Here is a 284,743-nt window from a genome sequence, read left to right as displayed (position 1 = left end):
TCTTCCGAAAGCAGCCCATCCTCACTCCCCTAAATTTGTTCTCTCTCAGCCTGAAGAAATTAAACTAGCCCCAATTCCTCCAACCAATTCTCAAGGGACCGGAACTGGAAATCCTCACTAGCCTGGCTGCTCTTCAGGGGACCGTCCCCAGCTCATCAATACCCTATCAATATCCTAAACTCGCACTCGGAACCGAATACAATCTCTAATGTGATTTGGGGGCATTTTAGGGAATAAAGTGCGTGTGATGGGGTGGAATTTGACAGATGAAACTGAGATCCAGAGACCTCTATTTTCTTTAGTTGTGGGGGAGGAGGGGTACTCTTCGGGTACACTACACGAGAATGGACTCAGCCTAGGCTGTGCAAGGTTGGGCAGTTTGGCTCGACGTTTGACTGGTAATGTCTGGGCCGCACCCCTCCCTCCTCGGGCGGGGGGCATCTCAGACCGCGGAAGTGGTGATTGGAAAGGAAAAAAGAGCGGGTAAGATTGACTAGTGCGCATGCGTCATGGATCCCTCCACCCTTCTCAGTCGCACCATAGGGCGCAAGCGCTTAGAGAGGTTGGGGGGGAGGGAAACGTGCAGGAAACCTCCCCGACCCAAGAGAACGCCCTCCCCCGCAGTGGCCTGTGACTGCGCAGCCGCCTTCCCACCTTCCCCTCTCCTCGACCAATCGGGAGTGGCACAGCCCCGGGAGCTCTGGGCAAGGCTCTGTGGGTGGGGCTAGGACGTGAGGGCAGCGCGCTGGCGTCACAGGGGCGGCTATATAAGTGAGTGCCGGCGCCGCCCCCCTGCCCCAGTCACTGAGCCGCCGCCGAGGACTCAGCAGCCTCCCCCTCGAGCCCCCTCGCTTCCCGACGCTCCGTCCCCCCCGCCCGCCTTCTCCCGCCACCGCCTTCCGCAGGCCGTTTCCACCGAGGAAAAGGAATCGTATCGTATGTCCGCTATTCAGAACCTCCACTCTTTCGGTAAGCACTGGGCGGGGCCGCGGCCTGGGGCGGGCAGAGAAGGGAAGGAAGGGATCCAGGCCTACTGAAGGCCTAAGCCTCTCAACACTTTTAAAGTGGGAAAACGGGTGGGTGATGAAAGATCCCAACCTGCGTTTTTGACCAGATCTGAGGCGTTAGGTCATGTTTTTTTTAGCGCGGTTCGAAGCCGTGGGTACGAGGCCAAGTCTTGGGCGGACCCCTCCAAGAATCGAAGGTGGCGCATTTACTAATGGCTTCTCTCGCCTGCCTTGGCCACACCCGCCGCCGTGCGTCACGTCCCTCTCACGTCACCGGCCGTTGCCATGGAGGGTGTGGCCTGAGGAGAGGCGGAGCCAGCTTTGAATGACTGGGGGGGGGCGCGCAAGCCTGTAAGCTGCCCGATTGCGTCAGTGGGGTGGAACCACTTTTATGCTCTGGTTCCTCTTGCTCGCGATAGTCCAAAGGGCTGGTTAGCGAAGAGAGGGCGGGGCTTCTGACGTGACTTGGGCTCCTGTTGGGAACCCTAACTAATTTTTGTGTAAATTCTGGCCTTTGAAATTTTATCTGAGATCTAAAATATCTCTTCGAGTTCTACTAAGGAACCTACAGGAAAAAACAGCTAAAAGGGGCCTTCAGTAAAAACTTGTCTTTTCTTCTCTCAGACCCCTTTGCTGATGCAAGTAAGGGTGATGACCTGCTTCCTGCTGGGACTGAGGATTATATCCATATAAGAATTCAACAGAGAAACGGCAGGAAGACCCTCACTACTGTCCAGGGGATCGCTGATGATTACGATAAAAAGAAACTAGTGAAGGCATTCAAGAAGGTAGATGGTGGTGTTTCAAGTTTGTCGATAATATATTATCTGTGTTATTATAAGTCCCTTCTTTTGTCTCCCCCAATTTATTCACCTAATTGAAGTTACTTGAATTTACTTCTACAGAAATTTGCCTGCAATGGTACTGTAATTGAGCATCCAGAATATGGAGAAGTAATTCAGCTACAGGGTGACCAGCGCAAGAACATATGCCAGTTCCTCGTCGAGGTAAAAACTGTTCGGACTTGATCGTGAATATATGTAGAGAAGTACACTGTTAGGGTTGAATCCAGCATCTTCATAAAAGCATTGCCAGTGAGGATCTAGAATCAGAAAGCAATCTCTTACCATTTCTGCAAACATTTGTGTTTTATAAATGGTCCAAAGAGTTTGTGTCTTTATCGAGGTTTCATGGGTGTATCAAGTTAACAGAGCTAAGATTTGATTCTGTTCTGTGCTTTACATCTTAGAATTGTTTAATGATAATAGCAAGTTTTAATCCCACTTCTAGATTATCGAGCCTGCCAATGTTAACGTACTTGATTAAAGCGGCAGGAACAAATCATTTTAATTTGGAAAACCAGCTCTATTAATTTCCAATTTTAAATGGAAATTAAATCATGGTACAGGCATTGTTACCATTCTATTAAAATTAGTGTTGGTGTTCCTTCTGTGTGCTTTGTGGGTTCTGTGTAGTGCCAAACAACTATAAGGTATATGTGAAAAATCTTGTAAGGAGGCTATTTTTGCCCTAAAAACATGCTTTTCTTTTTTTTTTTTTTTAATTGCAGATTGGACTGGCTAAGGACGACCAGCTGAAGGTTCATGGGTTTTAAGTGCTTGTGGCTCACTGAAGCTTAAGTGAGGATTTCCTTGCAATGAGTAGAAAAATTCCCTTCTGTCCCTTGTCACAAGTTTAAAAACCTCACAGCTTGTATAATGTAACCATTTGGGGTCCGCTGTTTAACTTGGACTAGTGTAACTCATTCATGTAATAAACTGAAAAGAGCCATGCCGTCTAGTCTTGCAGTCCCTCATTTAAACAGAGGTAAAACCTGGCAGTGCCCAGCCTGAAACACAAATAATCTAATGTTTCAGTCAAGTCCGAAGCCCTAGTAGCCTCTGAGACCATGTCTGTCCAGAAGCTCCTTGGTGCTCCCTCTGCAGAGCTCCCTGTCCATTTAAGAGAACATTTCTGCCCTCTGAGCTGTCCTTGGTGATGCTCAGAAGGGTAAGTTAAGGCCATCAAACACCCAGTCCAGTTATACCACCAAGATAGAGTTAACCTTTGGTAGCGGAACAGGGAGTCCCCTGGTGACTCGCACCACCTGACCAGAGAGGAGTTTCATTTTGGGGCAATGGCAGGACATATTCTTTCTTACATCACACCAAGGTCCAATGTCTGACCAGACCTTCATAGTAATAGTGCCCTACCTCTGGGGGATGCACAAGTGGAGAGAACACCATACTGTGAGGCCAACTTTACCTGGATTAAACTTTTGACAAGGGAACAAATTTTGAACTAATGTATCAAAACAGTCAATGTAGTAACTGCGGAGCTTGCAATTTACTAGCGACAGCTGCCCAATGCCATGTGAAGTAACCAGACTGGTTTGGTTTTGGTTTCTTTTTTTTTTTTCCTTTTTTTTTTTAGTTTAAATGTTATGTAATGTATTTAAACTCTTATTTAAATAAAACTGGTTTTCAGAAATGTGACTTTGTATATATTCCCTTTTTTGTAATAGCTTTTGCAAACTTAGGTGTTATAAGGGGAATAGAAACTGGTATGATCCTTAAAATACTATTCCTATAGGATACATTTAGAGTGCTTTTAGATAGGATTCTTCATTACCTCCCAAACTGGTTTTAGTGCCCAGTAAACTCAGCTTGTTCTGCCTAAGGGCAGGTTTGTGGATTGAGCAAGCAGTTGGATAAGATTGCTAACATGTTACCTCACCATTTTAAATAGGTGCAAAAGGGCAGTGGTTGGAATAAATAGCATATGACAACTTTTGGCAGCTGACTCACTGAATAGCCTCTGAATAGTCTGGGCCTACTGCTGGATCTCTCCCATAGGAGCTCTTGTTACAGTGTAAATCTGTTTAGCAAAAATTACCTTCTAATCTCAAAAAATCTTAGCCTCAGAAATGAGGTCACTGAGGAAAAAAGGTTTGAGTTTGAAGGAAGTGGAATTAAGAGAGGTGGTGCAGTGGATAAAGCACCAGCTCTGGATTCAGGAGAACCTGAGTTCAAATCCAGCCTCAGACACTTGACACTAGCTGTGTGACTTTGGGCAAGTCATTTAACCCCCTCGTTGCCCTGCAAAAAAAAAAGTCAATAATTAGCATGTGTTTTTGTAGATTTTTATAAGAAGGATACAAAGGGACTTATAGTGGTTAGAGGAAAGCACTGATACGTTTGGCTGGAGGTACCCTGAAAACATCCCAAATGGCTCACCTCATAAGTTAGTACCTTATCTAGTACCTAGCTTTTTTTTTTTAGTGAGGCAATTGGGGTTAAGGGACTTGCCCAGGGTCACACAGCTAGTAAGTGTTAAGTGTCTGAGGCCAAAATTGAACTCAGGTACCCTGACTCCAGAGCCGGTGCTTTATCCACTGTGCCACCTAGCTGCCCCAACTAGTACCTAGCTTCTTAAACTGTGGGTTAAGACCCAGAGACCGGTAGTGACCACTGTTGTGGGAGCTGTCTGTGCTGTTGCGATTCATGGCAGCCATCAGAATCTACCTGGGCTGCACATCTGCCTGTGTGCCATCTATAAGGATGGCAGGGCACATATGGTTGCTAATGATGCAGGTGACAGTCATACCGGCTGTGGTTGCTTATTCAGAAAACGAAGAGGTGGTTGGTTTGGCAGCAAAACAAAGTAGAATAAGACCCCATATGGGGTCGTGTACCTAAATGTGAGGGTCTCAAAAAATAGGGCAACAGTGAAAGGTTACATATACCTATTTTATATACCTATATACCCCAAGTCAATTGGGAAAAAGAGGGTCGCAAGCCCTTTATGATATATGGTAGCAAAAGTTTTCATGTATAAAGTTGGAACAGGGTCTACAAAAATAATATGCATTCCCCTCAAATAGTTTGCTCCATTAACATACTCGTATTAATTTTACAAGTGAGTAAAATTGGCTTTCTTCAATTCTTACTTCGAACACCCAGGGCATTTGAACCCTCTAATTTCTAGTGCTTAGTGTACCTTCTGCCTCAAGTGGAAGAATCAAACGCTTATTGGGGAGCTCTTGTTATCACTAGTACAACTAGTTCAAGGTAGATTTGCAAAGGCTATTTTCTAAATATTTAAGGATCCTTCAGAGCCACTTTGAGACATCCATCCTATTTTAGAATTGGACCTTGAGCTTTACTCACTGGGAGGCCTACCAGTATACAGCATTCTCAGTGGATAAAATACAAAATTCGGGGGTTGGTGTTAGTCTTAATACCCCTTGTAGGGTTGTGTATGTAGTAAGTTGAAAATAAGTTTATTACACTCACAATATACGTTATTTTCTAGGGACCAACTTCATTCTGAAAATGTGTGTTCACTGTCAAAGGGTTAGTGAGAATTTCTACAGTTGGCTTGTGTAGCCCTTCTTATAGGTGATAGTACTAATCGTTGTCAATTTTATAGACTGAGATTCTCCCTGGCTTGCTTTGTGCTCAGTAGCTGTAACTGAGTCTGACCTTGAGAAGTCTTTACCTGGGCTGAAGGAAGTTCATGACACCCAGAGTATTTGGCAGTGCACGTTTTTAGCATGATTACAAAAAGAATCTTATGGAAAAGGAATGAAAATTGTTCATTTTGGTCCAAGAGGGAAGATTAAGGAGCATGGGTGGAAATAGCAAAGAGGCAAATTTAGATTTGATCTTTAAAAATTCTTAATTAGAGCTATCCAAAAGTAGAAGAATGTTCCTGGTGTGGGTTGCTTCTCTCTGGAAGTCTTCAGGCCCAAAACGGGAGTAGGTACTTTGGTTGGATATGTTGAAAAGTGCATTCAAGTTGGAATACCTCCATAAAATTGGTGCAATTAGTGGTTGCATGTATTCAAATTTGCACTATTTGAAGTTATAATTATGTGTAACGATTGGAATAACGCCACCTGCTGGATACTTACTGTAGAAGAGTTCTGCCCATGAAGGGAAGGTCTTTGAGGGCAAGACCAGGAGTCAGGAAGTGACGCGGGCTAGTGGGAGGAGGAAGGAAGAGACTGGCGCTCAGTCTCGCTCTTTTTCCTGAGGACGCTGGCGGAGAAGGGAGCTAGAAATGTGCTCTCCCTTTAATAGATAGGAATCTAGGCCTTTCTCTCTCTCTTTACCAAATTCTTATTCTCCTTAATAAATGCTTAAAAGTCTAACTCTTGCTAAAGCTTATAATTTATTGGCGACCACTCATTAGATATTTTAGACAGTTTAGCTAGAATTTTAACCCTTAACATATGTAAAATATAGTCTTGTTTACAGTGTAAGGGAAAAGGCACTGCAAATGAGAAATAATGTGATCAGTCAATTGACATTTTTTAAATGCCTGATATGTACAAGGGACCACACTAAGCACTGGGGATATAAATTTAAAAAGACAGTCCCCTGCCCTCAAATTTCTTAGTATCTAATGGGGGAAGACAACACAAGAAGTTGAAAAGCGGGGAGAGAGAAGCTAAGGGAAAGGGAGAGAATAAATGTGCTGTGCCCCTTCTTTAAATAGAGGCCCTGGAACCCAGCCCTGCCTTCCAGTTACAGGGTCCAATTAGAGAGACAGTGGGTACTGAAGAAATGTGCCAGGCAGATTCAGTCTTGCAACATGAGATTTCTCAGTGATGTTTCCTAGGAAAGGAAATTCTGGAGAGTTCCTGAGAAGTCCAAAAGCAATGTAGCTGTGGACTAATAATATACTAATTGGGATCTGGCTGCAGATGGCTTCTGGGGTCCCTGCCAATTGAAATTCTGTGATGAAGGCAAAGTTTGAATTTCAAAGGAAGGTGACCCTTGACAAATAGATGATGGACTCAATATGCAGAATGAGATACATTTTTGGCCGTAGCAAATTTGTTTTGGGTATATTCGTTACAAGAGTTTGGGATTTTTTGAGTTGTGTAGATGAAAAAGTGGTAGAGAAGGGGGAAAAAATGCTTGTTAATTGTGGAGGGGGCGGGGAAGGAATTTCTTTTAAAGCTTGAGTAGTTGGACAGATGGATATAAGAAGCCAAAGGGAAATCTACCACATTACCGAGTCTGAAACCTAAGCCAGGTGGCACAGTGCCAGAAGTCAAGAAGACCTAAGTTCAAATCAGCCAGGTGGCCCCAGACAAAGCACTCTGCCTCAGTTTCCTCAAATGTAAAATGGGGATAATGATACACCTACCTCCCAAGGTTGTTAGGAGGATCAAATAAGATATTTATAAAATGCTTAGCCACAGTGCCTGACACATAATAAGCACTTAATAAATACTTCCTTTCCCTCTACAGCAGGTTGAATTTATCACTGCACAGGTAGCTCCTGCTGATTTCCCATCCCTTTATCAGCAGGTGATACCGCAGAACATGTGAATTCAACTTCCTCTCCTGGGAGGAAAATTGGTAATAGTGTTGACACAAACACTTCCAATAACGTAAATAACTAATCATACTATCCCAAAAGCTAAGGTTGCCAAGGGCTAGATGATTGGTCAAGCGATAGATTCTAGTCATCATTTTGTTATCAGTTACCAATTAGGAAGTAGCAGGACTGGTCAGAGATGACAGCCATCATGCCCAGGGAGGGAGCAGTTTGCCACTCATTGATCCCAGCCTGTTTCTAGGAATGCCCCACTCTGTTGTTGCAGGGGTTGGTCTGCCCTGGGAGGTGGGGGGGGGAGGGAATGACCCATTTCTTCTGCTAAGATTCTCACTAGGAGAGAAACTGCAGGGGGGGAGGGGGCTGGACCTAGGATTTTACAGTTGGGGGACTCAAATGAGATAAAATATGTATAAAGCATTTTGTAAACCCTATAGCTAATATTACACATAATATATATCTTTAATAAATCTGCCTTACTCTTCACATAATGGTTAACTGATGCATCCACTTTAAAATCTTGTACTGGAAACACAAAGACATAGAAATAGAAAATCCAGTGGGATCCAGTGGAAATAGAGAATCCATTTCTAAGCCAGGTCTCATAGAACAAAAAGAAATGAACAAATGTGACTTTAGTAGTTTTCTCCAATCATCATCCATGCTTTGTGAGGATTCACCTGGAAGGAAACTTCAGGGATATTTTTGTATGGAGAGGAAAAGACTCAGAGGCATGGCATATGATGATGACCAAATATCTAAAGGGCTATTATTACATGAAAGAGGAATAAGCTTAATAATATCATCCCAGCTGGCAGGACCTGTGTCGGCACAAATTGCAGGGGAAACCACTTGTCAGGGAGGTAAGTAATTCATGTTTCCAGAAAGATTCAGAAGCTAAAGAGAATTCATACCTCCAAAAAGGGTTGGACTTGTTTCTTTCTGAGGCTGAGATTCCATAAATATAGGATCCAAAAACAAAAAAACAAGACATAAATATAGGAGAAGGTAGCTTTCACATGGCCAGGATGCTACAACTCTATGGGAACCTGAACCTAAATGGAACTCAAGAAAACAGCAGAGTCATTGCCCAGGTATCCGCTAACAATCCAGCCGAGTGAACTGCCCCACTGTGGAAAAGATACTACTCTGCACCACATGGAAACATCACTCCAATACAACCAATGCTGCTAGACATGTTCCCCCGTGCATCCTTTTCACACAGGAGTATCTCTAGAATAGAGCACATAGTCCAAGAATTCACACATGGCCATATCATAAAACCTTCCCACACACACACATACACACAAGAAGGCAACCCTAAGCAGAAGTTCCAGATCCCCATGGATTGGAATCCTTTAGTGACTGACCAGTCTTTGAAAAAAATCAATTGTGTCCTTTCTCTCATAATCATACTAATAATTAGATGTGATTATAGACATTGGGAATACAAAGACCGGAGTTAAAACAAGTCCCCCCAAGAAGCTCACATTCTATTTGGGGAAAACAACATTTATACAGATAAGTAAATAACAAAATATGTAATTGGCGGTGGAGGGTGGGGGTGGATTATTTTTTTGTTTTTGTTAAGGATCATACAGAGATGAGTGAGATCAGAAGAAGCCTGTGATAAGAGTTACTATTAATATAATAACCATATTCATACTTAGTTCCAATCTACCTTTTTAGGTTTATTACACACTACTTTCATGCACTGTATGGTCCAGCCAAACTCATCCTTTATGCTTCTCATTTTACAACATTCCATCTTCCACAGGATGTCCTCACTAGTTGAAAAAGTACACTCCCTCTTCACCTCTACCTCTTTAAAAAAAATTCCTAGTTTCCTTCAAATCTCAGTACAAAGGCAATCTTCCTAATTACCTGGTTCTCAGCTTCCCCTGAAATTACCTTGCATATTGTATATATTTTGCTTTTACTTATCTTTATATTTCTTATCACCCTGGAATGGAAGCTGCCTAGAATGGGAGGGACTGTTTGACTTTATATTCCTAGAGCACCTAGCATAGTGCTTGGCACGTAATATAGAGGCATTTTAATAAATGCCCATTTCTCATTGTATCATTTTATAAACAGAACCCTGAATGAGCTAAGGAAAGTATCATAAGTACCACTTACATGGGGAGTATAGAGAGTGTTTTCAGAGATCCCAGAATCACAAAATCTCAGAGTTGGAACTGAGATCATCAAGTTTGACTTACATGTGATCATGTCCACAATGTCTCCCAAAAATGGTCCTCCAGATTCAGGAGGACCTGAATTCAAATCCTACCTCACACACTTGACACTTAATAGCTGTGTGATGCTGGGCAAGCCATTTAATCCTCACTGCCCCACAAAAAAAAATTTTTTTAAATAAAAAAATGGTCTTCCAGCTACCACTTTAAGACACCGAATGAGTGATGAAATCATTACCTCATTTAGTTGCCACTCATTCCATTTGTGGCCAAATCTATTGGGATTTTCTTTTTACATGAATCCAAAAGTTGCCTTTTTACAACCATTATTCCTAGTTCTATTCTCTGTGACCAAACAGAATAAAACTAAATCCTCTTCCACATGACAGCCCTTCACATACTTGAAGAAAAATGGAGTGAACTTACCCATATAACAGAAGGTAGCAGGATGGACTTTTAAAAAATATATACAGTATTTCCATTTACAATCACATTTGAAACAAAGATTTACAAGGTGTTAAAATTAAATGTTGAGGGGGCAGATAGGTGGCGCAGTGGATAAAGCACCAGCCCTGGATTCAGGAGGACCTGAGTTCAAATCTAGCCTCAAACACTTGACACTAGCTGTGTGACCCTAGGCAAGTCACTTAACTCTCACTGCCCCACCACCACCCCAGAAAAATTAAATGCTAAAGCAGACATTACTGTGCTTTAGGCTTACCTTTTAAAAATAAGGCAAGAGTAGCTAGCAACCATGATCTCAAGGCAACAGTGAAAAATAAACATAGCTAAAAGAGATGAACAAGGAAATCATGTTATGCTTGAAGTCATTATAGGTAATCAAATAATATCAATATACATATATGGAAAAATTCATAAAATTATTCAGAGAAATAGAAAAACAAAATAGTTGGGGGGTTTTGTGTTCTGCTTTCAGAGCTAAAGAAATCTAACAGATAAACAAGGAAAAAGTTAAGGATGTAAAATAAAAGTTAGATATGATAGATTTCATCTGATTAATAAAAATGAAAAGAAAGAAATATACATGTTCCTCAACTATACATGGCACCTTTGCAAAAATTGACCATGTTAAAATTATCCCAGTGCATAAAAACCTCATAAACAAATGCAAAAGAGCAGAAATATTTTTAAATCCTTTAATGATCTCACCACAATAAAAATTATAATCAATAAAGTACCTTTGAAGAAAAGATTCCAACTTAAATGAAGACTACATAATTATTAAATTATTTAAAATTTGTTGGGCCAGAGAAAACTGTAAACAATAGATCATTTAAAGAAAATTACAATAATAATAAAACAATATAACAAACCTGTTGAGTTAGAGATAAGACACTCCCTTAGGAGAAGATGTGTTTCTCTAAACATTTTCATCAACAAAGGAAAGAAAGAATAAATCAATAATTTGAAATGTGCACCCCCAAATTTTTTGGGGGGTGGGATAATGAGGGTTAAGTGACTTGCCCAGGGTCACATAGCTAGTAAGTGTCAAGTGTCTGAAGCTGGATTTGAACTCAGGTCCTCCTAAATCCAGGGCTGGTGCTTTACTCAGTATACTACCTAGCTGCCACCCCCCAAAAAAATTTTAAAAGCAAATTTTAAGCCCCCCCCAAAAATAGAAATTCTGAAGATAAAAGTTAAAACAAAATTAAAAATAAAAACACTGAGTCGATAAGTTATACTAAGCACTATTTTTTAAAAATAAAATACATGAGCCACTAACAAATCTTAACAGAAGAAGAAAATCAAATTGCAAATGTCAAAAATGAAAAAAGAAAATTCATAACAAATGAAAATAAAGTAAATTAGTAGACGTTATTTTTCCTAATTATGTCAGCAAAACTGATAACAATTGAAATAGGATGAATATTTACAAAAACATGAAACATTCAGATTCACAGAAAAAAAGAAAATAGATTTTAAATAAGTCTCCAAAAGGGAAATTATGCATGTCATAAAGGAGCTCTCAAGGGGTTTTTTTGTTTTGTTTTGTTTTGTTTTGTTTTGTTTTGTTTTGTTTTGTTTTATTGCACTTCTCAAAGGGTTTTTTTAAAAAAAGAACCAGAAGAATTTTCAAGTGAATTCCATGAAAAATTCAGAGTTAATTCCAACATATAATTATTTATATGTGTGTGTATACATGTACATAAGCTTATTTTCAAAAAAGAAGAAAAGACAGGATCCTTTGAATTCCTTTTATGAAATAATGATGATGACAGGTGCCAGGCAGAGGTAACTTGGAAAAGCAAGCTAAGGTTGATAATGGAAGTATTTTCAACCTGAGTTAGTGACTCAGGAAAGGCTTACCCATTTATACAGTTGTGGGAAGACTTTGTGGCTTGTAGCATAAACTTGGCTCTTCTCTGAATGAATTGAAGTTTTTGCCCACAAAGATACAGTCCAGAAGGCCCTTGGTTCAGATTCTTAAACCTGGCTTCTGCCAGCAGTGTCTATTACACAGCAAGGCCAAATGTTGCACACATATATAGTGGGGACTGAATGCTATTATTGACCAGTTACTCTGCTAGGCCTTCCATCTGCTAATTTGTCCTGGGCAAGCCACAGTGAAGTCCACATGCCGTTGTTGTAGGAAAGATAGGAATAGAGTCAGGTTAGCAAGATTGAAGTGTGGGGTAGGGCTTCTCAGTAATCTCTGACAGGCTGTTTAGAAGGGTATAGCAGAAGAGGCCTAGATCTGGTGAAGCTATCAATACCATTATACTCAGCATCTACATAGAGAAAATGGTATAGTGAAATTGTCATGCCAAAAGCTATCCACTGATTTTCTGTCCCTGCCATCATTCACCTGTAAATTCATCTGTCACTAGAAATGGGAAACAAACAAATAAAAATGACCCCCAGCAAACTGCCTAATAATTTATAATTTTGTGGTGTATTTTTGTCAGTAGGTAGCAAAGACTGAAGTATTTTTTGGTGTAATTCTTGAACTCTTCTGAGAAGAAAAAAAAATAAAAATAGATGTATCTGAGAGTCCTCAAAAAAAGAAAGAATGATGATCACGCCTAAACCAGGGAGAGACAAATCAGAGAAAGAAAACTGTAGACTAAGGATAATTGATAATGAATTTCATGCAAAAATATTGAATAAAGAGATTACAGGGGCAGCTAGGTGGCACAGTGGATAGAGCACTGGCCCTGGATTCAGGAGGACCTGAGTTCAAATCCAGCCTCAGACACTTGACACTTACTAGCTGTGTGACCCTGGGCAAGTCACTTAACCCCAATTGCCTCACAAAAAAAAAAAGAGAGAGAGAGAGAGAGAGAGAGATTACAGCATGTTGAAAAGACCAGGTTGGATTTATACCAGGAATGTAGGGTTGGTTCAAGATTAGAAAAACCATAAACATAATAGACCACATCAATAATAAAACAATTTAATCACATGATTATATCAATAGATGTACTTTTGACAAAATACGATTCAATTTAATGTAAGAATCATTAAAAAGCATAGTAATAAATGGACCTTTCCTTGATATGGTAAATAGCATCTAGCTAAAACTATCAACTACGGCAGGAAGATGGCATAGTGGATAGAATGCCAGGCCTGGAATCAAGGAAGACTCATCTTCCTGAGTTCAAATCCAACCTCAGACACTTGCTGGCTGTGTGAGCTTGGGCAAGTCACTTAACCCTGTTGGTCTCAGTTTCCTTATCTATAAAATGAGCTAGAAAAGGAAATGGCAAATCACTCCAGTATCTTTGCCAAGAAAACCCCAAATGGGCTCATGAGTCAGACGTGATTGAAACAACTGAACAACAATAATGACAAAACTAAAAACTACCATTAGCTGTAATGGAGAAATGTGAGAGGACTTTCCAATAATATCAAAGGTAAATCAAGGATTTCCATCATCACCACTAGCAATAAGACAAGAAAAAGAAATTGAAGGAGTAAGCATAGGCAAAGGGAAAACAAAATTATTGATTTTTGTAAATCATAAGATGTTTTATTTGTAGATCCTAAAGATTTAACTAAAAGAAGTTGAAGCCATTAATAATTTAAGTGAAGAAGCAGGATATAAAATAAACCTCAAAAATATTAGCCTTGCTATAAATCATCAACATAAACCACCAAGAAGAAATAGAAATTCCATACCAAAAAAACCCTTCAGAATGTATAAAATAGGGGCAGCTAGGTGGCGCAGTGGATAGAGCACCAGCCCTGGATTCAGGAGGACCTGAGTTCAAATCCGGCCTTAGACACTTAACACTTACTAAGCTGTGTGACCCTGGGCAAGTCACTTAACCCCAATTGCCCCTCAAAAAAAGAAAACAAAAACCAAAAATTAACAACAACAAAAAAAGAATGTATAAAATATATGCTATTAAGGTATAAAGAGGAATCCTATGAATACACATACAAAATACTTTTCAGAAATAGACAGCCTTAAATAATGGTGAGATATTAATTGCCCATGGTTGGGCCCTTCAAATATAATAAAAATGGCATTTGGGAGTGGAGCCAAGATGGCAGAAGAAAGACATTAAACGCACAGAGCTCCTGATACAATCACCCCAAAATGGCATTTGAAGATATAATTATTACAGATCCAGTAACTTACTAACCAAACTACCAAAGGGTTATGGGTCAGCACTAGAAAACATAATAACAAAATACATTTTTGTTTGTTTGGGTTTTTTTTGGCAGGGCAATGAGGGTTAAGTGACTTGCCCAGGGTCACACAGCTAGTTAAGTATCAAGTGTCTAAGGCCATATTTGAACTCAGGTCCTCCTGAATCCAAGGCCAGTGCTTTATCTACTGCACCACCTAGCTGCCCCTCAAAATACATTTTGAGAAGGGAAAAGGTCAAAAATCTCAAGGGCAATAAAAAAGTGAAGGATCCTCATCATTATCACATCTTAAACTATACTACCAAACAATAATCATCAAAACTGTTTGGTATTGGTTAAAAAAATAGAAAAGCTAATCAGTTCAACAGATTAGGAAAACAATGCCCAGAAGCAAGCAAATATGATGTTCAAAAATTTCAGTTGCTGGATAAAGGGCTTATTATTTGACAAAACCATTGGGAAAAGTAGAAAGCAATCTGGAAAAAAAGTATGGAACAATATCTCACAGTATGTATCATAATAAGTTCCAATGAGAGTTATGACCAAGATATATAAAAGCTATATCATAAACAAATTAGAGGTGTTTTCACAACTATGGATAGGAAAAGAATTCTTGATCTATCAAGGGAGAGAGAACATCCCTGAAGATAAAATGAACAAGTTTTGATTACATAAAATTGAAAAATGTTTACATGTACAAAATTGATGTAGTTAAAATTTTAAAGGAAATACAGGGTACAGCTAGGTGGCACAGTGGATAAAGCATTGGTCCTGGATTCAGGAGGACCCGAGTTCAAATCCAGCTTCAGACACTTGACATTTACTAGCTGTGTGACCCTGGGCAAGTCACTTAACCCTCATTGCCCTGCCCCGCCCCCACAAAAAGGAAATACAATTGGGGGAAAACTATTTGGGACAAATTTCTCTAGTAAAGATCTGATATCCATGATAAATAAGGAATTGATATAAATATTTAAGAACAAAAACCATTCCTCAATAGATAAATGGTCAAAGGACATTGGTAGGTAGTTCTCAAAAGAAAAAAAGCAAACAAACAACCATCATATGAGGGATAAAGAGAATAAAGAGAAATACAAATTGAAACAAACATCTTGTACCCATTGTATTGACAAAGATAATAAAAACCAAAATGGCTACTGTTGCTAAGTGATGTGTGAAGACAGGTAGAGTTAGGGAGCCATCTAATTAGTCTAGAAAAAACTTCTGAACTATACCCAAAAAAAGTATTTACATTGTTCATATCATTTGATCCAGGGACAACACTAGCCTCATACCTTTAAGAGATCAAAGAAAGAGGGAAAGGATCTATATGTATCAGAATACTTATAACATAACTTTTTTCTTGTAGCAAAACAAAGTGGGTGTCCATCAGCTTGGGAATGGGTAGTTGAAAGAAATTATGGTATATGAAAATAAAGGAATGTTTATGCCATAAGAAACAATGATTCAGAAAAACCTGGGAAGACTTGTATGAACTGTTATAAAGTGAAATGAGTAGAGCCAGAAGAACAATTTAAACAATGGCTACAACATTGTGAGGAAAAGTTGCTGTGAAAAAATCAAGAATTCTCCTCAATGCAATGACCAATAAAATCTCCAGGAGACTAATGATGGAAACCTGAGGGTTTCCCTTTTTTTTTTTTTGAGGCAATTGGGGTTAAGTGACTTGCCCAGGGTCACACAGCTAGTAAGTGTTTAGTGTCTGAGGCCAGATTTGAACCCAGGTCCTCCTGACTCCAGGGCTGGCGCTCTATCCACTGCACTACCTAGCTGCCCCTGAATTTTCCATTTCTTAACAGTGATGAGTCCTACATTTTCACACACAGCCAATGTGTGGGTTTGTATTCTATGATTATATTTAATCACTTACAAGGGAGAGCTTTTTTGGGAGGAGGGATAAGAGGATACTGAAACATACTAAATTAAAAGATGAAAAAAAGTACCAGTGAGTCATTTTAAAAATACACAGAAAAGGGCAAAAGGAAGCCCCAAAGTGGGTGCAGAGAATGAGGACAGTTTGGGAACTGCAATGTTAAAATTGAAACATACTTTTAAAACAACTAGATATAGCACAGAGTTGTGTTTCATGTGTGTATTTATCAAGTGCAAAATAGAAAGGGGAAAAAATACTTGAAGACAGGTATCTATTTCCCTCTATAGAATGTAAATTCTTTAAAGACAGGATCGATTTTCCTTTGTCATTGTATCTCCATACCCCTGCATATAGCAGACACTTAATAAATGATCATTGATTTGATTGATCTCTTTCATTCAACTCCAGGTATTCTTTCCAGGATAAGCATCCCCATTTCCTTCTGTGAGAGTTGGAATAACACCCCCTGCTGGGAGGAACATTTTGTGAGCTCTGGCCTGAGGACATAGCCATGTGGCCTTGGTGTTCAGGAAGTGAAATTTGTTCGTGGGTACTGTTGATCAAAGCTACCAGCCAATTAGCTTGGAGCTGTGTGTGGAAGGGCAACCCTGTATCCTGTTGGAGAGGAGGCTTCTGGGAGGAGGAAGGAGCAAGCTCAGCTCTTTCACCTGGGACCTCGGTTTGAGTGGAGCTAAGATGCTGGCTCCCTGAGACAAATAGATGAAGGAATCTTGGCCTCTTTCTCTCTCCTCACCAAATTCTTATGCTCCTTAATAAATACTAAATCTAAACTCTTGCTAAAGCTTATAATTTATGGCGACCACTCATTAGATTTTTAGACAATCTAGCTAGAATTTTAGCCCCCTTACAGATAGCAACTTTACACTTCCATCAATCCTTATGCAGCATAGACTCCAGGCTTTTCATCATTCTGGTTGCTCTGCTTCCCAGGACTAAACCCAATACCCAAGAAGTAATCTGACCAGGGCAGGATGTACAGCAAGGCTACCCCTTTGCTCAATCTAGACCCCAGGGCAAGATCACATGGCTGGAAAGTGGACAAGCCAAGAACTCTAATCCAGGCTTTTTGTTCTTAAATTCAGTGATCTTTGCACTATGCTCCACTGAAGTCACCAGCCATAAAGAAGACCAGGTAGGGATGGAGGAAGGGAGAAAGAGAGAAAGAGAAAGAGAGAGAGAGAGAGGATGGGACAGATGTGTCATGTGACCCAACATCATGCCAAGTTAACCAACTGAAGCAACAGTCACAGAGTGACCACATGCCAGGGCAGGAACATAGATTAGAAAGAATAAAACAAATAAAGGATAAAAGCAAAGGACAGGGGCAGCTAGGTGGCACAGAGGATAAAGCACCGGCCCTGGATTTAGAAAGACCTGAGTTTAAATCCATCCTCAGACACTTGACACTTACTAGCTGTGTGACCCTGAGCAAGTCACTTAACCCTCATTGCCCCCATAAATAAATAAACTTGGGGCAGCTAAGTGGCGCAGGGGATAGAGCACCGGCCCTGGAGTCAGGAGTACCTGAGTTCAAATTCGGCCTCACTTAACACTTACTAGCTGTGTGACCCTGGGCAAGTCACTTAACCCCAATTGCCTCACTAAAAAAGAAAAAACCAATAAATAAACTCCACAAACGAATGAATATATAAACAAATAAATGAATAAATAAATAAGTAAATAAGTGGATGAATAAATGAATGGATGAATGAATAGATAAACAAATGAATGAATGAAGGGATAGATGGATGAATGACTGAATGAATAAATGAATGAATGAATGAACAAATGAATAAATAAATAAATAGAAGCAAAGGATAAAGCAAAACTAATCTAAAGAACTGAAGATTGTTTAATGATAAATGGAAAATGAAAGCCAGGCGAGAACAGAAGAGTACCTTGTACAGTATTTGCATTTGACAATTGCCATCAGGCACTTTACCTGACCACCCCAACTACATATGTATTTTGCTTTTTTTAATGTACATCATGGTATAGAAGAAATTGTATATCATTTGGAATCAGAAGACCTGGGTTCAAATACAGTCTGCTACTTAAACTGTGTGACCTTAACCAAGTTACTTCCCCTTCTAGACTTTCACTTCTTTTGTTGGTGTTTAGATGTTTTCATTTCTGCTGCCTTCATTTCTACCTTTTTCAAATGAAGAGGTATCTCTAAGATGCCCTCTAGCTCTCAATATTATACTAAAGATAGCTGATGTTTACACAGCACTATAATGTTTATAGGGCAGCTAAATGGTGCAGTAGAGACATTTGCCTCAGTTTCCTCATCTGTAAAATGAGTTGGAGAAGGAAATGGCAAACCACTCCAGTATCTTGGTCAAGAAAACCCCAAATGGGGTCAGGAAGTCAGACACAACTGAAAATGACTTAACAACAACAAATAATAATATTTCCAAAGCATTTTATAGACATTTCATTTGATTTTCACAACAGCCCTACAAAGTCAGTGGCATTAGTAATTGTTATCAACATTTTTCAGATTAGGAAATTGAGACTCAGAGATTAAGTGATTTGTCTAGGATCACCCAGCTAGGAACTGGTGAAGCTGGGATTCCAAGTCAGGCCATCTGATTCCAAATTCATTTGTTTTTCCCTCTATACCAGGTTAAATTTTAATAATGGGTAGATGATGAATGAATTAATGAACAGATGGATGGATGGATAAATTAGATAAATTATGAATGAATAAAATGAAATAAATTATGAATGAAATACTTTCAAGTCATAGAATCATAAAACATTACAGTTATAAAGAAATCATAGAGACTCTTTAGTTCAACCCTATCAATTTATAGATGAGGAAATGAAACCTTGAGAAGGCTGGTAAAGAAGTATTTTGACTAAGGTTGTACAACAAGTTAGTAGCAAATTAGAAACCTCAACTTTATTCATTTGGAATATGAGGATGAGGAGGAATATAGAAGAAGGGGAGCGATAGGGCTAGTCTAGATTAATATGTAATTAAACTAAGGATGTGCTCAACTATTGGGGGAAATTATGGTCTATGAATATAATGGAATATTATGATGAATCAAATAAATGACAAAGTGGACAATTTTGGAGGAACCTGGGAAGACCTCTGTGAACTGAGGTTCTACAGAGTGAAGGGAGAAGAACAAGGAGTACAATTTATACAACGTAAATACCCTTATAAAGGAAAAACAGCTTTGGAACACTTTAGATCTTTGATCAATGCAATAACCACAAGTCTATAGAACAGAAGATGAATCATCCTACCCACCTCTAGCTGGAAAAGTGATGAACTTAAATGCAGAAAGAGAACCATTTTTGGAGATGGAAATGTGGGATTTGTTTTTCTGAACTATGCATGTTTGTTATATAGGTTTAAGGTTTCCTTTTTAATTGTTCGATTCAGGGGGAAAAGTAGAAGGGATATATAGTCTATGATCATAAAAATAAATAAATATTAAAAGGTCTCTTTTCTGGGATCTTGTTGTGGGAATTCATACTTTAGGTGGGGTTGGACTAGATGACTTCTAAGGTCCCCTCCATTGCTGAGATTTTATCCAATACAAAACAGGTTATCAGTGGTTGGTGTATCAGAACCATATCTAAGTGCCTTAGTTCTTCATTCTTAGTTCTAGCATTTCCTGGCTCTATTCTGATTGATAGCCAACCCATTCTTTTTTTTTTTTTTTTTTTTGGTGAGGCAATTGAGGTTAAGTGATTTGCCCAGGGTCACACAGCTAGTAAGTGTTAAGTGTTTGAGGTCACATTTGAACTCAGGTCCTCTTGAATCCAAAGCCAGTGCTCTATCCACTGCCCCACTGCCCAACCCATTCTTAATTCCCACTTACCTTCTCTCTTCTTTTTCCTCCCCACTGCCCCACCCTAGTTCCTATACTTAGTGATTCATTCTGCAAAGTGGCTGATAACCTTGAGTCATGTGAGATTGGGAACAGGAAAAAAGATGACAATACATTCAACACTCATTCAGCAAATATTTTAATAAGAGCCTACCATGGGGTGCATGGCACAGTGCATAGAGAGGTGGCCTTAGAGCCAGGAAGACCTAGGTTCTAGCCTCACTTCTGCCATATAATAGCTGTGTCAGCTAGAGCAAGTCACTTAACCTTTCAATGTCCCCAGACATCTCTGTAAGACTACAAGTCACAGAACAGCATTGGTACAAGAAGTTACCTCATTAGGAGTTCCATATTCTAATGAAATCACAGATCTTACCCCTCCCCACCAAAAAAGATAAGTGGGGTGACATGCTGGAGATACAAAGACAAAAACAGTCCCTACCCACCAGGAGCCAAGGGTTAGGCTTGGGGAGGTCACTCTATTCTGGGACCTTCAAGGAATAGGAGTAGGAATCAGAAGAGGAAGAGAAAGAAGAAGAAGAAGAGGAGGAGGAGGAGGAGGAAGAGGAAGAAGAAGAAGAGGAAGAGGAAGAGGAAGAAGAAGAAGAATGGAAAATTCATGGGGAACTCTGTTCCAAATAGGCCTTATTTTCATAGTAATTTCTCATTCACATGGCATTTCTTTCAAAGACAATATTTCATTGTTCAATTTGATTCAACAGACATCTATTAGGCACCTACCAGGTTTGAGGCTCGGGGAAATATGCCAAATCTAGGTAAGATTTGAATTCTTCACTCAGGAAGCTTATAATCTACTAGGGAGCTAACAAACAAACACAGATATCTAATACTAATCACACATGATAAGTGCATTAGAGAAGGTCCAAGTGCTGTTTGAATTGTGAGGGAATTTGAAAGGTTCTTATAAAAATGGGCATGAGAAAGTCTTCCTGAAAGAGATAGTAGGAAAAAATAATAAAATAAATAGACAGATAGATAGATGAATGAATGAATGAATGAAAAAACAAATGAATAGATGAATAGATAAACAAACAAATAAATAAATAGACAGACAAATAAATAAATGGATGAATGGATAGATAAATAAATAAATGAAGGGATTAATTAATTGAATTTTAAAGAGAGGTGATAGGGCAGCTAGGTAGCCCCAGTGGATGAAGCATCAGCTCTGGAGTCAGGAGGACCTGAGTTTTCAAATCAGACACTTGACACTGTAACAATTGGAATGATGCCACCTGCTGGAGATTTACTGTAGGAAAGCTCTGCCATGAGGAGAAGGCGTCTGAGGGTAAGCCATGTGGCTTTTCTTTGACATCAGGAAGTGACCTTTGCTTGTGGGAGAAAGAAGAGGAGAGGCTGGCTCTCTCTTTCTCTTTCGCAAGGACTCTTGTGGAGAGCGGAGCAGGAGAACTGTAGCTCCCCGAGATAAATAGCTAAATCTAGGCTTTTCTCTCTCTCTTCACCAAATTCTTATTCTCCTTAATAAATGCTTAAAGGTCTAAACTCTTGCTAAAGCTTATAATTTATTGGCGACCACTCATTAGATATTTTAGACAGACTAGCTAGAATTTTAGCACCTTACAACACTTACTAGCTCTGTGACCCTGGGCAAGTCACTTAACCCTCATTGCCCTGAAAAGAGAAAGAAAGAAAGAGAGGGAGGGAGGGAAGGAGGAAGGAAGGAAGGAAGGAAGGAAGGAAGGAAGGAAGGAAGGAAGGAAGGAAGGAAGGAAGGAAGGAAGGAAGGAAGGAAGGAAGGAAGGAAGGAAAGAAGGAAGGAAGAGAGGGAGGGAAGGAAGGAAGAAAGAAAGAAAGAAAGAAAGAAAGAAAGAAAGAAAGAAAGAAAGAAAGAAAGAAAGAAAGAAAGAAAGAAAGAAAGAAAGAAAGAAAGAAAGAAAGAAAGAAAGAAAGAAAGAAAGAAAGAAAGAAAGAAAGAAAGGAAGGAAGGAAGGAAGGAAGAAAGGAAGAAAGAAAGGAAGGAAGAAAGGAAGGAAGAAAGGAAGGAAGGAAGGAAGGAAGGAAGGAAGGAAGGAAGGAAGGAAGGAAGGAAGGAAAGAAGGAAGGAAAGAAGGAAGGAAGAGAGGGAGGGAGGGAGGGAAGGAAGGAAGAAAGAAAGAAGGAAAGAAAGAAAGAAAGAAAGAGAGAAAGAAAGAGAGAAAGAAAGAAAGAAAGAAAGAAAGAAAGAAAGAAAGAAAGAAAGAAAGGAAGGAAGGAAGGAAGGAAGGAAGGAAGGAAGGAAGGAAGGAAGGAAGGAAGGAAGGAAGGAAGGAAGGAAGGAAGGAAGGAAGGAAGGAAGGAAGGAAGGAAGGAAGGAAGGAAGGAAGATATGGTATTTGATAGGAGCTTTAAAAAGAAAGGAACAAGGGGCTGCTAGATAGCACAGTGGATAGATCATTCGCCCTGGAATCAGGAGGACCTGATTTCAAATCTGGACTCAGACACTTGACACTTACTAGTTGTGTGACTCTGGGTAAGTCACTTAACCCCCCCACCTCCATTGTTGGGGGCGGGGGGGGGGGGAGAAAAAGATTGGAGCAGGCTATGAAGCAAGTGAATGGCAATCCAAGCATCAGGAACAACATAAGCATAAGAGAAAGGAAAGCAATGTCAGGAAGTAGAATAAAAGAGAGGGGAGGAGAGAGCAGCAGCTGGGTGGCAGCTGCGTGGCACAGTGGATAAAGCACTGGCCCTGGATTCAGGAGGACCTGAATTCAAATCCAGCCTCAGACACAACAAATACAAATAGCTTAATTTTGGTTTTGTTTCATGGAGGTCAAGTAACTCTGAAACCAAATATTTTGAGACTTTTTTTCAAAACACAATTTATAAATATGGTCACTAGCAATAATCAGTTTTCATGATTATTCTACATCCTCTATATCTTCAAGTGTAGTTAATGTTTGAAAAGTGGCTCTAGATAGTTCATATACAAGTAAATCATACTTGCCTTGATGTGTGTGACTGTGTGACTCTGGGCAAATCACTTAACCCTCATTGCCCTTCAAAAACCAAAAACAAAATAAGGGGAGGGGAGACGCATGGAGAAAGACTGGAAGGATAGTGAAATTCCAGTTTGTAGAAGGGCTTGAATGTCAGGCTAAATAAGGCGTCTGAACTATTCCAGAAGGCATTCGGGGGCCAGTAAAGCTTTTTGATCCGAGAAAGTGACATTGATCAGATGAAGGGTGAATCCATCACTACCAAGAACGATGGTAAGGAAAGAATTTAGACAGGAAGACCTAGTAGAAAGTTACTGAAGCAGTCCATGTGAGAGGTAACAAGAACCTAACCCACTCAGGTTGGTAATGCAAATAAAAGGAGTAGATGGTTGAGAAAAAAGATATTTCAGAGATAGGATCATACCCTTCATCCAAGGCACACTGAAGGAATCCTTAACTTCTTGAGTTTTGCCTGGAATAATTTATTAATCAGATTCAAAAGGACTAAGAGGGAAACCAGGAGAGAGCAGTAGAGCAGGTAAAGGAGAAAAGTGCCTAGAACGTTGTTGTTGGTCCTTCTTTCTAGAAGAGGTAAAGTCATAACTTGCAGTGAATTGGATTTAAGTGAGGTAGATCTCTGGACTCTGCAGTCACCAATTTCACTGTCTCCACCAAAGCCATTTGGGTCCAGTGGCAAGATATGCATCAGGATGACTGGAGAAGGCCCCGGATGTTTGAGGCAATTGGGGTTAAGTGACTTGCCCAGGGTCACACAGCTAGTAAGTGTCAAGTGTCTGAGGCCGGGTTTGAACTCAGGTCCTTCTGACTCCAGGGACAGTGCTCTATCCACTGCAACACCTAGCTGCCCCTGTCCAGAATAGCACAATCATGTAAGAAAACAAGGCCTACAGGGGCAGCTAGGTAGCATAGTGGATAAAGCAAGGGCCCTGGATTCAGGAGGACCTGAGTTCAAACCTGGCCTCAGACACTTGACACTTACTAGCTTTGTGACCCTGGGCAAGTCACTTAAACCTCATTGCCCTGCCAAAAAAAAAAAAAAAAAGAAAGAAAAGAAAGAAAGAGAACAAGGCCTACAGTGCAGGGAGGTCAAGAACAAAGAGTAAGGAAAATCCATTGTATTTGCTCTGCCCTGTGAAAATTCTCCTCCCAAGCACCAGAAGAAATGATCAGAAGGAATTATTCTAAACCAATGTCCCAATAAGAATTAAAGCAGTCTAAGTCATCACAAATCCCTAAATTGCCAACTAATTTCGAACTAATAAATTAGTTCAAAACTAGTGATACACTTAAGACAATGACAACCAGGAAAAGTATATAAGACAATAAGAGATCATAGAATCACAAATTGTTAGATCTCGGGGCCGCTAGATGGCGCAGTGGATAGAGCACCGGCCCTGGAGTCAGGAGTACCTGAGTTCAAATCCGACCTCAGACACTTAACACTTACTAGCTGTGTGACCCTGGGCAAGTCACTTAACCCCAATTGCCTCACTAAAAAAAAAAAAAATTGTTAGATCTCATAGCCAACTAGTACAGCTCCCTCAGAGATGAATAGGGGAGAAACTCAAGCACATCACATTCAGAAGTAACCCTATGGACTGGTGATAAGAGGGAACACACCAAGCAGGAAAAATGGTGGTGGGTATTGCCAACAGAATCAGAACTAATTCAAAAGAGCAAGAAGGAAAGAAGCTTCAAACGGGAAAGACGAGCATTTAAGAATCCAGTGCAGAGGGACAGCTGGCAGAGAGATGTCCTGCCTGGGGGTTGGGGTTTGAACAGGAGTGCTAAGCAGCTGACCAGCTAATAAACAGGACTGGTAAGGAAGTGCGTTATCATTGTATGGCCCATTACCCCCTGATAATTGTGCATATTCTGTTTGCCAAACCTAAGAGCTGGGAAAGATCGATACATTTCTGCTCTCTCCATCACCACCAGCTCCACCACTGGGGGCTTTGGAAACTTTCTTTTTCTGTTTCCAAGGTCATCTGGTCCATCCCTCTGCCTTCAGGGAGGTGGGGAGGTCTGGCCTAGAGAAGAGGAACCCCCCCCCACACACATTCTGACCAGCTTATTCTAAGTAAAGGTGAGAAGCAGAGACCACCTCCTCTGGTCCCTAAGGAATCTCCTTTCCAACAGATGAGATCCCCTTGTCCCCCTAACCCTTGGGTACTCGGAAATAGAATGTCTGAGCTATGGTCAGATAAAGCGTTACGTTCTCTAACGGTAAAGACTCTCATTCTTGTCTTTGCATCTATAGCGCCATCTCCTAGTGCCAGGCATGTAATACATGCTTGTTGAGTGATGGTCTAGCCCTGATGTCCACAGCAGCCCTTGGCTATAAGCTGTAGCCACAATTGTCAAAGGAAGGAGCTGGCTGCTTTCCATCTGTGCCTCCACCTCCCTCCCTTTTGCCTCCACCTCCCTCCCTTCCGCCTCCACGGAGGGAGGGGCCTCAGGATTATAAAGGGAGACGGTTCTCCCGCAGAGCAGAACATACGCAGAGCACACTCTGAAGAACTGCCACCACCATCCAAGACCCTCCTCAGGAGCTCAAAAGGTGAGAAACACCGGGAAGACAGAGAGTTAGGGGTGAGAGAGGAACCCCCTCCCTTTAGATAGCTTGGCACACAGCCGTGATGACAAGCCAAGGGCCTGGGCTCCTCAGCATAGCTCAGGAGCTCAGGATGCCTCTGCTTGCTCCCCTCTAAAGAGGGACAAATGGGGAAGGATCCCACCACCACCACCACCACCATTCTGCACCTCTTTATATCAGAGTAGTGGCTCCAGCCAGATTCCCAGAGGTGGGGATGAACTGGAGCCTCAGTCAGTGCTTCAAGACTTTTTATGGCTCCATCAGCCCTCTCAGAGGCCTTGTCCTGCCTTGTACATTTCCACAAATCCTGGCAGATAGGGAGGAGGATTACTGTAATCTCCTTCCACTAAAAGTAAAGAAACTGAGGCAATTAGTGGTAAGGCTGGGAGTGCTCTAGAATCCACAACTTCCAAGGCAAAGAGCTCAAGGACTGGGGGCAGCTAGGTGGCACAGTGGATAGAGCACCGGCCCTGGAGTCAGGAGGACCTGAGTTCAAATCTGGCCTCAGATACTTGACACTTACTAGCTGTGTGACCCTAGGTAAGTCACTTAACCCCAATTGCCTCACCAAAAAAAAAAAAAAAGAAAAGAGCGGGGAGGCTGCCTGGTACAGCAAAGGGAGGGTGATGGCACATACTGGAGGAATTGGGGTATGAGAATGTCATCTAGTTTTCTAGGAAAATTGAAGTTGTTCCCACTAATCCATGTCCCCCTTGGGGAAAATCCCTGAATTGGGGAATTCCTGGGTTTCAAATGCTAGCTAGATCTGCTGCTTATTATCTTAAGTTCACCCCCTCCCATAAGAGTCCTCAGTTTCCCCTCTGAAATGTGGGGATTGAATTGGTTGGTATCTAAGCCCTATGATGAGGATGAGCAGTAGAAGAGGATCCCCACTGGTGGGGAGTCAAGGAGGTATCAGGTGGGCCTGCCTTTTCCATTGAGTCATACCCTTTACAGACAGGATGCGGCAGCTGTGGATGTTCGTGCTGATCTCTGCCCTGGCTCTGGCCACCTTCTCTGAAGCCTCTCCAAAGCCCAGTGCCCTGTTCCAGGACCCTCCTCCAGGCCCTGAAGCCAGTAGGAGCCTGGGACTGAGGTGGCCAGTTGCTCTGGGCTCTCCTTCCCACCACCGGAGACAGCTCCGTCCTCAGGACCTCCCTCACCTCACGGCAGGTAGGAATTGCCAATAACTCCCCAGCAGCCGGGTGAAGGATGGGGAAACCAACACCAGGTCTTAGAATCATAAATTTAGAACTGAAAGAGGCCAAGTCCAACCCTTCATTCTACACATGAGGAAACTGAGGAAACTAGAGAGAAAAATGATTATTTGACTTTTCATTCAACTCAAGAGATTGATTTGCCCAGGATTCCACAGATAGTAAGCCCAGGTCTTTCTTACCTCAAGTCCAGGCCTAAAAACACAGACTGCCTCCTCTCCTATACTCCCTCACTTCAACCCCTCCACCCTTGACTCTCTTGTTCTCAACATATCCCTTCTGTCTCACCAACAGATCTATCCAAGAAGCAAGGGCCATGGCTGGAAGAAGATGAGGCCTATGGCTGGATGGACTTTGGTCGCCGAAGTGCTGAGGAAAGGGACCAACTCCCCTAGCATGCACCACCCCCATCCTACCCCCGTCAATAAACATTTCCTGGGGCAGCTAGGTGGCGCAGTGGATAGAGAACTGGCCCTGGAGTCAGGAGAACCTGAGTTCAAATCCAACCTCAGACACTTGACACTTACTAGCTGTGTGACCCTGGGCAAGTCACTTAACTCCAATTGCCTCACTAAAAAAACAAAAACAAAAAAAACAGAATAAACATTTCCTTATCTTACAGCATTTTCAGCCTCTTGATTTCTGTGGTGGTTGTGGGGTAGGGGCAGGAGTATGTGTGAAAGAATGAAGATGGGGCAGCTAGGTGGTGCAGTGGATAGAGCACCGGCCCTGGAGTCAGGAGTACCTGAGTTCAAATCCATACTCAGACACTTAACACTTACTACTAGCTGTGTGATCCTGGGCAAGTCACTTAACCCTAATTGCCTCACTAGAAAAAAGAAAAAAAAAAGAATGAATGAAGAATAGAGAACAAGAAAGCCAGCCAGAGAGAACCACCTTCTCCTACTCAGGCCAAGAGCACAGCTGCTAAATGGACTTTTGCTCCATGATGGAGATGAGGAGAAATAACTTGACATTTCTATAAGGTTTTTTTCAGCCCAAGTCAGGGAAGCAGCTATCAAAGGTACTATTCCCATCTTACAGATGAGACAATAGAGGTTTAGAGAGTTGAAGCAATTCCCCAAAAGGTCACACATAGAGTGACAAAACCAGGATCTCATCTGAGGCCTTCTGACTCCAACTCCAGTATTCATTACACTACACCATGCTAAGTAAAAGACAATCAACGGGGGCAGCTAAGTGGCACAGTGGATAGAGCACTGACCCTGGAGTCAGGAGGACCTGAGTTCAAATCCAGCCTCAGACACTTGACACTTACTAGCTGTGTGACCCTAGGCAAGTCACTTAACCCCAATTGCCTCACCAAAAAAAAAAAAAAAAAAGACAATCAACACTCCCCCAACCCTTTTCCCTCTTTCCCTCCCCACCCCACCCCCCAAAAAAACATACTTACTTCTCTAAAGGAGCAGAAATCTATGGAGAGGTAAGGTAGCAAAAACCCTTTAGATAGGGGCCCTGGCACAGCAATTCCACCAACTCTCTGTTTCCTCCTCTGGCTAGTGTTAGAACAGGTGATCTCTTCTACCTAAGGGCCCTCCTAGCTTCAAGGTTCTATTGCTCTAGAAAGAATTCCTTCCCTCCCCCTCCACACCTCCCCATACCACTCACTCTCCAGAGAAACAGAACTCAGGCAGTCACCGAGATCATATCGTTTATTGCATGACCCTGAGTCACCTCCACAGAGGAGGGAAAACTCAGATGAATTTCTTGAGCATCCATATGGTGATTATAAGGGGCAGGGGTCTTAGCTACCTCTCCCCAACAGTGCACATGTAAAAAGTGGCAGCTTTTAGAGCAGAAAGCTTTAAAAAAAAATAGGGTGGGGGCAGCTAGGTGGCACAGTGGATAGAGCACTAGCCCTGGAGTCAGGAGTACCTGAGTTCAAATCCGGCCTCAGACACTTGACATTTACTAGCTGTGTGACCCTGGGCAAGTCACTTAACCCCAATTGCCTCACAAAAAAAAAAAAAATAGGGTAGTAGGTAGGGAATCCAGGGACATGAGCTCAGGCTCTTACTATCTTACATTATTCACAGGTAAGAAGACTCAGGACAGAGAACTCCTCACCACAGTAATATATTATCCTCTATTTACAACCAAGACTAAGCTGGTAGGGGGAAGGAGTAAAGGGGTTCAGGGAAACTAAGTGCCAGGTCCTAGAAAGTGCATGTGGTAAGTGGAGATGTGAGGTGGAACTCAGGGTGTATGTGTGGGGGGTCTAGGAATGGTTAGGGAGAGGAAGGAAGGGGGTCCCAACTCAACTTCAGCTGCCTCTCAGCAATAGGATGAGGGTGATGGCAAAGGGTGAGGGAAGAGACGTACCCTGCCTCCCCAGAAAAAACACACTCAGGGGTCCTTTCTACCCTCAGCACCAGTCAACCTGTCCCCTGTCTGGGAGCTGGGCCAGGATCAGGGGGCTCTCGAGCCCCAACTTGCCAACCCTTTGAAGCCCCTCTGGCTACCACACAGTCCAACCCCAGCTGCCGAAGCTTCTGTACCAAATTGATGCTGAAGCCATTGGTCCTCTCCTGACCAACCCAGCCCCCACCCCATCTTGATCCCCCACCCCATCTTGAGGCCCCCCACCCATCGTGATGCAGTTCTCTGGCAAGACCAAAGCTTCCCAGAGGCCAGCCTCTCCAGCTTGGAACCAAGGTTGGAAGCAATGTGGGCTCAGTGATGGCAGAGATGCCCTGTTCCTTCAGAAGAGAAAGCAGGGCCTGGGGAGGCCGTGGATGGAAGGGGCTTATGCCCTCTGCGGGACTGCAGCAGGGGGTGGCAGAATAGCAAAGGCTGGAGAATAAAGAGAAAGAACTCATTAGTTGAAATAACAAAGAAAGCCAACTGAGGTGGGGGTAGGGATAAGAGACACTGGTGGGAGAGCCCCCATCAGTAGTGTCTGGAAGGGGTTGGTCTCTGGGATGGAGAAATGAGACTTTAGAGGCACCAGTTGCCTTACCTGGGGGTGACGGAGGTGACATCAGAGGAGGGGCAGGCCAGGCGGCAGGTAGTGATTGTATAGGTGGCTGGGGTCTGGGGGAGATTGTTAACAGAGTGCAACACTGGAAGGGGACAGGAAATGTGGGATTAACACACACAGGGGGGTGGGGGGTTGAAGGAAGGAAGAAGGACACACCAGGTGGGGAGGGGTGACATTCATACTCCTTTTCCCATGAGCGAAGATATCCGTATTCCCCCAAATCCTCACTGAGCCAGCCCACTGATGAAAAGATGAGAGGATGGGGCAGCTAGGTGGCGCAGTGGATAGAGCACCGGCCCTGGAGTCAGAAGTACCTGAGTTCAAATCTGGCCTCAGACACTTAACACTTACTAGCTGTGTGACCCTGGGCAAGTCACTTAACCCCAATTGCCTCACTAAAAAAAAAAAAAGATGAGAGGATGAGAGGAAATGAAAGGGTAGAAGACAGCCATAGCCAAAGGTCAGACAGGACTGAACCCAAATGAGGCTTCTTTCTTCAAGATCTGGCTTAATTTATCCTCACCCCTGACCAACCATCTCCGGGGCACCACCTCAGCATCAGTATACTCAGTCTCTTGTGCTCTCAATTATTAGCTTTGCCCTGATTCCCTTGGTCATGTTGCCCATGCTCTGCCTCCCCAGCTAGACTCTATAAGATGTGCGTGAACAGGGCTTTCTAACCAGTTCTCCATCCCCCACCCCCCACCCCCAGCATCCAGCACAGGGAGATGCTTATAGAATGAAAGAACTCAGCAGATGCTTATAGAATGAAAGAACAAGCCATGCCAGGATTGATTTCACGGGAGAGATGGTACATGAAGTAGAATCACACAGACATAGGATCAAGCAGACAATAAGACAGACAGGACAGTGCGTGTCAGAAAGGAGAGGCATTGTAGTGTATTGGGCCAGGGTGGGGATGGGGGCGGGAGAGCCCTGGACCAGGCATCAGAGGATGCTACATTTTCAGACATTGGCACTCAGCAATTGGGTGACTTTAAGCACTCAACCTTCAAATGCTCAGTTTCTTCAGCTGTAAATTGGGCATAATATCTAAGATGCCTACCTCACAGGGGTGCTGTCAGAATCAAACAAGGTCATCAACATGAAAAGTCCTTTCTACATAAATGTCAATTGTTATCCTTTCATAAGGCATTATAGGAAAGAGCTCTAAACCCCCGGCCAGATGTAGAAAAGTAGCTCCAGTGATGGTTTTGCTTTCCCTCCCTCTAACATCTTTCTTTCACCTCCCCCCCCCCACCCTTTCAGTTGTTCCTGGTTTGGATCTTATTTGGGAAAGAACTAAAAGAGAGAGAGGAGGTCTGACTCACATAGGGGATGGTCCTTGTCCTTGGTCAACGGTGCCTTGGATGCCGCCACCTTCTCCTCTTCCTCCTCATCTTCTTCAGGATCCTGAAGACTATATACCTTCTCCACATCCACCTCCAGTTGACGGAAATCCTTGGTGAGCACACCAGGTCTAGGATCCAGGATCCCTGCCAGGTGGGGCTGAGCCAGCTGCTGCCAGTGGTGCAGAGTCACCGAGCCTTGGAAGGGGACAGGGAATAAGCACATATAGACAGGTTACCTGACTCTGCCTCTCCCACCCTGCCCCTGCCCTCCTCCCCCAACTCCACAGGACAAAAGGCCACCCAAATGACATCGAAGTCACACACAGGTTAGTGCTCCGGATCCTAGGTTAGGCTCAGGAGGCACAATAATGCACGAGGCAACAAATAGCATGCAAACATACACACCAATAAGCACTAGGTTGTGTGTGTGTGTGGGGGGAGAGCCACTGGGGCTGGTGTGGGGACTCCAGGGCACTGGTAGTGGGGTAGGTTTTGCTGTCCCAGATTAGAGTTGGATTCCTTCCTCTTCCTGTCTTCTCCAGCCTCCCCAACCCCCTACCTTCTCCACCTCCTCTTACCTTCCAGGGGCTTGACAATCTGCAGTTTGTCAGGCAGGTAGGCGAGGGAGCCCATGGAGAAGATAGAGCCCCCAGGGGGGTCCGAGCTGACCGACAGAAGGCTCTCACTGGGAGTCAGGACCCCACTAGAACTCTCAGCATCCCGACCCAGCTTCTCCAGGCCTGGCTCTGCCTCCTGGGCCTCCTGCCAAGCTGCCAGCCGCTGCAGAGCCAAAGCCAGGTCCCGGCTCCCAGGGGTGCCCGGGCAACCCGCCTTCTTCTCTTCTTCCTCCCCAGAGGCCTCCTCCAACCTAAAAGAACCCAGAGCCCGGTGAGTTCACCTGCACCTCTTCCCATGCCAGGTTCTGAGGGAACTCCCACACCAAGAGTCACTAATGTTGACCAGGAAGGAAGGCAGACATCAGTCAGTGAGCCCCCATCATTTCTTCAAGGCTCCTTCTAGGCATTTCTTATACTGGCAATGAGACCACTCCAACCACTGCTCCACCATTTTCCCCCCACACTTTCTACCCACTCCTCAGCCCACTCGCACCATCACTACTCTCCTTCTACCCTGGTTCCAGGGTCCTCAAGCCCATTTGATTTTCCCCCGTCAGTCTCTCCCTTAAGCACCTCCTTTCAGGTACTTACAGGAGACCATCATGGGAACGGATCGGGCGGTGGCGGTTTGTAGGGGGCGTGCCAGATGGACTGCCAGCCAGAGAGGGTGGGGGCGACCCGGGGAGGGCATGGAGAGAGCCACTGCCCGACCGGGACCTGTTGCCCTGGTTCACAGCCTTCACCGTCTCAAACACACGGCGCAGGTTCCTGGGGGGAAGAGGATGCAAAGTTAGAAGATCATCTTAGTAAACTGGTCCAGGGCTCTGCAAGGCCAGGCAGGGCAAGGCAGAGTGTTGGGAATGGCAAGGAAAGGAATGGTCCAGCAACCCCTTTTTCTGCTGACCCGGAAGAGAAAGGGCTGAAAACTACCTTTGTACTGGCCAGATGCTCCCAGGCCTGGAATATTTAGGCCCCTCACCTCTGCCTCTTAACTTCCTGGCTCCCTTTAAGACTCAATTCAGGAGGCAGCTAGGTGGTGCAGTAGATAAAGCACCAGCCCTGGATTCAGGAGGATCTGAGTTCAAATCCAGCCTCAGACACTTGACACTTACTAGCTGTGTGACCCTGGGCAAGTTACTTAACCCTCATTGCCTCAATTCAAATCCTGCCTTCTACAGGAGACCTGTCCAGAGCCCTGCCCCTACTTGTGCCTTCCCTCTGAGATCACCTTCTACCTGCTCTGTTTATATCTCGGATGTAATTCTTTGCATGCTGCCTTGTCTCCCCCATTAAACTGTGAGCTCCTTGTAAGCAGAGACCAATGGGGGAAGGGGGTCTTTGCTGCTTGTTGACTTGAATTTCTTTTTATCTCCAGCACTAAGCCCTGAGCCTGGAATATAGTAAGCATTTAATAAATACTGGTTGGAAGCCTGTGATATAGGGAAAAGAGCCCTGAATTTAAGAGTTAGGAGAACTGAGTTAAAATCTAATCTCAGACACTTAGTCACTGTGTGATCTTCGGCAAGTCACTTAACCTCTTCCAGTTTCTGTTTTCTCAACTGCTATAATAATAGTACTTATCTTTCAGGGTTGGTGTGAGGACCGAGATAATATTTGTAAAAAGCACTTAGTATAGTGCCTAGCACATAGTAGGTATTATATAAATGCTTATTGCCCTTCCTACCAGCTGTGTGACCACAGGCAAGTGACAAACCTCTTTGATCCTCAGTTTCCTCAGTGGTAAAATCAGGATATTACTACTTGTACAGAGACAAGTAATTGGCTCAGTGGATAGAGCGCTGGGCCTGGAGACAGGAAGGCCTATGTTGAAATCTGGCCTCAGAGACTTACCAATTGTTTGAAACTGGGCAAGTCACTTAACCCTATGTGCCTTAGTTTCTTCATCTGTAAAATGAGCTGGAGAAGGAAATGGCAAACCACTCTGGCATGTTTGCCCAGAAAACCCCAAATGGGGTCACAAAGAATTGAACATGACTCGAAGACTGAACAACAACAAAATAAAGACCTTCTGCCACAGCTAGACTGAGCTAGCTGGGGTGAGAAGGCATGGATGATTTGCCACTTACAAGGGTGGAGTGAATAATAATATCTCAGAATGGAGCAGCTAGGTGGCACAATGGATAAAGCACTGGCCCTGGAATCAGGAGGACCTGAGTTCAAATCCGACCTCAGATACTTGACCCTTACTAGCTGTGTGACCCTGGGCAAGTCACTTAAACCCTAACCCCACAAAAATAAAAAACAAACAAACAATAGACTGAGCTCTCTGTCAGCAGAGGAAGCACCTTGTTAGTCAACAAACAGTAAGTTAAATGCTTACTGTGAGCCAGGAACTGTATGAAGTAGTGGATAAAGGCCAGAGCTTTAAAAAGCTGTCTCTTCAAATGCATGGAAGGATCTCAAATCATTGCCCAGGTGTTGAAGCAAAGGGAGAAAGAATAGAGTGTGGCCAGAAGGTTAGGGAGGAAAGGGGAGAGATGTGTTGGGGGAGGGGGAGCATAATTGGAAGGCAGACAAACTTCAGTGTGGTCACAGGAACCCGAAGCACCCCCTCAGCTCACCTGTAATCAGAAGATGAGGGACTCTCACTTCCCTTTCTCATTGTCCCTTTAATCTCTGCAGCCAGGGAATCCTGAAGATGTGAGAAAGACCCCCCCCCTCAGAGATCAGAGGAAAAGCAAGCATATGGTAATTTATCTTTCTTAAGTGTGTATGTTTGTTTCTGTTTTCAGTGGGGGGGGGTGAGGGGAGAAAAAGAAATGCTTGATCATTGAACAAATTAATTGTATTAAAATTTATCATTATTATTAAAAGTTTTTAACATTAATTTTTTAAAAAAATATTGAGTGGGGGTATTCTCCCTACTACCTGTGATCCTGGGAGTGGGAGGAAGAGGAGGAGGGAGAAGAAGATGCATTTACTGTGTGCTCACCAGGGGCAGGCTATACACACTGTTGTAGTGGCTGATGGTACCACTGGGCAGGCTTTGGAGACGGAGTTTTTTAAGTTCTTCCTGGGCTTCATTCAGCAACCCATCACACTCAGCATATTTCTCTTGTAGGTCTTGCACCTATGGACACCACAGACACTGTCAGGACTGGCGGGAGGGGATCCCTACCCTGCCTCATCCCACTCCACCCATCCTCCCCCAAAACGTCCGAGTAAGCTGGTATTATTTGTATACTCCACTGTAGAAGACATTTCCACTCTATGGGGCTTGGCTTTCAAGGCTTGGGAAGAGACTACGAGAAGCAGAGGAATGGAACGCAAGAAACCGAAGGCTGGACTGAAAAGCACTAGGTTCTAAATTGCTATGACTCTGGCAAGTCATCCTGTCTGGGTCTCAGGTTTCATCTGTAATGTGAAGGGGCTGATCCACACCACAACTAAATTTTTGAAAGCCAAAGTTAGAACCACAAAGACCAACAGAGATGAAGAATTCAGAAAAATATAGGCAGTCTTACATGAACTGACACCTTCATTCAACAATAGTGCTAAAAGGACCTACTATGTGCCAGAGTGAAGAAAATAGAATGAACCACCATAACAATAATGAGGAAAACACTAAAAGGCAATAGGATTCAGGTCAGATACCAGGGACAAAGATGGTTCCAAATTAAATCAACTCATCGGCATATAATTTATATTCTGAGACTAGTCTAAGGCTCAGAGAGTTATGGTCATAGGGGAGATTTGAACCTCGGTCCTCCTGACTCCAAGCCCAGCACCTTCTCTATGGTGCTACATTATTTCTCCAGTTCCAAATACTAAACTAGTTAGAGCATATCCTTTCTATCAAAAGAACCACAAAAATGGAAATTTACATGTGCTGTCTGTTGCACATATTTAATTGTTTGGCTTAACCATCTTTTTGTAGGAAGATATTTTAGGGCGGGTGGGGCAAGTGAGAAATCTGAGAAGTAATATATCAAAACAAAGAATAAAAAACTTTTAAGAAATTGAAAAACCAGGGTTATATATTCAATCAATCATAATCCATTTGGTTTCAGCATTCTTTACTTTTAACTCTTCTTGTTCATATTTAAATACTTATTTAAATACCCCTTGTTGGGGGGTGGGAGTGGGAAGTAGTTGCAGCAAAATGGTGGCACCAGATCTAGGATTTCATCAGTATGGGGGGAATTCCTGGTGAGGAAACTCCCTGGGTCAATGCAGACTAGACACTCAGCTGTAACTTAGTCTTGGACAGTCACCTGAGAAGGTCAAGACTCAAGGTCAAACACATTCTATTATATGTCAGAGACAAGGCTTTCTGACTCCAAGTCTAGTCTTTGACATGGCTTCCTTTATTTGTTGATAACAGATAAAACAAAGTTTATTGCTTTTTTTTTAATGGGGACAAAATGCAAGAGAAATGCCCAGAAGAAAAAGATCAGAGGGTGACACTGAAGTAAACAGGACAGTAAACAAAGTGGGTATTAATTTGTTAAATCAGCTTAGAGCTGTTTTTTTTTTATGTTTGTTTGAATGTTTTTGTTGAAAGCTGCTAAATGGGGGGGGTGTTAATAAAATGAGATTTGGAATCTGAGGGGTCAGAAATAAGAGGCAGATGAGATGAAGGGAGCCTCACCTCTGTCCGAAGTTTCCTCTGGACCTCTTTGGCTGATGCCAAGTGTTGTTGCAGCTCTTCCATCTCTGTCCCATACTAGAAAGCAACTCTGAGTTGTCACCACCTGGGGCCAACAGGTGCCACCCTCCTCACCACCACCACCACCACCACTAAGGTCTCCAGGATCACCACAATCCCTGTGTGTGAGAACCATCACCCCATCCCCAAGATCCCCGAGTCTCTGGTACCAATTGTTCTATCTAAACAAGATTGCAAAGCTGCCTGCCTGGACTATAATCTTCTCCTGAAAGGCTCTCTGAAGCAGTAGTAAGGGCTAGCCCCCAGAGGAGAGAGAGGGAGCATCACTCACCGCCCGGCACCGTTGCTGAAGCCCCACAATCTGGGACAGGAGCGTACTGATCTCCTCCTGCTGACGGGCCTGGTCCTCTGTCTTTCGGGCCAGTTCCTCTGTCAACAGAGCTACCTGCTGGCTCACCTCCGCTGAGGGTAGGGGGGGAAAAGGAACGAGATATCTCTCCCATCTTCCACTTAAATAAAGCCCTAACCCCCAACTGACATAAGTGGTGTTGGTGTATTTAAGCTTTCCAAGTATTTTATGCATATATCAGCTTATTCAAACATTACAAGCCTGGGAGATAGGCAGCTAGGTGGCACAATAGGTAGAGCATCAAGCCCCGAATTCAAATCTAGCCTCAGATACTTAGTAGCTTTGTGACCCTGGGTAAATCACTTAACCCTGTGTTCCCTACTTTCCTCATTTGTAAAATGAGCTGGAGAAGTAAATAGCAACATTCCAGTACTTTTGCCAAGAAAACCCCAAATGGGGTCATAAATAGTCAGATACAACTAAACAACAGCAACAAACTAAGGCTCAAAAGTGAAGCATTAGGGGCAGCTAGGTGGCACAGTGGATGGAGCACCGGCCCTGGAGTCAGGAGGACCTGAGTTCAAATCCAAACTCAGACACTTAACACTTACTAGCTGTATGACCCTGGGCAAGTCACTTAACTCCAATTGCCTCACAAAAAAAAAAAAAAAGCGAACCATTAGAAAATGTCAGAAGCAAGATTTAGACACAGGTTTCTAGAACTCTCCCCTTGGCCCCATACAATTTTCCTCCGTTTTCCTAGTCTCCCCTTTGTCCCCACTGTTCCCTACTTCATGTTCTGTTTATCTATGTTCATACCATAATCTGTTTGGTAGAATGAAAGATCCTTGAGATCAAGGATTTTTTTTCATTTTTATCTTTGTGTCATCAGCACCTAAAACCTTACATGATGTATATGTGTGTGTGTATTTTTTTTAATCAAAGTTGGGGGGTTTGTGGAAGGAGCAGGGGGTTGTCTTTCCACTTTTTCTTTCTAACCCAAGCCCTGGCTCCTCCATGAAATACACCAGTCCCTGCTGTCAGTCAGTCATCAGTCAACAAACATTTATTGGGCCTGGCCTACTACCTGCCAGGCACTAGCTGAGTGCAGAAGATACAAAGAAAGTTCAAAATCCACCAGTCCCTACCCTCAGGGAGTTCACAGTGGAATGGAGGTGTCCACATACTGAGTATAAACAGGAGATATGCAGGGTCAACTGGAGATAATCTCAGTGGGAAGATTCTAAGCTTAAGGACTGGGAACAGTTTCTTATGGAAGGTGAGACTTTAGCTGAGACCTGTAAGAAGCCAGGAGACAGATCTTTTCCCAAACTCTCACTGAAACTCTCAACAAAGAATCGTTTGGTATTGAGCTTCTCTCTGTTCCGTGTATGGTGGTTTTGTTTCCTCAGCTAAAAAAACAGAAAGGACTTATGGATCTAGGGTTATAGTTTGTTTTCAAAACATCCATGCTGTCTGATTAGATCTCACTGCCACTGTGCTGGCGGAGCCCAGCTCCACCCTCAAAAAAAGATTCAAAGGGAACTAGACCATTCAAAAGAGAGAGCAGGCAAAAAGCTACTCAGCTGCATACCACAGCTAGGCCTCTACCCTAAAGAGATCAAAGAAAGAGGAAAAAAGACCCATATGTAAAAAAATATTCATAGCAACTTTTTTGTGGGTGCAAAAAATTGGAAACAAAAGGGGTGTCCATTAGTTGGAAGATGGCTGCACAAAGTATGATATATGAATGTAAAGGTATGATTAATAAAATAATGAAGGGGATGGTTTCAGAGAAACCTGGAAAGACTCATGCTATGAACAGAGGAAGTATGAGGTGAGCAGAACCCAGAGGAAAATGTATACAACCACAATAACCACATTGTCGAGACAAACAAGTCAAAAAGGCTTGAGAACTCTGCTCAATACAATCACTAATCACTCTTCCTGAGGAGCTGCAAGGAAGCATACTGCCCTCCTCCTGAGAGAGAGGTGATGGGCTCGAGGTGTCAAATGGAAGACAGATTTTTTTGGACATGGCCAATACAGGAATTTGCTTTTGCTTGACTTGCGTTCATTTGTTATAAGAGATTTATTTTTCTTTCTTTTCTTTTCCCATCTTGGATTTGGGGAGATAAAGAAGGAAGAGGTGGAAAAGAAAGAAAAGAGATTTTTGTTAATAGAAAAAATTTAAATTTAAAAAAATTTTAAGAGAGAGAAAGTTTGGGAGCTGAGATAAAGGTCTTCCCCTGATTCCTGGGAGAAAATAGAAGAGGATACATAACCCAATAGAAAGAGAACTGGGCCTAGAGTCAGAGAAACTGATTGCAGTCTGATATTGCCACTTACCAACTGCCTAATTTGGGATAAGGCCTTTAAACCCTGAGCTTCAATGTTCTCACCTGTAAAAGGGGCATAATGATACTTTCACAACCTACCCTGAAGGGTAGTTTCAAAGATCAAATGAGAGGAGGTCTGTGAAAGCCTTTTGTAAACTATCAAGCCCTCTATAAATGGGAACTATCATCAATAATAAGAAGGATGATGATAATGATGAGAGATATAATATAATACAGAGCAGCTAGGTAGCACAGTGCTGTGTCTGGAGTCAGCAAAACTTGAGTTCAAATCTGATCTCAGGTACTTACTAGCTGTGTATTCCTGGGCAAGTCACTTAACCCCATTTGCCTCAGTTTCCTCCTCTGTCAAATGAGCTGGAGAAGGAAATGGCAAACCACTCCAGTATCTTTGCCAAGAAAAACCCAAATGAGGTCACAAAGGATCATACATGACTGAAAACAGCTAAACAACAATAACAAATAATAATATAATAACTAGTATTTATACAGCACTACTCAATTGGCACAGTACTTTATGTGTGCTATCTCATTTGATCTTTACAACCACCCTATGAGGTAAGTCCTCTTATTATCTTCATTTTACAAATGGGGAAACTGAGGCTGAAAGAGGTGAAGTGATTTGTCTAAGGTCACACAGCTAAATAAGTATCTGAGGCAAGACTGGAACTCAGGTTTTCCCGACTCCAAGTCCAACATTCTACCTAGCTGCCAAAAAATGGTCAAGAGGATGGTACTAATCCAGGGGTAGCTTAGTCACCTCCCAAGTAGAGCCACCCAGCTCCCACGCCCAGCTTCCGTGCCACCTACAGAACTGCTCCACACAATCCAGCATCAGCTGCTGCTCCTGGTCCTCATACTGGCAGGTCTCCGTGACGATGCTGGTGGCCTGGAAGAAGGAGGTAGAAGAGCATGAACACTCCATCACTACCCCCATCACTTGACACCAGGGTGCCCCCTAGCATCCTCAGCTGAGTGTCTCCTCTATCTAGTCCCTGTCCCTATGACGTTCGTGTTTAGGGAAGTCTGAGCAACAACAACAGAAAAGAAGAAGAAGAAGAAAAAAAGCTAGTCAGCTATTCTCCACCCATCCCCAGCATAAGCAAAGCAATCCTTTCTCCCTGGCAAGCCCCAAGCCCCATTTCCCACCTCCAGCCTGAGCTGCTGATTCTCTTCCTCCAAGCCCTTCAGCTTCTGCTGCAGGGTGTCCAACTGGATACAGTGCTGAAGAGAAACTGAGGAATCACAATGGCGAAGTCTGGTTGGTAGGGAGAGGTAGAGAAGAAGAGAGGGGAGGAAGATCAGGGAGGGGAAAGTCACAGGGAGAAGTCCTCTCTACCTGCCCCCACCCCACCCCCACACACATTCCAGCTCAGAAGATAGAGATCCGAGTCTTTTAATGGTGGCAAACCTTGAGGTTAGAGACATACTACTAGCTGATAGTAGATAGGGCTGGCCTCAAAGCCGGAAAGACCTAGCTGGGTTCAAGTCCCACATCTGACACATTCTATCTGTGTGACCATAAGAAAGTCATTTAACCATTTAAGGATCTGAGCAACTCTCTAAGACAAGTTGTGGAGAAGAGCTGCATTGAAGGGAGTTTCATCAGCTTTTGTTGTTGTTGTTCAGTCATGTCCAATTCTGTGACCCTATTTAGGGTTTTCTTGGCAAATATACTGGACTGATTTGCTATTTCCTTCTTTTACAGGTGAGGAAACTGAGGCAAACAGGGTTAAGTGACTCGCCCAGGGTCACACAGCTAACAAGCATTTGAGGACAGATTTGAACTCAGATGCTCCTGATTCCAGGCCCAGCACTCTCTTATCTACTGTACCACCTAGCTTCCTCATCTGAGAGTCTCCTATTTCAAGTGCCTGTCCCTATAGCATGCATGTTTAGGGAAGTCTGAGTAACAACAAGGGGGGTGGGGGGAAGCTAACTAGTCCAGCCTCTTCATTTATCAGATAAGGGAATCGAAAACCAGGATCCGTAAGTGACCTGCCCAGAGTCACAGAGGTAGTATGCATCAGAGCTGTGATTTGAAGCAATTTTCTCTGATCCCAGACCAAATGTTGGAAGGCATAAGATCTGGCACCAATTCTGCCATTAACACACAGTGAGACCTTGAACAAATCACTTCCCTCTATAGGCCTTTATCTTCTCATTGGTAAAATGAGAATTAGTTATTAGCTGAGTGATCCCTACCAAGTCACTTAACTCCTATTTGCCCCTGTTCCTCACCTGTAAAATGGGGGCACACTGGGGCAGCTAGGTGGAGCAGTGGATAAAGCACGGGCCCTGGAGTCAGGAGTACCTGAGTTCAAATCTGGCCTCAGACACTTAACACTTACTAGCTGTGTGACCCTGGGCAAGTCACTTAACCCCAATTGCCTCACTAAAAAAAAAAAAAAATGGGGGCACACTGGAGAGGAAATGGTGAACCACTCTAGTATCTTTGCCAAGAAAACCCCATGGACAAATCTATAGGGTTACAAAGAGTCTAACGTGACTGAATGACTGAACAACAACAAAATGAGAATTAGACCAAATTGGTCTCTAAGGTCCCTGCCAGATCTGATATTTTCTGCTCCATGATTCTAGTCTGGGGTAGAAAGGAAAGAAGGGATCCCACTGACTCCAGCTCTCAGACTTCCCATCAGCCCCTCCTGGATCATCTGAAGCTGATGTGGTATGGACAGCACACGGACAGAAGAGAAGGGACCAGAGCCAAGGAACTCACGGTGTGGGGGCGGCGCTGGATGGCTCGCTTTCCTCAACAGTGTCCGTATAGAGGTGGAGGAGATTGTCACGCATAGCAACTTCATGCCGAAGCTGAGCAATCTGAGGTGGGTGGAAGAGGAGAAGTAGGAGGATAAGATGAGGATAACCTATAACTTTGCATTGGGGGGAAAGAGTGGAGCCCCAACACTTTGGGGATAGATTACAAGCCAGGGAGAAAAAGATAGTGAGGGAGATTGGTAGACCTCTCTTCCGGAAAGGTCTGCTGCCCCAAGGGGTGAGGGAAAAAGGATATCCTTATAAGATGGAGGCACAGAGAACCTGCTGGGAAGGACCCAGCCCCGGGGCATTTTACCTCCTCCCTGGCTAACTCCAGCTGTTCCTCCAGTAATTCATTCTGCTTAGACAAGGAGCAATTCTGTTTCAGCAGAGATTGGCCGATCCGGGCTGCCAGCTCCAAGTCCCGTTCTTTCTGTAGGCCAAGGAAAGGGAGAGAGGGAGAAAAAAGTCTTTATGGGTTTAACTAGCCATTAGGGTAGTCCAGAAGAGTTAGTATTGCCCATGATACCAAGTATCACCTAAGCAAGTGCCTATGGGGGCCTTTCTGGTTCAGACACAGACTGACGGGGAAAGGCAGTAGGGTCTAATACAAAGCTCCAGTTATTTGAGGTGCTCTACAAGACCCATTCGTCATGCCGAGGTGAAAAGTGTTTTCATAATAATACTACGATGTTATATGTCTATTAAAATATCCCTTCTTTTTCCAAATACCTATCTCTGTGAGACCATATTTTCTTCATATACTTCAATCAAAACAACATTTGGAGACAAAGTAAATGCAGCAGGAGGTAAAGAAGTACAATTGTCTTCTTCACTGGATATTAAAAAGATTTGACTATGTAAAACAATGCCACTCTTCTCAACAACTATTTTTGCTGGGAAAAATATAATTATTTTTCATAAAGTGTTATGTCAACATTAAATGGTTTTTATCATTTTAATGAATAAATATGGAACATTTTAAGTTTTAATTTTTAATATAGTAAATACTGAAGATATAAGCCACATAAACAAAAACTCTTTGGAGTCCTTAATAATTTTTTTTTCGGGGCAATGGGGGTTAAGTGACTTGCCCAGGGTCACACAGCTAGTAAGTGTCAAGTGTCTGAGGCCGGATTTGATCTCAGGTACTCCTGAATCCAGGGCCAGTGCTTTATCCACTGTGCCACCTAGCCACCCCTCCTTAATAATTTTTTAAAGTGTAAAGGGAGTCCTGAGACCAAAAAGTTTGAGAACCACAGGTCTAACAGAAAGAGCCCTAGGTTAGAAAACAAGACACCTACCTGACCCACCTAGCTCTGGCCAAACTTGCTATGGGTCCTTAGGGCAAACTGCTTCTCTGGTCCTGTTTTCTTCTCACTTATCTCTGATAAGTGAGGTTAGATTTAAGGATTGCTAAGGTTCTTTACAAGTCCAACATACCATCATTCTTCTGTTCCCTCCACTGCCCTTTGCCAGGCCCCACCACCTGGTCCGACAGATAGCCAGGGCCCCAGAAAGGTAACGTACCAGAGGGAAGACAGTAAGAACAAGACCCCTCTTTCCCCAGCAAGCTTTTAGAGTTAATGAGGTCTGGTCCCTTACCTGAAGGACTGGGGCGTGGGAGGGTGGTGGGAAAAAAATAAAGGTAGAGCAAAGTCATTACCCACCCTGAATCTAGGGGATATTCACCTCTTCCAGTAGGCTGGTCACGGCATCAATATCATGATAGGTCTTGGTAACTTGGCTGACTCTCTCGGAGCAGAGCACTGCAGGGGTTAGGAAGAGAAGACATGGGGAGGGAGAAAGAGGGGAGATCCCAGGGGACACTTATCCTGTTTCACCTTTACTATCCCATTCCCACCTCCCCTTAAAGGAGTTCGGGCGAAGAGACATCAGATATGCACCTTCACACTACGCACTACTGTTCATAAAACCCCCAAATCCCCAGCTGCAAACAAGCATTCTACATCTGTGCATCAGAGATGACACCCCCCCACACCTCCAAGGGAGATCTGATTTGACCTAGTTTCTCTGGTGGGAAGGGGGGGATAAAAGAGAGTGTTGATCTGCTAGAAGATCAAGGCAATTGCTAGCCCTTCTCCCCCAGAAGTATAAGCAAGTAACCCTCTCCCCCTTATCCTTTATTGCTTTTCTGGGCTTAAACATTTTTGGAAAAGGAGGAATGTGCCAAGATGCTTCTGTCTGCCTGGGTCTCCAGTTGGCCAAAAGAATAGATGAGTCAGGAGATTAGACTAGGGCTGGGGGATGTGTAGCCCTGCACGTCCACTTGGGTGAAACAACCTTCCTTCCTAGCCTCCAAGAATTAGAGCCTTCCAGGTCCCCTGTCAAGCTCATCAGCCTCTAATTGTTACTAATTGCCACATAAGCCTCATTAAATAGGAGCCCCCTGACCTGAGCACGGCCTTTCTTCTCATCCCCCTTCCTAAAATTGGGGGGGAGGATGTCCACTGGAATAGTGAGGAAAAGAAGGTTCTGGGACATCTCTATTGGGACCTCTGTTGGGAGCTACTTCTTCTCCCCTCTCGCCCCTTTTCAGTTTTCCCCTCCCCAACTACATGGAGAAGGGAAGAAGACAGGGATTCTCAACCCCAACCAGGGCCCAGGCTCAAGGCAAAGGTCCCCTTCCCAACTATACTATGAAAGGGGGAGGGGTAGTGAGAAGAAAAGCCAACCTGACCTAGATAGAAGACCCTCTCCTCCCTCCCTCCCTCCCTCCCTCTCCAGTGCTTATAAAGGAAACAGCATGCAGTGAAAATGGCTAAGCAGCAGATTTTGGCTAAGTGTCCAGATCAGAAGGACCCACACTGAACGCACGTTCTCCTGCCTAGACACTGCGGCTACTTTACTCAGAATTTTGGGGTGGGGGAGGGGGGAGGAGAAGGAAGGGAAGGAAGAGAAATGAAGCAAGAGAGAGAAATGAATGGATCTGTTGCTGGGGGGTGGGGGGTAGGGAGAGCCAAATAGTCCCGACAGAAGACAAAAAGGGGCAGATGGGCCCAGGGAGAGGGTTAATACAACTAGAAGAACCCCAGTAAGAGGCAGGGGACAAATGCCTAGAGGTCACAGAGAAGAGATAGATGCTAGAGGGAAAGAAATAAGCACGTAGTAAGCGCCTACTATGTGCCAGACACTTGTATTAAGCGTGTTACAAATATCTCATTCGATCCTCCCAACAACTCTAACCTTAAAGGACTCAAGATGCTCGAGACTGCGTACTTCTAATGGGCAGGGACAGATGCCAGTCAAAGATGCCCATTCCTTGGGTATCCTTACTCTACCCCACCCTGGTCTCCCTGCTGGAGACTCCTGGGCCCCCGTTACCTTCCTCCAGTTCTCGGATGAGCAGCTCCGAGGCTCTCTCAGGGCCGGTCCCCCCGGCACAGTACGCAGCCGGGCTGCTCCAGATTTCTACTGTCACCGGACCCTCCATGTCCACGGCCACGCGGGCCAAAGGGAACTGGAGTCACGTCCCCGAGAAGAATCTGGGGTGGGGTGGTCAGGGCGGGGGGCTGGGCAAAGGCTGTACTTAGAGACAGATGCGTTGAGCGGGGACCCCCTAGCTATCCGGACGCCCACCCGCCAGTCCGCCAGTCCCCCAGCCCGGGGATCTGCAGCCCGCAGCCTTGCGCACTCTATTTATAACCTGCGTCTTGTTTATAGCACCTGGTTGAGCCATACCACGTGACGGGGAGGGGATTGGGCTAAGGGGGATGTGCAAAGAGAGGCAGACCAGGCTTCAGCAGAGAGTTAGCATTGCTCCAGACTGGACCAAGCTGGGAACCCCTGTGGTGGGGAGATGAGACGGGTAGGGGCTAGGCAGTACGGGCGGGGGGAAGGGCTTGAGAAGATTTCTTCAGGATTTAAAGCAGATGCTGCCGTTCCTCTCCCTCCCTCCAATTGGTCTCCCTTCAACTCTCTGGCCAGAGTGGTTTAGCCCAAAGCTGCCCAGTCTGGGAGTGCAGGTGCAGGGGACGCCTGAGTCCTGTCCTTACTCGTCTCCCCCCCAAACACACAGACACGTACATGGGACCAACCATCCGATCACAGCTCTATAGCTGGAAAGGACCAATGCCCTCGGGTTACAGATGAGGAAACCAAGGCCCCCAAGGAGGTTGTGACCTGTCCAAGGAAGCATCAGAGGCACGATTTGAACTCATGGTCTCTGATTCAGAGTCAGCACTCTCTCCATTGTACCATGATGCCTCCTACAAGCCTTTCCTTTCCTTAAGTCACCTCTAAACACATCTGAAATACAGGGCCAGGGTTGGGGACCCAGAGTTGGGTGGTGAAAAGAATCCTGGAATCAGAATGAGAGGACTCAGTGGCTCTGAAATACAGGTTTACTCCTAAGTGGTGTAGTGAATGTAACTGGGCCTGGAGTAAAGAAGATCTGAGTTCAAATGTGGCTTAGACGCTGTGTGACCTTGGGCAAGTCACTTAACCTCTGACTTGCTTCATTTTCCTCATCTGCAAAATGAGTATAATAACAATACCTACCTCTCAAGGTCGTTTTTGGCTCAAATGAGATAATTGTAAAGCACTTAGTGCCTGGCACATAGTAAACAATATATAGATGTTGTTGTTGTTGTTTGTTATTATTATTATTACTACTCCAACCTCTCTGGATCTCACTTTTCTTCTCTGTAAAATGAGGAAGCTCCTTTCATCTACAATCATGAAATTGGTCTGGGAAGGAGAAAATAATCTAGGCATTTTGGTGTTAAGTGGTCAAAGATATACAGCTAACATTGCTTCTTTTTGTAAGACCAACTGGGTTGGAAGGAGAATAGAGGTAAAGGGTGGGAGAGAAGAGAAGAGGAGCAGGAGGTATCATCAGCAAATAGCAAATCAAGACCCTGGGGTACTCAACTTACACAGAAAAAACCCCTAGGCTCATATACCCATTTTCAGCCTACAAACTTCTCTATCATCAAGGGAATTGGGGAATGTCCCTCCCCAGCATGTCATCATTTCTCCTTCAAGACTGCCCTTGTTGTTTACTGTATTTAACCTGATCTGGCCTATATTAAAATGTTGGGGAGGGGATAGTGTTGACAGCATTTTTCCTTGGCCCCAGGCCCTGCCAGAGATAGGAGGGCACTGGGGCCAAGGACAAGCAGGCCTCTCTCTAGCTCTAATTCTCCCAAATGGGATTTGTGGCTCCACTTGACTTTTTGCAATCAGCTTAAAGGATGGAAAACTTTTCAGCTCACTTGGGGTAACTGGAGCAGCTGAATAGCATCTCCCAGGCTCCCCTCTGGAGTCCCTCTGCAACACCCCAAAAAACTTCGGGGCCTATGCCTAGGGCCTTGAGTCACTGTAAGGGAATCCCAAGCATTAAACAGCTTGAGTATCTGGGCAGGGGTCAGGCAAAGCACCAGGGAAACAAAGAAAGACAAAAACATGGTCTCTGTCCTTAAGGACTTTAGTTCTTGGGGAAAGGCATGTAAACAACGAAGTAGGCAAACATAATGCGCATGCGGAGTAAACAGAAGGGACTCACAGAGGGGACAGTATTAGCTGCTGGAGGAAGCAGGAAAGGCTACCTGGAGTAGGTGGGATTTGATCTGTCTTAAAGGAAGCTAATGAAACTCAAAAAAGTTTAAGAATTCCTCAGCTGACTTTTGGGGATTTCTCTAACTGACTTCTCCACCTTCTTCCCCCAGCCCCATACACTTTCTTTCTTTTCTGTATTATCCTTCACCCCCGCCCCATTAGATTGCAAGCTCCTTGAGAATAGGGTCTTTTTTTTCTTTTTCTTTCTCTTTCCTTCCTTCCTTCCTTCCTTTTCTTTTCTTTCTTTCTTTTTCTTTCTTTCTTTCTCTCTCTTTCTTTCTTTCTTTTTCCTTCCTTCCTTCCTTCCTTCCTTCCTTCCTTCCTTCCTTCCTTCCTTCCTTCCTTCCTTCCTTCCTTCCTTCCTTCCTTCCTTCCTTCCTTCCTTCCTTCCTTCCTTCCTTCCTTCCTTTCTTTCTTTCTTTCTTTCTTTCTTTCTTTCTTTCTTTCTTTCTTTCTTTCTTTCTTTCTTTCTTTCTTTTTCTGTATTCTTAGCACTGAGCACAGTGCCTGACACATAGTAGCTGCTTAATTCATCTTGATTGATTGATTGAAAGCCAGTAAGGAAAATGAATAGGCATAAGTGCAGGGAGAAGGATGGGTGAGGACTGCACTGACAGACAGATGCGCTGGCCTGAGACCCTCCAGCTACTTTTGTGCCCATCGTTCAGTCCCCTAGCAGGGGCTCTGCAGCCTGAAGCCTTGCATACTCTATTTATAACGTACATCTTGTTTATACCCCTTCCTGGCTTGGGGGACAACTAGTACAAAGCCTCAGAGGTTTGAGATGGAGTGCTATGTACAGGTGGGCCAATGTTGCTTCAATGTATAGTGTGTGGAAAAGAACAATAGAGGGGCAGCTAGGTGGTGCAGTGGATAGAGCACCAGCCCTGGAGTCAGGAATACCTGAGTTCAAATCCAGCCTCAGACATTTAACACTTACTAGCTGTGTGACCCTGGGCAAGTCACTCAACCCCAATTGCCTCACTAAAAAATTAAAAAAGAAAAAGAACAATAGAAAGAGGACAGGTTATGCAGATCTTTAGATGCCAAATAAAGGAGCTTCTACTTCATCCTGAAGCTAATGAGGCAGGAGGGCCTGACATAGTCCCAACTACAAATCTAGAACATTGGCAATAAAGAGATGGGGGTGTCCAGCTGTAGTCATAAGAATAACTGCCCTTGGGGGCAGCTAGGTGGCGCAGTGGATAGACACCGGCCCTGGAGTCAGGAGTACCTGAGTTCAAATCTGGCCTCAGACACTTAACACTTACTAGCTGTGTGACCCTGGCAAGTCACTTAACTCCAATTGTCTCACTAAAAAAAAAAAAAAAAAAAAGAATAACTGCCCTTAAGGAAAGAAAAGTTTGCTTTGGATATCATTGGAGTTTTAGGCTTCGGAACTTTTCCCTTCTTTTCATACCTTCCAAGTCTGAAGGGTTCTGGAATAGACTGGGGAGTCCTGGACTTAATGTACATGGCAGAAGTCCTGGTGGCCTCAAGTGGGAAGGGATGGGGGTCAGACAATCCCCAGGCTATTACTAAGAGCCTTAATCTTCTTCTCAGGACATGGGAGGGGGAAGAGAGACATAAAGGGGATCCAGTTAGGCCTGCTCCCCTGACCTGAAGGAAGCCTCAGCAAAGGAGATTAACCCCTCTCTCCTTCTGTTCAGCCTAACCATCAGGTCAGCCTCTCTCTGTCTTCCCTTAATGTTGGTCTCAACCACAAGCCCCCTTTAACTCTCTACTCTATGTTCCCCAGAATCCAGCCTGCTTCTCTTCCCAAGGAACTCATAAAATCAGACATAAAACCAAGATTTGTAAAGCCGACTTGCAAATAGCTTCCCAGGCTCTTTCAGCCCAAAACCAAGTCTCATTAGCCCAAGGAATGAAAAGAACAGACAGAGATTTACACAATGATACAGTCCTATAAAATGGATAATCTCTGGGGAGAGGGACTGTTTCATTTTTTTTGTATCCCCAGCATCTAACACAGTGTCTGACACACAGTAGGTGCTTAATAAATGCCGATCGATTGATTGATTGTTAATTTGAATCAATACAAATATCTGGGTCCAAGTCTGGCCAATGGGTACTCACAGAAATATTGCAGTGTTTCCTGGATCTGAGTGGGTGTCAGGTGTTTGGGGACATCAGGGGGTACCATCGGAGTCTGAATCCAGTCATGATGTTCATAGCCAAAGACAGAGTCAGCTCGAAGTTTGTAATGGGGCAGCTGCTCCCCAAGGAGGGTAATGATCTCCACCTCAGGCACATCATTACAGAGTTCTGCCAGGAAGGGAAAAGGGACTCAGGAAGGTGGGGTGCGGGTTGGCAGGGAGAAGAGCACTTAGGGAGCCCCATATTCTTACCCAGCAGATTGCTGCTGCCTCTCTTCCCTCTCCCCCACCTCTCTCTAGTAATTACTAATTACAAACAAATGCTATTCACGTTTCCAAAGTACTTTTTACATCTGTTGTTGCATTTAATCTTCACAGCAAACTCTAGGGAGTAGGTAGTGCGTTTGCCAAGTATAAGCCCCATTTTGCAGATGAGGAAACTGAGGCACAGAGACAATTAAATGACTTGCCTAAGGCGATACAATGAATTTAATGGCAGAGTTGTAACTAGAACCTTTATGTCCTGGCTCCTAGTCAAGAAATGTAAATTCCGATTTTCATCCAACAATATCCATTGCCTTTGACACTGTTGACTACCTCCTGGACACTACCCTCTTGGCTTCTATCATCCTATTCTCTCCTGGTTCTCCTCCTACCTGTCTAAAGTTTCCTTCTCAATTTCCTTTCCTGGATTTTCATCCATCTCCCACCCTGAAGCATAAATAGCCCACAAGGTTCTGTCCTGAGCCCTCTTCTCTCTCAATACTTTCTCATCTGCTCCCACTGAGTCTTTTTTGGGGGGGCAATGAGGGTTAAGTGACTTACCCAGTGTCACACAGCTAGTAAGTGTCAAGTGTTTGAGGTCAAATTTGAACTCAGATCCTTCTGAATCCAGAGCTGGTGCTTTATCCACTGCACCACCTAGCTGCCCCTATTGATTCAATTATTGCCTCTCTGCAGATGACTCCTAAATCCCAGATCTGTTTCTCCAGCCCTCATCTGTCTCCTAAGCCTTATTCCCTTCCCATCCAAGATATCCAACTGGATGTCTCATCAGCCTTTCAAACTCAAAATATCCAAAATGGAACTCATCATCTCTGCCCCTCTCCACTCCTACCTGCCTCTCACCTAAACCTTCCTATGTAAAATATTTTTTAATTGTATTCTTTTTTTTAAGTGAGGCAATTGGGGTTAAGTGATTTGCCCAGGGTCACACAGCTAGTAAGTGTTAAGCATCTGAGGCCAGATTTGAACTCAGGTCCTCCTGACTCCAGGGCTAGTGTTCTATCCACTGTACCACCCAGCTGCCCCATTCCTATGTCTATTAAAGGTGCTTAATAAGTATTCCTTTCTTTACCAATCTGAGTCTCAGTTTATTCATCTGTAAAACATCTTTTTCATAGGTTTGTTCTGAGGAAAGCACTTTGTAAATCTTAAAACGTTACAGAAATATTATTATTATTATTATTATTATTATTACAGACACCTATTCTCCAATATACCTGAGAAAAGCAGTTTACCCTCTATTGCTCCCCACCAGGGCCCCCAAAAGATATTCCCCAAGGACATTCACTGTCCTCCCTGTACCTCTGTCATAGTACCTCATAATGGGGAAATAACAGACTCCAGAATCCAGTGTTGATCTCCTCCCACCTTTGAAATCTCTCCAATAAACCACCCCCAGCACATACACATATCCCCCAATCACCAGTGAGAGTGGTAGCATCACAGAGAACAGTTGCCTGAGGCACATCCAGGTGTCCCTTTGGGGGGCCACCCTGGTCATCCAGTTTGGCCAGAGTCAGAGGGAAAGGCTTGTGTCCATGGGTAGAGGGCAATGACACCCAGAGGCAGGTGAGGGGTACAGGGAAGCTGCCAGGGTAAAAGTGAGAGAGAAAGGATAATTGGCATTAGAGTAGGTATGGGCTCCCTTCCCACGGTCCCTGTATTTGCTCCACAGTAGGGGTCTAGACTCTGTACCCTCACTCTATGGCAAGGTTCCATTCCTAGCATCCTTCCCATGGGGCTAGAGGTTGCAAAAGGGAAGTTTATTTTCCCTCTGCCCCTGCCCCAGGAGAAGAAACAGCCCTGTTCTCATTTGTTTCCCTTCTGTCAAGTAGAAAATTTGAGAAAAAAAGGAGGAATAATTTGTTATAAAAACAAAACAGATCAATATTGTTGGGACTGTAGAGAAATTGGCATGATATACATCTTTGGTAGAGCTGTGAATTGGTACAATCTTGTGGGGAGGGCAATCTGGCAATATACTTCATGCCTGGATTATTGCAATAACCTGCTGGTCGATATCCCTGCCTCAATTCTCCCCAGCTTCCATTGTGTTGGGGTTTTTGTGGGGGGTTTTTTGGTGAGGCAATTGGGGTTAAGTGACTTTCCCAGGGTCACACAGCCAGTAAGTGTTAAGTGTCAGGCTGGATTTGAACTCAGGTCCTCCCAACTCCAGTGCTGGTGCTCTATTCACTGTGCCATCTAGCTGCCCCCTCCATTGGTTTTTTTTCGGGGGGGGGGGGCAATGAAGGTTAAGTGACTTGCCCAGGGTCACACAGCTAGTAAGTGTCAAATGTCTGAGGCTGGATTTGAACTCAAGCCCTCCTGAATCCAGGACAGGTGCTTTATTTACTGGGCCACCTCGCTGCCCCCTCCATTGGGGTTTGTTTTGTTTTGTTTTTTAGGGCAATGGGGTTTAAGTGACTTGCCCAGGGTCACACAGCTAGTAAGTGTCTGAGGCTGGGTTTGAATTCAGGTCCTCCTGAATCCAAGGCTAGTGCCTTATCCACTGCCCCCTCCCTCCATTGGGTTTTAAAGTGATCTTCCTAAAGTACAGATTTTACCATATCACTTCCCCCTTTTCAATAAATGGCTCTTTGTTACTTTCAGAATCAAATATAGAAGGTTCTGTCTGGCTTTTAAAACCCTTCATAAGGGCAGCTAGGTGGTGCAGTGGATAGAGCACCGGCCCTGGAGTCAGGAGTACCTGAGTTCAAATCTGGCCTCAGACACTTAACACTTACTAGCTGTGTGACCCTGGGCAAGTCACTTAACCCCAATTGCCTCACTAAAAAAAAAAACAAAAAACAAAACAACAAAAAAAAACCCCTTCATAAACTGGTATCTTCCTCCCTTTCTAGTTTTCTTATACCTAACACACACACACACACACACACAAAGGGGGGGGGGACTCGAAATCTCTCAGGACACTCTCCTTCTACCTATTCCTCAAATCAGACGTTCTATCATTCTATCTCCCATCTCATTTCTGACTTTTTCCGTGGTTATCCCCATGCCTAGAATTCTCTATCTCCTGACTTTCCTGGCTTCAATCAAGTCTCAGGTAGAATCTCACCTACTACAAGAAGCTTTTCTAAATGCTTTTTAATGCTAGTACCTTCCCCTGGTTGATTATGTCCAGTTTATCATTGTATCTTGTTTGTACATAGTCATGTTGTCCCCCATTAGACTGAAGGGAGGAACTCGTTTGGGTTTGGGTTTTTTTTTTTAACTTTTAGATCCCCAACACTTAGCACAGTGCCTTGTGAATAGTAGGTGCTTAATAAATGCTCACTGATTGACTGAATTAGAAAACTATAATACTGGAAAAAGAGGACCTATGTTTGAATCTTAGCTCTGCCAAGTTAGCTCTAAGTTTAGGAACCTATGACCCAGGGAGCTCACTCCTAAGAATGTGGCTTAACAATGTTATTTTATTTATTTGGGGTGAGGCAATGAGGGTTAAGTGACTTGCCCAGGGTCACACAGCTAGGAAGTGTCAAGTGTCTGAGGCCAAATTTGAACTCAGGTCCTCCTGAATCCAGGGCCAATGCTTTATCCACTGCACCACCTAGTTGCCCCAACAATGTCATTTTTTTTTTTTTTTGCGGGGCAATGGGGGTTAAGTGACTTGCCCAGGGTCATACAGATAGTAAGTGTCAAGTGTCTGAGGCCGGATTTGAACTCAGGTACTCCTGAATCCAGGGCCAATGCTTTATCCACTGTGCCACCTAGCTGCCCCCAACAATGTCATTTTTTTTTAAATGGGGCAATGGGGTTAAGTGACTTGCCCAGGGTCACACAGCCAGTAAGTGTCAAGTGTCTGAGGCCGGATTTGAACTCAGGTACTCCTGAATCCAGGGCCGGTGCTTTATCCACTGCGCCACCTAGCTGCCCCCAACAATGTCATTTTAAAAAGAAGTTGTGATATTGTGGATAGGACATTGGACTTGAAGACTGGTAGATGTGTGTTCACATCTCTCCTGGGACACTTACTGGTTGGGTGGCCCTGAACAAGTCACTTAAACTCTCTGTGCCTCAGTTTCCTCATCTGTTAAAAGAAGAGGTTTGAACTTCATGACCTGCCCCTGAGGCCCCTTCCAGTTCCAAATCTACATAATAATAATAATCTGTATAATATTGAATAATATATATATAATCCTATAATCCATCATCTCATGAACTACACCTATAAAAACATTCTTAGCAACTTTATTTGTAACAGAAAAAAAAGGAATCATAGAATCATAGATTTCTATCTGGAAGGGACCTAAGAGAAAGGACACATAAGGAAATCGATAGTTAGAAAGGTTCAGTGACTTGAGCTAGGTCACATAGCTAGTAACAACCTCAATGTTGTTACTAGGCAGCTGGGCTGTGCAGGGGATAGAACAATATGCCTGGAGCCATGAAAACCTGAGTTCCAATCCTGCCCCAGATACTTATTAGTTGTGTGACCCTGGATGAATCATTAAGGGTTCTTAGCCTCAATTTCCTTATCTATAAATAGGAATGATAATACTACCTGCCTCAGAAGACTGTTTGCGTGGATAATATATGTACAGGGCTTTGCAAAATTTTCAAGAGCTGTATAAATCCTATGTAAAGTGTTTGAGCAAATTTGAGCAAACTGAATTAAGACAGTAGGAAAGGAAATAAAATTTTTATTAAGCATCTACTACTTTGTGTCAGGCACTGTGCTAAACACTTTACAAATACTACCTCTTTGATCCTTAAAACAACTCTGGGAGGGGCAGCTAGGTGGTGCAGTGGATAGAGCACCGGCCCTGGAGGCAGGAGTACCTGGGTTCAAATCCAGCCTCAGACACTTAACACTTACTAGCTGTGTGACTCTGGGCAAGTCACTTAACCCCAATTGCCTCACTTAAAAAAAAAAAACCCAACTCTGGGAGGTAGGAACTCTCATTCCCATTTTACCATGGAGGAAACTGAGACTGAAAAAGTTTAAATGAATTACCCAAGATCACTTAGCTAGTAAGTGTTTGAGGTCACATTTGAATTCAGGTCTTCTTGACTCCAGAGCTGTATTTACTGTGTCACCGAGCAGCCTCTGTAAATCAATGTAATGGATATTATTAGGTTCCTGAGAATGACAGATATGAAGAATATAAAGAAATAAGAAAATTCATTAGGAAGTAAAGCAAAGCAAGGAAAATAAGGATTTGGATAGGGATGGGGACTGCACCTGAGCAAGTCAAAATAAAAATTGACTAAGAATAGTGGAATCCAAGATCTAAAAAAGATTGATTATCAAGAAATCAAAACCAAGCTTAGCTGCAAAGAAGAAATGAGCAAATACGCCTTTGGCTCTTTGCAAAGATGGGCTATGGGTAGGGGACACTACATTCACTACGGTCACAGACTTGATCAATGAGTTGGTTAGTTTTAATAAATTGCATTTGTTCTTTTTCTTTATTATAAGAGATGGTTCAATGAGTAGAGAAAGGCAGAAGGACACAGTCACAAATGAAGGTAATGTAAAGACAAAAAGTATCAATAAAAAATCAAAGCTACATTTAAAAAAGGAAACAGATGTGAGGTGGATAAAATACATTTCTATGGTTCTTTGCTAATGTTTACATGATCATTCTTTTTTTAATGTAAATAGTTTGAAGTTTAAGGCTTTATTTGAGTTTGGTTTTGAGGAAGTTTTTGCTCATTTTGTTTATTTATTGTTTCACATGAAATAATATATAAATATAAACTATTTGGGAATGCCGCCCCCTTCCTTCTCTCCTTTCACTCTCTTCCCCTCCCCTTCCCATGTAACAATAATTTATGAAAGTAAATAAACAAAATTAAGAATAAAATTCCAAAAAAGAAAAGAATTTAAGAAAGGTTTCTAGCACATTGGGTAGACCTCCTGTGGCCAACATACAGGAGGTCTTGGGTAAGTTTATACAAAATGGACGGGCATAGATGGGCTAAGAGTTCTGTCCATTAGAGGAAGTGCCCACATTGATGGTATCACAGTGCCATTGGAGAAGAACGTACTTGAGTGTATTTGATTGTTAGTATTTGTTGAGATATTAAGTTTAAAATAGAAAGTATTTTTAAAGGAGAGGGGAAGTTGAGAGATAGGGGATGCCAGGACTTGGGGACACAGAATGGGGAGGCTCTCGAACCCTGACAATAGAGTGGGGACAGGGCTGGGGAGGATGGAAGCAGTATTCAAGGATTTTCAAAGCTTTTGTCAATCTCTCCTGGACTTTTCGGTGCTGGGCTAGGACACTCCACTCACCTCTCGATGCCCACCAGAGGGCAGTGCCAGCCCATGCACAATAGTAGATTCCAGGAGTGCTCTGAATAGTCTCTCCTGCTCTGTCTTAGAGAAACAGAAGTCCCTCTGGGAGGTCTTCCAGTCAGAGAACTCCCTAAATCTCTTCTCTCTATTCTACATTTAAGGCTGTTCTGTGGACCTATGAAAGGGGGAAGACTCTACTCCATGTCTGCCCATCTTTCCTTGCATTTTACCTCTGGCTTCTGCCCATATTCCCTCCTAGGGGGAAGGGGACAGGAAAATCAGAGGAGGGGACCAGGAAAGAGAATACCTCCCCCAACACATACACACGCCCCAGGACGGGTTCTACATGTCCCTCGGCTGTAGGCCAAGCCATAAAGATTCTACTTGCCCAGCCCGACACACCCAAAGTCAGGAGGGCTCATAAACAGTGCCTACTGTCAAGGCTGATTGACTTGACCCTTCCCAGAAGCAGCTGGACACACCCCCCACTGCAATGCGAAGCTATAGAACACTGTACTGTGTCCAGGGTACAGGCCATTGCTGCAAACCCCTCCCAGGCTCAAAAAAAAAAAGGAAAACAGAAGCTGTTCTCCCTTAGGAAAAGTCTCATTGCTCTCTGACACCTAGAACTGGATGGTGCCAACACCAGGAGCCCTGGTCCTATAGGAGTGCTGGAGGTTGGAAAGCTTTCTTCTCCCCATCCTTTGGTACCCATGCCTTCCTTGGTTCCCCCGCTCCTCTACTCCAACTTAGGAATCCACCCACCAATACCACCACACTCTTACCAGCCAGAGATGCTGCTGCTGTTCGGGCCCCCTAACTCTTCAACAAGGACACACCTCCCTCAGTCCCACCCCCAGGCAGATCCGAATACAGGATGGCAGTAGCTTTCAGCCGTCTTCTGCCGTCTTCCTCCTCCTCCTCCTCATCCCTGTCTCTTAAGGCTTTCTCTGTGCCAAGTCCTGGCACAATGGGCTCAGATAGAAAAGGAGTCAGCTCCAGGCAAGGGCATCACATCAAAACACCACAACTCTTGACTCTGCTCTTATCCTCACCTGGGGGACCCAGGGTCAGTCAAAGTATAAGCTTCTTCCCGCTGCTCAGGTAACCAGGCCTAGCTCCTTTCTGCTGCTCATTCCCAGCTGTGTCTGGGGATAGGAGAAGGTGGAGAGGACTGTGTGAGTCAGCATTCTTCATGTGGATGAGATGGAGGGGAGGGTGTTTTGGCCAAGCTTCTAGAGACAGCTTAACTCCTTGGGTTTCCCTGGATCTGGGTGTGAGGAATGCTGAGGGATGGGAAGGAAGGAGGAAGGCTCCCGGAGGCAAGAAGTGAGAAAAGGGACTGATAAGAGTGATCCAACAGGGAATCCCTACAGCAACACAAAAAGTGAATTTGCAGAATCTGTATGTTGGAATTGAAAAAGGGACCTTGGACATATATAGCCTGTATAGGGGAAGAGAGGGAGGAAGAAAGAAATTGGAATTCAAAATGTTGTAAAAGTGAATGCTGGGGGGCAGCTAGGTGGCACAGTGGATAGAGCACCAGCCCTGGAGTCAGGAGTATCTGAGTTCAAATCCGGCCTCAGACACTTAACACTTACTAGCTGTGTGACCCTGGGCAAGTCACTTAACCCCAATTGCCTCACTAAAAAAAAAAAGTGAATGCTGGGTTGGGGGGGTGGGGCAGCTAGGTGGCCCAGTGGATAGAGCACCAGCCCTGGATTCAGGAGGACCTGAGTTCAAATCCAGCCTCAGACACTTGACACTTAATAGCTGTATGACCCTGGGCAAGTCACTTAACCCTCATTGCCCTGCAAAAAAAAAAAAAAGTGAATGCTGTGGGGTGGGGGGGCAGCTAGGTGGCACAGCGGATAAAGTGCTGGTCCTGGATTCAGGAGGACCTGAGTTCCAAACCGACCTCAGACACTTGACACTTACTAGCTGCGTGACCCTGGGCAAGTCACTTAACCCTCATAGCCCCATTAAAAAAAAGTGAATGCTAAAAATTGTCTTTACATATAATTGGAAAAAATTTAAATACTATGAAAGGGAGGGAGGGAGGAAGGAAGGAAGAAAAGGAAGGGAGGGAGGGAGGAAGAAGAAAAAAAGAAAGAAAGAAAGAAAGGAAGGAAGGAAGGAAGGAAGGAAGGAAGGAAGGAAGAAAGAGAGAGAGAGAGAGAGAGAGAGAGAGAGAGAGAGAGAGAGAGAGAGAGAGAGAGAGAGAAAGAGAGAAAGAGAGAAAGAAAATAGTGCTTCACATATGCTCTCTCATTTGACCCTGGGAGGTTGTGCAATTATTTCATTATCCCCAGGTTATAATGAAAGAAAATGAAGCTAAGAGGTAAAGTGACTAGCTGAGCAGGGTCACACACAGATTATAAGTGTCTGAAGCAAGATTCAAACTTGATTTTTCCCGCCTCCAAATCTGGCATCCCAGCCCCTGCAGCACCTATCTGCCTCTGTTTCCATAGGTAGATTCCTTCATCCTCAATGATGGACGACCCCATCCCCACTCCTAATCCCTACTAGGATGAATTAGCCAAGGGACTTGTTCTCTACTTGCCTGGAAAAGGACAAACAGGACAAATTCCTCCCCCATCATCCTAGGCTACTCCCCCTTCCCCCTTTCCCCGCTTCTGTCTGCCCTCCTCAACTTCCTCTGACAAAGGATATTCAGGAAACCTCAGGCAGGAAGGGAGGGAGGGAAAAGAGCCCAAACAGGCTGAGACGAGCAGCAGAGCCCTTTGCCTGGGGGATACTGTTGTTCTACCTGAGATCAGCAGAAAACGAATATGCCAGGGTTGTGGGCACAGAGACAAGAAGGTGGGGTGGGGTGGAAAAGAATGTGAGGAAAGAGAGGGGTAGGAGTGCCTTGGGCAGGCCCCCCATCATGCCCACTCCAGGCACATAGGAGAGAAGAGGGAGGTCATTTGTGCCCAAGGTGAGTGGTGCCAGGGCATAGAGTGAACAGAGAGAGGGTTAAGTCCAAAGCTTGTGTACAAGGGGCATTAAATCTGCCCTGTTCTGCCCTCATGCCTTCTTGGGATCTCTGGGCAGAGAAAACAAAAATCCCAGGGCCTTCCACTCACTCCTTGTCTGAGAGTTCAGGGGTTATTCCTCTAGGGAATGGGTAAACCCCAGAGTCCCTCCTGGTCAGATTTAGAGTCGAATTGGTAAGAAATGAAGACAGAGGGGTATGGAGCTCCAAACCTCAAATGACCATAACACCTTTCAGTTTTTCAAAAGCACTTTCACCAAAGAGATCTCATTTCTATTCCTAACAGCCCTGCCAGGACGTAGGCAGGGCAAGTACTGTTATCGTCATTTTTCACATGAGGAAACTGAGGTTGAGAAGTTAAGTGACTGCCTGAAATTACACAGCTGGTAAATGGCAGAGATAGGATTAGAACCCAAGACTACTGACTCCCATGGTCAGGTGTCCCTACACTGAGCTGCCCCACAGCCAGGATTCATTCTGTAAAATGCCTGGGGCTGGAGAGCCAAGCAGCTATAATTAGTCACTCCCTTCAGGTCACTTAGCTGCAGGATACCTTCTACCGAAAGTGGAGCTAGGACAAAGGACAGAGACATATGTATTTGACTCTCTGAGATTTTTGGCTTCCCAAAGGGAAATGGGTCCCAAGCCAGCCCACTCTTCCTCTACCCCTAAGCCAAATAACAGAGCAACCGCCCTCACTCCCCAAACACCAGTTGGTGAAACTACACTAATCCATCCCGATTTCAAGACTCTTTGCACTGAAAAGAGGCAGGACAGACAGATCTCCCCGGGGCCCTGAAGAGAGAAGCGACCCCCACCCTCCCCAAGATTCCTTTCTCCTATTCCTTCTCCAGCCTCTCCTTTCCTTGGGTCAGAGTCCCAGCTACCCATTTCAGGAAACCCAAGACACCTGCCCAGCTCCCAATCAAGGACCGACAACGACAACAACTCCTTCAGGCCCCGAGACTGGCCCGAGGGTTGAGAGGGGAGGTGGAGGGGTCATTCCGGACACTCACTCGCTCAGGCTCCAGACTTGCTCCCAGATCCTGTAGTAGTCTGCAGATCCCCACTACAGCCCTCCCGAAGCCTCGCCCAGCTCAGTCCAGCCTTCCTCTTCCCTCCTTTCCCCTCCCTTTCACTCAGTTCAGCAATGATTAACCAGCCTCAAGGCACTGAACCTACGTGATGACTGCTAGTGAAGATATTCCAATATCCAGCCTCAAGGAAGCCGGGCCTAGCCTCCCCTCCCCCACATTCCCTAGAAGGGACACCCTCATCTCCCTAATGAGGCCAAAGTTGGCGGGGACCTCTGCAAAACCCACTAGTTCCGAGGCACTTTCCCCAAGCCAATACGTCAATGGGCATTTGGGACACCCTTGGCTCTGGGGCCATTTCAATTTGGAAAGTTAAAGAAGAGGGAGAGAGATTAGGATATTCTCAAAAAAGCTTTCTGCACACATATAAGGAGGCAGGTCCACTAGGGACTGTCCAGGGGCTCAGGTCACTGCTGTTCCCTATAGCTAGAAGGACATACAGGATGGATTTCATCTCCAGGACCCTCCCCCTTTGCCCTCTGAGGGAGTCTTGTGAGTGAGGGTAATGAGGATTGTGAAGAAGTACAGGGAGAGAAACAGCATGGTCCCATATCCAGGGCAGTGTCCGTTTGGAAGGCTATTTTTATATTTTATATGAGGAAAGAAGAGAAAGGAGACAGACAGACTGCAGGATCCTAGAATTTCTTTTTCTTTCTTTCTTTTTTTTTTTTTGTGAGGCAATTGGGTTTAAGTGACTTGCCCAGGGTCACACAGCTACTAAGTGTCAAGTGTCTGAGACTGGATTTGAACTCAGGTCCTCCTGACTCCAGGGCTGGCGCTCTATCCACTGAGCCACCTAGCTGCCCCTGGGGATCCTAGAATTTCACGCTAGAAGTGAACCACCTCATTTTATACACGAGGCACCTGAAACCTTGAGATGGGAAGGGACTTACCCAAGGTTCTGCAGCTAGATAATAGATTTAGAGTTTAAGGATTGATTTCTAGACCAACCCCCTCATTTCCCAGATGAGAAAACTGAGGCTCTGAGTGGCTAAATGATTTCTCTGGGGTCACACGGCTAAGTGTCAGAGGCCAGCTTTGAACCCAGGTTTTCTGGACTCCCAAAGTCAGGCACAGCAACTATTGTGACAAATTAGCTGTGACAACTTACTGTAACTGTAATAATTAGTGTAACAAATTAAAATTCTTAACTTCAGATTCCAAATCTAGTACTCATTGCTTCCTCCCTGAAGGCTTCCCAGAACACTCCTGTTCCCAAGTGACTTTATCTTCTTCTGACCTCGTATCACTCCAAGGAGAACTTTGCACCAACCAGACTTACTGGTGACATCTGCAGCTGTGCATGGGTGTGTGTTTTTTTAAGTTCATATTTTCCTGGTTAGGGGGGCGGCTAGGTGGCACAGTGGATAAAGCACTGGCCCTGGATTCAGGAGTTCCTGAGTTCAAATCCGGCCTCAGACACTTGATACTTACTGGCTGTGTGACCCTGGGCAAGTCACTTAACCCCCATTGCCCCACACACACAAAAAAAATTCCTGGTTAAAACACAAGCTCTCCAGAGGGCAGAAACCTTGCCTTGTTTTTATCTCTATCCTCCACAATACCAGCATAGAATAAAATAAAATATTTCTCACGCAGAAGGATGCTATGGTGCCAAATAGCCACGAGGTGGCACTAGGGAAACAGTGGTTTCCAGAGATGGGGAGTGGAAGAACAGGGGATTGGGGAGGGAGGAGAGAAGGAAAGTACTGAAGGAAAAGCCCCAAAGCCTGTATAACAATCTGGCTTCAGCCTGTCCCAGGAGGCTTATTTCCCATTACTCACCTTCATGCATTCTCTGTTCCTGCCAAACTGGACTCCTAGTTGTTTACCAAATACAATATCGCCCATGGTTATTGTGAAGATCAAATGAGATAATAACCACAGGAGCTTAGCACAGTGCTTGTCACATAGTAGGCATTATAAATGTTAGCTATTATTATTATTATCCCCATACCTTTGTACAGGGGCATCCCAGGTGCTTGGAAATGCACTTGGAGCATATTCCTTTGTCACATCTGTCTCTTACCATCCTAAACTCCCTTTGAGACTCAGTTCAGGTGCAACTCCTATGCAAAGGTTTCCTGACCACCACCCTTCCCTTGAATCACTTGGTGTTCTCCCCATCTTAAAATTGTCTTGTATTTATTTACCTGTGCACATCCTGTATGTGCCCGGCAAATACCCCTATGGTCAACACCTTAACTCTATTGATCATTTTGTTCATGTCTTTTTTATTCCCATCACGTAAACATAGTGCTTTACCCATAGTGGATATTTAATGAATGTTTGTTGAACTGAATTGTTGAAAAGGAGAAAAGAAATAACCAAAAAACTCATAGTCTATAGTATCCTATAGGATATATTATTCTCTCCCCTATGAACATTCCCAGATAATTACTGGCTTAAGAGATGTGCTTTAAAAGAAGAAGAAGAGGGGGTAGCTAGGTGGCGGCTAGGTGGCGCAGTGGATAAAGCACTGGCCCTGGATTCAGGAGTACCTGAGTTCAAATCTGGCCTCAGACACTTGACACTTACTAGCTGTATGACCCTGGGCAAGTCACTTAACCCCAATTGCCTCACTAAAAAAAAAAAATTTTTTAAAAAGAAGAAGAAGAAGAGATATACTAAGGCCCCTGGCCCTTGACTCTTTCTATCCCAGGTAGACTTCAGAACTAAATGCAGCAGAAAGGATTTAAGATAGGCACTCTCAAAAAACCTCCCCCAAACAAGAAGGTAATGCTAGGAAATGTAACCAAGAGAAAAGACTCCTTCCCTGGAGATGTTGAAAGGAGGATTTCTGGTTGAGAAGAACAAGTGAGAAACTAGCTCTGCCCAGAGGCAGAGACTCTTCTTCTTCTTCTGGAGCAATGAGGGTTGTGACTTGCCCAGGGTCACACAGCTAGTAAGTGCCAAGTGTCTGAGGCTGGATTTGAACTCAGGTCCTCCTGAATCCAAGGCCAGTACTTTATCCACTGTGGCACCTAGCTGTCCCCTCATAATGACTTTTTTTTTTATGAGGCAATTGGGGTTAAGTGACTTGCCCAGGGTCACACAGCTAGTAAGTGTTAAGTGTCTGAGGCCAGGTTTGAACTCGGGTCCTCCTGACTCCAGGGCCTGTGCTCTATCCACTGTGCCACCTAGCTGCCCATAATGGCTTCTTAAAATCCCTTCTAACCAGAGGTATCCATTGGTCCCAGGGCCTGAGTCCAGAAAGTGATAAGGCCTACAGGAGTTCCTTTTAACTGGGGGGAAAGGGAATTAGCCACATATCCCCCTCCATCTCTTCCCAACTCATGGGACAGGAAATTGTATTAGATAGATGTTCTCTAAGTTTTCTTCTACCTCTAACATGCTATGCTTTTAAGCATGTTACTTATTCCCCACGGTCACCACATTTTCAAATTGATACTAATCATTTATACTATCCTCTCCTCAATCTTTATCACCTCTGTTTACTGAAACAGCATGGTATGGTATAGAGATTCTTAACCTCTGGGGTATCATGGACCCCTTTGGCAGTCTATGGACACTTTCTTTTTTATTTCATATTTTATTTTCCCCAATTACACATGAAAAACAATTTTCAATATTGTTTTAAAAATTGTTCCAAATTCTCTCCCTCCTTCCCCACCTCCCTCATTGTGAAGGTAAGTAACTTGATTTAGGTTATACATGTGTAGTCATGCAAAACATATTTCCATATTAGTCATTTTGGAAAAGGAAACATAGACCAAAATAAAGAAAGTTTAATAAGTATAATTGTTCTGTATTCAGACTCCTTCAGTTCTTTTTCTGGAGATGGGCAGCATTTTTCATCATAAGTCCTCCAGTTTTGGATCATTGTATTGCTGAGAATAGCTAAGTCATTCATAGTTTATCATCTCACTATATTGCTGTTACTGTGTACAATATTTTCCTAGTTCTGCTCATTTCACTTTGTATCAATCGGTTCATGTATGTCTTTCCAGGTTTTTCTGAAAGCATCCTACGCATCATTTCTTTTTTTTTTCTTCAATATGCAACAAAAATCTTTATTAGCATTTGACTCAGCTGTTACTGAACCTGGTAATCTCCCCCCTTGTCCTCATTTTTGGCCTTTACATTCTCAATAGTGTCACTGGGCTCCACCTCCAGGATGATGGTCTTGCCCGTCAGGGTCTTCACAAAGATCTGCATACCACCTCTCAGACACAAGACCAGGTGGAGGGTGGACTCTTTCTGGATGTTGTAGTCAGACAGGGTGCGCCCATCTTCCAGCCTATGCATCATTTCTTATAGCGCAATAGTATTCCATCACAATTATATGCCACAAATTGTTTAGCCATTCCCCAATTGATGGGTATCCCCTCAATTTCCAATTCTTTGCCATGGGAATAGAACTGCTATAAATATTTTTTGTACATGTGGGTCCTCTTTGCTTTTTATGTCTTTGGGGATACAGACCTAGTGGCAATATTGCTAGGTCAAAGGGTATGAATGGTTTTATAGTTCCAAAATGCTCTACATAATGGTTGAATCAGTTCACAATTTATAGGCTCTTTCTAAGAATAGTGTTTTTGTTTTTGTTTGGTTTGTTGGTTTTTGTTTTGTGGGGTTTTGGGGTTTTTTTGCGGGGCAATGGGGGTTAAGTGACTTGCCCAGGGTCATACAGCTAGTAAGTGTCAAGTGTCTGAGGCCAGATTTGAACTCAGGTACTCCTGAATCCAGGGCTGGTGCTTTATCCACTGTGCCACCTAGCCGCCCCTAAGAATAATGTTTTTAAATGGACAAAAATAATTATGTAGGGTCACAAAGGAAACCAATAATAATGAAATACAATTATCCAGTTTTTTTAAAGTTCATGGATCTTGGGGGTAAGAACCCCAGGTATAGTGGAAAGAGTGCATGATTTGGAGTGAGAGGATCTCAGTTCAAATCAAGTTCCACTACATATTACCTGTGTGACCTTAGGAAAGTCACTTTGCGGACAGCTAGGTGACACAGTGGATAAAACACCAGCCCTGGATTCAGGAGGACCTGAGTTCAAATTTGACCTCAGACACTTGACACTTACTAGCTGTGTGACCCTGGGCAAGTCATTTAACTCTCATTGCCCCACCAAAAAAAAAAAAAAAAAAAGGAAAGTTGCTTTGCTTCTGGAGGGGGGGTCTCAATTTCCTTAAATATATCAAACAATTTGAGAACCTAAAGTAGTTGAAGAGAAACCCAGAAGTTGGAGGACATCCTCTTTTTGTGTCTGTATGTGGGGGGCAATGAGGGTTGAGTGACTTGCCCAGGGTCACACAGCTAGTAAGTGTCAAGTGTCTGAGGCTGGTTTTTTAACTCAGGTCCTCCTAAATCCAGGGCTGGTGCTTTATTCACTGTATCACCTGGCCGCCCCAGGACATCCTCTCTTGCTTCTCCTCCCAACCCACAAAGATGAAAGGCTGGGCTCTTCTCCAATTGCTCACTTCCCTTCTAACTCCCTCAAGATCTCACAACTGCCTGACTAACTCCAAGGCTTAGCTGCTTAAAGTCCTTCAGTGGCTATGGCCAACTAGCCATCTAGCCAATGGAGGTGAGCTTTCCAAAGTGTTTGTACTTCAAAAAGGAATAACAGGATGTTAACACTTTGTCAATACATGAATACTTCATCATGGGATTAGATCAGTTGAGAACATCAATTAAAGGGAAGGAGTCCTTCCTTTATATATGTCATGGAGGGGAATGGCCAGAGGGCCTAGTCCTTAGAGCTTTCTTGGATTTGTCCTTCTTGGTGGGGTATACAGAACATATGCAACATCCCCTGCATAGTTATAGTCCAATACATGGAGGCTTGGCAAGCCCTCTTCTGCTCATGAGTAATCAAAGGGCTGATGCTTTGTGGCGACTGGGACTCTTTGGTTGGCTAAGGTGCCAAAAGGACTGAGCTGGACCAATAATGCTATTTGTTTGGTTTGGTTTTGGTTTTTTGGTGGAGCAATGAGGGTTAAGTGACTTGCCCAGGGTCACACAGCTAGTAAGTGTCAAGTGTCTGAGGCCAAATTTGAACTCAGGTCCTCCTGAATCCAGGGCCGGTGCTTTATCCACTGCACCACCTAGCTGCCCCCAATAATGCTTTTTTTGAGGGGCAATGAGAAATAAAAGAACTGAAGAGAGCTGCCAAGTAGAAGAGAAGGCGCACCCACTGCATACCCATTTGTCCATGAATACATGGACATTCTTATTTCCTTTGTGTTTACTCTTTCCCAATCTTGCATGAACAAGCATTCCAAGAAAGGAGTACACAAGCAACTGTTGAGACCATCCAGCGCCATAGGAGGTATCATCAGCAGTGTGAATCAGGAGCAGTAGCAGCTGCATCCAATGAGTCAGAGGAGCAGACAAGCGACCTGCTTGACCCAACCCACCAATGGATTGATCCGCAAGCCAAGACACTAAGCCCTGAAAAGAGTCTTCCCAGCTGAACGAGGGAATGGCTTTTCCATTGCCCCAAAGCACACCATTGAGCATATCACAAAAGGGGAAAAAAATGACTCAAAGAGCCAGGACTCATGAGGTAAAGCTTGGCTTGCCCCAGCATGCTCCCTATACGTGTGCTTTTATGCTTTAAGTCTGAGCTCACTGTCCCAGGAACTGTAATGTGGGTTGAGGGGAAAGTGCACTCTCGGTTTGAGAAATATTTCATAATTTTTGTCATTGCTATATCTTTTCTTATTATTCTCTTTTTAAATAAATAGAAGTATTTTATTATTTTCCAATTACATATAAGAATAGTTTTCAACATTTGTTTTCATAGGATTTTTAGTTCCAAATTTTTCTCTCACCATCCCTTCCCTCCCTCCTCCAAGATGGAACTCAATTTGATATAGGTTATATATGTTTGCTATATCTTTTCAGTAAATATCTCTTTTGTAGGAACTAATTTGTGTCAGCTGTTTGATTGCTATTGGGTGCAACAGTGGGTGGGGACTCATGAGTGACAGTACTAAAAACCCCCAGATCCTTAGGGTTACTCCTTAAAACACTAAAAAGAGGGGCAGCTAGGTGGCGCAGTGGATAGAGCACCAGCCCTGGATTCAGGAGGACCTGAGTTCAAATCTGGCCTCAGACACTTAACACTTACTAGCTGTGTGACCCTGGGCAAGTCACTTAACCCCAATTGCCCAACCAAAAAAAAAAACAAAAAAAACTCTGAAAGGAAAAACAATATTTTCCTTTCTAGGAGTCTAAACAGTTAGTCCAGTGTGATTTATAAGATTGTTACATATATAAAACGAGGGAGTTGGAGTAGAGAGTCTTTAAGGTAGCCCTCAGCTCTAAAATGATATGACCTATGAACTTTGGTGCAGTGGGTAAAGTACTGGTCCTGGAGTCAAGAGTTCAAACCTCACCTCAGATACTTACTAGCTGTGTAATCCTGGGCAAATCACTTAACCCCAATTACCTTAAACGTCCAGGGTCATCTCCAGTCATCCTGTTGTATATTTTGCCCCTGGACCCAGATGGTTCTGGAGAAGAAACCTTGCACAGCCCTCCCTCACTTAAATCCAATTCAGGGCAAGTCATGACACCACCTCCTGATGTCATGGTCCTCTTCCAGAATGAAGGATAAACAACAACAATAACTCTCCCACTTTCCCTAATAGGTTTTTGGGGGTTATTTTTGGTGGGGCAATGGGGATTAAGTGACTTGCCCAGGGTCACACAGCTAGTAAGTGTCAAGTGTTTGAGACTGGATTTGAACTCAGGTCCTCCTGAATCCAAGGCCAGTGCTCTATCCACTGCGCCACCTAGCTGCCCCCTCCCTAATAGTTTTAATATCTGACTCATAATTTTCTTCATTCTTTTTTGATGTTAATACATATGTTGATGACCAGTAGAGAGAAAATGGTTTTGAGTGGTGGTGATAAGGGATCTTAGAGTTCATAACAGATAAGGAGGGGAACGCCAGACATAATTTGATAAGTACAGTAGATCTTGGGGAAGAGATTTGAAAAACTTCAGGGGAAAAATAGGTAGGAATCCATGGCCTGAGACTTTCAAAGTTAAATTTGTTGATGAGGGATCAGAGGCTCTCAAAATGAAACAATAATAATAATAACAACAACATTTATATAGCACTTTAAAGTTTATAAAGCGTTTTACAAACATTATCTTGTTTGATCCTCACAACAACCCTGAAGTTGTTATTATTGAGGTAGATGCTACTATTATTCCCACTTTACAGATAAGGAAACTGAGGCACAGCAGAGACAGGCTACATGATTTGCCTTTTTGTTGTTCAGTTGTTTCATGGTGTCTGACTCTTCTTGACCCTATTTGGGGTTTCCTTGGCAAAAAGACTGGAGTAGTTTGTCATTTCCGTCTCCAGCTCATTTTACAGATGAGGAACTGAGGCAGAGTTAAGTTACTTGTCCAGGGTCACACAACTAGTAAGTGTCTGAGGCCAGATTTGAACTCAGGCCTTCATGACTCCAGGCACAGTATTCCATCTACTAGCAACCCCTATATGATTACTGACCCTTACTTTCTTTTCTTTTTTTTTTTTAACTTTCTATTTTTATATTTTCAACTAGGCAGCTGGTAAAAAAATCAATCTCGGGGCAGCTGGGTGGCACAGTGGATAGAGCACTGGCCCTGGATTCAGGAGGACCTGAGTTCAAATTCAGCCTCAGATACTTACTAGCTGTGTGACCCTGGGCAAGTCACTTAACCCCAATTGCCTCACAAAAAAAAAAATCAATCCCACTACATAAGTATAGTATGTCTATTGGTCTTTACACTCTTCTTTTCTTTCTTTCTTTTTTTTTGCAAGACAATGAGGGTTAAGTGACTTGCTCAGGGTCACACAGCTAGTAAATGCCAAGTGTCTGAGGCCGGATTTGAACTCAGGTCCTCTTGACTCCAGGGCCGGTGCTTTATCCACTGCACCACTTAGCTGCCCCATGGTCTTTACACTTTTTTTTCAGTGCAACAAACATTTATTTTATTTTTTCCAGTTACATGTAAGGGTAGTTTTCAGCATTCATTTTCATAAGATTTAGAGTTCTAAATTGGTCTTTACACTTTTTTTTTTTGCAGGGCAATGGGGGTTAAGTGACTTGCCCAGGGTCACACAGCTAGTGTCAAGTGTCTGAGGTCAGATTTTAACTCAGGTACTCCTGAATCCAGGGCCAGTGCTTTATCCACTGCGCCACCTAGCCACCCCCTGGTCTTTACACTTTAAAAAATTTTTGAAGATCCCTCTAAGACCTTTTATTTTTTGTGGGTTATATCTATTGATATTTATTGTATTGAAAACTAAAAGATCTTAGTGTTATTATGAAAGTAGTTTTGCAAGGACCTCCTAAATAAGTATCTTGCTTGCCCCTAGCTGCCTCTACATGACTTGCCTAGGGTCACACAGCTAGTATCTATGTAAGGCAGGATTTTAACTTTGGGGGTCTTTCTAACTCTGAGCATAGTACTTTATCTACTAAGCCACTTAGCTACCAGGAAGATTTATCTAAAGAGATCCATATGGTTACACAGAATACTCATCAATGAACTCAGATTTGAAGAATAAGAATACTTCTTGCTGGGGGCGGCTAGGTGGTGCAGTGGATAAAGCACCGGCCCTGGATTCAGGAGTACCTGAGTTCAAATCCGGCCTCAGACATTTGACACTTACTGGCTGTGTGACCCTGGGCAAGTCACTTAACCCCCATTGCCCCGTCAAAAAAAAAAAAAAAACAAAACCTACTTCTTGCTGTTGCTCAGTTGTGTCTGACTCTTCATGACCCCATTTGGGGTTTTCTTAGCAAAGCTACTGACATGGTTTAGCATTTCCTTCTCCAGCTCTTTTTTTTTTTTGCAGGGCAATGGGGGTTAAGTGACTTGCCCAGGGTTACACAGCCAGTAAGTGTCAAGTGTCTGAGGCCGGATTTGAACTCAGGAACTCCTGAATCCAGGGCTGGTGCTTTATCCACTGTGCCACCTAACTGCCCCCGTTTTCCAGCTCATTTTACAAGTGAGGAAGTGAGGCAAACAGGGTTAAGTGATTTGCCCAGGGTCTCTCAGCTAATGTCTGAAGCCAGACTTCAGGCCCGATACTCTACTGCACCACCTAGCAGCCCCAAATAAGTATACAGAGTATGTAAGAAACGGACAAATCACTACAGTTACATACAAACATGGTACAATCCTATCAGAATTATGTCAGAACTAGCTGAGATTGTATTTGGCTAGGAGAAACCAAATTGGAGAAAATGAAGGAAATAAGGAAGGAATTAAGCCATTGGATTAGGATGGATCAGAGGATAATTGATGATAAAGAGGTCAGCTCTTATTTGCTTCCTTTCTTATCAAGGATAATGATCTTCAGACTGAAAAGGCAGCGCACACACACACAAAGAAGCAGGTTACAAATGTTTAATAAGGAATTGAATTCTGAGGTAACTGAAGAGATGGAGTGTTGCTCTTTAGATATGGATGTCTTTGGATATCTCTTTAGAGATGGATGTAGTTGCTCTTACAGATCTCAAGTCCCCAGACCTAGATGAATGACATTTAGGGGAGTAGGGGATAGGACTGAACAAGCTGCCAGATGTGATTACTGAACTTTTGATCACCTTTGGAGAACTGTGAAGAATAGAAGTTTTTGGGGAATGGAGATGACCTGTTGGTATAATTTTCAAAAACAAGAAAGAAGGTGAATTCTTCACATCATGAGCCAGAAAACCGAATATGAATAGTTGGCAAGCTCCTAGAAGAAATAATTCAGGGATGGCTCTTAAGTCCTAGAAAAAGAAAGGGTGATCTCTAGGAGCCAGAATGTATGTGTTCATGGCCAAAGGCATGTCAAACTAACCTCATTTCCTTTTTTTTTTTTTTTTAGTGAGGCAATTGGGGTTAAGTGACTTGCCCAGGGTCACATAGCTAGTAAGTGTTAAGTGTCTGAGGCTGGATTTGAACTCAGGTACTCCTGACTCCCCCACTGGCGCTCTATCCACTTCACCACCTAGCTGCAACCTCATTTCCTTTTTTAGAGGATTACTAGATTGGAGGGGAGACAGCTGGTGGCTCAGTGGGCCTGGAGTCAGGAAGATCTGAGTTCAAAACAAGACTCAGATACTTCCTAGCTGTGTGACCCTGGGCAAGTGATTGCCTGACAAAATGGATCCACTGGAGAAGGAAATAGCAAACCACTCCAGTATCTTTGCCAAGAAAACAGTAATTAGGGTCACAAAGGGTTGGACACAACTGAAACTGAACAACAGATTGACGGAATGCTATCGATCAGCAGTTCTCAAAGTGTGGTTTTAGAACCCCTGGGCTTCCTTCAGACCGGAGGTGTGCTGGTAAATGTTTTAACAACTAGCTAACTGCCCCCCCCCCCAAAAAAAAGGTGAGCAAGACACACCTTTAAGCTTAATCTGTATTATTTTTGTTGTTGTTGTTTTTGCAGGCAATGGGGGTTAAGTGACTTGCCCAGGGTCACACAGCTAGGAAGTATCTAGTGTTTGAGGCTGGATTTGAACTCAGATACTCCTGAATCCAGGGCCGGTGCTTTAACCACTGCGCCACCTAGCCGCCCCCTTTAATCTGTATTATTAACATTTCTTCCATCCTTTCCTTAAGTCTAGACAATCAATAGAGCAATAAATCATACCCTGGGGGCAGCTAGGTGGTGCAGTGGATAGAGCACCAGCCCTGGATTCAGGAGGACCTGAGTTCAAATGTGGCCTCAGACACTTAACACTTACTAGCTGTGTGACCCTGCCTCACCAAAAAAAAAACAAACAAAAATAAATCATACCCTAATTTGTAGTATTTCCCAATTCCTAAGGTGTAAATGCTCAATGAAAATTTAACAATCAATCTGGCTCCAGAAAACTTCTGTCCGAGATGCTTAATTAGAGGGTTCTTGAAAAACTGCTTTCATAATAATACTAAGATCTTTTACTTACTAATTCAATAGATATCTGTAAATAGATATTGCAGATAGATATATCTGTAGATATAATTTTTAAGAGTGTAAAGGCCAATAGACACCCTATACTTGTTAGTGGGATTGATTTCTTGACCAACTCCCCAGCTGAAGATATAAAAATAGAAAATAAGGGGCAGTAATGCGGTGTTAAACTAAATGTAAAGATTTGTCCAGATCTTGTACCCACTAATGCAAATGTGAAAGAGTTCTCCTCGAATGAATTAGAAAGGAAGCATGGCCCATGACTCTGATGGCTTTTTTAAAAGTTCAGTCCTTTATTTCTTGGGTCACTAACCAGGAGAACAGTATTAGAAAAAACCTAATAGCTTGTAAAAGCAACACTTGTATGGCACTTAAAATTTGCAAATTACATTACAAATATTATCTCATTTTATCCTCACAACAATCTTTGGAGGTGGGTGTTATTATCCCACTTTATAAACAAGGAAACTGAGGCAAACAGAGTTTAGGCAAGTTGCCCAGGTTCACACAACTAGTAAGCATCTTTGGCTGTATTTGAACTCAGGTTTTCAATACTACTTCACCAGTCAGCTACCTCAACCTAGTCCCTGAGAAGAAATCACCTTCCAGGGGGCAGCTAGGTGGCACAGTGGATTAAAGCACCAGCCCTAGATTCGGGAAGACCTGAGTTCAAAGCCGGGCTCAGACACTTGACACCAGCTGTGCGACCCTGGGCAAGTCACTTAACCCCCATTGCCCCACAAAAAAAAAAAAGAAAGAAAGAAATCACTTTCCACTTGTGGAGGAGAGGGAGAGGAAGGAGGGGCAAGAGGAAGGGATTTTCTATCTCTTCCCTCTATGGGCTTTGGCGTTTTGAAGTAGAGATGCTTTACCAGTAGGAGGCACCAATTCCATCAGGAAGCAGAGATATATTATCCCCTTTAGGCAGATACTGACACAGACAAGCTCAAGGAACAAGACCTTTGGCAGTAGAGAGCTGACCATGGACAGAAGAGAAAATGATCCCTGGGAATCTAGTCAAATCAACCCCAGACCCTGAGTGTATCCTAAGTATCCAATTACTGAGTAGTAGCCTCCCGAGTATCCAACCCTTGAGTACTAATTGGAGGTGTATGGGGTGGGGGGGCTACTAGCCTGGGGCCACAGGAATTATTGATTTAGAACTAGAAGGGACTTTAGAGAACATCATTCAGCAAGGCATTTGACAAAGTCTCCCTTAATATCACTGTGGACAAGATGGAGAAATGTGGAAGACAGAATAGTGCACAGGTTGGGGGCTGAATGACTAAAGCCAAAGAGTGGTGATTAATAAATCAATGTCAACCTGGAGGGAAGTCTCTAGTAGTGTCTCAGGGCTTTGTCCTTGGATCTTTGCTGTTCGACATGTGTATCGGTGATTTGGATAGAGACAGAGAAGGCATGCTTAGCAGATTTGCAGATGGTGCAAAGCTTAGAGGGATAGCTAAAAATGTTTTATGACATGAGCAGGTTCCAAAAAGTTTTGAGAATAACGGGATTTCAATGGCTCCATGACCGTGTTGATAAGGGTGCACCTTCCAACAGTGCAGATTGTAACCCGTCCATATCTTCTCATCCTGTGTGACTTTTGTATATTCTCCCATAAATCTGCTACGAGCATGTCTATCCAATATGAGGGAGGACTTCCTCTAGGTCTTTTAATATTATACAGGAAACAGGGGGCAGCTAGGTGGCACAGTGGATAAAGCACCGGCCCTAGATTCAGGAGGACCTGAGTTCAAATCCGGCCTCAGACACTTGACACTTTAACTAACTGTGTGACCCTGGGCAATTCACTTAACCCTCATTGCCCCACCAAAAAAAAAAAAATTATACAGGAAACAGTGAAACACTCATTTGTTAGTCCTCATTCTTGCTGCATGACTGAACCCTTCTTTTGCAGCCATACATTTCCCAGCAGCTAAGTGATGCCATGAATAGAACACTGAACCTAGAGTTGGGATGACCTGAGTTCCTCCTGGCTGTGTGACCCTAGGCCGGTCACTTTGCCTTTGTCTGCCTCAGTTTTCTCATCTTTAAAATGGGAATAATAACTGCACCTACTTCCCAGAATTGTTGGGATCAAATGAGGCATGTGTGTGTCAAGTACTTTGCAAACCTCAAAAAGCTAGTTGTGATGATGATAACAATTCTATCTCAATCCCTGAAAATTGTCATAGGTCATTTTCCCACCATAACTTGAGGAAGGTTTATGTTTTCCATATTTTACAAATGACCAAATAAAAGAGTAAGCTACCTAGGGAGGCAGCCCCCTGGGGAGCTGACACCTACAGAATGAGCTGGCTACAGTCTGCGGCTTCCCAGGCAGTCTGGTTCTATCCCCCATTTGTGTTCTCACAGGTCATAACCAGGATCTAGCTTCAGGCACCAGATTATTATTGTTGTTGGCACTGGTTTACATCTGACTTCAGGTCCATTGGCAAGAATCCCCCTCTTCTCACCACTACAGGAACTCTTCTTGATTTCCCAAGCTTACCTTAGCCACTTTGGGCTTCTGTGTTTGCCTGCACCCATGCTGGCATCTCTGAACACCTACCTCTACTGCTATCCCCAGGATCCCAGCCATCTTTTTTGTGCAGTTCTGGCTTGGCTGGAGGGGATTACTCCTGCTTTTGATTTTCTCAGATTTCTTTACCACTGGTTTTTCTGGGACCCTTTTTAGGACTTTGCTGGAATCACTTCACTAGCTTAGAAGCCCCTCCTCTTCTCTTTCTATTCACTCCCCCTTGGTGATCTACAGTTGACAGCCTTCAATTATCACTTCTGTGCTGGTGATTCCCAAACTTTATATTCAGAAGTCCTTCAGCTTTCAGTCTTTCAGACATTTCCAACTGTCTACTGGTCTCCACTGGGAAGACCTACTTCAATCTCAAGCCCCACATGTCTAAAACTAAATTAATGAGCCTCCCCCCAAAATCCTGCACCTACCTTACACACACACACACACACACACACACACACACACACACACACACACACACACTTCTCTTTCATAGTCCTTGAAACCCTAGACTGTGATCTCAAAATCATTGTTGACTGTTCCCTCTCCCTTACCACCACCACCCCTCATCCAATCCATTGCCAAGTCTTGCTGAGTAGTTGAGTTGGAGTGAAGAGAATTGGTAGGGGGGCAGCTAGGTGGCGTGGTGGACATAGCACCAACTCTGGACTCAGGAGGACCTGAGTTCAAATCCGGTCTCAGACACTTGAAACTTACTAATTGTGTGACCTTGGGCAAGTCATTTAACCCTCATTGCCCAGAATAGATAGATAGATAAATTGGTGATTCCCTCTTGGACAAGCCATTTCAGTTTGTTTATCTAAAAAATAAGGTTAGGACTAAATTATCACTAAGATTCCTCCAAGTTCTAATCTTCTGTTGAATGAATGATTCTTTTTCTTGATCCTTTTCCATTCTCATTGAAATCATTTTAGTTCAGGGCCTCATCTCTCCACACCATAGTCTCTCTCTCTCTCTTTTTATTTTTGGTGGGGCAATGAGGGTTAAGTGACTTGCTCAAGGTCACACAGCTAGTAAGTGTCAAGTATCTGAGGCCACATTTGAACTCAGGTCCTCCTGAATCCAGGGCCAGTGCTTTATCCACTGAGCTACCTAGCTGCCCCATATACCATAGTCTCTTAACTGATCTGTTTAGCCAAAGTTTGTTCCCTCTTCAGTTCATCCTTCATAGCATTTCCCAAGCAATGTGCCTAATGTACCCCTTTAATCTGATTATCCTTCTATCCCATACCTTCAGTGGCCCCCATTGCCTCCCAAATACATTGCTTACCTTTCCAATCTTCTTACACCTTAATCCTCAATTTATACTCTTCAATTCAGTCATGCTGGAGGCCTCTCAGTTCCAGGCATTCTCTCTGGCTGTTCCCCATGCCTGGAATGCTCTCCCACCTCCACTCCAATTACTGGCCCTTGCTTCCTTTAAGTCCCAACTAAAATCCCCCCTCCTACAGGAAGCTTTCTCCAAACCCCTAATTCCAGTGCCTTCCCTTTGTTCATTGTTCCTTGTTTATCCTGCATGTAGCTTGCTTTTGTTTGCATGTTGTCTCCCCCATAAGCTCCATGAGGTCAGGGACTGTCTTTTGCCTCTTTTTGCATCCCCAGTGCTTAGCACAGGGCCTGGAACTTAATATTTATTGAATCAAATTGAATTGAATTGAAATTAAGTACAAAAATCCTGATCAGCTAGAAACTAAGTGGCACAGCATGACAGAGCCCTGGGTCAGGAAAACACAAGTTCAAATCCTGCCTTAGGCACTAGCTGTATGACCCTGGGCAAGTCATTTAACCTCAGTTTCCTCACAGGGCTCTCTACCTCTACCTCACAGGACTGTTGTGAAGATCAAAGGAGATAATATTTGTAAAGCACTTAGTGTTATATAAATGCTTATTCCCCTCTCCCCAAATCCTGACATTTAAGGCCCTATGCAATCTGGTTCCAGCCCACCTTGCCATCCCCTTTTCAGTTTTTTCCCTTTCATGGACTCTTGTTCAAATTAAACCAGATTACACTCCTCTCATGCCCCCTTCCATCTTTGTGCCTTGGCCTAGCATGGAATCCTGCTCCTGACCTTCTCCATCCATTGAACTCCCTCCCTTTCTCCAAGACCCAGCTTGAACCCTCATCCTCCAGGGCAGAACCTGATGAAAGCAATCTTTTCCCTCCTTAAGTTCCTCATAGCACTGTGTACTCATCTCACATTTCTATTAGTTATTTGTGTATGAGTGTATCCCTTCCCCCATTAGTCTCTAAATTTCTTGAGGACAGAGTCTGTGTCATACTTTCTGTTCCCCAGAACGTAGTACAATGCCTCACGCATGATGTAATGGATGTCAGCTGAATTTAACTGACCAAACAATTTGAGCTGTACGAAGAGGAAAGGGCTCCCTTAAGAAACAGTAACTTCGGGGGCAGCTAGGTGGCGCAGTGGATAGAGCACTGGCCCTGGAGTCAGGAGTACCTGGGTTCAAATCCAGCCTCAGACACTTAACACTTACTAGCTATGTGACCCTGGGCAAGTCACTTAACCCCAACTGCCTCACTAAAAAAAAAAAAAAAAAAGAAACAGTAACTTCTCAGCCACTGGACACCTCGGGGCAGAGACTGGATGACCACAGAAGTCCCTTCCAACACTGATTCTACCATCTCAAACAGCTCCTTTTCCTCGGCTTTCGACCACCCCCAAGCAAAGCCACAAACTGGACCTTGGCATCACAACAAACAGCTCTCCCTTCTAAAATATCATTCTGACTTTAAAACCTTTATAACTTCTACCTTTCTCACCTCATTCTCACCCTTATTGAATCTCTTCTTCATCTTCACTGTGACCTCCAAATCCTTGACTGTCCTAATCTTTAGTCCCCTTGGGCAGCTAGGTGGCTCAGTAGATAGAGCACTAGGCTTAGAGTCAAGAAGACCTGAGTTTAGGGGGGCGGCTAGGTGGCTCAGTGGATAAAGCACTGGCCCTGGATTCAGGAGTACCTGAGTTCAAATCTGGCCTCAGACACTTGACACTTACTAGCTGTGTGACCCTGGGCAAGTCACTTAACCCCCATTGCCCTGTAAAAAAAAAAAAGATCTGAGTTTAAATCCAGCCTCACTTATTAGCTATATGACCCTGGGCAAGTCACTTAATCCTGTTGGCCTCAATTTCCTCATCTGTAAAATGAGCTGGAGAAGGAAATAGCAAACCACTCCAGTATCTTTGCTAAGAAAACCCCAAATAGGGTCATGTAGAGTCACTGAAAATAACTGAACGGCAACAAAGCTTCATTTGTCTCTGTACCCAAACTGCACCATGCAATCAGCCATTTCATCATGCTCATGCTAGAAATTCTTCCTTTTTTTTTTTTTTTTAAGTGAGGCAGTTGGGGTTAAGTGACTTGCCCAGGGTCACACAGCTAGTAAGTGTCAAGTGTCTGAGGCCGGATTTGAACTCAGGTACTCCTGACTCCAGGGCCAGTGCTCTATCCACTGCACCACCTAGCTACCCCGAAATTCTTCCTATCTTAACCTCCCATCTTTGTCCTTTGCAAATTCCCAAACCTCAGTAAATCCGAACTCTACTTCTACTCCTTAGTTAACACACACTGATTAAGCCTGTGCTTACTTTATCTCCTACAAACCCATCCTCAACCCTCTCTATTGCAAGTGATAATTAAAAAAAAAAATTCTTGTTGACTTTTTAATGAGTCAAAATATTTTGCATGCTCCTTAAACTCTGAAGTCCAACCCAACCCTCCTCACTCCTAGGAGATGACCTCAGCTGCTGCTGTTCTACTGGGAGATGGGAAAGGGAAGAGAAGGAAATAAGCATTTGTTAAGCCTGTGCTAGGTACTTTACAAATATCTCATTTGAGAAGTCCCTTTGATTTCTCTCTTTTCCACCCTAAATTTTCTATGTATTTTCACTTATTTTCTCCTTCCCTCCCATCTAAGAGGATGAACCCTCTACCTTTTCAAGGCAAACCCTTCTCTCTGTGCAGTGGATTTCCTGAGTCCTCCAGGATCTGGTCCTACCAATTATTCTTTGTCTTCACTGAACCTTTAATCTTTCTCTTTCTACTGGCCCCTTCTGTTTATAGAGGTGCCCCAGTGTCCCCTATGTTAGGGATAGGGTTGTGGCCTGAACCTGTGATTTCATTGGTGTAGAACTTCCCCCACCCAGGCCATGAGCAAATTCCCCCTATCAATCTAAGTTGACACATTTTCAGCAATTTATGATCTTAGAGAGTGACCTAGAACACTGAGAGATTAAGTCTTGATTTGCATAATGGTCAGGCAATTTATGTGTGTCAGAGGTAGGTCTTGAACTTGGGTCTTCCTGATTTCAAAGCAGACTTTCTATCCATTACTCCCCCAAACAAAAACCTTTCCTCAATCCTGCCAATACTATCTTTTTCTCTCCTTTCTTTCACCTTCTCAAAAGAGGACTTTATACTCAATGGCTCCGATTCATCCCCCACTTACCATCTGATTTCCTGACAATCTGACTTTCTTTCCCATGACTCATTCATTCATTCAACAATAAACACATTCTCTATTGAAATTACTCTTTCAAAGGTCACTGATGACCTCCTAGTTACCAAATTCTCGAAGTTATTCAGTCTCAAAACCTTGTGTTCCTTCTCTTTTGCCTTCCATTTTTCTCACTACCTGTGCCACTCTTTCTCGCACCTGTCCCCTCCTTACGTCAGCCTTGGTATTCAAGGCCTTTCTTCATCTAGTCCCAATCTACCTTTCTGTCCACATTTCCCACTAGACACACACACACAGAGTGGTCCCCCCAACCTGAATTATTTACAGTTTACCAAGCATACTTTGTACTTTCCTGAATTCTTACCTTTGTTCAGGTCTCCACCACCTAGCATCCTTCCCACCCTCAATCTTTGCCTGTTGGAATTCTATTTATTCTTCAATGCCAAGTTAAATTTCATCTCTATGAAGCCTTGCCTGATTACCCCAGATAGGACTACCAAATTTTTATCCTTCTCTTATGGGACTCAGCTGTTAACATACTAGGGTGTTTCCCCATATTGTTTACCAGAATCTAAATTCCTTGAGGATAGAAACTAGGTCCTTACTGAACCACCTCCAAGATCTAGAATTTTGAAATTCCCCTTCCCAACCATGACTATATATCCTTTTGACTCTGTCACATTAAAATCTACTCTCTACCCTCATCACCAGCCCCTTGAGCCATCTCTGTTTTCCCCACTTATTTTTTCCTTACTTCATTTGCCTATTTACCTGGTTTCCCTACATAAAATCATAGAATTTAGAACTAGAACGGACCTTGAAAACCATCTATTCCAATGCCTACATTTTGGGGATGCTATGGCACTTAACCTTTTACTAGCTATTACCCAAGAATGTCTTGTCCCCTTGACATTCTCCCATTCCCCAAAATGAATACTCAGCCCTGGGTAACCCTTACCACCCAATTCCTTCACTCCTGGGATTCTGGGCAAAGTCAACAATTCCAATCACTACAAATTCATGATACCAAATCTCAGCCAGGGTCTTCTTGAAGCTTCTCAACAATCCTACTGTGTCTACATTTATTTATTTATTTATTTGCTATCTCATTCCCTCAAAGATTATTCCAAACTTTCTCTTACCCCCAATTACATCCTGACTCCCACACTTACAGCAAGATAACCTAACCTACTTCCATTGAGAAAATAGAAACCATCCAACCTCAAAAGTCTTTAGCAGCAGCATCCACTCTTGCCTTGGTTCTGGTCACAGAAAAGGTACGCTCATACTTCACTTAAGGTACTGATCTTGTTCCTTGCTGCCTCCTCCAGGTCCAATAATCATCCTTTCTCTTTCACCTCTCTTTAATCTCTGATTTACCACTCACTGCATCTTTGCCATCTACCTACAAACATTCCCATGGGCAACTAGTGGTACAATGATAAGGGCTGGGCCTAGAGTCAGGAAGAACAGAGTTTAAATCCAACTCAGACACTTACTAGCTGTGTGACCCTGGGCAAGTCACTTAACCCTATTTGCCTCAGTTTCCTCATCTGTAAAATGAGCCGCAGAAGAAAATGGCAAAAATACTCCAGCATCTTTGCCAAGAAAATCCCAGATGGGGTCACGAAGAGTTGGACTTGACTGAAAACAACTGAACAACAAACCTCAAAACTCCTTAGTTTTCAAAAAACTAATCTTCCCCCCCCCACCCCAAATTAAGTTTTTCAAAAATATCATTTGCTTTCACAGCTTCAATTAACACCTCTGTGCAGTCCTGACTTCTCTTTGCAATTCCAGGTCCTTGTCTCTAACTGCCTGAAGGGCATCTCTACCTGGATTTCCACCCCGAAGTCCTTATCTTTCTCCCTTAAACTTGTTCCTCCTGACCTCACTATTTCTGTCCATGATGACTTTGGCTCCATGATCACATCTTTAAGGGTTTGCTTTGACTCTTTCCTTTCCCTCACATGCAGTTACCGAATCCTGTCGGCTCCACCTATAGCTCCCAAGACCATTCCCTCTACTTTCATTCCGCAGCTGTCCCCCTAATAACAAGTCCTTGCCACCTACCTGAATCATTGCAATAGCCTCCCCTAACAAGTTTTCCTCTTTTCTTCCACCCCCCAATCCATCCGCCATTTTGCCATCAGAATCCACTTTCTTTTGCACAGATCTGGTCTTGCTATTCTTCTGTGCTCAGATCTTCCCTGGCCCCTCTCCACCTCCACCCCCACCTCTACCTTTCAAGGCTTATCTCATATTGCTCCCCATCAGGCACTATGTGATCCAAACTGCATGTCCCTCTCCTCCCTGACCTCATGCTGCACTCACATGCTTCTGTGACTTGGCTCACACTGCTGCTAGGCCTGCTGGGCCCTCTGCCCCCTCTTTGCCTATTGAATTCCACTCATTATTTATCCTTTAGATCACAATCCAAATGTCACCTTTTCCATGGAGTCTTCTGATTTGATCACCCTGCAGAGTTGAAGATCGTCTTCCCCTTCAGAGCCCACACTTAAGACTAACCCCCTTGGGGCAGCTAGGTGGCACAGTGGATAAAGCACCAGCCCTGAATTCAGGAGTACCTGAGTTCAAATCCGGCCTCAGACATTTGACACTAGCTATGTGACCCTGGGCAAGTCACTTAACCCCCATTACCCCGCAAAAAAAAAAAAAAAAAAGACTAACCCCCTTATGTAACAGTGTGTTGTTACTAGCCTGCACTGAAGCCCTACTCCAATCCCCTTTGGAGTTTTTAGAGACTCTGAATTCTTGAAGGAATGGGCATAAGCTTTGGCAGGAAAGGCTTGAGGTACAGCCTAAGTGATGATTGTGTGTCCTCTTATCCGAGGACCAGCCTAGCTAAGTTTGAAGAGGCAATTTGGCAGCAAGGTGATGGGGTTTTTAGCCACAATTTTCCAAGACCAGTTACCAAAGGCTTCAGATCAGTTTCAGTGGAAGTATCCCCAAAATTACTAGAATATGAATGACAACAGGGATTGTGTCCAATCTAAAGACAATAGGCCCTTATTAAATATACCTGTTGGTTATCTCTTCTCTGCTCCATTCCTTATCTATATGTTGCCAGGTAAATATTCTTACATCGTGGTGTGTCCTGACTCCTCCATTAAACTAAGAGCTCACCTTACCAAGGGAAAGGACCTTTAGGACAGACAATTTATCCTCCATTCTCTGGAGCATCTTCTGTGAACCCCAAGTATTCTACACAAGGATCATTCAATACAACGAATTTGTTAACTGAAGGACAAAATAAACTTTCTAGTGTGTTTTTTCCCCCATTTGTGGTTGTGATCCCCCATCCCTAAGCCCCCATGTAATCTGGTTGGGGAGATAATAAAGGAGTTATGGACCCCCGACCCTCCCTTTTTTCCTACCCCACCCCATCCCCAATCCCAGCTCTCCAAAGTAGCTGCTTTTCAGACCCTTATACGTTTGTTATTTTTATTTTTTGCTTTGGTCTATACAAAAAAAAAAAACCAATAACCAAAAACTTACAGCGATTATAGTCAAACTCTCAGTTCTTGCTCCCCTCAGCTTCCCCTACCACTCCCAAGCAGGGCAGTGGGACGAATGAAACAGGAAGAGGGAAGAAACCCACACCACACACCAGGGAGGGTCAGTCAAGAGTATGAGTTGCTTCTCCAGGATCAGAGTGGTTACATGGGGAGGTGGGAGGAGAGAAGGGGCTGCACACTGAGCTCTCCTTATTAATGGTAAAAAGCCAATTCATCATCCTGCAGAGAGAAGCAGAAAGTCTCTTAGAGTGAGACGACTCTCTTTTTCTCTCTGGGCCCATTGCATGTAGTCTGTCCCTTTATTTTTCAGAGTCCTTTGGAATAGAGAAACTTGAGTTTCTGAAATTTTGAGTCCTAAACTCTGGGCTGGGAATCAGGAGGGGACTGGAAAAAGCAAATTCAGAAATCAGCAAAACCAAAGCTTCCCCAGGCTCCAGACTGCCTGCACTGAGAGTTTGGAAAGGGGGAAAGGTGCCTGAGTGATTGAACCAGGGGCAGGTCATTGGGATGGGAGTAATGGAGAGGTGGCATTTATATATATATTAAAGCTTCAGGAGCCAGGGGAGGGAGATGAAGCCCCCTTGGCACAGAGCTGGTGGGGACAGGGTGTCAGGCCCTGGACCCCACAGCACTCTCTCTCTCTCTCTCACACACTCACACACACACACACACACACACACACACACACACACACACACACACACACACACGGAAAGAGAACTCAAAATTAATAAAAACCCTAAAGAGGAGAACCTCTTATGGGCGTGGGTGAGTGAAGTCCCAGCCACCCAGCTTGGTCTTCCGCTCAGGCACTTTCTGTCTCAGTCCCTCACCTGGAGTTAGCCACTTAGGGATCAAGAATGATACCTGGGGGGAAAAAGAGAAGGTGAAACAGTCACTGAACAGACTACTTCTTCTCCATGAGACTCTCCATAGTAGCTCTAAATCACCCTCTCCTCCCCTCCCCCATCTTCCCCTCTCCCAAAGAACCAAGCAGGTGATCCACCCCAGGAGAATTGCTTCCCTTTCTACCAGTTCCACTGAGGTGGAGACAAGAAAATTAGCTCTCTGGGGACAGCTAGGTGGTACAGTGGATAAAGCACCGGCCCTGAATTCAGAAAGACTTGAGTTCAAATCTGGCCTCAGACACTTGACACTTACTAGCTGTGTGACCCTGGGCAAGTCACATAATTCTCATTGCCTAGCCCCACCCCCCAAAAAAAGACATTCCAACAGTGGGAAATAGAATACTCTTTGTTCCTCCTGCAGTGATTAGCACTGTGATGTGCACATAGCAGATGCTCTATGTATTCTTTTTTTTTTTTTCACTGAGGCAGTTGGGGTTAAGTGACTTGCCCAGGGTCACACAGCTAGTAAGTGTTAAGTGTCTGAGGCTGGATTTTGAACTCAGGTACTCCTGACTCCAGGGCTGGTACTCTATCCACTGCACCACCTAGCTGCCCCCGCTCTATGTATTCTTTAAAGGTGTTTTTTTTAAAAAATCATAGGAATAAGGGGATCCCAGAGCATTACTTTCTTGTGAGATCTCTGCACAAAAAGAGACTCTCTCCCACCAACCCCATGCTGCTATTGCTATTGCAATAAGAAAAAGGAACAACCTTCAGAGAAGAGATGAAGGGAACCCCAGAGGGAAGAGAAATGTGCTGGGCTAGGCCAGCATGCAAAGCTAGAATAAGCCTTGGGGGTGAGGACCATACCATGAGTGAGGGGCTGGGCTAAGCTAGCATATGATCAGCAGTAGGGTAGGGGGGCCGGAGACCATCACTGTAGGTGTCGATAGGGTAGTCCCCATCCATGTCCATGTGCATCTCCATAGGGTCCAGGGGTCCGTCATTCGGGTACATGGAACGGTATGTGGCATCCAGGTCTGAGGAGAAAAAGGCTCAGCTGAGGAACTTCCAAGTCATGGGAAAAGAGAATGGACACAGGTAGCTTCCAGCGTCCTCCTCCATCCCCTTCCTCCCCATATCCCCTACCCACATACTTCAGAGACCCACAGTTACCGCTTGAGATATCAGGGGCCCCAGAGGACAAACAGTGAGTTAGCCAGACAGGGATTTTTATAGTTATTTATCAGCTAGCTTTGGAGATAAGACACAGACATCCAGGACACACACTCATGGAAACATTCTCCTGTTGTTCTGTGCCAGATACTCACCCTCTTGGTAAGGTTCATTAATGGGGATCATGCTCTGGGCCTAGAGAAAGATAAAGAAAGAAACGTAAGCTATGGATTGGTAAAGAGAAGAAGAAGACAGACTAACGGCAGACGCGCCTGCCTCTAGAAGCACCGGACAGGCAGATGGGGAGGTCTCCTCGGAGGAAGGTGGGGAAATGCAGCAATGAGTTCATGACCCTCTCTCCATCACAAATTCACTTCCAAAGTTCAGACCTCAGGGTTAAACAGTAATTCTATTTATGCCCTGGTGGCCCCCACTACAAAGACAAGGGAGGGAAAGAACGGAAGGGAACTGGGTGGGATGATGATACTGGAGAAGAGGGAAGGGGATGCCCAGGCTGAGGCCTGTGATACTCACAGCCTCCCAGGCAGCTGGGTCGTGTTTGAAGAGTGAATTGGTGAGCTCCACAGAAACACGTTTGCGATAATCTGGGTTCTTGTCCTCAGAGATACGGAACAGAACAGCAGCGGCGTAGGTTGCTGGTGGTAGGGAAGTGGGAACACAAGGAGTTAGAAGGGGAGACAGAGTTAGGGCAAAGCGAGTCTCCTGCCCCCTCCCCCGTCAGCCCCACCCTCACCAGTGCCCTCATTGCGGCAGTGCAAGAGCTCCATGAGTGGGGCCGAGGCCCCCTCAGCATCGATGGAGTCGGCGGCCTCTTTGTCCTGGGCCAGCTCGCACAGCACTCCAGCCGCCACTCGCTGAATGTTCTCCACTGATGAGTACAGGAGCTGGGGGAGGTAAGGACAGAGGCCATGATGTGACATGGGCAGAGGCTGCTGGTCCCATCTCTCTCACACACACACACACACACACACACACACACACCCATCCCTCTGCCTTCCTGCTTGCCAAAGGGCTCCTCCGCTTGATCACCTTTCTTTCTATTTCACAGTGAAAGCCACCCTGGGAAGGATAGAGGGAACATTCCCTAAGGAGTAAGAATACCAAGGCACGGACATCTCTGGCTGTGTGCAGAGAAGCCCATGGCTCCAGAAATGGACAGGGAGCTTCTGAGGTCAGAGACTATGGAAGCTAGACTTCTCCCATTCTCCATATTTCCCATCAGCACATGAGACTTTCCTTTCAGTTGGGTAAGGAGTAGAGAGAGATGGCTTGTCTGTGCCTATCCTGCCACCCGCCTACCCTGAACTCACCTGTACAAACAGAGGGATGGTGTTCAGCCGGAAGATCTCCATGCGGTTCATGGGATCCCGGGCAAGGATGTGCAGGGCACCAGTACAGCCTTCTACGATTTCCTCCATCTTTACACCATCCTGCAAACATGAACTGGCATTAGGATAGGCAGCAATCCTCAGAGTTCCAGCGGACAACAGGTGCTACATTCACAGATCCAGAGTCCACGGCTAAAGTAAGGAGCTGGTGCCCCTCCCTGACAGTGGGGTGGCCCCAAATCCCTTCTCTGTCCTAGGTGCCAAATAGCAGAGCCTGAGGAAGGGGATAAGGGGGACCATCCAAGGACACATACCGTGTAGGGCTGCTGTGTGCCTGCAGCCACATGGCGCTGAGCATCCTGATGGGCCTTGACCAACAACTGGACGAGGCGGGGAATGACCGCTGCTTCCTGGAGGGGAGCATGGTTAGCAGGACACAAGGCCAGGTTCCTGATTAATCCAATGGTTGCCTGATAAAAAGGGGAAAGGAGAAGGACAGTGAATATGAGCACTTTCAGAGAATTGGGCAGCTTCCCAGCAGCAGGGCATCAAATCCCTTAACTTGAACACAGGACCACCATAAAAGATTTGCAGTGAATCAGATACCCCTATCACTAGATTTCCTTCTCTCCTCGTCTTCCTGATCAACCGCAAAGCAACAATTCAACAAACATTAAATACATACTATGGGCCCTTGCATAGAGCTGGCAATAAAAATAAATAAATAAAACAAAAATAAAATTGTCTCTCCCTTTAAGGGACTTGCATTCTTCCATAAGACACAACACACACCCAAATAAGTAAAAACAAGCACAAAGTGATTTGGTGGGGTGGGCGGAGAATGTCAGGAATGACCTCATGTAGGACATAGCACCCCAGCTGTGCTTTAAAAGATGATAATAATTCTAAGAGAGGAAGGTAACAAGGAAGCCTATTCCATATGTGGAGGGGTAAAGGCTCAGATGTGTGCTTTAGGGATACCAGTTTAGCAGATGTGTGAAAGAGGGGAGAAAGGAAGCAGAGAGACCAATAAAGAGGTTATTGCAGGAGCCCAGATGAGATGAGATAAAGGCCTGAACTAAGATAGAAGCTGTGTGGACAGACATGAAGACCAATGATTGTAAGAGATGTTGGGGGGTGGACGTGCAAGATTGACAGCACTCGGCAACTGATTGATGATATGAGGGTGGGGGGACAGGATAAGGGAGATAAAAAGTGAGAGTCAAGGTTGTGAAACTGAAAGAATGGTGGTCATTTCAACAAAAATATGGGGTGGGGAGGATTTGGGGGAAATATCACGTCTTGTTCTGGACACGTTGAATCCAAGATAATGGAAATGTCCAGCAGGCAAAAAGAAAAGCAGAACTGGAGCTCAGGAGAGATTAGGGCTGGATGTATGGACATATGAGTCATCAGATAATTAAACCCACAGGAGCATATGAGAAGCAGGGGGAGAGCGTGGAAAAGTGAAGCGCCCAGGCAGAGCCTCAGAGGATTTCCACATTTGTGGGAAATGTTGCAAAGGAAACTGAAAAGGGCTGGTCAGAGCAGGAGGAGGACAACCAAGGCAGGAGCTTTACAGAAGCCAGTGAAGGAGGGGGCAGGAGAGGGATGGGGTGATAGTGTCTAAAACTGCAGGAAGGTCAAGTAGAATGCTGCAGTGCATTTAGCAGTTAAGAGATCATGGTTTCAATCAAGTCTTGGGGGTAGAAAGCCCGACTTCAAGGAATTGAGAAGCGAGTTAGAGGTGAGGCAATGGAGGCAGGCAGCAGGGAGTCTGGCTGTGGAAGAGACAAGATTTACAGGATGAGGGTTTGAAGGGATGGAAGTGCCAAGTGATGGGCTTTCAAGAATAGAGACCGGGACAACTAGATGGCACAGTGGATAGAGCACCAGCCCTGGAGTCAGGAGGACCTGAGCTCAAATGCGGCCTCAGACACTTGACACTTACTGGCTGTGTGACCCATGGCAAGTCACTTAACCCCAATTGCCTCACAAAATAATAAAAAAAAAAATAGAGACCGAGGCATGCTTGGAATTCAACCTAATGTATAGATGTAGGTATGTAGCTGTATTACCTCTATCAGGCTGCTTACCATTTCAGGAAGGGGGACGGGGAAGGAGGAAAGGATAGAATTTGGAACTCAAAACAAAACCAAAAAAAAGAATGTTAAAAATTGGTGGGGTTTTTTTGTTTGTTTTTTGGGTATTTTTTTACAGGGCAATGGGGTTAAGTGACTTGCCCAGGGTCACACAGCCAGTAAGTGCCAAGTGTCTGAGGCCGGATTTGAACTCAGGAACTCCTGAATCCAGGGCCGGTGCTTTATCCACTGCGCCACCTAGCCGCCCCCAAAATTGTTTTTACATGTAAGTGGAGGGGGGATAAAATATATATTTTTTTAGAAAAAGAATGTATGCATGGGGGCGGCTAGGTGGTGCAGTGGATAAAGCACCGGCCCTGGATTCAGGAATACCTGAGTTCAAATCCGGCCTCAGACACTTGACACTTACTAGCTGTGTGACCCTGGGCAAGTCACTTAACCCCCACTGCCCCACAAAAAAAAAAAAAGAATGTATGCAGCACTTACTATGTGTTAGGCACTAGGGATACAAAGACAAAAATCAAACATCCCTTGCCCTCAAGGAGTTTACACCCTCTTGGTTGGCAACAACTGGTACAGAGTGGTAAGGACAAAGTATATTCAAAATAAATACCAAGAATATGTAGGGGGCAGCTAGGTGGCGCAGTGGATAAAGCACCAGCCCTGGATTCAGGAGTACCTGAGTTCAAATCTGGCCTCAGACACTTGACACATACTAGCTGTGTGACCCTGGGCAAGTCACTTAACCCCCACTGCCCCACAAAAAAAAAAAAAAAGAATATGTAGGGGGAGGCAGACAGAACATTAACTTAGGGAATTAGGGGAGGCTTCTCATAGGAAGCGGCACTTGAGGAATAAGGTTCTCCAAGATGCGGAAGTGAGGAGGGAAAACATTCTGGTTTGGCTAGAACAGAGTACGTGATGCAGAATGATGTGTAAACAGCCAGGAAAGATAAATGGGAGCCAGATTGTGAAAGGCTTTAAATGTCAAACAGAAGGTTGGTATCTGATCCCCAGAGGCATGAGGGAGGCCCCAGAGCTTTGAGAGCAAGAGGACTAATCAAATCAGCCTATTGCTTTAGGAATGTCATTTTGGCACCTGTGTGGAGGATGGAGTGAAGACTAGATTCTAAAAAACCAATTAGGAAGCTACTCCATAAATCCAGGTGAGAGGCGAGGAGGGCCTGACCTAGGGAAGGAGCCACGTGGGTGAAAAGACAAGGACACGTATATGTAAGAGATGCTAGGCAGGCAGAGTGGATGAGACTTGGCCTCTGTCTAAATGGGAGGAGTGAGGGAAAGTGAATATTCAACATGATCCTCTATAGTAAAACTGGGTGCTCTCAAGAAAAATAAGAAATTTGGGACAAGGGGAAGGGCTTGGGGACAGTATAATGAAGTTCTGCTTTGGACACTATGAGTTTGAAATGTCTATGGGACATGCAGGTAGAGATGCCCAATGGGCAGTCAGAGATGCAGGACTGGCATTCAATAGAGAAAAGGGGGTTGGATGTAGAGATACAGTAGTGATCTGTGTATAGATAATAGTTAAACAGACCTATCTTTTCCCTCTTAACTTCTTTTTTTTTTTTTTAGTGAAGCAGTTGGGGTTAAGTGACTTGCCCAGGGTCACACAGCTAGTAAGTGTTAAGTGTCTGAGGCCGGATTTGAACTCAGCTCCTCCTGAATCCAGGGCCGGTGCTCTATCCACTGCGCCACCTAGCTGCCCCTTAACTTCTTTTTTTTAAAGAGGCAATCAAGGGGGCAGCTAGGTGGCGCAGTGGATAAAGCACCGGCCCTGGATTCAGGAGGAGCTGAGTTCAAATGTGACCTCAGACACTTAACACTTACTAGCTGTGTGACCTTGGGCAAGTCACTTAACCTTCATTACCTCACCACACACACACACCAAAAGTACTTGTTGGCTTGACTCCAGTGTCTCCTCCTATATAAAACCTTTCTTAATTCTACCCCACTTGTTAGTCCCATCCCTCCCTCACTTTTATGTAGTTATTTTTATACGTCTTGTATCCCCAGTAATAATAATTTTGTTGTTGTTCAGTCATTTTCAGTCGTGACCGACTGTTTATTACTCCAACCATCAGGAAGCCTCTTCCCGTGTTATAATCTAAAGTCCTCTTCCTTCAGTGATCTTGTCATGAACTGAAAGCTAGGCTGCTTTGTGAGGCTGCCAATTCCCCACAGCTCCAGCTCATGCTTTCGCCCCTCCTTTCCTTCGACCATCACAGAAATGGATCTCTTCTTTACAGAGACATCCTGTCAGAGATACAACCTGGCCTCCCTAAGTCCCCATTCCACTCCTTTACTTATTTTTTTTTTTGCAAGGCAGTGGGGGTTAAGTGACTTGCCCAGGGTCACACAACTAGTAAGTGTCAAGTGTCTGAGGCCGGATTTGAACTCAGGTCCTCCTGAATCCAGGGCTGGTGCTTTACCCACTGCGCCATCTAGCTGCCCCCCTTTACTTAATTTTTTACAGAGCTCCTCCCCCTGTGAGTAAGGCAAAGCTCCAGATGCCACCAGACAGTTCTTGGGCCCCCTAAATCCTTCTTATTTAAAAATGACCATCTACTTGTAAAACAACTCCTGATAAATCACCATCACTGCTCTCTTACTTCCCCAAAAGCTTTCATATGCCTTCTCTCACTGAGCCTTCCCAAGGGCTCTGATATAGAACAGTTTATAATATGACAGATGAGGGAATGAATCGAAGCTGCAATCACCAACCTAGTTTAAGGCAACGCTAAGACTAGACAGGTTAGACAAGTCTTAACTCCTGGCTCAGTGCTTTGATCTTATACCACGATGCCAACTGAGCTGCTTTGAAAGGTCCTGCCACCATCACTCCCCACCTCCCTGCCCTGGCTCCGGCATCACAACCCCCTAGACCTTCTCTCACTCTGGCCTCTGTTGCCCAATGTCAATAAAGACATCCTTCTCATGCCAAGGCATGCACCTCTCAGCACTATGGGCTTCTCTTGTACACCTCACCGTACTGTATTGTGGTTGTGTTGACGTACTTGTCTCATCCCCTCTGCTAGTCAATTTAATAAACATTTACTGAACACCTTCCTCAGGCTGGGCACTGTACTAGGCACAGGAGATGCAAGGACAAAAGTGAAACAGCTCCTGACCTCAAGGATCTTAGTGCCCAATTTGGCTGAAGGGAGAAGGCATGATGGAGAGCGATGAGCTATAAACCTACAACACAGGCTGGAGTCAGATTGGGGAAAGCAACTAAAAAATAAATAGAAAAGAGTGTATTTTTATCCTAGAGGCAAAAGGTGCCACTAGAGCTTCTGGGTCATAGGAGTAATGGAGTCAGGCCTATACTTTAAGACTATTATTTCAGGAATGTGTGAACAACGACCTAGAGAGGGGAGATATGGGATACAAGGAGACCAATTAGGAAACAACTACAATTGCCCAGGCAGAAAGTGATGAGGGTCTGAACTGGGGGTGGTGGCCATGTTAGTAGGCAGAGGGGGAAGGATTCATGACATATTATGGAGGAAGAAAGGACAAGACTTGGCAATTGATTGGCTGGGAATGGTTTAGGAGAAGGAAAAATGAAAGATGACTCTGGGTTGGGAATCCAGGCACCAAAAGGATGGTGGTGCCCCTAATGGATGTAAAGAAGTTAAAAGGGGAATGTTTTGGGAGGAAGATAATGAGTTCTGCTTAGAACATACTGAGTTTGAGATGCTTATGGGACATCCAGTAGGGGTTGTCCAATAGGCAATTCATGATGTGAAAATGGATAGCCCTGGGCTGAAAGCTCTATCTTCTTCAACTTTATATCCCCTTAGGGCTTAATATGACGCCTTGCCGCTAGTAGCTGCTCAATGAAGAAGGGGTTACTCTTTGTCATCCTCTCTCATAACCCTTGCCATTGAAAAGTTAGCTTTGCTCTGGTCTCGTTCCCTTTGGCTTCAGTTGTGACCAAATTGCACCCAGAAAATTCTGCCAACTGGGCTGTTCTGCCGGGTCCCCCTGTGTGGTGCCCCAGTCTTCCTCACACCTCCCTCAACTCCTCCAGCAGGCAATACCTTAACCAAAGGCCATTGGTTGGGCTGGTTGAGCAGCTTGACAATGGCAGGGATTCCATAGTTGAGGCGCACAGAATTCTGGGCCATCTCAGCCTCTGGATGGCGGCTGGTGAGATGGCGCAGCGCACAGACGGCAGGCTCAGTGATGTCATCTTTGTCGCCCGCACGCAGGATGGCGTGGATCAGAGCCTCCACGCCGCTGTTCTGCGTTACCAGGGTCTTGTTCTTGCTGTTGTTGCAGGTCAGGTTGGAAAGGGTGCCTGTGGCACAGGTCAGCACATTCACATCATCCACACTCAGCTGGTTGACCAGGACCTTCAACACACTGTCCAGACCCTCCTGCAAAAGAAAAGAGAATACAAGCTCCTTAAGGACAGGGGCCATTTCTGTCTTTTCTGTGTATCTTCAGTATTTAGTACAGTGTCTAGACCATAGTAAATGCTTATTGATTGAACAAGGAACACTTCCAATATCCTTCCTCTGTCCAACTTCCCAAGTTTGGGCGGGGGGGGGGGGGGGGGGGAAGGTTTGCGGGACAGTGAGGGTTAAGTGACTTGCCCAAGGTCACACAGCTGATAAGTGTCAAGTATCTGAGGCTCGATTTGAACTCAGGTCCTCCTGAATCCAGGGCTGGTGCTTTATCCACTGTGCCACCTAGCTGCCCCTTCCCAAGTGTTCTTGATCCCAGCTATAAGCTGAGCTGATTTAGTAAGTCCTGCCACCTCTCCCTTCTCCTCTACCCCCAACAATAACACAGACTCTGAAGTCCTAACTAATCCTCCAGAGCAGTCCTTTCCACTGGTCTTCCCTTCCAATTCTGTCCCTGTCACCTGAACAGAGTGTGTTAAGGTAGGGGGTACAGCCCTTAAGGACAGACATTGGCTTTATCAGGGGAGTTGTGGAGATTAGGGCTAGCAGCTAAGCAAAATTTTTTTGTTTGTGTTTTTGTTTTTGTGGGGCAATGAGGGTTAAGTGACTTGCCCAGGGTCACACAGCTAGTAAGTGTCAAATGTCTGAGGCCAGATTTGAACTCAGGTCCTCCTGAATCCAGGGCTGGTGCTTTATCCACTGTGCCACCTAGCTGCCCTCAGCTAGGCAAAATTTTGAAGTAAGCTGTCTCCTCTCTTCCTCTTTTTCCACCATCCTCCTCCATCATCCCTAGTACCTTCAAAGTCTCTATTCCATCCATTTTTGTTAGCAAAACCTAATCTTCCTTCACATTAATATGTAAACAATCCTTTCCAAGGATTAAAGGGATTAAAGTTTTAAATCCAAAGGGTGAAGCTCTGAAGGCATCTGCTCCTAGGTAGGAGAGGATTTCAGAATATCTGGCATTCCTGGCTGTTGCGATCATAAAGGAAGGAGTATTTGATACCTAGGCAGAAAGCTGGGGAATGGATGCTGAGGGGGCTTGGGTTAAGAAGGCTACCCCAGGAGAGGAGGAGGAGGCATAAGGGACTAAGAAGGAGAGACAAGTTCTCAAGCCCTCACCTGCTTAGTGGCGACATCTGAGAGGTTGCGCAGGGTCCACAGACAATTCTGCACGAGGCGAGGGCTGTTGCTTGTCAGGTGTTTGCCCAGGGCCTGCATACCACCTAGATGCAGAGAAGGAATAGCATGGTGAGGGATAAACATAGCCAGTGATGCACGCAGAGCCCCATCTGCCCACTGGCTCCTCTCCCAAGTCCCAACCAAAGGTCTCCACTCAATGGATGCCTCACCAGCCTCCACGATGGCAGGTTTGTTGCTGGGGCACACAGACAGCACCTTGAGTACTCGGCTTGTGGTCCAGAGCAGCTTCTCGTAACTATAGTTACGCATGATCTGCACCAGGGCCTGGGGGCCCCCATTGGCCAGGATGATAAGCTGTAGAGGGAGCAGAGTGAGAGGGAGGCTGAGTAGAATCGGTGTTAGTAAGGGAATGTGAGCCTGGACCATGGGTCTATGTGGCTTCAACTAAACACCGAAGAGGCCAGAGGCGGAGGCTTCAGCAGGGAAGAAATGCCAGACAGAAGAGGCTTCTTTTTTTTTTTTTAACATATATATATATATATATATATATTTTTTTTTTTTGCAGGCAATTGGGGTTAAGTGACTTGCCCAGGGTCACACGGCTAGTAAGTGTCAAATGTCTGAGGCTGGATTTGAAGAAGAAGAGGCTTCTTGACACTCAGTCAGCCAATAGACAACAAACATTTTTAAAGTGCTTACTACGTGTGAGGTACTGTGCTAAGGTGCTGGGAATATGGAAAAAGGCAAAAAAAAAAAAAAAAAACAGCTTGTGTTCTCAAGAAGCTCAGGACTTGGTTAGGGAGATAATAAGCAAACAGCTATGTCCGTACAAAGATACGGCTGGCTGTTGCCCTTCCTTCTTGCAGAGGACCAAAATGACATCACTATGTACAGGGTGTCCGCCTGTGGCTGATCAGACCAACATGAGCTCGGAAGACTCTGCCACAGGTTGGGCACGAATAGTTCATATGAACATCTAGAGTGGAAGTGTCTCTAAATTTGTGCATCTCACTGTTTCTTTACATACAAAGATACAAAGAATAGATGGAAAGCCATCTCAGATCTCAGAGGAACAGCAAAGGGTGGGGACTGGATCCAGAAAAGCCTTCCACAGAGGACAGGATCTTGAAGAAAGGCAGGAAAGGAAGGAGGTGGTGATGAGGCACGGGGGAGAGCCAGTGAACAGGCACCATGTTGGAAGATGGAGTGTAGTGTTCACGGAAAAACAAAGAGGCCAAAGAAGTTGAGGTTCTAAGGAAAGTGGAGGAGAGACTGGAAAAGTAAAAAGAAGACCAGTTGTAAAGGCTTTCAATGCCAAGCTGATAATTTCATAGTTGATCAGGGAAGGGAGTGGGGGTGGGGAGGGAGGATAGAAGGGAGCCACAGGAATTTCTTGAGTAGAGGGGGATGATATGGTCAAGATGAATGCTTTAGGCAAACTTCTTTGGCAGCTGAACGGAAGCCGGCCTGAGGTGGGGAGAGATTTCAGGCACCAGGATGATGAGCTCACCTTGCTCTCCTGGTTGCCATAGGCAAGTAGCTGCAGGCAGTCGGTGGTAATGGCCAGGAACTTGGGGTTGTTCTTGTTAAGGAGGGGCACCATTTTCTGTAGGCCGTCAGCCAGGCGGACAGCCATCTTGGCCCCCTCTTGGTACAGCAGCAGGTTGTGCAATGTTGTGATGGCATAGAACAGGACTGATTCCACTGGAGAACTGTAGGGGGAAGATAGAGCGATGGGGGCTGGGAGAGGCATAAGGGATTGCACCCACTTCGATACACCCAGAGCCCTGTACCCTGTGTCGTCAGGAAGGGAAGTGCAAAAGAACTCCCAGGGGGGCAGCTAGGTGGTGCAGTGGATAGAGCACCGGCCCTGGAGTCAGGAGGACCTGAGTTCAAATCTGGCCTCAGACACCTAACACGTACTACCTGTGTGACCCTAGGCAAGTCACTTAACCCCAACTGCCTCACCAAAAAAACCCAAAAAAACAAAAGAACTCCCAGTTGGGAAAGGAAAGAGGGCAGCTAGGAGTAACAACAGGGAGAGAGTAGGCTAAGGACTAGCTTAAGGATTAAACTATGGTAGTGGGCCAGGAGGGAGGAGATTCCGGGCACCCCATCGTCAGGCCCATCTCTATCATGATGCCTCCCATACTCCTCCAACCCCTCACACTTCTCTCCCTTAGCCTTAATATTATGGGCCACATCCCCTTTACTATCATTCACTGCTCCCTCGTTGTTTCAAGTGTGCTGAGACTCATTTCAATTTAACCAGAAGCTTCTTGGGAACAGGGATCCTGCCTTCTGCTTTTCTCAAGGTACTTGATAAATACTTGCTGGTCTATGGATACCTAAGCATGCGGACCAGGGCAGGGATGCCCCCTGACTTGAAGATGGCGAGCAGCCCCTCACGGTGGTGAGAGAGATTGTGCAGGATGCTGGTGGTACAGCGGGCAGTGTCCAGATCGCTGGTGTTCTGCATGGTACGCACAACAGCGGCCACGAGCTGGGGTGAGCCCATCAGCGCCCGCCGGGATGCCTCCTTCTTTGATAGCTGGTTCACGATCATGGCTGCCTTACTCACCACCACCTGAAGGATAGTGAAGCGGAAGGGGAAGATTGAAGAAGTTTAGCACTGGCTCTAAGGGGCTGCCCTACCCTGGCAGCAGGGAGACTGGACTCTCCCCTAATAAGCTTATAACCAATAACCTGGATGCCAATTTCTTAGGATCCCCTACCCCCCCAGCACTATCAGTAAATTCCTTCTATTTAGGTATTCCTATTTCCCCTCAGCCCCCTGACACTAACCGGGTCCTCATCGTTGAGCAGCTTGGTAAGTTCGGGCAGGGCTCGTGTTGCCAGCTCAGCATCATCCTGATAGTTGATGAGGTGAACAATGGCTGACTTTAGGAGCTGTGACGGCTCTGCTAATCGTTGCACATTGGTGGCCTGCCCCTCGATCTGAGTGGTCAACAGGAGGGAATGGTCCTCTGTTGTCTCCGGGTACATGGCTGCCCTCACTCGCTGGGCCCTTGTCATTGCCATCTGGCATTCTAGGTCACCTGGAAGTGAAGGAAAGGCGTGTTTGAAAGAGATGGTGACATGCGTGTGGAATGGACGGAACCAACACCCTTGTCCTGCCTCCGCATTTCTCTAGGACTTTCTCGGCCCCCTTCCTTGATATCCTAACTTCTTGTTGTGGCAATGTCTTCTAACAGAAAGAGCAGAAGGCTGATTAGTCAGGAGATAGGAATTCTAGTGCCAGCTCTGAGAGTAATTTGGCAAAAGATCATAGTTAAGTCACTTCTACTCTACCTACCACACAGACACTACACAAATATAAGACTATCATTTCACCATGAAACTCCACAAAAATTTATTAATTACACATTATGTGGAAGGCACTGTGGCACTGAAAGACATTAAACAAGGTCCCTGACCTCAAAATGCTGACAAAATAGTAAGGGAAATAAGAAAAGTTCAATTCAAAATGGAACTTGATAAATGCTCTAAGAGGGATATAGGCAAAGGTTCGGAGGAGAAAAAGATCATTTCTGTCCCTTTTTTTTTTCTTTTTTTTTTTTGCAGGGCAATGGGAATTAAGTGACTTGCCCAGGGTCACACAGCAAGTAAGTGTCAAGTGTCTGAGGCCGGATTTGAACTCAGGTACTCCTGAATCCAGGGCCTGTGCTCCATCCACTGCGCCACCTAGCTGCCCCCAAAAGATCATTTCTGACAAGGATTCATAAAGAGATTAGTATTTGAGCAGGGCCTTGAAACATGGGTAGGATTGTACAAAGTGAAAATGTAGGGACAGGTAGGTGGAGCCAAGAGGCCCTGAGTTCAAATCCAGCCTCAGACACTTAATAGCTGTGTGACCCTGGGCCAGTCACTTAAACCTGACTGCCCAAAAAAAAAAAAAGTAAATATGAGCATTCCAGACATAGGGAACCTCATGAGCAAGAAACATCAGTGGGGAAACTATAGGACATGTTGGTGAGCAGTATAACTTGTCTAGAGAATAGAAAACCAGAAAAGGAATATATGAGATAAGGCTGAAACCAAATTGTGGAAGAAGACCCTGGATGTCAGGCTAAGGATTTCAGACTATCCTGTAAGTAATAAGGGTGCAAGAAAGCTTCGAGCAGAGTATAACATAATCAGAACTACTAGCATAAATTAGATTAATCAGGCACCAAGGTATAGGAGACATTCGAGGCAGGAAGACCAGTCGGGAGGCTATTGCAATCAGCTAGGTGAGAGGTAATGATGGTCTGTACTAGGGTGGTGGCTGTGGAGTGTGAAGGAGGGAAAAGATCCAAGTGATAAGACAGGATCAGACATGGGAGAGGGAACAGTCAAAGATGACAATCCGTCACATAGTTAGAGTATATGATAGGTAGACTTGACAGGGCAACCAAGAGGTCAGTGCTCTCTAACATCATCCCATCAGGGAAAGAACTAGAACTGGAAATCAAGTCTTGCCTTTCATGCCAGAGATGTATCCATCACATAGAACAGATGGGACGCTGGGACTCCACTGCCTTACCTTGGCAATGGAATTGGCATTTCCTCCCCATTCTGGAAACTGACAAGAGGATGCCCTGTCTCCCATCTAAGGCAGTTCCCCCAGCTACAGAACAGGACTTGGGCACACACCACCCCTCCACAAGCACCTCCCCCAGCCTGGGAGTGGTAGATCCAGAGGCTTCCCAGAGCAGCCCCACCCTGGCAATTGCCCAAATGCCCCTTGGCAGAGGGAGTTGGAACAGCCCCACCCTCTAATTAGACAGGAAGGAGGAGACAGTCTCTGCTCCCTGCCTGCCTGCCTGCAGTGATTCCTTTCAGCTACCAAAGCAATATCTGACAATGCCAAGCTTAAGGGCTGGCTGCCCACAGATGGATGCCCTGATTGCTAAGCTCCTTAGTGCCCTCAGAGCCCTTTCTCAGACCTCACCTTTACTACTGCCAGCTCAGACAAACATTTGCGGTCTTACCCATCCATAAACACTGAGAGTTGCTACTAGCTTTTAACAGTCAAAAGACACAGATAATCCACAATCCAGAGAAAACAAATACAGCAGTCATTTCATAAGAGCCTTCTATGTGTAGAGCACTGTGTTGGGTGATGAGAGATAGAAATTTAACCAAGACCTGGCCCTGGCTCCCAAGGAAGTCCAAGGAGCTTACAGATGTGTGCTGTGGCTGTTAAATAATCGATGGACTGGTACTGACCCTGGCATATACCCAAATATACGAGCCTGCACACACCTAGGGCTCCCCTTTGCCAGTCAAAGCAGCACAATCTCCCCTTGTCTCTTCCACCGAGTGTTCCCCACCACCCTGCTCTTACCATTCTGTGGCCCCTTAGTATCGTGCCCAGTTTGCTCCTGGTCATTTTGAATGAGCACGGGCCTTTCCTCTCCCAACAGACTGGCTCCTTGTGTGATACCAGCACAGGGAGTCATGTGACTGCACTAACCTTGGCTCTGGGGAGCCCCCTGGGAGTAGGTGGTGGTTTTCTTGAGTGTGTATTGGCGGCCACAGGCCTCATCCTCCTCGACAATACCTTTGCCGCTGACTGACGGCACGCAGGTGTTGGCCCCAGAGTGGATACCCGAGTCGTAGGTGTACGTTTGCTGCCACTCTGTCACCTTGATAGGCTGCTCAACCAGGTTGATCACCTCCATGGCAGTTGCTGCTGATACATGGAAAGGACAAAGGGGTCAGACAAAACCAGGGAAGTGCCTCCACACCACTCCCTAGGCTTCTATCTCCTATCACCGACAACTTTCTTCTAAACCCTTTCCTTATTTCAGCTGCATCTGCCATTCTCTTCCAGCCCGTTTATTTTTCTTCCACTCCTTTTTTCATCTTTTTTCTCCATCCCTCCTAACCCAATCCCAGCACTTCCTCCTATTGCTAAAAGGTAAGAGGAGTCTTTTGCTGGACCTTCCTAACAGGCTAGACAGGCTGCCCTAGCTCACAGACACGGCTGTCCCCCACCTCCTTCACCCACCCTTCCCACCAGGCTCAGCTGTAGGAATCAGGTTGAAGATCCAGGAAGCTTACCCAGAAGGGGCAAGGTGCTATCTGCTCAGTGTCCCAGTGTTGTCTGAACAGGTAGAGAGAGGAGTGAGCCCACAGAGGGAGCGGCGGAGAAATGACGCATAGTCTCAAGGGGAAGGTGGAGTTACAAGGTACCTGGAGCTGGGTGGGTGGACACCAGGTGTACATGCACTCCACTTACCATCACTCCAGTGAAAGGAGTCTGGGAGGGGAGGGGTACATGACATCATAGGAATGTATGGGACTGGGTAGGGACAGCAAAGAGCTACCTCTCCAAGAACGAATTAGCTCACCCCCTCCTCTCCACCATTCCCCCCAAATCAGAAGGATAGGTGTCCGGGGCACTTTCTGAGGTACCATCTCATGCCATCCCACCACCTCAGGTGGTACTGTAGGGGGTGTATTTCTGATAGCTCCACCCCCAAGAAGGATTCAACAGCAGCAGGGAGTGAGGGGCAGGGCTTAGGGGAACAGGCCAAACTGGTTTCTCCAGGGACCAACTACCCAGAAAACAGGGTAAATGTTAGGATCACTTTGTCACAATCATACTTTGAGACAGTCATATAGTCACTCTCCCTTCCTAGGTGAGGCAAGAACTAACATGGGATAATTCACAGGGGGCCAGACGTTGAGTCCTGATTGCCTTATAAAAATAGCCTCTCCTGAGGTTGCAGCCCTGTCTTCTCCTTCCCTTTATCCCATAGTACCTGGGTTAGTGTGGGAAAATCAATGACAATAGTTGTCTTTTACTTCAACCTGCAGATCCTCACAAGCTCAAAGCTAGACTTCTCCATGCACTAATAGAGAATGCTTCCTTTTTTCCTACTCCAGAAATGATTAGTTCAGTCAGCTAGAGCTAATGAAGGGGCAGCTAGGTGGTGCAGTAGATAGAGCACCGGCCCTGGAGTCAGTAGGACCTGAGCTCAAATGTGGCCTCAGACACTTGACACTTACTAGCTGTGTGACCCTGGGCAAGTCACTTAACCCCAATTACTTCACCCCCCAAAAAAATGTTAGTAGAAAGGGGCAGCTAGGTAGTGCAGTGGATAAAGCACCAGCCCTGGATTCAGGAGGATGTGAGTTCAAATCCGGCCTCAGACACTTGACACTTTACTAGCTGTGTGACCCAGGGCAAGTCACTTAACCCTCATTGCCCCACCCCTCCAAAAAAACAAACAAACTCTCAGATCAAAAATGTTAGTAGAGCTTCGTCACAGGCTCAATCCCCCTTAGGCCCAGTAAGCACCACACAAAGGAAAAACTCCATTTTCCCAACAGATTGGGCCCTTAATTCTAGCAAGAACACATGTCATTTGTTACCAGGGAGAGCCAGGGTGACAGAAAGCTAGCACATTCCCACCAGCAGAACAAACAATTCAGAGTGCCATCCCACTGCCGGAGGTCAATTGGAAGGTCATCCCCATTCAGGAAGCTCTTATTTCTTTCTATTCTTGCAGCCTTTCAAGGCCAGATAAGGCTGGCTCCGCCCAGCTGCCTGCCCAGCACACCACCTGAGACAGGCAGGGCCACAGGAGAGATCAGCTTCTTCCCTCCTTCCCCCAATGACTCAGAGTTTCAGGGCTGAGAAGTGGAATGTGTTAGAGAGAGGCCCAGGAAGACAGAGGCAACAGGCACGGGCTCTGGCCAGATGCGCCCAGCTGCTTTCCTGGCATTCTCCACTGGCTATTTCAGGAGCCAGCCCTCAGCTCCTTCCCCCTGGCTCCTGGGAGGCATAAAGGGAGGAGGTGGGGTGAGGCAACAGGAGGCCTACACAGACCCTGTGGGGCCAGTGAAGACCATGGTCGTTAAGGTTAGAGGTGGGAGGTAAAGGGCATGCCGCACAGCTCAAGTCTGTCACCTGACTTCTGGTTCTCACTTCTCCCTCCAGTAAGAATGAAAAGCTGCGTAGGAGGAGGCAGGGACAGCAAACTATGTCAGTAAATAAGGTCACCTTAACCCCCTAGATGGTACTCAGCTCTGTCTGGGCAGGGACAGAGGACATTAGGGGCTCCCCTTCTAATGTTAACCTGTCAACAAGGACAGGAAGGCTCCGGCCCCTCCATTAGCTCAGTCCCATTAACTACGGCCACAGAGAGGTTTCCATTTGAGCCCCTCATCCTCCTACTCCATTCAAATCCATTGGCTCTGCTTCTAAATAAAAACAAAAAACAAAAAACCCAAGGTCAAGACCAGCAACGGGAACAGTGGGTTATACGGAAGCCATCTGTCCCCAAGGCCTTGAGCCAAGCTGAAGCAGCAACAGAGAGGGTACTAATTCCTTCTTGTACTACTAGCTGCAGAGTCAATTAACTCAGAGGTCAGAAGTCATTGTTAAGGATACTCCCACTGGACTTTCCCCTTTGATCTCCAACAAGGGTTAGGGAAAGCAGTGGCCAACTCAGAGACCTCCACAGCCTAGATACCCCAAAGGGGTGGGTCTGGTGACACAGGTGGTTTTCACCACCTGTTAGCAGCTTGGGACGGTCAAGAGGGAAGAAAAGGGGATGCTGGCAGTGGGGCCAGAGGGAGGTGAGCATTGGCCACGCTTTCACTTAGGTTGATGGGATAAAGGGAAGGAGATTAAGCAATCCCAGAAGGAGAGGATCTAGCCCCTGAGGGCCACCCCAAGTTTAGATCTTGTCCTGCCTAGTGAAAAAAAAAAAGGGCGATTGTGTGACTATCTCCAAATGTGTCTGGATGGTCAAAACACCCCCTAGGAGAGCAACATCTCCAAGGCATTGTCACCTTCTAGATTCAGTAACCATGAGGAGTGTGTGGGTGGGAGAGCAGGAGAAAGGTTGACTGGAGAAAAAATTGAGAGTCAGCAAAATGAGTGTCTTAAAATTATTCAGTGGATGGGGAATGTTTCTCCTCTCTGCAGACAGGTTCAGAGGATAAGGCTAAGTCTAAGCAAGCTACATAAGTTAGAGAGAGGCAGTATAGTACCATGGAAAGAGCCCAGGATGACTGTTTTTTTTGTTGTTTGTTTGGTTTTTTGCTGGGCAATGAGGGTTAAGTGACTTGCCTAAGGTCACGCAGCTAGTAAGTGTAAATTGTCTGAGGCTGGATTTGAACTCGGGTCCTCCTGAATGAGGGTCACTTAACCCTCATTGCCCTGCAAAAAACCAAAAAAACAAAAATGTAAAAAGAAAGGAAGCGGGTGAGTCTCTTCCTTAGAGGGTCATTGCCCCTGAACTGAGCTATGGAGGCTCCCTCAGTATGACTTTGAATCAGGAGGTGTGAGTCTGAACCCTAGTTCTGTCACTTACACTGTGTGATCTTGGGCAAATCACTGTTTTCTTCTCTGCAAAAGGGAATACCTTTGCTATTTCAGTCTTGTTGCTACAGAACATTGCACACAGTAACTGACCTTTAAAGCACTTTAAAGCTTACAAAGCTGTTTACACATGTTACTTTGTTTAACCCTTTAAGGTAGGTTCTGATAAGAAAACTGAAGCTGAGGGAAGTTGACTGGCTAATGGCCAAATGTTGTTGTTCAGTTGTGTCCAACTCTTCATGGACCTATTTGGGGTTTTCTTGGCAAAGATAATGGAGTGGTTTGTAATTTCCTTCTTCAACTTATTTTACAGATGAGGAAACTGAGGTAAATAGGGTTAAGTGACTTGCCTACAGTCATGAAGTGTCAGACCAGATTTGAACTCAGGGAGGTGAGTCTTCCTGACTCCAGGCCCAGACCTCTATCCACTGTGCCACCTAGCAGCCCACTGATGGTCAAATATCTAGTGTCATGGGGAGGATCTGAACCCAAGTTCCCTTGATGCCAAATCCAACTATAAATATCAGCTATTATTATCACTATCACCTGACAGGATTTTCAGGCAGTCCATTCACTACCCAAACACCCAGCTTAGGAGGACTTTATCCACCATGGGAATAGGGGAAGCAATATAGGAGCCACAGGGTTTGGTCTGGTCCAGTCCCTGTCCCTGTGTCGGCCCTTCCTTACTTCCTTTAAAGAAACCTAGTCCTATCTATACCTCTAGCTCCAGAAACAGAGACAGAAAAAGGCTTTTAAAAATTGAATAGGGAAGTCTTTGTTTAGTACAAGTTCTATTGTTGGCACGAAGAGCGGAAGGAGCCGTCTCTCCTGGGGAAAAGAGAGGATAACTATGCGGTAGCATGTGCACCAGAGATATGTGTGTGTTCACATGATCACATGGGCAATCAAATTTCCAAGAGTGACTGGTGTGAGGTGAGCTCCTCCCCTCCCTCCCAGCCCCCTTCTCCATAGCCTTAGAGCCTTCTTTGCAGCAACAGCAGTAATTCCAGCCGGATATTACCCATGCATCCTAAATCTAGACAGAGGCAGAGGCGGGAGGGCCCATCTACCCAGCAAATAGTGTGACCCAAGGTGGGAGGAGAGGAGGGCAGGGGAGGGGAATTAAAAATAGCCATGGACAGAGCGGGCTCCCAGCCTGGACTAAGTTTGCTATATCCCCAGTGAAAATGAGCTAGGGTGAGAGGAAAAGGGTTGGTTACCTCTGTGTACTAACTACTTTGTAGTGCTGGCTTTTATTTCTGAGATGTGACTGGTCTCCAAATTTTGTTGATCCAACACTATTGAGTAAAAACTTTTTGAGTGGGTGCCAATGTTTGTTGTGCTCATTGACAAACTATATACACATAGCACTATGCTAATAATTATATACCTTATGAAAATTACACAAGAATAGAAATTTAGAAAGAATGAGCTAAGGAACCCACTGGAGTTCAATGAGAAAGGGTCAGGCTTTGGTAAGATCACTGACAGTTGTGTGGAAGAGGATGTACTGAACAGGGGAGGAAATAGAGGCAGGGAGACCAATAAAGTTTTATTTATTTACTTATTTTAACATACTTTGGTTTGTTGTGATTAGGGTTAATTCTTCCCTTAATCTTGTTATTTAGTCATTTTCAGTCCTGTCTGACACTTTGTAACTCCATTTAGGGTTTTCTTGGCAAAGATACTAGAGTGGTTTGCCATTTCCCTTTTGCAGCTCAGAGTTAAGTGACTTGGCTAGGATCACACAGCTAGGAAGTATCTGAGACCAGATTTGAACTCAGGAAGATGAGTCTTCCTGACTCTAGGCTCGTATTTTGTCCACTGCAGCACCTAGCTGCCCATTTCTTAAAAATGAGTTATTGCAATGGTCCAGGCAAGTGGTGAGGACCTGGCTCTGTGAGTAGAGAGAAGAGGACAAGTGAAAGATGTTGTGAAGGGAGAAGTGACAAGATTTGGCAAGTGCCTCAATCAGTGGGGTGAGGGAAGAGTGAATAATAAAAGATGACATCCATGTTACCAACAAGGGATAGTAGTGTCTTGGACAGTACTGCCTCAGGCACTTAATAGCTGTAAGCCTGACTGAGCAAGTCACTTAACCTCCCTTGGCCTCAGGGTTTCCTAACTGTAAAATGGGGGATAAGAGCACCTACCTTTTGATTTGAGAATCAAATGAGATAATATAGCCGTAGCCCTTTGCAAACCTTAAAACACTATGTACATACTTGCTATTATTATTGTTACTCAGGTCCAAGTCAAGGTGGGTTTGTGGGGAGGGAATGGAGAGATAATGTGGGTCTTGATATGGATTCCACTTCATATTTGTCTGTGCAACCTTGTCAACTCACTCCATTGTATCTAAAAAGAAAGGGAAGGGGGCGGCTAGGTGGTGCAGTGGATAAAGCACCGGCCCTGGATTCAGGACTATCTGAGTTCAAATCCGGCCTCAGACGCTTGACACTTACTAGTTGTGTGACCCTGGGCGAGTCACTTAACCCTCATTGCCCTGCAAAAAACCAAAAAAACAAAAATGTAAAAAGAAAGGAAGCGGGTGAGTCTCTTCCTTAGAGGGTCATTGCCCCTGAACTGAGCTATGGAGGCTCCCTCAGGTCCTTGCCCCAGCCACTAAGTGATGTAGAGGGCAGGGAGTTGAGAAGGCTTTGGGAAAAGAGGAAAATTTCCCCAAAGCACTTAACTTGGGCTATAATTACCCTAAGGGACCAATGCCTCTGGGATAGAGGAAACAGGGGTCTGGCATAGCAGAAGGTGGGGGCTATGGGGAAAGGGGTAGGTAAAGAGATAAGATTGTTAGAGACAAGCAGGAAATAGGAGGATACAACCCATCATTTGACTGGATGCTCACATAGTCCTGGTCAAAACATAGACCCCGGGCAGCTAGGTGGCGCCGTGGATAGAGCACTGGCCCTGGAGTCAGGAGTACCTGAGTTCAAAACCGGATTCAGACTCTTAACACTTACTAGCCATGTGACCCTAGGCAAGTCACTTAATCCCAATTGCCTCACTAAAAAATTAGTTAATTAATTAAAAAAAAAAAATGGACCCCACTTTGGAGTCATTTCAGTCATGTTGACTTCATGAGCCCATTTGGGGTTTTCTTGGCAAAGATACTGGAGTGGTTTGCCATTTCCTTCTCCAGCTCATTTCACAGATGAGAAAACTGAGGCAAACAGGGACCTGCCCAGGGTAATACAGCTATGGTCAAAGGCCAGATTTTTTAACTCAGGAAGATGAATCTTCCTGACTTCAGGCCAGGTACTCCACCTACTGTGTCACCTACCCGCCCCACTTTGGAGATTACTCCCCTAAAAAAAAAAAAACAGGTAACACCGCCTTTCCCTTGGCTAGAGGAAATTAGCAAGCTCGGGATTAAAAGAAGCAGATTTCAAAGACTTGATCTTGTGGACTGTCATTTGAACTAAGAAGTTCCATTTGAAAAGAACAATAAAATAATTGATAAAACATTTAGTACATGGCAGTTCGTTTTTATATAGCATTTGCTTTTCTTACAGCAACCCAGGGAGATAGACCAATACCTCACAGATGAGGAAACTGATATTAAGAAAGGTAAAGAAGGGGGCAGCTAGATGGCTCAGTGGATAGAGCACCAGCCCTGGAGTCAGGAGTACCTGAGTTCAAACCGGGCCTCAGACACTTGACACTAGCTGTGTGACCCTGGGCAAGTCACTTAACCCCCATTGCCTCACTAAAAAAAAAAAAGAAAGAAAGGTAAAGAAAAACAAAAACTTATCCAGAAGCTAGACCTTGAACCTAGATCTCAATACTTCAAGTCCCCCAATTCCAAGTCCCATTCTTTCTCTACTATTCCACTAGATCATACTCTGTTGTGCCCAGACATTCCAAGGGCTGAGAATTCAACAGGGAACTTGTCATTTGTTTCTGATTAATTTGGAAAAACAGGTCCCATCCTGTCCGGACCTTGCAGAAATCTTTCATTCATACTTTTCACAGAATCACAGAATCCTGGAGGTCGGTCATTTATCCCAAAATGAATGGAAACCTACTCTATTATATCCCCTAAAAGATGGTCTCCTAACCTCTAGTTGAAGACTGGCAGGGGAGGAGGGGGAGAGGAAAAGGAAGAGGATGGTGTATCCTCTTTGGGACAGTACAGAATTGTCAGGAAATATTTTTTCTTATGTCGAATTCCTATTCATTGCTCCTGGTTCTGTAGTTTCAACCCTCTTTCCATATGATCCCACTTCAAATATTTTTTTTTACAACTTTTATCCCATCGTATTATTTTGGGGTTGGTAGCCACCTTGTTGTTAAGGATGCCCTTGCTTAAATCCAAGATTCCTCAAATGTTGGCTTTATTTGCACATGGGAGAGGCCTTAGTCTCAAAACTAAGGAATGATGTCAGTAAGGGAGCAGGTTTGGGATCTTAGCTGAGAGTGGATTGTTCAGGAGAAATCCACATCTTGGCCAGTAGTTAAACAAATTGTGCATGAGTGTGATAGAATTGTGACTGGCTGTAAGAAACAATGAATATCAAGAATAGAGAAAAGCAGAGCAAAGCAGAATGGGGGAACATTGTCCACTGTAGCACCTAGCTGCCCATTTCTTAAAAATGAGTTATTGTAGGACGACTAGGCGGCGCAGTGGATAAAGCACCGGCCCTGGATTCAGGAGTACCTGAGTTCAAATCCGGCCTCAGACATTTGACACTTACTAGCTGTGTGACCCTGGGCAAGTCAGTTAACCTCCATTGCCCTGCCCCCTCCCCCCAAAAAAAGAGTTATTGCAATGGTCCAGGCAAGTGGTAAGGACCTGGCTCTGTGAATAGAGAGAAGACGACAAGTGGAAGAGATGTTGTGAAGGGAGAAGTGACAAGATTTGGCAAATGGAAAGAACAGCAGCAACAACAAAAACTCCAAATGCTGTGTGATTATAATGACCAGGCTGGGCCCAGAAGAGGTGAGGGATGGGAGGAGGGAACTGTGGGTATGGAACATTGCCTATACTTTCAGATTCAGGTGCTGTGAAATCACTTCCTTTTTTAAAATATTCTTTATTATAAGAGATGGCTCTCTGGGTAGGGGAGAGAGGAGGGACATATTTAGAAATGAAGGTGATGGAAAAATAAAAGCTATCAATACGATTTGTCTTGAGGGTGATAAGATTCTTCACAAGGCACCTGGAAAGAGGTTGGAGTGGTTGGAGGTAGAGGGTTCAGTTTCTGCAAGAGACAGAAGCATACAAAAAACAGAGATAGACGTGCTGAGAATGAAGTGCAAACATCGATAGCCCCACGTGCCCAGTCAGGCATCTGCCAGTTCTGCCCTCCACAGTCCTCGAGTCACTTCTTTGTCCACATGGATCACATCTTGAAGAGCTGCCTTGGTGCCAGGAATCTCTGAAACCCTGAGGGGCAGCTGTCACTGTCAGGCTTCGTTAGTGTTCCCTATCCAGGCTTTGCCCATGGGCTTCCCTATCACCAGGCAGCTGGGCTCTAGCGTTTTCTGCCACTCAGGCTATCTATATGCATGTGCTACCGGGTCACCACCTGAAGCCATGCCACTGCAGGGCCAGAGAAATGACTGGACATTTTCCAGATGGGAGGACATTTCCCACATAGCACTCCTATCACCTTAAGGGAGGTTGTATTCAACAGGGATGCCAACTAACCCCTCCCCTTAGGGCAGTCTCTAGCCCTTCCTGTACTTAGCCAGGGACCCTGATACTCAAAAGTCCAAAACATATCTGCTTCCTTTGTATATCCTATCTTCCTGCTCAGACTGGGAGTTCCCCAAAGGGTGGAGATACTGTCTCCTCCTTCCTTGGCAATCTCCATCCTTCTACACAATGAGAGCTCCCAGTTTTTGGATGGGATGAAGGCACATCTTGAATCTTCAAAGGAAAAACCCTCTTCGTGTCCAGCTTCAATAGTGAAAGATGTCTGGCCCAAGCTGGTGCCTAGGGACAAGTTGAGGACTGTGGGATGGTCATAGTTCCAAGCCGGACACAGCTGCCTATTTGTTGTTTTGGGGGGCTTTTTTTTCTTCTTGGCTTGCTCCCAAAGCAAATAAAGCAGGAAGGAAAAAATGAAGGGGATTCAAAGGAGACAGAAATGCCCATTGCTTAACTACTCTATCCCCCCAGGGAAATCTGTCTACTCCACTGAAGGCACCCCACTGATGAACTCATATTTACTGACAGTTCTCCATACTAACTGGGATGATCCACATGAGTAATCCAAAACCATTTATACTTGGTATGAAGAAATTCTTTCACATCTCTTTATAAACTGCAGAAAATGTCATCTTTGTTTCTGTATGGGATGTGGTTTATTCAGGACTACTGGTTCACTCACCAACTCTCAATCTAGTGATCCCTTTGGACTCATTTCTTGGAATAAGGATGGAGGAATAAACAGAACAAAGTAGGAAAACATTAGCTATTATTGCTTCTTATTAACAGCTCCTGAAACTGGGCAGGCTGATTGAGATGAGAAAGGTTTAGTGTAAAAGTCACAGTTGAAATGATGTTGAAAGATTTTCCACATCTGTATTCAATTATCTGGACTCTGCTAATCATGAAGACTCAAGAGTTAGGTGGTGGAAGAAGCAATAGGATATATAATCTTGGCTTCAGAATAATCTAGGGTCACACTCCCCTCCCATCCCAAACCAAGAAACCAAAAGTTAGGGACTGTTCAAGTGGACAAAACCAACAACAATGGTCACTCACCCTTCAAATCAGGCCCTGCCTGAGAACTGCCACAGAATGGTACCATTGGCTCCATCCCCAACAAAAGTGGACTAAGATCAAGGAACGTTTTCCTTAACAGTATAGATAGCTCTTTCTCATTTACCTAACAGAGTCATACTTGCCTATAAGCAATTACCCAGCAATAGCCCTCACTTGATCTGACTTGATCTCAAACCTTCTCTGAAACTCATCCCTATACTGCCACCACACCTTAGGACAAATCTTTGTATCTCTCCTCAGGACCTAGGGCCTATATGCCTAGCACATAGTAAGCAGTTAATAAATGTTTGTTGATTGAAGTCACCAAAAAGATGGAGGGAAAGGGGGCAGCTGAGTGGTGAAGTGCATAGAGTACCTTCCCTAGAGTCAGGAAAACCCATCTCCCTGAATTCAACTCCAATCTCAGATACTTCCTAGATGCGTGACCCTGGCCAAATCATTTAACTGTTTGCCTCAGTTTCCTCATCTGTCAAAAAGAGCTAGAGAAGGAAATAGCAAACCACTCCAGTATCTCTACCAAGAAAACCACAAATGGGGTCATGAAGAGTTGGATATGACTGAAAAAAGATACAACAAAAGGGGAAAGGGAAGGGGAATGAGGAAGCAGGGTCTCAAAGGCAATAGATGGACAAGTGCTGAAATATGCAGAGGTCAGGAGACCTCAGTTCAAACCTCGAACACCACCTCTAGGGGAGAAGTCTTGGTTGTCTTCTTCCTTTCCCCACCCAAGAAGGAGAAACCCTCTCCCTCTTGGGTGCCCAATATCCCATTTAGAAGGAAGACAGCACTAGACCTCCTTACTCACTACCACCAGCACCCTTCAGCACACAAATATATACCATCCCAGTGTCTCTAATAAAAAAAAAAAAACATTTATTAAGCACCCACTCTGTCCCAAGCACTGTGTTCAACTCTGGAGTTGCAAAATGGAAGAGAGAGGCCCTTCCCTCAAGGACCTCACAATCTAATGGGGGAGACAACAAGAAAATAAATGTCCAAACAAGCCATATATGGGATAAATAAGAAATAATTGAGAGGAAAGGCACTAGAATTAAGAGAGGTCACAAAAGGCTTCCGGTAGAAAATGGTATTTTGTGAGAGGATGTCCATCAATTGGGGAATGGCTAAACAAGCTGTGGTATATGATTGTGATGGTATATTATTGTGCTATAAGAAATGATGGGGGGGGGCAGCTAGGTGGCGCAGTGGATAGAACACTGGTCCTGGAGTCAGGAGTACCTGAGTTCAAATCCAGCCTCAGACACTTAACACTTACTAGCTGTGTGACCCTGGGCAAGTCACTTAACCCCAATTGCCTCACTAAAAAAAAAAAAAAATGATGAATAAGATGCTATCAGAAAAAACCTGGAAAGACTTACATGAACAGATGCAAAGTGAAGTGAACAGAACCAGGAGAATATTGTATACAGTATGAAGAACTGTGAATGACTTAGCTATTCTCAGCAATACAACTTTCCAAGACAATCCCAAAGCACTCAAGGTGTGTTATCAGCCTACCAAGAAAAAAATCATACTGTTTGAATAGACTGAAGCATGCTATTTTTCACTTTCTTCTTTCATTCTTTTTTTTTTTGAGGTTTCTTGCACAAAATGACTAATATAGAAATGTTTTACATGATTGCACAAGTATATACTATATCAGATTGCTTACCTACTCAGGGAGGAGGGAAGGGAGGGATAGAATTTGGAGCTCAAAACTTTTTTAATGTTAAAAAAAATTGTTTTAACATGTAATTGGGAGAAAATAAAATGTTATTTTTTAAAAACAAAAAAAAAATAGGATTTTATTTGGGACTTAAAGGAAGCCAGGGAAGGCAACAAATAATGAGGAAGGAATCTTTATCTAGTCTAATCAAAATCCAGTCTTGATCATCTTTCTTGCTGTCTAACATATCCAACCGTTCCTCCTTCAATGGTTCCAGGCCATTTCCCTCTTCTTATTTCCTCAGTGGTGACAGAGGGTTATAGGCCCTCTGTATGATAACCATTCACATGCTTGGGGATCTAAATTTCAACTCCATTTTCTTCCCACTCTGTCAAGTCTCTTCTCTAGGATTAGGTATAAGGACCACCCTAACATTCCCCAGTTTATTTCAGGCCTGGGATGGGTCAGGAAGAAATAAGAATAGAGTCTCCTTTTCAAAAAATAAATGGAGTTAGAGGAAAGGAAAAGATGACCATTGGTGGTTTCCCTTAAACCACAAGCAAAAGACCTAAATACAGTAAGACAGAAACCTGCTGGTCAAAGGTTCATTCTCCAGGCTGCCTAGCAGAAGCTGCCTCCCCCATCCCAACATGAAGGGCCCAATTTTTTTTTTTTTACAAGGACCTGGGCTGTTAAGGAATTGGAGAAAGAATGGCAAAAGACAGGTTTGACCCAACCCCCTTAGTGAACAGAACTCTAACTGATCTTTTCCTGCCTTCCCACAGACCTCAGACATTCAGATAGCTAGAGCAGACCTTTGTATTCCCTCCCCCATTCCCAGGCTCTCTAAATCACAGGATCAGTTTAGGGGCTGGAAGGCACCTCTGAGGTCATCTAGTCTAAACACTTTACTAATGAGGAAACTGGGTCCATCAAGGGATTAAGTGACTTGTCTAAGGTCTAGCAACATCAGAGCTGAGGGACCCTCTGGTCCCACCAGGAGAATGTAGACTCTGTTCTTTTTTTTTTTTTTTTTGGGGGGGGGGAACAGGGCAATGAGGGTTAAGGCCCAGGGTCACACAGTTAGTAAGTGTCAAGTGTCTGAGGCTGGATTTGAATTCAGGTCCTCCTGAATCCAAGGCCAGTGCTTTATCCACTGCACCACTTAGCTGCCCCCGTAGAGAGTTCTCAAAGGGCACCAGACGGGCCACTACGACTTCTGAATCCCTGTTCCTCTTGGCTGACTCAGTTCTCCCAACATGGACAGAAAGGACAAAGGAATCTTTCCCACTGATTTGAGGGAGGGGCCATGCCACCCAATGGCAGGGAAATGGCTGGGTTAACCTCTAGATTTCTCCCAATCGAAAGCTAGACAAAGCTAATTGAAACCTCCCTCAGATATTCTCCCCACTCCCTATGAAGGAAGGTCCAAAGGTTTAAGATGGGGGGAACTTTTCCCAGCTGGCTTTCTCCCCCACCCCCTTTGTTTTGATGTACCCGCTTTCCTTCTAGATTGGTCCTATCGCTGGACAAAGCAGAGCGTTTCACTTTCCATACCATCCCAGAGACAGGATCAGCCCAGGAGCTCAAACTAGCTGGAGGCAGGCATTCCTGCTTAGCTTTACCCACAACCCCCTCCTTCCAGAGGCCTCCCTATCAGGTCGTATGACCTTCCTCCACCCCTGCTCCCACCCCCATTATATTCCAACAATCTACTGGGCCAGGAGAGACCCTCTCAGCCCCACCCTCACAATCAGAAAACAGAAAACCCCCCAAGCATGAGCTAGAATGTGGAAGTGAGTCAAAGCAGGCTTCAAAGAAGCCCTGTTCCCACTTCTCCTCCTCCTCTATGGTCCCCTCTCAGCTTTCTTCCTCCCCACCCATAGGAGCCTCTGGAAGCTTAGGGATGGGAAAAGATGGGAACTCCCAGAGAGTTTTAAAAAAAGAAGCTTCTTTGTGAAAACTGCCCTCTCCTAACCCTTTTCAGGGCTCCGCAAAAGTCCTATCTGGCCCCCAGACCCCAATCTCCCGGTCCTGAGACAAAGAGGGGTCTCTTGGCCTTGCTGAAGTCTCCAACCCTGGCCTTCCTCATTCTTTGATTTCCCTTTCCTCCTCAGGCACTGATGGGGGTAGCCTGGGGCTGAGCACTCAGTGGGGTAACAAGGAAGGTAGAAGGAACAGGGTCCCCTTTTACCTGAAGTGCAACAGACCTCAGGCAGAAAGAAGAGATCAAATTCAAGTCTTTTTTCTTCTTTCCTTAATATACTCACCTTCCTCCTCCAGCAAAAACTCGTTTTCTCAGACAAGTCCAGAGCAATTCTTCCCCAGTATAATCTTTTCAACTCAGCCACAAAGCAGATTAGCTAAACTAATCATTGAGTTAATGCAATTACCATGCCTTTGCCCCTCCTCCTTGGCTCTGGTACAAACTATCCCCTGCCCCCCACCTTTATATCAGCAGCAAGCAGCAGCAGCAAAGGAATTAAGATTCAGAGGATTTCTACTACCCTTCCAAGCTTTCCCTCTACCTCTTCACCCTTAGAACTAAATCTGAACCCTCCAAGGGAGGCCTTGGAAAGACTTGGGCTAATAGCAAAAAATTAGGTCTAACTGATAAATCCCCTAACTGATAAATTCAATCCACTAAAAGATGGGGGTGGGGGTAGGGCCTACAGCTGGGTGGTGAAGACCCCAAATTCAAATCTGGCCTCAGACACTTCCTAGCTGTGTGACCCTGGCCAAGTCATCTAATCCTGTTTGCCTAAGTTTGCTCTTCAGTCAAATGAGCTGGAGAAGGAAATGGCAAACCACACTCCCGGTATCTCTGCCAAGAAAATCCCAAATAGGGTCATGAAGAGTTGGACCTGAATGAAAAAAAGACAACAAAGGGGGTAAGGGAAGGGGAATGAGGAAACAGGATCTCAGAGGTGATGTGGTGGACAAGTGCTTTAATACTTAGTCAGGAAACCTCAGTTCAAATCTCATCTTTGACAAAAGATTGTGAGTAGGGGACAGCCAGGTGGCACAGTGGATAAAGCACCAGCCCTGGATTCAGGAGGACTTGAGTTCAAATCTAGCCACAGACAACTTGACACTAGCTGTGTGACCCTGGGCAAGTCACTTAACCCTCATTGCCCCACAAACAAAAACAAAAACAAAAGATTGTGAGTATATATTTAGGGCTAGAAGGTATCTTAGAGATCTTCTAGTACATCATATCCTCTTCCCCCCGCCCCCCAGATGAGGAAACTGAGACTAGGAGAATTGAAATGGTTTGCCAAAGAGTGACCCAAGTGTGTAGGCAGCAGAGCTGGGATTCAGACTCCAAAATCCAACCCTCTTTCTCCTGCTCCAGAACTGCCTTCTAGCTGTGTGACCTAGGGCTCTTATCTCTCCCAGCCTCTGTTTTCTCATCTCTAAAATGGGGACAATAATACAGGCACTACCTGCCTCACAGGGTCATCTTGAGAAGAGTACCTAAAAACACTATATAAATTGAGCTATATTTCTTGGGCAAGACCCAAGCAGTCTACCAGACCCAACCCGAGACTACCAACCCTTCCCAGGTCTCAGCAAGGACCTAGACTTTAAAAAAAAAAAAAAAAACGTGACCCTATGATTTGTTCAAGGAGTGCCTCAGAAGGCCCAGATCCCAATCAGACCTGCAGTAGTTGAGCTTCAGCAAACTTCATAATGTGGTAATCAAGTAGAAATCAAGCCCTATTGCTTGCTGCTAGCTTCTTCCTCAATTAAGAGGCAGCTAATTAAACCAGGGAATGGGAAAGGGTAAGAGACAGGGTAAGAATATAAGATAATTGAGGTCTCCTATACAGATTATTTTCCTAGCTCAATCTCCTGCTCTGGGGCTGGGGATAGTGGTTACAACAAGGTTACAAAGGCTTTCCTGGGGGGCAGCTAGGTGGCACAGTGGATAAAACACTGGCCCCTGGAATCAGGAGGACTTGAGTTCAAATCTGACTTCAGACATTTGACACTTACTAGCTGTGTGACCCTGGGCAAGTCACTTAACCCTCACTGCCCTGCCCCCTCCCCCAAAAAAGGCTTTCCTGAATTGGGAAAGGAAGGTGAAGTGCAAGTAGGCTCCCTCTGTCTCCCTGGGACTAGTAAACAGGATGGAGGTGGGGATGGGAAGGGATAAGATCAGAAAGGATCAGCTCTGAGCTTTCCATTCTGAGGTCTATTCAGAGTTAAGAAGGTCTTGAGGAGAAGGAGGGAGCTAAATTTCCTGACTCCTAAGGCCCTTTGGCTCTAGATCTGATTCTATGATTGCCCTTAGAAAGTTTATTGAGGAAGGTAGGTGGCATCGTCAATAGAGTCAGGAGGAACTGACTTCAGATCCAGACTCAGACACTCACTAATTGTGTGACCCTGGGCAAGTCACTTAATCCTGTTTGTCTCAGTTTCCTCATATGTAAAATGACCTAGAGAAGGAAATAACAAACCACTCCACTATCTTTGCCAAGAAAACCCCAAACAGGGTCACGAAGAGTCAGTGAGGACTGAACAAGAAAGTTTATTGCTAGGTGAATTTTCCACAACAAGAAAAGAAAGGTAGGAGAAGTGTCAGGAGGGAAGGAGAAAAAGAAGGACAGAGAGGAAGACAGGGAGAGGGGTGGAATAAATTTGTATAAGCACCTACTATGTGGGGACATTGTGCCATTGGCAAATATCTCATTTGGTCCTCACAACCCTTCAAGGCAAATAGTATCATTCCCATTTTACGGTTGAGGAAACTGAAGAAAAGAGAGACCCGACTGCCATGTGGAAACCTTCCATAACCAGTTACAAAGAGTCTTCGAAGTGAGATATTTGAACCAGGTGTTCTCTAATGGACTCTCAGAGTTCTAAGTTCCATTATCTCTAAGCCCCACTCTGTCAGAAGACAAAATAGCAAGAAGGCACCAGCAAGACCAGGTAACTTTCTGCTGTCCTGACCCTTGTCCACCACCCCTGTTGCTTCCTGACCTTCCATAACCCACCTCCTCCCGGAAACCCTCCCCAAGTCTCAACAATAACTCATACACCCTAAAACAAAACAAGCCACCCACTTCTCCCCACCTCCTGAAACCGAAACACACTCTAGGGAAAAGTAAATCCAGGACTCGGATGTTCAGTCCCAGGGACCTGGGATCCGTTTAATGCCCAATGCCAAACTGAAGGCTAACAACAAATTCACCTGCTCAGCAAACCAGGAATGGAGGTCCCGCCTCCAATGCTAGAGCACTGACCCCTCGGAAATCTGGACCCAGACAATAGGGCCCCACCCAGGCCTGGGGAGGTGGGGGAGGAAGAGGAGGGCAAGAATGACGCTCGGTTGTGGGGAGGTAGAGGAGGGACGGGGAATGCTGCCCAGCTGCAAGTTTCCTTAACTGTAAATTCCCAGCTGGACAGAGAGAAGGCTCTATGTGCTCACCACGCGAAATGAGGTCAAAGTCTCCCCTCAATCCCAGTCCAGCGCTCTAGCCAGACGCTACTCTCCCCTCCACCTACTCTCCCCTCCACCGTACCCCTCCTCCAATTCCCAACCCCTCCAGCGCAGACTTTTCCAGGACGAAGCAAAAGCCCTTCCCAAGCCACCGCTGCCAACCCCCCCGCCTTAAAAGGAACAAGACCCTCCCTCCCCAAACTCACCCTCCTCTCAATCTCTCGCTCCACATCTCCAGCCCCACCCAGTTCAGTCCTCCACTAACCCAGTCCCCCTTCGGAATGGCCAGCCTGACCCCTCAGACACCCCTTCCCCAAGCAAAACCTCTCGACTCCGATTGCCTTTCTGTGCCCCTACCCACCCATCGCAGACCTCAATGCTCCAAAAGCAGCCGCCCTCTTCACTCCCTATAAGTAGGCGCTTGCTCCCACCGCCCCGTCTGGGAAAGATTTCTCATTCCCCCTCCCGTTGGCGCCCCCTTCCTCTCCTCCTCTAAATGTCACTTCGCCGGACCCGCCCCTCCAGGCGCCCCCACCCCTCGCACCCGAGCGCGCGGAGTCATGGTCGCCCCCCGCTCCAGCCACATGCGCCCCTCACCTGCGCTCGTAGCCGGGGTCCGGGCTGGAGATGGGGCTCGGGGCAGCGAGCAGGGCTAGGGCTGGGCTGGGTTTGGATCGGAGGATCTGCTCTGCTCGGGCGGTGGCTGCTCCGGACTCTGGCCGCGGCTGCAACTCCCTAAACGAACAAAAGGCGAAGAGACCTGACAGCCAAGCCACGCCTCGGGCTCCCCCTCGGAGCCCCTCCCCCTGGGCGACGCCCACCCGCTACCGCGCTCTCACTGGCCCTACGGCCTGCCCATTCTGCGGCGGGGCGGTGCCGAGCTCCGAGCCCGCCCCCCTGGCCGCTTGTGTTTACCGCCTCTCCATTGGCCTCGTGCCCTGCCAGTCGACTCTAGGGCCCGACCCCAGCCCGAGGTCCGATACCCATTCCGCGTCTATTGGATGGAGAAGGAATACCGCCCTCGTGAATGGGTGAAGCGCTGTCAGTAAACCTTGGGGAGAAACCAATGGAGTGTTTGGGGTGTGTCTTGCCCCACCCATGCTTTCCACCAGGTAGAGCCCACTCCCACCTTCCCCCCCATACCTGTCCTACAGGTGAGTCGGGCGTGGGGGGGCGGCTCTAGGGCAGGAAAGCCGCGTGCCTGTGTAGACGCCTAACCAACTCAGCATCAAGGAATAATTCTCTCAAGAGGATTATTCACCGAGGCCAAAAAAGTAGACATCAGGTGGCAAAGACCTAGGATTGAGTGAAAAGAGGATTTGAATGCAAACTCGACGGTCCCAGAAAAGCCTCGTATGGGATGTTGGAAAGAAAACTGAAGAAACAAGCCTGCGGAGCTAAAGAAAACCAAGCAGCAGGCAAAAAAAGGAAAAAAAACATTTAAAAAGCACCACGGTGGTCCTAAAATTCTGGAAAGGAAAACACGGCCTTTCCTTTTCTGGGCATTTATTGAATGGATGGTTTTAGAAGGACTACAATGAGTTCAACATCCTATGTCAAGCACAGTGGTCCCTTCCAACGCAGCCCACAGCTGATAACCAAACATCCTACCCCAATCCAGGAGGTCTCCCCGGAGGAGATAATAGGTGGGTGGAGGCAGCAAAGATTTTGCAGCATTGCCAAACAGATCAGCCTTTCAAATGCTCTTTGCCCTGCTAGCTCCCTCTCTGGGTATTTTCATGTCTACATTTCTTCCACCGACCCAACCTCCCTCTACTTCAGCCAACATATCAACTTTTTCAGGCTGGGGACAAGGGCCTTTTCCCCCCAATCCTGCTTGGGTTTCCCTTCCTGAAAGCCAACACCCACTCTGTGTCCTGGTTCTCACCCACGCCCCTACTTACGCTCAGGTCTTGCTTTATTTCCTATCTCTTTCACATGACCCACCCAATAAGAAGGAAAAGACTAGACTGACTTGGTCAGAGGGTGGGGAGCAGGGGAAGGGGGAAGGTGTCAGGAACAAGAGAGAACAAAGTAATGCCTCTGAATGGAGTGAATAGAATACAGTATGTGCCTTCCTCCCCAATAATAATTCACTGGTGTCTCACCCCACATCGTGTCCCAACTTGTCAGCTCCTAACTAAAAAGCATAGGGTGTTACTATGGATGGAAGTAGAAGCAGAAGTTGCAAAGAAGCTGGAATAAGAGGGGCCTGTTTTCCCTATTCCTCATATAGAAAGCTTGCCCCTCTCTTACACCCCTAAATCAGATTTCTGTAGTAGTAGTAGTACTAGTAGTACTAGTACTAGTAGTAGTAGTTGTTGTTGTTAGAGGCTTGGAGATCATAATTATCTATCAACATGATGAATTTAACCTGATTTTCAAGAGTGATGTTTTTTCCCTCTCTCTCTTCCGTAGATAGACTGAGCTTAGGGAAGATGAAACAGCCACCAAGTCATCCATTTCTTTGCTTCTAAACCAAGACAGTCAGGGAATTCTCCTTTGGGGAGAAAAAAAAATTCCCAAAATCCCTTAGGAAAAAGTGCAATTGTGCTACTGCCGTGTGGAAAGTTTTTGTTTTGTTTTGTTTTGTTTTTAACCTAAATTTCCTTGCTGTGGTTTAAATCCATTTCCTCTTGTCCAGACTTCTGTGGCTGCTGAGACATTAGCCCTCAAAGGATTAATTCCTTTTCTTCTCACTTCAGCCTTCTAGGGCTACAACATTTAGAGTGGGAGAAAGGGTTTCCCATCTCACTCTAACTCATAAAAAAGGGGTTAATCCCCGGGGGACAAAAATAACTAGAAAATGGAGGTGCCCAAAGAGTAAAAGGAGGTACTATGGCGGAAGGGGAGCAGGTAGAGGTAACATCTGGAGACAGTGAGCTTCTGTGGAAGTAAGAAGGGAAGATCTCTTTTTCATCCTATCTAGTGAAGCCCAGAGGGCTTCTGGCAGCCATTATCCCAGAAAAGGAATGGGCTCCCCTTCTCATTTTTATCTTCCCCCTTCCCCTCCTCTTCATCTGAGGCCTCTGGCCATATAAGGTACTGAAGCTTCTGCTTGCTATGTGAACCCCCTCGACACTCCACCCACACACATTTAAATACACACACACCTTGTACACTCATAGGGAGAGAGCCCCATACACAGACACACAGTTATACCCACATTCCAATCCACACAGAAATCAATAGCCAAGACCCCCACTGAGAGATACATGGACATATCCACATTCACTTACACAGCAAGCCCCATACCCATAGACTCATGGAAAGATGTTCCCAGACAGGCACATATATATTCTCACACATACACACACACACACACATACACATCTGCACACACAGAGTTTCCCTCTAACTCAGCTCGGGCTTAAAGTGTGAGCAGAATAAAAAAATACCTGGGGGAAATCAGTCTGGTGACCTCCAACCTTGGGTGGTTGTGTCAGGCTGATTCCTGATTAACCGCATAGTAAATGCCTCTCAGAAGAAGCCAGGGTTAGATAACTAAGGGCTTAACTAATAGTCACGGTGAAAGGCACCAGAACAAGAGTCAGTGAGACAAACCAGAAGCTTCTGTGTTGGTTTATACCTCAGCAGAGACACCATGGTGGGCTGGGGAAGGGGAGATGTGACGCAGAAGTGGGGAGAGATGACTTCCTAAGCAAACAACACCTCTTGTTTAGAGCAAGAAGAGGTTTGTGCTCTGGAGCCTGAACGGATGGGGTCGGGTGGGGCGAGGTGTGGGAGAAAAAGGAACAGTGGCCTAGCTCTAGATCTCGATGCCCAGTGGTCAGACACTAAAGGAGAGGTGTGCCTGACCCATGCTAGGGAGGGCATTTAATTACAGATGTGTCTCCAGAAACACTTCGCTGTAAAAAATGTGGGTGGAAATGGAATGTTAGAGAGAAAACAGAAAGACAGAGAAACAGAGACAGAGAAGGAAGAGGGAAGGGAGAGAGAAAGGGAAGATACAGGCTTAGGGGGAAGGGATAGAGCCAGAAGGTTCATAGATATGGTTATGAAATCTCTGACAATGTTTGTGCTTAACACACATACCAAGTACCCCAAGCTGTTCTCCTTTTACTATTAACACGAAATGCATGGAGGTCTTCTGTTGCGGAAACCTGACTCCCGGAGTTCAGGACCAAATTTCTCTCCCCCAAGGCTGGATCAATATGTAATGGTTTGTTATTCCAGGATCTCCCCCTAAAGTTTCTGGAAATCCTTTGACACACCTAGGTGATTCTCATACTGGGGGGGGGGGGAGGAAACTGGGGAGGGGGGACAGGAGGAGACAACACAAGCTCCTTAAACCTGCTTCTAGTCTGACTCCTCTAGCTGACACAGCAGTTGCCCCACCCATCCCACCTGCCCCACCTTCCCACTAGAACCCAAAGCTGGGCAAGGCAGGAGAAAAGGCCTGTCCTAACATGCACCCATGTCACCAGTTGACATCCATCTGCTTGCCTCCCAACTTCCCTTCATATATACATTGATGATGTTCCAAATAGAGAGGAGATTCAGCATTCCATCCCTATCTTCCAGTCCCAAAGTCACTTTCCAGGGGCTTCCAGAAGTACTCTCAAGGAAGAATCATAGCATCAGCTAATTCTCTTCATTTTACATCAGTCAATAAACATTTATTAATCACCTGCTATGTACTATATTCAAAGTGCTGGAAATATCAAAGGGAGGGCGGGAATAGTCTAGAGAGAAGATGGGATATTGTCTTAGAACTCAGCCCTCTTTCTTTCCCAGTGGTCTTGACACTACTCCTTGTTACAATAGTATACTCTTTTTTTTTTTTTTTTTTTTGGTTTGTGAGTGAGGCAATTGGGGTTAAGTGACTTGCCCAGAGTCACACAGCTAGTAAGTGTCAAGTGTCTGAGGTAAAATTTGAACTCAGGTCCTCCTGACTCCAGGGCTGGTGCTCTATCCACTGCGCCACCTAGCTGCCCCTACAATAGTGTACTCTTGATTCTGACCACAAGATTCAGGCTAAAGTGAGGGAACTGATTACAACGCTGATATGAGATCTAAGAGCCTGTGTGGAAAAATGGAAAGGGTATTAGATCCGACACCAAAATCCTAGGTTCAAGCTCTGCTACCCATAAGCCCCATGATTAGGGGTAATTAATTCACAGCCTCAGTTTCCTCATGTGTAAAACAGAACTAATAGTACTTGCTCATAATAAGAGCTAATAATACCAACTCATAGTATTGTTGTGAGAAGATTACTTTGCAAACTATAAAGTACAAAAGCAATTCAGGCTGCTATTATCATTACAGTGAGGTGACTTCATTGAGACCTCTGAACAAATTTGCTCTTAAAAGAAAAGCCTGAGGGGGTAGCTAGGTGGCGCAGTGGATAAAGCACTGGCCTTGGATTCAGGAGTACCTGAGTTCAAATCCAGCCTCAGACACTTGACACTTAACTAGCTGTGTGACCCTGGGCAAGTCACTTAACCCTCATTGCCCTGCAAAAATTAAAAAAAAACAAAAACAAAAAAACAAACAAAAGAAAAGCCTGAGTTGGAGGAAGGGAAGCAATGGAGACTTTTCATGCCTGTCTCTACTTCCTCCAGGGACAGCATGGTAAATCAATAACCACTTCCATCCCATGCTCTCTGTAATCAGCACAGATGACTCTACCCCAGGCTGGAAAGATCAGTGAAGATCCTAGCCCTGTCACTTCACTCTCCTGTTGTCTCAGCCTCATGCTCAGGACTTCTGCCTTCTCTTCCTTCAGGACAAACTACCTTCCCGTAGATAATCCCCTAAGGCAAAGACTCTAGTTTGGGCACTTGGTTGTTCTTAGCCTTGAAAAGCAATGCCCACCCCCCACCCCACCCCCATCAGGGAAGAAGTAGGAATCAGGAACTAAGCTCCCTGAATATTTCATCAGCACATTAGCCTCCAGTTAAAGGAACAGCCTACAACTCATGGATAATTTATTATCCCAGCTGACTACTAGTAACCAGAGTGTATGAGGGGAGAGGAAATGGAGGGGGGGCAGGGAGGATGGGGGGCGGGGGTTGATTAGTGTGAATGTTAAGGAGAGAGCTGAGGCAAAGGGTTGGTAGAGAAGGAGGAGTAGGGAGGCCAGGGATGGTCCAGGGATTGGAGGACAGACTGGACACCACCACCACTACCACTCTTTTCCCTCTCCATACAAAGGTCCTGTCCAGCCCCTTCCACCAGGAAGACCTCCATGAATCAGTGGAAATATGTTCCCCCAAATCTTGCTACCTGCTTTCACAATAGCCCATATTTTACTAAAATGAGTAAAAAGAAAGATGGTTACGTATCAACTTCTCCTTACCTAGCCAACTCTTTGAGGGATGAACTGAATGCTGCAGACCAATTTAAATCAACAAAGATTTATTAGTATCTACTATATAGCAGGCACCATGCTAGATAATGAGGATGAAAAGGCAAAAAATAAAGCACAAACAGTACCTGCCCTCAAACAGCTTATATATTATCGGGAGGCAAAACAACATGAACTAAGAAAACTAAATACAAAATAGTTGCAAAGTAAATTCTGGACAGAGGGCATTCACCACTGAAGGGATCAAGATAGGTCTCAAGAGGTGGAGCTTGAGCTTTGAAGGAAGCCAGGAATTCTAAGAGACAGAGGTGAAAAAGGAGGGCAGGCCAGGCATGAGAGATGTCCTGGGCAAAGACAAAGAGATGGGAGATGAGTTTGACTGGAAGCTAGACTGCATGAAGAGTAATGTTCATTAAGCCTGAAAAAGGCAGGCTGGACTTAGTTTGAAAGCAAAAAGACTGTATTTTTAATTCCAAAGAGAGAGACACCTTCTTGAACAAGGGACTGACATGGTCAGACTCTTTTTTTAGGAAGATTGCTTTGGTAGCTGTGTGAAGGTTGGATTGGAGAGGGGAAAAGACTTGAGGCAGGAAGACCCCAATTAGAAGGCTATTGCAACAGTCCAGGTAAAAGGTGATGAGAGTCTGAATTATAGTTTAGTAGCCAAGTGAATGGAGAAAAGGGAACAGATTTGAGGTATTGTGGCGAAAGAATCAACAATAACTTGGCAGCTGATTGGGTCTGAGGTATGAGGGAGAGGGAAAAATGAAGGATGATTCTAAAATTGTGAATCTGAGTAACTGAAAGAATAATGGTACCTTCAGGGCAGCTAGGTGGCACAGTGGATAAAGCACCGGCCCTACATTCAGGAGGACCTGAGTTCAAATGCGGCCTCAGACACTTGACACTTACTAGCTGTGTGACCCTGGGCAAGTCACTTAACCTTCATTGCCCTGACCCCCCCCCCAAAAAAAAAAGAAGTAAAAGAAAAGAAAGAAAAGAAGAATAATGGTACCTTCAACAGAAGTAGAAAAGTTAGGCAAGGGAAAGTTTGGGTGGAAAAAATAATGATCTTTGGTTTGGACATAGGCCCAATAGGAAAACGAATAAGAGAAAGTATGTGTTGGAGAACAAAAAGAGGTGGGAAGAAGGTAATTTAAAAGATCCACATTAGCCCCCTACCTCTATTTCCCTACCTGAGTAATGGGAATTAGAGGCCATCCCCACTCCTCCAGGCTGCTTGTGGATCAGAGGAGATGAGATATGGGTACCAAGGCGCCAGTTGTAATCCAGGCAAGGCAGTGATTATGGGGTGACTTAACCAGCAAGCAGAGCCAGGGATTCATGTTGGGGATGGGGTCAGCGCCCAGATTCTCCCTGGCTCCCAAGACACACCAATCCCTGTGCCATCAAGGAGCCTGATCACTGGGTAGGGTGGGGCTGTCTAGGATAGCTGGCTGATGGGAACCTGGTCCTATTCGTCCATCCCTGTCCCTTCTCTGGGCCTCAGATTTCTGTGTTCTCAAAATGAAGCCAATCACCTCTTCCCTGGCCCTCAGGGATTTTCTGGGGGTGTTGATGAGATCATTCCTATTCCATTTATCTAGGGAAGAAAGACTATGGAAGAAGTAAGAGGTAGGTACAGCAAAGAGCTACATAAAAGGGAAGAGACCCAGTTAACCAGTACCCTGGATCTGTCCCAACCAGAATCATAGATTTTAGAATTATTTGGTAGGGGCAGCTAGGTGGTGCAGTGGATAGAGTATGGGCCCTGGAGTCAGGAGGACCTGAGTTCAAATCCGGCCTCAGACACTTAACATTTACTAGCTGTGTGACCCTGGGCAAGTCACTTAACCCCAATTGCCTCACCAAAAAAGAAGAAGAATTATTTGGTAGGAACCCCAGTGGCCATTTAGTCCAACCCATACACAAAAGGAATCCTCACCTTAGCATACCGGACAAGTGGTCATCTGGCCTCCAGGGAGAGGGAACCCACTACCTCTCAAGGCTGCCTTTTCCACTTGTAGACACCTCGGGTTGTTAGGAAGTTAGATAACAAACCTACTTTGGCCTCTTTGCCACTTCTACCTATGGTTCCCAGTTCTGCCAAAGAGAACAAATTTAATCCCTCTTCCACAGGACGATTCTTCAAATATTTAAAGACAACTATCATTTCTCCCAAATGTCTTCTCAGGATAAAGATGACCAGTTCCTTCAATCAATCTCAAACTCAAGAACCCTTTCTACTATCCTGGTTGTCTTCTTCTAAACACTCCAGACTGGTAGTGACATGGTTAGAGGAGTAGAGCCAGAATTCAATTCTGGCCTCAGAGACTTACTAGGTATATGACTCTGAGCAAGTCACCTAACCTCTGTTTGCCTCAGTTTCCTTATCAGTAAAATGGGGATAATAATAACATCAACCTTCCCAAGGCTGTTGTGAGGATAAAATGAGATTGTATTTAGAAAGTGCTATATAAGTGCCTGCTAATGTTATTATTATCAATGCCACTCTTATACTGTGACATTCAGAATTGAACACAGTACTTTAGAGATTTGATCAGGGCAGGGTACAGTGGGATTATCACCTCTCTATTATTGGAAGCTATGCCTCTCAATACAACCCAAGATTGAATTTGATTTCCATATCACATTCAAATTAAGCTTGAATTCTACTAATATTTCTACTTCTTTCTCAGAACAACCCTGATGTCTAATCATGCCTAATCTACCCCATCCCTATTTCCCCGGGGGAAAGACAAGAGACACCATGCAAAGGGCAGACCAGGCCATCACCACTACCATCATCTCCCCTCAGTCCCTGATAGAGATAGCCCAGGACCCCAAACCCAAGACCCTTGGGAATGACCATGCTTCCAGCCCAGTGCCCTCAACCATCATCCTGCAAAGCATCTCTTGTGGAAATTCTCCTACAGCTACTACAGCCCCATTTATTGATTTTGTTTTGTTTTGTTTTGTTTAAGAGGCAATTGAGGTTGGGGGCAGCCAGGTGGCGCAGTGGATAAAGCACCAGCCCTGGATTCAGGAGGACCTGAGTTCAAATTCGGCCTCAGACACTTGACACTTACTAGCCCGTGTGACCCTGGGCAAGTCACTTAACCCTCATTGTCCTGCCCTCCCCCCCCCCAATTTTTTTTTAAAGAGGCAATTGAGGTTAAGTGGCTCACCCGGGGTAATACAGATAGTGTCTGAGGTCAGATTTGAACTCAGGTCTTCCTGACTCCAGGCCTGGTGCTCTATCTGCTGTACCACCTAGCTGCCCCAGCGCCATTTATTGAAGACCCAGAAAAGAAAGTTCTTGTCACTAATCTTGGGCACTGTCAAATGGTCCAACATCAGGAACTGATACAATTTTATCAATGAAAATGACCTTAAAGAAGAGAACTTACCATCTGCTTTGCTTCTGGACCCTAAGGACCATGAGACTTTTCCATCTGATTGGCAGCTGAGACCTTCCTTGTGTATTGCCTCCTTCACTCTGCTCCTTGAGAGCAGAGACTATCTTACTTTTCTGTTTGTATCTCCAGTACTTAGGACAGTGCTTTGCACATATTAATAGAATAATAAATGCTTCAATCATTCATTCCCCATCTTGAACTTGACAAGTTGATTTTTGTTGTACCCAAGTGTAATACTTTACATTTATCCCTCTTGCATGTCATCTTATTAAATTCAGCCCAATGTTCTAGCCTGTCAAGATCCTTTTGGATTCTGTCACTTGTCTATCCCTCCCAGTTTTTTTGGCATCTGCAAATTTGATGTGCAAGTCATCTAAGCCAGGAAGTGAAGTCAAGCTCACTAGACAATAGTTTGCACACTCTGTTCTCTTCCTTTTTTTTTTTTTTTTTTGGAAAATCAGGACATCTGCCCTTCTCCAAGATAAGGAGGAGGAGAAAGAAGAAGAGGGGGAGGGGAAGGAGAAAGAGGAGGAGAAAGAAAAGGAGAAGCAGCTAGCATTTACATAACACTTTATAAATGTGCTCTCATTTTATCCTTGCAACAACCCTGGGAAATATGCGCTATTATGACCTCCATTTTACAGATAAGGAAACTAACACAGACAAAGGTTAAGTGACTTGCTCAGGGTCATACAACCAGTCATTTCAGTATCCTGGGATAACTGTTCCTCTGGCCTATGTGACTCAAAACCATCAAGGGCAGCTAGAAGTTCTCATATTATCTCTCTTGTTATTAAGGGTACCAATTTCCTCTCAGTCATCTCTGTTGTCATTCCTGTTCACTTTGGCAGAGGAAAGAGAAGCAAAATAAAAATGGGGAGAAGTGTTGGTGTCTCTCTCCTCTCTGTTATCAGCTTCCTATCCACCCTAAGCAAAAGTCCTTTCCCCTCTATGAGCCTCCTTTTTCTCCCTCTATATCTTGTTTTGTTTTGGTGAGGCAATTGGGGTTAAGTGACTTGCCCAGGGTCACATAGCTAGTAAGTGTTAGGTGTCTGAGGTCAGATTTAAACTCAGGTCCTCCTGGATCCAGGGCTGGTGCTCTATCGACTGAGCCACCTAGCTGCCCTTCTCCCTCTATATCTTAAAACAACAACAATGCCTTTTTGTTGTAGTTAGCTTCCTTCACCAAGACTGCACTCATTCTGAACTTTGGTATTCCTAACACTATTTTTTCCTGGACCAGGACACACTCAGATTTACCTTCTGTGAATTGATCTTTTCCCTATATTCCATCTATTTCTTTTAGAAATCTAGTTGATTGATGGGGTTCCCTGTGTATCCACATCAGTTTTTCCAGATACATCCCCTTTTTTTCCTCACTGGAATTGTCACCCTTGGCATCTTTACAATTCTATTCTTGAGCATCTCCCATCCCTCCTGAACTGACTCCTCCAATAACATTTTTTTTTTTTTTAGTGAGGCAACTGGGGCTAAGTGACTTGCCCAGGGTCACACAGCTAGTCAGTGTTAAGTGTCTGGGGCCGGATTTGAACTCAGGTCCTCCTGACTCCAGGGCCAGTGCTCTATCCACTGCGCCACCTAGCTGCCCCTCCAGTAGCATTTTGAACCGTTGGGATCCTAGCCATCTTCCCCGTAACCCTTTGAAATCTGCTTTCCCCCAAATCTAGAATACATGTGAGATTAGTGTCTCACTTTTCTATCTTCTATCACCATCTCTAGAAGACCATGGCCACTTTCCCTCAGGCTTCCCAACATTTCCACCCCAGCAATCATTAAGTAAAAAATCAAATCTGGGATAGAATTTCCCTTTGTTGGATCCTCCACCTCCACCTTTGAAAGGATCATTCAGGGAAGTCAAGTTATTCCCTGTTCTACCAATAACCCCTTCCTCAAAGACCAGGGTGTCTAGCCCACACTCTCACAATGCCAAACCACCGGCCACTGGAAAGAAGCAGCCTGTGCAATTCTCCCCTGTCTTGGCCCTGGGGCACATGCCCCAGTGCCCTCAGGGGAGGGGGGGGATTCCCTAGTCTGCTAGGCAGGGGAAGGACTAAAATTAGATCTGCAAAAAAGATTGAACAAGGTTGTCTTCAAGTTCCCTTCCAGCCCTAAATACTGCATCCCCTTACAAAGTCTATCAGAGATGATGATGAGAATGATAAGGAGGAAGAAGAGGAAGAAGAAGAAGAAAATATCAGCCAGGATTTATAGCACTTTAAGGTTTGTAAAGTACTTTACAAATATTATTTCATTTCATCCTCACAACAACCTTTGGAGGTAGGTGCTATTATTATCCCCATTTTGTAAAGGAGGAAATTGAGGCAAGTAGAGATGAAGTGACTCGTCCAGGGTCATAGAGCTAGGAAGTGAATAAGACAGGATTTGAATTCAGGTCTTCCTGACTCCAAGTCTACTGTGCCATCTAGAGAGGAATCATTCTGACTAAAGACAGATGAAGGGGCAGCTAGGTGGCGTAGTGGATAGAGTACTGGCCCTGGAGTCAGGAGGACCTGAGTTCAAATCCGGCCTCAGACACTTAACACTTACTAGCTGTGTGACCCTGGGCAAGTCACTTAACCCCAATTGCCTATCTTTAAAAAAAAAACAAAACAGATGAAGAGTACCCCAAAAAAGGACCCACTGAGAGGCTTTGGTCACGTAATCAGGGTTCTAGACCTAAAAGGCACTAGTTTCCCTTTGTCATTCAGACTCCCTATGACTTTTCAACTCCTCACTCTAAGGGCCCACAAATTTTCCCTTGTGTGGTAAACAATTGATTGTCTAGCCCGGGGTCCTTGTGTAGGAGAGCAGAGGAAACAGCAAAGGGTTGAGGTCCCCCCTCCCCTTCTTTCCTTCCTTCCTTCCTTCCTAAATTCCTTGCCTCTGGCTGCAAAGGGGACTTTGTCTCCACATCCTGTCAGTCCACCTAGTATCCTCTCTCAGGCCCTGGCTCCTTCCCCAGAAGAAAACCCAACATCCCAGAGAGTGACATAAACCGAAAGGAAAGAATGCTTGAACGCTTTTCGTTCTCCCCATCTCCTCAACCACTCCCTGCCTGCCCCATGGGAACTCTCTCTTGTTCCAGCAGATCCCCTGTGGGCTTTCCTCTGCACTTTCTTTTGAATCATCTCTCTGGCTCTCCCTCCCCTCATGCCACAGGTGGACAAATTGAAGCCCTGAAAGATAGGTGGAAGTATCCCAGGTTGGGTAAAGAAAGATGTGGCAAAGAACAGGGAAGGGCTTGTGGATGAGGGGGTGGGGGAAGGGAGAAATGAATAGGGTGAGAGAGTCCAGGGCTGGGCAAGGTTGGGAGACAGACTGGGAGCCACCCCGAGGGCCCACGCTGGGACGGGACTCTGTCTCACCGGTTTGGGGAGCTAGCTAGGCAATGGAGAGACTGAGGCGTCAGTGAGAGAGTAGGAGGGACTGGCTCCCCTGGAATGAGAGATGAGTAAGACAGAAAATAGAGTGTAGGGTCACGTCTCCCAGCTTGGCAAACTACCCCCCCTACTCCCCACACCAGTCAGCTTCCACTGCCCACTGCAGTAGGGACTGATGGACATGAGGAAGAGATTAGAGATAAGGCTGAATGGGAGATAAAAAGACCCCCCACCTCCTAGCCAATCCGACCCACCCCCCTCAGAGAAATGAAGCCCTCAGAGAATCTCAGGATTTTAGAATTGGAAGAGACTTCAGTAACCACCTTGGGCAGTCCATACCTGAAAGAAATCCCCACTGGGCTATCGGCAAAAAGTGGTCACCCAGCTTTTGTTTGAAGACTGATGATAAGGAAGAATCCCCTCCCCCCCCTTTCTGGGGGCAGTGCATCCCACTTTCACATAGTTCTTTGGACAGGTTCCTGACATCCACTCTACATTTGCTTCTTTGTTGACTTACACCCATTACTTTGGTTCTGCCCACTGAGGACAAACAGAATAAATGTAATCTCTCTTCCACATGACTGTCCTTCAAATAACCACCCTCCTCCTCCCCTAGTGTTTTGGGTTGTTTGTTTGTTTGGGGGAGTAACTCTGGATGTTCTCCAGTTGATTGATGTCTTTCTTAAATGGTGACACCTAGAACAGAACAGAACCCACATGTGGCCGGGCCAGGGCAGAGACCATAGAGACGACCATTGCCTCCTTATTACTGAGAGTTGTACCTTCCTACATGTACTCGAAGCCCCAAGTACATCACTACCCATTCACATACAGGATCCAGAGATAGATGTAGACATGGTCACCTAACCAACCACTCATGGGTACACACACAAATACATACACCTGTGAACAAACCCACTGAGGCAAATATAGAGATCCACTATTAGTCTATCCTACGAAACTGAAAAATAGAACACACTCATGAACAAAGACACACACACACACCCTCAGTCACACAACACCCTGGGTTATGCGGCAGCTAGGCAGCACAGCCGAACCTGGAGTCAGGAAGACCTGGGTTTGAATCCTTAGGTTGAGAAAACTAGGGCTAGGTGACCCTGGACAAGTCATAACCTCCCTCGGCCTCAGTTTTCTCAACTGTAGCACCCACCTCCCAGAGTGGTCCTGAGGATCAAATGTGATAACATATGTAAAACCCTTTGCAAACCTTAAAGAATTATATATATATATATATATATATATATGCATATGTATATATGTATATGTGTGTGTGTGTGTGTGTGTGTGTGTGTGTGTGTATGCTCAGGGCTACTCTCCCTTGCTGGTCTGAGTGTTTCCTAGTGGGAAGAGTCTGGAAAAGGTGATGACAGCACTTAGGCTCTGGAGGAGGTGGGGCAGAGGCTGTGGTTTCACCTTCCTTAGGACAGCAATGGAGAAATGTCATAAAGACGCAACCTAAAACTCTTTCACCAATTGACCCACCTACAAGAAGGCACTGCCCTGCTTGGGGGTGGGGGTGGAGGGGTAAGGGGGTGGACATCATCACCTGGGTTAGCCAACTTTGACTAAGTCTCTGACTCCTTCCCTCCCCTCCATCCTGAATCAGAATTATACCCTCAGCTCCAGGGCCCAGGAGGAGCAGGGTGGAGCTGGGTGGAGGGGTGAGGTCGCCCTGTTCCATAAAGGAAGAAGCAAAGAATTGATGACATAGTTCGAGTCACACGGCAGCCAGGCTGGGGACACTGAGGCACCATGAGACTCTGCCTCCCAGATTTTGGTTCCATCTCCTAAGACTAAGAAGAAGGAGTAGCCTTTGTCCTTCCTCTTCCCTCTTTTTTTTTTTTTAAAGGGTGGGCAGTTTGTGAATCTGGGGAGTAAATATAATAAATATTTGCTTGGCTAGTTATCCCAAGACAAGAGTTTGTTTTCACTAGCTTTTCCTTTCTTTTTTTTTTGCGGGGCAATGAGAGTTAAGTGACTTGCCCAGGGTCACACAGCTATTATTAAGTGTCAAGTGTCTGAGGCTGGATTTGAACTCAGGTCCTCCTGAATCCAGGGCCGGTGCTTTATCCACTGCACCACCTAGCTGCCCCCTTTTCTTTTTTTAAAAGACAGAATGTCCCAATTTTTCCCACTCCTGGACCCAATGCCACTGTTGATGGACATGAAAGCGAGAAGCTTGGGGACCCAAGTAGCCCCACGCTTCCAGGGGGTTACCATTTTGGTGCAGACACCCAACTGACTTTAGCTCCGCTGCAGAGCAGACTTTCCAAGCTCAAGTGATCCAGCAGCCTCAGCCTCTTGGAGCAAGAATTGTAGGGGTGCATCAACACATCTGATTTCACTACCCCTTCTAGGTTGCTGTGTTGGTTTCTCTACAGACACAGATGTATTGTGAGGCTGGTCTTTAATAATAACAGGTTATTTTCTTTACAAGGGAATCTTCCACACAAAATCCCCAGACTCCCCTACTGTCCACAGTAGGACTTGAAATGTCTATGTTGGAGGCTCCCTCTGCTGGTCAGCTGGGGAGAGGCGATCCCTGGAGATGGGGGCTCTAGGCAAAACAACTGGGGAGATGAAATTTGGGGGAGGTGAGTCATGAATTTGGGTTCTATCCACCAGTCTCCACCCTCACTCCTTCTACTCTCTTTCTCCATTTTGAGTCTGAGGCAAGATTAGGACAGGGGGAACAAGTCCTAATTTTCTCACTGTCTCAAAAAACAAAGATTCCTCTTTTCCCCTTCCCCCATCCCAAGAATGAGATGTGGTCCCTGGACCTCTTGGTTCCCTCCCACCACCCGCATTCAGAGGATTGGGAATCCAGCAAAGCAGAGCCCAGACAGAAACTATTTCCAATTCTCTAGTTCTAGATTCTTGCTATACTGCTCTAAAATCAGATGCTTTCAAACTTGGGCTCATGCAAAGACGGGCAGCACCACACCCCCCTCCCCAATACTGGACAAGAGAAAATAGACACATCCTTGGAATTTTAAATAGCAGCATATTTGCACAAATCCTCTTCCTCATAAGACCCCAACTGTCAGTCCAGGAAGGACCAATCATCCAATCCAACCCCCTCATTCTTCAGATAAAGAAACTGAGTTCCAGGGACGGGAACTGACCACCTAAAATTCACTGAGCTGATTAGGACAGCCAGGACTTGAACTCAGGCCTCCCAATTCTTATTCCAATGCTCTTCTCCACTACAGTGGCCTGTTCCTCATGTCTCCAATATTTGCCAAAGTCCAGTTTAAGGCTTGCAGCTGCTTCCATTCAAAGCCTCACTGCTAAGGTCCCAGGGTTCCTGAGTCCAGGAAGTTGTGACAGGAGAGGATAGGATAACCCAAGCAGAGAGGGGAAGTTCTCTCCCTTCCCCTTGGCCAATTTTACAGGCGACACTAGCTCCACAGGAACTAGAGGAGAAGAGATGAAGAAGGCAGAATTGAAGACCCGGAGAAGCACAGACCCTGAGGCTGGGGGTGGGTGGGTGTGTGGTTGGGGGGAGGGTCATGCCAGTTGTGTTCATCATGAATTTTTTTTTTTTGTGGGGCAATGGGGGTTAAGTGACTTGCCCAGGGTCACACAGCTAGTAAGTGTCAAGTGTCTGAGGCCAGATTTGAACTCAGGTACTCCTGAATCCAGGGCCAGTGCTTTATCCACTGCGCCACCTAGCCGCCCCCCATCATGAATTTTTAATAAATATTTGTTGCTGTGGCTGCTGCTGATGCTTTCTTAGAGGTAGGAGGGCCTGGTCATCCCAGTATTTTGGAGTGCTCCCCAGGGAAGGTTCCAACTCATGCTTGCTCAGGCTCTGAACAGAAAAAAGAAAACATTAGGATTAGTCTTCCCCACCCCTGAAAGCTCCAACTAATGCCCCCAACATCAGGATTGGTCTCAAAGTATAGTCCAGGAAAGGAGCAACAACCAGGCAGTCACAGAAGAATAAGTAAATTTTTAGTGAAAAGTTCATCTCAAGGGGCAGCTAGATGGCGCAGTGGATAGAGCACCGGCCCTGGAGTCAGGAGGACCTGAGTTCAAATCCGGCCTCAGACACTTAACACTTACTAGCTGTGTGACCCTGGGCAAGTCACTTAACCCCAATTGCCTCACTAAAAAAAAAAAAAATAGAAAAGTTCATCTCAAAAGTTCCCCTATCTACAGGCAGAATTTTCTCCCAAAACCCAGACAATAGTTTTTCATATACTAGACACTCCAGGGAGGCAATTGTCTTAGTCAATTCCCCACTCCCACCCCCTGACCCACTGAGTTCCACCTACTTCTCTTGGAAAGTTCTTTGTACCATCTAATCTCTATATCACACACACACACCTACCTCCTTCATACAAATCCAGATCCCATCCCAACCTACTCATCTCCCCCACACAGACCCCCAACCCTCTCCCAGGCACTGACCTGCTTCTGCTTCATCACCCTTGGCATTGGGCTCTTGCCACCAATCTGCATAGATGCCTTCCTCATAGTCACCATCCCCTTCAAACTCTGTGTCTGCTGGTGGTGGTTCCGACTCCAGTGTTACTGCCGACTCCTCTAGCTCCATCTACACTGGCCCCCAGTTAAAAGGAAGAGGAAAGAAGAAGCAGAATGCTTATGTCTGTGACCTGGCCTTTCCCCCAAATCTCTACCCAGTCACAGGGACCCAGGGCAGCATTGTTCTCTCCATGTGGTATCATGGACCTTGGAACTAGAAGGGATCTTTGAGTTCGGCCATCCAGTTTTACAGATGAGAAAACAGGTCCAAAGACAGGAAATGACCTGCCCAAAGTCACAAGCATCACAAATAGCAAAGCCAAAATTCCATCTGGGTTATACCAGGGCTTTGCGGGAGCCAGATCCGTCTGGAGAAGCAATTGTTAAATTCTCCGTATGAGCGAACTCTACAAATCAAGGTCTGGTTGGTTGTTTTGTTGATTGTCTAGACTTAAGAAAGGGATGGAGAAAATGGTACTAAATCAAATTTAACTTAGAACTTGAACTTAGAAGCATCTTGTGCCTGCATTTCAGAAAGCCAGTTGTTAAACATTTAGCCACACACCACTTAGATGAGACCAAGTCCAGTGTTCTTTCCTCTACAACATATCAACTCTTTACTACCACTTCTACCACCACCCAGTTCCTTCTCAGCTTAGGTATCCAGGGGTAGAATCAGCTTAACAGTGGATCCATATGGTATGGTTCAAGGGGTCCCAGAAAAGTTCCTAACCCAATCCAAACCAATAAGCATTAAGGCACTGGGCTAAGTGCCAGAAATACAAGAAAGAAAAAAACAGTCCCTACCCTCAAGGAGCTTACATTTTATCTTTGGGGATATCAATAGGTAAAGATATAGGTATATCCAAGATAATTTGAGGAAGGAGGGGTAACAAGCACAGACTACTAAAGGGACCCAGGAAGACTTCCCTTGGGAGACAGCACATAAACTGGGATATCTCGTCACAGAATGAACCTCAAGGGAGAAGTTGTTGTGTAATGTCAGCAGGGAGTCTGAAAGTAGCAGTGAGAAGCAAGGAATATTATCTGTTTCTCCACCTGCTCCCTGGGAGGGAGAACAAGGGAGGACCATGAGACAATGCACATCCAGTCAGTACTGGAGAGGATGGCCAGGGACACAGTGTCTTCCCAGGGAGTCAGGATTCCATGAATTCAAGAAAATGGAAAGCGTGAGAGGAGAAAGGTCTAAGATGAAGCATAAAATAGAAAAAGAGGTCAGAGGGTCTAGGGAAGTAGTAGGGTTGAGGTGAATGAAGATGAGAGAATGGGGAGCAGCAACAGGGGAGGGGGATTTTTGCCTAAGCAGCTGTGGATCACAAATCACCAGGATTAGGAAAGAAAAGAGTTGGGAGTTTGCTAGCTGTTGGGATAAAGTACCCTTTGACTGGGGCTCCCTCCCTCAAGGCCCCTAGGATGGATGGTGGAGTGTGGCAAGAGGGCTTCCAAAAGCACCTCCACAGAGACTTGAAATCCCAACGTAGAAATAATAACAAAGTCTCACTTCTTCACTGTCCTTTCCCTAGGGTCCTTTTTTGTAAACTATAAATTTTCCTTCAAAGAGTAATATATTAAGTCTTACTCTTTCAGAGAAACATGAGAAAACTTGTCTGAACTGAGGCAGAGCAAAGGGAGCAGAACCAGGAGAACAATTTATACTATAATAACAATACTGTAAAGATAAACAGCTTTGGGGCAGCTAGGTGGCGCAGTGGATAAAGCACTGGCCCTGGATTCAGGAGGACCTGAGTTCAAATCCAGACTCAGACACTTGACACTTACTAGCTGTGTGACCCTGGGCAAGTCACTTAACCCCCATTGCCCCGCCCCCCCAAAAAAGATAAACAGCTTTGGAAGACTTTAGATCTCTGATCAAGGCAATGAATAACCACAATTCCAGAGAACCCATAATGAAGCATGCTACCTTCCTCCTAACAGAGATGTGATGGAATCAGGGTGTGGATTGAGACATATTTTTTTTTAGCATGACCACTATGGAAATTTGTTTTGCTTGACTCTACATTTTTTTTGGATGAGGCAATTGGGGTTAAATGACTTGCCCAGGGTCACACAGCTAGTAAGTGTTAAGTGTCTGAGACCGGATTTGAACTCAGGTCCTCCTGAATCCAGGGCTCCTAGCTGCCCCTCTACATATTTTTTAAAAGGTTTATTTTCCCCTACTTGGTGAGTGGGGGCTGGGGAAGGGAAGAGGAGGAGGTAAAAGGGAGAAAACATTAATTTTTCTTCATCAAAAAAATTTTAATAAAAAAAAAACTTAAGTCCAGGCAAGTAAATTTGTTATCTGGGATCACATGAAAACACTGGGTGTCTGAAAAAGCAGAGAGGATGTAGTGTGGGGAGAGGCAGCAGGAAGGTTCATGGAGAGGAAGGAGTGTACAAAAGTGGTTTTGCCTAGTACAGGGTAAATAACAAGACATTTATATAACTTACAAAGAGCTTTTCTCCTAAGAACACTGTAAGGTAGGTCAATAGAGGAAGATGCTAGATAAAAGTCAGAGAGGATTAGTGGTTTCCCCACAACTAGTCATTATTGGAGCTGGAATTCAAACCCCAGTCACCTACCCTATACTACACTATGTGATGCTGTCTCAAATTGTGACATAAAAAAATTCAAGAAATGTAGTTCCTGGATAATTAATCATTTTATTGATCATACTAGCAAAAATTAATAAAAGGGGTCAGCGGCACTCTTGAATGCCAAAGACCCCTCATGGAATCCATGAAAGGCTTATATGCCCTTGGAAGAATGGGTGTTCCTGAGGGTGGCAGTGGATTTTGATTGGTTAACAGGTAATAAGAGAATGAGTATTATAATGAGGGGTGGACCTATTCTAATGAGGGTCGGGGATATGACTTTGATTATGTCATTTACTTCCAAATCACCCCAGCAATCTAGACAAAAGATCTATCCCCACCTAAACCTGAATAGAACAAAATGGACTTCTACACTTTCAGTCCATAGAGCACTGGCTCTGAAGTCAAGAGGATCTGAGTTCAAATCCATCCTCAGACACTTGACACTACTAGCTGCGTAACCCTGGGTAAGTCACTTAACTCCAATTGCCTCAAACATCGGGGGCCATCTCCAGTCTTCCTGATGTAAATATTGCCACTAGGGCCAGAGGAGAGAATGAGGCTGGTGACTCTGCACAGACCTCCCTCACTTAAATCCAATTCACTGCAATCATGACATCACCTCCCCATGTCATGGTCCTCTTCAAGAATGAAGGACAGAGGGGCAGCTAGGTGGCGCAGTGGATAAAGCACCGGCCCTGGATTCAGGAGGACCTGAGTTCAAATCCGGCCTCAGACACTTGACACTTACTAGCTGTGTGACCCTGGGCAAGTCACTTAACCCCCATTGCCCTGCAAAAAAAAAAAAAAAAAAGAATGAAGGACAGGGGCAGCTAGATGGCACAGTGGATAGAGCACCGGCCCTGGATTCAGGAGGACCTGAGTTCAAATCCGGCCTCAGACACTTAATACTTACTAGCTGTGTGACCCTGGGCAAGTTGCTTAACCCCAATTGTCTCACTAAAAAAACCCAAAAAAACGAACAAACAAAAAAAGAATGAAGAACAAACAACAAAGGGTCTGAATAAGACTGAGGAAAAAGTTAATCAAATATCCAATATCAACAAGTTAATCCAATATCAACAATGTCCTTCAGATGCAGTCTTGGCCTTGTAGAGAAGTAGAGAATGAGGATCTAGGAAGGGGGAAAAAAACACCTGGATCTCCCCAATAATTGGTTATTTAATAATCAGTTATCTCACAAATCCTACGTAAAAAAGAGAAAATTGGATTAATTGGCTTCTAAAGGTGTCTTTCAGTTCTAAATTCTATGATCTTGTGTAATCATTACTATACCTCTTCCTAGAGGCAGTTTCTTCTAAAATGGGGCAGAACTTGTGGACAATACCCCCACACACACACACACACACACACACGTAGCCAGGCATCCTTCCTTCATCCACCCAGGTCAGGAAGAAGCAGAACACTCACCTCATCATCTGCTTGCAAATATAAACGAGCAAAATCTAGCAGCTCCCGGAGTTCTGTGGTCTGGTTGTGGTACAGCATCGCTTCCTGGAGTGAGGCAGAAGGTGAATGGAATGTAGGATGATAGATTTAGACCTTATTTACACTGGCAACCTCCCAGCTTTCTACTGGTGGGGGCTCCATGTCCTTGCTTGCTGCTTTCTACATGAAGCTTGCATTTATTATGCTTCAGAGGGACGTTATCTACTGGCTCCCTGGTACCAGGCACCCTTCTCTTAGAGAGGCAATGTGCTACACACAGAAAATACCAGAAATTGTTGCTGTTGTTGTTAGTCAGTCACATCCTACTCTTCACCACCCCATTTGGGGTCTTCTTGGCAAAGATACTAGAAGTGGTTTTGCCATTTCCTTCTCCAGCTCATTTTACAGATAAGGAAACTGAGGCAAATGGAGTGAAGTGATTTGTCTTAAACATCTGGGGTCATCTCTAGTCGTCCTGATATATATCTTTTTTTTTAAGTATTTTATTTTCCAGTTACATGTAGAGATAGTTTTTAATATTGTGTCTTGTTTTGTTCTGATTTTTTGTGAGGCAATGAGGGTTAAGCGACTTATCCAGGGTCACACTGCTAGTAAGTGTCAAGTGTCTGAGGTTGGATTTGAACTCAGGTCCTCTTGAATCCAGGATCGGTGCTTTATCCACTGTGCTACCTGGCTGCCCCAGAAAGCTGCTCCCTGTTATATATCTTGTCACTAGACCCAGATGACTCTGGAGGAGACAGTGAGGTTGGAGACTTTGCACAGCCTTCCCTCACTTAAATCCAATTCGGTGCAAGTCATGACATCACATTCCCAATGTCATGGTCCTCCTCAAGAATGAAGGACAAACAACAACAACAACCAAAGCTCAGAGAGGGGAATGGATTTGTTCAAGGTCACATGACTAGTAAGTAACAAAGGCAGAATTTTAACCTAGTGTTGTCTGACTTCAAAGCTCTTACTGTGTCTACCACACCAGGAGGAGAGTAAGTGAGTGAGATTCTTCTGAGACCTGAGGATAGAAGGTAGGAGGCTAACTCTGAGGCCTACATGAGAAGAGGGACTGGGACAGAACATCCCTGGACGGAACTCTTAGGTACTGTAGGGTTGATGAATGCAAGCAGGTTAGCCTGCTCTGGATCTCAGCACAGCTTTCCCACCTCCAGGGGGTGTAAGCTAAAGGGATCCCCCAAACAGGGATGGGAGTAAAGGGTTCTGAAGTCAGAATTTAGTCTTTTAAAAAATAATAAATCAGGGGGCAGCTAGGTGGCGCAGTAGATAGAGCACTGGCCCTGGAGTCAGGAGGACCTGAGTTCAAATTTGAACTCAGACACTTGACACTTACTAGCTGTGTGACCTTGGGCAAGTCACTTAACCCCGATTGCCTCAAACCCCCCCCCCCGAAAAAAAATAATAATAAATCAGGGTAGCTAGGTGGTACAGTGGATAGAGTACTGGTCTTGGAGTCAGGAGGACCTGAGTTCAAATTTGGCCTCAGACACTTGACACTTACTAGCTGTGTGACCCTGGGCAAGTCACTTAACCCCCATTGCCCCACAAAAAATATTATAGTAAAAAATCAAAGACATGACATGAAAGTAACTCATAAGTGAGTCCCACCTCCCGGGGCTGGAAGTCCTCCTCCTGCAGCCCCCAGCGCTCTCGGTGAAATCGGTAATACACCAAGTTTTGCTGCATTATGCTGTCTGAAGGGTCAAAGAGCATGTAGCTGGCTACGCTTCGGGCAGCCTGTCGAACATCATTCACTGGGAAAATAGAGTTACGGGTAAGGGAGAGCCGTGCCCACACCCACAGTTGAGACCAATCTTCTCCATCTTCCCCCTCCCCATTGTTCATCTCTTCCAGGGCAAGATTCCTCCACTCCCATCTTTTTTTTTTTTTTAAGTGAGGCAATTGGGGTTAAGTGACTTGCCCAGGGTCACACAGCTAGTAAGTGTTAAGTGTCTGAGGCCCGATTTGAACTCAGGTACTCTGAATCCAGGGCTGGTGCTCTATCCACTGCGCCACCTAGCTGCCCCTACTCCCATCTTTTATCTCATTATCCCCCTCCCGGCTTCCACCTCCCAGGAATTCCCACCCTGGTTTTCTCCTCACCCAGGAACAATTTTCTTCTGTTCACTCTTCTCCTCATACCTCATCAGCAACTATATTCTCCTTTCCTAGGTATTCTTCCTGCTCTTCCAAGGTTCAGCCTCCCTTCTTTCCCCTTTCTCAGATTGCCTTGGTCCTCCTCTGAGTGTCCCCCAAACTGTTCCTGTCCCTAAATCCCCTCTGTTCCTGTACCAACCAAAGTCTTTCCTAGGTCCGCCCCCTGCCCCAAGGCCCTGCTATATATCTCTTTGCAGACCTCACTCCCCTATTCTCAAATACTCACATCCTTTAAAAAAAAATACTCACATCCTGCTCCTTTTCCATCCTCCCCACTTCTTTGTGGGTGCCAATTCTCCACCCTTGAATATTTACATCCACCTTTCTCATCATTCCCCTCTTCTTTGTGGGCCCCAAATCTCCAACATCAATTACTTGCATCCATCTTTCCCATCCTTCCCTTCTTCTCCCATGGAAGGACTTACATTTGTAGTAGGCAAATTGGAGGTAGTGATACATTGTAGCCACGAATTTGTCCACAAAGTAGCCACCCACATTGGGGGTTAGGTTGGCCTCACAGTCCACTTTGCACTGCAGAGATTCTGCAAAACGGTCTACAGGGTGGGGGAAGAGGGGATGGAAGATGTGATCAATAAAACAACTACAACCTCTAATCTGCCCCAAACTCAGATTACTCCCGTCCTTTGGAATGCAGCATCCAACAAGAGCCCTGGGGAAAGAACTAGAAGCTCAAGGGGTCTAAGGATAGTGGCCATTCCTGAGCAGAACTCAGGTGCCACTTCCTACATTCTCTCTTCCTAGGAATTATTGGGTATCCAAGTCATCAAAGGTAAATGCATGATGAAGAAACAAGATAGGCTGGCTGTGTGCTGGTATAGAGTCCTTGTGTTCCACTGGCATTCCCAATATTGAGTCCATTCATTAAGAACACCTTCTGGGGGCAGCTAGGTGGCACAGTAGATAGAGCACTGACCCTGGAATCAGGAGTACCTGAGTTCAAATCCGGCCTCAGACACTTAACACTTACTAGCTGTGTGACCCTGGGCAAGTCACTTAACCCCAATTGCCTCACTAAAAAAAAAAAACCAAAAAAACAAAGAACACCTTCTTTGGGGGCAGCTAGGTGGCGCAGTGGATAGAGCACCAGCCCTGGATTCAGGAGGACCTGAGTTCAAATGCAACCTCAGACCCTTGACACTTACTAGCTGTGTAACCCTGGTCAAGTTACTTCACCCTCATTGCCCCACCAAAACAAAACAAAACAAAAAAACCCCAAACCCATATACACCCTTGATATCATCCCATCCCATCTTCTCTAGTAGATAGCCCCTCTCTCTCTCTCTCTCTCATTCACTTCTTTTTTTTTTTTAATGGGGCAATGGTGTTAAGTGACTTGCCCAGGGTCACACAGCTAGTAAGTGTTAAGTGTCTGAGGCGGGATTTGAACTCAGGAACTCCTGAATCCAGGGCTGGTGCTTTATCCACTGCGCCACCTAGCTGCCCCTCACTCACTCACTTCTAAACCCTTTGCCATTTGACTTCCAACCTTATCATTCAACTGAAACTGCTCCCTCAAGCTACCAATGAGCTCTTCATGACCAAACCTAATGTCCTTTTCTCAAGCCTCATATTTCTTGACCTCTCTGCAGCATTGTTGATCACCTTCTACTGAATCTCTCCTCTCTAGGTTTTCATGATACTGTTCTCTTGGTTCTCCTCCTGTCTCTGATCTGTGCCATGTCCACTAACCATAGGTGTCCCCAAAGGCTCTGTCCTGGGTGCTCTTCTCTTCTCCTTCAATATTATATCAATCAGTGACCTCATCAGCTCTCAAGGGTTCAGTTATCATCTCTATGTAGATAATTCCCAGAGCTATATAACCAATCCTCATCTCTCCCCTGAGTTCCAGTCCTGAGCCTCTGACACCTTTTGGAAATCTCTGAGTGTCCTATAGGCATCTCAAACTCTATATGTACAAAATAGAATTCGCTCTTTTACCCCAAAGCCCTCCCTTCTTCTGAAATTCCATAATATTTAAAGGTACCACCATCTTCCTAATCACCTGGGCTGGAAATTTCTGTTACCCCCACCCCTTTTTTTCAGGGCAATGAGGGTTAAGTGACTTGCCCAGGGTCACACAGCTAGTAAGTGTCAAGTGTCCAAGGCCAGATTTGAACTCAGGTCCTCCTGGATCCAGGGTCAGTGCTTTATGCACTGCGCCATCTAGCTGCTCCCCTCTGTGTTATCCTTGACTCAGCACTCTTACTGACTCCAGATACCCAAATCTACCTTCCCAGCACCTCCCATATACATCCCCCCTCCTTTCTTTCTTTTTTTTTTTTTTGCAACAAACATTTATTTCATTTTTTCCAGTTACATATAAGGGTAGTTTTCAACATTCATTTTCACAAGATTTAGAATTCCAAATTTTTCTCCCTCCCTCCCTTTCCTCCCCCTCCACAAGACAGCAACCAGGTTATGTGTGTACAATCTTTCTTTCTTTCTTTGGTTTTATTTTGGGTTTTGGAGGCAATTGGTGTTAAGTGAGTTGTCCAGGGTCACACAGCTAGCAAATGTCTAAGGCTGGATTTGAACTCAGGTCTTCCTGATGCCAGGACCAGCGCTCTATTCATACATTCTCTTCTCTCTATCCATGCAGCCACCACCATATTTCAATTCCTCATCACCACACTCCTGAACTACTGAAATAGTCTAATTGGTCTCCTTGCTTCATCTCTCCCCACTGTGATCTGTCCTCCATTCATCTGTAAAAGTGATTTTCTGGGGCAGCCAGGTAGCACAGTGGATAAAGCACCAGCCCTGGATTCATGAGGACCTGAGTTCAAGTCTGGCCTCAGACACTTGACACTTACTAGCTGTGTGACCCTGGGCAAGTCACTTAATCCTCATTGCCCTGCCCCCCCCCCAAAAAAGAAAAAGAAATGAGAAGCAGGATGCTTTCTGAAAAACCTGGAAAGACTTACATGAACTGATGCAAAGTGAAGTGAGCAGAACCAGTGACTTAGCTATTCCCAGCAATACAAAGACCCAAGACAATTCTGAATGAAAAACACTATCCACCTCCAGAGAAAAAACTGATGGAATCTGAATGCAGATCGAAGAATTTTTTTAACTTCCTCTATATTTCTTCTTGGTTTTGTATGTGTGTTAATTTTCACAACATGACTAATATGGAAATGTTTTGCATGACTGTACATGTATAACCTTTATCAAATTGCTTACCTTCACAATGACAGAAGGGAGAGAACATAGGAGAGAATTTGGAACTCAAAAATTGGAAAAAACAAAGATTAAAATCATTTTTACATATAATAGGGGGAAAAATATTATTATTATTTTTAAAACCAAGTTCTTGGACCCCAGGTTAAAAACCCCTGTTGTAGGAGTACTTACATTAATGAGGTCATGGAGACATTAGATGATACTTCTTCTTAATTGTATACATGTTCTGTCCTCCTCCCCAGTAGACTATAACCCCCTCAAGGGGTTTTTGATCTCTGAGTCCCTAGCATCTAGCTCATATAGTAGGTAGTCATCGAATGTTTATTGAATTGAAATCAGTAAGTTGAGGTTAGTGGGGAGAATCTCTCATGGAGATGAGGTTTTTATTTTAGCAGGGTCTAAGGTGGGGCTGTTTCCAAAGGATCCCCTTCATTGGGGATACTAGGGTCCCCAGAAGTGATTCAATGGGGGAAACCTGAAGAAGTGCAGAATAATAATGAGATAGTAACAGGGTACCTGCAATAGCTGGGTAGAAGTCCTTGAAATCTGACAGCTCATGGGCCCCCTCACAACCAGCCAGGCAACTGGCAAAGACCGTGAGATACTCAGCAAGAGCTCGCTCCATATCCCCAACACTGCTGCGGAAATCACCACTATTGTAGAGCTTCACAGCCTGGACAAACACTGCCTGGGAGAGGAGATATTTGGGGGAGTTGAACCCTGGTTTTCTGACAAACCTTGGAATGAGAAGGAGGGGCTACATTTCAAGCCCACTTCCCAGTCCTTCCCTTTTCTCCACCAGATTCACCCATTTTCCACATTCCCTCCCTATCCTTTTTCCCATCCACAGGCTCCCACCTCATAGGGGTGGGCCTCCAGGTCTGTGAGGTACTCATCAACATCCAGCAGGCCCCTGTAGTAGTTAAGGTATTTGGTGGTCATCTCATGCTTGGGGTTCCTCTGCAGGAAGGTGTAGGCAGCAGCCACTGCTTTCTCTAGCTGGTTGGACTAGATAGAAAGGGGTTGGATAGAGGATCAGAATAGAGGAATCACTCAAATTCTTGGGGAAGAATAAGGAAGGAGAGGTTCTTGTAATTTCCTGAACACAAATCTTTTTGGGTTTTGGGTTTTTGTTTTGTTTTGTTTTGCGGGGCAGTGAGGGTTAAGTGACTTGCCCAAGGTCACACAGCTAGGAAGTGTCAAGTGTCTGAGGTCAAATTTGAACTCATGTCCTCCTGATTCCAGTGCCGGTACTTTATCCACTGCGCCACCTAGCTGCACCCCCACCCCCAACACAAATCTTCCCAGTCCAGAAGATGGAGGCTTGGGACAGGGGGAAAATAGTGAAGGGATCAGAATGGGGAGAAGAGTGACACCAAGGGCCAAAGATAGGGGCTGGGGGTAAAATGGTGGAGAGGGGCAGGAGTTAGGGGATCCTAAGGAAGAGGAACAAGGTGAGAGAAGAAATCAATCAATTCATGCACATTTAATAAGCATCTGCTTTGTATAGGGTACTATGTTAAGCCCTAGAGATAGAAAGATAAAACTAGAATTGTCCCTGCCCTCAAAAGCTTACATTCTATGAAAGGGAAACAATAGGCACACATATAAATAAAAACAAAATACCTTGTGGGATAAGAAAAGGCCTCATTTGGGGAGGAGAGGTTGAGGTGGGCTCTGGAGGGAGCTAGAGATTCTAGAAATTGGAGATGAGGAGGAAGTGAATTCCAGGCACAGGGGTCAGCCTGGGCAAAAAACACAATGAAGATGGAATGTTGTTTTATACCAGGAATAGCAAGTAGATCAGTCTGGCTGAAGGAAAGTAATGTGCAGTAAGTCTGGAAAGGTGGGTGGAAGCCAGATTGGACAGACTTTCAAATGCCAAACAGAAGAGTTGACATTTCATCTTAGAGGTCCTATAGGGAGTCACTGCAGCTTTTTGAGCAAGGGAAATGACCAGATCAGACATGGAATATCACTTTGGCTCTTGTGTGGAAGTAGACCACTCAAGAGGGTAGATCCTTGAAAGAGGGAGACCAGTTAAGAGACTGTTGCAATAGTCCAGGTGAGAGGAAAAGAAAGATAAGTAGGGCACACTGGGGAAGAGAAGCAAAAGTCGGGAGAAGACGGGAAACAAGGGCGTTGGAAGCAATGCAAGAGAGAAGTAGGAACTAGGAGGATATTAAGGAAGAGAAGAAGTAATTGAGTGACACTGGAGGACATGAGTCTTTCTGGATGGCACAGGAGGTGCCTAATAAATGTTTTATTGAATTGAATTGAATCTACATTGGGGAAGAGATGCAGGGATGATGAAACACGGAAGTTATAGGAGTTGTAGATGGGGGAAGGAGAGGGGAAAAGATGGAAGTTGGGGGATCAATGAGGGGCAGAGGATTAGGGACTGGCACAGCACTCACAAAAGAGGGACAAAGACTGGAGAATACTAAAGAAAGATAGGTAGAAGCTAGAGGCCAAATATTTGAGAGGCACAACGGATTCCAGAACTTAGAGATGTTGAGAGGGGGGAGTGGGAATGGAGAGAAGTGGGAAGGAAGACTGGTACCTTAAATAGGGCATAATGCAGGTACTGATAAGGCAGCCGACTCTGGAAATCCTTGAGCAGTTGTCGAGGAGGGTAAGGCACCTGGAAGGCTGGCAGGGTCCCTTTGCACCTCTTCAGGCAGGCTGCCCGCTCCAACACCTGCCCAAAAAACCAGAGCTCTCGGCCCCACTCCTCCTCCAGCTCTTCTTTGGTCCCCCAGCCTGGGGAGTGCTCCCCAGAGGGTCTGGCGCTGCTGCAGTTGGCATGGCAGAAGGCCTCGCTATCCTGAAGCAGCCTGTGCAACCTCAGCGATGCCTCCAGGTATCGGGCACTCTCCTTCCAGCTCTCACCCTCATACTGCTCCAGGGCATAGGCATAGGCTGAGCCTAAAGGCATTAGGTCCTCAGGGGGGAAGCCCCGAAAACTATACTTTTCATACTGTGCCCAGACACTGCCCACCAGGAGAAGCAGCAGCCCCCACGACTGCCCCATGCCCAAGGCTGGGAATCCCACTGGCTCCTGGAGGGCCCTGGCCTCCAGATGCTGAAGAAGGGGTTGGGAGGTGGGGGAAGGGGCGGGGATTTGGGGGACTGGTCAGGGAGGAGCAGAGGGGCAGTCAGCTGGGTCTTAGTGCCTGTCTTACTAGAGAGGGCACTAGGGCTTAGAACAGAATGGGCATAGAAGAGTGGGAAACTCCCCAAAAAGGAAAATGGGAAACATACCCAGGAATTTGTCCTTGGAGAGTGAGGAAGAAGCAATGGTCTAGGCCCCACCAAATTCCCAGCATTCCTTTCCAATATCTTCAACCCCACTGTGACAGTGTAAGTGCCCAGAGGCCCCGCTTTAGGGAGGACACCCCAGCTCTGGACTATCTGGTTGCAAAGAGAGTGGCCCAGGCTTTCTACACGTGGAGACCTGAATCTCCTCCACCCGTTATGATCAGGAAATTGAGGGAAAGGAGGAATGTCTCCAAGCCCATCATTCTGTCCACGCTAAGCCATAGCTTCCAGAGGACCAGGCTGTCCAGGGGATTATTCTAATACTATATAAGGCTGTGATTTCAGGTCACTGCATTAAATGAGATATCTGTAGCGTTTAGCACAGCGCCTAGCACACAGTAGTCGCTTAATAAATGCTTCCCCTATCTGTATCCCCGTCTCTGCCCCACCTCCACGGGAGTCTCTAGTATGCCGGAAAGTCTCCAGGGAGAGGAGACAATCCAGATCCAGCCCGAATTCCTACCCCCCACCCCCACCCCATTACATTGCCTCAAGGTCCTGGGAACCGTAAAATCTTTCCAGGGGCAGAGCCGGGAGTGTGGACGCTGCTCAGACAACTTTACCCACTCTGGGAGCCTCTAGGCTTCTGATTGGAAGCCCAGTAAGGGTGGGGAAGTGATGGGAAGGTGCGATCAAGAGAATCACCTTCAGGATCTGTAGTTTCTTTAAGTACCGGGACACTTCAAAAGAGATTCCCACTCCCCACCCCAATTTGGGAAAGGAGGGAGGGACACGTTGGAGGATCGAGCACTTATCCCGGCACTAGGACCCAGTGGCAGCGCTGGAAAAAAGCTGAAAGTTTTCCTAAATAGTTGTTCCAACTTTTCCCTTTCCTCTCCCCCCCCTCCCCCCCCGGCAGCTCTCTCCGGATGTCGCCCCCCCCCCAAACCCTACCACCTAGCGGGGGGAGGGGGGGCGGGCCGGAGGGGTGGAGAGGCGTCGTTGGGAAAGGCCGCGCAGTCTGCGCTTCTTTCTCTGATCTTTCCCCCACCTCCCCACCTCCCCCCGCCCCCCGCAGCCAGCTCAGCTTCCCCAGCCCCCATTCCACGTTGACTACTTTGGGGGAAGGAGGGGAGAGCATTGACAGGAAGGGGGGGAGCCAGCGCTGGGCGAAGGAGAAGCCGGAGGAGGAGGCGGAGGAGGTGCCTCGGTCTCTCTTTCAGCCATCCCAGCTCCAGGCACCATGTCCCACTGGGGCTCTCTCAGCCACATCCTCCCCCTATTCCCAGCCCTGCTCCTCTTGCTGCAGGCCTCGGGAAGGGCCCTGGGCCGGGCCAGCCCGGGTGGGGGGCCCTTAGAAGATGTGGTCATTGAGAGGTACCACGTCCCCCGAGTCTGTCCTCGAGAGGTGCAGATGGGGGACTTCATCCGCTACCACTACAACGGCACCTTTGAGGATGGCAAGAAGTTTGATTCCAGGTAATGGGGCGGGGGGCCCCCAAACATACCACTCCCCATCTCCTAAGCACAGCCCCTCCTTGTCCTCAGAGATTCATCACTTTTTACTCTTAAAGAGTCTCCCAGAAATCCCCTGTATCCAGACATCCTGTCCCATTTCCCATGCATCCTCCATTCTTTCGCCTCCCATCCTGCTCAAAGTGCCTGAGATAGCAACACCCAAGGGCCAATCACTTGTTTGCCTATAATTTGCATGTTGTTTGCATACTGAATACATTTTCTTTCTTTTTTGGGGGGGAGCGGCAATGGGGGTTAAGTGACTTGCCCAGGGTCACACAGCTAGTAAGTGTCAAGTGTCTACGGTTCAGATTTGAACTCAGGTCTTCCTGAATCCAGGGCCGGTGCTTTATCCACTGCACCACCTAGCTGCCCCCTGAATACATTTTCTAAAGAATCGGGGAGTGCGTATACAAGGGTCTACTCTACTGCATCTGCTTACTGTCGTATGTGTGTGGGTGAGTGTGTGAATATTAGTCTGGGACCCTCTTCAGACAGCTTGCCCCCATCTCATTTTGATACTCGATCCCTTTCTTCCAGCCCACCCCCGACCAAATTTGAGGGTCTTTAAGAAAGGTAGGGGGAATTTATCCGGAGGAAGGGTTTATTTATTTATTTATTTTTTGCGGGGCAATGGGGGTTAAGTGACTTGCCCAGGATCACACAGCTAGTAAGTGTCAAGTGTCTGAGGCCGGATTTGAACTCAGGAACTCCTGAATCCAGGGCTGGTGCTCTATCCACTGCACCACCTAGCTGCCCCCAGGGAGGGTTTATTTAGAGCCTAAGGGAGAATTTTGTAAAGCAGAGACAGGAAAAGTAGAAAGAAGCGGCACCGATCTGTGAGGGAAAAGAGACATCTCTCCTGTGTCCCCTGACATCTCATTGCTGGACTCCCTCCCAGCCCCTTCAAGGCCACTTCTCTCCATTCCTTACCACCGCACCTTCCATTTTAAAGGCAGAAACGTTGGCTGTCTATCTTGCTGAACTACGGATTTGGAAACCTGACTCCTTCATCTTCTCCAGGGAGACCAGTGCAGGGTGAGGGTTAGGAAAGAGGGAGGAGACTGTAGATGGGAGGTTGGCTTCCAAAGATGATAGGGTATGTACCCAGGATTCTAGGCCTCCTCCTGATCCACTTCCCCAATAAATGCTGCCACTGTTTCAGAAATAACTGCTTTGTAAAACCACTACGGTATCTTTGGAATCATCAGTTCAGATGCTTTGGGGAGTTGTGGCAAAGGTGGCAGAGGCAGTGGGCAGTGCTGGGTAGTAGAGCAGTAACGAGGAATGTGTTCATATAAGGCAAAAACAGGGTCGTTTTAGGGGGGGGATTATTGGTGCTTTACACCAATGTCTGGCACTGCCCATTTCCCACAGAGGCCTTCGTGATGAACCTCAAGATGAAGTGTGGAGATAGTAAGCACATGAGGAGAAAGTGTATACCCCTGCACATTATTGTCCGAAAACAAAGCCCAATTTGTGCTAGATACAGTTCTGCTGGGCAGGCTTTTGAGCTAGATGACTCAAGAGCCCCTAGGAGGAAATCTTAGTGCTACTTTCTAACCAAGTAGCCAAAACCAGGCCTGGACCTTACCCTCAAGGCCCAAACCCAGGAAGACAGCCCCAGCTTGACATTTACTACCCAAATAAAAGAGATTCCCCATTTCTGAAACAGAGGTCCAATCATGATGGGGCAAAGGTCATTGAGGACATGCTAATTCAGTTGGGAAGGGGGAAAACTTAGAAGGTATGTTTGCAAGAGTGTACAGGGGCGGGGGCAGCTAGATGGCGCAGTGGATAGAGCACCAGCCCTGGAGTCAGGAGGACCTGAGTTCAAATCCAGCCTCAGACACTTAACACTTACTAGCTGTGTGACCCTGGGCAGGTCACAACCCCAATTACCTCACCAAAAAAAAAAAAAGTGTACAAACCTGCACAAGGAACACTGTTTATGTGTATGTTTGTCTTTAGGTATGCAGGTCCACGTATAGACTTGTGTGCATATGCAAGCACAGATCATGAGGGATTAATAACAACTACTAGCATTTATATGAGGCAGCTAGGTAGCATAGTGGGTAGAGTGCTGGCCCTGGAGTCAGGAAGACTCATCTTCTTGGGTTCAAATCTGGCTTCAGACACTTACTAGCTGTATAACCTGGGGAAAGTCACTTAACCCTGTTTGCCTCAGTTTCCTCATCTGTCAAGTGAGCTGGAAGAGGAAATTGCAACCCCTCCAGTATCCTTGCCAAGAAAACCCCAAATGGGGTCATGAGGAGTCATTGAAGAACAACAAACATTTATGTGATAATTTAAAGTTTGCAAAGCACTTTACAAGTATTATTGGATTCTCACATCATCCCTGGGAGATAGATGGGTGTCATTGTTATCCCCATTTCACAGATGAAGAAACCGGCAGATTGAAGTTAGGATCTCACAGCTGATATGTCTGATATGGGATTTGGACTCAGGTCTATATCGACTCCAGGCCCAGAATTCTGTGCACTGTGTCCCATCACTTACTGATGATCGTATTAATGGGTAGCACATGCCTATCATTAGATGCATTTTTTCAGAAGCCTGTCGAATAGGAGCTTGGCACAAAGATGCATCTAGAAATATGTTTTGTGTGGCTTTGCCCATGTGTACCTATGGTATTGATAGCTCACATTTCTACAGTGCTTTATCATTCCCCTATGAGATAGGTAGGACAGGTATGATTATCCCCATTTTACAAATGAGGAAACTGAGGCTCGAGAAATTTCAATGACTCTCTAAAGTTGATGATGCAGCTCATAAAAAGCTCAGCCCAGATTTGATTTAGTCAGGTCTACTGATTCCAAATTCATTGTTCCTTCTACTATACCACATGGCTGCAATGAGACCGTGGGCTATTGAATGCTGTCCTCATCCCTCCTTCTGCAGCTATGATCGTGGCGTGACAGTAGCAGGCGTGGTGGGTGTGGGTCGGCTCATCACTGGCATGGACCGAGGGCTCATGGGCATGTGTGTCAATGAACGCCGCCGCCTCATCGTGCCTCCCCACCTTGGCTACGGCAGCATCGGGGTTGGTGAGCAGAGGAGGAGGGGTGGTTGGGACTCAAAGCATGGAAAATTGCAGGGAGGACTTGGCCAGAGGAAATGGTAGGGAGGCACAGCTACATAATCCTTAATGCTTAAAAATGAACAAAATGAGTAGTCCAGGTTTGATTATCACCATTTTACAAATGGGTCTCAGAGAAGTTTAAGTGACTAACCCACAGGCACACACTAAGAAATGCTGGAGCCTGAGACTGGACCCAGATTGAGCTATGAATCCAGTACTGTTCCACCTTGCCACTCAGCTCCCCTCATAGAGTGAAGGGAGCTGCACGGGGCAGCAGAAGCTAGGGTGCTCCTGGGAAGGAAGATGTCCCTTTGAAGGGAGGGCTGGGATTTTCTCTTGATTGCCGCTGTGGCTGACAGTCCGCCCTCCCCTCCTCAGCTGGGCTGATCCCTCCTGACTCCACACTGTACTTTGACGTTGTCCTGTTGGATGTATGGAACAAGGAGGACTCAGTGCAGGTGAACACTCTCCTTCGACCACTCAATTGTCCCCGCATGGTCCAGGACAGTGACTTTGTCCGCTACCACTACAATGGCACGCTGCTGGATGGAACAGCTTTTGATTCTAGGTAATGGGGACCCAGGAGGACCTTGGGAGGCACTGAAGACTGTGGGGCCTGGAGATGAGGGAATGGCGCAGGCCATGAGGAGTCTTCTCCCTCCTCTACCCTTTCTCCTTCTCATTCTCCATAGCTACAGCAGGAGTAGCACTTATGACACCTACGTGGGCTCAGGATGGCTCATCAAGGGCATGGACCAGGGGCTGCTGGGGATGTGTCCTGGAGAGAAAAGGAAGATTATCATACCCCCCTTCCTGGCGTATGGAGAGAAGGGCTATGGTGAGAGCTGTGGGCTCAGGTGAGGGGAGATGGATGGCTATTAGGAGGAAAGTGATGGCACTAGAAAGGGGGTAAGAGGGGAACTCTCTACAGGATGACTTTGAGATTCAAATTATGATCATATACAAATGCTACCCAGCCTGTCAGAGCTGTGATGAGCTCAGGATACAGACTGAAATTGTCTGGACAGGGCCAGTAGGGAATTATGTTTTGTTTGACCCTACACATTTGTTATGAGGCTTCCCCGCACCCCACCCCCCCACTCCACTGGGGTTGAGGGTGGGGCAGGAAAGGCAGGGAGAGAAAATTTATATTGATTAATGATAATGTGGTTTTTTTGTTTTAGTTTGGGTTTGGGGTTTTTTTGCAGGGCAATGAGGGTTAAGTGACTTGCCCAGGGTCACACAGCTAATAAGTGTCAAGCTCTGAGGTCAAATTTGAACTCAGGTCCTCCTGAATACAGGGCCAGTGCTTTATCCACTGTGCCACCTAGCTGCCCCCAATGATGGTTTGGGGTTTTTTTGTTTTGTTTTGTGTTTTTTTTGTGGCGAAATGAGGGTTAAGTGACTTACCCAAGGTCATACAGCTAGTGTCAAGTGTCTGACCCTGAATTTGAACTCAGGTCCTCCTGAATCCAAAGCCAGTGCTTTATCTACTGCACCACCTAGCTGCCCCAAATGATAATGTTTAATTTTTTTAAATGACATGCAAACTATTTACCCCAAGCTTGGCAGGCCAGAGAAGCCTTCAAGGAGAGGGGGAGTCCCCCTAGGGAGCTTGACCTTGGGCATTCCTCTCTTTATCCTCTAGGAACTGTGATCCCTCCTCAGGCTTCCCTCGTTTTCCATGTCCTTCTAATTGACGTCCACAATCCCAAGGACAGTGTCCAGCTAGAGACTTTGCTGCTGCCTCCAGGCTGTGGGCGGAAAGCTGTGGCAGGGGATTTTATGAGATACCATTATAACGGTTCCCTGATGGATGGCACCATTTTTGACTCCAGGTAAGAGGTGGGGTTGGCCTAGGGGAAAATGGCAAGAGCTGAAGAATTTGCTGAAACAAGTCACTGAAAATAGGGGAGAGGCTAGAAGAAGCACTGGTGCGGGGGGGGGGGGGGGATATCACAGAATCTTCGAGTCAGAAAGAACCTCAGCACTCATGATCAACAAGTGCTCGACGTCCAGTAAGAAGGAACCTGGTAGATCCACAAAGCAGCTCATTCTACTTTTCTAATTGTTCAAAGGTTTTTCCTTATATTAACTCTCAATGTGCCTCTTTTCAACCCCAATTCATTGTTCCTATTTCTGCCCCCTCTCCTCCCAGAGCTAAACAGAACAATCAATAAGCAGGCATTTATCAAGTGTTTAGTATGCTGAACAGCTGGGTGGTACAGTGGATAGAATGCTAGGCCAAAGTCTTCCTGAGTTCAAATCTAGCCTCAGATACTTACTAGCTGTGTGACCCAGGGAAAGTCACTTAACTCTGTTTACCTCAGTTTCCTCATCTATAAAATGAGCCAGAGAAGGAAATGGCAAACCACTCCAGGATCTTTGCCAAGAAAATCCTAAAGGGGGTCACAAAGACTTGGACATGACTGAAAAATGACTGAACAACTATTACTAGGTACTAGGTACTGTCCTAGGCCCTGGGGATATAATAAAAATGAAGTTGTTCCTACCCTCAAGATGTTTTCATACTATAAGGGAGACAACATGTACATTTATAGGTACATACAAAATATATCCCAGAAGCTATCCAGCTTAAGGTTAAAGATAGACCCTTAATGGGGACAGCTAGGTGGAGCAGTGGATAAAGCACTGGCCTTGGATTCAGGAGTACCTGAGTTCAAATCTGGCCTCAGACACTTGACACTTACTAGCTGTGTGACCCTGGGCAAGTCACTTAACCCTCATTGCCCTGGGGAAAAAAACAAAAAACAAACAAACAAAAAAGATAGACCCTTAAAAACTTGGGGAATATTGGGTGAACCTCCTGGCTAGCTGGCAGGTCCTGTCCCCTAAGTCTGCTTAGTCAACGCCCCCTCTGAATGGGACCAACAGACAGGTTATAGTCACAAAATAAATACCACAAGGAGATGGCAGAGGATCAGAAAAGACTTCATGAAGAAAGTGGTACTTGAGTTAGATACTAAAGGAAATTGTGGGGTCTTAGATGTAGAGGAGACATAGGAGTGGAGCACAGCCTGTGGAAAGGTAAGGAGTTTTGGGAGATGGAATGTCACATGTGAGGAACAGCAAAAAAAAGTCCAGTTAAGGTCAAAGGGAGTAACAGAGGCCAGAAAGGTAGTTTGGAGCCAAGTTGTGAAGGGCTTTAAATGTCCAATAGAGCAGTTGGTAGGAATCGCTAGGAATAAGGAACTAATGGAGTTTGTTAAATAGGACAGTGATCAGACCTGTACTTTGGCAAAATCATTTTGGCAGCTTGTGTGGAGGATGGTTTGGAGTGAGAAGAGGCCTGAGGCAGGAAGGCCAATTAAGAGAGTTGAGAGGAGGGGCAGCTAGGTGGTGCAGTGGACAAAGCACGGGCCCTGGATTCAGGAGTACCTGAGTTCAAATCTGACCTCAGACACTTGACACTTACTAGCTGTGTGACCCTGGGCAAGTCAGTTAACCCCCATTGCCCCACAAAACAAAAAAAAAAAGGAGAGTTGGGAGGCTTACCATGGGCCAAGTCCTTTCAATAAGAGCAGCCTTTTGTTGAGTTCTCTTCTGGTTCAAGGCCAGACATTTCAATATTTTGAGGTTTGTGTATACATGTCTTAGGCAAGCTTTGTTTATTTCACAAATACTATAGTTACAACATGGGAGAAGCTATACAGTGCAGTAGACTGAGAACCGGATTCCTGAGCCTGAGGGACTGAGTTCACATTCCACTTCTAACACCTACCGTCTGTGTGACTGTGAGCAAGTCATCTAACCTCTCAATGCTCTGGGTAGCTCCCGAAGACCCTAAGTTGCAGAGAAGGTGCTGACCTGCAATGGCAGAAAGAGCTATCCTCCCCCCCCCAAAATTCACAGGTCAAGTTTCTATCCCTGTATTTACCATAATATATATCTTGGCTAAGTAAAATTTATGCTAAACAAAATTATATATATATATATTTTTTTTTAGTGAGACAATTGGGGTTAAGTGACTTGCCCAGGGTCACACAGCTAGTAAGTCTTAAATGTCTAAAGCCGGATTTGAACTCAGGTACTCCTGACTCCAGGGCCAGTGCTCTATCCACTGCGCTATCTAGCTGCCCCTATATATTTTCTTTTATCTGCAATAACATAACATTCAAAATTTCACAGAACACTTAGTGAAACTTATGTCACACTGGTGTGTCATCACCCAGCCTCTGAGAACCATTATGTTGGGTGCTGTGAAAATCCTCTCCTTTCTAGGAGCTTACAACCTATTCAGAGAAAGTAAACATGTATATATATACATTTAAATACAAGATATACACAAAAATTTAAGATCTTTGATGGGGGAAGAATTACTGGTAGCTAGGAAAGTCAGGAAAAGTGTCATGCAGGAGGTGACCCTTAAGCTAAGCTGTGAAGGGAAGTAGGTTTTCTATGAGGTAGAAATGAGGAGAAGAAAGTGCATTCCAGGCATAGGGTTCAGCTTGAGCAAGAGCATGGTTGTGGGAGGAGCAAACAGGCCAATTTGTTATACTGTGGCTTATGGGAAGGATGGTAATATGCCTTACATCTAGAAAGGTAGTTTGGTTACTGGTTACTGTGAAGTGATGGACTTAAAGATGTCAAACGAGACATATGTTTCTGGATATGGCCTGGGAGGGTGTTTGTTTTTCTTGACTATGCATAACTGTTTAAAGAATTTGGTCTTCCTTCCTTCCTTCTTTTCCTCTCTTCTTCCTCCTTCCCTTTTTTTCCTTCTCTCCTCCCTTTCTTCCTTCCCTTCCTTCTTTTTCCTGCATCATTCCTTTCCTTTTTCCCTTTCTTCTTTCTTTTATTCCTTCCCTTCTCACATCTTTTTTCTTCCTCCCTTCCTTCTCTCCTTCCCTCATTCCTCCCTTCCTTCCCCTTTCTTCCTTTTTCCTTCTTTCCTTCCTTCCCTTTTCCTCCCCTCTTTCCTTCCCTCCCTCCTTCTTTCTTTCTTCCTTTTTTCCCTCCTTTCAACTTTCCTCTCTTCTTTCTTCCCTTCTCCCCCACCTCCCCCAATTTTGGGGAGAGAGAAGGGAAAGAAAATAAGTGCTTGCTGATTTTTTAAAAAGCAAAATAAAAGATATATTTTTAAGAAAAAAAGGAGGATGGAGCCACATACTGAAAGATTTTAAAAGTCAAACAGGGCAGTCTATATATTATACCAGAGGCAAGACAGAATTCCTGGAGGCTCTTGAGTAGGAGAGTGACATGGTCAGAATTGCTCTTTAGGAATATCATTTTGACAGCCTGGTGGAGGATGAGGGACTGAAGGCAGGGAGACCAATCAGAAGGCTACTGCAGTAGTCCAACTGGGGAGCCATGAGGGCCTGTACTAGGGAAGTGGCCCGGTGACTAGAGATAGAGATGTGATCAGATGTGGAACTGACTGGACTATAGCTCAGTCATCAAAGAAGAGAGGGAGGGGCCCATCTAGTCTATGAGGCTGATTGGTCACAGTGCTTAGAGGACATGGAAGAGGGCATGGAATTGTCTACCTGACAACACAGCTCCATTTCTCCCCTACTGCAGCTACTCCAGAAACCACACGTACAATACTTACATAGGGCAGGGCTACATCATCCCAGGCATGGACCAAGGTCTGCAAGGAGTATGCATCGGAGAGCTCCGACGAATCACCATCCCGCCACACCTCGCCTATGGAGAAAATGGAGCTGGTAAGATTTTCTCCTTTACCCACCCCACCACCCCTTTACAAATCCCAGTCTCAATCCTTCCCTTACCTTTATCTCCCGGTTACAGTGGGGACATCTTTTCTCAAACCAATAGATATACCCCCACAATACTAGGCAATATCCAGGGACTTGAGCCTGACTGACCCTTTTCCCTTTCCACAAATACAAATAATTTGAGTAATCCATTAGGTTCTCAGGAATGTGATTCAAAAATATAATTTTTCAAAATGTGAACATTGTCTGCTGGGGAAGTCCAATTCCTGCTTCTATTTTTCCCCATAGGGAGGGCAAAGTAATTCGAAAGACTATAGAATGGTGGATTTTCCATCTTATCCCTAAGTCCTGGATGACAGGGAGAGAGTGTGTTGACAGTAGAGAGAAGAAAAGGGTGGTAATTAGAGTTAGGGGCATGCCTCAGAGCCATGAAGGCCTCAAGATTCATCTTGGTTCTGCCATTTACTACCTGGGTGACCTTGGACAAGGGAAAGGAACAAGCATTGATTAGAGGCCCACCACCATGTACCAGGCACTGTGCTGAGCACTTTACAAATATTTCATTTGATCTTCAAAACAATACCCTGCGAGGTAGGCGCTATGATTGTCTCCATTTTGTGGCTGAGGAAGCTAAAGCAGACAAAGATTAAATAACTTGCCCAGGGTCACAGATCTAGGAAGTATCTGAAGTCAGATTTGAACTTTACTCTAGGCCCAGTGCTCCATCCTGTTTCCTCATCTGTAAAATGGGGGATAAGGAGTGGGGTGGGAGTGGGTTAGATTGGCCTTTAAGTTTCCTTTTAGCTCCAAGTCTATGCTTATGCAACGGTGTATTGTCTATCCTGGGCTCCAGGAGACAAGATCCCAGGCTCAGCAGTGCTGATTTTTGATGTCCACGTCATCGACTTCCACAACCCTTCCGACACGGTGGAAACTCAGACAATCTCCAGGCCCAGCGAAGGCTGCAATGAGACCTCCAAGCTGGGAGATTTTGTCCGCTATCACTATAACTGCTCCTTGCTGGATGGTACCAAGCTCTTCTCTTCGTGAGTACTGGGCAGGGGACAGTCATTCATTCATTCATTCAAGGAGTGCCCATTAAGCACCTGCCACATACCAGATGCCATGCATGGGTGCTGGGAACACAAAGACAAAATCCAAAACAGTATCTGTCTTCACACGAATATAAACTTCTACTGGCAGAGAAATGGAATACAAGAAAGCTCACCCACTGCCACACACCAGGCTGCATTTGTTCCTTATACTGGTCAAGGAGGGGAAAAAAGAGAAACAAAAACGAACCATCTCTGATGATCTAGAGGCTGGTTGTTTGGTTTCTAGACAATCTAGGGCAGAGGTTCTTAATCTGAGATCCATGGAGATTTCAGGGGATCCATGAATTTGTTTGTTTTTTAATTTTGGTCACTGTATTTTGGCATAATTGGTTTCCTTGGTAATCCTATTTTGTGTATTTAAAAACTATTCTGGGGGCAGGTAGGTGGCGCAGTGGATAGAGCTCTGGCCCTGGATTCAGGAGGACCTGAGTTCAAATCTGACCTCAGACACTTGACACTTACTAGCTGTGTGACCTAGGGCAAGTCACTTAACCCCAATTGCCTCACCAAAACAAAACAAAACAAAACAAAACAATTCTAAGAAGTTCCATGGGCGCCACCAGACTGGCAAGGGGGTCCAAGACACATGAAAAGGTTAAAAGCCCTAATTTAGGGTTTCTTGTTTCTCTTACCTGATTCCCACATGTCTATTATAGCTATTTTCTCATTCCTAAGTATTTCCCATCCAAAGGGGAAGGGGAAGGGGAGGGAGGGAACAAGAGTTTACTAAGTACCCCTTATGTGTGAGGTGGGCAGCTAGGTGTCGCAGTGGATAGAGGGCTGGGCCTGGAGTCAGGAAGACTTATATTCCTGAGCTCAAATCTGGCCTCAGACACTTACTAGCTGAGTGACCCTGGACAAGTCACTTAACCTTGTTTGCCTCCATTCCTCATCTGTAAAATGAGCTGGAGAAGGAAATGTCAAACTACTCCAGTATTCTGCCAAAAAATATCCCAAATAGAGTCACAAAGAGTTGGACATGACAGAAAAACAACTTAACAACAACAAAATGTTTCAGGCACTGTGCTAAGTGCTTTACAATTTTTATCTCATTTGAAGTATGGGCTATTAAGTTCCTCATTTTACAGTTTAGGAAGCAAAAAGAGGTTAAGTGACTTTTCCAGGGTCACACAGCTAGTAAGTGCCCAAGGCTGGACTTGAACTCAGGTCTTCCTGACTCCGGGCCCAGTTCTCTACCCACTGCTCCACTTATCTGCCTCATACCACCTAGTTGCCTAGTTCCATTTAAATTCAGATCTTGCAGACTCCAAGCCCAGTGCTCTGTCCACTCTGGTGATAGCTGTTTCCACTAGCCTTCAGATCATTGCAAATGGAGGAAGGGGAAAACATCAGGCCAGGGACACTTCTCCAGATCCAAATACTCATTCTCTTCTTCCAGCCATGACTATGGAGAGCCCCAGGAAGCCACTTTAGGGGCCAACAAGGTGATCGAAGGACTGAACACCGGCCTTCAGGGCATGTGTGTGGGAGAGAGACGACAGCTAATCATTCCTCCTCATCTGGGACATGGAGAGAACGGAGGTGAGGGGGAAACGGGACATGAGATCCTACGCTCTCCAGTCCCTTGGACCTTGTCCCAACTGGAGAAGGTGCATGACTGGTGACAGAGCTAAACAGGGGCAGGGAAGGAGGGTGAAGGGAAGCCCACAGAGGTTCTATTTCCAGTCAAGGGATTTAGGAAGCCTTTGGGAACAAAGCATTGACTGGTTCTTCTCATTCTTCTAGAAACCTCCCCCTTTAAGTTCTAGCAACTGTGGGTCAGATGCTCCTCTCTACTCCTTCATCTCTCACTTTTTCAAATACAGCAAATGGGGGCTAGTGAGGGCCTGTTGTTGGTAGGGCCGGTAACCTTAACCTCCAATGACGTCTCATTCCTGTCTTCCCAAGCCCGAGGTGTCCCTGGCAGTGCTGTGTTACTATTTGAGGTAGAGCTGGTGTCCCGAGAGGAGGGGCTGCCTGAGGGTTACTTGTTTGTGTGGCACGGGGACCCACCCACTAAGTTGTATGAAGACATGGACCTCAACAAGGATGGAGAGATCCCACCTGAGGAGGTAAGCGGAAGAGCCCTATCACTTAGAAAACCATTACTCAGTTCAGGAGTGTGACTAAGAGCTCTGCTATTCATTCATCCCATTCATTCATTCATTCAAGAAATATTTATTAAGCACCTACTATGTGCCACACTGTGTTGGGGACTCAAATCCAAAAATTATATAGCCCTTGCCCCCAAGGAGTTTACATTATATTGGGAGTAAATAACATCTACACAAAATACACATCCCTTCCATATTGCAACTTTCCCCATGGCTATTTTGATATGTTGTGGGTTGGCGTAAAAAATTAAATGGGAATTTGGGGGGAGTTTTGCGGAAGCTGCAGATGACAAGGCCAGCAGACAACACAGGAAAAATTGAGAAACTCAGAAATGCATAAAATATATGTATACTATTGTATAATATCACCATATATTTTATCTTTTAAAACCATCATAAAAAAGACTTCGCTGATACAGACCAAAAATCTTTACATGGATTTTCCAGATTGTGAAGGCAATGCGCCCCTAACCCTCTCAATTTGGAAGGGATAGTTGTAATTTGGGGAGGAGGGCACTAGCACCTAGGAGGGTGAGAAGGGGTTAGGAGAGACCTTTGTAGGAAGTGGCACTTAAACCAATCCTTCAAGGAAGCTAAAGATTCTAAGAGGCATTCTGGGATAAGGGAGGGTATTCCGAGTATGGGGAATAGCCTGTGCAAGGCATGAGGGCTGGACATAGAATATCAAGTACCCCTAGTAGTCCAAATGAATTCAAATATTAACCAGTTCTTGCCCTTCCTCAATTCCATTCATGCTCCTCTGCATCCCATCACTAGTGCTACTGCTTTCCTTTGTCCTTGACCCCTCCTCTCCCTCTAGACTTTTTCCTTTCTCACTTCCCCTCCTTGGGTGTCACCATCCCTCCTACTCTTTTCAGGGCTCGCTGTCACTCTAACACATCAGGCTCCCTTCCCCAGTTACTATCGAGTTAGGTTGGCCTGATCCAATCCCTTCAAAACAAGGATGACCTCTGCCTGTGGACATCCTTCCCAATCCCCACTCCTGTGACCCAGCTTGACCCATTGGGCTTTGACTTTTGCTTTACCCTCCATCCTGTTGACTTTCCTTCCCTCCCAGTTCTCCACCTTCATCAAGGCCCAAGTAGCAGAAGGCAAAGGGAAACTCATGCCCGGGCAGGACCCTGAGAAAACCATCGGTGACATGTTCCAGAACCAGGACCGAAATCAAGATGGCAAGATCACTATGGAGGAGCTCAAATTAAAGTCAGATGAAGACCAGGAGAGAGTTCATGAAGAGCTCTGAGGACTGGAGGAGTAGGGGGCCCAGCCTAGAAGAATGCAAAATCCAGCTGGCAGTGGGACAGACCTCTGATACTAGCCCCTCTTCCTCTCTGCTGGGCAGCTTTGGGCTCATTTGCCAAGCCGTCTTAAGGTGCTAGCTGCTGCCTGGCCTTCCAGGCAACACCAGATTTAAACCCAAGGTGCAGGCCTCCATTTTATTCCTTCCTTTAGCCTCCCCTTAGATAAATTGTTTAAGAGTGAGATCTACTGGGGCAGCTAAATGGTACAGTGGATAGAGCACTGGCCCTGGATTCAGGAGTACCTGAGTTCAAATCCAGTCTCAGACACTTAACACTTACTAGCTGTGTGACCTTGGGCAAGTCACTTAAGCCCAATTGCCTAAAAAAAAAAAAAAGTGAGATCTACTAGGAAGCAGTTTTTGGGGGGTGGAGGATAATTGAGTTTCTCTCCTTTGGCAAAAGTTAAGTAGGGCCAGCACATACTTCTCTATCCCCTCACATGCACCTCACCAACACCAGATAAAATGGGCATCGTAGGGTGTGGGCTCACCTATTTTAGATTCTTCAAACCTCTTCTTCATTTGCTTCCGTCCTTCAAGTGTCTCCCCAAACTCCCTGTCTACATCTTAGGCTACCAAGGAACAAAAGCAGAAAGCAATGGGGAGACCCCTTCTGGTCCTCAAGGAAACTGACCTAGTCTGTCTGCCCTTCCACTGGAAAAAAAAAAAAAAGAGGCACTGGGGGAGGGGGCAGGTCCAGCCAGGCTATCCTACCTCACCTACTTCTGTACCATCCCCTCAGCCTGGGGCTCAGAGGGGTTAAGATGGCCCCAACTCTGCCCATGTTGCAGGACAGGGTTGGATTCTGTGTGGATTTGGGTCTGCTACCTTTGTGTGCTTTACCCCCAGGCCTTAGAATGTGGCTTTTTTCTTAAAATGAGAAAAGGGAAAGGGAGAAGAAAAAGAAGAAAAAGGGTAAGAGGGCAAAGCAAAAAAACAAAAACTGGATGGGTGTTGTAACTGTAAAAAAAAATTATTCTTGGGAAATCTGAAATGTGAGGTCATCTGGGGTGGGTGATGTAGAGGGCGAAATCAAAAGCCAGTTGTATTTTTTTCTTTATATAAAATAAAAATTTAAACCTAGGGCCCCAGGATGTGGTGATTAAGGGGAAAGAGGGGTCAGGAGTAGAGGATGCAAGAGAATGAAACCTTTCCCTCTGTTCCCATTCTATCCAAGACAGTGTGTTTCATTCTCCTCTTCCCACTGTGGGGAGATTTCCTGTTTCCCCCAGGACTAGCTAGATTTCCCACACCCAAGGGTTCTAGAAGTTCTGAGCCAGAATCCAGAACTGAGATTTCACAAGAAAAGGGACTTAAGAAGGTCCAGGGTCAACAGCCATTTTGTCTATCAATAGATATCTATCTAGGGGCAGCTAGGTGGCGCAGTGGATAAAGCACCAGCCCTGGATTCAGGAGTACCTGAGTTCAAATCCGGCCTCAGATACTTGACACTTACTAGCTGTGTGACCCTGGGCAAGTCACTTAACCCCAATTGCCTCACTAAAAAAAAAAAAAAAGATATCTATCTAGTGATAGATCCATCTATTTATAAATAGATACCTATAGATCTATCTATTCAGCAACAGGACAAATGGTTTCTGCCTTTGGGAAGCTACCAAGTTAATGGGGGAAGAAAACCACATTTCCATCCTCAAAGAGATAGCATACACAAACTCCAAAGATTTAAGTCAACTCTGGGTCACCAAATCCCATCTTACTCTGATATAAACCTTTGCTCCCCTGCCAGAAGAGGTAAATTTGGATCTAAGCCATCATTTTGGGGTGGAACCAGCTGGTCCTAGAGTAGTGATATTTCCTTTTAGTGACACAGGAGGGCTCCCTAGCTCTGGGAACATCCCAACAGATTTTTTGAAAATTGGGAAGAGGGGAAGAGTGAGGTGCTAGCAACTATAACCCCACCTTTCATTAAGCTTCCTTCCCACCCCAATTAACTAACCCATTTACCAAAAAAATCTCCAACAGGGAAGTGTTTTCCTGACTACATGAAGTGAATATTTCTTGGTATCTGGATGTCACATCTTTGGGGGTGGGGGTAGATCACAAGAGAGTAGCCCTAGTTGGAGACCCAGATAGTAGGTCATATCCTGTTTTTCATCTAACAAATACTAGGTCAGATGAACAGATGAATGATTTATTAGTGCCTATGTTCCAGGCCCTGGAGACATAAATACAAAACAGAGAATTTCTGCCTTCAGGGAGTTAACATTCTAATGGGAAAGAGAACACATATTGAGGAATGGTGGGGAGGGAAGGGAGTTTTGATCTGGGGAATCAGAGGGATGGTTAGTGCAGCCATAAGTGGCATCTGTCACACCATTTCTAGAAATGCTAGGTGGTGTTGATTTGATTACTGTTCCTAGAACAAGAGAAACCTTACAAATAAATAAATGACCAGTACATGGGTTAAGAAGTCCCTTGCCAGCAGAGAATCAAGAGAGGAATGGATTTCCTTAGGAGAGGGTGGATCCATAGGCTTTTATTATCTTTCTTTGTCAGGCTGCCCTATAAGAGAAAATGGCCAACTCAAGAGTATCCAAGGTGCAGGGGCTGGGGGGAGGAGCAAAAGGAAGTAAAGTTTAGAATTGAGGGAACAGAGAGTTAGGGGTAGAAAAGGAGGGAAAGATAACACAAAACAGAATCAAAAAAGGTATTTATTTGACATTGAAATACAGACACACTGCTTCCTAGCTCCTCACCTAACTGCTTCCTCCCTCTTTCCCCCTCAATGTTTGGTCCTGTCAATGACTAAGACTACATAAAGAGGAAGAAGAGGGTGAGCAGGCCCCAAGGTTACTAAAAGAAATCTCTATGTCCGAAAATCCTCATTCCATGATAAACCAAGAATGCTACAGGTACAGCTGTATAACCCTCTCAGGTTTCTGACAATTTCAAATCCAACATTCAGTTTCAGAATGTAACAGAATCACAGAATTTTAAAAACTATAAAGAATCATCTATTCCAAATATTTTCTTTTTAAAAGGACAGTGAGACCTAAGAAGGTTAAGTGATTTGTCTATGGTCATAGAGCTAACTGGTGGCAGGGCAGGGACTCAAACTCAGGTCTCTAGACAGCTAGTCAGTGCTTTCTAACACCCACACCTTCCAATGCCAGGGATGCCAGTGAGGACACAAGCCCTCAGCCATGCCCCAAAGCATTTGTTCAGTGTAGATCTTACACTGTGTGGGCGGTTTCAGGGGAGCAGGGGGTAGGTGGATGGGGAGAGAGTAGTATCCAATTCAGCTTGCTTCCACTTCTCTCCTGAATCATCTGAGATGATGTACTGCTTTCTCAGCCAGGTAGACATGCTGACCACAGCTATCTTTTTAACAAGTCAGGGCAGCACCAGACAGGGTGAGTTACCCAAAGTTTTTTGATAAAAACAGCAACGGTTCACGAGAGAGGAGAAGGGAAGGACCTGGGGTTTGGGGTTAAGTGGCTCTTGGAAGCCAAGAGTTTCTCATGTACACACAAGGATAAGAAGTTTTTGAATCACCAGCTGGAGCAACCAGAGAGCATTTGAGAATCTCCAACCACACTCAGGGCCCTTGCATTCCCGTCTGGTCCTGCTCACACAAGATGTGGGTTAGAATCCCGTTGACCACATCTAGAGTCTCATCCTTCTCCAACACAATGTCGTAGGAATCCAGATACCGCTCTCTCCGTTCCTCTACCTAAGGAGAAGGACAGGAAAGAGAAGGATTAAGGTTTCCACAGACCTCTTACCCATTGCTTCTCCCACCTCCTTCCTCTCAAAGGGCCAAAGCGTTGGTTCAAGTACCAGCAACCTGCCTGGTCCATCAACTCCTACCCAAAAGCCCAAAGAATAAGGCCTGGAGTTCCAAGATACAGGGACTCAGTCCTTTGGGAACAGGGCAGCAGCAGCTGAAATCCTAATCAGATCCATCTTTAGCCAAGTCCACTTTATCTGAATGGGATTTTCATAGAATCTTTTTTTCTTTTGGTCGGGGGCAATGAGGGTTAAGTGACTTGCCCAGGGTCACAGAGCTCATAAGTATAAAGTGTCTAAGGCTGGATTTTAACTCAGGTCCTCCTGAATCCAAGGCCAGTGCTTTATCCACTGCGCCACCTAGCTGCCTGGTTTTCATAGAATCTTTAAAAGGTTAGAAGGACCTTAGAGGTCATCTATTCCAATTCCCCTCCCAACTTGAGAATACCTTCTACAACAGATTTAACATAATAATCCTTTACTTAAATATGGCCAGTGATGGGGAGCTCACTACTTTCTGAGAAGGCCCATTCCATTGTTGGACAGCTCTTATTGGTAGAAAGTTCTTCCTCAAACTGAGCCAAAATATTCTTCCTTGCAACTTCCATCCAATGGTCCTAGTTCTGCCGTCTGAAGCAACACAGAACAAGTTTTTTAAACACCTGAAGACAGCCATTACCTGGGAAGCTGCTTTTTGACACAAATCTAGAGAGCACCCTCTAAAACCCCAAATCATTCAATAATATTGATCCTAGTGGATGTTGAAGAAGTAGGTGAGTGGCCAAATGTTGCATAGGGTTGCTTTAACATTTTGTTTTTTCTTTAACAGACTTCAATATAGAAAATTCTGAAAAAGAATCTAAAACTCAAGTGTTTTCATGGGACTCAGAGTCTGTTGGCAGAGACTTGGTTTCCTTTTCAGTTGTTGGACATTATGACTGACACATGTCTAGTTTAGAACCCCCAGACTCTTTTCAGGCTCACTTATCTTGAGTATTTTCTTGTCCCTTGATACTGTGAGTCACAAACCTACATCCTGGCTCCTGAAATCTCCATACCAACTGCCTTATAGCACATCTACACAATACTTCACAACTTAAATTCTGCTTTCTTCACAACGGTCCTGTGAGATAGGTAATTTTACAGATATGTAGGGTAGGAGCAATCCCCTCCTTACCTACCTTGTCATTCAGGAAGCCAATCTTAAGGATGTTGCCAACACTGGATACCCCATCAGCCATAGTCAGGTCACCCATGGAGTCACCCAGCAGGAGAATGTTGGTCTTAGCCTGGAGCTGTTCAAAATACTTCGAGTCCTCCAGGACAGAACTATTCTTGTTATATGTATGGATGAGATGACCCTTGAAACCCTGCAGGTAGCCCTGAGCAACCAAAGGGAGAGGCAGACTAACTATGAATGCAAATACAGACATTTCTTAATTTTCCATGATGATGGAAGGGAATTAAAAAAAACACATTCAAAATACTTAAAACTGGTTACTGATTCTAATACCCTTACTACCAACCTTGATAAAGCCAAGGGTCAATGGAGCCAAAGTTAATGGTTAGCCTTATTCTATTCCATTAGCCACAGGTTATGCACCTAATCCTAGTTGGCCATCTTGAAGAAGTATGCTCCCCCCCCCCCCTTTACTGGGAAGAGGCAAGCAAAGTAATCTCATTGTATTTGTTACTGTCATCTCAAATGTTCAATGCAACCAACTCCCACAAATGGAAAAATAACTTAAGGAGAGAATGGATGAGAATCTATGATAACACTGGTTAGGAAGTTGAACAGCATAAAGGGAAGTTCCACAATTAAAAAGCAAACAAACACCAAATTCCAAAACCCAAGGTCTGGGAAATGGACAGAATCATTAGCAATTTAAAATCATGTCCCTTCCAACAACGCTTGGATTATGTGACTGGGCATTTTTCAAAGAGTAAGATTAATTTGTCAAAATAATAAAATGACTGGAAAGGGAAAAAAATTAAGACCATGAAAAGTGAAGATTATATATCTGGCTCCATCATGTAACCCCTTCCTTTAGAAATGGTTTGGTGGTGTTCTAGAGTTTTTTCTAATATTCTAAAGAGCATACCAATTCTCGCTAAGCTACAGAAGAACATACAGCCTTTTTTTTTTAAAGCAAAGAAGCTTCAACCAACTAATTTTTAAAATAAAAATTTGCTATTCAGACAAAAAGGGAAAAAAAATAACTGAAAATGCACATGCTATGGGTAGCATCACCTCTGTTTAAAAGCACATCGCTTAATCCAGGATATGAGCAAGTAACAAGTAACAAAATGGACTAAAACTTATCTTCCTCTTCTGAGGCCCCCTCGCACTCCTCTGGTGGAGGTGAAACTGCCAAAAAGAATTCAGGAGCCTGGATAATCCACAGTCTGGTTAGCTGAGTCTGAGGTTAGCTATACTTAAGAGTTTGGGCTGATCAAGGACCAAGGGGCCTCTAAATCAACCTGTCTTTGGGGGAATTTTTGACTCCTTTAGGGAGTCAAGGTGGAACAGCATGCTTTCTCTACCTCTCCCTCCCCAAATGACTTTTTCTCCCCAAAAACTCCATCCACTTCCCCACTATACAAAAATGTAGTAACTAAAGTATAGACGACCCCCACTCCCACAGCATAACAAGAACAACTCACACTTTCATCAAAGTCCATATAATTGGACACAACATGGATATTGGGGTGGAAAACATTCATCTGCCTGATAATCTCTTCCAAAATGTCTCCAATACCAGCAGAAAAGATGAGGAGGGGAATGTTGCTTTGGTGGAGTGTGTTGAAAAATGTCTCAAATCCGTCCCTGTAAAGGGATAAATTATTCTCCCAAAGTGATCACATGAAAAAAGTTATAACTCCTAGACTCAGACTCATCTTTGACTAAAACACTCTTCACAATTATCACACACAAATGATTACTTTGTTGTCTATAACTCCTCAACACTTATAGCAAGTTAGTTTCCAAAGAAGCAATCACATCTTTCATGTGTGTGTCCTATCGCCTCCATGAAACTATATATTCTTTCATTTTATGAATGTTATTTTACTTTTTCTCACTTACATGTAAAATCATTTTTAACATTCACTTTTATAATTTTTTAATACTTTTCCAAATTTCTTCCCTTTTCCCACCCTCTCTTAAGAAGGCAAGCATATGTGCAGGAACAGATAGGTGGCGCCATAATGGATAGAATGCAGGGCTTGGAGTCAGGCCGACTCATCTTTCTGGGTTCAAATCTGACCCCAAACACTTGCTAGCTGTGTGACCCTGGGCAAGTCATTTAACTCTGTCTGCCTCAGTTTCCTCATCTGTAAAATGAGTTGGGATAGGATATGGCAAACCACTCCAGGCTCTTTGCCAAGAAAACCCAAAAAAGTGGTCACAGGGAGTCGGACAGGACTTTACAACACACATGTGCAAGGACTGCCCTCAAAGGCACAGACGACGTTTACTTCTTTCTTGATATATCAGAGGTAATCAATACATGGTGGTAGGAGTACCTGAAAAGCCAACAGCAATTTTCAAGAGTCAGCTACATGGTTATGACCTCAATGAGATACTGAAGCCACAAAGGTAGCTTGAAAAACTTCCCAAAAGCTGACAAAGGATTTGGGATGTTTGATATGGAATGGACAGAGAAACCTAACCAGAATTTGTACTCCACAGACAATCAGTTAATACTTTCTTAGAAAGTACCTATGGGCATTTTCTCTGGGTGGCCTCCTTGCTTGAAATGCTCTCCCTTCCTATCTCTGCCCCGTCTTCCTTCAAATCCCAACTAAACTCCCACCCTTGAGAGGAAGCCTTTCCTAATCCCTATTCATTCTAATGCCTTCCCTAAGTATTTCCTATTTATCCTATACATAATTTGTTTGTATTTGTTTGCAGATCTTTAGATTGTGAGCTCCTTAAGAGCAGGAAGGACTTTTGCTTTTGTTTGTATCCCAAATGCTTAACACAATCCCTGGAACACAATAGGTACTTAATAAATGCTTGAGTGTCTATTGACTAAATACTATATTGTGCAGCCAAGTGAACCTTTACTTTGTGAAGTAGCTAGGAAAGGTATTCATTATCTTCAGTAGAATTTAAGTTCGTTAAACTCGGGAAATGTCTCACTTTTGTATTTCTAGCTTCAGTTTTTGTCACATAGGAAGAAGGAAGAAAACAAGCATTTATATAGCTCCTACTAAATGCCAGGCAATGTAGTAAGCACTTTACAAATCTCGTTTGATTTCTCACAACAATCGTGGGTGCTATTATCAACAGTTAAGAAAACAGAGGCAATCAATCAATAATTTTTTGAAAGAAAGAAAACAGAGACAGAGGCTAAAGTGACTTGCCCAGGGTCATACAGGCCAAGCCCAGCGCTCAATCCCCAACCTCTAGTAGGCACTTAATCAGTGCTTACTGATTTACTGATAATCATTTTACATACAAGGAAACAGCTTCAGAGATGGAGTGATTTAGCAATAATAAGTGGTAAGTAGAAATTAGTAAGTGGTAAAGTTAGTATCTGAACTCTTCAGCATTCTGTACCTGCAGAATAAAGTCACATATTTTTAACATTAATTTTTCATATTGTTATATCCTTCTTGACTCCAAACTCTTATTTTTCAACCATAACAAAAGCCACCCTTCCACCTCATTTCTCATTACTTCTTTTCTGTCCTAATACATGGTCAATTTTTATGTAGGTCCCATGTACTCTTTTTTTGTGTGTGTGAGGCAATTGGGGTTAAGTGACTTGCCCAGGGTCACACAGCTAGTGTCAAGTGACTGAGGCCACATTTGAACTCAGGTCCTCCTGACTCCAGGGCTGGTACTCTATCCACTGCACCACCTAGCTTACTTCTTGGCCAAACTGATCTCACAACTGGCAGCAAGCTGGCATAAATGCCCCCTCCAGGATAAGAAATGAACCTACCTGAGCATTGCATCCGACTCTCTAACAATCTGGGCTATCTGGTACTTCTGAATCTTCTGTTGACACAGGAGATTGTGGGCTTTAGTCCACCTAGAAACAGAATTCCCCCCCGAAGACACCAACATCATCAAATCGCAAAAGCAGATTGAGATGTTCTTTCTCCTGATTCATCACACAACTACCTCCAATGGAAATCCTACACTTTTGCAAAGTGCCACTTTCTTCCAGGTTCTGATTAGCCTTCAAAGTGAAGGAAGAAGGTAGAGAAGAAACTGACACTAAAACTAGGTGTAAAAACCTGCTTCAATATGTCATGGGGTACAGAGCACTCCAGAAGTTCTCTGGGGCACACCAAGGAATCTTCTCCTTGAGAAACTAAACCAGAGGACAGATAACGCCTAGAGAGATAAACTGAACCAAACCGGACTGAGCTAGCTTAGCTTCGGATTCCTACCCTTCATTCTGGTCTCCCTTACCCTGGGGAGATAAGTTTGGGTGTAGCTTCGGCCTTAGTGTTCTGAAGAGGGATCCGTAGCCACCCCTCACCCAATTCCCCCAGCTACCACCAGTGGGGGATGGTCCTCTCTCACTAAAGGAACTTTTCACGGGCAGATGGTCCACCCTCATCAGTCCTCTATAAAAGTACCTTCCAGTCTCCTGTTCGAGGAGATTTGGTACCTCTGAGCCATGTGCTTTATGGGAATTTAATCTCCCCATGAAAAGTCCAAGGATTTCTTTCATGGTTTCCCTCCCCCCACCCTTCCCTTCCCTTGCTCCTAAATAAACTATCACCTTATTCTAACTACGTTTTGTGTGCAAGAGGGTGTAATTCTTTAAAGAGGAATTCCTAAGAACCCCATCTCCTACCCCAACCCGTACCCCATTTTCCCACCATAACAAATATGTTCTCATAGAAATGGCATGTACTGCTACTGTCTCTTTAAGAGGCAATGGGAGGGGGAAAAAACAAGCAAAAAATTTTTTAAAAAGAAACAATGGAAATTTTGGGCAATTATAGTTTAATTGTCATTCCATCCGTAGTCCATGAGGAAACAAAGTTTAATTGCCATGTTACAGAGAATATGATAACAGAAGAAAGCATAGAGAGAAAAGAACTATAAGACTTATGTACTAAGAGAACTGAGTTTAACCCTTATTTTGTGAAGAAAAATGAAGAGACTTCTTGAGAAGGAATTTAATTAGTATCCTGAGAGAACTGAATGGCGGGACTAGATTTCCAGAACTGGGAAATCAGTAATTAATGTATTAAGATTACCTTAGCCATAATTAATCTCATCGCTCATATGATGTAAATAACTATCATCTTTATTACATTGTTAATAAAGCCAGTAACCTAGATGTTTATTTGAACCCAGAAGATTAAGGAGTTTGATATTGACAAAGAAATGAGCAAACACTTATGGGAAGAGAGGTTTCTTATTAAATAAATGTTACTTATTTAAGATTAGAGCAATTTTAGTAATATAGAAATATGAATACATGACTAATTACCTAGAAGCCAAATTGGGAAAGAATAAGGAAAAAATCTTATAGCAGATCAAGAGGTAATCACCCTTCCTAGGCTATGTGTAAGAACAGAACAAATCCTAAAACTTCTACTATATGTGGGGACTTGTATATGGGATTTTCAAGTTATCTTTTCTTTTTTAAAAATCATAAAAACAAAGTGCCTGGCAGTGTTGCTGATAATTAATGACTTTCATTTACCTATTTTATTTGCTACATATTCATTATAAAAAACTATTTAATTTCTTTTTACAGTTTATATTGCATGTTTAATGATTAGCTTAGCATTACTGGTTTAGTAAAGGTGAGATTTTAGCAAAGACTTGAAGGAAACCCAGAGCATGCTCTTATATATGAGATAAAGAAGAATGGCATGATCAGAATCCAACTGATAACAGAGTTTACAGAAAATTTGGTGGAAAATGGAACTAGAGACATCATCTTAACTGTGAAGACAAGACTGGAAAATCACTAGAAGATTATGAAAGGAAGAAATGAAATCATTTTCTTAAACCGTAGCACAGATACATGACTGATAAATGTACTCAAAAGAGCAATGAAGAACTGGAGTGCAAGAAGCTGAATTCCAAAAAATCAGGATTGGGAAATGAAAATTAAGCCAGAGAATCAAGGTTGTTCTGGGATCCCCCAAAACAGTTAAGAATGACCTTATCAGGGCAGCTAGGTGGCACAGTGGATTAAGCACCAACCCTGGATTCAGGAGGACCTGAGTTCAAATCTAGCTTCAGACACTGGACACTAGCTGTGTGACCCTGGGCAAGTCACTTAACCCTCATTGCCCCACAGAAAGAAAATAAATAAATAAATAAAATAAGAATGACCTTATCATCAGTTAGATCCCAACAATTGACACAAGAACACCACCACTTTGATATTACAAGATTAATGCAATGACTAACAACAAATATAGAAGACTACTGATGAAATACATTACCCACCTTCTGAGAGAGAGGTGATAAACTCAAAGTGCAAGAGAAAAATGTTCAGATTTTGTCAATGGGATTCATTTTGCTTGACTATGCATATTTATTTGTTTTTTTGGTGAGGCAATTAGGGTTAAGTGACTTGTCCAGGGTCACACAGCTAGTAAGTGTTACGTGTCTGAGGCCAGATTTGAACTCAGGTCCTCCTGAATCCAGGGCCAGTGCTCTATCCACTGCACCACCTAGCTGCCCCAACTATGCATATTTGATACAAGGGTTTTGGTTTTTTTTTTATTTCAATTTGGGTAAAGGGAGGGGATGCAACAGGGATACAAACTTTTTTTTTAAAAGAAGAGTAAGAAAAGAGGGTAACTGTAGCATTTTTTAAAAGCACAGAAGAGAAAAGAAGGAATATGTCAACAGGACAAGCAGAATAGCTTTGAAAATAGCATGTTCAGAGGCAGTTTTCTGATGAAGAAACCAAAGCTATCTATTCCCATATGAAAAAAATGCTCTAAATCTCTAATGATTAGAGAGATGCAAATTAAAACAACTCTGAGGTACCACCTGACACCTATCAGATTGGCTAAAATGACAAAAAAGGAAAATAATAAATATTGGAGAAGCTGTGGAAAAATTGGAACACTAATGCATTGCTGGTGGAGCTGTGAACTGATCCAACCATTCTGGAGAGCAATTTGGAATTATGCCCAAAGGGCGATAAAGCTGTGCATACCCTTTGACCCAGCAATACCACTTTTGGGTCTTCTGCCCAAAGAAATCATGGAAAGGGGAAAGGGACCCACATGTACATAGCTGCTCTTTATGTGGTGGCAAGGAATTGGAAGTTGAGGGGATGCCCATCAATTGGGGAATGGCTGGACAAATTGTGGTATATGAATACAATGGAATACTATTGTGCTGTAAGAAACGATGAACAGGAGGAGTTCAGAGAAACCTGGAGGGTCTTGCGTGGGCTGATGATGAGTGAGATGAGCAGAACCAGAAGAACATTGTACACAGTATCATCAACATTGTGTGTTGATCTACTGTGATGGACTATATTCTTCTCACCAATGCAATGGCACAGAAGAGTTCCAGGGAACTCATGATAGAAGAGGATCTCCAAATCCAGGGGGAAAAAAAAAAAAAGAACTGTGGAGTATAGATGCTGAATGAACCATACTAGCTCTTTTGTTTTTGGTGCTGATGTTTTTCTATTTTGAGGTTTTTTGTCATTGCTCTGATTTTTCTCTTATAACATGACTAATGCAGAAATATGTTTAATGTTATTATGTGTGTATATATATAACCTATATCAGATTACCTGCTGTCTAGAGGGGGGAGGGAGGGGAGGGAGGGAGAAAAATCTGAAATTGGAAAGCTTGTATAAACAAAAGTTGAGAACTATCTTTACATGTAATGGGAAAAAAATAAAATATTTTATTAATTAAAAATAAATAAATTAAATTAAAAGAAAAGAAAAAAAAAGAAAATAATATGTTCGGGGCAGCTAGGTGGCACAGTAGATAGAGCACTAGCCCTGGATTAAGGAGGACCTGAATTCAAATCCAGCCTCAGACCCTTGACTCTTACTAGCTGTGTGACCCTGGGCAAGTCACTTAACCCCAACTGACTCACCAAAAAAAAAAAAAAAGAAAGTGACATGTTTACATGACTCCAGAGGACTGATGATGAAGAATGAGATATATACTTTTTATCATTTTGGGGGGAGTGCGGGAAAATGAGGGTTAAGTGACTTGTTGTTAAGTGGCAAAAGAAATTCCTAGGATGGGAAACTGTCTCTACCAATGCAAGTCAACTCCTTTTCTGCAATTTCTAGTCTAGGCAAGTGTTCTAAGCTTGGGCTTCTTAAACTTTTTCCACTTGCGACCCCTTTTCACAGGAAAAATTTTTATGTGACCCCAGGTATATAGGTATATAAAATAGGTATACATAACCTTTTATGGTTGCCAAATTTTTTGTGACCCCCACATTCAGTTACATGATCCCATATGGGGTTGTGACCCATAGTTTAAGAAGCTCTGATCTAGAGTTTTAAATAGAAACAAGGGTCACTATGGTACAGAAGGATCCCTGAGGGCTGCATATTGGCTTAGTTTTAAAATTTAATATTATCTATGCTTTATTGTATTTTTATTTATTTCGATATTACCCAATTATCTTTTCATCTGGTTCAGGGACACTGGAAGACCACATGCTGCCCATCCTCATGTTTGATACCTCTGGTCTCTAGCACTGAAAAATTAAATGACTTGCCCAAGGTCACAAAGCCAGTATGTTATCAAGAGATACCTAGGTCTTACCAGTTTTGAAGACAGCTCCCAATCCATTACATCATGATTCCTCATAGAAGGAAATTCATTTTCTATAAACGTGGAACAAATGGTTTGGAAGAAGCTGATGCCCAAGGACCAAGTACTGAGTAGGGGAAAATGAATGATGGTATGAAGCCAGAGTTTATAATCAAGAATTAAAATAAAATAAAAGAACACCAAAGTTTGGGTGTTCAGAAAACACTAGAAAGACTTGATAAGCAAATAAAAAAACTTAAATATGGGATATCTTGGCTAAAGACAAAGTTAGAAAGTGAGGTATAACAAAGGCATAAGTATACAAATATAAGGGGGAAGATGCTACAAGAAATCAAGACACTCATATTCAAGATATAAAGATACTGAAAACAAGCAATTAGCTTGACTAAAAAAACAAAACAACACTAGAGCACCAACCCTGGAGTTAGGTGGACCTGAGTTAAAATCCGGCCTCAAACACTAGCTATGTGACCCTGCGCAAGTCACTTAACCCCAATTACCTCAAAAAAAAAAAAAAAACCAAAACCTTGACAAAAACAAACTCCTACATTTTAACAGCAGCCCAAGAAATACTCAATACCAGTTTACTTTCTCAGTAATCATAGAGAGATACTGAAGAAGGTATTGCTGTGAATAAAGCAGACGCCACATAAAGGAAAACAATAAGTATGTCAAGGACCAAGGAAGACCTTGGTTCAGATAACAAGAGTAATGAACCTAGAATCGGTAAAGATTGCCTAGAACCTTAGCAGTGGAATAAAGAAACAACCACAGAGCTTAGAAAAACTGATAGTTATTGTTACCGCTAGATTGATTCTTGAAAACCTTCCTCTTTCAAAGAATTACTTGCCTAGACAATCCAATCAAAATTTAAGTAAAAGTTTTTATTATTTGGCTCACAGAGGCATGGCTGGGAGAAGAAGTCTAGGCTTCAACTCCTGGGGAGGTACAGGCTTATGGCATGTTCCTTAGACAGCCATAGAGGTATGGCTAGGAGAAGAGGAATAACTTCAACTCCCCCAACAAAAGAGAAGATGATAATTTTATAGAGGCTAGAAGGCGGTGGGAGTAGAGACCTAAGACTGAAAAATTACAGCAGTTTGAAAATAATGATGTTAGTTATTTGGATATATGAATAATAAAAATTCCACATTTCTAATTTGAGATTATTGTCACTACCTGGTCCTAATCACATAGCAAACATGACTGGCTCCCAACTAAGCTCATGTTGTCAATTCACGGAGCCCAGCTTTCTGGGTGGCTGCTTTATTATCTGTTTGACCAACCACTACGTGGTTAATCAAGTACTTTGCTTCTCCAAGGGAAGAGTCATCTCTAACTGACCCCAACAAGCTGATCAACTGCATTTCTCCATGGTCATAGTGTCCCCCTCAGGGCCAGAGCATCCCTAACTGGACCCCGGCCTTTCAGGCTGCTACTACAGTTATACTCTCAATCAAGTACAAAGGTAGAAAAGTCACAATGGAATAAGAACCATGCAACCTATAAATAGGCTCACTTGTAAGGCTGCAAGACAAACAAAATAAGTGGTTACTCATTCAGGAGATAAAATTTATTGCTGAATTTTACATAATGTTGTGTTGTACTTTTTGTTGTGTATATATACACAAGTCTTAGGTATTATCATATTTACTTATTACTATTGCTAGGATTGTATTGCTTTCCCCCCCATTTGAAATAACCTGTCAAGTGGTGCTTTTCATCACCTGTATGTTATATATAATATAAATGTGGATTTGATATCCCTCAAATAATTTACAGGGACTGAAAATTTTTGGCCTAAAGGAGAAATATAACTAACCTGAATAGCTTCTTCCACAGAAACTGCTGATACTGTTGCTGTATCTTTAAAAGGCTATGGAATTTTAGATAGTTACAGTTTAACTATGAGCAGTCAGGATTTAACTGTTTCTCTGGAGAGACCTTTAAGTGGCATGGCCATGGAAAGGACAAAGAAAAAGGACTAAGAGAACTTATTTCCTGAGAGACCTGAATTTAATCATTATCTTGTGGAAAAAAAAACAAAACATGAAGATAATTTTTTTATGTGTGTGAAAAGCCTTTAACCAGTATCCTGAGAGAACTGAATGGTAGGGCTATGTTCCTAGAATTGAGAAGTTGGCACTTGTAATGCTGGTTAAAAGATGACTTACGCTATGACCAATTTCATATATAATATACTACAAATAATTATGTCTTTTTTTTTTCTTCATCTGTTACTAAATGGTATAGTCAATAACGTTAATGTTTCTTTAAAACTAGGAGATTACAGGGTTTAATATGGAGAAAGAGAAAAGCAAATGCTTAAGAGAAAAGAGAGGAGCTCAAAACTAATGGATTACTGAGAGATGTTGAGATTCTGATAATTAGTATTGAAACATCAAAACATACACCACCCTTTTATGCCCCAAAGAGATCAAAGAAAGAAGATAAAAGGCCCATAAATACAAAAATATTTATAACTCTTTTTATTATGGCAAAGAACTGGAAATAAAGGAGGGGCACAGTAATAGAGGGAGAGCTGAACAAATTACATTATATTAATAGAATGGATTATGTCAAAAGAAATGACAAAAGGTTTGGTTTGAGAAATCTAAGAAGACTAGAATAAACTGAGTTTATAAGGTGAGTGGAAGTGGGAGAACAATTTATAAGATAACAATATTGTAAAGACAGCTTTGAAAGACATAAGAAGTCTGATTCCTACAATGACCAACCACAATTCCAGAGGACCAATGTTGACAGAGATATGGTGGATTCAAGGTGCATAAAGAGAAATACCTTTTAGGCAAATCTGTGTATCTATTTTGCTCAACTATGCACATCTGTTACAAAAAATCAAAAAAACTATATCTCCTGAATGTCTTAGAACCTGGAATGAGAATGAATAAGGAAAATGAGCTAGTAGGCATATAGAGGTATAAGACCCCATGTAGGCTGTACATGAGGATAATCAACCCTAAAAACATGGTTAATTTACTGCTTAAGTCAAACTCTGAGTCCCCCTGCCCCACCAGCTTTCAATACCAAAACTTCAAAAGTTCTTTTGAGACCCATTTCCATGACCTAAAAGCCCCTTGAGAAATAAAATCCTCACTGTACAGTGATAGACTTTCAAAAATAAAACAAGATGTCTCTGTTCACAGACTCCTCCAAATCTTATAGGGCCTGCTGCCCTCATTTAGAATTTACTAGAAGCTACCATTCTAACAACAGACAAAATAAGCCTTACAAAAGATAGTTCTAATGACTGTATTAACCCTTTGCAGTCATCCCAGCTGAAATCCCAAAAATCGAGTTAAGTTTCCATCCTACCAGGGCTAGGAATATACCATCTTAAGATAATTTTTCCTGTTTCCTTAAAAGCATCCTTCATCTCTAGCTACTTACCATTCGACCATGAGTGGAAACTTCTCTTTGACTGTCCTGTTTGGATCAATCTCAATTGGGTAATAGTAGTGAAGGAGATCCTTTAACTGAGATACCAAAAATGAGAGAAAAATAATTAGTGTGCAATTAAATTCAACAATTTAATAAGTATTTAATAATTGTCTACCATGTGTCAAACACTGCCCTAAACACTGGGGTATGCAAAGACAAAAACAAAAAATGTCCCTGCCTCAAGGAGTTTACATTCTACCGAGAGGAAACATGTACACCAATACATAAATGCAAAATATATGTGAAGTAAATATAAAAAAATATTAGATGAGAAGAGAGCACCGACAACTGGTGGGATGACCAAGAAAGGATTCATGTATGTGGTGTCTACAGATTCCAAGAGGTAGAGGTGTGAAGAAAGAACACCCCAGATATGCAGGACAGATTGCAACCAAAGACAAAGAGAGGAAAGATGGAATCAGGAATGTAGAGAACAGCAAACAAGTAGGATTAGTTTGTCTGAGGAAGAGTAAAGTGCAATGTGTCTAGTAAGATTAGCAGCAGACCACAATGGCTTTAAATGTCAAAAAAAAGTCTAGCTGGGCCTACAGGCAATTAGGGAGCCCCAGAAGCTTTTTAAGCCAGGGCATGACATGGTCAAACAGTGTAGTTTACAACAATTTTAACAACAACCAAAGGTCTACAAATTAATAAGAGGTTATTATTATAAACAAAGATTCATTCAGAGAAATTTCTAACTTCTTTTTAAAGGTCTCATTTGGTAATACCTTACATTTTCAAAGTCTCTCCTCATTCCCAGTCAGATTTTCCCTCCATTACAGGTAAGGCGGTCATATTTAATTCCTTAGTGCTGATTCTTATTTACAAATTTGATAAAAGCTCACCTATGTACACATTTGATCAATCCTTGGACCTCTCCACAAAGGGGTAGTCAACTAAAAATTTATTGGTCATGTCATGTTTAATCAGGGTGGCACCCTGATTCTCACAGTCAGCAGCACAAATGATTATCAGGTATCAGTGGATTGTTAAAATCCCTTTATCATCAACTAATCCAATCCGTAAAGCCAACAATTATTTTACAACCAATTCTACAAGGACTATTCATGATGGCTGGATTAAATCAAGTCTTTCTACCTGTTCTAACTAGGGATATCTTCTAAATACCCATGATGTCCTGCCCTCCCAGTGTGGTTGCTTAAATAAATAATTCCATAGTCATCTTTTAGGAACACCCAATAAAATCAACAAAAGTAATGAATTCTAATATCGATGTTATTTCAAACAACTATGCCACATTACACAGAATGTTCCATTTAGGAAAACCAAATGCCAACTATTACACACTAACAAAAGCAGAATGTTCCCTGAAATAAATGTAAGGATTACATTATGGGGAAGCATTTTCTTAAGGTAGAAAATTGGTGGGGTAAGAACCTGTGATTTTATTGGTATAGGAAACCCCCTTAAAGGAAATACCCAGTACCTACTCTGTAGCCATGAAGAGTGCCTAGAGAACTGAGAGATTAAGCAATTTGTCTGTGTATCAGAGATGGCACCTAAACTCAGGTTTTTCTGACTCTGAGAGTAGCTTTCTATCCTTTATAGTATGTTGGAGGGGAGGAGTAGTGTAAGGGGGTGGGGAAACCTCTCTAAAGTTAAAACAGAAAACAGGAAAATGCATGGGAGTTGTTACATCTAACTTTTCAGGAGCCCCATTTAACATTCCAAGAAGGACAAGCAGCAATATTTTCATTTTTCTCGATTTTTTCCCACACATATATATATACATATGTGTGTATATATGTATACACACATGCATACACACACATATATAAAATCAAACAATATGAAACACTTCATTAATTTGCATGTCATCCTTGCACAGGGGCCATGCTAATCTCTGTTTTATTACAGTTTTAGTATATGTGTTGTTGAAGTGAATGCTTCTAAAATCTTTCTTCTGAAGATCCCCAAATTACTCTTATTTGTACCTAGAATACTATTGAAGCCAGCAGTGAGATAAGGGTCAGAAACAATTCTGAAAAACCAGGGATATTATCTCCCTTTTGCAGATCCACAATAATTAAGTGATTTAACCAATTTGAGAATAATCTGGATATTGATTCAAAGTTTATAAAGTGCTTTGCTCACAACAAACCCACATGCTGGATAGTACTAGTATTATCATCCCTATGAAGGCAAGGCAAGGAAGTCTCCGAGAGAAGTGACTTGCCCAGGGTCACCCAGTTAGTCAATGTCACACCCTCAACTCAAATCCGAGTCTCTGGACTTCAAGTTCAGGATTCTTTTCACTTTACAACACTAGCTCTCTCTCTCTCTCTCTCTTACACAATAGTGAAGTCTAGGCAAGAAATTCAATTGTTCCAATTTCCACTGCCATTCCAAAATACCACCACCTACCAGGAGCCTGGTTCTGTAAATGCAACAGTTATAAGAATAAAAAATAATGATCATGAATATTATGGATATGTAACAGTAAAAGACCAACATGTCCAGGCCAACAGACCAAAAGCTTATCACCTAAGCTTATCAATAGAACCATTTTACACATCAGAAATGACAAAGTAAAACTTAGACCCTCTGTTTTCCAAAAGTAAGTTGCTCCCTGAGCTTGGCAGGACAACAATCCTTTGCGATCATCCTGTAGATGATCGATCTCCCCCTCTGGGCTAGTCACACAAGTCACCAAGTGTTCTCTGGTGAAAGACAAACACTGGACAAAGTCAGAACATCCTGCAGTGAATTAAACTTGTCACATGCTTGCTGCTCCTTCACTGTCAGGGCTACAGCTCACTGGCAAGCCAACTAGTTTAAGTACTGAGATCTCCCCACACTAGGGGTGGGGCCCCAGCACATATGTCTATAGCTCCTCTTTGCTTGCAAGCCTTTTTCCTCACTTACAAAATAAACTTTCTAATTCCTGATTCACCTTTCTCTGTCCTAGTCTGTGCAACTCTGGCCACACATAGGTTAGAGACAGGTTCTGGAAAAATTTGGTTGGCAGAAACATCTTAGTGACTTAGAAATCAAAAGCCACAGAAGTTGTCACAGAAGTTGAATTAGGTATGTATTAAAGAACAGTAGTGATTTTGACTGCTGGGAGTAGCTGCTATGATGCCAGTGCATCAATTACATCCTACAACTAAGAATTTATCCTACTCACCATGGGGTTTTCAGAAAACTACGCTGTCTCCCAAGAAATCTGTTGTTAGAGAAGCAGCTCAGTAGATCGGATAAAAACACTGTCTTTGCAGTCAGAAGCCTTAGTTCCCTCACTTACTAGTTGAGTGATGACCTTCAGCAAACTCACTTAACTTCATGGTGCCTCAGCTTCCTTACCTGTCAAATGGAAATAATATTTTTACACTCTTCTCACAGCAGAGTGAAAAAGAAGGCACTTTTAAAAAATCTTAAAGCACTACAGAAATTAAGTTGTCACAAGTTCAGTGCTTTTGCCCATCATACACCCTTTAAAAAAATGTGTAGAATAAATGAAAATATTACCAGAATGAACACACTCTGGAGCAGCTAGGTGGCACAGTGGATAAAGCACCGGCCTTGGATTCAGGAGGACCTGAGTTCAAATCTAGCCTCGTACACATGACATTTACTAGCTGTGTGACCCTGGGCAAGTCACTTAACCCTCATTGCCCCAAACAAAAAAAAAGAACGACACACCCCAATTGTAGATGTTAAGGCTAGGTTTACTTGAGCATTAAAAATAATAAGAAGGTGGGCAGCTAGGTGGCGCAGTGGATAGAGCATTGGCCTTGGATTCAGAAGGACCTGAGTTCAAATCCAGCCTCAGACACTTACTAGCTGTGTGACCCTGGGCAAGTCACTTAACCCTGACTGCCTCACCAAAAAAAAAAAAAATTTAAGAAGAAGAAATAAGAAACTTGATATGTTAAAGTTTTTACTCTGGGAGAGGCAGCTTGACACAGTAGACAGAAAGTTGACTTTGGAGCCAGGAAGATCTGGGTTCAAGTCCTGTCTCTGATATAGGTTGACTTTATGACCCTGGGCAAGTCACTTAACTTCTAAGAGCTCTAGACCAATGTTTCTCTAACGGTGGTCTGGAGACCCCTGTGGGTTCCTGAGATCTTTTCAGGGAATCATGAGGGCAAAATTATTTTCATAATAAACCCATAATTAAATTAAGATGTTTCCCTTCTGCTATGGTAAATATCAATAGCTACAACCCATATAAATAGAAGCTCTTTGGGGATCCTCAATAATTTTTAAGAATATAAAGGGGTCCTCAGGAAAAAAAAAAGTTTGAGAACCACTCAACTCTCTAAATATGTTGTCAAGATGGTACCAACCTGCATCAGTAGAGGAAATTTCCTCACCTGGGAGTGCCTTATACCTGGGAAATCATGGATCCATTCCCTATCCCCACTCCACCCTCTTTTGGCCCACAGGCATGTGAATTAGCACATCAACACTCTTCAGAGCAGAGCTAAGGATAACCCACCTTTTTCTGACAATCCTCACTGATGAGCTTGCTGTTATCTAGGATATCTGGGAGGGGAAAAAAAACACCAAAAAAACTCAATCATCTACCCCTACAGGAACCAATCAGCAGCAAGGTCAAGCATAATGCAGGTCAATACATGACTTACTGTAAGATGTAGGGCAGCGCTTTCCATTAAATCCAAACCTAGTCAGGGTCATGTCAAAGTCGGAAATGACCTAAAATGTGGAGGACAGGATGGTAAGCATCTAAGACATGAGTTCAGTCCATGTTGTCTTCACACTATGCCGTCACAGTTTTAAGAGTCTGTTCAAAGTCAGAACAATATTAAGGAGTGCAACCTCCCTATAGAGCTTGGTCCTGGGAATCAGGGAACAACAGAGAAAGGATATATGGCTCCCCACCTTCAGGTAGTCACATAATGGTAGGGGCTGGTTCTATTCCTCTAGCACAGAACCGAGTTGCTAAGAAGTCTCAATCCCAATCTAATAGGAAAAATCTCTCAATTCAGGAGCTCTGCAGCTTAAATTTCATGTATAGTGTTATGGGCCCAGAGCACCCCATAAGTTCTCTGGGGTACATCAAAGAACCTTCTCCTTGAGAAACTAAACCAAAGGACAGACACAACAAAAGACATAAGTGGAAAGTGATCAAGATGGAGCTAGCTCCAGGACCACCACCCTTCATTTCAGTCTCCCTCACCCCTGGGGAGATAAGATTAGGTGTGCTATTGCCTTTGTGCAGGGAGGAGGAGAGAGATAGCTAGAGATCCGCAGCCACCCCTCACCCAATTCCCCCAGCCACCACCAGTGAGGGATGGTCCTCCCTCAGTAGGGGAACTTTCTACAGTCAGAGGATCACCTCATCAGACCACCATGGACCGCTATAAAAGTCTATAGAAGTATCTGCCTGTCTCCTGCTCCAGGAGACTGGTATCTCAGAGCCACGCTGTCATGCCTTTCTCCCCATGAGAAGTCCAAAGATTTCTCTCTTGGTTTCCCTTCCCCAACCCCCTAAATAAACTGCTATCTTATTCTATTGGTTTTGTGTGCAAGAGGGTGTAATTCTTTAAAGAGGAATTCCTAAGGACCCTTACCCCTACCCCTACACCAAACCCCCTACCCCATTTCCCCCATGACAATAGGTTCAAACAATCTCCTGGAAAGGCCATGAAATAAAGCCACTGAGGTGAGTTTTCAGGAGTGCAAGCTACCGCTGTTTTCTTTCCACATGGAAAAAGGCCAGTCACGGGTCTTAACTTCTTTGCTTTTCTCTTCTAGGTAAGAAAGTGGTAGACTATAGGTACTGAATAAAGCCCAAGTCATCCGATGTGATCAGTGTGTTAGTTTTACTTAACTATATACTTCTTTGTTATAAGAGGATTGCAAGGTGAGAAAATCAGGGATAGACTTCTTTTTCCTGTAAAGAGCATTAATAATATTCTTTTCATTGAGAAAGAAAGCCTGAGAGAGTAAGAGAGTGAGAGACAGACAGACAGACATACATACACAGACACAGAAGAGTGAGCTAGAGCACTCCGGAACACATCATTTAAATAGCCCTCATTCCTGCAGGTCCCTACCCCAATACTGGGGATATTTGTGGGAAATATCCATTTCCCTAATAAAAGTAAGGATGGAGATATTTAAAACAAAGCGGCAGAAAACTATTCTCTTTTTCTCTTCTTTCCTTGGGTAACAGATCCAAGCCATTAGACCCTCCTGCTACCTCCTACCAGGGCTTATCATAGGCATACCTGTAATTTGTTTCGTCCTCCCTTCCTGAGGGAGTGAATGATCTCCCGAACCTGCTGGGGGTGCCGCATGAGAACTGTAGCCTTCATCAGGTCCTTCACTTGTTCCTTTACCTGTTGGGGGTACAAACCCCACGCCCCACCCAGACCTATCAGCAGCACTTAGAATCATAGACCTAGAGCTGGAAGGGCCCTAAAGGGGTCATCTGGTCCTTCAGTTTTCTCAGCTTTGAAGCAATGAGCCCCTGTTAACAGGGTTCCAGTACCAGAAAGAAAATCTTGGGGACTAGAAACAAAAATGGAGGTACAAATCAAAGGCCTTGACACCTTTTAGTGAAGGCTTATACAGCAAGAATCTCTTGGTGGTGGGAAGGGAGACGACTAGGGAGTATGGGACAAAGGCAATGCGGAGAGGAAGGGTTTAGGGCAGAAACACGTGAGGACTACATTGGGAGATGTCATCTCAGGCAGATGCCACAAAGGGAAGATAGGTGGGGAGGGAGGGGGTTCTGGGGCCGAGGAAGACAATGTACGGAGGGAAACTACAAGTGAGGATGCTATGAGGAGGGGGGTGTTGTGGAAGGCTCTCTAAATGGTAGGGGCACCGCAGGGAAGCGGTTATGGCTATGCTGGAGGAGCCCTGCAGGGAGCGGTGAAGGGGCTAAACCAGGTCCTGTATAGAGAGGGCGCCACAGGGCAGATCATGGAGGGGAGTTATGGGAGATTATATAAGAGGGGCTATAGATGGGGCTGCTGGAAGGGGCGCTGGGGGAGGGGGAGGGGGTCGTGAAGCCAGGGCCATCTATCTGCTCGGTAGAATGAGAGTCTGTGAGGTGGGAGCGGCACGGAGCAAGGGCATTATAGAACAGAGGGGCTGCAGGGAGCTATGAAGAGTTACAAAGGGAACCTGGGAGGAAGACATTTCTACGGCAGGTTTTGCTGGGAGCTACAGTGGGTTCTAGGATGGGGCAATGAGGCTTTAGAATAGGCCGGCGCTGGAGGGAGCAAGGACTGTTGAGGGAGGGGGGAGGGGGCGTCCTTTTCCGAGGCCCCTCCCCCACCCCTCCCCACCACCTCTTCCACGTTCTCACCTCCTCCGCCATAGTCCTCCTGCCTGCTCTTGCCACGGAAGAAATTGCTAGTCCCTGAGAACTAACTGCGCAGGCGCCAGCCGCCTCCAGACCAGGCGATAGAAACGGAGGAGAGGGGAGGGGAGGGAAGAGGAGATAAGGAGGGGAGGCGGGGCCATGGGTAAAGAGGTGGGGTTAGGGGCGGGAGAGGGCGGGGCCTGGGAGGAGAGCCGGGAGCGGGGAATGAATGAGGGGAAATTTGAAATTGATCATGAATGAGATTACCTAGTCCAAAACTCATTTCACAAATGAGGAAACTGAGGCCCAGGGCGATGAAGTGATCTTGCCCGAGGCCACACCCAGTTAGTAACAGCCCTAAGTAATCTCCTTCCAAGGCCGGTGCTCTCTCCTCTTCAGTGGCATCTGGATGGAAGTGGAACCCGGTTAGGGGAATAGCTTTAAAGAGCTGTTTCGAGTTAGATTGTGGTGAGTTTGGGGGGAGGGGGCGGTGGGGGGTTGCGCAGTAAGTGCTTGGTGGGGTAGATTTGGGGAAGAGCCTCAAGACCTAGGCTTCCGGGAGGAGAAACAGTACTGTCTGTACTCCTGGGCCCTCTAGCTAATGGTCTCCATAGTGAGGCCTGGGTGGACCCCAGTGGGGGTGATCAACCAATGGGAGGCAGGAAGATAGGTCGCTTCCCAAGATAGCCAATCCTAGGGCTTGTTTCCAATACAAACAAACCTACCTTTATACCCCAATAGACCCACACACACAGCACTCTGACTTCCATCCCCACCTCAGCCCACCAGCCTACCCACCCAGTCACCCAGATCATCTTGTGGCTGAAGCAGCTGCCCCTCAGAAAGCAGGCTTGGCCCTCACCCCTTTTCCTTTTGAGTGGGACAGAGTGAGTCTTACAGGATGAGCAGGCTTGTGATCTTCATCAAAGATGAAGATTATATTATCTTTTCCCCAAAACCTACCTACCCCTCTTCCAAACTTGCCTGTTACTCTCGAGGCCACCATGATCCTTGCAGTCACCCAGGTTCGAAACCTCAGCGTCATCCTTTATCCAGGAGAAGTTAGGATAGAGTGGACCAGATCATAAATTTAGAGCTGGAAGGGACTTTAGAGGTCATCTAGTCCAATCCCTTCCTTTTACAGATGAGGAAACTGAGACCCAGAGAGGTGAAGGTACTTGCCCAAGATCACACAGGTACTAAGGACTAAGCTGAAATTCGAACCCAGGTCCTGGAGGCTCTTTCCACCACACCACGGGGTGGGATGAAAAAGAGCAAGAATATAGGTCCAGCTTGCAGGTTCCAAACCTGTAGAAAATGAGGCTAATGAGCCATCATGCCAAATGACACATGCCCAGGGGACTGAAAGAAATTTGAGAGTGGGCCTGAAGAAAACTGAACCAGCTTGGCCTCTACTTTCTGTTTCCTTTGTCTTGGGTTTCCACAGAACCCTGTGGTCTGGGGTTCAGATACGGGGTATTATGCTAAGTGTCTGCTGTAGGCAGATACTGGGGATGGGGGGGGCACTTGAGCCTAAGGTGGGGAATACAGGGAGGAATAAGGGCAATACAGGAAATATATTTCAGGTTAGACTTTTTTGGGTAATTAAACCTGTTTGCTGCTGGCATGGTTCTACTGCAGAGTTGAGGACAGCAGGCTTGAGGGGGAAGAAAGATTCTTAGCTTGTGTTAGGTGGTGGTGAGGGGGGAAGGTAAGAAGGAAGGATAAGGGGTTCCAGAACCCCAAGGCACAATCCTAACAGTGATCTCACTGCTGGCACAGGATTCTGGAACTTGGGAACCCTGTTGGGCCCCATTTGAAAGATGTAGTAGGGAAAAGGAGAGAGCGGCTGGCGATCGGGGCCCCCCCCACACACCCTCGGAGAACAGTTCCCCTCTGCTGGTCCCAGGGTGCCATGGAGATGGAGAGCACAGCGGCCTCCACGCGGTTCCACCAGCCTCACATGGAGAGGAAAATGAGCGCGATGACCTGCGAGATCTTCAACGAGCTTAGGCTAGAGGGCAAGCTCTGTGACGTGGTCATCAAGGTCAATGGCTTTGAGTTCAATGCCCACAAGAACATCCTCTGCAGCTGCAGTTCCTACTTTAGGTATTAAACATAGAAGCCCTTACGAGCTGGAGAGAGAAAGGGAAAGGGGACCAACCAAAGCATTCTGGGTTGTTTCTATCCTACATTCCCACTTTCATCTGGGCTCTCTCATTCCTTGACTTATTTGTCCACTGAAGAGGCACCCAGCACTAAGGGCGGGGACAAACTAGCTTCACTCTGGTTTTGGGGTGACCCCTCATCCATACTGTATCCTTTGATCCCTTCACCCCTTAATTTTCTCCCAAGCCAATTCCCCTCCACTAGCCACTCCCTCTTCTTCTCCCCATTTTGACCCCTGGATGAGCCAATGGGTCGATCCACCAACCCCTGGGGGTCAGAGGTGTTGTACATACAGGTTGGGTTCCCTCTTTAAACCCAGATGTGAAAACCATTACTTCAGCCTCCCCAATAGGAAATTCCTTGCCCCTTCTCAAACAGGGATCAAGAGTGTAATATGATGCGTGATGGAGGTTATCAAGGATTTAGGTTCAAAAGGTGAAAAGAAGGGGAGATTCTTAGCAGAAATTTCTGGAATATTTAAGGAAAGAAGGAGGACAGAAGAATCTGGGGACAGAACACTAAAACAATAAAGTCATTCAGAAAATTGGCAAATGCTTCCCCTATAATACTTCAAAATCTATTTTATAAGAAACCTTGCTCTCTTAAATCCATCTTCCCTCTCAAATCAAGGTTGAAAAGGAAAACAAACACCCCCTCCTTGTATTGGCTTATTTTAAAAATTGTCTTCCTCTGATAAATATTTAATTTTCACTCAACAAGGTGGAATTCAGTGAGCTATAGACAATAGTTTTCTCTCACTCCTCAAATTACCTTATAGTTTCCTTTCAGTGCACGTGTGCCCACTGCAAAACTCTGGTGGGCAGAAACTGCTTCATTTTTGCCTTAATAAACCCAGTGCCTAGTATGGTGCCTCATACAGGGCAAGCAACTTAATAAATGCATGAGTTGAGTTAGGAGGCAAAAGACCTGGGTTTTAGTTCCAGGTCAGAGTGGTGCACCTGTCTACCTACAGTAAACTATTTAACCTCTCTAGTTTCTGTTTGTCCAACACTGAAATGACAATAAAACCTATTTTAAGGCTAAAAAGTTTTGACAGTATTGAAAATGCCTCGAAAAAACCCCAAAGGAAGATATTTACACCTCCCTACTCTCCCTTCTAGCCATTTTTGCTTCTAAAGCACCTTCTTCCTCTAGGCCATCCCTAAACCCCCATGCCTTCATAAGTCTGATCTATTCCTAAGCAAGCTTCCTATCTCCTTGTACAAGTAGTGTCCCAAACCTTCCCCTCATTTGAGAAAAGAGGAAGACATGGAGAGGCTGGAGAGAGACACCATTTTCTGTGGCTACTGTTGGTTTTTTTTTTGTTTTTTTTTCCAGAGCTTTGTTTACAAGTGGCTGGAACAACACAGAAAAGAAAGTGTACAACATTCCTGGTATTTCTCCTGATATGATGAAGTTAATTATTGAATATGCCTACACCCGGACTGTCCCCATCACCCCAGACAATGTAGAGAAGCTGCTAGCTGCAGCGGATCAGTTCAATATCATGGGCATTGTCCGGGGTTGCTGTGAGTTCCTCAAATCAGAGTTGTGTTTGGATAACTGTATCGGCATCTGCAAATTCACAGACTACTACTACTGCCCAGAGTTAAGGCAAAAGGCATACATGTTCATTCTTCACAACTTTGAGGAGATGGTCAAGGTCTCCGCAGAGTTTTTAGAGCTCTCAGTCACTGAGCTTAAGGACATCATTGAGAAAGACGAGCTCAACGTCAAGCAGGAAGATGCTGTCTTTGAAGCAATTTTAAAGTGGATTTCCCATGACCCCCAAAATAGGAAGCAACATATTTCAGTTTTGCTACCCAAGGTCAAGTTCAATTATTACTTTTAGACTATCTTAGCTACACGTTGTTGGTTTCTTTATTCCAGGAGTTTCCTGAAGGATCACATTCAGATGTATAAAATAGTTGAATACCAGCAGTATAGATGTTGCATAATGTATACATGCTTATTCACACTGTATGATTTGTTCTCTGTTGCTTGAGACTTTTAATCTTCCCCTTGTAATTGTCATTATTTGATTGCTCTCTACCCTATTTTTCACTCCATCCACACTTACTGACAATAAACTCCATAATCCTAGAAACTTCTGCTGGAAGATGTGAGGTCAACACTGAAGACCCATTAAAATAAATGCAAGCTCTTGACTCAAAGTGCTGTGCATGTCAGGTCATATATTTGCATGTTGAGTTAATACACTAAGCTAAGAGATAGTGGGAAAAGCATTGGACTTAGAAGACAGATGACCTAGGTTTGAGTGATGATTCTGACCCTAGCTATCGTCAAGTAATTTCAAGTTCTTTGAGCCTCAGCTTCATTATCTGTAAAACAATACTTGGATTATCTACTTCACAGGGTTGTCATGAGGAAAGTGCTGTGCAAATCCTAAAATATCTTTATAGTAAGTTATTACTATGGAAAATTTTGAGGAAGAGAACACTCATTTTCTGGGATGTTCCTAATAGTCTTGCCATATGACAGGCCATAGGACTTCATGGGGGCACCAAGTTCTATTTTGGTATGCATATTTATGCCAAATAACATGCAAAAACAATGTGACTCAGGAGGTTTAAAAAAAAAAGTAGTAACTCAATATAAGGAATTTCTAGCCATCATGGTTAGGGAGGGAGCTTTTCAAATATTCTTACCTCACTTAAATGGCAGCTTTTTTTATTCCTTTTTTTTAGGTTCGCCTGGCCCTGATGCATGCCGAGTATTTCATGAACAATGTTAAAATGAATGACTATGTGAAAGACAGTGAAGAGTGCAAGCCGGTCATCATTAATGCCCTAAAGGCCATGTATGACCTAAACATGAATGGACCCTCCAACTCTGACTTCACCAACCCACTCACTCGGCCCCGTCTGCCCTATGCCATCTTGTTTGCAATTGGTGGCTGGAGCGGTGGGAGCCCCACCAATGCCATTGAAGCATATGATGCACGGGCAGACAGGTGGGTGAATGTCACTTGTGAGGAGGAGAGCCCCCGTGCCTACCATGGGGCAGCATACTTGAAAGGCTATGTTTATATCATTGGCGGGTTCGACAGCGTGGACTATTTCAACAGTGTCAAGCGATTTGACCCAGTCAAGAAAACTTGGCACCAAGTTGCCCCAATGCACTCAAGACGTTGCTATGTCAGTGTGACAGTCCTCAGCAACTTCATTTATGCCATGGGGGGATTTGATGGCTATGTGCGTCTCAACACGGCTGAGCGATATGAGCCAGAGACTAATCAATGGACCCTCATCGCCCCCATGCACGAACAGAGAAGTGATGCAAGTGCCACAACCCTGTATGGAAAGGTAAAGAACCAGGGTGTATGGAGTCTTTTCCTGCTATCCCACAGGCCTGGGAACAAAGCCTAAACCCTGATATTAAAATTGGCCTTCCTAGCCCAAACTTTACTGCCCAAACTCCATTTATCCTGATGGGGAACAGAAAATATGGCTAAAACATGGTCTAATGGTTTAATTAACAATTATCTTTTTTCATTAAATTTTTCAGTACTGACTGCACACAAAGCAATATAGAAGCTTTCTGCAGTCTGGCAATGGTGTCAAGGGTCAGTGAAATTGTAAAAAGGTGAGAAGTGGGATGAAGAAAAATCAGGGCCTAGATAATATATAATACATACACAGACTAGATGTTCAGCCCCTGAAACAGAGTGGACTAGTAGGATGGATATCAAAGATACTAATGGAGTAAAATTCAGTAACTTTAAGTGAATAGAAATAAATTGACTGGCTAGAACAAGTGTGCCTTTTTCCCCAACACCAACTAAAATAGCACTCAGTGTTTTGTCCCTCAATATGAAAACATTTGAACCATTTTGTTATTTTATATTGAAGTAGGAACTTTGTATATTACTCTCAGCACTTTAGCTGAGTACTGACATAAAGCAAGAGTTAGTAAAAACCAAAACAACTCAAATCGAGGCACTGGAACTTTGGCATTATCCCAGTGGAATGCGTTTAAAGTGCCAGAGGAGAAAAGTTCAGTGTGGCAAAGAAAAAGAAAAGAATTAACTGTACAGGAACCAAAGTTGGGTGAAGAACAGCAAGACAAAATAGAAGGGGCAACAAGAGTTCATTTAGGTCTTAACTTCCCATTGGAGTTTGGAGAGACTAGAATAAGCTATAAGAAATTATCTACTCAGGGAATATTTAAGACTATTTTCTCTCAGTGGGATGACTTAAGTAAATGCTTGCCCTAAAAAGTTAAAGCATGGGCTAGCTGGTGTTGAAACCCAGGATTTTAAGATGTACAGCATTGTCTTCGTAGTAGAGTATGCTTTACTCCAAATGGTCACTACAGGTAATTCTGTTTAAATAGGTCTACATATGTGGTGGATTTAATGGAAATGAATGCCTGTTTACAGCAGAAGTATACAATACTGAGAGTAATCAGTGGACTGTCATAGCACCCATGAGAAGCAGAAGGAGCGGAATAGGAGTAATAGCTTATGGAGAACACGTATATGCGGTAAGAAGGCAGCTTGGCTAGTCTATCATATTAAGTTTAGAATCCAGCCTCACATCTTCTATCATTAAAATGACCTCGCCTCAAGCTAGTTTTTAGTAGATGGGAAATATTCTACTAGAAGGTAATGGAGGTAGATGAATAATCAATAGGGTAGGAGTGGCTAAGTCTACTTGAAATAAGCCACTCTTAAAAAACAGAAGCAATGGTTACCAACCATATTTCCTTGCTTGTCTACAGGTAGGCGGCTTTGATGGAGCTAATCGACTTAGGAGTGCAGAAGCCTACAGCCCTGTGGCCAACACATGGCGCACAATCCCCACCATGTTTAATCCTCGTAGCAATTTTGGCATCGAAGTGGTGGATGACCTCTTATTTGTGGTGGGGGGTTTCAATGGCTTCACCACTACATTTAATGTTGAGTGCTATGATGAAAAGACTGATGAATGGTATGATGCTCATGACATGAGTATATACCGCAGTGCTCTGAGCTGCTGTGTGGTACCAGGGCTAGCCAATGTCGGGGAATATGCAGCTAGACGGGACAACTTCACAGGATTAGCACTTCGAGATGAAGTAAAGTATTCTGCTTCGACAAGTACCCTACCTGTATGAGCCTCTTCATTTAGCTAATAAAAAGTCTAAGCAATAAGTATTAATTCTTTTTTTAAATAAATGCAGTGCTTAAACTTGGAAGAGTATTGGAAAATGTTCCACTTGAGGGAGCCAGGGGTAGGGATGAAGGTGGGAGGGGAAAGGGCAATTATATTTAGCAATTTGCACCAGAAAACTCAGTATGAAACCAGACCCAAAGAAACAAGTTTATTTAATTAAAACAGTTACATCGAAACAATTAGTGGGATAGCTTAACATAGAACAATAGATATTTTACAATATTTAGTCTCAGGCTATTTAGCCCTAAACACTATAGTTCTAAAAGGGAGGGGGTCATTAAAAAAAAAAATATCTCTGCAGTAGAGCAGGGGACACCAATACTGTAAGTCTAAGAAATGAACCTTACCTATTCATAAATATATTAATGAGCCCTAGGTACACAGATCAGTACGAGACTAAACATCTAACAAGGTCTACTTTTTAAATATGTATGTAACAAAATAGGATTAAGTTCTGTATAGGACTACTGTGTATTATCTATACTTCCATTTAAGTTGTTTATATCAGATGAACACTATAAGCAAAAAAAAAAAAAAAAAGCTTGAAAACCAAGTTACTACAAAGGCATTCTCAACAAAGTGCAATAATTGTGGACATCAACTTGAATCCTCCACAGCAAAGTAATAACGATCACTTATTGTATCCTAAGGTGTTTTAGCTGAATTATATTACTTACTGTAGAACAGTTGTTTCCAAAGACCCATGGTCTACAGTAAGTATTACATAGTGGCAAAGATAATTTCTAGAAATCACTGGTAACTGACAAGTTTTGTTTTTTAAATAACTAAAAAAGCACCAAAACAGGAGTGTGTTTACAAGAGTTTAACAGAGTGTCAAAAAGCTTGATTTGTTAACAAAAATGTGTAAACAGGCTCTCAAATATCTAAGAGTTTAAAAACAAACACAAAACTATAGCACTCCACAAGCACCATTATTAGTCTAGAATAGGCAGAGATTACACCTTGCTTCACAATTTTTCACACTTTAAAATACACATGAAGCACATTTTGGTGATATAGTTTACAAGCAGCTTTAGGATCTGCCTCTTATAAATGTGGCTATTCTTACATTTATTGAGCTAAATTTAGGGACAATACAGAGTAAATTTAGGTCCCTTTTGTTAAGCCTATTTAGACAAAAGCATCTATAAAGTTCACAAGCTGACCACTGTGCCTAACAAACTTATGATATATTGTTACTATAATAGAACCGAAGCAATATTTGGAGTGTTTAGGTACACAAAGCTACAATATTGGTCAAGACATACATGGAGAAAAAAGTGCCTTGGAAATGATTTACCAGTACAATAGGTTTAAAACCTTCAATATCCATTTTATTTTTCTAATCTCAAACTTCTACTCTGGGTTGTTGGGTTTTGTCCAACAAATGCCAAACAAACCTAGCTAATCAGCAAAAAAAATCTCCAAGTCAATAAAGCTTTGAAAGTATTTAGCAAAAGATTTCTTTTGGCAGAGTAAAAGATCAGCAGAAGTTGATTATTTTGTTGAGATGCATTAACACTCACCATGCACAATGAATAACTGCAAGTGAGAATATGTCACACACTAAGCTCATGGCTGACATTCACAAGATAAATATACTAGAAATTTCAGTTAACTTTGCTTTTTAATCATAACCCAGAAGGAACATGCAATTATAAATGACGCCACAACATATAAAGTCATTAACTTTTGGCATAATCAGCCAAAATGTACATGGATTCATTTTAAGCTGAGTACTTATCTTAGGTGCTTAAACAACAAACACTAACCCTATAACATTTCAGTAAGAATATAGGAAGTAAAAAAGTTCTTTTTACCCAGTGTCATATCAGTTCTTGATCATCTTGTCTACTGCATTTCAAAATGAATTTGGTAAGTTTCTTTTAGTCTTAAGATTTCTGAATGTCAGCCTTGAACAGATTTAAGGAAATTTGGTTTCTCTCCTTAACAGGTTAGTCACAATATTCCAGCAACACAAACTAATGTCAAAAATGACAAATGTGAATTTCAAATCTGATTATTAGAAGGTAAATGCAAGAGTCAGGAAAACCTGCACACACCATGCAAATGAAGGACTTACCCTTCCGTGGCCTAGGCTGCCTGCCTGCTAAATTGGAAAACGACAAGTTTCAATTCAAATGAAAAATTTTTGTTAACAGAACTAGAATCTTAATTTTTAAAACATCATTTAAATGTGGATGACATCCTTCCTCACAAGTAATCCTATGATTGTTTTGGAAGGCTTGAAACAAATTGGCCACTCCAATATCACAAGTAAAAGGCCTTACTTTCTAAAGAATAGGAGTTGGTAAAAAGAAAAAGTAATCTGAATTTTAAAAAATCAAGTAAAGGGACCTGGGTAAACTAGGCCTAGTCTATTCAACAAGTGTTAGAAACTTCATGTAATGTGACACTGTCTTAAATTGTAGACACCTTCCACAAACCAAGCCAAATTATTTCAACTATGGCTTACCAGAATGCATGCTACTTTTTACTACAAGTTTATAGTCTTTCTCAATCTTAAAAAGATTGAAAGCAGATTTTATTTCAATCACCAAAAACACCCTAATCTAGAAAATTAATTTTGAAATTTAAATTATCTTTAAACATAAATCTAAGTACTAGGCTTCTAAACCAGATATTAACTTTTATATAACTAACTGGACACCCCACATTTCTAGCTGTTATTTTCTTTTCATGTTTGAATGCTCCTATACCTAAGTAAAGATACTGGTTTTACTGAACCATATGGTGTATTGGAAAAACACTGCAATTGATGGTAAACTTCTATGAGGTGTTATTGGCTAACAACCGTCTTTTTGGCAGCTTTTGACTTCATGGATCACTGCTGATCTGAAATGTAGACTACGAAACTACAGTCCTCCAGACCCAAAAATTCTCTGAGAAGAAAGAGTTGCACTGGGATCACTGACTTAACCACTAGCCTGATACCACAATGGAAACTAAACCTGTTCTATTATTCAGTAAGAGACCAACCTGAGTACTATTCTACATAAAGGGAGTTTTATTTTCGAGAATAAGATAGTGAATTGAATTTAAAAAAAAAAAAAGGCAGGAAGAATAATAAAGAATATAAAATTTTAAAATGAGCTACAGTGACAATTTCAAAAGGTCAAAATGATATACCCAAATTTGGTATTTCAGTATCAGGCAACATTTTCACTCAGTCTATGGCAACTGATTAAATTAATATTAGAAATGTTGGGCACAGGATAAGGCCTTTCTGTAGTAATTATAGCTTAAAATTTTACTTCCCATTAAAAAAAAACAGTATGTACTTCTTAGAAAGGAATGATTTTGAATAAACCAGACAATTTGCACAACAGAGAATCAGAATTGAAGGCATTAGCATCACATGCTGATTGTCACAGGCATATTTACATTATCAAACTTGTTCTAAACTATACTTGCAACCTCTGAAAATGTAAGTTCTTCAACTTCTCAAATGCCTGACTTTGATAGTGTCACAAAATATTTTTTCAGTTTATACCAACTTGTGTTTTTTCCAAAGTATTGTGTTCTGTTCTTTCCATGTATAGAACTTTCTCTGTATGTACATAGCTAAGAAAACAGAATAAGTGACTTTTTGGCCAACTGCTTTCACCAAATTAGTGAGTTAAAGTCTGTGATAGTTGCCAAACAAATGTTAAAAGTTCAAAAAATGTTATATATATGTGTGTGTGAATTTTCTACTAATCCCTACTCTAAGTAAACATGGTAGTGTTGATAAATACATATAAAATACCTGCCATAGAAACATCCTGCAGTCATCTCTTACTGAAAAATTGTGCTTTCCCTTTAAAATTTCAGTCTGCCAGACTATTGCACATGCCTCCTCCATAAGAGAACTAAGTGCATAGACACCAATCTTCCCTTCAAATTTAACCATTCAGGAAAAGATTAAAAGTAACATAAGAAAAGTGCAAATAAAATTGGTGCTTAAGAAAGCACACATCAACTAGAAGTCCTTAAGATGAAGGAACTTGGGATGGTACAAAACAGTTAAATGATGATATTTGACTTTCTTCACATACAGCAAAATCTTATTTGACCTGGCTACTATATGCACATTTAAAGGACAAGGAAGCAAACTATCCCAAACACATTACCCACCCTTCTATTCTTTTGTTTTTTTTGTTTTGTTTTGGGTTTTTTTTTTGGGGGGGGGGGGTGAGGCAATTGGGGTTAAGTTACTTGCCCAGGGTCACACAGCTACCCCACCCCTCTATTGTGTTTCAGTTTCCCAGCTCTTTTACATGGGATAAAACCATCTACCAATTCAGGGTACAAATCTGAGTGGCTAGCATACTACTTTCTTTCAATATTAAGACTGTATGTGTTTAGCTTCACTGAAACAGTGGTTACTGTGGACAAGGAACAAGAACTTAGCATTCAATCTGAGAGCGTGGCATCCTCCGCATACTTAGTGCATGTCGATGTATTTCTTGCATCTGTCGTATTCTGTCCTTCTGCCACATTAAATTTTGGGGCATGGGGTATTTTTGGCTACCATGCAAGCACCTGTAGGGAATTCTCACATGGCAAGCAGTTGCTCTACAACGAGGTTGTGGCATGGGAGGAAGGAGCATCCACCGCTTTCTCTCAGCACAGTAACGATAGGCTTCTTTACGATATTGTTTGTCAATATCATCACTGTTTTTCCAACCCCCAATGATGAAAACATCATCTTTGTAATAGCAAATAGCTGCTCCTTCTATGCTAAGGACTTCTGGAGGTAAGCTTTCAAGGATCTCATCAGATACTCGGCCGGAGATTTTTCTCTTTGCCTCTTCGTTATCCAAAGGATAACTCTTTGGACAGCATGAGGCGGTGTGGTAGAAGTTTGTACTGGCTACAGACATCTGGAAAAAGCAGTAATTGTCAATAAGTGGCAAGGAGTCCACATCTTGCCACTGCCGAGTCTCTGTATCATAGCGGGTAATGATAGACCTTAATCCATCTTCACTGTCACTGTCCACAGGAGTACGGGCAGCAATGTACACAAATCTTTCTTCGATGGTGACTGCTTTGACATCACGAAGAATCTTTGGTGCTGACTCCAAGTTGTGCCATTTATCTTGATCAGGATTATATACAGTTACATCTTTAAAACCAGGACTAAAGTTGCCATGTCCTCCAATACTATACAGTTTTCCCTTTACTTCTGTGAGGCCAAAAGAATGCTTCCTTGTCATTAAATTACAAACTTGCTCCCACATGTTTCTATTTGGATTATACCTTTCCACAGTTTTGGCAAATCCAGGTTCCATTGACCCAGCAACATAAATGTAAGATTCAGTCACTGCAACAGCATGTCCATCCAGGTGATTATGAATATGTGGCAGGTTTACCCATCTGTCTTCATCAATAAAATATCCCACACATTCACTCAAGTAGTCTCCTCCTTCTGACACACCACCAATTACCATAATCACATCCATGTTTTGTCCATACCGTGGGAGTAATCCAACAGGCGACACTGAATGCTGCAAATTACCAGACTGCAAATTCTCTGCTCTTAGAGCATGGCTTTCCACAGCATCAGAAACTAATTTGACACAAGCTTCATTAATGGACACCAGCCTTTCTGACTTGACATTCCGTGTAAGATAAGTAGGTTTCATCTGTGATAACCTAAGCAATTTAAAAAGTTCTTCAAAGTATCGCTCCCTCTCTTCAGCATTTCTCTGAACCCACTTCAAAACGGTTTCAAAGAGAACCTCTTCTGAATCAACTGTAATTTCCAAGTCTGAAAGCCAATCTCGAATGAGATGAAAAGGTAAAGTGTAGAATTCTTCATCCTGGATCACTTTATAAAAATTCCTCCTTATCATATCTGCAGCTTTCAGAGCAAGTTGGCTCAGGGTGTACATGTGGGCTAAACTGTGAATAGCCACACAATTTGAGAGATTGAGTTTTTTCTTGAGAAATTCTCCACAAAATTCTTTTAAACGAATCAGTAAGAACCTAAAGCCAAGCAAAGACAAAAGGAAATGATCCAAGTTATTATGTGTATCTGTAGGATAGGAATGCTTTCTATTTTGAGGTAATTTGGTCTGAAGCTAACCCAATTCTTGCCCCTGCTTTTCTGTCATTCCCAAACTTGAAAAAAGTAGACTTAAACACTTACTCAACTGAATATTGTTCTTACCTCTTATATGTCCCTACTCTAACCTCAAAATGAAATAAGATGGCAGAGAAACATTTATTGAACACTCAGTGTTAATACAGCCCTGGGAGAATGGAAGTACAAAACTTACATCTCAATATGGGACGTGAAGAGATCATACATAATAGAAACAAGCAAAGTCTAGGATTAGAGGAAATATTACAATTCAAACATTAAGTATCTTCCAAATAAAGATATGGTACTAGAACCTGGGGATACAAAGATGGAAAATACAAATTCTGTCTTCCAGGAGCTTGAAATCTAATAGATATAAACACAACAATGATACAAGGTGGAATATAATAAATGCAGAGGAGAAGTCCAGAAAAAGTGCTTTTGTGTGGGGTATACGGCAATGGAGAAATAGATCCCTGATCAAGAGAACTCGGTTTGAATGCCTGCTCCAGCATTAGTTGTATGAAAATGAGTAAGTCGTTTATTAACTTTAAAATGGGGTTGGGTGTAGCGCAGCACATCTTTAGTCCCTCCTGCTGGGCTAGTGGATCTCTGAGTTCAGGAGTTCTGAGCTACATTAGGGCAGTAAGTCTAGCACCAAAATGGTGAACATTCAGAATCACAAGGGTACCAGAATGCCTAGAGGGGGAAACAGGCACACAGTGGAAAAATGCAAGTTTCCTGCCTCTTAGTACTGAGATCAGCCCATTAGTGACCACTTCAGTGGCATCCTGGAAAGGGAACCCCGGTCCCTCCCTCCAAAAAAAGCATACACAAGTGTCTTTTTGCCAGTTTTAAGCTACTGCCAACCAAGAATTTTCTAGTATCTAATTCACAGACTTGAGGATCAAAGAGCAAAAGGGATGGAAAATTTTTTGCTTTACCCATAAAGTACTATTCAAATGTAAAGTATTTCCACAAATCTAAACAGAAAAAGGTTCAATGTTCATCTAAGGTAAGGATTTTATCCTGGAGTCATGAGAAAAAAAAAGGTCCATGAACTTGGGTGGGAAAAAAAAATGACATCTTCAATGTTTACTAACCTCTAAACTGAAATTCAGCACTTCAATTATCTAAAAACATTCTGAGGAGGCCATAGGCTTTACCAGATTTACAAAGGATATCTTTGGTACCACCAGGTTTTAACAAAAATGATTAAAATCCATTTACCCAGGGAGCTCAGAAGAGGCTTTTTGGAGGAGACAAAATCAGAGCTAACCCTTTTCAGAAAAGGAAAATGTTCAACAGAGGAAAATTGTGGGGCTGAGGGATGTGGATGGAAGGGAAGGATCCAGGTATGTTTGAGTAAAACCTTCTAAAGGCTAACCCAGTAGAATAGGAGCTTTAGAATAGGGGCTGTTCCACTTTTATGTTTGTATTCCATGTGCCTAAGACCTAGTACACTAAATAGCAAGAGGCTAGTTTGGGGGCAAGAAGGTCTGGGTTCAAGTCCTACTTCTGACACATACTAGCTATAAAACCCAGAATAAACTATTTAAGCTCTCCGAGCTCTAGGAAACTCTAAGACAATAAATTGCAAAGAGGAGGTTGACAGACAATAGAAGTTACCCTCCCCCCAGGGAGTTTCTTAAAAAGAAATTAACTGATGCTCTTCCAAAACCCTAACAGTTCCTAAACTTAAGGCCTTTTCGCCAATCTTCCCTCCCTCCTTCCCCATTCACCCCCTTGCTCCTTATCTCTCCCTTTCCTAGATCTTCACCTCCCCCCTTCTTTCACTCTCCCAGGCTCCCCACTTTCCCCTTTCCTTTTTTGCTACCAGGTCTTCCTCTCATCCCCCTCTCTCCCTCTCCTGCACGGGTATCTTTGCCCCCCCTCCCCCCTCCCGCCCCACGTCCTCCTAGCCCTACTCTCGCCCTCCCTAACACGTCTTCCCCAGGCTCCCTGGTCCACCTCCCTCCATGAGGCCCCTCGGCCTCCGGCCTCCCCCCTCACCTGTCGGCCAGTTCCAGGACCTCGTGGACGCTGCCGGTGCTGACACGGATGCGGCCGGTGTACATGTACTCGATGACGGCCTCCACCGTGTCGGGCTCGGGCCCGGGCTCCGAGCTCCATTTACGCATCTCCACACGGCCTGAGCGGGACTCGGAGAACTGGCCTGAGAGCAGGGGCGTGAAGTACTCGGTGGCGGCGGCCAGCACGGAACGGTGGGCGCGGAACTCGCGGCCGCCCGCGCCGCCGAAGCACAACGTGATGTCGCAGAAGAGGCCCTGGCGCCGCTGCTCGTTCTGTCGCCACGAAAGCTCCGAGCAGTGCGTGCTGCATTCGAAGTCCTCCGACTCCGGGCCTGGCTCCCCGCCGACCACCTCCGCCATGGAGGCGAGCCCGGCCCCGAGCCCAGCCCCGAGCCCAGCCCCGAGCCCGGCCTCGGCGGCTACGCTGCCGCTAACGCCCATGCCTTCCGCTCCCAGCCCCACGGGCCCGGAGGCGGCTGCTTCCACCCCCTCCATCTCCACCACCTGAACTGCAGGGGCAGCTGACGCAGCCATGTTGCGGCCGGTCCGCCGATCGCTTCTACGGTTCCTGCGCGACCCGCGAAGGATGCCGGGAAGATGCAGACTGGGGCCCTGCGAATGCGCAATCGGCACCGGGGAAGGGGAAGCGGGGTTGGGGAGGCTGGACCGGGGAAACTGATTGCGCATGTGCAAGGGTAGAGGATTAAGACCAGCCACGACTAAGAAAGAAGCCGAGACTCCGAGAGTTTGGCGAGCTCGCGCCCTTACCTCAGGTCGAGACTGTTAAACAGTTGGGCGGGGTGCTGGGGCGGGCTCGCGCGTGCGCCTTGTGCTCTAGTCTCTTCGGGAGGGGGGGGAAGGAAGGCAAGTTCCGAAGGCTGGGCGGAGGAAGCAGAGTGCGCATGAGCAAGGGTAGCGGATTGAGACAGCTTCCAGTCAGAAAGAAGCCTTGTAAAGGCTGACTCGCGTCCTACCTAAAAATCGAGACTGTTAGACTAAGCGGGGCGGGACGCGAGGCGGTCTTACGCCTGCGCCTTGCTAATTCATCCCGTCTTCCCTCTACCCCGCATTCAGTGTCGTTAGTTTTTCCTGACCACCTTAACCTAACCCTTCCCCTGCCACCAGGCTCCTATCTCATTTGATTCTCTACAGCTCAGCGAGGATGGGCAGTATACCCATATTACAGGGGGAGGAAATTGAGGCTGGGTGAAGGTGAAGTGGCTTGGCCAGACATCCAGCCCATAGACAATGAATGACAGACAGGTCCAGAGAAGGGCCCAGGCAGTCCGAGTCCAATTCTAGGCCTCTTTTCCCCGAAATATATTAGCTTCTCAGGAGCCGGGACAGCTGCGAGCTCCACCCACCCACTCCAAACACTATCTCCCGCCCCCTCCCCCTAAAAAGGGAAGCTTTGGAAAGGCTATCCTATAGCTTTCATGGCCTATTGTCCTAGCAGTGGGATAAACCCAGACCGTGGAGTCCAAACTTCATTTTAAAAGAGTCCTTTGCGCTATGCTAACCTAGTGACCTCCAGCGGAGGAGCCCTCTTAGTCCGGATCCCCCCGCCCGTTGTGTGGACACCTCCACAGTGGCGGCGTCTTGAAAGTAGCCATCGCCCCTCCACCTTTCTCCCCTCCTTTCATTCCAGTGCCTCCCCCCTGCTGATTGCTTCCACTTGATCCGGGATAGCTATCGTTCGTTTGTCCACCCGTTAAGCTGAGAATCTCCTCCCAGAGCAGGGCCAGGATTTGCCTTTCCTCGCATGCTCAGATACTTAGTACATGGTTGGAATGACTGCTGGGTGCATAATCAATCATCTAGTGTGAGAAGGCAGGGGGGTCGGCTTGGAGTCTTTGCTCTTTAACGTCTAAAAGGTTAACCTTAAAAGTAACGACAAGGGAATGAATGCAAGGGCTACTACACCCTACACCAAGCTAAGAAGAAAGCTCGGATCAATCACTGGCTTGGTTTACTGAGGAGACTGTCAGGCCGGCCTAGCTACACCTGTGATGATTAATATTTTAGGCACAGCAGCTCCTCAAAGTCTACTAAACCCCAGATCAGTGTACAGTATGTCCCCGGAGGGAGTACCTCGATCTTTGAAATCCAGGTGGGAGTTGCTTACTAAGAGTGGAGTTGAAATCCCTTAAAGTCTCTTTGTTTCCACATAATAATAAGAAATAATATATAATAATAAGAAATAGGACACTATTTGCAGAAGAAGCAAATAGTAGTTTTCAGAAATATTTTCAGAAGCATAGGAGGAGGCAGTTGGGGAAAATACACTGAAAACAAACCAGCAGAAATGAAATAACTGTTTTGAGCAAAATTCCTTGGACAGACCTCAGAAATCTTGACATTCCAAGCCAGCTTCTTTCTAAGCCTCAAAACCACTCCGGGTATTGGTTGGTATGTATTAGGGTAGGGAATGCAAACGAATCTTTAATATTAGCCTAAATATATAAATAGAAAATTAATTATGGAGGGCGATCTGTCCCCAGGATTCTAAGGTCACAGTATAAATGCTATATATAATTAAAAGCTCACTGTTCTTAGAATTTTTACAATTCATTTTGTTCATTCATCATGGAAATGACATGGGACAAGTTGACAGCCCTGGGCTTAAAGGGAAAGTAGAAATTATTTCAACAGCAAAATAAGGATTTGCTCTTTGAAGAAATTAGAACTAGAAAGAATTACTCAATTGTTTTTTTTCTATTACAAAATAAAGGATCCAAAAGGAAGATAAGCACAAGCATGACACTATTATTATTACAAATAGGTATCCCAATTTCCTCTGGGTCCACTGAAAGCACATTTACCTAGCTAGCATTAGCTGCTTCCAGATAGTTAGAAGAAAGTAGTCATTATGATTACTTTATACACTTCAAAAGATCTGAAGTTCACTTACTAGCTGTGTGACCTTGGGCAAGTCACTTAACCCTCATTGGCCTGGAAAAAAAATAATAGAAAAATCGATTTTTAGGGGCAGCTAGGTGGTGCAGTGGAAAGAACACTGGCCCTGGAGTCAGGAGGACCTGAATTCAAATTTGACCTCAGACATTTGACACTTACTAGCTGTGTGACCCTGGGCAAGTCACTTAACCCCAATTGCCTCACCCTCCCCCCCCAAAAAAGAACGAACTGATATTGACTGAATATAGACTGAAGCATACTATTTTTTTCTTTCATTTTTTTCTTTTATTCATTATACAAAATGACCAATATGGTAATGTTTTACGTATTTGCACATGTATAACCTATATCTGCTTACTGCCTGAGGGGAGGAGGGGAGGGAGAAGAGGGATAAAATTTGGAACTCAAAACTTTAACTAAGAATGTTTACTATTAAGAAAACAAATAAATAGATAAAGGAGTATAACTTTGGTAGCTGTGTGAATGGAAGAGGAGGGACAAGTCAGAGGTACTAATTAGAAGATTTTTAGAGGCTAAGAACTGGAGATCAAAGGGATGCCCATCAATTGGGGAATGGCTAAATAATCTGTGGTATGTGATTTTTTTGTTTTTGTTTTTGTTTTGGGTAGGGCAATGAGGGTTAAGTGACTTGCCCAGGGTCACACAGCTAGTAAGTGTCAAGTAGTGTCTGAGGCTGGATTTGAACTCAGGTCCTCCTGAATCCAGGACTAGTGTTTTATCCACTGCACCACCTAGCTGCCCCTGTGATATGTGATTTAATGGAATATTATTGTGCTATAATAAATGATGATCAGGATGATTTCAGAAAAAACTAGAAAGACTTACATAAATTGATGCCTAGTGAAGTAAACAGAACACAGTAACAGCATATTGTTTGAGAAAGAATTGTGAATGACTTAGCTATTCTCAGCAATACAAGTGTTATGGGCTCATAGCACCCCAGAAGTTCTCTGGGGCACATCAAAGAACCTTCTCCTTGAGAAACTAAACCAAAGGACAGACACACCTAAAGAGATAAGTGGAACCAGATCAGACTGAGCTAGCTTGGGGACCTCCACCCTTAATTCTAGTCTCCCTCAACCCTGGGGAGATAAATTTGGGTGTGGCTGCTTCCTTTGTGTTCTGAGGAGATGGCTTGAGAGATCCACAGCCACCCCTCACCCAATTCCTCCAGCCACCACCAGTGGGGGATGGTCCTCCTTCACTAAAGGAACTTTCCACAGTCAGATGGTCACCCCCATCAGTCCTCTATAAAAGTACCTGCCAGTCTCCTGCTCGAGGAGATTTGTATCTCAGAGCCACTCTCTGTGCCATGCCTTTCTCCCCATGAGAAGTCCAAGGACTTCTTTCATGGCTTCCCTTCCCTTCCCCTTCCCCGAAATAAACTACCATCATATTCTAACTTGAGTGCAAGAGGGTGTAATTCTTTAAAGAGGAATTCCTAAGGACCCCTAACCCATACTCCACACCCCCATCCCCTTCCCAAACCCCCTACCCCATTTTCCCTATGACATTTTGACACCTGAATGTGCCTCTCACACCTGACTCAACCTCCCGTTTGAGTCACAGAGAGGTAGAGACAGTCAGCTTTTGCACACAACAGTGGATGGGCAGCCTGGGTCTCCCTCCCTTGCCAAAAGTTCAGCCAGACATCCGGACCACGCTTGGCACACAAAACCTGAAGGGAGGACCCTCCTTTCTGGGTTTCCTTTCTCCCTCTCCCACCTGACTCAATCTCCCATTTGAATCACAGAGAGGTAGAGACAGTCAGCTTTTGCACACAACAGCAGACGGGCCGCCTGGGACTCCCTCCCTCACCAAAAGCTCAGCTAGACGTCCAAACCATGCTCAGACCCTCGAACTCCACGTTTCTGGGTAAGAACTTTTGTGCTTGTGTGTCTAATATTTTTTTTTTCGACAAAAAATATTTTTATTTTGACATCTGAATAAGTGTTGACTCCTCAGGACACTGCCTTTGGCATCTTTTCCAACTTATTCATCAGCTTGTTGCACTGTGCCTTTCTCAGAAACATAGATACCATCCAAAATTTTTCTGATATCCTTGTTTTTTACTGGGGTGGCCTGTTGGATCAGGGCAGCTGAGTTTGATACAAGTTTAATATCATTTCCTTCAAGAATTCACTCATCTTTTTGGGCTTGAGAAACAGAACAAGCCACACCTGGTCTCATGCATACTCTTCGAATATATTTTTCACCCAAGAAATTTCTGATTTCAACAAGTGAGCCAATTCTCTTGAATAACAACATTGATGGGGAAGTGAGCATACACAGACCTCATCTTGTAACGAAAACCCAGAGTAACACCTTTGATCAGTTGCAAGTTTGAACAGTTGCAAGTTCTTTTTGATTTCCCCACCACTTGTCCACCCGGAGCCTTTTTTTCTTCTTTCCAAGGAGACTGAGCTCAACATTGATATGGTTGAAATCCCTTTGGAGGATTCCTCTGGGCCCCTTCACAATAACTGTACGACCCTTAAGAGAGACGTCAACATTTTCTGGGATGTCAACAGTCTGGTTGCTTAGAATGGTCTTCATTCTGACGGTGAAAGGGCCAAAGAGAGTTGTGTGTCTAATCTTGCCAGTGCTCTGCTCTTCCACGAGGGGCAGCCAGCGTCTCTCTCCCATGAGAAAGCTCAACCTAACATCTGAACCACGTTCAGACCGTTCTCCTTAGACAGGACAATATCTGGGTACAGCCATGGAACAGAAAGGGAGTGTTCCAAAAGGTTCACCGCTGGGGTGCATCCTAAGAGATTGGACTAAATTAGAATTTACAAACTTGAGAAAGAGATTCATGATCCATTATTGTAACACTGTCTGGCTGCAGTATCTGCTAGGGTCTCAAGAAAACTGGCCTGGACGTGGAACACTTAACTATGACACCATTTTGCAATTGGACAAATTTTGCAGGCATGAAGGGAAATGGACAGAAATCCCATACATTTTGGCCTTTATGGCTTTAAGGCAGAAGTCAAAAGGAAAGGATGAGGTCCCCTTGCTGTTAGAAAATCACCGAAAGTCCAAGCAATTAGCTAACCCTTTGGGCACCTCCTCTGGGACCCCATGCTCTTCTGCTCCTCAGACTCATTCCCTACCTGTTTCTCATTTCACTCCTTCTTCCCTGCCTGCTTCCGTCCCTATGGGTCATACCACTCCATGACTGAGACTCCTCTTTATCCACCGGCTGATTTCAGAACCAATCCCCTATGCCCTCCACAGCTGAGCTCCGGCCACACTGGGAGTGGATGTCAGTATTCCTCTATTTGCCCTACCCAACAGTGATCTGCACAACCTATCCAGCTGTACCCCTGTCACAATCTAGGGGAGCTCCAATACGTTCTCTATTCTCCTGTTTTTTCCATTCAGCAGCCAATCCCATCTGCTTTACCTAATCTGCAGTCGCCTACACCCATTCCTCTAGTCTCCTTTACCCCATCTCCACCCACACTGCAGCCAAAGACTGCTACCCCTCTCCCACCTACCTCACAGACTAACCTGGCTCCACCTCAGCCCGAGCCATTAACCTCCTCATCCCCTCCCCAGCCGGCTTCACCCAGGGCCTTACCAGCGTCTCCCACTGCTCCCCTGCTTCCATTAAGGGAATTTCCCATTGGGAAGGGTACAACATTAATGCATGTTCCTTTTTCCATGAGCAGTTTATCTCAGATTAAAGAGAAATTGGGGTGTTACTCAGAGAACCCTGCAAAGTTCATAGATGGCTTTAAGTCTGTGACAGTGCAGTTTGACCTTTCCTGGACCGATTTGCAAATTTTTTTTTTTTTTTTTTTGCGGGGCAATGGGGGTTAAGTGACTTGCCCAGGGTCACACAGCTAGTAAGTGTCAAGTGTCTGAGGCCGGATTTGAACTCAGGAAATCCTGAATCCAGGGCTGGTGCTTTATCCACTGCGCCACCTAGCTGCCCCCTTGCAAATTATTCTTGCCAGCTGTTGTACCCCGCGATGAGAAAAAACAGATTTGGGACCTGGCGGTACAAGTCGGGGATGAATACTCGCAGGTTGGAAATTGGGCTGGGGTTCCTGGATTTACCTCTGTTCCAGCGGTAGAACCAAGATGGAACTATGATAACAGGGAAGACAGGGCTCATAGAAACCACATGGTCACCTGCCTGGTTGAGGCAATGAGAAGGGGGGTTAAGAAACAAGTCAATTATGAAAAGGTGAAGGAGATCACACAGGGGCCTGAGGAAAACCCAGCTCTTTTCATGAGTTGCCTTGTGGACTCTCTGAAGAAATATACCAACCTAGACCCAGAAAGAGATGTAGGAATAACTGTCCTCAATATTCATTTTATCAGCCAATCTGCTCCTGACATTAAGAGAGAACTCCAGAAGTTAGACTGGGGTCCCCAAACCCCATCCTCACAACTCCTTGATATTGTTTTTTTTTTTTTAGTGAGGCAATTGGGGTTAAGTGACTTGGCCAGGGTCACACAGCTAGTAAGTGTTAAGTGTCTGAGGCCGGATTTGAACTCAGGTACTCCTGACTCCAGGGCTGGTGCTCTATCCACTGTACCACCTAGCTGCCCCTGATATTGCTTTTAAGATTTTTTTTTTGTTTGTTTGTTTTTCGGGGCAATGGGGGTTAAGTGACTTGCTCAGGGTCACACAGCTAGTGAGTGTCAAGTGTCTGAGGCCGGATTTGAACTCAGGTACTCCTGAATCCCAGGGCTGGTGCTTTATCCACTGCACCACCTAGCCACCCGGTTAAAATTTTTTTTCTTTTTTTTTTTAGTGAGGCAATTGGGGTTAAGTGACTTGCCCAGGGTCACACAGCTAGTAAGTGTTAAGTGTCTGAGGCCGGATTTGAACTCAGGTATTCCTGACTCCAGGGCCGGTGCTCTATCCACTGCGCCACCTAGCTGCCCCTCCAGTTAAGATTTTTAATAGCAGTGGTACCTAGTGGTAGCCACAGAGAGAGAAAAGATGGCTCGTGCCAGCTCCATAGAACAAGCCTCGCTAATAGCAGCAGCCCTCAAGTCTGCTACTAGCAGATCTCCGGGTGGCCAAGATTCTGGCAGCTGCAGTAAACTGGGACACAGGAGTGGGGGATACTCCACAAACGTGAGGCCAGCTCTCCTACCTTTTTGTCCCCCAGTGCAGCCCCTTGTCACTGACATCTCCAGGGCCAAGCCCATGGCCAAGCTGGAGGTAGGAGGCAAGTCTAGGGATGATTCAGGGGTGACCTCTGTCTTATTCTCTTGTTCAGGTCCTAGCATTCAATCAAGGCACAAAGTCATGCGGATTGGGGAAAAGACCCTAAAATGTAGACAGACACTGCCTTTCACAGAACTAAGCTTTGATCTGATTACTGTAAAGAATTAATTGTTATTTGAGGTTTTTATGACCCCATCTTTTGGCTAGAAATTTTTTTTAAAACCTGGCCTCTGGGGCTCTGCAAACAGCACGGTGCTCCACCCACTGGTTGTAGCCATCACCATGGCGCTGGCACCTTACATCATCACCACTCACCGATGCCTACATGGGTCTGGCAAAATTATAATGATTGGAAGCCTAGTGAGGGCAGTCATGTGACGATCAGAACGGCCAGCCAATTGGCTGGGGGCTGCCTGGGGTTTGCTGGGAAGGGGGAGGAGAATTTGCCATTCTAGCTGGAAGCTGGATGCTGGAAAGCAAGAAGAAGCTGCTGTGTATTCTCAGCTGATTCCTGGGTGGTGGTGTTATTCAGGTTGTATAATTTCCTTTTCCCCATTTTATTTCCTTTCCCTTGATCCTACTGATCCTGTTTGTGTTGGGTTTTTTTAAGTTCGTTCTTGTTAAATGAATCTTGCTCTGTTTTGAGGGAGGCTGCCGGTCTCCTTCCTTGCCTCAAAATTTCGGTGAGCCACTTAGCTAACACTCCCCAATTAAAAATTGGTCCCCACATTACTTAACTTTTGTAAGGCAGGCCACACCCCGTCTTGCATTCAGCCATTCTAGCTTCCACTGGGAAAAAAGTGGTTACACTTTTATTACTTATCAGATAAAGTCCTTTTTCATTTTTTCTTCGGTCAGTTTTAAATTTTTTTGTTTAAGTCTGTTCCATCTAGGCTCAAGGATTCATGGCAGATACCCATTGTGCCTATGTGTCTCCGCTCACCCTCAGGACCAGGGCTTCTCCACTTCTCCCCTCCCCGTCCCTTGCACTGTGATTTCTTCAACCCCCACTCAGCATGAAGCAGTTTCAGGAGAATCTTCGTCCCCTTTCCTTGTATATAGAGAAGTGGGGAATGTTATGGGCCCATAGCACCCCAGAAGTTCTCTAGGGCACATCAAAGAACCTTCTCCTTGAGAAATTAAACCAAAGGACAGACAGACCTAAAGAGTTAAGTGGAACCAGATCTGGACTGAGCTAGCTTGGGGACCTCCACCCTTCATTCTAGTCTCCCTCAACCCCAGGGAGATAAGTTTGGGTGTGGCTGCTTCCTTTGTGTTCTGAGGAGGATGACTTGAGAGATCCACAGCTTTATATAGCTTTGGTATATAGTAGGAGCTTAATAAATGCCAGTAGACTGACAATGTGAATGTACTGCATTTTTTTTTTCAAATTTGGCTGTGAAGAAGGGATAGTAGTCACATGAGGCTGTGGGGTTTTTTTTGTTTTTTTTTAAGTGAGGCAATTGGGGTTAAGTGACTTGGCCAGGGTCACACAGCTAGTAAGTGTTATGTGTCTGAGGCCGGATTTGAACTCAGGTACTCCTGACTCCAGGACCGGTGCTCTAAATCCATTGCGCCACCTAGCTGCCCCGAGGTTGTGTTTTTAAAAATACTCTTGCTATAGGCACCAGTTTGGGGTAAGCATATTATTATTTTTTCATAACAGTATTTTATTATTTTCCAGTTACATGTAGAGATAGTTTTCAACATTTGTTTTTATAAGATTTCTAGTTTGGGGCAGCTAGATGGCGCAGTGGTGAAGCGCTGGCCCTGGATTCAGGAGTACCTGAGTTCAAATCCGACCTCAGACACTTAACACTTACTAGCTGTGTGACCCTGGGCAAGTCACTTAACCCCAATTGCCTCACTAAAAAAAAAAAAAAAAAAAAAGATTTCTAGTTTCAAAATTTTCACTCCCCCCCTCCAAGACAGCAAGCAATCTGATATAGGTTATATATGTACAATCGCATTAAACGTATTTCTGCATTAGTCATGCTGTGTAAGAATCAGAGCAAAAAGGAAAAAAAATTAAAAAAACAGAAATATTATGGTTCAATCTGCATCTAGATTCCATAGTTCCTTTTTTTCTGGATATGGAGAGCATTTTCCATCATGAGTCCTTTGGAACTATCTTGGACCCTTGTATTGCTGAGAAGATTCAAGTCTATCACAGTTCTTCAACACATAATATTGTGGATACTGTGTACAAATGTCCTCCTGGTTCTGCTCACTTCACTCAGCATCAATTCATGTAAGTCCTTCCAGGTTTCTCTGAAATCAGCATATTATTATTTTATTAATATCATACCAGTAACGGATTGACCACCTATCTCCCTAACTTATGATCTCAGGCTGCGTGGTAGAGAAAGCAGGGAGAGAGCTTCAACACGCCAGTTAATGGGAGCAGGGGAAAAGCCCCAAAAGATCTATGCTGTCTTTTAGAGTGAGCCTCTAAAACCCAAAATGGCATCTTTCAAGGGTCTTTTGGTAGAGGCGGGTCATTATAAATTGATCAAAGCTAACTGGTTAGCATCACTCAATTCCATGGGTTGACATGACTTAAAGGTGTTCTACATTAAAATGAACTCTACAGATGACATCAGGGAAAAGAATACAAAAGACCCTCACTTAAGTTGCTTAAGGCAAAGTCCTATGGAAATTTATTTTGATTTGGGGACCCTACCTTTGGGCTGAGATTAGAAAGCCTTGGGCCCTCAGGGTCTTTTCTGTCAGAGGGACTAGTGCCCCTCCCCCTCCTCTTCAGCTGAGCTAAAAAGCCCCGTGAGTTTTAAGGGATGCCAGGTCAGACAGCTAGGGGAAAAAGCCCCAGCTCCCTCTGCCCTGAGAGAATCTACCCCAGAGATCCCAGGCTCGTCCAGTCTGGCCTCTGGCGTAGCCTGTGCAGAGGTCCCTGGGCACACAGCAGGGGTCACAGGCCCCTGGAGCCCTGGGTGTGGTATGCACTAGACACTCAAGCATCCCCTCCCCGTGGTGGCCGCAGTGCTAGGGCAGCAGGTGGATTAGTTTGGTGTGTGCAAGGCACAGGGAGCCCTGAGGTTTGAGTGGTTAGAAGGAAGATATATACCAGGGAGTTAGACAGTGTGTGTGTGGGGGGGCGGTGGACTGATGGAGCAGACAGACAGAACAGGAGGTGAGACTGGAAGATTAGGAGAAGAGAAGGACTCGGGAGAAAGGGGGGGTAGGGAGGATGCTGGAGTACTAGGAGAACGCTAGAAGGTCCATTGGTACGCAGGAGGAGGCTAAAAAGTTCCAGGCATGGCGGGTGGAAAGAGATGCCCTGGAAAGCAGTTAGGTTGTACATTTTATTTTGCTGTATTTTTATGTTTAAATTATATCTCATAAATAAACTCTGCTTTGATTATGTAGTTAAGCGCCTTCTTAATCTTTTGCTTATCAATTTGGGAGCAGTGTGGAGAAATTTTTAAATGGTCCATACTAAGTTAATAGCAGTCAGATAGCCAATCAGTCAAAAGTCCCCAGTCAGATTAGTCCCCCTAAATTAGGCCAGCTAGGTAAAATATTTTTACAGTCCATTATGTAGGTGTGGTTTAATTCCATCAGTCCTTCAACCAGCTAGACAAAATCAGATCAAGGAGAGCTAGACTTTCTGGTGGGCAGGAGGGGGAGAAAGGACTGAGAAACTAATCTCTGGGTCCCCCCAAGAAATCCATTATTGATTATTTTCTCACAAAGCTTAGTGGTGGGGGAGACCTGACATATTTGGAGATGGCAGGCCATGAGCCAGTAGATAGGGAAATATTAAAGATGAGAGAAATATGTAATGTATGTAATATGTAACGAGATTAAGGGTACAAGACTAGAGAAAGAGGGGATGATTATGGGGGCAGTCTACTGGATGGAAGGATACAAGGCTCAGGGAATCCCTCTTCACAATCCAGTGAATATAAGTAATCCTTTCTTAAAAAGTCAAACAAGGAACTCATGACATGATCGCTCCAAAAAACATCCAAATAAGGTCATAGGAAAATTCCCGGAAGAAAAACTCACAGAAGAATGTGCTGAAATCATCTTCTAACCAAGAACGGCTTGGAAGGTCAGAAGGAGGGAGCTGCTGTGCTGATACAGGAGTCGGGCCCAACCCCACAGTCACCCTGACACAGATCCAGTCTCAGGAAGTCCTCACCAGAGAAGGAGACCCCCAGAGCCTCTGAATCAGCTGAAGCACCAGTATTGTCTGGAACTAAGCTCACAGTCTGGTGAGTGGGCTGAGCCCTGGGCAGGAGAGAGACTACAGGGGTCTATGCTGGTGCTAAGGCAGAACTTGGATTTTACACCCCTACTGAGAACCAGGTGGTAGGCTTGAGTAGAAGTGGCCCAGGTTGGGGAGGGGCACAGGCTCATCAGAGCTAACAACCACAACACACAAAGCTGGTTGATTGGCAAGTTGGTCTGGGGTCATCTAGGGCCAGGAAACAGGCCGGGCGAGGGAAGAACCTGATTCTCCTTAAATCATACCACCTGGGACTTCTTAAGCTTTGGATACTGCAGCCTGGAAACAGTGCCCCACTTTAAGGAGCTAAAAGTCTAGCAAAAAAAAAGGCAAGATGAGCAGACAGAGAAAGGTGAGGACCATAGAAAGTTTCTTCAGTAACAAGGAAGACCAAGGGGCACCCTCAGAGGAAGCTGTCAACATCAGGGCCTCTATATCTAAAGCTTCCAAGAAAAATAGGAATTGGTCTCAGGCCATAGAGGTGCTCAAAAAGGACTTTGAAGATAAAGTTAGAGAGCTAGAGGAAAAAATGGAAAGAGAAATGAGGGTGATGCAGGAAAGACATGAGAAAAAAAGTCAACAGCTTGAAAAGTCAAATGGAAAAGGAGGTACAAAAGCTCTCTGATGAAAATAATTGCCTAAGAATTAGGATTGAACAAATGGAAGCCAGTGACTTTATGAGAAACCAAGACACAATAAAGCAAATCCAAATGAATAAAAAAATAGAGGGCAATGTGAAATATCTTCTGGGAAAAACTGCTGACCTGGAAAATAGGTCCAGGAGAGATAATTTGAAAATTATTGGTCTACCTGAAAACCATGATCAAGGAAAGAGCTTAGACACCATCTTCCAAGATATTCTCAAGGAAAATTGCCCTGAAATTCTAGAAAAAGCTAAAATAGAAATGGAAAGCATCCACTGATCACCTCCAGAAAGATCCCCAAAAGAAAACTCCTAGGAATATTATAGCCAAATTCCAGAGCTCAAAGGTCAAGGAGAAAATATTGCAAGCTGCCAAAAAGAAAGAATTCAAGTACTGTGGAGCCCCGGTCAGGATAGCACAAGATCTAGCAGCTTCTACATTAAAGGACTGGAGGGCATGGAATATGATATTCCAAAGGGCAAAGGAAATGGGATTACAACCAAGAATCATCTATTTAGCAAAACTCAGCATTATCTTTCAGTGGAAAAAATGGGACTTTAATGAAAAAGAAGACTTTCAGATATTTGTGATGAAAAGACCTGAACTGAATGGCAAATTTGACTTTCAAATACAAGACCCTAGAGAACCATAAAAAAAATTGGAGCTGGGGGACGTACCTGGGGTCGTACAGTGGGCGACTGTCTTGTGTCTGAGGCCAGGTTTTGGCTGGGATCCCCCTGGGTCCAGGGGTGATGATTTGTCCACTGTGTCGCTTAGCTAGGTGATAACATCTTTAGGGTTAAATTGAGGGGTGAAGGGAATTCAATGGGGGAGAGGGAAGGGCAGAAGTGAAATCCTACATGAAAGTAACAGGAAAAGGCTTATGGAGTGGGGGAAGAGATGGGAGAGGAGCAGGGCAGTAAATTAATTTTACACTCATCAGAAAAGGCTCAAAGATCTTAAACTCATCAGAGCTGCCTCGAGGGACTAACAGACACATCCAACTGGGTAGAGTAATCTATTTAATCTGGGCAGTAAATGAGCCTAACACTCATCAGAATTGGCTCAAAGACCTCAATCTCATTAGAATCAGCTCAAGGAGGGAATAATGTACACACTCAATTGGGTGGAGTAATCTCTCTAACCCTGCAGGAAAATAGGAGGGGAAAGGGATAAAGAGAGAGGGGCAGGGGGCAGCTAGGTGGCACAGTGGATAAAGCACCAGCCCTGGATTCAGGAGGACCTGAGTTCAAATCTGACCTCAGACACTTGACACTTACTAGCTGTGTGACCCTGGATAAGTCACTTAACCCTCATTGCCCTGCAAAAAAAAAAAGAGAGAGAGGGGCAAAAGAAGGAAGGGCGGAGTGGGGGAGGGGACAGACAAGCAAATCCCTTTTGTAGAGTGATAGGATGAAAGAAGATGGATAATAGAATAAATATAATGGGGAAGGGAATAGGATGGAAGGGAAACAGTTAACAATAGTAATCATGAAAAAGAGAAAAGGGGGAAAAATTGTACAAAAAATATTTATAGAAACTCTTGGTGGAGGCTAAGAATTGAGAATCAAGGGAATGTCCATCAATTGAGGAATAATGGAAAAAGCTGTGTTATATGATTGTAGTGGAATGGACTTGTGCTACAGGAAATGACAAACAGGATGATCCCTGAAAAACCTTGAAAGACTAATGAACATCGATGTATAGTGAAGTGAGCAGAGCTGAGAGGACATTGTGCATAGTGACAGCAGTATTGTTCAATGAGTAATTGTGAATGACTTAACTACTCTCAGCAGTGCAATGATCCAAGACAATCCCAAGGAACTAATGAGGAAGCTTACTATGCACCCCTATAGAAAGAACTGATAAAAAGAACACTTGTGGATTGTACATATATAACCTGGTTGCGATCTTGTGGAGGGGGGAGGAAAGAGAGGGAGGGAGGGAGAAAAATTTGGAACTCTAAATCTTATGAAAATTAATGTTGAAAACTACCCTTACGTGGAAATGGAAAATAAAAAAAACAATGAATGGGAAAAAAAAAGTCAAACAAGATCAAAACAGCCTTTTAGGTGTGAATATGTGGAGAAGAAAAAGGACCTGAAGAGTCAGAGGAGAATCCCAACCTGGGTCTGGACACAGGAGAGTAGAAGAGTGTTAACACAAGTGAAGGACGACTCCACTGCACTGGAAACCTATGGGAGGATGAGCACGCAATCCGTAGCTATAATCCATGCTGCTAGGGAGGCTGACTGGCAGCTCTCAAGTTCATTTTGGAGTGGCAATGAGCCAAGCCAAGCTGGTGTCCATACTAAGTATGCCATCAAATCAATGTTTACTAAGAAAACAAACAAATAAAGGAGTATCACTTTGGTAGCTATGTGACTGGAAGTTTGGAGCTAGGAGAGACAAGTCAGAGATACTAATTAGAAGATTTTTAGAGGCTAAGAATTGGAAATCAAAGGGATGCCCATCAATTGGGGAATGGCTAAATAATCTGTGGTACACGATTTAATGGAAGAGCCCCTGGAAGAAAAGAGGAGGGGGCATCACATTGCATAAGAATGGAGCAAACTGGCCCAGGTTGGAAAAAGAACAGGTGAAAGCTGCCATCCCTTTCTGAGTGGAATCAGGACTATGAGCAGCCTGGGCAAGACAGGAAGACCCAATCTGAAGAAAAAAAACAAACCCAAAAACTGGGGGCACCGAGGTGGTACAGTCCACTGGCTCTGGATTCAGGAGGACCTGAGTTCAAATCCAGCCTCAGACCCTTGACACTTACTAGCTGTGTGACCCTGGGCAAGTCACTTAACCCTCATTGCCCCACCCCCCAAAAAAAAGAAAAAAGAAAAAAAAAATTGAGCCTCTTTCTGGAGAGGAGGAAACCTCCAAGAAATAATAATGGAGATCCAAAGCTGCTATTAGATGGGAGGCCGTCCAGTGAGGGTCAGAGAAAGAGTCCTGGCTGTTGGTTACATTTTTTTTGAGGGATTGAGATCATTTTTTTTTCCACTTGACAACTACAAAAGAGGTTTAGTATCTTTCCAGGGGATGGAAAAATGCCAAAGGGCTTCCCAAAACTTACCAAAATGGACAACTACCAACCACTTCTAGTGATTCATGTGGGCTCAAATCATAACACCAGAAAAGGCCTAGAAAGCACTGAAGGTCTTGGTCAAGAAAGTGAAGACCATATGATCACCAGTGTTTTCATCACCTGTGCTAACTGAAAGCAAAGGATGGAAAAAAGAAAAGCCCTCTTCAAGTTCCGGGCCAGCGACTGGCAACATGGCTAAACACACCAAGAAGGTTGGAATTGTTGGTAAATATGGAACATGTTATGGTGTATCCCTCAGAAAAATGGTGAAGAAAACTGAAATTAGCCAGCATGCCAAGTATATCTGCTCCTTCTGTGGCAAGACCAAAATAAAGAGACGGGCTGTGGGTATCTGGCATTGTGGATCCTGTATGAAAACAGTAGCTGGTGGTGCACTGGACCTACAATACCACCTCTGCAGTTACAGTCCAATCTGCCATCAGAAGACTGAAGGAGGGGCAGCTAGATGGCACAGTGGTAAAGCACCGGCCCTGGATTCAGGAGTACCTGAGTTCAAATCTGGCCTCAGACACTTGACTAGCTGTGTGACCCTGGGCAAGTCACTTAACCCTCATTGCCCTGCAAATAAAACAAAACAAAACAAAAACAAAAGAATACTGAAGGAATTGAAAGACCAGTAAAATCTCCCCATCAAATATCTGTAGCCCATAGTCCAACAATAAATGGGTTAATTTATGGAATAATAAAAAAAAGAAAAAGATCTGGGTAGTGAAGAACATCTTCAGATATTAGTGTCTTAGAATAAGATTTGCAACTTTGGACTATGAATTAAAATATAGGAATGACATGATCCTGTCCAGGGGTGGAGAGCTCCTTAACAGAATTCCCACTGTAACACATCCAAGAAGTGGTCATGCATGGACTCTGCTTGTAGACCTCCAATGTGGGACCCACCACCTTCCCCAAGGCATCCCATGCCACTTTCCAACAGCTTTAAAGTTTTTCCCCCTTATATCAAACCTGTATTCTCCTTTCTTCAATTTCTGTCCATTCTTCTCAATTCTTCTTTCTGGAATTAAGAACATTCTCCTGAACCAAGAGAACATTGTACACAGTAACAGCCAATACTGGGTGATGATCAACTATGATAGACTTAGCCCTTTTCAGCAATACAATGATCCACGATAATTCCAAAGGACTCATAATGGAAATGCTCTCCACATCCAGAAAAAAGAACTGTGGCATTTGAATGAAAATTGAACCATACTATTTCTACTTTTTGTTGTTTTTTTCCTTTTTTGAGGTTTTTACCTTTTGTTCTGATTCTTCTTTCACAACATGATTACTGCAGAAATATGTTTAATGTGATTGTACATACATAACCTATATCAGATTGCTTGCTGTCTTGGGGAGGGAAGGGAGAGAAAGGGAGAAAAATCTAGAACTCAAAATTTTGTAAAAACAAATGTTGAAAAGAGTTAGCTTCTTATAAGACAAAGTTATTCTGAGTCATTGAGCAGAGTTTAGGAAGGAGAAATAAGGTTGATTTATTTCTCCATTTTCCCCCTAAAATGTACATTCCTTAATAATAACAATAATAATAAGAGAAAGATCTGTCTCCTGTTGAAGACAGCTATCCAGTCCCATCTCTTCTCTAGACTTAAAAATCCATTCTTCAACCTATCCTCATAGGGCATAGGCCAAGCATTGTTCATGTTTTTTATCGTGGATCTCTCTAGCAGTCTGGTGAAGCCTTCAGACCCTTTCTCAAAATGTTTTAAAGTACATACATAAGGTCATAAAGGAAATCATATTGAAATAGTATTAAAATACTTAAAAGTCTACCAACCCTAGGCTAAGAAACTTTGTGCCAGACTCAGGGCCCTTCACCACTGGTGCCCACCTCTGGACACTGTAATTGATTGCAGCCTTTCTATAAACTGAGACCCATAATTGAACATGAGGCTCAACTCTGAAGCTCTGATATTACTTGGATGGGTACTCCAACCAATGCAGATTAACCCATCCATACATAAGATGGTTTCTTGATTTATTCTCTCCAAAAAAATTCATCTCAATGGCAGTTTTTTCTCTATTCAGCTAGGCTATATCATTTCTTGGGGGAGGCAATCAGAGTTGTGACTTGTCCAGCTTCTGTGGCCAAACTGGAACTCAGGTCATCTTGATCCCCTGGCTCCACCTAGGGGCCGCACAGGCTATATTTTCTGAGAGGCAGCACTGGAGAATGGAAAGAATATTGGATTTGAAGACACTTAGATCAAATCCTGATTACTATCTGTTTTATCATGGAAAAGTCACCATCTATGATACTTCAAAATTTTCTCTTCTATAAAATGAGGGGCTTGGATCCCGAAAGTCCCTACAGACTATGACCCTTCACAGGACTCTGCTGGCATCGCCTTCTGGGATCCCAGTCATCTCCATGGCATGAGCTATCTCTCAAAGGATTTATCATCCTCTGATGATATATATACATATAATGAATATATGCATGTATACCCCCCCAAAAAAAAACCATACATATACACATAGGATCTTTTTTTTTTTTTAAAGTGAGGCAATTGGGGTTAAGTGACTTGCCCAGGATCACACAGCTAGTGTCAAGTGTCTGAGGCCAGATTTGAACTCAGGAACTCTTGACTCCAGGGCTGGTGCTCCATCCACTGCACCACCTAGCTGCCCCTCACATAGGATCTTTATGAAGAATTCTTGGGTGAACAGATTTAGATACATTGACGAGCTGAAAACAGTGCTTTTTTTGTTACTGTATTGTTTATTTAAATTGGACTATGATAATACAGAGAAGGGACTGAGAGGATAGTTGGCTATCCAGAATCTCTTGCATTTTACATACACAGATTGTGCAGCTACAAGTTAACAACCCAAGGAACAATAATTCAGTCATAGCTGCATAAATACAAAGTATGTAAGATACTGGTCATTTCACAGTTTTTTTTACATGACAACTTTACATTTTAAACTACCACATCACGTGTTTTGGCATGACACTGGCTGAGGTGGCCACAGTCGGTCCCCTGTCCCTGCAACACACACACACACACACGCGAGCAGACTTGGAAATGCAGTACTGAACATACAGACAGGACAGAGTGATAAAACCTTTTACATACAGCATATCAAAAAAAAAAAAAAAAGACAATAATAAAAGGTCCCCCAAATCAGAGATAAACACAAACAATGCTCTTCATGTTCTAGGAGGAGGAGGACAAGGCATGTGTGGAGAAACAGGATATTATAAGTTCTTTTCATATTAATCTAACTGTCCAGTTTTTAAGCAGAATTCCTTCCCCTCCTCCAAGGAAAGGATATAGCCAAGTTATATTATTTTTTTAATGGAAAAAAAGATAAAAATAAGCCAACACAACCACAGATAAACATACACACACTACAATAAGGAAACAAAACGTATACAGACAGTGCTCAGTTGCTTCCATGTAATAAATACAGCAGGTAGCATATGAAACATCACAAGTATTGGCTTTATTTTGCTTCCATTTCTATGCTTATAAAAAAAATATTAAGCTTCTCTGTGTGAATTTAACGGGGTTAGCTTATAGAGATAGATACATGTTGGTCTCTAATTTCTGTACACCAATGGCTCCTTGAAGCTCCAGTCCACCTGGTAGCAGTCTCCAGTGCTACGCATGTGCACTGTACCTTAGGGAGAGGTCTTTTTTTCCCCCTTGGAATGAGGCTCCTTGTTCTGTTACATGGTCATGTGTTCTGGGAGAACGTACGAAATATCATCCCATGGATGCCGATACAGACCCTGTTTCAGCCTCTTCTGATCTAGATAATGCCCTAAAAAATGGAACAAAAGGATGTCTTCTCTTAAAAAAGCAGTAGTTAAATAGAGAGGGGAAGGGAAAGCTATCAGATATAAGAAAGGGAGGGAAATCCAGTTCCATTCAACAGGAAAGCCCCTTAAAGGACAGCATGGCCAGGTGATAAGACTGTTGATACACAACTGAATAATAATTTATTGGCTAGGCACTTGCCCATGGTCACATAGCTAGCATACATCACTGGCAAGAACTAAACTTTCTGACTCCAAGGTTGCTTTTCCATAATATATGGAGAAGAGAAAAGGGAGAAGTGTCAAGAATGACTTAAGATTGTGGTAACTTTTCTGGTACAGAAAGATTCCCTCCCAGTCTACAGGAATATGGTAGGGTTTGACAGAATGAGAGAAACCCTACAACAAAAACAAAAAGCAAAAACTCACCAATGAAACCCATACTTCTTCCTAGCACAAAAATACCATTGAGGGCTCCAATCTCAATATATTCATCAGCTTCCTCCCTGAAACACAAACACACACACAACTGAATTGGATTAAAAAAAAAAAAACTCTGAACAGATTTCCCCAAGCTAAGCAGCACTGAAACTCTGAGAGGGCAGAGATCACATTATTTGTATTGTGCAGTCTCAGAGGCAACCACTCTGGGGTTTGAAAGCCTCCTTTCAGCTGAAAAGCATCCCAGGCTCTCTTTTCCTGTTGAGAAAAAGAAGCAACGGGACAACAGACAGAAGAGGTCTGCATCACTTACCTGGTAAAGGAGCCACAATTCCTGAGCATATCCACAAATGCAACTCCAATAAAACCATCTACATTCAGGATAAGATTTGGCTTCTAAGAATGTAAAAAACAAAAAGATTTCTTGTTAGTTGCTTCAGCTATCCAGTGTGATTTCTTTTCAGTCCCATTTTAAAAAAATGTGCCTGTCATGGAATATTTAACCTGGTGAGATCTCTGATGGCAATGATGTCCTATGTGACTGATACACACATTCCTGTTCTCTAAAACAGAAAAACACCTCTTTTTTCATGCTTAGATCATTCATCCAGTTGGAACTTTATTGTGGTGTGTGGATTCAAACCTATTTTCCCCATTTCCCGCAGTTTTTAATTTAATTCCATTTCCAGAATCCTAGCTTTAAGGCTAGGAGGGGGCCTTGTGAAATCTTCTAGTTCAAACCCCTCATTTTACAGAGGAGGAAAGGTAGGAAATAGTAAAACATTCTTTGCTCTTCTCCGTGCTGCTCAGTGTTTGACTCTACCTCCCATGGTTATTGTGAGGACCAAATGAGGTGTTTACAAAGTGCTTAACAAACCTATACTATACACTATACAAATGCTGGCTATTGGAGGGGGGGGCAATGAGGGTTAAGTAATTTGCCCAGGGTTACACAGCTAATAAGTGTCAAGTGTCTGAGCCTGAATTTGAACTCACGTCCTCCTGAATCCAGAGCCAGTGTTTTATCCACTGCACCACCTAGCTGCTCCCAGTGATGGCTATTATTACATTAACTATTCGATCCTTTTTTTAGGGCCCCAACAAGCATGTATAATTCCTATTTTAAAATATACATGAGGGCAGCTAGGTGGTGCAGTGGATAAAGCACTGGCCCTGGAGTCAGGAGGACCTGAGTTCAAATCCGGCCTCAGACACTTAATACTAGCTGTGTGACTCTGGGCAAGTCACTTAACCCCAAATGCCTCACAAAAAACAAAAACAAAACAAAATACACATGAGAATTGGTAATACTAGTCCCCTAAAAAAAAAGAGGCATATATATCACAGTAGGGACCAACTACCTCTTAATATTGTTATTGCTGCTTTGTTTTTATATCACATTCATTTCCAAATATATTCCTCTGCCTTTCCTTACCTATCAAGCCTTACCTTCTAACACTGAGATTAAGGTGAAAAAACAAAACAATTTAGCAAAACCAACACTTCAACCACATCTAACAGAATATATAATATTCCACCCCTTAGCAAAGAAGGGAGAGATATCGTCTTCTCAACTCTTCTCCAGCAATCACTTCAAATTAACAGCAACAATCCACTCAGTGAAGAGGACAGCACTACCTGACCCAAAGTGCAAGGTGGCTGATTTCAGCTAGATGTCTTCTCAAATTTACTGCTGGAGTGCCTGGCCCATACCTAAATTTATCCCAACTGTATTTTTACCTTGGAGGTGGTGATCTTCTCTACTTCGAGTGCGTAATCCAGAAGCGGAGTGGAAGGGAAGTGTTGCTTGACATAATCTTTAAGGATCTGAACCCTCATATCTGGGTTATTTATCTGGAAGTGGACACAAGATGCAGTGAGGCCAACTCAGAAGAGAGCTTTTGAAGATGGGTCAACATCCATGTTGTAGGATCACAAGAGCAGAGCTGGAAGGAACCTCAGAGGTCCTCTAGTGCAAACCAGCCCCCACCCCCCATTGTAGAGATGGACTCCTCTGAGCAGAACAGTTCCACTTACTGACTTGACTCTGTGACCAATCCCCATGATCAGTCTTCCTTCCTTCTTCATCTTGTTCACAAACTCCATGGGGATGATGCCACTATCAAAGGCTTTGCTGAACATCTTGGCTGCTGCATCTAAAGCACCCCCAAAGCGGTCTCCCTGCATGAAATAAACTCGTACGTAACTTTCAGTATTAAGGAGTTTTCCCCAGTTCCCTCTATCCCAACTCACTTTTTAAATCATCACAAAGGTAGGGACATCCCGGAAAGTGGAAACGCTCTCTATTCCATCTAGCAACAGGTTCCATACATAGGAAGAGCAAATGTTAGCAGGCCAGATGCTGCCATTCATAGAATCCCTCAGGGGCAGCTAGGTGGCACAGTGGATAGAGTACCGGCCCCGGAGTCAGGAGGACCTGAGTTCAAATCTGGACTCAGACACTTAACATTTGCTAGCTGTATGACTCTGGGCAAGTCACTTAACCCCAATTGCCTCACCAAAAAAAAAAAAAAAAGAATCCCTCACCTCAAATCTTGATCACTGAAGGCATCCTGTCCATCATTTAAGGGATAGGTCAAATGCTCTCTTCCCTGATTCTTCAGCTAGAAGTACTTTTTGCTTCCTCTGACCTCATGGCACTTTATTAGCTTCTACACACATTTATTTTTTATTTATTTTTATTTTTTGTGGGGCAATGGGGGGGTTAAGTGACTTGCCCAGGGTCACACCACTAGTTAAGTGTCAAGTGTTTGAGGCTAGATTTGAATTCAGGTCCTCCTGAATCCAAGGCTGGTGCTTTATCCACTGTGCTACCCAGCTGTCCCTATATACATTTATATTCTAATTTTTATTTTATCTGAGTACATCTTACCCTCAGATTTTCTTTCCCTTTATAGATTTCCCAATACTTAGCACAAAATGTGGCAAGGACTCAAAACACTGGCTGAATATTTCATGACTTAATCAAATCAGATGATGATACTTACGATTGTGAGCAGCCCTGATGTAAGGCTAGAGACTAGATCCTTCCCAGCTCGGGCGCAGATAATGGTATTGTGTGCTCCTGAGACAGCAGGTCCGTGATCAGCTGTCACCATCAGGCACATCTCAATGAACTGGCAAGAATATTTAGGTAACCTAAGGAGGAATGAAAACACTGAGGATAAGTGCTCAAAAGATATGAACAACCAGTTCTCCAAAAAGATTTACAAACTGTTAATGACCATGTGAAAGAATACTCCAGTCAACAAGCAAATCCTCAATAAGACAAAGGCAAACTAAAATAACCCTGAAGTTTCACTTTAGTCCCAAGATGTTAGAAAGGTCAATAAAAGATGAAAAAAGTAGATGTCAGAGGGCTATCTAATAAATTGTAGGTAGAACTATGAATTGGTCTAGCCATTCTAAAAAGCAATAGGAGTATGCAAAGAAAGTGACTAAAATGTTTATCTACCCTTTGATCCAGAAAATACATCGTTAGGCACATACCCCTAAGATAATGAGAAAGAAATGTCCCATATATATATATATATATATATATATATACCAAAATGGTTATAGTAATACTTTTTGTGGTAGCAAAAAACTAGAAACAAAGTATTACCAGGAAATGGCTGAACAAATTATGGCACGTGGTTGGAATATACATAATGTAAGACATGATCAATATGAAAAAGCCTGGAAAGATTTATATAAATTAATGGAAAGTCAAATAAGCAGAACCAAGAAAACAACATTCAGTGAGTACGAGTTATGTAAAATGGAAAGGTCAACAACCAAAACTGGATGGTATTAAAGTATAATGAGTTTGGTCCCCCTAAAAGATATCTGAGCACCTTCTTTCTAGAGGTAGGAAACTATGGGTATGAAACACTGCATATAGCATATTTTTTCAACGCTGATTAATTTTGCCAAACCCTGCCCTATCATCATCTTTTTTTTTAAAAAGTATTTATTATAAATCTCTCAAGAGTTGGGGAGAGATACAGTGGGAGATGGGAAGTGATGAAAAAACCACAGGGATTCACAAAATTTTTTTAAAAGGTAATTTTTGTCTAGAATGATGATTTCATTAGTTTCTACCAATCATGTCATTTGTACCTTGTCTTGTCAATTTAAAGTCAGAGAACATTGAGAAATCAAGTGATTAGACCAGGATCACAAAGCTGGTATTTTGTTTTGTTTTGTTTTGTTGGGGAATGAGGGTGACTTGCCCAGGGTCACACAGCTAGTAAGTGTCAAATGTCTGAGGCCAGATTTAAACTCAGGTCCTTCTGAATCCAGGGCTGGTGCTTTATCCACTGTGCCACCTAGCTGCCCCCGGTTGGTATGTTTTAAAGGTAGAACTTGACCCCAGGGTCTTGATCCACTATGTCATGCTATGTCTCACTGACTCAAAAAGTGATAATACATTTTAACAACCATGTGAAAGAATACTCCAGGCAGGTAGCTAGGTTGCACATTGGATGGAACACTGAGCCTAGAGTCAGGAAGACCTGAGTTCAAACCCAGCCTCAGACACTAGGTATACGATCCTGGGCAAGTCACTTCACCCTGTTTGCCTCAGTTTCCTCATCTGTAAAATGAGCTGGAGAAGGAAATGACAAACCACTCTATTATTTTTGCCCCTTCTGACAAGTCATTGGTCATAGGATCATACCCAAGTCCTCTCTATTGCCTCTAGAAAGGCCTATCCCTGAGACTCCCTGGAACACACATACCTGCCCCCAATCCAGACATTTGAGCCCCCCTAGATCTAGCTTCAGGATATTAGTGGAGACTGTGCTGGCAGAGCATAAATAACGTTGGATCCTGCCAAGCAGGCAAGGAGTTGAATATTGTGCCTTCCATGAGAGGCAGTACCCACATTGATGAGATCATGGAGCTTTGGAAATTGAAGTTATCAAGAGATTCCTGGCACACAGTAGACACTTGTTACAATTCCTTGCCCTTCCTTTTTTTCCAGGCTAAACAATCAACATTTCACTTCCTTCCTCTGGTGGCCTCTCACCTTCTCTGGAACCACAGCAGTCCCAGGACGCCTCCAATGCCCATCTCCTCTTTGAAGACCTCAGTGATAGGCATGCCTGCGTAGATGAGCTCCTGCCCTCGTTCATCACAGATGCTGGTCATGAAGGAGGCTGGTTTACGGATTAAGCCTAGCTCCTAGAGATCACAGCAGAGAGAAAAGCAGCTAAGCAGAGACTAATGGCACTCACCCTACGTGCGCCATGCCCCCTCCACTTCCCTTCCCCTCCCCATACCCAAGGACATAGACCTGAGGCCCTCCAGAGTGATCTGAACCATGTACTTTTTTTTATGGTTGGGGAAGCAGTGGCACCTCAGTCCTATTGGAATCATATCTTGACATGTCTTCCCTGTTCTGGCAATGTCAGCTTTTCTCTCACATAGTCTTTACTTTCATCCCTCTGTTCTTATCAAACAGCTAGACTGAAATAAATGTGCCACCTGAGAAAATCCCGTAGTTTGAGAAAGTTACTCCTTGATGTCAAGCTGCCTCTACAATTATTATTTTTTTTTTTTGGGGGGGGTGCGGGCGGGGCAATGGGGTTATGTGACTTGCCCAGGGTCACACAGCTAGTGTCAAATGTCTGAGGCCAGATTTGAACTCAGGTACTCCTGAATCCAGGGTTGATACTTTATCCCCTGCACCACCTAGCTGACCCCTGCCTCCACTGCCCCCACAATTCTAAAGTCCAAATGGCTGCTTGCAATGGGTTGTCCCAAGTTCAGAACTACCTCAATGTTCTGCCACCCCTATGCCCACTCGCAATCAGCACTCTTTGGGCCAATCACACAAAGATTCAGTTATACAAGTAATTTGGGTCATTTAGTCTATCCTCTGACTTTTCAATGTGTCAGCTTCACCCTCCACACCCTACCACAAGGCAAGAGCAATCATCAATCAATGGTCAAACACCCATGGGGCAGCTAGGTGGCGCAGTGGATAGAGCAATGGCCCTGGAGTCAGGAGGACCTGAGTTCAAATCTGGCCTCAGGCACTTAACACTTACTAGCTGTGTGACCCTGGGCAAGTCACTTAACCCCAAATGCCTCACTAAAAAACAAACAAATAGTCAAACACCCAGGTCATCCTTTGGGGAGAGCCCTAGATACACTTCCCCAGGGGACTTCAAGAGGAGACACTATCTGTATGATCCTTGGGTTCATATGACAAACCCTGAAGAGATACCCTTATCAAAACAAATGGGGAAGAAGCAACCTCGAACTATTCCCCAGAGTTTAAGCAGAACTGTGGATTCGGACTGAGGCTGCCTGACATTTCCCAAACCTTTGGTTTGCTGGTGACACTTACCCGGGCCCAGGAGTAATCCATTGGCACAGTGGGGGGAGGGACCTCCTGAGCAGGTGTAATGACTTTTTTGGCAACAAGATCTTCATACACATTCCTGAGGAAGAGGATGAGAAAGTTAAGAAGCAGAAAAGCGTGCCTTTCACTAAGAGGGGATGCTCTAAGCAATTTAAATAGCTCACTTTACCCCAGGTCTTTTGGCTTAGTCTATCTAGCCTTCCCCAGTCTATTCCCATCAATCATCAGAGACCTGAAATCTACCTAAGAACAGGTGGAAAGCTTCCCCAAATGCAAACAAGTAAAAAAACAAAACAAAAAACCACCTTTTGCCTCTATGCTAGTTTTTCCCCCTGGGACCTCAGTGATTTTAAAGGGAGAAACATAGGAACCATAAAGACAAATGGGTTTAAGACATGGAAAAAAGAAATAGCATTGAGAACTAAAGTCAGTTCTTAAGTTATTTGTGAATCATCTGCAAAAGATAGTAGGCCTGAGCATGCATCTGGACCCATCTGCCCTTTAGCCAGTCTTCATCTGATATATACACTAAGGAAAATGCAAAGTCATCTTCATATCAACCAAATCAAAACAAACAGGAAGATAAACCTCAGGGGATCTGCTTTTTAAAAAGCCCCAAAGATGGTTTCAGAAAAACTTGTGAAGACTTACATGAACTAATGCTAGGTGAAGCGAGCAGAATCAGGAGAACAACATGCACAGTAACAGCACTACTATTGTTACGATTATCAACTGAGAAAAGACTTTAATAAAATCAGGCCTCTAGGTATTTGTGGGCTGAATAAGGGGGTCTTTACATCTCAAAAGTCTGTGCCACCTCTCAAACCTTAGACACATACATATACACACACAGCCAGCTTACTGAATGATTTCGCCTAGCTCGTCAAAGCTCCAGGGCACAAAGACTCCTGCCTCCTTCAAGGCCTGGTTCTTTGCCACTGCTGTTTCTGAGGCCTGGTTGGCACAAGCGCCCGCGTGGCCAAACTGCACCTGGGAAGTAACACAAGAAAGTTTATGTTGCTCTGATGGTGCTTTATTAACTCCCACCTCCATACCCCCTTCCCCTCCAACCATCAAAGGGAGGAAAAAAAAACCATAGGAGCAAAAATAAATGTAAGCCTGGATCAGATCTTGAGCCCTGAGCAGCCTGCACAGACCCAAGTCTGATACGGCTGTAACAATGGCACCAAGAAATATTCTCTTAGGAGGACGTGCTAATGACTGTCTTCTAGGAGGAAGAGTCTAATAAAGAAATCCCCAAGTGAGCCTGTTGGTAGTTTTGGCCTATACAGACTCTCAGAGTTGCATGTCTGCTAGCTGTGATATGATTAAGTTTCCCTTTTATTTGCCTTTAAATCGTCTTTTCACCCTAAACAGATATGGCAGGGAAAGCAGCCAGGCTGGGTGCAGGAAGAGCTCATTATCAATTAAATCAAGGGTGTCAATCTCTAACAGAGACACTGAACTGTACAAAAGGCCCCCAGGGGCCACACTAACCTAGACAACCTCCTATGAACGTTTTATTTTATTTTTAGTGAGGCAATTGGGGTTAAGTGACTTGCCCAGGGTCACACAGCTAGTAAGAGTTAAGTGTCTGAGGCCGGATTTGAACTCAGGTACTCCTGACTCCAGGGCTAGTGCTTTATCCACTGCACCACCTAGCTGCCCCGAACAGTTTATTTTATTTTTATGCATTTTGTTAAATATTTCGCAATTACCCTTGAATCTGGCAGGCTGTGTGTACGACACTTCTGAATGAAGTAATCAGCAAGCAAGAAGCAAGCATTTATTTATTTATTTATTTATTTATTTATTTATTTATTTATTTATTTATTTATTTATTTATTTATTTGCGGGGGAGCGCCCCCCCCCCCCCCCGCAGTAGGGGTTAAGTGACTTGCCCAAGGTCACACAGCCTGAATCCAGGGCTGGTGTTTTATCCACTGCACCACATAGCTGCCCCAGCAAGCATTTATTAAGTGATGCCAGACACTGTGCTAGATACTGGAGGCACAAGTGCAAAAGTGAAATAGTGCTTGCCCTCAAAAGAGCTTACATTCTATCCGTGGGGCTAATATTGCCTCCTCCTACTTGGAGAGTCCACTGGAAAACAATCTCCTCTAAAATTCAGCTCCTAAGGACTCCCAGAGGCCTCTTCAAAATTAGTCTCACTCCACTCTGATCATTCCTATATTACATCCCTCATGGGACTTATCTATTCACTGGGTTCTATATTTACTCAGACTCAGTTGTCCATTACTCTAAAATCGTCACTGAGTGTTGTTGTTTTTAATGTGAACCTTGGAAGCCTCATTCAGCAGTTCAATTTCTTAAAAAGTAATGTGTGGGGGCAGCTAGGTGGCGCAGGGGATAGAGCACCGGCCTTGGATTCAGGAGTTCCTGAGTTCAAATCCGGCCTCAGACACTTGACACTTACTATCTGTGTGACCTTGGGCAAGTCACTTAACCCCCATTGCCCCGCAAAAAAAAAAAACAACAAAACTCTCCAAATCCAGGGGGAAAAAAAAAGAACTATTGAATCTGGATGCACCATACTATTTCTATTGTTTTTCTTTTTTGGGATTTTTCCTTTTTGCTCTGATTCTCCTCTCATTACATGACTAATGCAGAAATATATTTAATGTGACTGTACATATATAACCTATATCAGGTTACTTGCTGTCTTGGGGATGGGGATGGAGAAAAATTTGAAACTAGAAATCTTCTAGCTGTGTGACCCTGGGCAAGTCACTTAACACTCACTGCTCCTTGCAAAAAAAAAATTTATATATACATATATATGTATGTATGTATATATATATATACATATAAACTATATTTCAATAGAATTGATTTTTCCTTGGAATCCTAGGTTTTTTATTTTATGCATTTAAAAATATTCTAACCCGGGCAGCTAGGTGGCGCAGTGGATAAAGCACCAGCCCTGGAGTCAGGAGGACCTGAGTTCAAATCCGGCCTCAGACACTTAACACTTACTAGCTGTGTGACCCTGGGCAAGTCACTTAACCCATATTGCCTCACTAAAAAAATAAAAAATAAAATAAAAATATTCTGAGAAGGGCTCATGACCAGAATGGGCCCAAGGATGCCAAGACACACAAAAGATGAAGCCCCCCAGATGGAAAAAAGGTTCAAGCCCAGGAGCAAGCTGTGCTCATTAAAGTTGGGGAGTCCCATGCCCACAGTAGGTACACAATATTGACCAACCAATCTTCTTTAACCATAGAATCACTGAGCACTGGCATCACCACCCTTGCCATCACAGAGCTAGACAGACACATCTGGAGTTAATCTAAAAGGTACAAGGATTTGTCAAGTGGGAGGACTGACTGCCTATTACCTCTATCCTGAACTACTTTATCATCACTTCTTGCATTAAGAAGTTTCGTAAGGGGGCAGCTAGGTGGCACAGTGGATAAAGCACTGGCCCTGGATTCAGGAGGACCTGAGTTCAAACCCAGCCCCAGACACTTAACACTTACTAGCTGTGTGACCCTGGGCAAGTCACTTAACCCCAATTGCCTCACCAAAAAAACAAAAAAATATGCAAAAATTTTTTTAAAAGTACACATGCTTTTGATAACTATTTCAATAGAATTGGTTTCATTTGTAATCTTATGTGTTTTATTTTTTTAATTACCCAAAATCTCTTACCTCCCCTCCCCCATATTGAAAAAGAAGGAAAAAACAAAGCCTCTCAAATGGCATTTTACATCATGCATTTAAAAATGTTATTCTCAGGAGACCATGGGTTCTGTCAAAAGGTACCCATCCCTCTGCTTAAGCCTGTAACTAGTTTCTGAGTCCATTCCCAGGCCACTTCTTCCTCTTCCCTGAAAAGGTGCATCCGACACAGGTTGTCTATGAAGCCCTTACTGCTGCCCCCTCCAAAAAAAAAAGCTGCTGGGGTGGTAATCCTTTGCAACATTTGTTTTATAATGGTCTTACAAAACTACTTCTTTGGGGGGGGGGCATTGTTTGTTTGTGAGGTTGAGTTTGAACTCAGGTCCTCTTGACTCCAGGGCCAGGTGCTCTATCCAATTGGCCGGCTAGCTGCCCCTCAAAATATTCTTCAAAAAAGTTAATAGAGCACAGCTTAAGAACCTCCAGGCTATAAACTCTTTCAGAAGTCTAGAATGAGCTGCATATTAGCTACTCTACTCATCTGGGCTGAAGCACATACTGACCCCTTCAAGAGATATTCCCTCCCAAGGAGAGTGGAAATATACCCTCCTCTTAGGAGGGTGGGCAACAGACCAGCCATCTTTCTCTTCCCCTATGCTTATCTTACTCTAAGGGTCTTTCATCATTCCCTGACACTCTCAACCTTTTTGCTTACATAATCCCCAAACTTCACAAACAGCTTGCCCAAACTGAATAGTTTTACATAAATTAAAATTTCCAAAAGGTCATGGCTTCTGGGAAAGCCTCCAGGAGGTAATAATCAAAGAAGTCATCTTCATCTCTAAGTGGGGAAGAGCAGCTGGTAGATACTGCAAGAGGATGGTGCAATCAAGCCCTGAGTGGATGCTCCTGACCGCACGTCGTGATCACCGTGCAAGGGGGCTACAGTCTGGTACAGATCTCAAGTGTAAACAGGCATTCAGAAAAGAGAGAGGTTCATCAGCAAGGAAAAGGCAGGAAAGGCTTCACATGCCCCTGGAGTCTCTCTCCCTGTCTTCAAGCAATTAGGACCAAGGACTCTGGGAATAATCACTGTTATTTTTCATTATAATTTTTTTTTTTTTTGGTGAGGCAATTGGGGTTAAGTGACTTGCCTAGGGTCCATACAGCTAGTAAGTGTCAAGTGTCTGAGGTCAAATTTGAACTCAGGTCCTCCTGAATCCAGGGCCGGTGCTCTATCTACTGCGCCACCTACCTGCCCCTTCATTATAATTTATAACAGAATTCTTTTCATTGTAAGAAAAAATGTGGGTGTGATCTAAAGGCCTTGGCGGGTTAGCAGTCTACAAACAGCAGGGCAGGCTGCGTCTCCTGTGGCAGGAGATTGGTGTCTTATTATATTATCACAGCCTGAGGAGATTATCTCTTAGAATACCCATCTCTCAAAGCTGGGATTCTTCCATGTTCCCTAAGCAACCCTTCAATCTTAATTTTATTTCATGCATAGTTCCACATATTGTCCAGATGCCTTGAGGATTCAGAATTTAGCTTGGTGTTATCATTCCTTCCTATTACCGAATAAATGGGCCTTCTGGTACTAATTTCCTCTGCAAATCTAAGTAATAGGAGGGAGTCATCATGGCCAGATGTAAATGACTTCTGCGTAAGCTGGTCATAAAAGATTTTAGAAGCTGAGGCCTTGCAACAGAAAAGCCATAGCCTGGCTGGCCTGGAACATGTCTGTCATTAAAATGCCCACATAATGAGGAGCTCATTAACACTGATTCAGAGGATAATGACCCTGTGAGTCTGCCCTAAGGCTCTGACCTGGGCCCTGTTCTCTCTCTTGGTGACCTCATCATCTCCCATGGGTTTAAATTATCGCCTCTATGCAGAGGAATCACATAGGAACATAAGCAGTCCTCATCTCTCTCCTGACCTCCACTCCCATATTATCAATTGCTTACTTACTGGATGTTTCAGAATGGATGATCTAGAAATGTCTCCTAAAACCTTCCCTATTGCTGTCGAGGGCACCACTATTCTTCCAGCCTCTCAGGTTCCTCTCTCTCCCTCCCGTCACCATATAGCCAATCAGTTGCCAAGCCCTGCTGCTTCTTTTCTTTTTCTTTTTTTTTGTGAGGCAATTGGGGTTAAGTGACTTGCCCAGGGTCACACAGCTAGTAAGTGTCAAATGTCTGAGGCCAGATTTGAACTCAGGCACTCCTGACTCCAGGGCTGGTGCTTTATCCACTGCGCCACCTAGCCACCCCCATTCCTGCCACTTCTACCTCCACAAAATCTCTTCTAGCCAATCCTGGCTGTCTATTCATCTAGCTACCATCCTAATTCAGGCCCATAGTCATCTGTACTATGTCAATGGATTCCTAAGTGGTCTTCTGGCCTCAAGGCTCTCCTCACTCCAATCTATCCTCCATGTAGCTTCCAAAGTGACTTTCCTCGGGGGCAGCTAGGTGGCACAGTGGATAAAGCACCGGCCCTGGATTCAGGAGGACCTGAGTTCAAATCCAGCCTAAGACATTTGACACTTACTAGCTGTGTGATCCTGGGCAAGTCACTTAACCCTCATTGCCCCACAAAAAACAAAAACAAAAACACCCAAAAAACCCAACAAAGTGACTTTCTTTAGGGGCAGACATAAGAATGTCATTCCCCTACTCAATAAACACCAAAGGCTTCCTATTCCTTCCAGGCTCAAATATAAATTTGACTAAACAAATTGGCCCTAACCTCTCTCCAGCCTCATTATATTTTTATCCCTCACTATTTAGTCTGGAAAAACTATCCTCAGATATGGCCCTCCACTTCCCATCTCCAGGCCTCTACTGTGGCCTTTTCCCATGCCTCAAATGTTTTTTCTGCAAGTCATTTTTTAGTCATGTCTGACTCCTCATGACTCCATTTGGGGTTTTCTTGGAAGACATACTGGAGTGGTTTGTCATGTCTTTCTCCAGCTCCTTTTACAGATGAGGAAACTGAGGCAAGCAGGGTTAAGTGATGTGCCCAGGATCACCCAGCTTAAGTGTCTGAGGCTGGATTTGAACTCAGGAAGATGAGTCTTCCTGACTCCAAGCTGGGCTGTTCACTATGCCCCCTAGCTGTCCTATGCCTTGAATGCACTCCCTTTTTACACAATCTTTTGCTTCCTTCAGGATGCAGCTCAAGGTGGTGACCTTCCACATAATGCTTTTCCTGACTACTCCTTTGACCAATCTGCTGTCTTCCCTAAGTACCTTGTATTCATTCTGTATGTGTCTCTCCTGAAAGAGTGTAAGGTCTTTGTATTCCTGATACATACAGCAGTTGCTTAATAGGTGCTTACTGACAGCTTCTGAGGATAGGGCACAAACTAAATGGGGATGGAAGGAGCCAGGAGAAAGATGTAACACATACCTCAGAGGAAAACATGGTGGCACAAGTACCGATACACCAGCAGACGACGGGCTTTGTGATCCGACCTTCCTTGACACTCTGACAGATCTTGTACTCCTCCGTGCCCCCTATCTAAAGGGAGATGGAAAGAAGTGGGACATGAATGCCCATGTGCTAAGAAACAACCGTGCTTGTCATTTCAGAAGCAGGGGGAGACTTGACTCAAAAACCTTCTTAAATAAGGCAGGCACTCAAGGGGACCATTCTCCCACAAGCCACCCTGCTCCCCATCCTCCATCTTCCCACACCACAAATGTATCTAAACACCAGGCAGCCAACACAGAATCAGACGACGCCTTGTTTTCAGCATCCCTATGGTTAAAATGCTATTCTCTCTCTACTGAGTCAGATACAAAGAAAGGGACCTTAAGTTTCATGATTGAGCATGCAGGTCAGACAACAAAAAAACCTGCTGAAAGTCAGGGTAATATGGGTCAGCTAGGTGGCGCAGTGGATAAAGCACTGGCCCTGGATTCAGGAGGACCCAAGTTCAAATCCAGCCTCAGACACTTGACACTAGCTGTGTGAACCTGGGCAAGTCACTTAACCCCCATTGCCCCACCCCCCCAAAAAAATTCAGGGTAATGGACAAAGTAGGCTAAGGAAGGTTCTGAAACATGTTTCAAAATAAGAAGATTCCTTGTTTTTATCTTGAATAGAAGAAATTACTTAGGCTGATGAAGGAATCTGTTTTGCTTGACTGAACAGTTGTCCCAGATGAATTTTTCTTTCTTTCTTTCTTTTTTTTTTAAGTGAGGCAATTGGGGTTAAGTGACTTGCCCAGGGTCACACAGCTACTAAGTGTTAAGTGTCTGAGACCGGATTTGAACTCAGGTACTCCTGACTCCAGGGCAGATGCTTTATCCACTGCGCCATCTAGCTGCCCCTCTTTTCTTTTTTTTTTTTAAGGGAAGGAGAGAAAAATGGATTTTTGTTAACTGGAAAAATTTTTTTTAAAATATATAGGATGATTTAGAAATAGATGGAGTATCTGCCCTGGAGTCACGAATACCTGAGTTCAAATCTGGCCTCAGACACTTAACACTTACTCTAGCTGTGTGACCCTGGGCAAGTCACTTAAACCCCTATTGCCTCAGGGGAAAAAAAAAAAGAGCAAAGAAATAGATGGACTACCTGGAGGCAGGAAGCAGAGGAATGACTTTTCCAACTAGAATAAGGATTCTAAATTCACTCCCTCCCAGGACAAGAACCTGGCCAGACAGGCTGTGCCACCTGGCTGAGGCTTGCCTCCCTCTTCCAGTCAACGCTGCTGGGATTCTGATCTGGATCTGAGACTTAGTATTGGGGCAAGAAGACTGAGGAGAGGCATGCCATGTGGAAACTCCTTCTACCAATGCAGACTGGCAAGTCATTTGTAGAACAAAGCCTTAGAAGCTGCTCACAGTTCCCCAGAAGCAGGACCTGAATCCAGGTAATCTTCCTGAGTTCAAGGCAGCTCTCTCTCTCTCTCTCTCTCTCTCTCTCTCTCTCTCTATTACCCTCTACTGCCTCTCAGAATCCCTCAGTGGCCAGGGTTGTGGAGCAGGGTCAGAACAAAAGACTCACCTCCCCAAGCACCACAATCATCTTCACTCCCGGAGTGTCCTGATAACGCAAGACATGGTCCATGAATGTTGAGCCTGGGTATCTGAAAGTAAGAAATGATAAAAGGGGTTCAGAAGAGAGCTGTTGTTTTTAAAGAACACACAATGAAATGTTGGGTTTTGTTGGCTACAGTGAAATTTATAATGAATAAAATGAAATTGTATAAACCATACTAGAGTTACCAGTCTAAATGTAGTTTCCTTATGGAAAACAGTAACAGTTGAGGGACAGCTAGGTAGTGCAGTGGATAGATCACAGGCCCTGGAGTCAGGAGGACCTGAGTTCAAATCCAGCTTCAGACACTATTAGCTGTGTGACCCTGGGCAAGTCACTTCACCCCAACTGCCTCTCCTCACATAAAAAACCCAACCCCCTCCTCCCCAAAACAAAACCATCAACAGTTTAAGCTACTCTTTTCTTGAGAAAGGGCACTAGAAATCATGTATAGAAGATCCTAATTCAGAACCTGACCATTTCTCAAATGAGCTAAAGATTGTAAAGCACTTATAGTGCCTGGAACATAATAAACATTATATAAATGTTAGTTATTATTATTAATCCCTTTAGTATTTGGGACAGGATAAATATGGGCCGTTCTGGAAGAAGGGGCTTCTTTAGGCCCTCTAACAATATTTATTCTAGGCTAACATCTGTTACCTTGACGGAAGATTTACGTTTCAAAAAATACATTCCCTGTCTGCTATTTTATCCTCAGGTGCCTCACTGTAATGGGAAGATGAACCTGAGCATCAGAAATCTAGATCAAGCCATCATGAGGTGCGCCGATCCTTGGAGAGTGGAAAGGCGAGGCTGTGGAGTGTGTGCTCACTGTCCAAGATCAACCTTGCTCGGTTTGCAGAGGCCCATCCTCGTGAGGGCCGGCCACCCCCAGGTAAAGATCAAGGACATTTCCTTTTCTCTTTTGGTTATAAACCACTCATGAAGGCCATGTACTAAGCTATGAATGAGGCTCTGATCTTAATAGTGGTGGGAATACCCAAACTGATGAAATCACCCATCTTTTGAAATATCTGATCTTTTGCTCACAACAGTCCTGTGAGGGAAAGTAAGCATGGAAACCATTTTCTAGACCGTCAAACTGAGGAGAAGAGAGATTAAGCGACTTGTCCAAGGAGTCAGAAAGGAACCCAACCCATTCAGGTCTACAGATCTGACCCCTCCCTGCCAACACACACACACACACACACACACTCTCTCTCTGAGTTTACTTCCCCATGAAATTTAAACTCTCCTAGGTGCCTCAGGTCGTCCCATTTCTCTGGTCCTGTTGAGAGTTACCTGTCCCCACCAATGGCCACTCCCTCATAGACACCATCTGTGGTCCTGGAGATGATATTGTTGAGCTCATTGGACATGCCTCCGGAGCGGGAAACATAGGCCACGCTGCCAGGCCGGTACAGTTTAGATGCCAGAATGTTGTCCAGCATCCCACCAGTGTTCCCAATTTTAAAGCACCCTGGCTTAATCCCGCCAACCTACAGGGCAGAAGAGACAAGTCAGAAGAGTGGGGGGAGGGGCAGCTAGGTGGCATAGTAGATAAGAGCACCGGCCCTGGATTCAGGAGTATCTGAGTTCAAATCCAGCCTCAGACACTTAACATTTACTAGCTGTGTGACCCTGGGCAAGTCACTTAATCCTCATTGCCCCTCCAAAAAAACAAAACAAAACAAAACAAAGAAGTTGAGGGGAAATAACATGACAGCATAGAGGAACACAAAATGCTTTCTGCCTTAACTTGACCACTTATGGCATGACCGTATAAGACAGGACATCCTCGCCAGAAACAACCCTGTTAACAGATATAACACACCTCCTAGGAGGTTAGCTTAACACTCAAGTGTTCATTCTGTCTCCCAACACCAACGTTCTCAAAGCTAGCTGTCTCTCAGATGTGAAGGTCCTTCTCTCAAGTTTAAAATCTTGGCTTTAGCCAGACAGAGTTTCTTTTAACTTGGTAATCCCTGGGGCAAAAATCAAGGGCTCCTTTGTTTATACTTAAAGAGACCAATCATTGGAAAGGTCAGAGACTTTCTCTGGATTGGGAAGAAAGAAGAGAGAAGAGAAGGGGAGGGGAGCGGACTGCCCGTGCATATTTTTTTTTAAGTCAGGTCAACAAGCATTTATTAAGTGCCAGACACTATGCTAAGCCCTGGGAATAGAAAAGTCCCTGTCCTTAAGGAGCTCCCATTCTAATGGAGAAAACAAACATATAAACCACCCTGTACACACAAGATATATGCAGGTTAAACTTAGAAGGAAGGCACTGGCATGGAGGGGACCAGGAAAGACCTGGGGAAAGGTGGAATCTGAGCTGAGACTTGAAAGAAGCCAGGAAGCTGGGAGGCAGAGATGAGAATGATGCAAAGGGACCCAAGCAAGGGGACGGCCAGGAAATGCCCAGAGGGAGTCAAGAAATTGAAAGAAGCCACTGTTACTGACTTGTAGAGGATGTAGAGGGAAATAAAATAAGGGCCCAGGTTGTGAAGGGCTTTACAAGCCACGCAAAGGATTTTCTGTTTGATACTAGAGGTGAAAGGCAACCACTGGAGTTTCTGGAGTAAAAAGTGAGACTTGTGCCTTGGGAAGATAATTTGGCAGCTGAGTGGAGGATGCCCTTCAAGAATAGCTAAGGAGGGGCAGCTAGGTGGCACAGTGGATAAAGCACTGGCCCTGGATTCAGGAGGACCTGAGTTCAAATCTGACCTCAGACACATGATACTTTTAGTAGCTGTGTGACCCTAGGAAAGTCACTTAACCCTCACTGCCCCACCAAAAACCCAAACCAAACCAAAACCAACTTATGGGAGTGACTCCCTGAAATAAGAAGAGGAACAGAGAATCCTTCCACCTTGAAACAACCACATCTCATGTGTGTGTGTGTGTGTGTGTGTGTGTGTGTGTGTGTGAGAGAGAGAGGGGGTGGGGTGTCTCAGAATCTTTCTTTCTGCTCTTTTTGGTTCAGTCCCTGAAACAGGATTACAAACAGGATGTAATCACAAGGTAAAAGAAGGAAAGCTTACAGTAGCAGGTCCTATGATGGTTACTCCCTTCTGATCTGCCTTTTTAATCAGCTTCCTGGTGAGAGCCTCAGGGATGCCTTCAGCAATGATGGCAATGGTACGAATCTGTAAATGGAAAGAGAGAAAGAGATTGTAAAGAACGGACCCCACTCACCTCTTCCAGGCCAGGGAAATGGAGGTTGGAGCAGTTTGCTCTGCTCACCTCTGAAACGCTAAGGATCATCATCTGAATTCTAAGCACTGATTCCTGCCCCCCCCCCCCCCCCATTCTCAACAGTCTTTCCTCCAAGGCCAAGACCACTCCCTTCATCTGGATAGGACCAGATGCAGACAAGAGTCATCATCAGATGCCTGAGCAAGTACAAACACTTTGGAGTCAGTGTATGTATACATTTACCCCACTTTCTCCTACTCAAGTCAAAGTCCACTTTCCTTTCCCAAAATACCTGTCCATTAGCCAGAACTTAATGCAAACAAGTCTAGTCTCCCTTTACCCCTTTATAATCATCCCTGCCTCTATCTCTGTCCAGATCACTCCTGCTTAGCTTCAGTTGGTACAGAGGGCAATGACTGTCTGTACTATTTGTTCTCTGCCACAGTGATCCCCGAGAGGGAGCAGGGGAAAGGGCAGATGGCACGGTCAACTATCACTTGTACCAGTGGGCAGTGAACAGGTCTGGGATGATTAAAGAACATGTCATTCATTTAACAAAGGCAAAACTATTTGCATTTGAATACCAACTTTGGAGTCACCTTTCAATTCTCCTTTGTTCTGTCCAATATTAAAAGGCATTCATCCCTTGCATACACATCAGGTTGACAGCAAACAAGAAATCAGAAGGCTGCCAGATGAGATTAAAGCCATGTATAGATGAGCACTGATAAACCCAGGGCAGTGAGCGGGGAGGCAGGGGTGCCAGGGGGCAGCAACAGAGGCTTCCAGTGGCTCTGGGCACTGGCTCTGAATGCAGGAGTTGAGGTCTACCCCAACAACTTGCAAATGTTTCCCTGGGCAGTACAGCTCACCCACCTGTGAGTAATTCATGGTCTCAATGGTGCTGTCATAGGCAGAGCGGAGGGAGGCAAAGTTGATCAGTACATCAACTTCGGGGTGCTTCTTCATGGCATCTGCCATGTTCTTGAAAACAGGGATCAGGATCTCCTTGTGGCCCCAGTAGAACTTCTGCTTGTGGTCACCACTATGAGAGAAATGGAAGTGGGGAGGAGGGTGGGACAGGGGAGCTGGGGGGCAGGGAGCAGGAAAGAACACCCTACATTTTTTTTTTTTTTTAGTGAGGCAATTGGGGTTAAGTGACTTGCCCAGGATCACACAGCTAGTAAGTGTTAAGTGTCTGAGGCCGGATTTGAACCCAGGTACTCCTGACTCCAGGGCCGGTGCTCTATCCACTGCGCCACCTAGCTGCCCCACACCCTACATTTTTATCACGAGTGGGGAGCAACTTTAGGCCTTGCCTCTTACAACCTGAAGGGTCTCAAGCAAGACTGCTGCCTCACTTGCAAAATTAAGAGGCTGGACTGGATGACCTCAAAAGTCCCTTCTAGTACTACATCTTTGACCCTAAGAACTTAACTAAGGGAATTCCCACCCGATGGAGTAATAACAGCTAGCATTCACATGGGGCTTTAAAAAAGGTTTGCAAAGAGTTTAACTTATGGTATTTCCTTGGACCCTCCCCATGATCATCTTGGGAGGGAGGTGCTATTATCCCCTGAGACTGCTTGAAGCTTGCTCAGGGGTCACCCATCAGCTAAGTGTCATTTTCCTTGCCTGTAGGTAGGACAGATCATTTCTCAGGATGGCTGCCCACAGAGATCTCTTTTGCAGATTTCAGTCAGCGTAATTCCTATTTAGCATGTACTTTAGCCTACAAAGTCTTTCTTCACTAGAACCCTAAATGAGAAGTGATGATACATGTATTGTTATCCCCATTATATGGATGTGGCTCGAGAAGTACAGCATCATGGATCTTTTAATTCCCTTTGCCAGGGGGCAAGGTACATGTATGTATGTACACACACACACACACACACACACACACACACACACACACACACACACACACACACACAGAGCCATGCTAGAAGCCACCCACGAGCCTCCAGGCCTGTCTTAGTCAGGTTGACTCACGTGAAAGGATAGACCATGGCAGCCACCGAGGGCTCATCACGGGAGCAGATGTAGTCAAAGTCAAGCATGCCTTGCACGGCCCGCGTCTGCATGCCCCACACGATGGCCTTGGTGTGTCTGCTGAAGAGGGTTGTGGCCTTTCCTATATTGGCAGAGGAGAAAGGACAGGACAGAGTACAAGGGCCTGGATCACTAGGGCTCCTCCCCACCTGCCCTGGACCCCAAATCCAAGTCGGTTCTATAGTGGGGAGGGTGGGGGGGAGAGGGGAGAGCTGTCCACATTCCAGAGAGATGCTGAAGTAATACATTAATAGTCAAACGTGACTAATGTTCTACTAAAACCTCATTAACCTGAAACTAGCCTAAATTGTCTGAATATAAACAATACTCTAAAATGAAGTGTTATTACTTTCAAGCATAGCTGGTAACTGAAACAGTGGGAAAGTATTGCTAAATCCTGCTGGACCTGCTTGACTGACACGATAAGAATCATTTCTAATTGTTGAATTATGTGTATTTGCCAATGGGATGTTGGTTCTAAAAGTTTGCTTTCTTTGGTTAAACAATGCTCCTCCCTACTTTGTTTATATAATTGGGGTGGCAAATCCTGCCCTTCCCCCTAAAGTGGAAACTACCCTACAACAAAAACTACTTCCATGTCGTTCAAGTTATCATGTCTCCCCCAAAGGAGTCAGAATTCAAGGCAATGGGAATGACTATTGGACTATTCAGAATCCCAGCCCATCACTACTGAGTTCCTAAGGATTCCATCAAAAGGGGGAAGCCACACCCCCTGGCACGTACCTCTCCCTGCTCCCATCCCCTTCTTTCCATTGTAACCACTGGGCCACAACCACATGTTCCCTGAGGGGTCCTCAGCAGTTAGGCAGGAAGACAAGGGGTAGAAGGGAGGGAACAAGAGCCCTGGCAAGCAGAACCTTCTTTTTGTTCTAGTTGAGAAGCCTCTGACAATAGGACCAACAGGAGAGCTGTCACCTCACTCATTACCCCAGAGGCTAGTGACGGAGTGGGGCTATGTGGACGTGTACACAACATACCTCCCAGGAGAGCCGATCTTCATGGGGGGAGTGGGGGAGACAAGATGTTTAGATGAATCTGATCTTAATTGTAATAAAATAGACCGAAGCAAGGTGGGTGCAGTGATCAGGGTGCAGGTCACTGGACCCCATTTTGAATCTCACCAAGGTCACTTACTACCTGTTTGTCCAGGGACAAGATACTTAACCTCTATGGGCCTCAGGTTCTTCATCTGTAAAACGATAGCAAGATCTGTGATCTTGCATCAGCTTCATCTTTTAACATGTCTGCAACCTTGCCTTGGAGAGGTAGCACATTAACCTGTTTCCCTAGAGATAAAGGGATCAGGCAGCCAGCAACGGGATATATTTATTCTTTCTTTCTTTCTTTTTTTGGGAGGCAATAAGGCTTAAGTGACTTATCCAGAGTCACACAGCTAGTGTGTATGAGGCTGGATTTGAACTCAGGTCTTTCTGACTCCAGGGCCAGTGATCTATCCATCGAGTCATCTAGCTGCCCCAGATATATGTCTTTGTAATCATACCTCATATATCATAACTCTCTAGAGGAGAGAAATGTCTTGGCTAGTCATCCTGAACTAGCCTCAAGAATCACAATACCTTCAAGCCCTGCTTCTGACACTGGCTGTGTGACTCTGGACTAGTCATTTCAGTTCTCTTAGGACCATAGGCAACTCTCTGAGACAAGGCTGAGAAGCAGATATTGATCTGCATGCAAAGGAGAGATTCCCTAGACCCCTAAGGCCTAGCTCCAGTCCCAAAACAAAAAACAAAAAAATTTCCCATTTCTTCAGGCAACAAATTCATTCATTTGTCCCAGTTACAAGAAGTATCCAGCAGGACCCCAGCTAGATCTGCTAGAGAACTTTAGAGACAGGGTATCACCTGGTCCAACCTCTGCCCATTTTAGAGATGAGGAGACTAAGGCCCACATGAGGAAGCTAGGGAGTAGCAGAGGCAATAATTAGCAATAATTTATAAAACTGAAGGTACCCAAGTAAAAAAAAAAAATACCACTGTCACCAGCCATCCATCCTTGGGCTCTCGACCCGCTCCCTCAAACCCAGTGGGACTTTTAGACCCCCTGTAGGCTCCTGAAAAGCAGGAGATTAGCACCTGGTCTCCTAAGGGGCTAAAGGGAAGTGGAAGCCCCAGAAAACGCTTCTCCATCCCAGGCCATTCCCATCTTTAATGGGAGCAAGAGTTTATATGTCGGCTAAAAACAATCCCTGACCCACTGGCCTCCGAAGCTGGTGTGGACAGCACAAGTTGAGGCTCATGTCGATATTTATGGAAAAACTGGGGAGAGGGACGAGGGCAGTTCCGGATCGGCATTGTGATCAGGGAGGTGGAACAAGCCCAAAAGGTGGCCAGAGGGATGAAGCCAGGACCCCCAGCTCCCCGTGGGGGCAGAGAAGCTGAGGAGAGGATGGTGTTCTCTCCCTGCTCCTGCCCAAAGACCAAGCTCTGCTCTCACTCTGGCCCCACCTCCCTGCCTACTATGCTCAGAACTCAGCAGCAGCCAGCACAGAAACAAAGGGGCAGGCAGCGGGAAAGAACGACAACTCTCTTTCAAGATTCTATTTCACCAAACCGGCTCCCTGAGAGAAGGGCAGACAGAGGCCTCATACGCTTTAGTAGGGATCAAGGCCTACAACTCTTGTGCATTATGATGGGAATAATAACATGTCCTTTCGGATTCTTTTCTTTGGGGAAACCCTGCTGGTCATGATCATTTGGGGGGGTTTCTCAGGGATCCCACAAATAGCATCTTTCTAATCACTTGTTTTCTACCTTAAAGTCAGTGACCCAACAGTCAAACTAGACGTTTATGCCACCCCAACTATCCTACCTATCTAGGGTGATCTTGATGATGTCAACACACACAAAATTATAGACCGCTTTCAATTACCCAATTTATATATTAACCAGGGTAACTGGCCTGCCTCCTGAACATTCTCCCTTCCCAGTTCCTATTCCCATGGATAGGAAAAGGAAGAAAAATCTAAGCACATCCCTGATGCTCCTTGGGAGCCCATAGAAACCAGTGTGGGGGATGGGGGAAGGTAGGGACAAGAAGAGTAGGAGATGTGGTCATTTTGGGTAAGAATGAGCATTTGAAATCATTATCTTCTATGATGTTCACTTCTTCCTCCAAAGCACACAGGTCAAGAGAGAGCTGGATGAATTTCTCAGCTACCACAAGGACCATATTTCTCTACCTCCCCATCCCTTCCTGTACATGGAGGAAGTAAAGACAGAAACCCACCATTCTCAGGATCCCTTCTCCCTTTTAGCAAGAACTGCTTTCATCTCCAACCTCCAAACCCTCACCTCCTCCTCCTCCTCTTCTGCTGCTCACCCAACTCCACCCCAACCAGGCTCAGCCCTGGTCAGTCACCCAGTTAGAATAGTAGTGTGTTAACATGCTGAGTGAAGAAGAAGAGAAACTGGACTCAAGGAGGAGAGTGAAGGACAGGAGAGATTCCAGACAACACTACAAACCCACCAGAGAGGAAGAGGGGAAAAAAAGCACACAGTAGAATGACCAACCACTAACAAGGCCACACATTTAACTAGCAACGGACAGCCTACCTTTCGGGGATCGTGGACTTGGGACTGAATCTGTCAAAGAGAATTATCAAGGCAACTGAGTGACCAAAGATGAGTGCATAGTATGGGAGCGTCAAGGAAAAAAGGGCTTCCAATTATACCACAGCCATCTTGTTCACATGAATTACAGCCAGATGGTAGGAAATACATGGCAAAGAGACAAAGGAGGGGCAACACCCTCTCCAGCTTAAATGAAGAATATGGGAGGGAAGAGGGCCATGCAAGCTGGGCTTTCAAAAGGACTCAGGTTTGAGTAGAATACTGGTATTCCTTTCTTCCTTCCTTCCTTCATCCCTCCCTCATACCTGGGCCAGGCCAAGCAGTCAAAGAATGGGTTGTGTCTGAAGGGTAAGCCAGAGTGTCACTGACCTCATTGGAGGCTGCCACCGTACCCAGAGCCTTTCTCAGAGCCAGCCACACCAGAAATCCAGGACATGCCACCTCCCACCCAACAACAAAATTATGTAAATTGGGGCAAGTCTGGGGTGGGAAACCCACCCAACTGACAAGAATCCAAATCAGGGAGCCAGCTCTGCGTCTTCCACTTAGGAAAGAGAAAAGAGTCAAAGAGGAATTCTGATTACTATTCTCGACTCATTCTGGCATTTCCGCAACAACCACCTTGGTTTCCGTCTCAGTCATCACCTTCATCCGCTCCTCCCTTCGGCACAAAACAAGCAAGAGGGGGAGAGTAAAAGGTATGATGAGTGAAAAAGAACTATCCTAGAGACAGTTCTGGACCGTCACCCCTTCAGTGAAAACCTGTTTGAAAGGCCATGATCCTTACTTAGCCACAGCAACCCTCATCTTTCTCTTCTAGTTCCTTTCCCCCACGTCAATGCCCAAACAACTTTTTCTTCCTCTTTAGTCAGATAACAAACCAGGGCAGAGAACAGAGGAAGGCCTCAGAGACTCCTCACAGCTCAGGAGTTTACCTTGGGTTACTGCTGGCTTGGCCTTCTTTGCAGGTGCCACATCATCAGCCTTGGATTCAGAAAAAGATGCCGTCCGGCTGGGAGCTGGGGTCTAGTGTGAGAGAGGAAATCTGGGTTACCTCAAAGTCACTGCTGTCCCATGGGAAAAAAAAAAAAAAATCAGGAAGTGAAGACTGCCTGGGGAAAAAAAGCCAGTTAGGCCCCAGCCCTAAGAAAATCAGAATGCATCCCACCCCTTTTTTTGTATTCTTCCTTGTCTGTTAGTTAGTAGGAAAGCAAGCATTGGGTAAATGAAGGAAGAGAAAACTGGCATCTACCGAGGAGCTCCCACTGGCATTGAGGAGGAAGTTGGCAGTGTGGGCAGCAGTCGGAGGCTGGTTTGGAATGGGCCGGTATCCTAGGGCCATGCCCACAATGGCGGTCATGTGGGTCTCAGTGCCAAAGACATGGATAGGGATCCCAGTGGTTTTCCCTGGAGTAAAGGAAGAGAGATAGAAAGGGGGGAAAAAAAAATCAGTCATATCCAACTGTCAGGAGGATCTTTCTTCCCACACTGACCAGAACTTACCCACGACAGAGCTTATAATTGGCAGCCTTATTAATACCTGACATTCACATAATCCTTTTAAGGGTTTCAAGGTGCTCTTTTTTAGGCACTAGCATTCACAGTAGCCTTGCAAGGTGGTACTACAACAGTGTTCTTGTCACTACCTTCTATGCAAGGAAACTGAGGCTCAGGGACCACACAGCTAGTAAATGGGAATCTTCACACTTTCCACTGTACCAGAATGCCCTTCTAAGCAAGCCTATTTGAGACCACGTACCACTTTGATCAGATGGTTAAGTTGCTCAAATAAAAGCCAACATTAAAACCAATTGCTATGACCAATCCTTGGGTGTGGGGATGTATTTCTTTTTTTTTTGCAGGGCAATGAGGGTTAAGTGACTTGCCCAGGGTCACACAGCTAGTAAGTGTCTAGTGTCTGAGGCCAGATTTGAACTCAGGTCCTCCTGAATCCAGGGCCGGTGCTTTATCCACTGCGCCACCTAGCTGCCCGGGATGTATTTCTTCTTTCCATAGGAGTAGGAAAAGAGGCAAATGGGATAGAACAGCATGAAAAGTCAGTTTTAGTTTTTCTTAATTATTTTGCTGCCTGATATTTTCTCTCTCCAATCAACAGCAATCAACTCGATGCTGGCAAGGTCCTAGTTTATTTCTATTGCAACCCTCTAAGGAACTTCCCAAAAGTTCCTAACCTCAGTAAGTGCTCAGGGCACACTGGCTGAATGAGAGAGGGCCATTAATTTCTTCTTTTCAACAGGATTAAAAAAAAAAATGCTGTATTTTTAACGTGGGTTTGCTTAAGGCTATTTGTCATAAAATTGTTTGTTTCCAACAGGGAGGGTCATATATTTTCAGGCAAGGCCCCTCCCTGCCCTGTGAGGGCTCACCCTCCACAACATGTAGTATTTGGTAGTGATTAGTTCATACAAAGTAAACAATCCAAATGGGTGGACAGGTCAGGGAGAAATGAAAATTTTGGGGTAGGAGAGAGGAACAGAAGGACAAAAGTGAGCATAAAACTGGGGGGGGGGAGCTGGCAAGAGAAAGAAACAATAGGAAAACAGTCATGGACTTTTGCAACTAGGAAGGAGAGTGGAAAAGGAAGGGGAATCCCAATATTTGAAACTTGAAGGTTTCAGGATTCAGTCAAACACAAGGGGTGTTAGGAGAAGCAAGCATGAAAAAGAGCCTTCGACCTTACCGACTTCTCCCATCACCCGTAAGCCCTCCTGGTAGTTAGGACCGCCCCTTCGAACAAAGATGGTGACCTCATGCTCCTTCAGGGGGCCCTGGAAATCTCGGATTGCCCGCACAATGCCCTGGAGACCAATAAGGGACAACGCATAAATGCCAGATTCAAAAAACATGACACATGTTTTGATAGCCTCCTCTCTTAGAGCATGTGTCCTCAGGAGGCTGGACATTAAGCTGCCATTGCTTAAAGTAGAATTTGTGGGGGGAAGTAGCACAGAGGGAAAGACTCTTCGTTTGGAATGGATCTTCAGAGTCTGTATACAAACCCACAAGGCAAAACCTGTCTCACTACTTTATGGTCTACCCTAGTTTTTGACCAAAAAGCAAACAAAAACGGGGAAGGAAAGGACAGATGGATGAGGAAGGGACTCTGAAGATAGGTCATCCATACATGATACTGTACAAGAACCACAGAAAAAAGAATTAAAAGCAAACAAATCCAACGCTGGCAAGATGGGAGAAAAACGGTGACACTCACTGATTGATGGTGGAAATGCAAACTTCGAGAATCTTTTTGGAAAGCAATTTGGCAGTGAGCAGTAAAAAAATTACAAAAATAATTGTTGGGAAGTGTTATCCAAAAAAAAAAGGAGCTATCTGTTCAAAGATTTTCACAGCAGCATGATATGTAATTGCAACAAACCAAACAAACAAAAAGACCTAGAAGCAACCTAAGTATCTAATTGGTGAAACTGTGGCATGCTAATGTGATGGGATATACCACAGTGCAATTAAGATGGACGATTATGAGAATACAAAAGAAATCTGAAAAATTAATGAAATAAAAATTAGGGGAGGGAGAAGTAGTATTGGGTACAAATTCAATTACTTTTTATGAGGAAAAATAAATGAAAATGAATGAAGAATCCTAATGGGAATTTAGAGGGAGTAACTGAAATGTTATAGTGTTTTATGCCCTGAAATTAATTTAATTTAAATATGAATAGCTACTAAGCAAATTTCTATCAACTGAAGTGAAGTTAGAATATTAAGTTCCTAATAAAGCATCTAATAAAAAAACCTAAACAACCACTTTAGGATAACTGAAGACAATGAAACCAGTCATTAAGAACTTTTCATCCAATCTGGGTAGAAGGGGCTTGGACACATATAGCCTCCATATGACCAATGAATGGGGAAACTAAAACCCAGTTAGTTAATCAGCAACTTTCTCAGTTGAGTCCTCAGGAATCCATCTCCCAATGAAGACTCTGGGACCAGACAAACTCTCACCTTCCGTGACCCTTGCTTCCTGGGACCACAGAATCCATTTGAACTACCTTCCACTCCTCTAGCTCACAGACAATACCCCTGACCTGGGCCTTGATCCCTAGAAGTACACACATTCACTTTTCCTCCCAATCACCCCTCTCTCTCCAGAAGCTGCTACTACTACCCACAAACCCACAAGAGCTCCTTACCTTGAAGGTGGCAGCAACATTTGTGAAGTTTGCAATGCTGCCTCCAATGATGAGTATTTTGCCTAAGTTTGGGGTGAGGAGAGAAAAGAGTTAAGTTTTGGGACAACGACTAGCTCGTCTCAAGCTAACCTAAGCAAAAGCAGAAAGCAAACAAAAATCTGTCTGTCGTCCAGGGGTGGGTATGCATAGCTCTTAGAAGCTTGTGTTGGGTCCACATTTGCTCAATGAAATGCAGCTATTGATTATGGTCCTTTTCCCCAGCTGGTGTCTTGTTGTTAAACCATAGAGCACATTAACAACCTGTATCAACCACCATTGGCTTTTCTAAGAGGGGAGCAAAAATGGCCCAGGCTCTAATTAAGCCTGGACTTAGGCTATCCCTTTCACCAAATGATCTGCTCTTATGCAAGTGACCTCATAGCCATCAGAGAATACAATACCTAAGATGGAACTGCCAACCCCCCCTGGACCTTTCCACCCCAGAGCTATTAAGTTTTACACACAGACACAGACAGACAGACAGACACACACACACACACACACACACACACACACACACAGGAAATGGAGAGTGAGGGCTGAGTACAGGAGAGGATGGAGGCTTTCTGTTGGAGGTCTCACCTTGTGGGTGCTTCTCCCGGGTCATGAGGGAGAGGATGGTCTTGGCGTAGTCATAGGTTTGTTGCTCACTGGGGGCTCCTGAGTATTCCCCATAATTAGCCAGTTCCTCTACACCCCCCAAATCACAGATTGTGTCACTGTGAAAAAAAGTGATTGGGGCAAGAAAACAGAGGTTATGGTTCACTCCTAGTTATCCATCCACCAATTATGGGTCAACAAGTGACCACTATAGTCCTGCTCCAGAGACAGTCCTTACCCTCAGAGAACAAATGTTCTACTGAAGGGAGACAGCATGGGCAGGGGAGCCGGACGGGAAAGCCTGCAGCCTGGGGTTAAACATTCAAAGTGTGGGCAATATTACCTAGAGACAGAGGCAGTGTGGGATAGTGGATTGAGGACCAAACAGAGTCAGCAAGAGCTGAGCTCAAAATCTGCCTTAGCCACACATGAGCTATGTGACCACTCTCTCTAACTGGTAAGTACTTTACTATGACTATGGCCACCCAGCTAACAAGTATCACAGGCAAGATTTGAACTAGGCACTTTCTAATTTTATGGCCAGTCTAGTAGCACAACAATCTTAACATGGCAGGAGAGGAAGGGTGGGGGGCTAGCATATGGATGAAAGTTGTATTATTTCAGACTTTTACAGACTGACGACATTCTCTTTCTGAGCTAGTCAACTGTCAAGATATGTTTCAATCCATGTCCAAGAAGACAGTCTAGTACCTAAAGCGATAGGTAAAATTAGCCCCAGAAAACAGTTCTAGGGAACGTATGCTTGTCCCTTGCTTCTGGCTTTCAAAGTAAACAATGCCATGGGCCCTTTCACAAAGGACTCTGGAGAGGCCTTTTCCTTGAAGCATTTGGGCCGACATGGGCTGTAAGACACTGTGTCATGGGTCACAAGGAGACAAATGGTCTCATTCACTGCTTGAGGTTCTAGCCCCCAACCTTTGGAGTGTTTGGAGGGGGAAGGGGATGGGTCATGTAGAAATACAACTTCCCCCCTACCACTACCCCCACCATTCACCTGTATACAACAGAGGCACCACCTCCAGCCACCATCGTCCAAATTCTTCCCTTGGGGTTAAGCAAGGTCAGCTTCAAGCTCGCCCCACTTTTGGCATCTAAGTCAGCAATGTAGGCTTCCTGGGAGAAATCACAGAATGAACGGTCTCCTCCTGGCCTGAGCAATCTGTCCACAGATGACTTTACTCCCCTACCCCAGCCAATCTTTCTCCCCAAATTGGAGGAGAATCCAGACACCTCCCTCTCTCAGGAGACACTTGGTACAAGGTAACTCAACTGACTCTGGCAGGGAAAAACTGGGTGGGGCCCCCCATTTCTGAGACAGGGTTTCTAGAACATTAGCCCTTAGTATCACCAACCTCTGCATCAGACACCTCTCCTAAGGCCTCTCTTGGAGCCAAACCTACCAGCTCTCCTGCCTGTGCTGCTGCCCATATGTCTAGGGTGGGACTCTTCCCTTTACTCAGTCTTTGTCCTGTTTCTCATCTTCTCCTAACTCTTCCCATCCATTGTTCTCCCCAACTTAGCCACCTCCAGACTCTTCCCTCAGTCCAGATGACCTTATAATAATGCCTGATCTCTAGGTAAAGACTTTTAAAGGTGGGAGTATGGGGTGGCAAGAGGTCAATTAACATTCTGAAGGAGTAGCCAGACAGCTGCCTTCTGATTCAGCTCAGGGGGAAGTGATCAGGAGGCAGCAATGAGCAGAAGCCAGCCAATCAAGTTAAGAGCCTGAACCTAGGGAGGTAGATTGAGAAGAACATTTAAAAGGATTTCTGGCCAGGATAAAAAGGCTTTGCAGACATCCATCTCCTACCCCCAACTCTGTCTGAGGGGGTTTTAAGAAAATTAAATCAAACTCATCATTCTTTCCTTGGCTGAGACTTCGAGGGGAGCCTGGCCATCTCCCTTGATGAAAGGCAGCAAATGACAAACTCCCCTAAGTTCTACTCCCAGCTCTGCCCCCCCCCCCCATATCTATATATAGATAGCACTACCCTCCCTTCCTCTATAAAGTCTCCATTATCTGGAAGATTCCCTTGATAACCAAATAACCAAGCCCCTTCCCTGAGGCTACCCTGTTACTGATCAACAGTTCTATGGAAGATAGGTAGAAAGGGTAAGAGGAGAGGGGTGGGGGGAGAAAGATGGGGTTCTACCTCTGGATAAGCTTCCCGCCCAAAGGGGGGAGGAAATTCCAGGTCTCCCCATTTCACTTTGCAGATGTAGTCAGCTGTAGCATCAATCTTAGCAGCCAGGTCAAGGATATAGACACCATCCTTTGTCACAACTGGGAAAAGAGCAGAGTCAGGATGGAGTCCACCCCAGGGTCCTTGGGAAGCCCACATGCCCCCGCCTCTGAAGTGCCCCCTCCCAGTCACTCCCATTCCCATGGGATTTAATCTGATGATTCCCTAAACCCCAAAAGGACGCAGGCTGGGTTCCAAGAGAAGCAGGCTTCAGGACAATGACATCTGTTGGTTCTTTTTTTTTGGGGGGGGGGGGTTCATTTTTAATCAGTCTGGAAGGCTGGTTTTACTCTCTTGAGAATCAGTGATCCTACCTATAACCCAGGCTTTCAAGGCAATGTTCTTTTATTTCTGCTTTAGTATAAATAACCAACCCTATCTATTGTCCTTCCCCTTTTAAAAATGCACTTGTGCCCTAGAGACACATTTCTGCGGGCATACTCATCTCATGAGTATCCCTGAATATAGCAGGTGTTCTAAACCTGGGGTCAGTGAACTTGTTTCTTTTTTTTTTAAAGGACTTGGATCACTGTATTTCTTTCTCTTTTTTTTTTTTTAATTTAGTGAGGCAATTGGGGTTAAGTGACTTGCCCAGGGTCACACAGCTAGTAAGTGTTAAGTGTCTGAGGCCGGATTTGAACTCAGGTACTCCTGACTCCAGGGCCGGTGCTCTATCCACTGCGCCATCTAGCTGCCCCCGATCACCGTATTTCAATGTAATTGGTTATTGTTTGTAATCCTATGTATTTTGTTGAATGAATTGAAAAATACTGTTCTGAGAAAGGATCCAAAGGCTTTATCAGACCACCAAAGGAATCCAGGCCTCCCCTAATAAAAAAACCCCTCTAACTTGGATCTAGAAGGCAACAGAGATATCATCTAATCCAACCTCAACATTTTCCAGATGAGAAAACTGAAGTATAGAAGTTAAGCATCTTTTTGTGTGTGGGGGGGGGGGGCAGGGCAATGAGGGTTAAGTGACTTGCCCAGGGTCACACAGCTACTAAGTGTCAAGTGCCTGAGGCTGGATTTGAACTCAGGTCCTTCTGACTCCAGGGCCAGTGCTCTATCCACTCCACTACCTAGCTGACCCTCTAAACAACTTATCCAAAGCCACCGTCAATCGGCACTGGTAGAGAAAGGATTTGAATACAACTTCTGGCTATTAATCCAGCTCACTTTCTACTACACCCCACAGCCTAGGGCCTCCTGACAGAGAAAAGCCAATTCCAGGGAATGGGAGTAGTCTGTTTTCCTGCTGGAGGACAGAACCAAGCTACTCCTGCCCCCCAACTGTCAGGGTTAGTTTAACTCTGGCTCAGTACAAATCCACCTCTTTTTCTTCCTCTCCCCACCCCTACCCCACCAAGGTCCATTTAGCTAATTAAGTTGGCTAGAGATTCCCCCTTCCACCCATTAAGAGGAATGCCAAATCAGCCATGCTAAGAGCAAATGATTTTACTTCCTGGCTTTCTGGACTTTGTACGGAGAAGCTGCAGCCAAAGGCGCCTGAGCCTCCCTCCTCCCTCACTCCAGGCTGCCAAACCAAGGGGCCTTTTGCAGCCTGACTCACTTGCTCATCCTGAAGCATGTCAATGTTTGACTAACTCATCAGGGAAAGTACGGGTGGCTGTTCTGGGAAGAGAAGGGAAGGGAAAGGAGGAGAGAAGGTGTCTAAGGACACAGAAGAACAAGGAGGAGGAGGAAGGTGCTTTTGAAGGGCTGGAATAAGAGAGAGGCAGGTCAGCTACCTTGCCTGAAGGGCAACAAGAAGCCTACAACGTGCCCCTAAGCAAGGCCAATTCAAAATGAGGAAAGGGCTAGAGATCACTAGTCTTTAGAGACCTGCTGTTGTTTTTTGGGGGGAGATGGACTCCCCCTCCCCCTCAGGCCAGCTGGTGGAAGCCTATGGTTTTTTGGGGGGGGGTTTTGTTGGGGTTTTTTTGTGGCGCAATGGGGGTTAAGTGACTTGCCCAGGGTCACACAGCTAGTAAGTGTCAAGTGTCTGAGGCCAGATTTGAACTCAGGTCCTCCTGAATCCAGAGCCAGTGCTTTATCCACTGCACCACCTAGCTGCCCCTGGTGGAAGCCTATGGATGCCCTTCTCAGAACAATGTTTTTAAAAGCACAGCATAAACACAGAGGAGTATAAAGGAAGCCAGTTATTAACATATTTTAAAAGCAAATTCACAGACCCTAGGTAAGGACCTACCCCCCATAAGACTCTGGCTGGTCTACCCGGAGACTGAAGAATCCCTTCCCTTCCTTCCTCCCTACCCAATCCTTTTTTTTTTTTTTTAAATATATTTAATTTAATTATTTTTTGCAGGGCAATGAGGGTTAAGTGACTTGCCCAAGGTCACACAGCTAGTTAAGTGTCAAATGTCAGGCCAAATTTGAACTCAGGTCCTCCTGAATCCAGGGCCAGTGCTTTATCCACTGCACCACCTAGCTGTCCCCTCTCCCTACCCAATCCTAACACACATTTGCTATCAAGGGTGGCTATTCTGGCAAAATCCAATGTGGGGGTAGGAGTACAGCTCCCACTTTCTCCCTCTCTCCCTCCCATGAGGCAGGTCCAAGTTACCCAGGGGGTTGATCTCAAGGTAGGTGAAGTAGAGGTCTTCATAGAGGTTGAAGAGTCCCGAAATAAAGCTGGCTAAGATCCTGAGTGGAGAGAAGGAGAGTCATTCATCAGGGGAGATCTCTGGGCTTAGAGGGAAGGGAAGGGAGGGGAGGGGAGTGGGGCAAGGCAGACAGACACACCCTCAGCTTCAGTCCCCCAATGCTTAGACCCAGCTTGACCCTGTCTGTTCCCTACAAAACTGTCATCTCAGAGGCTCTGTCTGTCTTAGTACCTGTCCCTGGGGCACTGAGGCAGAAAGAGCTGTCAAGGAAGGAGGGGGCATAATTGGCAGAGGGGAACAGATGAGACAACTATTTTTCTCTTTGACTCAATCCTCTCCCAGACAGGAGGACAGTTTCTGTCTGCATGTGTCACCTCTCACTGCCCCGATACATTAAAGAGTCCACAGAGAGAGCTTGGAGGGAGAACTGGAGAGAAAATGCTGGGTTTTTTTTCTCCTTTCCAAGAGAATTTAGGATTCAAGGATAAATAAATACTGACTGCATCAGCTCCAACCCTCCCTCCCAGCCCCATAGGAAATCCAGGCATTGGGGTCACACTGATGTCACTGGGGATTAGGGGTATCTCAGATAAAAATACGGCCCTTCTAGACTGCTCCTTCCCAAGCCAGCTGCCCTACTTGTCACTGGGATCACCCTGTCTCTCCCCTCACCACCCCAGAGGGGCCCACTACTCCACTGGCCACACTCAACTCTTTCTTGTTCTCAGCGACATGAGTCAGCAGATGTTGCTTGATGTCAGTAGGGTGCAGTTTCTCATTTACTCCAACCAACAGCTTCTGGGCCTTGGTGTCGACATCCCCAACATCCATTCCACCCTCGTGATGGAACAGGACGTAGTCCCCATCTCGAGTGGCATAGATGCAGATGTAGAACTCTTCAGCCTGGGAGGATGGGCAGACAATTAGGAGTAACTGATAACCTCAAAGAACCAAGAAAGGCATGAGCCACAGGGGCCAGCCCTGTTCTCTGCATGATGCCCAAGAGGCCATTAGATCTGAGCCTTGCTTCTAAAGAAGGGGGACAAGAATAAGCTAGGTGGTGCAGTGAATAAAGCACCAACCCTGGATTCAGGAGGACCTGAGTTTAAATCCAGCATCAGACACTTGACACTAGCTGTGTGACCCTGGGCAAGTCACTTAACCCCCCATTGCCCTGCCAACAAACAACAAAAACAACAAAAGAATAAGCCACAGAATGTTGGCTTAACAGCTTTCCTTCTCTCTCAGGGCACATAAATGAGGGGATGCTTATTATCTCCTCTCACAACAGGACAGTTTAACCCGATCCAGCACGGACCCAATGTCACATGTTGGACAATGGGAAGTTTGCTCTATCATCATCTGGCCTTAGTCCCTCCCATCTGGCAAGTTCTACCCATTTCTTCACTCCCTCTTCTCCCCCATAACCTACTTCTTCTCCAGGCTCGGCTCCCAACTCTAACTGCTTTTCTCTATCAGTCTGATTTTTCCTTTAGACATTTTGCAAGTCAACAAAAACCAGGGGACAACAACATGCCTGGAGAAGGAAGGAAGGACACTAAGGGTGTTTAGTATAAGCACAGGGCCTGGCATAGAGAAGGTGCCTCTATTGGTAGAGCTATCTCCCCTATAAGATAAATAAATTTCTCGTGGGCAGGGATTTCCCCTTGTCTCTGTATCCTTGGCACTTCACACACTTCTTGGCAGCACTCTGCGTAAATGCTTACTGGCCGATGAATAAATGTTTGTGGATAGAGTGGTTGACACACACCTGAGTGTGGGGGACAAAGGGCTCGATCAGGAAGTTCTTAAGGATACCTTTGGCCTTGGCAATCTGGGAAAAAAAAACAAAAGCAGAAGCTGAATAAGGAGCTGAGGAAGCCATCTCCCGTCGCTTCTACTTGGCAGTTCAGGACCACTAGGATAGAACCCACCTCTGGGCTCTAAGCCATAGCAACAGAAGAGTCAAAGGGATAGGGACAGGGGGGCGTAAGGAGACCTTCCAAAATCATCACACGCTGCCCCTGCCTCCCCACCAGTCAGAGCTTGCCCCTGGCAACCACAGGGGCAGGTCTCTCCCATGCAGTGAGGGAAGCTATGAGTGACCTCTCCCCCAGCACCTCTGAAGACTAGCACACAATGACTAGCTGCTCCCCCAAAAGGGGGTGATGGTAAGGAGAAGGAAGAAGAATGGTTAGAATAAAGAGCCAACTTATTGCCCAAAGGTAGGAAAAAGACAAGATGAGGGCATTACAGAGGCCATGTGAGGTTAATACACAAGGGAGGGAGGAAGAGGAGATAAATCAGGACACTTCAAAAGCTTTTTGACACAGACCCTCCTGGGGAGTTAGGGGGAAGCACACAGAGCTAATCAGTTTAAGTGAGGCCCTGGCAGAGACCGCTCCTTCCATCAGACTCGGCTTATCCTCTTGTCCCCTGACTTAATTCCATGCGTCACCGCTGAGTCAGGGACCCAGACAGTGATCCATCACAGCTCCTGCCTAGCCAGACGGCTGCTCAGATGCCCCCCTCCCTAATGGGGGGAGGGGGAGGGGAAGGAGATGACAGAATCTCCAGGGATGTGCTATTTCTCCTCTACCAACACAGAAACACACACCCAGTCTTCATTCCCCAAAGGCAAGGACATCCAGAGGTCAGGGAAGGAAAAAAAATTTACAATTTTCTTTTTTACTTCTCCATCTGAAACCCTAGGAAATTGCTCATTGCTCCAATTCAGGTCTGAAATCTGAGGAGTTCCCATAAAAAAGTCAGGGGTGGGGAGTATATCTCTATCTCTGCTCTCTGAACCATCTCCCTAAACCCCTTAGGCACCTGATGCACAAAATGTCATTATACCCCTTCCACCTCCCCAACATAAACATCTGGGCTTCATGTAGTTCTGCCACAGTAAAACCAGGTAGAGAAAAAAATCCACCATCAATGCTATTCCAAACCCCAGAAGAGAAAATGATAAACCCTTGTTATTGAACTTAAACCACAGCTGAGTTATTTTTCCCTTTCTTCCCTGGGGGCCTAGTAGTAGGGGAAAGGAGCTCAGGGCATCTCTCACTTTTGCTAATATTCATTTTGGCTCTGTTGTCTCCGGGCCAAACAAGCTCATTAGAAGGACAGTTGCCACCACTGACTGGGCCTCATCTACACCGCTCACCAGCACACTGTTCCCTCTGACATCCATGTTAACAGAGGGTATCTGTGGCAGGAATCTCAGAGAAGATGTTGGAATGTACAACACAATAATCATTCCCATGTCACACACTACCACATTAACTAATGGGCAGGCACTTCATGAGCCTACACTATTAGGACAATAAAAGACAGAGGGGCCTATGTCATCACCTGGGTAATCCAGACCTAAATAAATACGGTCCAAATGCTAGCGTATCCCAGCCCTGACTTCCCTTAAAAGTTCCTTTTCCTTCTTTCAAGACTCACCGTGACCTCTTTTCCAAGCCTGGTCTTCAGCCAGGACTTGACACCATCTAAGTCGAGGTTGACTCCAACCAGGCCTAGTTTCCCTCGACGCTTGATCAGCTGATCTGGTTTGACCACCAATTGCTGGAAGGAGGGGATAGAGCCGGGAAGAAAATAAGCATGTATTAAACACCTGCTGTGTTCTGGGCCCTGTGCTAAGCACTCTACAAATATTCTCTCATTTGATCCTCACAACCACCCTGGGTGGTAGATGCTATCATGATCCTCATTTTACAACTAAGGAAACTGAGGCAGGCAGAGGTTAAGTGACTTGCCCAGAGTCACAAAGCTATTAAGTATCTGAGGCTGGATTTGAAGTCAGATCTTACTGATTCCAGGCCCAGCGCTAGATCCACTGCACCACCTCGCTGCCTCATTGGTAGAGAATATAAGACTTTGGTCCCAAAAGATCTTAGATTCTCCCCTCTGCTAATCCCAGTCTTGTGTATCTCTCAAGACCATGCCCAACCAGGCATCTTCTCAACTGCTCCATTCCAATGGAACACCTGGCTTGCTTGCCATCTTGCTTCCATTTCCCACCTTAGCCTTCCCACTGGCCCTTCCCTCGTACCTGGAATGCTTTTCCTCTCCTCATCCCCACATTCTGGAAGCCTTAGTTCAGCTCAAATCAACCTCCTTCAAGGTATACCTCCTATTCCCTCAGTTATTTATTCCACTGACCCCCCCCCCCCAATATCACTGTGTGTGTGTATTTTGTGCACATATATTCTGCATGCATTTCTGTTACCATATTGTATTCCTCCCCCCAAAAACTCCTCTCTACCCTCCTTAAGGACAGAGGATTCATTTTTTAAAAATAGTATTTCGTTTTTTTCCAGTTACATGTAAAGATGGTTTTAAACATTCGTTTTCATAAGATGTTCATTTTTGTATTTGTATCTGTAGCAGGAAGCACAGAGCCTGGACCAGAGTAGTGTTTGTGGATTCATTGGTCTAGACCAGCCTCATCCTTTCTAACTGTGGGACCCAAGAACAGAGCTCAGCATCAATCCTTATCGAATTACTCAATGTGTCAAGACTGCTTTCCTATCCCACAGCCTCCCATCTCCTGCCCCCAATATGGAGGTCTAGTAGGCAGCTGACCTGGTTCAAGAGCCAGGGATGGTCCTGCAGCAGATGGGACCAGTCGGTGTCAGGGGTGACCCGGGCATACTTGAATCGGTTCTGGATCACTGATGTGGTACAGATGTACTTGTAGAGAAGCTCCTTCCCTGTCTGTTCTGATATCGCCTTGGCTGACATGGCTGCAGAGAGACAGACACTGCCTGTCCAAGAGAAGGCCAACAGTTAGAGAAGAGACAACTGACCATAATCCTTCCCTCAGCCCCAAACCTCCCCAGTCTTATGGTTTGTGACTCCCAGATAAAGACCCTTGTTTAGTCCCAGCTGGGTAGAGCTATTCCCCATTCTGGCTCCAACTCCCCTCTTTGAACGCTCCAGAACAGCTGATCTCGGCACCTCTCAGAGTAGAAAAAAGGCCCCAACAAGGGGGAGAAAGTGGAATTTTCCCTAATACCTGGGAAGAATAAGAGATGCTAGAAGAACAAAACCACCGAGGAGTCAGGGATAGCTCTTTCTCTAAGGAACTAATTTCAATTCTGCTTTCACTCCAGGCTGGCAATGTATTTTTTTTAAATTAATAAAGCATTTTATTTTTTTCCCCATTACATGTAAAGATAGTTCTCAACTTTTGTTTATACAAGCTTTACAATTTCAGATTTTTCTCCCTCCATCCCCTAGACAGCAGGTAATCTGATATAGGTTATACATAAACACACACACACACTAACATTAAACATTTCTGCATTAGTCATGTTATAAGAGAAAAATCAGAGCAATGACAAAAAACCTCAAAATAGAAAAACAACAGCACCAAAAACAAAAGAAATAGTATGGTTCATTCAGCATCTATACTCCACAGTTCTTTTTTTCTTTTTCTTTTTTTCCCTGGATTTGGAGATCCTCTTCTATCATGAGTTCCCTGGAACTCTTCTGTGCCATTGCATTGGTGAGAAGAATATAGTCCATCACAGTAGATCAACACACAATGTTGATGATACTGTGTACAATGTTCTTCTGGTTCTGCTCATCTCACTCATCATCAGCCCACCCAAGACCCTCCAGGTTTCTCTGAACTCCTCCTGCTCATCGTTTCTTACAGCACAATAGTATTCCATTGCATTCATATACCACAACTTGTCCAGCCATTCCCCAATTGATGGGCATCCCCTCAACTTCCAATTCCTTGCCACCACATAAAGAGCAGCTATAAATATTTTTGTACATGTGGGTCCCTCTCCCCTTTCCATGATCTCTTTGGGAAAAAGACCTAAAAGTGGTATTGGCAATGTATTTAAGGCAAAGAAACCTCACCTTCCCACCACATTCTGCGGATGATGGGGAGAGAGCATGAGTAAGGGCAGCTCTGTGTGTGTGTGTGTGTGTGTGTGTGTGTGTGTGTGTGTGTGTGTGTGTGTGAGTGAGAAGCCTGTGGACACCTTCATGTTTTTAAATACAAAACTTAAAATACACAAGATTACAAGGGAATCCACTTATATTGAAATACAATTATCAAAATATTAAATAACTAAGTTCATAGAACCCAGGTTAAGAAGACTGGAGTGGCTGTTTTTCTATTTTGAGGTTTTTCCTCATTACTCTGATTTTTCTCTTATAACATGACTAATGCAGAAATGTGTTTAATGTTATTTTATATATATATATATATATATATAACCTACATCAGATTACCTGCTGTCTAGGGGAGGGAGGGAGAAAAATGTGAAATTGGAAAGCTTGTATAAACAAAAGTTGAGAACTATCTTTACATGTAACGGAAAAAAATTACTTTAAAAAAAAAAAGACTGGAGTGAAGGGGTCTAGATATAACACAGAGAAAACTCCTGTCCCCCCCCCACACACACACACATTCAGGATACACACAAGGCTCACCCTTCTCTAATGTGCCAGAATTGCACAATCCCTTTCTAGATTTCTCTCTGAACCTCTTGTCACAATTTTGACTTCACCCCACCCCCAAAAGCTACATTGTCACCCTCGGACTCTGGACAAGCCCAGGTCTTTGCTCACTGTCAGACTCGGCCAAGTATTTGTGGGCTGGCAATGAGAAGGACTGAGGGAGCTCAGTAGCTTCCAAAACAACCAAACCCTTCCTCCAGAATATTCCTATTATACAGAAGGGGAAACCACTGGGCCAGGGAGAACAATGAGCCCATTTGCCTCCCAGCCAGGTCATTTAGCTGTAGTGACTGCATCTCAGGAACCCCACAAGCACCAGTCGCTTCTAGAGCAAGAACTACTGGCTGGTTCTACCACCAACTTTGGGACCATGAACAAGTGGACCAGATGGTTTCAGGCTCTAAATTAATTATTATTTCAGCTGAGGTCCTAGGGACCCTACACAGAAGGGGCCTCCTAATAAATAGTGGAAGAAACAGGTGAACTTTGATTTTTAGAAGCCCCAAATCACAGCATCCTCCAGCCACTCCAGCAAAGGAACAAAACCCTGATAAGGATTTCTCCATCCACCTACCTTCCCTCCCTAGTCCAACCCTGTCCTCCCACAAGACAGCAGGAGTAACAGGTTAGGGAAAGGGAGGGAGGGGCCTGCAGAGAAAGGAAAAAAAAGATGAGGGGGAACAGTCAGGAATTCTTCCAAAGCCTGGATAAGTGAGGTTACAGATAAAACAAGGCTTTCTTCTCTTGGACATAGGAAAGGAAATGTTATGTTTGTTGGGGAAAATTAAATTAAATTTAAAAAAAAAGAAGAATGACCCTTGAAAAGGTTGGCAGCTTCTAGCCAGTGTTTTTTTGGGGGAGTTTTACAGGTCTTGCCACGTCTGGAATTTTGTCCCCATCCAGGGATGAGAAGTGAAACACCATCATGAGAGAGGCTCTTGTCTGAAAGTCAGCCAGTCCAGCCCCACCCCCTTGTCCTCTCCCTTCCCAACTTACTGAGAATGTGTAGCTTTCCTCCCCACCCCTGACCGAAGTTTGTTCATTTCAAATTTCTTATTTATATTCAAATATTTTGTTTTTACCTCACATCTCTGAATATATTAAAACCTCTCCTGACTCAGAGAAACATCCTTCCTTGGAACACTCAGACCGGCCCCCCCACCCCCCCAAAGACAGGAGGTGGAGAAGCATTTTCTCAAGTAGGGGAGCTTGGCCCCTCCCTACTATAATGGCCTAAAACAGTATGATTAATCTCTTTGGGTCTCAGTTACCCAGTCCATAAAATGGGTGTAATCAGATAAGAGTTCTCAATGCTACAGAAAAGAACCAGTAGGAGGCATGAAGTATGCGGGATTGGAGGCCTTTTCATTTTTGGAACTGCGTTGGTGTCCCTAGCAGCTTCTTCCCAATTTGGGGCTGATTCTTCTGACTTCCTAAACCACCCCCTCCCCCTCTCCCCATCCCCACCTCCACTTATCCCAGTTCTCAAAGACAATTTCCCAACCTTCTTGACTGGGACCAGAAAAACTGGTCTTGAAGTAGAATGGGACACACCTCCCCCTCCCCCCTTAAATGAAGCCAGGGGCAGACAAATGCCAGGGGTGGGGATGCGGGTGGAAAGTTCATTCTACAGTCCCTTCTCACTCCCCATCCCCAATATCAATTTGGATAATGTCCTTGTAACAGCATCACAGATGTCCCAACATCTCAGACCCACCTAAGCACCAATTAGGGGTAAAGAGCCAACAGAATGCTATGATTTGGCAAATACTTTTAGAAGTCTGCCATTCTCATCCCCTTCCTCCCTCAAATAATTTCCATTAACAAAACTGTGGTGGAGGAGAAGACACAGGGGATGTTTGGTACAAACTAATGGATTTTGGTGACTGAGACTCACAGAAAGAAAAAACAACACACACACATAGAATAAGCAGACATTACCAGTCACCAAGGACATCCTTCAGACAATGAGGAAAGGTGTTCACACAAGTAGGAGGGGAGATCTCCTAGGGGTCACAGCCCATTCTTTTCCCCAAACCCAATCAAGATTATGCATCTCTGCTCCTAAAACAATGTCCTTAGGGAAGTTCTGTGGGTCAGATCTAGCCCAGGTTCCCAGGCAAATCCCAGATCTGAGATCAGATACCTAAAGGGACATACTAGGAGAAACAGAAAGGTAACAAGGGGAACTGTATTCACACCCAAGGCTTTTTTCTAAAGGCTTAGGCTCTTCCAGCCTGCGGGTGGGGAAAGTGTGCAGTTTAAGAGTAGTGCGGGAGCTGATTTTCATTCACTCACTGTCCATAGGAAAGTCAGTCAAACCCAGCCAACCGGTAACTGAAGCCAATATACTTTAAAACTCAGAATCTCAAAGCCAGAAGGGATTAGCCAGCTCTTTGTATCTAGCCAAGCCTAAAGGGCCTAGGTTAAATAAGTTCACCAGCCATAGCTGAAGCCACCGAACCTCAGTCAACTATCTCACTATCCCGGAAACAGAATTTTCAATTGCAGATGAATTTCAATTTCAGGTTGGGGGTGGGGTGGGAATGGAGGTAGTGGTTCAGAGGATTTACCACTAAAGCCCCAAGAACCTATCACTGCTGACAAAGAAAGGTACTGGCTAATAAACGGAGGGGTGATTTATAGACCAGAGTAAGGGGCTATACTCATTTCTATGTAAAAGGACTAATAACAGGGGGCGGCTAGGTGGCACAGTGGATAAAGCACTGGCCCTGGATTCAGGAGGACCCGAGTTCAAATCCGGCCTCAGACACTTGACACTTACTAGCTGTGTGACCCTGGACAAGTCACTTAACCCCAATTGTCTCGCACAAAAAAACAAACAAACAAACAAAAAGGACTAATAACAGGAGAATTAACATCTACTCCTCACCAGGGATCCCAGCAAATGAAAGTTCAGAGGCATCTTTAAGACATAAGGAGGTATCCCACAGCCTAGTTCCCCATCTAGACAGGTATCAGCTCTCCAAAGCATAACAGTCAAAAGAGAAAAATGGGACAGTCAGGAGAAGTGACAGGATAAGAAATGAGGAGGGTCTTTTCTTTAAGCGAGACTTGACAGAGGGATTTTACCCTCCATTTTATCCCCCAAGAGGAGTCTTAACAGGGTTTTTGACCACAAGTCCAAAACAGAACTAGTGGCAGTAATTTCAGGGCCCCCTTTGAGGGCCTAATAAATAGGAAATATATAAGTATGTGCATGTGATGTGTGAGACACCCAAATTAGCTGAAAAATTCTAATTGTCCCTACTTCCTCTCCCCTAAACTAGCATCACCTCAAAGCCCCTGAAACCTTTCCTGAGATCTTAAAGCCTATCCCACAGTCACTGGAGATCCCCAATGACTGAAGGAGAGGTGCCAGCCCTGACAACCTAGTATGAGACTGACCAGGAGGTGGGTGTGCCTCTAATTAATTAATACAAAAGAGGTTGAGAAAGGAGGCTAAAGCGAAGCTGAAATTAAAAGGGAGCAGGAATCACGTTAAAAGGTGGTCAGAGACAAGAAGAACCCTCGACCCCCTGCCTTTTTCCCCTTGCCTAGGATCCAAACCCTCAGAATCAAGCCGGTCATCGACACCACCTTCCAAAAAGTGATTCACGTGGAGTGGAGAGGCCAGAACTCCTAACTGGCATATTGTGCTAGCCAGCATTCAGCATTGGGGGGGGGGGGGTAAGAGCTCGAAGAAGAGTCTGGATTTCCACCAGCAAAGCCCTTTCCTTCTTCTCCAACCAGACTAGAGGAAGAAGAGGAGGAGGGAATGGGAGTGGGGGGAGGTCCTCCAGCCATCCCGACCATCTGGATGGATAGAGCAGCCCGGACGAGATGGCATCATGTTAACACCTAATCCCCCCTTTGCTCCACCCATTCCAGCCCAAGAAGACCCCACCTCCCAATGTCCTTTCCAACAAACCAAGACCTGGGTGAACTCCGGGACCACCACGAGGGAGTCACAGAACCGCGCCCACACGCCTGCCCCTACTACCTCTTACTTGCCTAGGTGGGATTCGAACCCCTAAACCCACGCCAGGGAGGAAGGTGGTAAAGATCACGGGATGGGGGGGGGGGGAGTGTTTCTGGCCTTGCGCGAGCCGGCCGCGCTTTTCCCATTTCCTTTCCTCCAGGCTTGGGCCAGCTCCGGGTGCCCGGATCCCTGGGTGTGGAGGTGGGGGTGGGGGTGGAGGGAGGCGGGGTGTGGAGCCCCGGCTGGGAACAAAACCGGGGAGCGACAGGTGCCAGGGAAGCGACGGTGGCGGGTTAAGAGGCGGGAAGAAGGGCAAACACCAGCTCCGGACAAACCCTGGCAAAGTCCGGAGTCACGAGTGCGCGCGCGTATGCGTGGAAGGCCGGCTTGTAGGGGGAGGGGGGGACAGCGTGCTGATCACGGCCGCAGACCATGATGCAAAGATGACCAGGAAAAGGTGATCCCAAAGCGCAGAACAAGCTAACTTCCAGCGTGAAGGGGGCCCAGGCGCCGGGTCCACACGATGCAAACGTCGTAGGGCTTGGGGGGTGGGGGGGAGACACAGACAGACTGGGAAAGGGATTCCTGCCACTGCCCACGCGGCCGCCCGCGACTCACCTCTCCGCGGCCGCCTGTCGGTAGTAGTCCCTTCGAAGGCCCTAGTTGCAGCTCCTAGTCCCCCTGCGCGCCGCTAGGAACTTGTGCCTGCAGCTGCCGCCCCAGCCCCGGCTTTTGTCCGGGGCCTAGCCAGGCTCCTCCCCTCCCCCCACCCCCTTCCATCTGCTCATGGCTGGGGGATCCCGGGGATTGGCCACACGTGTCTCCTAGCCTGTTCCTGAGGCTCTCTTACCATTCGCTGCCCGGATGCGGCCCCGCCCCCGGAGGCGGGCCTGAGCGTTGCTGGGACTTGTAGTCCCGTTTTACCCGGCGCCCCGGCCGGAGCAATGTCGGGTGTCTAGCTCCGCCCCTCCCAGCTTCGGTCCCTCCTTCGCCTTGCCTATCTCCCAGGCGCTCCCTTCTACCCCGCTCGTCACTGAACAGTCCGGAGCCTCCGCCCTCCCTACCTCCCTTACTCGGGGGCGGGGCCATTGGTGGGGAGATGGGCAGGGCCGGCTCTCGGAGGATAGGGTGCTACGCGTGGAGGCGGTGGGCTGTGGCCTGATCTCTGGGCGGGGCCAGTAGTCATGGTGATCCAACCCGCAAGTGGGTGGGGGAGAAGGGGTGGAGGGGTCCTGATGGGGGCTGGTCCAACATTGGGGACCCAGCGGCCCTCCCCGCGAGACATCCAGGCGGCTTTAAGGTCCGCATGTCCTAGCAAATAGGGAGCCCCATTGGGTTATTGGGTACGGGTGTGAGCCACAGCTGCAGTCAGGTCTGACGTTTCCACGTAGGGTGGAGTGGGGGAGGGAATCCTGGGCTGCATCTGTGCTGGAGGGGCGATGGGGCGGTGATAAGTCTTCCGATGCGGCTTTCCCCTTCCCCTCTTCCTGCCACCTTTCTAGGAAGACAAGTGGGGAGGAGAGTCCAGCTAGACAAAGAAGAGAACCCTGAGCATTCCGCCTTTCTAGCGTAACGATATGGGGATTTACTTAATCTTCCTATCTCAGCTAGTGCCCGAACTGGAATCTACTGATTTCTTTTAAAATATATATGTATATTTTAAAAGGCTTTTAATAAATGTAATGGGAGTTGTCTTTATCCTCTTAATAAGGTGCCAATAGGCATGCCCATACCAGTATTTTAAAAACGTGAAAGGGGAGAAGTTTGTGGTACCACAAAGAAGTGGCTAAAATTATTGGGTATTTTCCAGAATAGATACAGAAATTCATCCCCTTTTCAACGAAAACATATTTCTAATCGAAGCCACTAAAAGGAAGATTCACGTGTCAAATGTATTCTGGCACTGAATTCAGAAACCGATTCTTTAATGTACTGTGGGTAAACAAGGTCAAGTTCGAGTCACCCCTGTTGAATAAGGCATGATCTGCTAACCATAGTCATCAGTTGGCCTAGACTTCTGAATGGCTGTGTTGAGCTGCTTGTCGATTTTAAATGTGACATGTTAACTCAAAGTTAAACAAAGTATCCCAAGATCTGTTTTATTTCTCAACAGCATTGATTTTATTAAGTATAATATAATTAGCAAATTTTCAAAATTAAAAATGCCAATTATAGAAATTGAAATAACTAAAAAAGTTAGATGATTCGTTGAAATTTTAAACAATTACATTTAAATTATGTGAAGTGTCCTAAAAAGTGTAGAGAAGGTGACAGTTTTTTGGGGTTTTTTTAAGGAGGGCATTGCTATATAAAGTCTGCAAACTACTGCTCTGTAGTGTGAAAGGTAAACTCATCGAATTGATGGGGGGAACATCCCCTGATCAGGTCCCTCTCATGTAATGTTTGCAGACTAAAATTCAAGTTGGGAGCATTAGGATCATCTCATCTAAATCTCTGATTTACTTGGCCTCCAGAGGAATATCTCTTGTTTAGGAGAAGATACTATCTAGGTTTGGATCTGGAAAGAATTTTAAAGGTTATCTGGTCTAGCCCCTTCATTTTGTAGGTAAAGAACTGAGGCCCAAACAGGTTAAATGAATTTCCCAAGATCACAGGGGTTATAAATGGCAAAAGTAACATTTGAAATTACATCCTGGGTCTCCAAAACCAGTGGTTTTCTATGGTACCAAAACTATTTTGCTAGTGCTCCCTCGACCTCCCCCAGTCCTTTGTCTAACCCATAAGCCCAGGAAGCTGTGGAGCCCAGAACTGACATTGAATGGCCAGTTCAAGTGAGGGTCAGTCCAGGCTTCCAAAGCATTGGCATGTTTCCATCCTCCCTCTTCCCTCAGTAGGCAAGGTCCCAGACAGCAAATTTTGCAAGTTCCCAAGAGTAAACAGTTGTCCTTGGCCCATCCTCTATCCAGTTTCAGGTCAGGCGGATAGCAGGTGGACAAGGCCCCTCTTTCCCTGTACTGCCCATACTCTAGACAGCTGAATTATTGATGATGCCATTGTCATTCTTCCAAAGATCTTTGTTGATCATATCTTTTTAGAACATGCTCCTTCCTATGCCCCTGTTCTTCCTGCTAGAACAACTATAGAGAAAAAAAGGGAAGATGGAAAGGCCAGAGAGAACACCTATGCCATTATACATACACTCTCCTCCTTAGAGCTCCCCTCCTCTCATTTTGGAACAGTATATTTCCATCCAGTAAGTCCATTCCCCTATCTGTCCTTTCTCCTTTTCCACTTAGTATAGGTTCTCATTACCATCCTCTTTGGATAATTTCAGGAGCCTCCTAAAAGGTCCCCTCATATTTATTCTTTCTTTCCCTTGGCCCAAAAATCGGCCTTTTAGACTGATGTACGAATAATTTTTCTTTCCAACCATAGCATTTCTCTGCTAAAAACATTTTTTAAAGCTTCAGTAGTTCCCTGTTCTCTCTTGAGCACTATTCAAACTGCTTTGCCTGGCATTCAAGTCCCTCCACAACTGGGCGCGAGCCTACCTTTTCAGCCTTACCTCACAGTCATGTCACTTTAGTCACTCTGGGCCAAACTGCTCTCTTCTCTACTCCTATTTCCAAGCTAATGCTCTGGCTATTCCAGATACTTGGAATACACTCCTCTGCCCTACCCACCCCATAAAGCCCAGCTCAAGTGCTATGTTCATGAAGCCTTTCCCTAGTCCCCACCTCTAATTTGTAGGGAAGGACTTTCCTTCTCGCACTTCACATTGCATGTCTCTAATGGATTATCATTTAATGTAGATTCTAATTATTTATGTTTGTGTTTCACCCATTTACTAGACAGGAAGGTCCAGGAGGGTAGGGACTATATTTTAAAAGGACAAAATTTGGCATCTTCCTTTTTTTTTTTTGGTGGGGCAATGAGGGTTAAGTGACTTGCCCAGGGTCACACAGCTAGTGTCAAGTGTCTGAGGCTGGATTTGAACTCAGGTCCTCCTGAATCCAGGGCCAGTGCTTTATCCACTGCTCCACCTAGCTGCCCTCCTAGGGTCTTCCTTAATGATTAGTAAAAGTGCTTAATGTTCTTGTTCTTCCTTCGTTTGTTTGTTTGGGGTTTTTTTTGGATTTTTTTTTTGTGGGGCAATGAGGGTTAAGTGACATGTCCAGGGTCACGCAGTTAGTGTCAAGTGTCTGAGGCTGGATTTGAACTCAGGTCCTCCTGAATCCAGGGCCAGTGCCCCATCCACTGTACCACCTAGCTGCCCCCTCCTTCGTTTTTGAAGAGGACCGATGATATCATGATGTGACGGCTGATGTCTTGACTTTTAAATAAATTGGATTTCAGTGAGGCAGAATTGCACAAAGTCATCAGCCTCATTCTCTCTTCCAGAATCATTGAGGTTCAGTGGCAGGACAAAAATCAGGACAACTGGCAATGGCCCAGGATGCACTGGATGACCTTGGCATTTTCTACATCTGACCAAGCTATTCACAGGGCTTGCTTCAGCTGCCTTCATGGCCATTGGAACAAATTATTCTCATCCTCCCATTCTGCCAGGGAAAGTCTTGACATGCTTGGGGTAGGCATCCCCCTTACTCATCTCATCAGTGTGTTTGAGGCCTGTTGGTGACACTTAATACAAATTTGTTGAATGAATCTGCTATGCAAGATTCTCTAGGCCAAGGGTTTTTAACTTTTTTGTGTGTGATGGACCCCTTTGACTTATGTGGTAAAAGCCTATGAACCCTTTATCAGAATAATGTTTTAAAATGCATATGATAAACTACATAGTATTGTAAAGGAAACCAATCATATTGAAATAAAGATAGGGGGCAGCTGGGGTGGCGAGGTGAATAAAGCACCGGCCCTGGATTCAGGAGGACCTGAGTTCAAATCCAGCCTCAGACACTTGACATTTACTAGCTGTGTGACTCTGGGCAAGTCACTTAACCCTTATTGCCCCACAAAAAGAAAGAAAGAAAGATAGGATTTCTTTTTTTTCCTTATCCAAGTTCACAGACCTTTTAAAGTCTATCCAAAGTCCATGGACCCATGCTGGACACTCATAGGTCTAAATGTGACATATTCTTTCCAGTCTTTGGAAGACTTGGGAGGGAGAATCATTGTTCAGCAGAGTGATGGTAGTAGAAAGGATACCATGCAGAGAAGGGGGAAGAGATATCCTACCCTGAAATAAACCAATGTACATACACCCACTTTGATCCAAGTTGGGTGGTCCTAAGATACCACTTCTTCCTTCTTCCTTCCTGAATCAAAATCTCTGTGTAGTTTGTTATTTTACAGTCAACCTACCTTCTGATCTTCACTATCCCAGGCTAGTTAGTAAAGGGATTTCAGACCCCAGGAAACCCAGGATCAATACTAATCACCAGGGTAATTGCTTAGGAGTGTACAGAGCTGTGTTCTCTAGTTAAAGTAGAAATATTAAAAGGCAGAGTTAGCAATGAAATGAATATTGCCCCTGGAGGCAGAGTAGAGGGAGAAAAAGAGAGGGAGTGTGCTTGGCTGTGGAGGTGTGGATGCCACCTGTCAGTCTGAGGGCATTGTTAACTCCCCCTCATTCTGGGGTCCAGATCTAAATTTCAGGTTGGTTCTACTTCAGGGAGCCAGTGAAATGGGGAGGGTGGGTGCTGGGGGAAGAAGGGGAAAAGCCAGGACTAGCTATCTTTCTAGGAATTGGGGCAGGGGAAAGGGGGAGGTGCAGCAGCTTGATCTTTAACACAGTACCTAATGCCTTGGCATGTGCAGGGGAGGCTGTGTATGTGCCCAAACATCTCTGGGGAAGGGCACCTAATCTTTCTTCCAATCTTTGTGTACAAATGAATCAGAAAAAGAACAGACTGAGTAGCCAAGGACAGAAGGCCTCCAAGACTCTGAAGGATTATTATAGAGATGAGGGGGGTCACTTGAACGGTGTTTGAGAGGCAGTGTAGTTTACTGGAAAGAGAAGTGGGCTTGAAGTCAGGTAACCTGGGTTCAAATCCTACCTGTGTGGACTTGAGCAAATTACTTCACTGTGTTGAGCCTCAGTCATATCCATCTGTAAAATGGATACAACATACCACATACCTTAAAAAGCAAATGAGGGGCAGCTAGATGGCACAGTGGATAGAGCACTGGCCCTGGAGTCAGGAGGACCTAAGTTCAAATCCAGCCTCAGACACTTAATACTTACTAGCTGTGTGATCCTGGGCAAGTCATTTAACCCCATTGCCTCACAAAAAAAAAAAAAAGCAAACGAGATGATGTTTGTCAAATATGTTATTAGGGTTGGGAACCAAATAACTAGGAGTCTTTTTCAAAATATCTAAGCTTATAAACCTTCCTGAGAGAGGCTGCCTCTGGTGAAGGCACGAAGGAAGACTGGTTTGGTTTGCTTCAGTAGAGGCATAACAGGTATCCAAAAAGATAAGATACCTCCCACACAAGTTCCTTTTTTGTTCAGTCTTATCCAACTCTTTGTGACTCCATTAGGGGTTTTCGTGGCAGAGATCCTGGAGTAGTTTGCCATCTCCTTCTCCATCTTATTTGATAGATGAGAAAACTACGGCAAACAGGGTTAAGTGACTTGCTCAGGGACACATGGCCAATAAGTGTCTGCAGTTGGATTTGAACTCAGGTCTTGTCTCCAGGTCCCATGCTCAATCCACTGTGCCACCTTTAAGAAACCAGCTGAAAAATAAAAATAAATAAAATTTAAAAAAAAGAAACCAGCTGATTTTCACTATTCAAGCAGTTCTTGAAATTCCTTTTTCCTCTAGAAGGTCTCTCCATTGTACCCTATCCAAATCAAGTCCCTCGCCTACACAGACCATTGACCCTTGACTTTCATGTGGCATCAATATTCAGGTTTATCTATTGATATGTTTATCATTCTGCTGCCTTGCCCTTACCTGCCAACCCTCAGCATATTCAAAGAGCAGGATTGACAGGGTCAAAGCCAGTGTTTGTGCTGCCTCCTTGAAATAGAAGAATTTGGAGTATCTCGCCCCATCAAAATCCAATTTTCCCTTAATGACCCATTATGTATTGTGTTATCCAATCTGTTATGGACTTGCCTCCCCCAATTGACAATCCAGAGGCAGCAGGCCTTGTCTAGTGAAGTCATTCAGCCATCTGACAAGCATTTATTAAGCGCTCTCTGTGTATTAGGCATCATGCTAGGAGATGAGGCTATGTCCCTGTGCTCAAAGTTCTATTGGGGGAGGGAGAGGAAGTACCTGGAAAATGAAATACAAAATACATACAAAGCAACCGCCAGGGGTAGAGCTTTGGGGTGATCAGGACAGGATTCCTGGAATAGCTGGCATTTGAGTTAAACTCTTGAAGAAAGCTAGAGATTTCATGAAGGGGAGAAAGAGAAGAAGGGAAGACATTCCATGCCTGGGAGACAGCCTGGGCAAAGGCACAGAGATGGGAAATGGAATGTCAAGTACCAGGAACAACAGAAGGTCAGTCTGGACAGAATAAACACATGGAGCAAAGGGATGAGCAATCAGCCTGGGAAGGTAGGCCGGAACCAGATTTTTGATAGGTTTGGATGGCCAAATGGAAGAATTTGTATTTTGGCCTTGGATTTGCATTTTAGCTGTTGGAGCTTACTTTTAGACTTGGGAATGATATGGTCAGAGTTGCACTTTAAACACAGGGATAGAAACTAGCTAGACCTGTGACTTCACTGAGATGGAAAACTCCACCAATACAGGTTGGCACCATCTCTGCAATTCATGATCTCAGTTGTGTGGGGCATTGAGAGGTGAAGGGATTTGCCCAGGGTCTGAGAAAAGACTTGAACCCAGGCCTTTCTGACTCCAGTTCTCTATCCAATAATTCATATTTATCATCATCGTCGTCATCATTTATATAGCAAACTTTATATTGCAAACCTTAAAGTTAGCAAAACACTTTACTTACGTCATCTCATCAGATCCTCACAACAACCTTGTGAAGTAGGTGCTTTTCTTACCCCCATTTTACAGATGAGGAAACAGAGGCAGAGAAGATAAGCAAGTCACACAGTTAGTGATCTGAACTCAAGTCTTTGGGACTCCAAGTGCAACACTGTGTACTGCAGTACCTAGCTGCCCACTCACTACCACACTGTCTCTCTTACTTGGCAACTCTGTGGATAATTGAGTTGGAGGATGGAAGAGGCTAGGAGACCAGTCTTTAGTACTATTACAATAGTACAAATGAAGGGGAATGAGGGCCTTAAGTAGTGTAGCAGCCATGTGATCAGAGAGAAGGGAGTGCATGTAAATTATATATGTATATATATATATATATATATTTTTTTTTTTTAGTGAGGCAATTGGGGTTAAGTGACTTGCCCAGGGTCACACAGCTAGTAAGTGTTAAGTGTCTGAGGCCGGATTTGAACTTAGGTACTCCTGACTCCAGGGCTGGTGCTCTATCCACTGCACCACCTAGCTGCCCGTAAATTATATTATAAAGGGATAATCGACAAGACTTGGCAACTGATTGGATATGAGGGATGAAGGAGAGGGAAGAGTTGAGGCTGAGTGAGGTTACAAATGTGTGTGACCAGAAGACCTCAACAAAAATAAAAAAGTTGCTAAGATGGGTGGGTTTGAGGGAAGGATTTCTGTTTTGGACAAGTTGAGTCCAAGTTACTTACCTCCAATTGGAAATGTCTTTGGTGGTATGAGACTGGAATTCAGGAGAATTACTGGGCTAGATCTAGAGGTCTAGGAATCAGTTTCATAGAGGATGAACTCAAGGGAGCTAAGGAGAGAGAGAGAGGGGAGAAAAGGGCACAAGACAGAGTCCTATATTAAGCACCTCCTGTGTGTCCAGCCCTATTCTAGGCACTGGGTGTCAGAGGTGGGGAAAAGATACAAAGTTCTGATAGAGCTTGGTCTCAAGCCTTCATGTTTACAGTCTAATGGGAGCATAAGACACAAATACAAATAACTATAGTATATACTAATAATGCAATGAGTATATTGAAGATGTACAAAACAAGCAGCCCCTTGAGAACTAAATGGAGACAGAGGACCTGCAGACAGAAGAATCAGGGAAGATAGCAGATAAATAAAATAGAGAAGAAAGAGTTGGAGAGAAACCATTTCAGTTGGGCTTATAAAATAGCTGGAATTTCAACATATTTAAACCATTTAAGCAAAGGCAGAGACATGGGAAAGTACAGGAGTGCTTAGTGGTTGCAGGGACAGAGTAATAGGTTTTGAGTGGAATACAAAGTGATTGGAGGGGAATAATATGGAATGAGGCTCAAAGGACCAGGTGATGCCTACTTGTGGTCATGCAAAGCAGCTTGGACTTTACTCGGAAGGGAATAGGGAGTCACTGAAAATTTTTGAGCCGGGGAGAAATATGACCAAATCCTCACATAATAGCTAAAAGTTAGCATTTACATAGTGCTTTGCAAATATTAATTTCATTTTATCCTCTCAACAACCCTGGAAGATAGGGTAATTTGTTGATGAGAAAACTGAGGTACAGAAGGTTAAGGAGGTTTGCTCCTATCACACTGATAGTAAGTGCTTAGGGCATGGATTTGAACTCAGGTCTTCCTAACTTAGGGTCCAATGCTGTATCCATTGTGCGACTCAGCTATCTGGATGGACAGAAAATTAGTCTTGAAATGGTATAATGGAGGGCTGGGTTGAATGAGATAGAGGGCAGGCAAGAAGACCTATTGGTAATGTATTGCAATAGTCCAGGCAGAAGATAATGAGGGTCTGTACTAGAGTAGAGGCAAAAGGAGGAAGAAAGGAGAAGACAAACACAAGGGATAGGTCAGGAGCAGAAATGAGAATCAAGGCAGACAGAAGAGTCTTTTGACTTCAAAAGTCATTGACTAAGTTCTTACTTTGTGCTAGGGGAGATAAAAAATAAGAAGCATTCCCTACTCTTAAGGAACTTATATTTTTCTGAGGGACACTACACATAAAATGAATAAATACAGGAAAATCTGAGGAGGGAGGGAGCAGAAAGATAACCCCAATTTTGAGCATGGGAGACTGGCCAAAGGAGTCTCACAGAAAGTATAGGGTAAGAGAGAGGTTACAGGTTTAGAAGGAAGATAATCTAGTTTTGGACACACTGGCTTTGAAGGGCTAGTGAGACCTCCAGGTTGACTCCCAGATCTATATATCTAGGCTCAGTTTCTCTTCTGTAGATAGTTAGAGGGTCTAGAAATCAGAGCTAGAGATTGAGAGATTTGGGGGATGTACATAGAGGTTCAAGGACAGGAGAGTTAAGGCCTCAGACACCTAACACTTACTAGCTGTGTGAACCTGGGCAAGTCACTTAACCCCAATTGCCTCACTCAAAAAAAAAATACAAAGATCTTAAGGGGAAGGACCTAGAAGAGAGCTCAGGACAGAACCCTTGGGGATATTTACCATACTAATCTGGGAAGGGGAAGAAAATGAAGAACTTGAGAGGGAAACAGAGAAGGGACAGTTAAGAGGAGAGACAAATGTGCTACCTCTGAAGCTAAGAAAGAAGAGAATGTTCTTGTGAGAAGTGGTTAGCAGAATTTAGTGATTATGTGGATGAGAGGGGAGATTAAAGATGACTGAGATTTCAAGCCTGAGTGACTAGGAGAATGACAGAGCACCAATAGGGTAAAAGATGAGTTTAGCTTTATGTATACTGTACTTGGATGCCCGTTGGATAATCAGATAGAAATATCTGGTAAAAGGTGGAAATAAGAGTCTGGAGTTCAACAGACAAGTCAGGACTTGGCTAAGAATCTTCATGTCCTTTTACTTAAATATATATAACTCCTCAACTCAAGATCATATATTATTAGTAAGCGGAAAAACAATTCCTGCAGCTGCATGTCACAGAAGCATAACTATATGGCTTGGAGGAAAAAAAGAAGGCGGTGGTCAGCAGTGATAAATGCTACAGGACTGGCATTTGACAGAAAGGTAAAAGAGGGTGAGGAATAACAAAAAGCTGTTGGTTTTGGTGATCTGGTAATTTTCATGAGAGCAACTTCTTCAGTAAAAAGGTAGAGACTGAAAGGAGATTACAGTACATGGGTTGGAGGAGAGGATGAATCATGAGGAATGGCGGCATCAGGGATAGACAGCTTTTTCTTTTTTTCTTTAACATTCATTCATTCATTCAGAATTTTCCCCAAGTTACATGTATAAAGAAATTTTCACATTGATTTTTAAAACTTTGTGTTCCAAATTCTCTTCCTCCCTCCTTCCCCACCCCCAGTTAAGAACTGAAGCAATTCAATATAGTTATACATGTGCAGTCATGCAAAACATTTCCACATTAGTCAGGTTGTGAAAGAAAACAGATGAAAAAACTTTAGAAAGAGGAACTAACAAAAAAAATTATACTTCAATCTGTATTTGGATACCATCAGTTCTTTCTCTGTAGATGAAGTGCATTTTTCATAAGTTCTTCTGATAGCATCCTGCTCATCCTTTTTTTTTGGGTGGAACAGTGAGGGTTAAGTGACTTACCCAGGGTCACACAGCTAGCAAGTATCAAGTGTCTAAGGCTGAATTTGAACTCAGGTCCTCCTGAATCCAGGACTGGTGTTTTATCAACTGCCCCACCTACCTGCCCTACCCCCCTGCTCATCATTTCTTCTTCTTCTTTTTTTTTTTAATTAATTAATTAATTTATTTATTTATTTATTTTTAGTGAGGCAATTGGGGTCAAGTGACTTGCCCAGGGCCACACAGCCAGCAAGTGTCAAGTGTCTGAGGTCGGATCCGAACTCAGGTACTCCTGAATCCAGGGCCGGCACTCTATCCACTGCGCCACCTAGCTGCCCCTCATCATTTCTTACAGCACAATAGTGTTCCATCCTAATCTCATCTCACAATTTATTCAGCCATTCCCCAATTGATGGGCATCACCCCAATTTCAAATTCAACTTTTTAAAAAAATCTCTTTTAGGGGCAGCTAGGTGCTGCAGTGGATAGAATACTGGCCCCGGAGTCAGGAGGACCTGAGTTCAAATCCAGCCTTAGACACTTAACACTTACTAGCTGTGTGACTCTAGGCAAGTCACTTAACCCCAATTGCCTCACAAAAAAAACCCAAAACAAACAACAACAACAACAAAATCTCTTTTAGGATACCAACATAGTAGTGGTATTGCTAGGTCAAAGAGCATGCATGGTTTTATAGCCCTTTGGCATAGTTCCAAATTGCTCTACAGAATGTTTGAATCAGTTTACAACTTTATCAAGAGTATTAATGTCTCAGGGGGCGGCTAGATAGCACAGTGGATAAAGCACCAGCCCTAGATTCAGGAGTACCTGAGTTCAAATCCGGCCTCAGACACTTGACACTTACTAGCTGTGTGACCCTGGGCAAGTCACTTAACCCCCATTGCCCCGCAAAAAAAACAAAACAAAAAAAAGAGTATTAATGTCTCATTTTCCCTATATCCCCCACAACATTTGTAATTTTTCTCTGCTGTCCTATTATCAAATCTAATAGGTATGAGGTAGTACCCAGAATTGTTTTGACCTGAATCTCTCCAATCAATAGTGAGGTAGAGCATTTTTTTCATATGGCTATAGGTGGCTTTGATTAGTTCATCTGAAAACTTCATGTCTTTTGATCATCTATCAATTGGGGAATGGCTCTCATTTTAACAAATTTCACTCAGTTCTCTATGTGTTTGAGAACAGAGGCCTATCAGACAAACTTGCTTCAAATTTTTTTCACAGTTACTATTGCTAACTGTATTACCCTCCATCCTATTCCCTCCCCTTGATATTTACTCTATTTACTATCTTCTTTAACCCTATCCCTCTTCAAAAGTGTTTTGCTTCTGACTGCCCCTTCCCCCAATCTGCCCTCCCTTCCTTCACCCCTCCCTCCTTATCCCCTTCCCCTTCCACTTTCCTGCAGGGAAAAATATATTACTATACCCAACTGAATGTGTATGTTATTCCCTCTTTGAGCCAATTCTGATGAGAGTAAGGCTCACTCATTCACTCATTCCTCTGCACCTCCCCCATCTTCCCCTTCACTCCATACACTTTTTCTTTTTTTTTTTTTGCAGGGCAATGAGGGTTAAGTGACTTGCCCAGAGTCACACAGCTAGTAAATGTCAAGTGTCTGAGGCCAGATTTGAACTCAGGCTCTCCTGATCCAGGGCCAGTGCTTTATCCACTGTACCACCTAGCTGCCCCATGTTTTTTCTTGCTGCTTTTATGTGAGATACTTTATCCCATTCCACCTCTCCCTTTCCCTTTCTCCCAATGCATTCCTCTCCCCCCTTAATTTTATTTTTTTTAAGATATCAACATGGGACAGTTAGGTGGTACAGTGAACAAAGCACCAGCCCCATACCCAAGAGGACCTGAGTCCAAATCCAGCCTCAGACACCCAACACTCACCAGTTATGTGACCCTGGGCAAGCCACCAAACCCTGACCCCCCCCCACAAAAATAAAATAAAAATTTTTAAATGGTTTAAGGATATTATCCCTTCATATTCAACTGATAGCTGTGCCCTCTAAGTATACTCCATTCAGCTGCACTAATAATGAGAAAGTTCTTATGAGTAAGAAGTATCATCTTCCCATGTAGGAATGTAAACAGTTTAACTTTTTAATATCCCTCATGATTTCTTTTTCCTGTTTACCTTTTTATGTTTCTCTAGGGTCTTGTATTTGAAAGTCAAATTTCCTATTCAGTTCATGTCTTTTCATCACGAATACGTGAAAGTCTCTTTCATTAAATTCCCATTTTTTTCCCTGAAAGATTATACCCACTTTTTCTGGATAGGTGAATTCTTGGTTGTAATCCCAGTTCCTTTGCCCTCTAGAATATCATATTCCATGCCCTCTGATCCTTTAAAGTAGAAGCTGTTAGATCTTGTGTTATCCTGACTATGGCTCCATAGTACTTGAGTTGTTTCTTTCTGGCTGCTTGCAATATTTTCTCCATGACCTGGGAGCTCTGGAATTTGACTATAATATTCCTGGAAGTTTTCATTTTGGGATCTCTTTTAGGAGTTGATTGATGGGTATTTTCAATTTTTATTTTGCCTTCTGCTTCTAGAATATCAGAGCAATTTTCCCTGACAATTTCTTGTAGGATGATGTCTAAGCTCTTCTTTTGATCATGGTTTTCAGGTAGTCCAATTATTTTCAAATTATCTCTACTGGTTCTATTTTCCAGGTCAGTTGTTTTTCCAAGGAGATATTTCACACTGCCATCTATTTTTTCATTCTTTTGGTTTTACTTTATTGTGTTTTGATTTCTCATATAGTCATTAGTCTCCATTTGCTCGATCCTAATTTTTAAGCAATTATTTTCTTTAGAGAGCTTTTGTACCTCCTTTTCCATTTGGCCAATTTGGCTTTTCAAGCTGTTGACTTTTTTTCATGACTTTTCTGCATTTCTCTCATTTCTCTTTCCATTTTTTCTTCTACCTCTCTTACTTTATTTTCAAAGTCCTTTTTGAGCTCCTCTATGGCCTGAGACCAATTCATATTTTTCTTGGAAGCTTTGGATGTAGGAGCTTTGACTTTGTTATCTTCTTTCTTATTTTTATTTTTTTGGTGAGGCAGCTGGGGTTAAGTGACTTGCCCAGGGTCACACAGCTAGTAAGTGTTAAGTGTCTGAGGCCGGATTTGAACTTAGGTCCTCCTGACTCCAGGGCTGGTACTCTAGCCACTGTGCCACCTTGCCCCTGTTATCTTCTTCTGAGGGTATATTTTGATCTTCCTTGTCACCAAAGAAGCTTTCTAGGGTCAGCATTTTTTTCTGTCTGCTCATTTTCCTAGCCTATTTCTTGACTTTTAACTCCTTCTTAAAGTGGGGCACTCCTTCCAGGGCATACTGTCCCAAGCTTCAGGGGGCCCCAGGTGGTATGATTTAAGGAGAAGCATGTTCTGAACTCCCCTGGCTTGTGCTTTGGTCTATAAGTACCCACAGGCCTGTTTGCTCTTTAACTTGGGAACAGAATTCTGTTTCACTGTGATTGCAAGCTCCAGCGTGCCTGTGCCCCTCCCCAACCTGGATAACCACTCAAGATTGCTTCCTGGTTCTAAGCACAGGTAAAGCAACCGAATTCTGCCCCAGCACCAGCAAAGACCCCTACAATCTCCCTCTGGACAACTGCTTGCCCCCATCACCAGTCACTGAGCTGAGTTCCAGAAGTAGCCACTGCCACAGGTGACTCTGAAACTCCAGAGGCCTGGGGCTGGATCTGTGCCCACTCAGCCTGGGTCTGGGCTCCACTCTCACCCTGGTATAACAGATCTTTCCTGACAATCTTCTAAGCTGTCTTTGGCTGGAAAACGATATCACCCTGTCCTTTTTTTTTTTAAGTGAGGCAATTGGGGTTAAATGACTTGCCCAGGGTCACATAGCTAGTAAGTGTTAAGTGTCTGAGGCTGGATTTGAACTCAGGTCCTCCTGAATCCAGGGCCAGTGCTCTATCCACTGTGCCACCTAGCTGCCCCTCATCCTATCCTTTTGTGTGGTCTGCTGCTCCAGGAATTGTCTTATGGCATTATTTGAAGGTATTTGGAGGGATTATGGGGAGAGCTCCCAACAGCTTTTTTTTTTTTTTGGTGAGACAGTTGGGGTTAAATGACTCACCCAGAGTCACACAGCTAGTAAATGTCAAGTGTCAGAGGCTAGATTTGAACTCAGGCCCTCCTCACTCCAGGGCTGGTGTTCTATCCACTGCCCCCAACAGCTTTTTCTAAGAGGTTTAACAATGAAGGACAGGAGGCAGATGGGATGGGTTTGGATGGGATAATAGTTGAATACTGTGGCGACTGAGAAAAAGAGTCTATAAATTTTTCAATCAGAGGGGTGGAGCCAAGATGGCAAAGGAAAGACATTTAACAGAGGGCTCCTGATACAATCACCCCAAAAATAGCAATAAAAGAACCCTTGGGGCAGAAAAACACACAAAAATTCGGGCTGAGAGTTTTCTACAGCTATAGATATATTTCAGGGGGCCTTGCTGGGCCACGAATAAAGCCTAACCCCGCAATCAGGCCGACACACCAGACACCTGCTGGAGGAGTCTGCCCCAGTGCCTCTGAATCAGCTGCAGCACCAGTGTCTTCTGGAACCGAGCTTGTGATTGGGCTGAACGGTTGGCCGGGGGTGGGGGTGGGGGTGGTAAGTGCAGGGGTACCAGTGCACTGGGGGTAAGGATTTGACTGTCCCACCCCAGCGGGCAACCAGGAAGAAATCCTGAGCGACTGAAGTCCCAGGTTGGGGAGGGGAGCAGGCAGGCTCATCAGAAGCTAAAAACCACACCACAGAAAGCTTTGCTGGTTGGTTGCTTAGTAAGTAGGCCTGAGGTTATCTCCAGACCCGAGAACAGGCCAGGTGAGATTAAAACCTGCCCCCTCCCCCCAAACCAAAACACCTGGGACCCTCTGAAGCTGGGAACAGCTAAGAAGAAGCCCAACCATCCCCCAGGCCATGCTGTAGCTTGAACAGTGTGTCCTGGAAGCAGTGCCACACTTTAAGAAGGAGTTAAAAGCCAATAGTAAGCCAGGATGAGCAGGCAGAGAAAGCAGAAGACCATCAAAAACTTCTTTGGGGGTAAAGTAGACCACAATACAACCTCAGAAGAAGAAGATAATAACAGGGTCAAAGCTCCAACATCCAAAGCTTCCAAGAAAAATATGAACTGGTCTCAGGCCCTGGAAGCTCTCAAAAGGGACTTTGAAGAGAAAGTAGGAGAAATAGAAAGAAGATGTAGAGAAAAGGAGGAAAAAATGGAAAGGGAAATGAGAGAGATGCAGGAGAGTCATGAGAAAAAAGTTAACAGTTTGAAAAGCCAAATGAAAAAAGAGATTAAAAAACTGTCTGATGAAAATGATCTTATGAGAAACCAAGACACTAAAGCAAATCCGATTGAATGAGAAAATAGAAGGCAATGTGAAATATCTCCTTGGAAAAACAGCTGACCTAGAAAATAAATCTAGGAGAGATCATTTGAAAATCATTTGACTACTTGAAAACCATGACCAAAACAAAAGCTTAGACACCATCCTTGAAGAGATTATGAGGGAAAATTGCCCTGATCTTCTAGAAGAAGAAGCTAAAATAGAAATTGAAAGAATCCACCGATCACCTCCTGAAAAAGATCCCAAAAGGAAAACCTCCAGGAATATTATAGCCAAATTCCAGAACTCCCAGGTCAAGGAGAAAATACTGCAAGCAGCTAGAAAAAAAGGAATTTAAATACTGTGGAGCTCCAATGAGGATAAAGCAAGATCTAGCAGCTTCTACATTAAAGGACCAAAGGGCATGGAATATGATATTCCAGATGGCAAAGGAACTGGGACTACAACCAAAAATCATGTACCCAGCAAAACTGAGTATAATCTTTCAAAGGCAAAAATGGGATTTCAATGAGAAAGAGGTCTTTCAAGCATTTGTGATGAAAAGACCTGAACTGAATAGAAAATTTGACTTTCAAATACAAGACCCTGGAGAAGCATAAAAAGATAAACAAGAAAAAGACTTCATGAGGGATATTAAAAGATCAAACCGTTTACATGGGAAGATAATACTTTGAAATCATAAGAACTATCTCAGTAAGAAACTCACAGAAGACACAGGTCTGAACTGAATATGAAGGGATGATATCTGTAAAGCATTTATGTTTTGTTTTTTGTGGGGCAGACAGGGTGTGGTGTCTTATGTCTAGGGCTGGATTTGGGCTTGGGACCTCCTGGGTCCAGGGCTGGTGCTTTGTCCACTGTGCCACCTAACTAATCCATGATGACATCATTAAAATAGGGTTGAGGTATAGGAGGAATAAATTGGGGGAGGGAGAAGGGGAGAGATGGTCTGGGAGAGGTAGTTCACTTGAAGGAAACAAAAAAGCTTATGGAGGAGAGTAGAAGAGGGGGAAGGAGTTGGGGAGTGAGTGAACCTTAATATGATCAGAACTGGCTCAGAGAAGGACTAACATACATACTCAAGTAGGTATAGTAATATATTTTTGCCCTGAGGGAGGGGAGGGAGAAAAGCAGGGGGAGAAGGGAACAAGAAAAGTGCAGATTCGGGGTGAGAGTGGTAAAAAGCAAAACACTTTCAAGGAAGATAAAGATGTTCTGCATTACTCCAGCAGTATGACATATTGAATTGCTTGATCTCACAGGGAGGGAGGAAGAAAAATTTAGAACACAGAATTAGCTCAGGGACCCTGATCTCATTGGAGTGGGTTCATGGAGGGAATAGAGTTCATACCCAATTGGGAGGAGTAATCTATTTAACCCTGCAGGAAAGTAGGAGGGGAAGAGGATAAGGAAGGAAGGGTGAAAAAAGGGAGTGCAGAGCAAGGGAGAGGATAGTCAAAAGTAAAACACTTTTGAGGAGGGATAGGTAA

General features: G+C 44.5%; 10 protein-coding genes, 1 long non-coding RNA gene, 1 other non-coding gene and 2 pseudogenes across 21 annotated transcripts; 6 read left to right on the top strand and 8 right to left on the bottom strand.

Moving 5' to 3' along the window:
• The first annotated feature begins 784 nt into the window (after positions 1-784).
• EIF1 (eukaryotic translation initiation factor 1) lies at positions 785-3,502 on the top strand. Its single transcript, XM_044005417.1, has 4 exons — positions 785-969; positions 1,632-1,795; positions 1,913-2,014; positions 2,578-3,502. Exons 1-4 carry the CDS (start codon positions 939-941, stop codon positions 2,620-2,622), a joined length of 342 nt encoding a protein of 113 aa, XP_043861352.1. The 5' UTR covers positions 785-938; the 3' UTR covers positions 2,623-3,502.
• Positions 3,503-25,379: 21,877 nt separating this feature from the next.
• Positions 25,380-27,254, top strand: GAST (gastrin). The gene is made up of 3 exons (XM_043964544.1): positions 25,380-25,480; positions 26,474-26,689; positions 27,028-27,254. The coding sequence occupies exons 2-3, from the start codon at positions 26,479-26,481 to the stop codon at positions 27,126-27,128; spliced, it is 312 nt and encodes a 103-aa protein (XP_043820479.1). The 5' UTR covers positions 25,380-25,480; positions 26,474-26,478; the 3' UTR covers positions 27,129-27,254.
• A 1,134-nt stretch (positions 27,255-28,388) lies between these two features.
• Positions 28,389-64,425, bottom strand: HAP1 (huntingtin associated protein 1). Its single transcript, XM_044003254.1, has 18 exons — positions 64,222-64,425; positions 56,904-57,039; positions 56,295-56,319; positions 51,223-51,386; positions 49,495-49,683; positions 43,510-43,586; positions 42,134-42,250; positions 41,780-41,880; positions 40,189-40,297; positions 39,850-39,928; positions 36,665-36,795; positions 36,316-36,390; positions 34,657-34,794; positions 34,286-34,356; positions 32,295-32,471; positions 31,665-31,954; positions 31,066-31,281; positions 28,389-29,547 (listed from the first exon to the last, which is right to left on the bottom strand). Exons 1-18 carry the CDS (start codon positions 64,423-64,425, stop codon positions 29,501-29,503), a joined length of 2,346 nt encoding a protein of 781 aa, XP_043859189.1. The 3' UTR covers positions 28,389-29,500.
• Positions 64,426-82,582: 18,157 nt separating this feature from the next.
• LOC122726404 (junction plakoglobin) lies at positions 82,583-117,739 on the bottom strand. Of its 3 annotated transcripts, none has more exons than XM_043964092.1 (15): positions 117,531-117,739; positions 99,204-99,422; positions 96,530-96,783; positions 96,073-96,311; positions 95,235-95,436; positions 93,934-94,078; positions 93,704-93,807; positions 92,213-92,551; positions 86,358-86,513; positions 86,026-86,145; positions 85,449-85,599; positions 85,229-85,350; positions 84,850-84,889; positions 84,389-84,558; positions 82,583-83,537 (listed from the first exon to the last, which is right to left on the bottom strand). In XM_043964092.1, exons 2-14 carry the CDS (start codon positions 99,409-99,411, stop codon positions 84,407-84,409), a joined length of 2,232 nt encoding a protein of 743 aa, XP_043820027.1. In that variant the 5' UTR covers positions 99,412-99,422; positions 117,531-117,739; the 3' UTR covers positions 82,583-83,537; positions 84,389-84,406. The 3 variants fall into 3 exon arrangements, with proteins under 3 accessions (XP_043820027.1, XP_043820029.1, XP_043820028.1); XM_043964094.1 differs by having other exon boundaries at positions 99,291-99,422; positions 117,531-117,738; XM_043964093.1 differs by having other exon boundaries at positions 99,204-99,419; positions 117,531-117,738.
• Positions 117,740-132,511: 14,772 nt separating this feature from the next.
• On the bottom strand, positions 132,512-147,143 carry P3H4 (prolyl 3-hydroxylase family member 4 (inactive)). The gene is made up of 8 exons (XM_043964116.1): positions 146,613-147,143; positions 144,908-145,057; positions 144,566-144,737; positions 141,271-141,399; positions 140,297-140,442; positions 138,641-138,724; positions 134,522-134,666; positions 132,512-133,919 (listed from the first exon to the last, which is right to left on the bottom strand). Exons 1-8 carry the CDS (start codon positions 147,081-147,083, stop codon positions 133,903-133,905), a joined length of 1,314 nt encoding a protein of 437 aa, XP_043820051.1. The 5' UTR covers positions 147,084-147,143; the 3' UTR covers positions 132,512-133,902.
• Positions 147,144-148,413: 1,270 nt separating this feature from the next.
• On the top strand, positions 148,414-163,215 carry FKBP10 (FKBP prolyl isomerase 10). Of its 2 annotated transcripts, none has more exons than XM_043964114.1 (10): positions 148,414-148,789; positions 151,748-151,893; positions 152,307-152,496; positions 152,621-152,766; positions 153,577-153,766; positions 157,470-157,615; positions 158,481-158,673; positions 160,142-160,284; positions 160,651-160,814; positions 161,935-163,215. In XM_043964114.1, the coding sequence occupies exons 1-10, from the start codon at positions 148,554-148,556 to the stop codon at positions 162,118-162,120; spliced, it is 1,740 nt and encodes a 579-aa protein (XP_043820049.1). In that variant the 5' UTR covers positions 148,414-148,553; the 3' UTR covers positions 162,121-163,215. The 2 variants fall into 2 exon arrangements, with proteins under 2 accessions (XP_043820049.1, XP_043820050.1); XM_043964115.1 differs by having other exon boundaries at positions 152,621-152,785; positions 153,650-153,766.
• A 1,616-nt stretch (positions 163,216-164,831) lies between these two features.
• On the bottom strand, positions 164,832-186,554 carry NT5C3B (5'-nucleotidase, cytosolic IIIB). Of its 6 annotated transcripts, none has more exons than XR_006352773.1 (10): positions 186,455-186,554; positions 185,367-185,477; positions 183,759-183,828; positions 183,611-183,657; positions 179,098-179,183; positions 170,880-170,969; positions 168,592-168,754; positions 167,109-167,309; positions 166,439-166,557; positions 165,741-165,871 (listed from the first exon to the last, which is right to left on the bottom strand). XR_006352773.1 is itself a non-coding variant. In XM_043963591.1 (9 exons), exons 1-9 carry the CDS (start codon positions 186,464-186,466, stop codon positions 165,737-165,739), a joined length of 915 nt encoding a protein of 304 aa, XP_043819526.1. In that variant the 5' UTR covers positions 186,467-186,554; the 3' UTR covers positions 164,832-165,736. The 6 variants fall into 6 exon arrangements, 2 of the variants coding, with proteins under 2 accessions (XP_043819526.1, XP_043819527.1); XR_006352774.1 differs by having other exon boundaries at positions 165,742-165,871; positions 166,410-166,557; XM_043963591.1 differs by lacking the exon at positions 166,439-166,557 and having other exon boundaries at positions 164,832-165,871.
• On the bottom strand, positions 180,953-181,056 carry LOC122726996. Its single transcript, XR_006352981.1, has one exon. It is a non-coding gene; the product is annotated as a U6 spliceosomal RNA (small nuclear RNA).
• A 302-nt stretch (positions 186,555-186,856) lies between the features above and the next one.
• On the top strand, positions 186,857-193,738 carry KLHL10 (kelch like family member 10). Its single transcript, XM_043963850.1, has 7 exons — positions 186,857-186,919; positions 187,596-187,647; positions 188,234-188,560; positions 189,959-190,448; positions 191,329-191,946; positions 192,977-193,126; positions 193,364-193,738. The coding sequence occupies exons 3-7, from the start codon at positions 188,367-188,369 to the stop codon at positions 193,736-193,738; spliced, it is 1,827 nt and encodes a 608-aa protein (XP_043819785.1). The 5' UTR covers positions 186,857-186,919; positions 187,596-187,647; positions 188,234-188,366.
• A 176-nt stretch (positions 193,739-193,914) lies between these two features.
• KLHL11 (kelch like family member 11) lies at positions 193,915-202,723 on the bottom strand. Its single transcript, XM_043999652.1, has 2 exons — positions 201,899-202,723; positions 193,915-199,788 (listed from the first exon to the last, which is right to left on the bottom strand). The coding sequence occupies exons 1-2, from the start codon at positions 202,603-202,605 to the stop codon at positions 198,207-198,209; spliced, it is 2,289 nt and encodes a 762-aa protein (XP_043855587.1). The 5' UTR covers positions 202,606-202,723; the 3' UTR covers positions 193,915-198,206.
• LOC122752758 lies at positions 202,602-227,354 on the top strand. Its single transcript, XR_006356205.1, has 3 exons — positions 202,602-202,691; positions 206,609-206,730; positions 227,270-227,354. It is a non-coding gene; the product is annotated as an uncharacterized LOC122752758 (long non-coding RNA).
• Positions 206,761-207,415, bottom strand: LOC122752756 (annotated as a pseudogene).
• On the top strand, positions 218,234-218,763 carry LOC122752757 (annotated as a pseudogene).
• ACLY (ATP citrate lyase) lies at positions 220,778-267,174 on the bottom strand. 2 transcript variants are annotated; one of them, XM_043999649.1, is made up of 29 exons: positions 267,017-267,174; positions 260,521-260,702; positions 259,378-259,500; positions 257,696-257,758; positions 256,637-256,827; positions 255,885-255,964; positions 253,208-253,338; positions 252,049-252,167; positions 251,016-251,152; positions 250,395-250,456; positions 248,921-249,038; positions 247,472-247,626; positions 247,155-247,245; positions 246,202-246,231; positions 242,549-242,690; positions 241,430-241,598; positions 240,400-240,504; positions 238,658-238,854; positions 237,320-237,401; positions 235,715-235,825; positions 229,518-229,645; positions 228,641-228,734; positions 227,315-227,469; positions 225,291-225,441; positions 224,320-224,463; positions 224,023-224,136; positions 222,596-222,678; positions 222,271-222,347; positions 220,778-221,846 (listed from the first exon to the last, which is right to left on the bottom strand). In XM_043999649.1, exons 2-29 carry the CDS (start codon positions 260,677-260,679, stop codon positions 221,752-221,754), a joined length of 3,306 nt encoding a protein of 1,101 aa, XP_043855584.1. In that variant the 5' UTR covers positions 260,680-260,702; positions 267,017-267,174; the 3' UTR covers positions 220,778-221,751. The 2 variants fall into 2 exon arrangements, with proteins under 2 accessions (XP_043855584.1, XP_043855585.1); XM_043999650.1 differs by lacking the exon at positions 246,202-246,231.
• Positions 267,175-284,743: the final 17,569 nt, after the last annotated feature.

This window comes from Dromiciops gliroides, chromosome 4 (genome assembly GCF_019393635.1).
Source record: "Dromiciops gliroides isolate mDroGli1 chromosome 4, mDroGli1.pri, whole genome shotgun sequence".
NCBI classification, from domain to species: domain Eukaryota; kingdom Metazoa; phylum Chordata; class Mammalia; order Microbiotheria; family Microbiotheriidae; genus Dromiciops; species Dromiciops gliroides.
The sequence above is the reverse complement of the archived record's forward strand: the minus strand, read 5'-3'. Positions and strand labels throughout refer to the sequence as shown.

What these genes read in the sequence shown, in the direction of transcription:
- LOC122726404 (XM_043964092.1), bottom strand. Translation starts at nt 99,411, where the DNA reads ATGGAGGTGATCAACCTGGTTGAGCAGCCTATCAAGGTGACAGAGTGG. An exon ending in GGGGGCTCCCCAGAGCCAAG is followed by an intron (nt 96,784 to 99,203) that starts GTTAGTGCAGTC and finishes CTTCACTTCCAG; the next exon opens with GTGACCTAGAATGCCAGATG. An exon ending in ACCCAGCTGCCTGGGAGGCT is followed by an intron (nt 84,890 to 85,228) that starts GTGAGTATCACA and finishes ATCTTTCTCTAG; the next exon opens with GCCCAGAGCATGATCCCCAT.
- KLHL11 (XM_043999652.1), bottom strand. Translation starts at nt 202,605, where the DNA reads ATGCGCAATCAGTTTCCCCGGTCCAGCCTCCCCAACCCCGCTTCCCCT. An exon ending in GTCCTGGAACTGGCCGACAG is followed by an intron (nt 199,789 to 201,898) that starts GTGAGGGGGGAG and finishes GCTTGGCTTTAG; the next exon opens with GTTCTTACTGATTCGTTTAA.
- FKBP10 (XM_043964114.1), top strand. Translation starts at nt 148,554, where the DNA reads ATGTCCCACTGGGGCTCTCTCAGCCACATCCTCCCCCTATTCCCAGCC. An exon ending in CTACGGCAGCATCGGGGTTG is followed by an intron (nt 151,894 to 152,306) that starts GTGAGCAGAGGA and finishes TCCCCTCCTCAG; the next exon opens with CTGGGCTGATCCCTCCTGAC. An exon ending in GGGACATGGAGAGAACGGAG is followed by an intron (nt 160,285 to 160,650) that starts GTGAGGGGGAAA and finishes TGTCTTCCCAAG; the next exon opens with CCCGAGGTGTCCCTGGCAGT.
- HAP1 (XM_044003254.1), bottom strand. Translation starts at nt 64,425, where the DNA reads ATGCATAGGCTGGAAGATGGGCGCACCCTGTCTGACTACAACATCCAG. An exon ending in GGATTGTGTGGAGCAGTTCT is followed by an intron (nt 36,796 to 39,849) that starts GTAGGTGGCACG and finishes CCCTACCCTCAG; the next exon opens with CGGAGGTGAGCCAGCAGGTA. An exon ending in CCCTCATCTTCTGATTACAG is followed by an intron (nt 32,472 to 34,285) that starts GTGAGCTGAGGG and finishes TCTTCCCCCCAG; the next exon opens with GAACCTGCGCCGTGTGTTTG.
- NT5C3B (XM_043963591.1), bottom strand. An exon ending in ATATGGACTTTGATGAAAGT is followed by an intron (nt 167,310 to 168,591) that starts GTGAGTTGTTCT and finishes TTGGTTGCTCAG; the next exon opens with GGCTACCTGCAGGGTTTCAA. An exon ending in TTGGCTTCCTGAATGACAAG is followed by an intron (nt 165,872 to 167,108) that starts GTAGGTAAGGAG and finishes CCTTCTCCTTAG; the next exon opens with GTAGAGGAACGGAGAGAGCG.
- ACLY (XM_043999649.1), bottom strand. Translation starts at nt 260,679, where the DNA reads ATGTCAGCCAAGGCGATATCAGAACAGACAGGGAAGGAGCTTCTCTAC. An exon ending in AAGTCCACGATCCCCGAAAG is followed by an intron (nt 242,691 to 246,201) that starts GTAGGCTGTCCG and finishes CTGCCAATATAG; the next exon opens with GAAAGGCCACAACCCTCTTC. An exon ending in CCACCATGTTTTCCTCTGAG is followed by an intron (nt 229,646 to 235,714) that starts GTATGTGTTACA and finishes GTTACTTCCCAG; the next exon opens with GTGCAGTTTGGCCACGCGGG.
- EIF1 (XM_044005417.1), top strand. Translation starts at nt 939, where the DNA reads ATGTCCGCTATTCAGAACCTCCACTCTTTCG. An exon ending in TCAGAACCTCCACTCTTTCG is followed by an intron (nt 970 to 1,631) that starts GTAAGCACTGGG and finishes TTCTTCTCTCAG; the next exon opens with ACCCCTTTGCTGATGCAAGT. An exon ending in TATGCCAGTTCCTCGTCGAG is followed by an intron (nt 2,015 to 2,577) that starts GTAAAAACTGTT and finishes TTTTAATTGCAG; the next exon opens with ATTGGACTGGCTAAGGACGA.
- KLHL10 (XM_043963850.1), top strand. Translation starts at nt 188,367, where the DNA reads ATGGAGATGGAGAGCACAGCGGCCTCCACGCGGTTCCACCAGCCTCAC. An exon ending in AGCTGCAGTTCCTACTTTAG is followed by an intron (nt 188,561 to 189,958) that starts GTATTAAACATA and finishes TTTTTTTTCCAG; the next exon opens with AGCTTTGTTTACAAGTGGCT. An exon ending in CCACAACCCTGTATGGAAAG is followed by an intron (nt 191,947 to 192,976) that starts GTAAAGAACCAG and finishes CTGTTTAAATAG; the next exon opens with GTCTACATATGTGGTGGATT.
- P3H4 (XM_043964116.1), bottom strand. Translation starts at nt 147,083, where the DNA reads ATGGGGCAGTCGTGGGGGCTGCTGCTTCTCCTGGTGGGCAGTGTCTGG. An exon ending in TGCATTATGCCCTATTTAAG is followed by an intron (nt 145,058 to 146,612) that starts GTACCAGTCTTC and finishes CTTTCTATCTAG; the next exon opens with TCCAACCAGCTAGAGAAAGC. An exon ending in CCAATTTGCCTACTACAAAT is followed by an intron (nt 140,443 to 141,270) that starts GTAAGTCCTTCC and finishes CTATTTTCCCAG; the next exon opens with TGAATGATGTTCGACAGGCT.
- GAST (XM_043964544.1), top strand. Translation starts at nt 26,479, where the DNA reads ATGCGGCAGCTGTGGATGTTCGTGCTGATCTCTGCCCTGGCTCTGGCC. An exon ending in CCTCCCTCACCTCACGGCAG is followed by an intron (nt 26,690 to 27,027) that starts GTAGGAATTGCC and finishes TCTCACCAACAG; the next exon opens with ATCTATCCAAGAAGCAAGGG.